The sequence below is a fragment of the Empidonax traillii genome, unplaced genomic scaffold (assembly GCF_003031625.1).
Source record: "Empidonax traillii isolate 1590-97213 ecotype Southwest subspecies unplaced genomic scaffold, ASM303162v1 scaffold93:size1158651, whole genome shotgun sequence".
Classification (NCBI taxonomy): domain Eukaryota; kingdom Metazoa; phylum Chordata; class Aves; order Passeriformes; family Tyrannidae; genus Empidonax; species Empidonax traillii.
Genome location: NW_020955286.1, coordinates 1 through 288,358, shown reverse-complemented (window position 1 = coordinate 288,358; position 288,358 = coordinate 1). Strand labels below are relative to the sequence as shown.

The window sequence follows — 288,358 nt, the reverse complement described above, 5'->3', positions numbered from 1 at the left end:
GTTGCCCCTTTGTCTATTTTTTTACCGTTGTGCAATTGTGTTTTCATAGAAACTTCCTCCTGTGCTTCTGTCACCCAGTTTTTGTTGATTTGCTCTCACCAGGCCCAGCTGAGCAGCAGAATCTTGGTGTCTGCTGCTCTCCTTTTCATGCTTACAGCCTGAGGTAACTCATGTGCTACTGGCCCTCCCAAATCATAATTTCAAAATGTTACCCTTGTTTTAAGAAAGCAGCTGGACATAGTAAAGCTGCTTTTAGCTTTACTTCATTTTGTTTAGCGGCTGCAGCAGGACCGTCCAGCCCCAGCCGGGTCTGGGAAGCACCTATGGCCAAACAACTCCTGCACCAGCGTTTCCCCCGGCCATGGCTCAGCTGTGCCCTGTTTTTGCTCCTCTGCAGGATTTCGGCTGAACAACCAGCTCTACGACATCATCACCATGCGCTATGCAGACAAGAACATGAACATTGACTTTGACAGCTTCATCTGCTGCTTCGTGCGCCTGGACGCCATGTTCAGTGAGTGGCTGCCCCAGTTCTGCTGCACCACCTCCCCTCCTCCCCCCGGACACAGAATCAGGGGTTCATACAGTGGCTTGGGTTGAAAAAGACCTTTAAGGCAATCTTGTCCCAGCGCCCCTGCTGTGGGCAGGGACACCTTGCACTAGACCGGGCTGCTCAGGGCCCCATTATACTCTCAGCAAAGCTTTTCAAAGCAGTACTGCCTGTGTAGGGTATTATTAAAGATATGTGCTTAGGGAATCGAAAATATTACAGGTGTCTCATACAGGCACAAAAGAAACTCTGTGTTTCTCCTTGAACGAGCTAAGGAAAAACACAGCAGGAACACTTGGTGACCACGTAAGTAAATATCTGTGCAAATTCACGTATCACAACAGGAACACCATTTGGTTTGCTATCTGGGAATCATCTTTACACACACAGTAATTTAATGTACTCCATATATTTTTGTTTCCTTGTTTTAGGGGCATTCCATGCCTTTGATAAAGACGGAGATGGCATCATAAAGCTCAATGTTCTGGAGGTAAACTGCTTTATGCCAGTATTTCTAACACTGTGTCACAATACTAAGTTTTGATTTTATTATTAATTGTACATGCTTTCTAGAGAGTTTGTCTGCTCATCCAATTGATAAGAGGCCGCAAAACCTCCTAAAAATTTTGCTACCAATTTTACACAAAAAACATTCATGATCTGCCAGCAACAGCTGCCCTGTAAGACCCCAGTTGGTGCTGAAGGTCACAGCTGCAGACCCTTCGTATTATCTTTAAAGCCCTTCAAGAAACTTTTGAGATTTTTTTATGAGGCAATTTAGATCAAATACAGTGATATGGTGTTAAATGATAATGGAGTTTAACATAGTTCTTTACCTTTCAAAAATCTTATTAAGAAGAATTAGAAAGTTTCAAAATAAAAGCATGTTCTCTGCTACAGAGACCATTAAAAAAACCCTTCACTTTTGGCAAGAGAAGGAGAAATACGAGCAAGAGACTCAAGAAAAAATTCTCCACTGCCAGTGTGCTTCATACTAAGTGACAGCAAGCGGCCAACTTCAAGCTAGAAGAGGGTGGTGTCTCAATACAATTTTTTTGGAGGATGCCAACAACTCTTCCATCCTTTAACTCTTCTTTCAGTGGCTGCAGCTCACGATGTACGCGTAACACCGGAGCCAGCGGCCACCTTCATCAAGAACACGCTCAAGACTCCTGAGTAATGAGCACCATTCATCCCAAGGGCAAACAAGAGCACTTCCTAATTATGGGATTCACTTGCCACAATAAACAGTGCATGGGAATAAGCACTTGGAAAAAGAGGCAACCATGCACTAGCAGGCACAACAGTGTGCACATTCTGTAACTACTTTTATAGCATCCTGACATTTTTCTTTTGGGCAACAAGGATTAATTTATTGATGACTGAATTAAGCTTTCTCTGCATGGTAAAGACATGGAGCATACATTGTTATTCTGCTTGTGCTGACAACTAGAAAGGTTTTCCCTCAAGTCAGGTGAAACTGGAGCTGTATCTAACTGTGAAAGTCAGAGAGGTGTTTACTGCCACCTTGTAATTAGTCATTCTCTGTGCTCTGCTTTTGGTATTATCCTTTCAGTCTCTTTCTAACATTTACTGAATATTTCACATGAGATTATGCTAATTACATTATTAGTATGCATCCTAATCACACTGTTACAGATGAGGCTGTGCCAGCTGGATCTCTGCTATGCTAAAAATGTGACAGTAAGAACGACAGACTGCAATATCAAAGTACAGCTCAATCTAGTGCCTCAGCAAAACTATCAGAACAGAGAAAATTGCTCTCATTTTTAGTACCCCCAGGAGATATTAATAACACATTTGGACATTCTAAGTGTTTTTCATTGTAACTGCATTCTCCATAACTTTGAGAAACTTGTTTCCCATTCAAGGTAGAAAACCTCTTATACATACAAATCTATTTATCTACATACACATATTTCCTCCACCCCCCAGTGTCCTATTTCCCAACAGTACTCTGTGTTTCTTTATTGAAAAGAGGTGATTTGTTGCAGAATCAGACACAATATCAGCATGACCACTTTGAAAATATTATTACAATGTGCAAGTGGAATTACTTTAACTGAACCAAAAATAAAAACAACTGGATTTTGGCCTAAGCTTTTTTGGTTGTATTTTGAAAGAAGAGATGAAGATGAAACATTGAACACTCTTCCATCATTCTCCTGAATATAAAGCAGCTTTTCGAGTTTTATGGCAAGTGTGAAATCAGCTTAATATCTCAAACACTTGCCAGTTTAATCCTTGAAAGCATTAAAAAAAAAAAACATGTTACCAGCTTAAAGGATGACAGGCTTTCAGAAGTGGCCAACCTTTTTTCAATTAAAAAAAAAATGGAAGAAAAACCAAAATGTGCAAAAAGGACCACATTTTGTCAGAATAACCTTCTACTTAGTTCTCTAGTGGTGAAAAGTAGCAAAGCAATTGACTACTGTAAAGCAAAATTTTAAAAACAAATCACAGCATCCACTCAAAGTTATTCTGGTGAGTAGCATGTTAACTGAAAGGTCACTAAAACAAAAAATGTTTTGACTATAAAGTTCTTAATGTTGTCTTGCACTGCAACATACTCTGAAAGAGTAAGAAAATGCTATCATTTTCTAAAGACAAGTTTTATTCTCCTTTAAATTCTACTTCTGTTTTAACCCAAATAATTTTTAAGATGACTGGAACACTTGGAGCCCTGGCTTCCAGCCATGCATTATCTCCACTAAGCTACTATTACAAAAAGTATGGCAGAGATGCTCTGAGTTGGGATGGTCAGAGAAAAACCAAAATCTATCAGTCAAAAGATCAAAATCAGGATTTTTAATTGGCAATTCAAATCTGGTCCTTCAAGTCCCGGTGAGTGAACTACCAACTTCCCTTGCATCTGGCCATGAAGCAAGGCAGTCAGTACATCATGGAGGCACCAGCTGGGAGGACAGTTTCCATTTCCCTGCCAAATGACCAGCTCTGAGATTCCTGCACACTCATAACATTCCTGCCAGTGCTGGAGCTTCAAAGTCGCCTGTCTGACTTTATCCAGACCTCTTAAAATAGGAAAAAAAATCCAGAACGAAGTCAAGTTCTACTAAATCCTATGAAAGAATCATTCTATTTAAAATAAAGGAGAATCAGACTGACAAACCACAACAATATAAAGAACTTTATTTTTTTTTTCTTTTCTTTTTTTGCCTTGTAAAGTTTCATTATTACACTCACAGCTTTGTACCAAAGTGAGAGAAGAAAACCAGGGTCAATCTGTGCACATGTTCTACACAGTTTAAATCACTAAATATTTAATCAAGTTGTTTTATTCCACTTCCATTCTTCAAAAAGACTGTTTAACATTACAGCAAAATTATATTTGAGAAGCTGGCAGGTGCATATAACAGAATATATACCTACACAGTTTACTCTTTGAAGACTAATTATGTTACAAACAGTAGCTGAAACCGTTTTCTTATCCTTCCTTACATATTCTGCAACTCTGGACACCTTAGACTGTTTAAATTATAGTACCATACAAGCCTGAAAACAAAGATTCACCTGTACCTGTGTCTTAATTCAACAGAAGGGGAAAAAAAAATATTTTCCGAACAGAAACATTTTCCCTGGCATTTATTGCGAGTTTGCAGTTATCATTTACCTTGATCCGGCACGATTGAACAGTTTGAAAATGTGCATTAAGAACTGCACTACTTCAAACAAACCACACAGCCAAGCTCCTGCTGGTTTGCAGAAGTCAACTTATGTGCTGACAATGTTTAAAGTCTGTAATCCACACGTAAGTGACATAAGGCAAGCAGAAGCTGGGATTTTTAATGCATCTTTGTACCAATGGATGCAGCACTTTCCCCTCCATCCCCCTCCACGCACAGAAGTGGCAGCATTAGGCCACAGAGTATCCTGCACTGCCAGACAGCTCTATTTTCCCCTGTATTTGGAAGAGAAAGGAGAAACAAATATGGACCAATGCCACAAGGCCCTACCATATGTAATCAGCCATATAACAAGTTCAGAACTCATTATTTAATATTTGACTAATAAAAAAACCTCCCACAGCTAATCACAAAATAAACCTTTACTCTACTCACTCTTTCACCCACAACTTCTTACTTGGGTAAAAAACCAAACCAAAACAAAAAATAAATAGTCCTGAAACTGGCTTCAGACATGCAATACTGCTTTTCATGCAAATTACTCTGTTAAATTTCACAAATAGTCCACCTTCCCAAAGGCATTACACTCTTAGACTGGAGGTATATCAGGAGTCAAGACCAGAGAGAATCTCATTAATCAATACTGTGCCAATACATTAGTTTGGCATCTCTCTTCTGCGACTGCCTCCAGAAGAAGTGAATGGCGAACAGTGAAATCTGCACCAAATTCTGCCCGAACAAATAGGAAACCTCTCCACAGAACTCCAGAAAACCCTGGAGATTTTTACAGCTGCACAGCTTCATTGCAAATCCTTTCAATATTTCCTCCTGACAAAGCAGTGCAGCATTTTCTTCTGAACCCCTAAATATTTTTAAAAATTGTTTATAAAATGAAGCAAAATTTTTCACTCATGCAGCTCTGCTATTTTCACATCTCTTATCCCTTTTAAGATTTTTAGAATATATCTGAAATGACCTACAAACTAGTAAAAGACACCACTGCTAAAGCTGGACTTCAGAAGCCCAGACTTCTCAGAAGAACTGTATTCAAAGACAGATTAGGAAATATAATGGACTATAAGAAAAGCAAGACTGCTTCCACCAACTAGAAAAGATAAACCCAGCAAGCAATCAGGAATGCAAATAAAGTGTAATAACTGTGTTTGTTGCAACAGCAAGTGAGGAATATCTTTACGCATTCCTGAAAACAGCTAAAAGAACGTGAAGAATCACAATGAGGAAATAAAATCTACTCTCACACATCCTTCTTCAGAATGCTACTATTGCTCCACATGCTTGTCCTTGGGACACACTTCCACATCTTCACTTCAAGCATAGTCCAGGAAGAACAGTTTGAGATATCCACATTGTTTACGCCACGCTTACATGCTCCCTCAGTGTTCTTTAAAAACTCCCAGAAAAACTCTTGAATATCAACACTTTTGGAAATGGTTTAAGTATTATGCAGTCTTCTGCTTTTAGGTCATGAAAAAAACCAAACACTCTCAGAGACTTTAGAGCATTAAAGTCGCCATCAAAAAACATTTACACTGCTTAAAGATTTCCCTCAACCTGATTCTCATTGAATTGCTTCATCCACAGGCCACAGAAAGAAAGAAAGATAAAAAAACCCAACACCACAAACACACATCCCCAAACCAAAACAAGAACACTCTTAAAACAGCCTGAAGTCTGAGCCACATATTGGGGCTTTTTCATATCCATAAACATAATAAAAAAAAAACAACCAAAAACCCAGAAACAAATCACCACAGAAACACCGGAACCTCAGAGATTCCCATGTCTTTGAAGTAGGATGCTACTGCATCTCCTTCATATTTTATGCCTGTCTCACAAAAAATATCATCAATGTCAAGCAATTAACAGAGAAATGCTTGTCCACTAAGATAATACAAAACCAGTGTACTTCAGAGAAGGACCTGAAGTTCCTCTGTTTGATGGCAGTGGAACATCCATGGGCTTCCCTCACTTTCCTGGCCTAAAAAGGCTTCTTTATAGTCAAAGAATGAGGCTATAAAACTTATTTGGTCTATGGCTGGCAAGTCTCCAAGTAGTGGTGAAAGAGATGCCTTACAAAAATATTAATTTTTTTTTATAAGCTCTGGATTCATTTATAAAGCAGCTCAGTTTGACACTGGTCTGTCTTCACCTTCTGTTCACAGTTTAAGGAAACTATGCTTATTTTATCCTGAGCAGCAAGTTAGGCAAAAGTGAACACAAAGCTCCTTGCTGGATTAGTCTCAAAATTAAGAGGGTTCTCTGCTAAATTGGTGTCATTATGGGAGAGAGGATCTCAAGTGCAAGAAGTACATTTCACTGAACTTCACAGGTGAAGTGTCTCCCCATCAAGGGACACCTGCAGAGGAATCATGACAAGTAGAAGCAGCCTCCCCTTCTGCACTGGCCTCTCTGTGGTACTTTCTGTGCATTAGTAGAAACAAGACTTTCACATGTGATATGCATTTCGTATCCTCAGCTTCTGCTTGAGTACATTAGATGTTAAAATCCCACTCCATCCTTTCCAGTTGAGATTTTGCGGACTTGACATAGCCCAAGCTAATGAAGACAGTTCACAACAGAAACAAAACACTGCCTAAGTGGACGCATTTGGACAGGCAGCGGCTTTGTGTTCCTCTTAGTTTGCTATGCCATGAAGGTATGGGGCTGCAAAGCTCAGTCACTAAGATTCCAAATAAAATCAGGAATCTAACTGTGGTGTTGTATGAAGATGGCAGTGGTTATGTTGGTCTTTAACTAAAACAAAGCAGGCACCATTTACTTCTTTCCTGTACGTAAAGACCTCTATTGAAAAAGACTAAGATTGCAAAGCACATGATTAGAGCCGCTGTTCTGGCTGTTTTGCTGCTACTGGCATAATTCTCAAGAAATAACTGCTTTCCCACAAGTAAACAAAATACATCAGGAGGTATGGTATCTATCACTGCATATATTGTGCCAGTTATAGCAATTTCTACACAAGGAATAAAAAATAAGTTACAATTAACATTAAAAAAATTAATTTATTCCAGTCTCCATAAAATACCTTTTCATTTTATGAAGAAAGTAAAAATGTACAGCAGAGATGTAGGTTACATTTAGAATTTGTGATATTCTGGTTTGCAGAATTTTATCAAAATCAGCTAAAAAATTGGATACAACATAAAACAGACATGTCTTAAGACACTAAACAGGCTTCAAGCTGAGTTTGCAAACACCAGCACCTATTGGAATCTAAGTTCTCAACACCCCTCTGGATTTCCTAAAGACTAGACATCTTAAAACAAACAACCAAAAAAAAAAAACCCACCAGAAAAAAACTCAAAAAACAAAAACCGAGGCAGACAAGAGGAGGGAATATTCTTGTCTGTCAATGAATTAAAAAGTTTCAAGAATTAGGGCTAAATCTTAATTGACCAGCCTTGTTTCTACAGAGTGCAACGCAACCTGCAGTCTCCATAGCAATGAATTTCAGCCCCACTCAGTTTTTGCATTCCAAGTGGAAAAAGAAAGAGGAAAGACTGGAGTAAGAAACAGATGTTATTTGGAATAGTTCTAACATATAAAATTACTTCCCAATGTGGGAGGTGAAAAGCTTCATGAGTCAATCCTGCTGTCATCCTCAGCATGTCTTTCAATGTGTCCTACAGCATCCTAGAAAAGAACCAGGAAAGTCAATTAAAAACAATCATCATCATCACCACAAAATAACGCACAAAAAACTTTGCAAAAGATTCTTGAAGCCTCTGTGAAAGCGGCATTCTAACTAATATACATTTGTTTGCTTAAAGCTTCTAAAAAGATAAACATCAATGTCAAGCTATTATATCACATATAAAAAGTATTTCACATACCACATATTTAAGGCAAATAAAACCCAGTTTCCTTCCTGACTAGAAGAGCAAATCAAATAAACACATCATTTCCAAAGCCAGTGCCTAAAGAGAAATTAAGGATTCTTCTTTGATTTCTTAGTTCTCAAAGAAACCTCCTTCCTTCTCCATATTTTGGAAAGCATTGAAACGAAGGTAGTTTATATTGCCAAGGAGTAAAATGTGTATTTTACCAATCAGCCTGTAAGTAACAGCCCTCCTTACACCCACCACCCAACCCTTTCCACATCACTTAGGCCAACTTATGCATTAATTTTTTTCACAATCTGTGCTAACTTGCTCAGAAATTCATCTACTATTTATTTAAAGACTCGTTTTGCTAACAATCTCAGGTGAAAAATCTACAGCATCATAATCCAGAACAATGAAAGGGGTAGTGATGGATAAAGAATTAAAGGGATAAAAACCTGTTCTCAAGGTTGATGCTTGTTCATCTTAAAAATATCATTTTCCTACAGAAACTTACTAATCTTTTGAGTAGAATTTCTTTAATATTTTAAGAATCTTACCACTTCCACATAATATTTTACAATCAAACTGTTTGAAACTGACTAAACTCTTTTAAATGGACCATATCTCCCGTTATTGTAGTTGCACTTTTCATCTGTCACAGGCTGAAGTGAATGCTGCAAGTCCTGCATGACTGTAAGTGTACACAGTTAAACCTGTCAAGACTAGAAAATTTAACCCTTTTTAAAAGAAATAGGATCAAGTCTCACAATTGTGGCGATATAAAGTACTCTGTATTATCAAATACAACCATGTTATTTCAACCACATACCTGCTTGGAACCTTTCCTGGAAGTAAAGAAAGCATCACAGTTCTTCCAACGACATTTCAGGGTCTGAAAATTTGGGTTGGTGTGGTCAGTTAGCAGGTGTTGTTTCAGATGGTCCACAACTCCAAAGATCAGTGAACATCCATGCCACTGGTAAAAAAAAAAAACAGAATAAGCCAGGGAAATAGAATTTTAGCTCATGCTTTTCTTCTTGCAACTTCGCAATATTCTTCCAAAACTGTTAGCCCACATGCCGCCTCCTGTAAGTTTTTTATCTTCTTATTCCATTTCCATTTTCAGTGGTCTCTATTCCTTTCATTACAGTTTTACAGAAATTCTTCCTGCCTCTATCCAAGCCTAGACCATCAGCAGGGATGACAAGAGGAAAACAGGAAACTAAGCCTTTACAAGACTGAAGCTTACCTGTGACAGAGTCATTTGGAATTTATTAAACTTATTTAGCAGAGCAAAGCAGCTTTTTTACATCACCCAGCTGAAGTTTTTGGTTTTAAACAGTTACATGTCACTATCTAAAAACTGCCAGAAAGAAAAATAACTTAAACTATCAACTTCTTCCACAGCATATATATATAACAAAGAGAACAAAAAACCTCTATTAGTGATATATACCTACATTTAAAAAGTACATCCACATTTTTAAAGAATAACGAATTATAATAAATTAAATGTCAAGCTATGCAAAACTAAATGAGTAGAGACAACCTCCAGGAAATTCTATAACAAAGGAAGGTTAAACATTTTGCTTCTTACCCAGCAACGATAATTTTGCATGAGATTAAGCCTCACAGCTCTGACACTGCCATCATAGCATCCAGTGTAGATCTGTAAAAGAAATATTTTTGGATAAGCAAGCTGGGAATAAAAGAAAAAAAAAATTAGTAAAATTTTGAAGGAGGTTTCAGAGTAGAGGGTATTAGGAGAAAAACAATAAATATCAACAGGCAAGACTCCTATATTTAAAAAATGGGTATAACCTAATTCTTTTAAGATTTGCATTCATAGTTTACAAAAACCTACTAGTGAATAAGAAATGTTTCCATAACCTCTATTGTTGATAGTGTCATGTGTATAACAGTTAAGAAAACTTTAAAATATGTTTTATGTTACTATTCAGTAGAACTAAAAAAAAAAATTAGGTGTAAATGTCAAGTTGAATATATTTCCAGGGTTTAACCAGTTGTATGTATATCAAAAAAGGATGGAAAGGAAGGTTGAAGAAGAACATCAGAAATTCAAAAGGACTGATGCAGATTCTGAAAAGGAAGGCAAAATGACATCTTAAATACTATTTTTGTTAGACAGATGCTCCACACAAAATTATCCTTTTGAAAGAAAAGGATGCCAGACACTTATAATCCCATAACCCTGATTCATTGTTAAAAAAACTTCTTGCATAATACAGAAAACTCTTCAAGGTAAAGATTCCATTTGTTATTTTTGTTCAAATCTTTTCATCTCTTGTAAATTTGCCACTAGGGTGCAACAGCCGATCTGTTGTGTGTCAGAGACTGCACTTTACTACTAAGCTATTACAGAAAATTATAATCTTTCTCTTGTCACTAGACTTCTCACCTGAACACTTCTTTGATTTGAGAATGCCCACAACAGATTACTGGTGGGGGACAGTTCAAGCCTCAGATTCTAGTCAGGTGAGATGTGATGCTTGTATATATTCCAATTAGTAGGAAATCAGTTCTGTTGGACTTCATTTTTCTGTTATTAGAGATCACTAGTTTGCCTTTTATTTTACAATCTCAAAGAAACTTTGCAAATAAATTCCTACACACGCAGACAAATAAGTGCTTTAACAACTATTTTAAGAAATGTTTATCCAGAAGTGCTTCTGAAACTTTTCTTGCAGGGCAGATGCATGAAGAAACCTGTGCACCTAAATCAACTGCATCTCTTTGTTTAGGTTCTATCAAAGGTTACTAGAGGTTTGACTGTGGGTCAAGTTTTTCTCTAGTATCTATGTAAAAGTAAAAGTCAAACAGGATTGACACTTGAAAAAGAGTAAGTATTTTACTACTTCTGGACCCTTCATTGTAGTCATCACTGTAAAAAGAGCTATTGTTTTAAGACTACAGTAAGCTAAAAGGTAATTTTTCTCCAGACAATAATATTACATAAATACAAAGCTGTTATAGCAACTTGACTTTTTGGCTGCATTTCCAAGTTGTTCTTGGTCAAACAACAGGTTGATTTCTTTATCCGAAAAAATTAAACTGTCTTGTATATGCCTGTGACACTTACAACCTTCTGTTTCAGACCAGTAAAAAGAAGGAAGTTACCATGCTCTTATGGATGGTCATACACATGATCATATCTGTGTGGCCTCCATAGACTTGCAAGCGGTCGTGTGACTTGAAAGAAACAGAAAGAGACATTTAAAGCAGGACATTCAATCGCCATTTTTCACAGACATGCAAAGAATGATGCTTACAAAAGCAGTTTCCTTGGTAGCAACTAAAGTCCTCTGGTGGATTCCAAAATTAATAGCCACCTCGAAAGCTCACTGTTGCTTACATTGCTTCTGTGAGTCCTTTTGTCCAACTAAGCACTTGGTCTTCCAGCAGACAAAACTAACATTTCCACCTTTTTCAGAGCTGTCATTGTCTTAGAATAATTTAGGTTCTAAAGAAATGGTTTAGATGATATTCTTTAAAACCCATGTATTTTGGCTGGCAAGACAAGTATATATTCTGAGTGACAGCAAAGACAGGGATGAGCCAGAGATCAGTAAGCACAAAGATGACTTCTATTTGACTTCAAAATAATTAATTAACGCATCTTAGGTAAATATCATTAGTAACCATCTATTTTCTTACCTGTAGTTCATAAACACGAACAAATTTATCCAGACATGCTGTCACCATCACTTTCCCGAGAATGTTCACAACTGTCACTGCATGGTTATGGCCCTTATAGATTCGTACCAGCTCTCCAGTCTGCATCAAGAAAAAGCAAAGGTAAGCAGGTGTTTGTTTTCTCTTCAACAATGAAACAGCTTTACCTAACCCAGACAGGGTAGCTAGCTTCAATGTTCAATACTCAGAAATGGAAAACCCCTTTATTACACTTCCATTTCCTATGAAGGCACTTCTAGATTATGATCAAATATCCTTTTGTTTGCCCCTCTTAACACAGAGCCATTCCAGCACAACAGAAATGCATGAGTCCATGAAAAGTCTTCTCTTATCTTGCTCTGCTTCTCTTTCCATCTTTAGTTATATATTCCCATCCACCTTGCAACTAGTACCGTGCTATTTGTACCAGCAGTATTTAGTTAGCCACGAGGATCAGTGAGCAAATCTAGCTAAATACACAGAAATATATTTTTTTGTCAATTAAAATTTACCCCTGATAAATTTCTTAATCTAACTTACTGCATAGCTACATGAATGCTTTTCCTAGGACTGTGGAAAAATGGTGTGAAAGAGGGAAAGAGTGGTAGGCTAGAGAGTTTTTGAACCTTCTAGTTTGGAACACTGTTCCTCAAGTTTTTCCTGTAATAAAGAAACTCTTCCCCCAGCACAGTATCTCGCATAGGTTTGCTTTGAATCCTTTCCATATTATCAGCACATTTTTTAGTAATATTTGCAAAAGCAAGATGCCCAGATAAAAAGGCATTGCATATCATGTGACAAGAGTCAGCATGTTTATACTCTTCACACATCTTTAGTTAGCTATAGTGCATAGTCACACTAACAAAATCACAAGACTTCCTTCTCTGGAAGCAGTTTGCTCCACCAGACAGTGAAAAATTCTGAAAACACTGACTTTATAGTATAGGAATTCACTGCCTTAATAGCACAAGTCATTCCATATATGAGACTTACATGAATGTTGTGGGCATGGACAGACTGATCACTGGAGCCACTGAATACCAGATCATTCACAACCTTACAAAAAAAAAAAAAAGTCTTATTTTTTGTAACAAATATGGAAATGGGCAAGTGAAATACTGAGATGCTGTTCAGTTCAGAGTTGTACTGTAGTACTTCCTAAATTAGACAGACTTCAAATCAGTGGAGAACATGAAGAAAAAGCATGCACTGAGTTCTTTACCTAAGAGGTAGCAAATGTATTATAATATCCTAACTATGATTTTTGACACTTTGCAACTGACATAAGAAGCTGTTAACTTATAGTCCACCAGGCTAACTCATCCTACCTATGGACAATTCTCAGGCACAGGTTAGCAGCAAATAAGGGACCAATCAAACTGAATGCAGAATGCTGCTCTGCACGTGCGCAGTAAAGCCCACTGTTTCCTGAAATTTTGGATATGCTGTGTATTTATATTCTGCTCATGTAAGAAAAACAATGCTCCAAAACTAGTACTACTCAGAAAGAAAGCTCACCAGATCTATCATGGATCAAGAAGGGACCACAGTATGAAGTTATCCCCTGTTACATGATAGTGGTCACAGAAAAACAGTCAGACAAGCATATGTTCCATCTCATAATTTCAAGAGCCAGAAAACTGTGAATAAGTTAGTGAATCTTCTATTAAAAAAATACTTCTTAATTCTTTTCAGTTTCCTCTGAGGTTTGTACTATGAGGGTACATGAAGACTAGCATCACCTTTTCCCCAACTTTCCTTCTGTTGGCAAACTCACATTTAAAGATCCCCTAAATCTTCTAACAACATGAAACAAACATGCTTTCTACATAGGTCTTGCACTTGGATCAAAACAACCCCAAGCACCCTTTGGGATGGGTGAATGGAAAGCTGACTGGAGGAAAAGGACCTGGAGATGCTGGTTGACACTGGCTGAACATAAGCCAGCAGTGTGACCAGGCATTCTGGCCTGTATCAGAAGTAGTGTGGCCAGCACAACCAGGGCAGTGATTGTCTTCCTGTACTCAGCACTGCTGAGGCCACACCTTGAATGTTGTGATCAGTTTTGGAAGGACATTGAGATGCTGGAATGTGTCCAAAGGTAGGCAACAAAGCTGGTGAAGGGTTTAGTGCACAAGTCTTACGAGGAAGGGCTGAGAGAGCTGGGGATATTTAGCCTGGAGAAAAGAAGGCTCAGAGGAGACCTTATTGCTCTCTATAACTACCTGAAAGGCGGTTGTAGTGAGTTGGGGGTCAGCCCCTTCTCCTAGGAAAAAAGTGACAGGACAAGAGGAACCAGCCTTTAATTGCACCAGGGGAAGTTTAGAATAAATATCAAGAAAAACTTCTTCACTGAAAGGATGGTCACACATTAGAACAGGCTGCCCAAGGAAGTGGTGAAATCACCATCCCTGAGTATTCAAAAAACATATGTTTTGGACATGTGATATGGCAGCCACACAGAGACAATTTTCCTACCAGATTACTCAGTTTTTATAATTTAAAACAGAGAAATCCTCCATTTCCTATTTCCTACATGCTCACTAGCAAAAGAAAATACACATAATTTTAAGCATTCTTTGTCAAAAACGTTGTTTTCAGAGACACTTGCCTTCATGCAGAGTATAGTCTTGCTGTGACCTTCCAGGGTTCTGAGAAGCAGTCCGTTCCGCGCATCTCGCACGCTGATGGTGCAGTCATAGGAACCCACCACCAACAACTTGCGTGCTCCTTCCTGAGCTGTGGCCAGACAGCTCACTGCTCTAGGGCCATGGCATTCAAAGGTATCAACCTGCTTATTATTCTGTTGGGGGAAGAAAAAAATGGTATTGGAGAATTAAAACTTTGCTATGACACTGACTAGATCATTGAGCCCTTTTTCTCTTGTTAAAGCATCTGATTTCAGTTTAGTAACACACAATTTCAGCAGTAGTAAGAGTTGCATCTTAACAACTAAGTTTTCAAATCAAGGAAATAACTCTTTACATTAGGCCTCAATTTCCTGTCATTAAAAAAATGTTTAATAAGTAATTAAGTATTTTTTTTAACAAAGGTCCAGTAAATTCTCTTGCAGAGTCAGAACAGTAAAAGGAAACAGTGTTATGAGAAAAATGCAAAACAGGATAAATTTGTAAGGATAAATCTGAGTAATTAAGTCTAGAATCCATAAAAAGAATAATCAGAAAAAATAGTTTATTTAAATAATAATTTTTATTCCCTTTTAAACACCATGGGGACTGCTGATGAAACCTCTTTGCCAGAAAAACATGTAAAAGAGTCTCTTTTGTAACTGCAAATGGAGTAGGCAAAACCAGCAACACATTAAAGTCTCTCACACTACTTTGAAGGGCAAAAAAGGAGGATTCCCAAATAATCAGCTGTGTCAGAAATTACACAGGGTTGGTAGACCAGCAGGAACCTTAAGGAAAAACGTAACAATACAGCAGCTAAAAGAAAGGTAACCAAAGGGACAAGGGATGGGATAGTTTCATGCACAGACAAAATAAAGGACCAAAAGGGGCCAACACTGACCACTCATACCAAAATACTTTTGTTACAAATACATTTACTACTCTAGAGAAAGAATGGAAAGAAACACAAAGTGGAGAGAAAAAGTATCACAACAGGCTTTTAGGTCCAATATTTAAACTAACCTTTATGCTGAAAGTAACCACAGTGCCATTTGCAAGGCCTGCATAAAGGATCCGCCATCTACTGTGTAAACAGAGCACTCTATCTTCCAATTTAAATTGTTCCATACACTCTTTGGTCTGGCAATAGAAAGAAGTATTTAAAGCTTTTCATTAACCAAAAACAATTCAAGGAAAAAAAGCCCAAAGTGAATGATGGTTTTCACCTACAAGCTGCATTTCTTAAACCAACAGAGCTGGAAAAAAACATCTGACAGTCTGGTGTCACATGGCAGTTTGATCCTGGTTTTAACCAGGAACATTTCTCAGACTTGACTGTACTTCAGCAACCACTTATAACCCTAAATGCTTTATTCTATTCATGACCTCTAATGCATATAGAAATTCAGACTACTGACTATGTATGCATATGAAAACCACCCTGTACATAGTTGAGGATTCCCCATAGGAAACTTAAAAGTTTAAAACCTCTGGCAATTTGCTCCCTGAAGCAGATATTTGCTTTCTAGTCCTTCAAGTCACAGGTTGGACAAGCCTTCTTATCATTTACCCTTAAACATCCAGCTTCAGGAAGTCTCAGCCTGTTTTTCATCTGCCCTTGAAATAACAGACACTTGTTCTCTCTGTAGTTGCTCTACAGATAGAGAGCAGTGCCTTCCACAAACAATGGAATCAGAAATATTCTATAAGCAATAAAGTTAGAAATACAGCAAGACAAATATGATATTCATGGCCAAACAACCATCCTGCACTTTGGTGTTACCAACATTTGGGATTGTGTCGTGCTGTTTTGGCAAAAACTCTACTGACAAATAAGCCAAAAGATTAGGGCATTTAATCAATTAATAATTTTCTGTTTGGTTTGTGTGGGGAGGGGTTTCTGCTCTACTCTATGGTGGTATGAAGTGGGGCTTATGTGCAGCTTATATGGGTTTAAAAGGTTTTTTGAATTTATACTTGTAAAGAAACGCTTGCATAAAAATGCATTATATCTTAATCAATACAGAGTTTGAGTACCTTGATATTGTAACAGTTGATAGTGTGGTCGCTTGAGCCAGTGTAGAGTGCAGCATTCTTCCCATTTGTCTGAGTGACCAGAAGGCAGTTCACTTTTGAAGTATGTCCTTCAAAGATGGCCACACACTTCCTGCTCTAAAAAGGAAAGCATAGTGTCAGCATAAAGGCCATAATACCTCTCAGGATATGTGCCTAACAGAATAAGGCAGGACAGCTAAAAAGAAGCAGGACACATAAAGCAATCCATCTCCCCTTGCCTCTCTCATAGGGAGAAGGGGTTGGGAAGGGGGAAAAGAGAGTTTGGAAGAAAAGCATAGTATAAAATAAATTACATGCTTGAAAAAGCAGCTGCTTCCTGAGCTACACAGTGAGGCTTTACGAAAAACAACCTTTTGATTGCAATTCATTTAACACTATTCCCATAACCTTACTTACAACGAGATTGTAGGCACAAACAGTTTTGTCTGCTGAGCAGGTATACAACAAATTCCCAAAAATCTGAATAGCATTCACTGCAGCCAGGTGCCCCTCAAAGGTTCCTTCTGTAGGTTCTTCGTCCTCACCTGGCTCCGAAGACACTTCTGTAGGACAGAGATAAAAGTACTTTGATTATGGGAACACATTTAAGCAAACACACTACTGTTGTTTGTACTGCCAACCAGCAGAACTATTGTGTGGGCTCAGCACCTTGAACTCAAATTTACTTGTGGGTCCCAGCTGGAGTGTGAAGGCGACAGAAGGCAATATAAAATGCCAAAAAGACCTTATATGACATTAAGTTGAGAAATATCTTTAAAATAGAAAAATGATTGTATTATTGTTTTTCCTACAGCTCTACAGAGACTGTGGAACAGAAGTGTTTGTGCGGGAGGGAGCAGGGGGTTGTGGAGGAGTCAAGGCACAAAGCATTCAATGAGAGATGATGTGAGTACATGTCACTTCCCACTTCAGTTTTGAGTGCAGGCTTTTACCTTCAGGGCAAAATTCCCCCCTGGAAGCACTTAAGACTTAAAGTCCTGCAAGATACCACACACTAAGTATGCGCAGGAAAGCATAAAAGATATACCTGAGGAGTTCTTTGATCCTCTGAGTGATGATATGGAAGTCTGTGTCTCAGCCACACTGCAACAAAAACAAAAATTACCAAGATTGAACTTTGCATGCTTATTTTCAGACAAAATACTGGTGTAAGTAATATTCCAAAACACAAGACTCTGCACTTGGTACAAAACATGCTGTGACAGATAAGCTCAAACATAAACTTTCTATGAAGGGCAGCCTTGTTCTTGTATTAAGAGAAAATAATAGGTAACAAAACACATTCATTTGTTGAACCAAAAAGCCAAGTCAGTTTTTATTTTCCCTCTTATTTCACTCCTAAATGAAATAAAGTAACTGATTTTGTCCTCATCAATATTGTATAAAAATACTTTTATTTTTGAGAGGTCTACAATAATCTCACCTTCTTTTTCCATCATTCCTATAATTTGTGCCAATTTCACTGGTGGAGCTCACTTCATCATAACCAGAGCAAGATGCCTCCAGGAGTGCTTGATCTACAGAGCTGCGTGAATCCCTCTTTGATGGACTGTCTGGTTTCTCATCTCCTGACTCTGATGAACCAACATCAACCACGTCACACTGAGGTGCTGAAACCTCCACTAGTTCCAGAGAAGCATCACTATCATTCTTATCTTTGTTTTTTGCTTTTTGAGCAGTACCTCCATCCTCCTCTCTTGGAGGAGTAGATGTAGTAACTTTTTCTACTTTAGGAACCTTTCCACCCTTGACTTTCCGGACAGGCTTGGAGTCCATCATATCCTGTTCCGTATCGCTGTTCTCTGGCACATGGGCTGCCCTCAGAGTTTTCTTCTTCCTCAACCTTCTCCTCCTCCTGTTCCCTTTTTCTGCTGGGACTACAGTGGCTGCCAAGTGTTGCTCAGATGGTTCTGCTGACAATTTGGGTGTTTTATCCATTGGCATTTCTAGGGCGACTGAATGCTTTGAAAGAGAAGTGCTACACTGATGTAGTAAAAATCCTTCAGGTGCTGTATCATTTGCCTCGCTTTTGCTGAAGACAGATGGTGAATGAGAAGGGTTCTCCGGGAGTCCAAACTTTCCTCTGTCTGCAGCAGGCTTGTGGACATCTTGATTAGTGTGCTGGAAACAAGATATCAGCTCTGATAGGGACATGGTTGCAGAGATAACTGGATACACTGAAGTTTTCTGGTTGGTCTCTTCTGAAGAAAACAGATGAGTGTTACATTCAATCTGTACAGCAATAAATATTTATGCAAACTGGCTCTCCCTGCATTTTTCCATTTACACTTAATTGTGCATGTAAAGTACATATTCCTACATGTTGAAAACTATGTGCAGTCACCTATCCAGCCTTTAAAAAACATAGCTGGAGAATAAAATGTTTATCTGTGTAGCCAGAAGCAAAGGAATGCAGCACATCATTCAAGCTGCTGGCAGACCATATGTTTTTAAAGTTCTGACAACCTTTGGTGAATCCTACACTGTTGGCTTAAGATGCTACCACCCCTCTCTGTGTGCTCCCTTACCAGTTGTACAACTGCTGCAGTTAATGGTGCATGCCATGCACGACTCCGCTGTTCAGTGACACCGTATGAAGACCTTGTGCCCAACCCATCTGAATTAGTTATTTCTACCAAGTTACTTGGACCTAATTCTAGGTTGATGAGTCGTGCACACCTCATTCTGCAGCACTGTACCATATCCAGGGAATGGCAGCACTATAAGCCATGAGAGCAGGCTTTAGTTAGTTGGTTTACTTAACTTAGTTAATCTGTGGTGGACTATGCAATGGGGCAAACATACTCTCCCTGTCATTTATTTTAATTAGTATGAACCAAAGAATGCAATCCCTCGACTGCCCTTTGTAAGGGCAGCATCTAACAGCTGCTTCCTACGCCCTAAAATTCCCCTGTTGTATTTACAACAACTACAATCCAGAACAGGATGTTTCAAGATCACTGCATTTATTGGGTGGGATCACACAATGTGAATGGGAAGCTGGCAGCATTTGAAACATTTCCCTGTTTCACTCTCTCAGAAACCACCAAACTAATCCTATAGTAATGCTTAGCCAAAAGCACATTACACATCACAGTACAAATGGGACACTTTGCAATTACACATCCAACTAGAAACAGTCAAAATGAGAATATCTCACCCACACCTTCCTAAGAGGGGAAATTCCAAGATAAAACTAGAACTTGCTGACAGCCCATAGGGTATGTTGCATTTAAAATAAATCAATGGAAAGCTGTTTTTCCCTGGACACATAACTGTCATACACAGCTGCAAAATCTGACAGAAAACTCTCTATATGAAAGAAATGAATGCTTCGATGAAGTCTGAACAGTTAATGTGTTGAATTATACTCATAAGAAGGCACACAAAAGCTGAAATTGTGAATATGACTCTAATATCATGTGTCACTAATGTCCCATTTGAAGGGGCAAGGAAGGAATTTGGCCACTTTAGAACATGAAAATAATAGTAATCAGCAAACTTAAACTGAAATTTCTAAACTTGGAGTACTGCGGGTGTTAAGAAAGAAAGTAAAAAAAATCACCATGGTAGTGTAAGAAAACAGAATTACTGTTCTGCAGGTGGGAGAGATTGCTGGCAATTAGGGGAAACCAAATGCAATCAGCTCCTTCAAAGCAAGGCTGAGTTAACCTCCTAGGGAAGCTAACCACCTAAATGTTAAACCCCAAAGAAGTAAACAGTCTGCCCGAGAGAGAATTGGGGCATTTGCCTGATGGTAAATGCTTATTTTCCCTCCAAATTACTAAATTCATCTGATGGCAGACCCATTTTAAATGCAGCACATATAGAAGTTCATCAATACCAAAACTGTGTTCACTTGACAAACACCAAAGAATATTCTTGCTTTTAACATGTCAAAAATAAGTTTGTAGGAAACTGAAAAATACACTAATGTGATTAAGAGATTTGTTATTGAAGCAATAAATATAACTATACAGTGAAGGGAAAAAAATAATTTCCTTATTTTCTTAAAGCTACTTTTCTTATAACACAGCAAAGCTACACATACCATCCTTCCGCTCTGTTTCTTCTGCCCGTGAAGCACATGGAGAGCTCTGGAGTACAGAATTCACATTTTCCCTTGTGCCTTTTGGAGACATAGGTTCTCGTTTAACTTGTACTGAGGAGTCAGGAGTATCGGCAGGTGTGCTGCCAGTGGACTGGAATGGTGACGGCGTGTTTACGAGAACAGAAGATCCTACTGGAGGCACAGAAGAATACAAAGGGTCCAAAAGGGGCTGGAGAGGGCCTGCAGGAATTAAGTCAGTTGCTGTCTGAGATTTGCTGTTTCTTCTCTCACTTAAGACACTGCAGGAAAGTTGCTCTGAGAGTTCAGTAGGTTCGTAAGTTTCTAAGGGCAAGAGACAAAATAAATAAATAAAAAAACCAGACAGAACAAAAATGTTCGTATTTTACAATAAAATTTAGCGGTGCCAAGAGCTCATTTCTTGCAGACACACAGTCAAGGAAGAGAAAAATTTGACAAAAAGCCACCAGATGGCACTACCAAAACTGACAGATCACATTTGAAATAAAGACTTCATTTTGAAAGTCTACAATTTTATTGCACAGTTTAAAGGAGCAGATTCAACAATATGAGAGCAGTCTGTTGTAGTTTTATGGTATCTCGTACCTTGTAGCCCCTGCAAGATCTCGATTCTCTGACTTCTCAGTGTGCTCATTTCCATTGTTATCTGCAAAACAGTTGTGGTTTTTATCAGTTCTACTGATTTACCAGGCAGTTTTTCAGGCTGCTAACTTGTAGTTCAGACAGTTTCACAAGCCCTCTGTTACCTGTTGCTTTAATACAAGGAACCGTTGAACCTCGACGTACGCAGCCTGCAGGGCAGCCCTAGCCTGCAAGAGACTGGTGTCCACACTCTGCAGGGACTTGCTTAATTCTTCTTCTCTCAGTGAAATAGCCAACAACTGGTCCACCTGAGAACGTTCTGAAAAACAAACACAATGTAGAGTGATTGCACTGAACAATACATTAAGATACGTTACACATGATATCACAATAAATGCTACCACCTCAGAATGTAAAAATCACATCAATTAGGTCAAGCATTAATAATCACACAAGAAGCTGAAGCTGAGTATTTATGCACAGGAATAGCCATGTCTACATGAAAGAAGAGCACAGCCAAGTATTCCTCTTTACAGGATCTCCACCTTGACTCTAGTAACTATTTCCATCAAAGTTTGCCAGCAATGATTTAGTTTAGTTAAACAAAGTAATTCTCTTCCACAAAAATCTCTTCTTGAAGTACATGTGTACATGAAATACAAATATACACACTTGCCATTAACGTAATCAAAAGGCAAAGGTAAATTCAAGCTAAACAAGACAAATTATTCAGTTAATCCAGAAGCCAAGGAAAGGTTGAGTAAGAGAAAAAGAACCCCAAAACAAAAAAATAGTTTACTATTCAGGATCATTTTGGGCCATAAGACTCATGTTTGCAATCTCTTCAGAAAGAGTCTCTGAGCACTGTACTCAGTAAAAGATCCTTCTATACTTCCTAAAGACCTCAGGCATTACAGATATTCTCTAAACAAATGGAGTTTCAGTTTGGGCACTGCCTAGTTGCAGATTTAAAGCAAACTATGCGTGATGTTAAAGTAAACTAATGGGAAATAGAGATTCTACTACGTAGAATGTGTTATTAATCTCTATTATAGACACTAGTCATTGAAGAAAGAGGCTTATAAACGACCCACCTTTTCAAGTAGTGAAATATTAGTTCCCACAAGAAAATCCATATTAATTGCTCTGCATTCCAAACAACTGTTAATATAAATAAATTAATAACAAAAGGAAGATAAATGGAACATTTGAAAGCCATCTTCTGGACCCCAAAGCTCCCAGAGGGTGTTGCAGTGGTTTAGTTCCCAAAGAAAATATTCGGCTTAAAACGCAGATGGTTTATTTTGATACATGGTGATGTGAATGTGTTAGGTATGTTTAAGACAGATCTGTCTAACATCTAAGAAAAAGAGTTTTTTTCACTCAGGAGAAGGAAGAAGCAAAGCATTCCACAATCATTTCCATTAAGGACAGGGAATGAGGAGAAAAATTAGAAAGTATTGCCAGAAACGTCAAAAACAGAACAGAGCAAATTTTACAGAGTAAAAATTTTCTGAATTAGAAAGAGAAAGGTGCATGGCAAATCAGAACAGAGCGACTGGGGCTTCTCCCTTCAGAACTTCCACCTAAAGAGGCAACAAACCTCACTTCTCTCAGCAGGGTAAAGCAAAGGCCTCATCTGTACAGTCAGGAACATGAACTGCAGGCAGAAATGATGGACATAGCCTTTTCTTAGAAATAACTTCTGACAAATTAAGATACAAGTTCACAGAGAAGAATTTGTTGCAGACTTGTGAGAAGTCTACCCTATGACCTTCATTAAGTGTCCAAGAAGCACCAAAGTAACATTAAGGAACTAGTATTTTAGCCAAGTCAGAATACTGCTGTGTGTTTAACCTCTATACCAGATGCATACACATATGAGATATTCCCTCACCTTTTTTACTTTTGATTTTTCTTCTCTTATTCTTTCTTTCTAGACTAGGGATTTCAGGAGACGATCCCTCCTGCAAGTAAAATCATATATTAACAAGTAACAAGAACAATTTTGTCTAAATCAAAAAGCCAAACATGCATTGTCTTTTCAACCATTACTTGTATCCACAGAGAATACACAATTTATTTTGCACATTCTTGTAGAACTAATCCTTTGCTCTGCTCATAAAAGAAGGAGAACAAAGTGAGTGCCACATTTTAATCTCAACTAGGAAGAAATATTAAATAAGACGATAGCCTTCTCACTCAAATGTTCAAGATCACATTTGAGTCAGATTTTTTGCCCTACAGTTTTAGTTGAGGGTCTAGAGGATTAAAAAGTGAGGAATTAAAATTATTGTTTTCTGCATATAACAAAGTCATTTTGAGAATTTGATCAGAAACATTTATTTTTACCTTTGGATAAGTCCAAGACAGGACTGTGAAATAAATTTAGATTTAAAAATATTTTTCTAAGTATATAATTTTGTAAAAACGTTTGTCTTTCCTTGCTTAACCACAAAATCAGGAACATCTAAGGAAAACAAATTTCTTCTACAACCTAGCTTCCATTTAAATTGGGAAACATGGAGATTCTTGCTAAACCAAGTAGTTCCACAGAAATATTTTAACAGTTTTTGTTCACCAACATAGAGTGCCAGGTACCAAATTGAATAAAGAGCATTCGTCATTCCTACTAACTAAAAAAATATTATCAGAAGTCCTACACTAGGAAGCACAATGGAAAAGATTCTTAAAGAAATTTAAGTCAAACAAGTAAATTAGCTTGTTATTATCAATATAGAAGGCAATGAAATGGATAAAGTCCTCCTTGCAAAGACCATTCCAAGGCTGAATGACCACTGAAGGGGAAAATACATTTTTAGGGCACCAAAGCTGGACAGAATTGCACACTTACCCCAGTTGCTCTGCGCTTCTTTCCGATTCCTTGGCTGTCATTCTGTTCAGCTCCAGATGTGCAGCTACTATCTGTAGCTGCATCTATGTTATTAGACACTGCAAGAGGTGAAGCACTATTTGAAGCAGGACGATTTTCTTCTGAGATCTCTAGTACATTTTGTTTTTCAAGAAGAGGCGTTCTCTTCTCTGGGCTCTCCTGTTCTTGTTTTGTGAGGCCTGTGATTTCAGAGGCAGCCTCTAGGCTGTGACTTTTTCCAGTAGTCTCAGTTCTTTCAGACATAAAAGGTGACAAAGTAAGAGATGATGTCTCCTGTTTCTGGTCAGCCTCAATGTCAGTGCTTGCCTCATATCCAGATGTTATGTGATGTGAGTGGTTGGCTGCAATTATTTGCCTTTGCCCATGTCCTTTTATTTTGGCTTGTCCACTGAAAAAGCTATAGGCAGAAGGATTTCTGTCTGCTATGACACTGCTTTCAGAAAAGCTACGTTTTCTGGCTGAGCCAGATACTGCTAAGGAAATCCCTTCCCACTGGAATCCTTCTAGAGTAGACAGATCAGAATCTTCACTGAGTTCTAGACCTTCTTGCTCATTTTGAACAAGAGGCACCATTTCTATGCCAAACCTTTAACAAGAAAAAAAGAAAAATAAATACACACGTTACAAACCAGCTAAATGTAGAGACAAGCCTCCCCCTTCCCCAAATGCACAGTAGTGTGTTAAGTGATCTGGCAAGTCATTACACTGGTATTCTGTGCTTTCCACCTCATCTGGCCATGGAATATCTTTTGTATATCACATAATCAGATTTAGTGGCTAAGAACTGACAGCATGATTTTCAAGTCAGAAATCATGTTGTTATAATTATTCCAAACCAGGTTTAGTGCCTGTTCAAGGTGCTTCAAAAAACTTCAGGTTTAAAGAAACTTTCAAAAAAGCAGTATTATATAAATGCTTCCTCTAAATACAAAAGCAAACTGTGTATCAAAATAAAAGATTAACAAATGAAGAGGGAGCATTTATACTACCTGCAGCAATGCAAGTAATTTTTATAGTCCTGAATGAAAAAAGAAACAAACAACTGTCACAGCACTGTTCCCATCCTGATGGCATTTTTACATTCTTCCAATTACCAGAACTAGAAAAACAGACATATTGTTACCATCCATATTCAGATATTAAAGCAAACATTGTGAACCAATCAGAATCTATTAATCAGATTACTATTACTTATCTATGGGTAGACATTCACAGCAGCAATGATTAAAATACTACATTACTTGTATATGCAAAAGATCATGGTATAACAAGACTTCATTATGAAGCCTTAGTTTTAAGATTTTGGAGTTCATTTCAGATACGGAGAAAAACAACCCTTCCCCCTCAACATGCCCAGAGAGGAATGGTAGAGGAAAGCTACCAACCTTGGTAAACCTTTGCCAAGTTCCTGTTTTTTCTTGGTTACCTGCTGGATGACCTGATCCCAGTTTACATTTCGCCGGGAAGCACTAAGAATCTGCCTGAGGGTGGGTTTAAGCCCCGACTCCTTCTCTGCCTCACTTCTCCGATGGCCACTCACATTCCGAATGCGCCGTGCGTTATTGAGGTTGGGCTCTGGGAGATGTGTCCCGACTTTGCTCTTCAGACTAATATGCCGTGTCAGATCTCTTTGCAGAGAAGCAGGGAGGCCAAGTTTGCTTAAATCCGGAAGAAGGCCTCCTGACTGGCTTCCTCCTTTTTGAAGCTCGTTATCTGAAGGATTTTCAAAACCTTCCATTTCAAATTGATCATGTGACTTGACACACTCTTCATTCCCTTCTCCATCCTGTGAGGTTTTCAAATTCAAGTGCAAACCGTCCTGACTGCTCGATGAAGAAACTGTGGATTCTATCCGAAATGTAAAATTTTTTAGTTCAGCAGAAGCAATACTTGAAGCAGCTAGCTTTTCATCATCTTTCTTTTCAAAGGTGGCAAGTCTATCTTCAGGAGTGCCACAGGGTAAATAAGACCTAACAGAAGAACCCAACTTGTCAACACTTGCTTCTGACTTCTCACTTCCCATTAAATCATCACCATTCACATCGTCTAATGAATCTAGTCTGAACTCCTTCTTTGGCAATGCTTTCCCAGCTTCTTCACTTGTAACCTTGCAAGAGTTTAAGGGAGCATTATGCAAGGAATGGTTGGACTGAACATCTTCAGGATTTTGTTCTGCTTCACTTAAGTTATTAACAGGCTCTCCAAGACTGCTACGAAGCACATCTTTGTTGTCTTGTACGTTACCAGCACAAACAGCATGCAGTTTTGATGAATAAGAGGAGAAACCATTTGTATCCAAGTTCACTGCATTCAAATGATTCTGCTCTTCACTGCCAGTTGAGGATAAAAGAAGCTTGACATTTTTTAAGAGACTGTTCGTGTCTTGCTTTGTCAAGGACAACTTTGTATCTGTGATATTCAGAAGAGGGGATTTCAGTGATGGCATCTTATTACTTCTACTATCATCTTTGTTAGGCTTTTCACCATTGGAACAGTCTTGCATTACCTTGCAAGAATCAAGGTGATCTGAGGTTACATTAGAAGAGGAAGATGCTTCCTGTTCTTTACATTTTGAAAGGTTAACACTGGCTTCACAAGTTTTTCCTGTCATTGATGAATCAGTAGAAGCCATAAGTACAGAATCCATTTTATCTGGAGTTTTAGAAACATTATCTTCAGACCGTGGTTGCTGCTCTGCAGCTTTCTGTGATGGGTAGGGACTCCAGCGATATGTTTTATCTCTGGAAGGACTGACACTTTTTCCACTGGGCCTTGAAGTTTTGCTTTCTGGTTGCTTTGACATACCAAAATCCAACGCCCCCTCTGAAGGAAGCTTATCGCTAGTAAAATCAAGCACGTCGCTCCTCTTTCTTTGATTCCTGTATGGCAGAACATCCTCTTTCTCCGGCCGCTGCCATGGATACCTCTCCTTATTGTATTTAATTGGCTCTGATGAATAGGACTCTCCTGAGCTTCCAAAATTCCAGCCATTTGCACCATGAGGACTCGATTTCCAGTTTCCTCCATAACTCTTAGAATTCCAGCTAGAAAAATGACCTGTTTCCTCTGAGTGCCAAGTAGAATTTCTTTCCCTGCCACTGTGATGCCAATTTGACGTTCCTCCTCCCCGCCCACTTGGATGCCGGACACTTCCAGAATTCCCATAGTTATGCCAATTTGAAGAGCTTCCTGAAACATTCTGGTGCCACCCAGAGCGCCCCCTTGGGCCACCCGAATGTCTGTTTATATTGAGGTTCCTCTGAGAGTGTGAAAATTTGCCTTGTCTAGGACTAATATAATCATCCTTTTCCCACTTCCAGTCCCTTTGCGATGCATTGTGACGATGCCACGACGACTGATCATAAGCTTCTCTTTCTTTGTAAGTAGCTCTTTCTTCTCTCCTTCTCTGTGATCTCCTGTCATCACATTCTAATTCTTGGTTTGCACAACTTGGTTCAGCTTGCCTGCAAAACAATTGAGAAAAACCTAAACTCTGATGCTATTCTACTGAAATCCAACAGCCCACAAGCCTCATGCATTTTATTTGCACTGGGAAGAAAATATTTTTTTTATTATTAATTATAAACAGAGAGATGACTTATTGAGCTGCTTCGCTGTTCAGGTTTCTGCGGTGTTTGACTTTCAAAACTAATGTTGTACCTTTATTAAATATGGTAATTTCGAAATTGCTCTTACAAGAGCAACTGATTTAGCACAGGGACAGTTCAATAGACTAATTCTTAAATACTTCTCTTTACCTTGAAAGATAATAGTCCTTCCTATTTACTAGCTGGACTAATAAAAAAAAAATACAAAAAAAGTTTCTTTGTATTGTATAATCTTTGCAAGTTGAACAATCTTGATAGATGAAAAATTCATTAGCAGCGAAATAATTATTTTTTCTGAAGACTATTTGGCTTGAGTTAGATGGTGTAACTAGAGTGAACTGAACAGAAAAAAAAGCTAAGGTGGAAAAGCAGTTATTCTACCTCCTGGAGAGAACAATTGAGATGACGGCTCAGTTTACAAAGTTTAAGTTAAAACACAGATATAAAACATCCACAGAAGTTGTTCCTAAGATATAAAAATATTTTGTCCTGTTTTAACCAACAGTCCACAGCATGCAATGAGTTTGTATGAGCCTTCCAGCAGCACTATCTCCTGCCACTTGGATAGTACTTGTGCTTGGCAACTTACCATGAACACACAGCAAACTATCACATGTGTATTTAAAGACAAATGCTACCTTCACAGCGACAGTTACTCCCAGGGTCAGTAGTCTAAACATTCAAACTATTTATTCTACCAAATGAGGAGTTTTTAATCAAAAGTTTTTTTCAGAAACTGATTATAGAAATGCTTCATTCTGACTTTACAGGAATACTTCCATTCTAGATCCCTGGACAAGAAAGAAAACTTTCACACCACTGCCCAAAATCTGTTGATTTGAGTAAACTCAAAATTCATACTGCATCACCCTTTTAGTTTTCAACACATTCTGGTTCTGCTAAAAGATTACTAAATAACTACTCTCTAATGGGAAACGCTCTACTGTGTAAAATAATCTCAGCTCTAAGATAAAAAACGGCATTTAAGTGACAGTAAATTTTAAGAGCTGACTCAACTAGATTATGATCTAATGGAAACAACTCTGCTGAATTAGTAACTTAATCCCTGTACTCTCTGTTTTTCCCCTTCTCCAAAGAGCACCCAACAGACAGAGATTTTTTAAGATTTTAGTTGCCTCAGAACAACACTGTACTGACAGCATTGCTCCTTTACCATAAAACCAGGAAAAGTGACATTTTTGCTATCTACATTGACCAACATGAAAACATTACCCCTGTGCAGTACAGAGACACACAGAGTTTGACAGAGTGGTGTCAAAATCAAATTATCTCCACAGATTTCAACACTTGCAAACACTAATTCAAATTCCTAGCCACAGCAAGCAAGAGCTTCTTTCAAAAATCATACACCTCTTTAATACCATTGCCATGCCATAAATCTACTCAAATAATATATTCGCACTGGAACATCATAGAAGCAATGCAGAGCCACGTGGAAAATAAAAGGCAATACTTATTATGCTCTGCAGCCTTCTATTTCATAGTGAGCCAAGAGACTATGTTTAACTCACGGTAAGCAGCAAGGTAAAACAGGTAAGAAATTTCATTCAAGGATTATAGGAACTCACTGTGATATTGACAGAACAACCCAAATAATTTTGAAAATAGAGAGATTAACGTTTCAAAACAAAACATGTTCAGCAACAGTTTCTAAAATGCCATGTTCCTACAGACACCCTCCACCCTAAACAATATTAGCATTGCTGTCACATTTATTAAACCTTTCAGTCAAAAGGTTGTAAAATATTAAAATAAAAACGTTAGGGTTCTCAAAACACAGGATACAACACTGGGGACTCTTTTTACCCATAATGGAAAATACTGGTACTTCTTTACTAGTGGATCAACAGAACAAGAACAGTTGGCAGAATCACCCTGACACGTTTAAACTATGATATCTACACAGGTCTCTCTGATTGTTCTCACAACAAGAACACTGCCTACAGGCAGTTTACACTTCATGAACACCTAAGCTTTAGAGTGTATCTTGGCTGTGTTAAAAGCAATTCTATGACCTAAGAGGAGAAAGGAAAACTCACCGTTCCTTCTTTTGCTTGATTAGTTGAATGAGTTCTTTGTCAAGGTATTCTTCTTCTGCCTCTTCTTTCTCTTCCTCTTTTCTGTCCTGGGCATTAACATTGTCTTTGTGCAACTGGCTGGAGATGTGCTTGGCATATGCTGACAAACCCACCAGTGTCACCCTGCACACCCGGCATTCATGGTTGCTTTCCCTAGGAAGAGAGGCAGAGGGTGGACTTTCAACTCTGCCAACAGGCATGGCAGGTACCTCTAGTCTTACTTTGTTTCCTCTGAATGTCCTTGAGTTCACGGCAATGAGGTTTTGTTCAGTGTATTTAAGTTACTTGAATTCTCTAGCTTTTTCTTTCAAGGTTTAGTTTTCTGATGGTCAATTTTTAAAAGATTTTTTTCCAACAATCAAGAGGTAAAAGACTTGGTAATGAAGCTGAGTTAACTGGGAGGAGGAATTCTTCTTGAATTGTTGTACTCAAAATCTTTTCAGAGGAAACATAGTGAGCGAGGAGGCAGAGTGGAAGGCTTACAGAGCTAGCAGGAGCTCTGAAGCCCTTCCATGGTGCCAGCTGCACTGGGGAAGCCTGGTGACAGCTTCTACATTTAATCCTTGCCTTGAGCCCTCCCCCAGTGAAATTTAGAAAAGGGAGGAGGCAGTACATGGATACAGCCAATCCTGATACAACATAACCTAAACTGGGACAGCTGAGACTGCTGCCTGGAATCCAAAGACTCCACAGCACAGTGAGTGATAGGAGGGTGTCTTCAGTTCACTGTACTTTATTTGGTTCAAGTGTGCATGAGGTCTGCTTTCTACTTTAGAGGACTTATCTTAAAAAATACAGAAATTATTTCAGCTGGAGAAAGTTGACAGCTGTGTCAGACAAATGGCTTTACTCATGTTTCAGTGAATACTGGATTAAGGTTACAAGATTTTTTTACCTTTTTTTCTTCTTTTTAAGAAACTCATATTTCTAAAAATACCGTATTTGTTCTTCAGACAAATCCTTTCAATACCGCAGTGTTAAGGAAACACATTGTTAATAAGAAACCTAAACAAGGAAAATATGTTCACTAGTTTTAAAAAAAAAAAAATCAGAAAAAAATTAACTAGAGCATAGTCCACTGCAAATAACTCAGGAGGACCAAGTTAGTACTCACTGAATGCCTCCATAATACAATTTTCAATTCTGACAGTTAATAAAAGCAGATCTGCATGTCCCCATGGCACACTCAAGACCAAATTCTTGGAATGGAAGTTTAATACCAACACACAGTTCGTGACTGAGGTCAAGAAAATGGGATCCATAAAGAAAAAGACAAACATCTTTTGGAATCCTCATTTTTTTTAGATAACATAAATAAAATGAGAAAAACATGAAAAGATGCACCTTCACTCAAGATATTAAGACACCATCCTTATCAGACTGGTTAATGAAGTGTCAGCAGAAATGTTTTATTTATCATGGCTATCAGTGGTTTTCCTACTAATGTAGCTGAGATATTTAACCAATGCAGTCATTCACACACACCTAGAAAGGACTTTATTTTAAAGCAGACTAAGTATTAAAATTAGAATTTTTATACTTAATTATTTTGTATATTGCAGCCTAATTAACTTCAGATTAAACATCTGGATAAAATTTTTTTACAAGTACAATTTCACAATTTTTTTTTACAGTAGCTTCCAAATTTAGTCTGTCTTTTCCAGAGTTGGGTGTACTTCATTTTGCACACTGCACACTCACTAATAAATATTCAAAGCCCAAATACTCTATATTGTACTTTGGGCTATCTCATTAATCCAACAGAGATAACCAAGTCAGTAAATTTACTAATGCTGTTGGAAGAACCCTCTCCACACTCATAAATGGCACAGCTATGCATAGCTAGTAAGTCTTATTTTTAACTTAGGTCAGGACACAAAGTTGTAAACTATATTCTTTTTACATAATTTCAATCAGCACATTTCAACAAGAAATACACCCCAGTGGTACTAATTAGGTTTTAGAGAACAATCCACATCCTTCATAAGACCAGTGTTTCAATTCTTTCATAAAACTTTTATCACCCTCATTTAAAGACTAACTAAATAAATGCAAAGTTGTATTTACTTTGGACAAAGCCAGTGATTTAGCAGCTGGACTGAGGACAAAGAATGTTTCTATCACCTCTAACTTCTAAGTTACTAATTACAAAGCTGTGGTTCTTGTACCAACTGACAATCTGAAAAGATTCAGGTGGCTAATGCCTAGACTTCTCTGACTGCTGTTCATCTGCATGAGCCCAAAGAAAAAACAACACTATTTTTTTCTCTATGACCAACTGCTTTAATTGAAAATGAATTGGCTAGGAGTTCACTTAAGAAAATTTAGATTTCCTTCAGTTCTTTTCTTTCCTTATCTCCACTAATACCAGCAGAATTAGCACACTCCATGATACGCACTGATCATGTCTACACATTCCCCTACCAGACAGGACCACCACACAATCTTAGTTGTTCAACAAGGCAGCCAAAAGAAGTTTGAGGTAAACATGACAGAAGTGTTCTCAACATAAAAGCAGCCAAGAGCTTTATTTACTGGATGTGTACTTTAGACTGTAGACTCAATGTTCCTCATATAAGAGCATTATTTTCCTTTCAATTAAAAGCAAACAAAACCTAAATACGCTACAGCTTTGTACTTGGCATCCAATTCTCCTTATATATCATATGGAGTAAGACTTCAAGAAAGGAGAAGAGCCTTAAAATATTTCAGGAAGCTATTCTAGCCCCTGAGATTACTAAATTAAAAGGAAAAAAGCATGAATCAATGTGTGTATTTCCTTTACCTCTCCACACAGGAAGTCTAAAAAGTGACTTCTAGTTGGATATTGAAATTGAAGGCAGTGAGATGCTGATACTATGCACACTTTAATGGTATTATCCTCTGTTATGCAATTCAGCCACACTCATGAGGCTGTTGCTTGTCCTTCACATTTTCTACTTAAAGTAGTTTTTGCTTAACAAGTCTGTAAAAGACTCTTAAGAGACTTCTAACTAAACTTAAATGGGAAGAAGAAGAGGCAGAGGGGAAAACAAGGCTGCTGCTTGCACCATGAAAAATTAAGATCATTATTTTGAGAACAAAAGTCTTCCTTCCAAGTATTCTTCTGAAAAGCAATGAAGACAGATTAGTAGCACAACATGTAATGATGATGAAACAAATTTAACTTAGGATCAGTCTTCTGGAAATGGAAAATCAAAAATTGTCAGATTATTGGCACACAACATAACTCCTAGAAACTAGTAATACCTTTAAGAGCCATAAACTAAACTTCAAAAAAAATAAATTAAAAAATGTTCTTCAAGTTAGCTGACCAGAAGCCTAAAAGCTTCTAGTGTAGAAAACATTCTGGTTTCAGAGCAAACTCATCTAACGGTTCATTAACAGAACAAATCCTTTTCATGCTCAACAGAACAGATCTCAACTGCTGTGATGCATTTGATCCCAGCCACATTTGCAGAACGTGTCTAGCTCCCAAGACCCCATTGTGTGGGGCAATGTAGAGAAGGAAACAAAATTATCTGGGTTTTTTTTTTGTTTTGTTCTATATTCTTTTCAACTAAGTAGCCAAATTCAGAATAAAAACCCACATGAATTGTAGGGCTAAGCAAGGGATAGTAATGGCAGAAGAGGAAAAAAAATATAGAGGATGTGGAATGTCAGGTATTTATTATTTTTATGCCTTCAATCTTTACAAAGTTCAATTTTTATTTGAAAAGAATTTAAATAACTTCCAAAAAGCTGCTTTCATACATTTTCCTCAATGTGACACAAGAACAACTTTGTTAATCTGGACATGAAGATCTTCTGAATCCAACTAAATGAAATTATATTTCAAGAGGGAAAGATTATTTTCCCTTCCCATATATTTAACTATTTTTATTGTCCCTGCCTAAGAACAAGCCAATGATGGAGATTCTGAAGATGGAAGTTCTTTTCGCAGCTTCCTAACTTGCTATGAAGACCCAGAGAAATTAATTAGATATTAAAAATAAGTAGAGATTAGACAACAGAGGTTATTTACTGACAGCTAATATGCACTTCAAGGTAAGCAGTATCTTTTTACTTACTGTCCTGCAATCAGTTGGGTTTTTTTATTTTAGAGAGAGAATTTGAAATGTAAGTAGATGTACGAAGGCACACACATATGCTACAGATTTTGCTGCAAGTCTTAACAAAAAAAAAAATTTTAAGGTGTTGATTTAGACAAACTACAGCAATACTTAGAAATTATACACAACAGTAATATAAAATATAGAAAACTTTCTGCAGCTACATATATGCTTTGCACATAAAAAGCTCATGAAGAGAAGGGAGTTTCTAACTTCCTTGTCCTGAAACATCATAAAATAAAACAGTTAAGGAGTTTTCCTAGAATTCAACCTGGCATATCATATGTACATTGGTGTTAATATCTATCATAGTATAGAATCAGTCTTAAATACACTCAGCCTTTCTTTAACTGTTAAATCTTTAAAAAAAGACCTGGAGCCCTAACAGCTGTTCTCATCTTACACCAAATAAGAGAAGAAAAGCTACATGGATGAGAAGTTTGCATGTGAACAGAAGAAATCTACCTTCCCTGGGTATAAGACACGTATCATCACACGATGAATCTTCCACACCTTTAAGAGTTGAAAAGAGGATTACTTCTTAGTCCTTTAAAAGGTGTTTAAAACAGATTTATCATTTCCATATAAAGTTTGTGCTGCAAGATGATTAAAAATTAGATCTGTAGATCAAATACTTAGGTATTTGATAGTATTTAATTCTCTCTGGCTATGTCAAAACCCACACACTTGAAAATGCTTTTAAGTATACTCTGGTTGCAACTTGATTCCATATTATTAGGATGATATTTGAATATCCCTTAACTCCCTCTTTCTACTTTCCAAAAGTTGCAAATAAAATCAAGGAAACCAGAAAGAAAACACCATCCACCATGGTAAAATCCCTTAACCATGCAACAGGACATCAAATGACAAGGCAGTCACTGAAGCAGATACCAGTCTTCTCACAGTGCTTTAAAAGATTAAAATCTGTTTCTACATCATTGAAAACTTAAAAATCCCCACAACATTTTAAAAAGAAAAATACCAGTGTTGATGATTTTGCCAAAGGCAGAATTCTAGTGCTTCCAAGAAACCAAGCATGAAACCGCCTAGAATAAAGTCATTTTATTTCACTGCAGTCCAAGAAATGCAGGAGAGCTTTTCTGTTTGCCTCCTGAGTTCCTGAGAGACATTAAGAGAACACATGAAGAGAATGTGTTCATTGCCAGCTTTATGACAAAGCATCCTATCAAGTGATACATAAACATAAATTGTGCAGTTCTGCTGGTATGGAAAATAGGTCTTGAGCTCTTCCAGGGAATGACAGACTAAATGCACAGAGAGGAAGGATGCAAGATTGTTCTCATACCTTCCCTTCAGGTTTTCAAGTTCTCTGTGGTGAAGCATGCTTCTCATGTGTTCTTCCATCTCCTTCAACATGGGAAAAAAATAAAATTGGTCAAAACAAAACGGTAATATTATATGTGAAAAGCTCACTTTTGAGAAGTCTCCTGCCTTACACAAAGGTGTACTCTACTCCTACAGGGCTGCAGCAGTTGCCATGCCTGTTTCTGTGCTTGTGAAAGCACCAGTAGGCATGCTTTCAGGAACTTATATGTCAGCCTTCCTGAGGAAGGACACACAGGAATCCTTAACATTCAACACAAGCAAAGCAGAATTCCAGAAGAAAGATGAATAACAATGCATGTAGTAAAGCTTATTAGACTGATTTTTGACAAATTACTGTTGATAGTAATTTCAATGAAAAGTCTCATTGATACCACTCTTCAGAATCACAACACTTTTCCTGAGCAATCTGAGCATTTTCTCTGTATTTGTAGAATAATACAGCTGTAATTTCATCATCACATACTATTTTGCTCTGCTAGATGCACTTTAGAAACTGAGATGTACAGAACATGTCAGTTTGTTGTTTACAGCAACCTTGATCCATGTACTGCAGTGCTGCTATAATTAATTCCCAAAAGGGAGTTGCTGGAAGAGCAAGAACATTCATTGTTCAGCAAAAAGAAGCAGTTCAGAACATTGAACTTTTGGTGTTTGACCCAAAGTGTTTGCAAATCTTCAAAGAACAGATACTAATCACCATCCTTTTTAGCCCTTGAAATCCCATCTGCAAAGGGAAAGGAACATCTTCGACACTGAAGACTTGTGTGAATTAACACTGCCATTTGTAACATCTCCACGTGCCATGTGGCTAAGCAATATGTAAAGGTCTACTAAGAGACACTCAGACTTGGCACAATATGCAGAAGATGCACACCACACCGATTCATTAATGAAAAATACATGTTGTGATATACAATTCCACTTTGTCCTTTCATATGGAAACACAGACTTCCCAAAGGGAATTGAAATAAATTGTATATTACGCTATTCCCAACATACCACAATTTACAGCAAAATGACTGTGTTTTTCACTTTAGCATCTTTATAAAATAATACAAAAACCTCAAAGACCTCATCATATTTAGCATTCAGAATCAAGCATATTACTCAGCTTATTTCAAGATACTCCAAAGCACATGCAAAGATATTCTTCGCAATAGACCAAGAGCAATATATATGTGGTAGATGCAAACTGCTCTTCGCACAATTTTACAATGGAAGCATTTCTCATACGTGTTTCATATTAGTATCTACTGATACATGTAAAGCATTGATTATTTACCTTTTTTGAGTTGTACACAATGTGACATAATACACATTTTCGTTGCCGAACCATGCTTATTACTCTGGAAAGATCTTATCCAATACCTGCAAATAAAAATAATACAAAAATAACCAGTATTCAGGATGACTTTTGTCATTAATCCATTTTACTAAGGAAAGTAAAAAATGTTCCTATTCATGAAAACACTTGTGCCAAGCTTCTTTAAGAAAACACACACCTCTCGTGCATAGTCAGTATTCTTCTAAAAAGATAAGGCGGTTTTGAATAGTCATCTAAAACATCTATTACAAAAAGTAGCTTTCCCTTTCTTTCATTTTGTTCCTTGTCCTCCAAGATATGGCACTCATTCTATGAGCAGAGATCTGTAGGAATCCTCTCAGCTACTTAAATCAGATTTACAAAGCACTTTTTTAACTAGGATGATGACAAGGAGATGAGGAATTGGGGAAACCAAGCAAGGCAAACTCAGATCTTCATTCTGGTACACAGGAGGGCTCAATGAAGATATTTAAGGAAAATGAAACAAAGGCCGTTCATGATATCAAAGACCACCAGCCTTCAAGGCTTATCAATCCATTTATTCACCATAACACCTAACATGATTTAACTCTGTATTTTTCTCATTAGCCTCTGTAAGAACTATGCATTATCATGTACTGAAATACTCGATTTAGACAGCATTTTAAGATACATTCTCTAACACCATGCTCTGCTTGGGTACCCTATGTGTTTGAATCATTACTAAAACCTATTAATTTTCCCAACAGTACAAGATTATTCAAAACTTTGCACCAGATTATTAAGCATTTTAATACTGATCTACTTAATACTTGCATGTATGCAAACGAAAGCAGCAGCAGGTCAAATTAAATGCCATACGTATTTTATCACAGTGTTTAACTCATCAGGAGACCAATTAAATTAGAGAGATACGTAACTGTCTAAGTTATAATACAAAGCCAGGCATGTCTGTTTAAATAACAGGGTACAATCTTTTCCTTTTTCTTTCTCTTAAAATATACTAAAATGCAAAATGATTGAGCATTATTGTCAATTTTTATTGACTTGGCAGAGGCAGTTCCGCAGTTCCTAAACTGAAAACAAATGTACCTTTTTCCTACTACATAAAAATACAAATCCTCTTAAGTTTTGCTATCTCATAGTAGGCAAATTCAGAGCTAACTTTGCTAATACCATCAAACTTAAACTGCAAGAGCCTTCTTCAACAGCTCTTCTCCACAGTTAATTCTTATTATTTAACATCGACCTTCTGTATCAGGGGCATCAAAACCTCCAGATCACCAGAAGCTGTGAGCAAAGGCCAAGAACTGGATTCTTACCAAATCCAGATTACCTAGAGTTAAAGCAGCTCTGACATTCAGTGGTACCTTCTGACTGTAAACAAACAAAAATCACCAAGTAAAACCACACTCCTCTAAGTCCAAATGGTAATTCTTTGACAAGTAACTCTTTACCTCCGGATCTGCATGGCCATTTACAGTTAAGGTTTGCACCAGCATCTGTCCAGCTTAAAGGGGAAGGAACTGAGAGGTGCAATAGCCTTTGCACCTTTAGACAACATAGAATTTCCTTCCTAATAAAATTCCATATCATCATACCAAAACAAATACACTTATAATACAACAGGAGATTCAGTCCTCAGTGAAATACCTGACAGTGTTTAAATAAGCACTTTTCAGCTTCATCACATTGGTACCTGATGTATTTGAATCATTAGTAACAGCCATTAATTTTGACAAATCACCCCCAAAAAAAGTATAAGATCATTCAGAAGTTTGCACCAGCCTAGCCATGTAGAACATTAGTATAAATTCATTTGGTATCAGTGATATGCATACAAAAGCACGTGCCTTCATAGGAGGTCAAGATACAGAAGTACTTTGTTTTGGACCAAGTTGTTTTAAAAGCACACATAAAAAGCATAACTTGGTTTTAAACATATGCCAGGTGACACGGCAGTTAAGGAAAGTTAAAGCTAGTAAGTAAGAGAAAATGAGATATTGAGGCCTCATGATTTTCCATTAAGTTATTAGGTGAGTAAAGCAGCACATCATCAACATACTGTTTACACACAGATCTGTGCAGCTGCAACAGATCTAAGGGAATTGTTACTGATCATACAGAAGTGACAAAGATTTAGATGCCTATCCAACATAGGAAAGCTGTTTTAATGCAATTAGTAAGGATGTACTCATGAAAAGCAAGACTGCTAATCCTTGCACCAATTTCAGACACTTCCTTTTGTATTAAAATACTCGGTACTCCCCCAGCATCCTTCACTAGCACTACTTTGTAGTTTAGTGGAATAATGCCCTACATGTGTTCAGGATCTTATTCAAGATTACTCAAGTATTTACAGAATTCATTCTGCACAAGAGCGAAAGCAGCATGGGACTTAAATCAGGAAAAGCGGGCCAGTTAGCACGTAACATTTAAAAGCTTCACCAGCAGAGCTAACGTTACACCTGTTTTGGCTAATTAAAACATATAGTAACTATACACGATTACAGGAAGAGTTTTTGGCTAACTGCCCAATCAACTGGGCATTACTTATGACAGAGTACTAAAAATACTAATGGAATTCAAATGCTATTGGATGTCACTATGAAAAGGGAACTTTCATCTCTAAAGAGAGAAGCCCTCAGAGGCATGGACTCAAGTAGAGATTCAGTAGATGCTACAGGGACTGGGAGAACATAGACACATCCTATTTCTAGACCACCTCTTGATTTACTGTGTTACATAGGTTTAAACCACCTCACATGATTCTTAGCTTTCTCTCAAATCCTGCTATAAAACCCATGGCTCACTTTAATTAAGTACTTCAATTTCACTGTAAAAGAACTTCCAATCACATAATAAATCCATGGTATTTCCTCAGTCACTACGCAAAATCAACAAGAATCAAACAGTTTTTGAGCCGTGTAGTCACTGATAGCGTTTCATCTCCTCATATATTGCTCTGTCCAACTGCAAAACTTTCACACCGAGAAACTTCAGAAACAGAGCTTTCTCTAGATAATGCAGGCACTTGAATTCTTAGCAGCACCAAGGACTCACAAACTTTTAATATAAGTAACCTTCTAGCTTTTATCAGATTTAACACTTCACGCTTTTGAAATCACCAACTTGCTGTATAACATAGGAAACTACTTTTCAAGGAACCTGAGCAGAAATATGAGCTACTCTAAAAAATTAGACAACTGCAAGCAAAGATAAGGTTTTGCCACAGAAGACCCCAAAACAACATAGGAGAGAAACACATGTCAACAGCAAAATGTAGAGACTTGAAAACAAATGAGATGTTACAGCAACTTTCTATTTTGAGGGAATGAAACTGTTCAGTGGGCAATTTTTTATGTGTTTATTTTACAACTTGATATAAATGCAACTTGCTCAAAGCCTGCACTTGCACAGAGCTTTGGAAACACCACAGAGTTTTAATTAAATTAAGTAAGTCTGCTACAGGGATTTTGGAGAACAATTCTCACAAGTAAAAATAGTCTACAAAGAAAATAAGGCATTAGACCACTTCCTGCAACAACATTCATTTGTCCACAGTTATTCAATCTTACCGGATAACATACATTAAAAATGTACGTCAAGATTAAATCTGCTACAGATTAGTGGCTGAACAGTCTGACTATATAAAGCCACAAGTGCCATGGAGTGGGGCAGGCAGCCTGGCATTCCAGCTGCCTAGAAATCCTCAAGAGGCTTCAAAGAGATCAGCTGGCGTGTCTAAGGGCCTGCCTAAATGCCGCATGTCCTTACAGACAGCAGTGGAAATGCAAGACTTGAGAAGAACAGGAGTCTACAAGTTCACCGTGCAGAACATTCTCTAGGAACATGTTCCTCAGCACCTCAAAGTGGTGTCATTCCTATTGCCTTAGTGACTTCTGTCCTGCAGCAACCAATTGGACAGGTAACAGCTGAGTTGTAGAATAGTAATACTAATAATACAGAGGCCTTTGCTCAAATTTCATCACTTCAAGCAGAATTTACACAGAATAAAGCAGCAACATTCACACACTATCTTTTCTTCCCAGATTTGTTGCCCTCAAGGCATCTGAATTCACTATGTTAGTATTCCTAATTTTACTAATTACTTTAACCCTACTTCTGGGGCACACGTGGGAGGTGCTTTAACCTTCCTTCCATGATGCTGATCTGTTCAGCCTAACCCAATCAATAGAGAAACTGAAGGACTAAAGTTAAGTCAGGACTAACAGCATTATTCTTCTTCAACACGCTATCATGCACTGTACAAACTACTCTGTCACAAGTTTAGTTTTCTTAAAATGTGGCAAAGGAACTAACTACATTACATACCAGTAGTTAGAAGCCAAACTTTTAAGGTAAATTTCTCCCTGCTTTCCAAGATTAAATTTCATCCATGTGACAGACTGAGGGTGCACTAGACCCCTTAGCACTGAAGCAGCACAGCAAATGCTATAACTGGGCAGTTGAGTGTTCAGCTGTGTTGACATTGAGCCAGAAGACTTAGCTCACAGGTCGAAGTTCTTTAGGTTCCTGTTAAAAGCAATAAAATTTACTCTACTAACCAGGCTAGAAAACATCTAGCAGAAACTGTTTGAACACTATCCCACGAGTATGGCTGTTTTTTTTCACAACACACAGGGAAATATGCTGGAGATAAGAACACTGCGGAGAAATACCTTAAACAGACCAGCGCAGGCACAGGAACACCTGCCATGAACACCGAGTTTTCACTGACTTCTATTTTTATTTAATGTAAAACTAAGAACAGGACACAGACCAGAAGTATATATACACTTTAAGACATAGTCGAATTGCAATCTTTCTGATTCCCTATACATAGTAATGCTAACAATTTCTTAATATCTGAACTAAGTTTTCCTTGCTGTAAATCAAGATAATTTCTCCTTAGTGAAAGTAAATGCCTTATTGCTATCACAACAGCTTTTTACTCACTAGAATATTCAGGAATATACTCTGTCCTAATTGGAATTGAGTGCTGTTCAGCATTACTGATGTATGCTGTCACTTAGAACACCTAAAATGCATATACCTGGAAAGGTTGTTTTCCCCTATACTCCCAGTTTGTTTTAAGGCATATGAAAACTCATTTTCTTCAGACGTTTTCCTCAGACATCACATTGCTTGAGTCTATTAAAATTGCTGTTCCTCTTTCCAAATTGCCCAAAGCACTTTGAAGAATTCCTAAAAACTGGACGTAGTACTCCATCTAAGATCCCTACAACCACTGTTTGGAGAGGGGAATTCTCCTACCCCTACTACTGTTACAGCCTCAACCATAACTGAAAATTACTGAGACAAAGTCTTACTACGAAGCAACACAGTGACCTACAGGATGTGGGAAAAATAACCCAACCGATTTAAATATTTTGCTGATTTACAAGAGAATTCACATTACCAGCTTATTCTGGTAACTTTGAGTCACTTTGTAAAGGGTCTTCAACATACAGACATCCTTACAAATGACAAATACCAGATACTTAATTTAACACTTATTTCTGTAATGTTTAGCTGTATCTTTTTCTTTTTTTCCTTTCTAAGGAAGGAAATGTCTCTTTCACTGATTAGAAGTTCAGCACAGGGATGCAGAAGCCACATCAAAACAGACTACTCTATACATCCTACCTATTGCAGTTCCACAGAAGCAGGTACCTGGCCTTGTCAAAATAACTCAGGCTTCCTAAGGAAGATCTATATTGACACAAAAGAACAAGTAGGGAGAGCATTCAGTCTCTAACTGGGCTTCCTCTATTTATACTGTCATTACAGAGTATGGAAAACCACTGGAGAGTGATCTGAGGTGCTTGAACCAAGGTAGCCAGGTCACTCTTCAGTATGAGGATCTTTCATGTCAAGAAAATTCAAGTTAAGGATCCTAAACATTAAGATAGCAGTCATTCATGGCCCGGTAATAGAAAGACAGGGATCTGTCTAAATTATTCCATCTCTGTAATGCAGTTTGTCCCAGGCTGAATAATAGCAGTTCCATCATCTTAGGATCAAAATGTAAAATAGTCTAGGACTTGACGAAAAAAATCCAAAACTAAAAATATGAAAAACACTTTTATAAAAACAAAGAAGTTACTTGCAATGCACAGTATCCTCTTACTTTGATAGAATGAGCTCGACAACACCTCAAATCTTATAACACCATCTGGTGGCAGAGTTCACGGAAGACGACGATCAGACAGATGCTAAGAATAGCTTACACAATTTAAATGTGATTCTGAACAAATTTAAATTTGATTACCAATATCTTATGAATTTTGCTTTTACAAGATAAAGTGGAAAGAAAAACGATGGAAAAATACCTTCATTTTACCTAGATAAAGTTATCTACAAGTCGTAGAACCTCTATACACAATTTGGATACGTATTTGGAGGATCACGGTTGTTGTTATTCCTTTCACTGCATTTACAGTCCTGCATAAAGATGCCTTTACCTGACATCTCTACAAATGTGTGGCATTTTTGGACATGTGGACTAGAAGGTACCCAAAGACTAGTCACAGCAACCAAACTGACTCAAGTAACAGACAAACACAATTCAGCTAAAACTAAGGACTTGTTCCAAATTGAATATGCCAGAACATAGCACCTATTTAACTACCTTTATATTCAAAAATCAGCCATTAGTGGAACATACACAGTGGTGCAAATGCAGCTGCCTTGTATAGCCAGTTCAGCTGAAGTTAAGCAAAGACTTAAAAAAAAAGCTAATAGAGTTGCCTTTAATGGAAGAGACTTCAGGATAGGAATCTATTTTCCAAGACAAGAAGAGCCACATCATATTGGCCCTTAGAGCCTGCAGTAGTAATCCCAAATATTGCAGTGCAGCTTTCAAACTTCAGCAAAGCTATTAACCAAATTTTTAGAAGGCTAAAATATGTTTGGATTTTTTGTTTGTTTGTTTGTTTGTTTTTTAAGACTAGGATCTATGAGTTCAGCAAAACAGTCAGTTAGCTTAATGCAGTAATTGAGACTTAACTAAAAGAAGTAGCAAATAACAAAAGAAGAGCAATAACCAGCAAACATATAGGAAATGCAGACCCAGGAACTCATTTTGAAAACAAAGTCCCGCAAACCTCAATCCTCTTTGCTCTCAGGTTGTGCCTCAGAACCCATTTGTTCATTAAAGCTGGACTTCAGCAAGGAGGGAAGGGGAAAAAGGAAAATTTTTACTTGCAAGAGGACATTTTAACCAAACCATTATCAATGAGGATACTACTATTTATACTGAGATATAAACTTCAATCATCAATGCCACTGCTATCCCATGTTTCATAAACTTTTACAAACTAAGTTCATAAGCAATCCTGAACAGCTCTTAATGTAAGTCTGCATATGAACTACCCCGCTTGCAAAGATGAATGATCACATGATACCTCATGTTTCATCGTACAATTAAGGCTTGTTTCACACTATCAATCCCAGTCCTTTTAGGCTACTAGATGCTTATCACCACATTCATACATGCTTTTACTTCGACACGTTTTTTAGCTGCATGCTATGAGGAAGGTAACTAAGCAGTTCTACTCAAAGCCACAGTTCATCCCTGGAAACGCTTCTGGCAGGTACGAAGAGACCGCACAGCAGCTCCACATCTGTAACAGAGATTCTGCTCTAATAAACCTCGCGTTTGGCAAGATAACAAAGTTCAGGGATCACTGCAGCACTACAGGATGCTCACCAGACAAAACAAGGAGCACGCCCGCCCCAAGGCAGATCCTCGCTGTCGCAGCCTCTCCAGGCCGGACTGGCCACATTGTCCCCCCCTTCCCCAGGCCGCCCCCTCCGCCAGAACCGGAGCGAACCCCACCACCACCGACCGCCGCCGCCCCAGCGCTCCCCGAGCCCTCTGCCCCGCGCAGCCCCGGTACTCACAGCTCGCACCCCCGGCCAGGGGAGCGGCCCGGCAGCCCATGGCCCTGCGGCCGCGCGGAGGCCCTGCCCGACCGCCCCGGCCCCGCCGCCCGCGCCGACCCGCGCCGAGCCCGCCCCGCCAGACCCGCGCGCGCCGCGGGGCGGGGACACCTCCCGCCCAGCCAATGGGCCGGCTGGACGGGCAGCCCCGCTGCACGCCGGGAGGCACGGCTGTGTGCCCGCGGGGCCTGCCGGGAACTGCAGTCCCTGCGGCGCGGGAGCTCCGCGGCGAGGGCGGCGGCAGCGCGGCCGGCTGCGGGCATTTCGCAACCGTAGTGACGCTTCTGCTGTTGTGTGTAAATACAGCCCCGTGAACACGCACGGTGCCACGTGCTGCCGCTCCGAAAAGCAGGCGCCGAAGCCCTCGGTTACCTCAGCAGCGAGAAGCTACGAACACCGTGCCGGGCCGGCCCTGACAGGGCGTCTGCGTCCGGGAAATCTGCTCCAGGGGTGGTTTGGAATACAGGACGACAAATGGGCTTCTGCCCGCGTTGTGCAGCGTACAATAACCTTACTCCACTGGGACTTTCTGTGAAGCCAGAGGCCGCAGGAGCTCAGAGCATCCCGAGATGCTCCGAGAGGGAGAGGAGGGAAACCAGGGGCCTGAGATCGCAGCAGTTTCACTGGAAGAGGGAACTTGTAGAGGCTTAACGAGCCACGTAAGCTGCTGCGGCCCCGGTGCTGTGAGAGCTGTCGGTAATGCCGGCAGTGCTTGCAGCCTTACAGCAGGTACGGGATCCGACAACAACCTGAGCATCCACACGCGAAAAGGAATACATCTCGGGAAAGGCTGCCGGTCCAGCCAGAAAAGATGAGGTCTGTGACTGCCAACAACAGCTTTTCCTTTTCCTTTTCTGCTCTCGTTCTCTCCGCTGGTGACAGAAGAGGGCTGACACGCATCGTCCTAATAGAGAAGAACTTAACTGGAGGAAACCCCCCGCTGATACAAACAAGGCTGTTTCTGTACCGCGCTATTTGCTAACGCAGCTCTGCTCAGCGCGGCTGGACCGCGGGGTGCCGCACGGACGGTGCACACTCCACACACACTGCACGGACACCGCGCACACCCCGCACGGCCCATGACGAGTGCACCGCGGCTGCTCCCCGCCGCCATCTTTGGAGTGGCGGATGGGCGGTGCCCACCCCCGCTTCCGGGGGCGGCGGCGGCGCGCGCGGGCCGGCGCTGGGCGGCGGGGGCGGGCGGGACATGGGACCTTAGAGGGGCGGCGGAGCGCGGCACGGCCCGGCTCGGCTCGGCTCGGCGGGAAGGAGCGGCGGCGGTGCCGGGAGGTATGCGGCGGGGCGGGCTTTGGTAGCTCGCAGCGTCCCGCACGAGGCGGCAGCCTGGCGGGTCCGGTCTTTGGCAGCTTTCCTGCCGCGTAGCGCCCTGAGCCGGGCGGGCGGGGGCCTCTGTGGGGCGAGGCGGTCCCGGCCCGGCCGCGCTGCCCCGCGCTTGTCGGCCGGTCTCGGCTGCGCGGGTTAAGGGGGTGACTGGAATGCGGCGGGGCCGGGGGCGGGCCCGGGCCCCCCGAGCCTCCGCCTGAGCCGTGGGCTGCGGCCGTCCCCTCGTGTGCGGAGAGGCCTGCCGCGTCCAGGTGGTTTTTATTTGCTTGACGAGAGACCGTGAATTGAGCTGTTGATAGGATACAGGAGAAAACCCACCCATTGCTGCCTCGTCTTAAACATTTATTGTGCCTGCTTTCCTTTGGACTCAGCGGTAAGATGTTGTAGTGGTATGTATTAACCAAAAAACACGGAACGTAGCCTGTGTTTTTATGCTTCCCTCAGCTGTAGGTCTCGATGCCTTTGGCGCTTCTGGGAAGCTAATGAAGAGTCAGCTTTCTTTTTCATTTTTGTTCTCCTCCTTTTGCTTTGTTTCACATCACGACGGTTATCAAATCAATACACATGATTTGATAACCTAAGTAAATAAGCTTAAGAAACTTTGGAAACTTCTTTATGCAACTTTTCCAGCTATTTACCTTCCTCTTTTTTACTCCCTGAAGAAGGGCAGTAGATGGTCAGTGTTCAGAAGTGAGGGTGCTGTTTTACTTCCCCCTCATAAACAAACCCGGTCCTGTGCTGTAGAGAGAACAGCTATGTAGGGAGGTGTATAGGGACAAAGGGATAGCCTCCTATGGTGTCGATTGATTGATTGAATTGAGCAGTTAATTGCTTACTGACATTCTAGTAACAAGTGCCCGACCTCTGCTCTGCAGTTTTTGAACTAGGTTATTATACAACACAGTTTGTGTCATTAGAAGAAATGAAATCTGTTGCTGTCTATATGTGGATCAAAGTTTGACTGTAAATTTCTGTTGGCCCGTAACTAATTTGGAGGATGTTTCATGAGGCTTTCCGAGGAACAAAAATGAATTGTTGAGACGAGCATAGAACTGGATACACTGCACAGAGGAGGTGGCATTGCTCACGCCTGTTCTTTGTGCTATCGCTTCTGTGCAGTGTGTTCAGGAAGCTGATAAGAGAAAGCAGGAAGCATGCAGAGTAGTGTCCTGTTCTTGGGCCCTGGCCTCTTCCCCCAGGGTCACAGATGCTTTATTCATTTATCTTGTAGGCATAATCATGTAGAGGAGTACATTCTGGTGCTGATACCTTGTGTTACCTGCATTATCTGGGCTGAATTTTAGCTAAGAAGTAGGATAATTGCTTGTGTTAAGGAGGGTTTAAAAAAAAAAAAACCAAAACAACAAAACAATAACTACATCAGTGATACGATGAATTTGAAAGAACAAAAGCCTCCAACTCTAAACACCGAGGTTTAGGGTTGTAAACTGTTTTTGATCTGTGTGAGCATGTACAGACATTTCATAATTAACATTCACATTTCTAAGAATATTGTTTCATGAATTTTTCTGTCTTTTGGTGAAGCAAACAGTTTGCTTTGTAAGTGAAGGCACTGAGAGCATCCACAGTCACCTGAACCTGTACCAATTCACTGATGGCTAAAAATGCAACTCAAGGGATTCTGGCTTTCAGTCAGTTGGTGCAACAACAGGGTTGTGCCATCACCTAGCTCCTACTTTTGTGGTAAAAAGGCACAGGATGCATTTCTCAATCGTACTTTTAGATGGTACTGGATAGTAGCTATTCTTTTTTTCCTTGGTATGCACATGAAACATCTCATGAAAGAATTAGTGAATTGGGAATTGTAGGGGTTTTGGTATTCTTACTAGTGCCTAATGTTAAAAGTGTAGAGTACAAGTACTACTTTCTCTTTCTTCTGAAGTGAAGAGAGAGTCAAATATTGTTATTCGGAAATAGGAAGGGTATGATTCTTTGATATCATGAATTTATAAAAATGAGTAACGTTAATAAGCCTTATGGTTTTGGTATTAAAGAGATAATCTACCAACTTTCAGTTCTCACAGCTATTGTCTTCTATGGCCAAAAGTATTATGTTGGTTTCTTCTTCTCTCACTTTACTTCCTACTCACAAGAAAATTGTGAATGCCTTACTTATTCTCCCTTTATGGAACCAAGGCACAGTCTGCTGTGTGTTATTGGTGTTACCAAAATATCTTCAGCAGAAAAAAAATCCAAACCTGCAACAATTAAACATTTTTCTTTAGCTTTTAGTTTAGAGTTATCAGTAAAGGAGGAAGAAAATTTTGTGATATTGATTAGAAGCATATCTTCCTACCAAAGGGGCTTGGTTCAAGTAGAGGACCCTCAGATGGGGGAATAAGGGATCAATTTATGATATGTAGCAAATGTGATGGATATATGACAAATTTCTGAAAGATATTCTCCTTGTCAGAGGCACAAAATTACTGCTTGTTGCAGATCTCCAGCCAGAGATGCAGGGCAACAATCTTATTATTCAAGATGGGTTTGTGAAAGTGCAAGCAATCAATTTATTTGTCTGATGCAAGTTGACTAGTCACTTTTGACAGCTTGTTCCTGTCCATAGTCTTTTACAGACAGGGCCTGTATAACTGGAGTTCATCAAGCACTTTATTAGGTCTTGTGGTGCCCTGCAGTTAATTTACATTCATAAAGACCAGTAAGGGTTTTGAGTGCTTTGGATAGCACAGCCTGAATGTGCCACGACTATCATAAAGAAAGGAAGTTTTCTTTTTTCCTGGAGCTAATGAGCATTAGAATTGTTTCTCAACTAGTACTGAATTAAAACATGTTCAAACAGCATGTAAATTGTCTAGTATGGGTTATAATACCTTGGAACTGTCTTATAAGCCTAAGAAGATTATTGGTATTGAAGAAGTCTTGAAAAGACTCTGCACCTCACTGTTGTAATGGCTTTTGAAACTCGTTTACATTGGAAACTGAGTGTGTTGGCATAAATAGCTGGCTTCCAGTTTGCAAGTAATTCTGAATGAAAATGAAAACACTTGAAGGAAAACCCTTAGTGGTGCAGAGGACTGTCTTAGACCAGTGAGAGGGACAACAAAAAAAATTCTCATGTTAATTTTTTACTGTGTAATCTGTGAAGGTGAGTGGCAAAGATGAATTATGTTGTTGCTGGCTGCATAAAACAGTACTTGGATCTTGAAGGTCTGTCGATTCAGATGCTTTTTCTCCCCCCAAAGTTTTTAATTTGCCTGTTGTCAGGAAACCATTCAGTGAGCTGCTGTTGGATGAAGTGATACTGCCTTGGCTTTCTGGTCACAGGCAGATATTTAGACTTGAAGATGTGTACATACAGACAGTAGGTCACTGTGGGTATTGCTAACACCGAATTTGCTGCTATTGCACTATGAATGTTAGGGCTTGGCAGGTGTTAGCTCTCAGTTCAATAGTTGGAGCTGGGACAGAACTCTCATTCAGCACTTGTGACTGATCCACCTGAAATGTGGCCACGTGACCAATGCTTTTCCCAAGCAAAAATTTGCCCTGTCTTCTCCCAAGACCACCCTACTGCTGATATAGACATAACCATAGCTGACATCACTCTGTGTCACTCTCCAGTTTTTTCAAATTAAACAAAGAGCCTACTAAAATGCTTCAGCTGTTATATGGGTGTGTTGATAAACCAAATTAAGATCTCTAAGCCAGTGATGCTTTAAATGGATCTGGCACCATACTAAAATCAGCCCAAAAGTGCTTATAATGTCCCTCATTCGTTTGCAGGAAATATCTTGAGGCTTTAAACAGTTCTTTCTTTGCTTTCTTTTCCTCAGTCATCTCCAACTTCACATAGGAGAATGAAAGTTTTTTCCTGGTTTTTAGAGGCATGACTTAATGCAGAGCAAGCGGAAAAAATGTATGTGCAGATATAAATGTATTTTCTTTTACCTCACTGTTCCTTTTGTCCAAGAGATAGAAGTAACTTCAGCCTAAACCATCCTTAGCTGGCTTGGGCAGTAATACCATAAATTTAAAATGCATTATAATGGTGAGCTTATGGGGTAGCTTAGCCTAAAAGGACTTATGAAGAGCTAATATCATGGTTGGAATTGAGATTTCAAGGAACTTTTTATGCCCTCAAAATCTCCAAAATAAAACATGGCAAAAACTCAGATTCTTATGATTCACAGGCAATGCATTTATTTCCTTGTTGCTCTTGTTTCTCAATGAACCTTCCTTTTCTTTTTTTTTTTTTCATACGGCAGTGAGAGTTATGATAATGAGTGTATTGTAGTCTTAAATTTCCTGGTAGAAAAGTTTCATGAGGCCCATTACTTCACGAAGATGTGTTTTTGTAGCAAAATCAGTTTTGCGTAGGCTCTGGGTGCCAGGCCTTCCTATGTAAAGGGCAGAGGGGGAGTTGTACTGAAATGTGTTTAACTTTAATCCATGCAGGTTGGTAACTGAATAAATACTACAGAATACTTTTTGATAATGAAAAGTAAATACAGCTGACATCACATCCTTCTTCAAAGGAGTTTTACTTTGCATTTAGGTACATTAGTTACTTGTTTAAAACTTGCCAGTCTAGAGAGAAAATAAACTAAAATAGCAGAGTGTTGTTCCACTGTAATTTTGAAGTCTTGTTTTAGGCTGTCTTTTTTTTTACATTAGTTACACTGTGGCTAGGATTTTTAAAATGGAGGGAGAGGAAAAGCCAAGAAAATAGGCATTGAACATAAATTTTAAAATAAATGCTTGCCTTGGCAATTATCATAATAAAAATACATGCTAGGTACACTTTAGCCATATCAAGTTTTTCTCTCTGTATATTTTGTCTTTGTTGAGTAATCCTAATGTCTTGGATACAAAATCATTTTGTTATATGCCATTAACTTAAGAGCTGGATACCTCAATGGGTGCTTCAATTCCTTGGCATAAAGATGGAGGAATGAGTATCCTTTATGTATGTGTGCTCTGTTCTGTTGGAATAGCTGAGTTATTTCAATACAAATGGCATCATCTTGGGTGTTCTAACTTCTTTAGAGGTATGTGCCTTTATTGCAAGATATTATGTTCAGCTATTCCAATTAGGCATGCAACTATCAAGTGTGTATTTACATCTCTGGAAATGAGGTTTTTTGGAAATGTTTGGTTTCTTTTAAATTACTGTTGTGTGCTTTTTTGAATGTTTTAAACTGCCGTATGGTGAGAAGTCTTTTTACTGCCTAGGAAATGTCTTTTTCTATTCTGCCCTTTGGCACTAATTGCCTCTGCAAAGCTACTGTGCAGGTTATGTGTGGGCTTACAAAAGCAGTGCTGCAAACTAATGGGGATAAAACTGGCTTTTTGGAGTTTAACGCATTGGGTTTGGATATTCAATTTTAAACAGAAATTATAATCAAATATGAAGAGAATGCTTTCTTGAGCCTGTTTTAAGAAGGAAATACTGTTTTGTCTTGCATAGCTCTAAAGGCAATGGCTGAAAAGTGAGGGTGAGTAAGCTTGCTGGGACGTACAGAGAAAGAAAAGTTCTCTCATTGTTTTCAGTGTCATAAGACCTTTAGAAATTATCAGAAAAGACTGGGAAATAACTGTATCCTATTATCCACGATAAAAGATTGTCAGAATATTTATCTCTTAACCAAGTGTTCTGAGTGGTTTTACTTAGCTTCCTCGCACATAGGTCATTTATCTTAGCAGTTATGTGAAATATCATTTTAGATTGTGGTTTAATTTCACAAGAGGCAAAACACTACGTGTCCAGATATGAGCATCAGAAGATAAACACGTGCATACCTCAGCTTTGAGGAATCCTGGAAGTAACTTTTTTCTCTGTCTGCTGTGTGGAAGGGTTTTTTCCTCTACATCTTGCAGCTGTATTTCTTCAGCGTTAGATCAATTTTATAAACAGTTTCAAGACCAAATACCATTGATGTAAGGGGAAAGTGGGAGGAGTGCTGTGGGTTTCCATAGAACTTCTTGCTAGCTGGCAGTGGAGCTATTCAGGAAGATGTGAGCAAGCTAGGGGAACACAAAGCTTGTCTGTCAGCTGTTAGAACTGGTTTGCTGATGACACAAAGCTGGGTGGAGTAGCTGAGGCTTCAGAATACTGTGCAGCCCTTCAGAAGGACCTGGGCAGAGAAGAACTGTCTAAAATTCAACGAAGGCAAATGCAGGGTCCTGCACCTGGGGAAGAATAATCCCCTGCACCAGTACAGGCTGAGATCTGACCTGCTGGAAAGCAGCTCTGCAGAGAAGGACCTGGGGGTCCTGGTGGACAACAAGCTGTCTGTGAGCCAGCAGTGTGTCATTGTGGCCAAGAAGGTTAACAGTATCGTGGGGTGCATTAGAAGAGCAGATTGAGGGAGGTGATCTTGCCACTCTACTCAGCCCTGATGAGATCACATCTGGAGTCCTGTGTCCAGTTCTGGGTTCCTCAGAACAAGAGAGACGTGGAGTTCCTGCAGCAAGTCCAGTGGAGGGCAATAAAGATGACTGAGGGACTGGAGCATCTCTCATATGAGGAAAGGCTGAGGGAGCTGGGCATGTTCAGCCTTGAGAGATGACTGAGAGGGGACCGCATCAATGTCTATAAGTATCTGAAATTAAGGTGTAAAGAGGAAGGATCCAGGCTCTTCTCTTGATAGTGCCAAACAATAGGACGAGACAGTGCGCAGAGACTAATGCACAGGAAGTTCCATCTGAATATGAGGAAGAACTTCTATCCTGTGTAGGTGACTGTGCACTGGAAGAGACTGCCCAGGGAGGTTGTACAGTCTCCTTCACTGGAGATATTCAGAACCCTCTGAATACAATCCTGTGCAGTGTGTTTTTAGGATGACCCTGCTTGAGCAGGGAGATTGGACCAGATGACCCACTGTGGTTCCTTCCAACCTTACCCTTACTTCTGAACTTCTGTGATTTGGTTGCAAATACTTGTGTTTTCAAGCCATTGTCTAATGTCAGATACAACTTCAGACATTTTCTGGTTTAGTGTGTTACTGTTATCTTATTTGTGTCAAAAATGGATTGCTAGTTCCTCTGTCAGCTAACATAAATAGGACAAGTTGAGAGGGAATAGTTTGATAACTAACAGTACATGAAGTAGCTCTTTATGTGATTGTTATGTCTCTTCAGGTAATTACTATTGTGTTTCAGCATGGCATTATCTGTCATAGGACTTCATTAATAAAAATCACAGTTGTCAAGCCCAGGATTTAATTTAGTAGAGTATATGCAAGCAGCAGTCCTGAAGTTAATTCATAATGTCATAAGGTTGCCATCCAAGCTACACTACCTAGTGTTCTTAGTGTGGTAGTTGGAAGTGCTGACTGCTGTTGCCTTCCTTCTTTTTCAGCCATGCTGCTCTTTGTTTTTCAATGGTTTCTCCAGGAACATGTGGTTCTAATAGCACAGCACAGTGTTCTGGTAGTATTGAATAAAACACAAAACTCAGTATCTGATTAAAAAGTATACACTTCAGATTTTGAGTGCTTTGTTGACGTGAAGGTAGTAGTATTTGCAAGAAACTGTTCGAAGATGGGAGTCTTATTGCCCTTTAAAGACTTATTTTATAAACAAGTCCTTCTTATGCATTGTTTGAGAATGTTATTGTCATGCCCTTACCTCAAAAGTCAAGAAACTGTTGTATTATGTAGCATTGGCTGCAATATGGCTCTTGGGTAACTCAAACACAGCTTCTAGGGTTACATTGTACAGCCAGCAGTTGTGCTTATGCTGGTATGTGAACTTTTGGGTAGCCTGAATCCACAGCTGTAAGGGGAAGCAGGACACTTGGCTGCTGAAAAAGAAATCCCAGGTTGCTCTGAGAATACAGATGCATTTCCGGCCCTGTTCTGCAATCACAATGGGGCTCTTGAGAAGTTGTTGCGCTCTTGGGGAGCAGATGTGATACTTGTTTGAGTGTCCAAGATGAGACGTGTTCTCTGGCTCCAAGTTGCAACCCGTACTTGAATGGTGGGACCCAGGGTTTGGGAAGGCAGGCCAAGCCTTTAACAGTTACAGTTATCCAGATATTGCTTGTTCGATGCAACTATAGAATTGAAATTTCCTGCTGTTTCTGAGCATTGAGTGCAAGATCTTCATCCAGAGAACCAGCTTGATGTCGTTTTCCTGTGCTTAATGTAACTCAGTGAAAATAGGCCCTTTCCTCCCTGTCCCTGCTTTACTTGTCCTTAGCTGTGCAGATCAGCTTGAAGGACATTTCCAAATTCACAGCTGGGACTGAGCTGCCTGAAATGAACCTCATGAAAGGAGCTTAAGCCTGTGAATGAAAAGATAAGTCACTGATTATATACTTAAATTGGACTACTGCAACCAGAGCTATTAAAGGCCTTCTGTGATAATATGTTGATATTTTTTTTAAATGATGGTGAAAACTAACTTGTTTTGACAGCTACTTCAGAAAAATCTGCTAGAACCATAGTCTGAAGCTGAGGAGGTATGCTAGGTGCTAAAGGTCTTGATTTCAGTTTGCTCTTGGAGGTATGCACACTCCCCGTGAAGAGCTGTGAACAGTATCCATTCTCTAGTGACAGCTGAGTGAATCTGCATAAATTTGCCCTTCTAGGAGCAGTTACTAATGTTATGTCTTCTAAAATACTGATCTTCTAGGGAAAAATGGAACACGGTTCCATTAGTCAAGCAGAACTTTTGAGGTTATATCAATGTGTAATGTGGACTTAATTGGAAGCTACTCATGTGAAAGAGCAAGGATTAGTTTAAAGTTAAAGGGAAAATTCTTTGGGAAAAATCTTCTTATTTCTCAGCTTATATGCTATCTCATTAAAATTCTGTATAGCCAGGGAGCTGTTTTCCCATTGCTAGGAGTGCCGGATTTATTACCATTCTTCCAACAAAAATGCAGATCCTTAGCTCTGAAAAACTTGTCTCTGATAGGAATGAATTTATGGATGGGCTTGCATTTTTGTCTTGTATATTTAGGCATAGTATGGATCTCCTGTTTATAGTAAAAGTTGAATCATCATGTGTAGGGACTTTGCTCATGAAAATATTTATTATGAGAGGTAGATTTGAAAACCTTTGTTACAATTACAGACTGATAAATACTAATTAAAATTTTTGCAGATCCTTTTGCATTTGAGGGATTCACCATACCATATCAACAACTACTTCCAGAGTGTGACTGGAATCATTTTAGGTGGTGTTTTATCTATGAAAATGTTTTCCCTTCTTATGATTCTTGAAATCCCTCAATGGGAATGGAAAGAACACTTAAAACTTATGCTAGTAACTTAAAGGTCTTAATAAATTTTTTTTCTGTATTACTGGGCAAACCCATGTGCTTTTCCAACGTGGGGAAACTTGTTATTTTAAGACCTCATTTCCTGTTTGTTTTTTTTTTTTTACCTTAAAATAACAATAGAGTTTTCCAAAAATGTTTCGAAACCTAAGTCTTGGAAAGGAAATTATTGGATATACCAGTTGTTCCTGTATTTCTCTTAGCCCCTACGTTAGGTCATATCAGCTGAATAATTATTTTAGTGTCTTCTAGTCCTAACTAGGTGTTGTACTAAGCAGAATGAAATGTATAGGCTTTCATTCTTTAAACTACCTTCTGGTTTCAACCCTAAATACTGATAAAAGGATAAATCTGATGCTTAACTGGTATCTCTTATTACAGAGGGAAGATTCTCTTTAACGTGATTACTTACAAGTAATATTACCTCATCATGGAAGAACTATCACCTGAAGAGATTCAGCTGAGGGCCAACCAGGTCACTGATGAGGTAAATATTGTAGGAAGATATCTAGGATTACAATACTTGCCTGATGAAATTAGAATATCCTTTTAAAAATAGGCAGACCAGGGTATTGATTCTGCAAGGGTATAGCTGAACATTTTAAATTTTCACTTTACTTGGCTAATACTGGAGTGAAGACTACTCCTAAAAATAAGAATGAATATAAACTTCTGAATTGTAAAGTCACCTGCTTGACCAAGCACTGATCACCCAGTCCTTATTACAGAGACACAATGCAGGTTGGGTACCTGCACTATTGTTAGCATATTGATGCTTCATGACTTTCTTATTTAACTAAAACTGATTTGAATATATCTCCTTTTATAATTACTTTCCAATGGGATAAGCAAAGTACTAGCAAGGACTAAAAACCAAGGAAAAAAAACCTAATGTGCTGCAGCTATGACTGTATTGTAGCATGTATTAAATATAGACAGGGTGATGAACTTTTATATGCTCATTGCCTTACTACAATAAACTGGTAAAGAAGATTTTCAGACACTCATAGATATATATATATATATACACTATCAATGCACTCATTTTAAAATTCTCTTTCTAGTCTTTGGAAAGCACAAGGAGGATTCTTGGTTTGGCCATTGAGGTAAGGAAAAACTTTAGAATTCCCTGTGGATTTAAGTATAAGAAGCAGCATGTTAACTGTCACAAAATGATGTTAATCAGCTTTTTGTCTTTCTCAAGACACATGTCAGAAGTTGCTGCTTTAATTCAGTAGTAGAGTTGGAATGACATAAACGTCATGAATTTCACATTATGTCAGATCACAGAAGGGTTGATATTCTTTTTACCTGTTTTCCTCTTAAACAAAATGACTTAATCTCCAAATGCTACAGATCAGTTATAAAAAGTCTGTGATGGTCATTTATGGCTTTCTCACTTGTTTCTCATAACATCTTTAATTTGTCTTTTAGCTTACTTTGCCTGTGAACAGTGTGAAAATGTCTCATTTTGAGGACAGTAGTGCTTTGTTGGGTGGGGTAATAGAGAATAGGGCTGCTTTTGCTTCTAAACAGAAGTAATTCTACATACACCTTACAATCTGTTAATCAGTTTTAACTTTAAAGATAAGATTGACAAAACTCTCAACACCCTTGTACGTGACTTGAACCAAATCTATATGTTGGGTTTATCTGAGTGAAGTTGTATGAGGAATCTACTCCCCTGCACTGTTATGGCTTGCTGAAGATGCTGCTGTTACCAGTGAGGCATTGGAATAGCATAGCCTAATGAATACCTCTCTAACACAAATGTTAAGTACATGTAATGAGCCAACAATAATTTCTCTTGATATCATAGTTTGGTGATTCATTCTATGCTGCCATGACTTTGAGCCAGCAAAGAGCTGTGTTGTAGTATATTCCTCAGTGCTGATTTCTTTTGCTTTGTGTTCTGAAACTACTAGTGATGGTCTTTTCTCTTCGTGATCTCTTGTGCTGAATTCTCAAGAATGGTTATGCAGGCTTTGTCTTGCTTTCTTCTATTCTGGCTTCCAGGATTAAAGCCTTGTCAGCCCTAATTAACGGCGTAGGGATAAAGAACAAACCCAATGCCACTTCTCGAAATGAGGCACAGCTAGGTCTGCCTTTTTAGCTTGACATTGTCATAGTTCAATCTGATTATTACAATACATTTTACCTCTTTTTTTAATGTAAAAAAAAAAGAGCCAAACCCTCACAAAAGCACTACTAAGTGAGATAGGCTGATAAGCAGCTCACCTGTTTCACTAACATACGATCTAATTTGAAACTTGGAATAGCTTTACTATAGAACTTATTTCTAGCACAGTGTTTTATTATAAACTTGGCTGGATTATCCAATTTAGTATCAAGACCTTCAGATTTTGCACTGCTGTATTGAAATCTGATTTTATATCTGCAACTGAATTTCTCTCTGCAGTCCCAGGATGTTGGCATCAAAACTATTACCATGCTAGATGAACAAGGAGGTAAGTTCTTCCTTCTTCCTCTCTAACACTGAGTCATTATTATGACTGTAAGAAAAAGATCATCATTCAAGAACTGTTGGTGAAACCTAAGGCTTATTAAAGACTACTTATGTGAAAATGTGATTTGTGAGTTGGTTTTTCACAAATGTTTGTAGTATTTAAAAGAGGTTTTTAAGTAGTTCAGAGATAATGTTAGTTACAATGTAATACAGAAGCTGCTTCTTTCCATCATCTCATGAATGTAATTGTGTGCATTTATTTTAAAAGTGCTACTCTAAGGATAGGGAATATATTTTTCATGTATTAAGCAAAATTTATCACTTAATATTTATCTTTAAAAAAAAATCCTAGATGGCAGGAAAGAAAAAAGGTTATGGTCTTACTATAAATATAGAACTGAAACTTCTAAGTTCCTGCTTGAAAGCAATGTTAAAGATAACACCCTCATCTTCCCCCAATTCGTGTTTATTCAGGTTACTTGTTTCTTTCCTAGAACAACTAAATCGCATAGAAGAAGGCATGGACCAGATAAATAAGGACATGAGAGAAGCTGAAAAGACACTGACAGAGCTCAACAAATGTTGTGGGCTCTGTGTCTGTCCTTGTAACAGGTCAGTTATATTGGTACTTGGGTCTGAACTTGTAGAATACTCCCAGTAGCTGCTGTACTGGGAGATGTTCACTAATAAAACAACTAAGTAAAAAATACTAGCAAAGTTGATCATTTTGGTTTGTAGAGCTGCATCCTTTTAAAGTTGTATAAGAGTAGCTAAAGCTTACTTGCATCTAACCACATGTTGTGCCCCTTTCCCTGTAAATATAGCTGCTGTATAACAACCTCCACAGTTGTGCCTTAATCTCCTTAAAGCTGATATTTAGTAGAATACTGTCAGTGTCCATACAGATGAGACCAAGTAGGACTGCAAATAAATATATAAGTGCCTGTCTCTGAGAAATTTGACTCCAAAAATCTTTTTATCACAAAAGCACTTTTGGACTAACTTACAAGCAAGAAAACTTACGTTTTGGGGAAGGAAAGTGATACTGGTTCTCTAGGCATTTAAAAAATATTCATGCTTTAGGGAGGGTGAGAGTAGGAAAAGACATTGGTGTTAAAGCTTTAATCTTCTCAATAATGGCTATATAAACTCTTGCAGACCTGTTTTGCAGTAGCTTCGTAATATCAGCGTTATGGCTACCACATCCAAGTCAGCTGAGTAATCTAATCTTGTATGGCACTTGATTTGTACTTTTAAACACCTGAACAGCCTGAACAATGATCAGAATTGTTTTTTGAAGGTGTGCTAGCTTTACCTGTAAGCAGCGTGTCAAATTGTTTTGAGTGAATTGGATATGACCATATTTCTGCCAAATGAAGGAGAAATAAATTATTTTGAGTGTGGTAACTGAAATAATTGTGTATTTGTTGTTTCTTGCTCTTTAGCATGAGCAAAAAAATACTATTCAACTGAGGCAGCAGAAGTTTAGATAGAAATTCCTTGGAGTAGCTGAGTCTGGTTATCTAGCAGAATACTTTGAGGATCATTTTGTATAGATATGAATGTGGCTTTTAAGACTGAAATCTTAGAGGTTGAAGCCCTTGAAAAGACAGATATTTCTGTCCTGACCTCTGGATAGATGTGCTTCCTGCTTTATATTGGTTGGATCACGCTGGTGGACTTTGAGCATTTTGACACACTCAGTCTTTGTTTTCTGTAGTTGATAGTCTTATTTCACTGAAGCTAAGCAGCTTATTGACACTGAGCAAGCTTAGAATTTGTGAACTCTTGTGGCACTCCAAGTACACAGATAACAAGAAAAGAAATAGAGTTGTGTACCAAATGGGCAGTAATGTGCAGAAAAAAAAAAATCTACCAGATAACTAGAGGGCAGTGCAGAAGAAGAAACAGTGAGTGTCTTTAATATATCTACTGGTACGTCAGTCTTTGTGTCAACACCGGAATTGTTTGTCAACCAGTTATCTCCAAAGCTTTTCATTTTTTTTTTCATAACCATAAAGCTAAATCAGAACACTTGGTGAATTAAATATTGCTTTTCTCCTAGGCTTAGGTTATGTATAAAACTTTCTAAAAGCACAATACTGGCAGTACTGTTCCACGATCTATGTACTAATAACAAGTTGCCTGTTTGTTGGTCTTTACTATTCTTTCTTCTCCGTTCTTTCCTCCATTCTCTCCTAACACTGACACTTGCTTTCTAAAAATGAAGACTAGGATCAGAAGCTGTATTCACTTAAACTGGTGAAAGTGGATTTTAGGACAAGGTCAGTCTTAGTAGTGTAGATGCATATTTAACCAGCTGTCTGAAGTGATGCTTCTGTTGTCTTTTTGCTTGCATGTGCATGATGTCTGTCTGCATGCAGGTCTCCTTGTGACTGTGATGTATTGTAATACTGATGTGAATAGAAAAACATCCATTACTACAGAGTAGTAGTTGTGGAAATGGTGAACAACTGCTTGAACCTTTGCTGGTATGGAAAATTGTATAAATAGCCTTAGTTTTAAAGAAATGAAACATGAGAGAAGTGAACATTTGAAATGTTCAATTGAATTTGAAAAACAGCTCTTAAAAACAGGTGGTGAGAAGTTTTGTTCTTAACTGGCTTAGTTTGTACAATGCTGTTTGTAGCTATCTCCTTCAGATGTGAAACTAGTTTTCAGGCCACTTGTTTTTTACTAGTAATGTCCTTACAGTTGCCTCTGAGACCTAAGACTTTGCTTATCCAGAAGCAAATCATACAGAATTCTCCTGCTGTTGTGCCTTTAGTATAAAAGAGATTAAAATATAATGCTCAATCTAGTTGCTGTAAGCCTAAAGAGATCTTTAAGCCTGTGTATGTACAAAGAGCTAGAATTGACTAGTTTAGGTTTCTTTAGGGTTTTGTTAGGTGCAGCCACTCTCATTGTGATCTGAGGAGTGATTCCATTTCTTCCCCTTCATGTATTTATTCTAGATTACTTTTTGTAGTATCTGACCTATGAAACACAATTTCCCATTTCAAATACATAAATGTCAGTAGAATTAGGGGGATATTTCCTCATTGCAGCTAATTTCACAATACTTCAAATGTATAACATCTGAGCTACTGAAAGGCACTGTATCTGTAGAAATTGATTACCTCTAACTGTAAAGTTAGATGTACTGAAAGACAATACAGATTTCCCTCCATGGGCTTTTAAAAAAGCAGAAAAGTGGCAGTGGAATCTGGATTTTCTATCTTAAACCTGGAAATGACAGAAAACAAGGTGAACGTGAGAATATTCTTCTCAAAATATGTTGTTTAGAGTTCATGAGAACTGACCCCAATTTAGATCAGGGGGTTTTTTGTTATATTTTTTTCCCCTCTTGCTTTTGTGGCTGTGTGATTCCTGAGATTGCTTCATGTCAGTGTGCTTTTAATTTTATTTTTTTCTTATGAATTACATGATAAAAGTGTAATGGTAAGTTGTTTTAATTTAATGGAGTTAGTACAGTTGAATTGCATAATGAATTAGCTATTTAAATATGATTACTGTTATTTTATAATCAAAATTACCCTGAGAAACATTAAAAAGAAAGACTTGGCAACAGAAAATATTTGATAAAAACCTGTAATGATTAATGGTTTTCTTGCATAGTGTAGCTGTTTGTGTTTGAGGAAGTTTTTTCATTCATCCCCGTTTCTTCCTGAAAAGTAACCAATCATGATTGGTTATACTAATGCCTGCTGTAAGTGCAACTTTATCTTATGACTTGTAAGCCTTCCTGCTACTGTCATAAGCTTCTGTCTTCCAGTGAAGTACATTAATTCTTGTGTTAAAGGTTAAGATCACAGTAATCGCTGTCCTTAAAATAACTCAGTTGTGTTCGTTCTATCAAGATACAAGAAATTGTATTATATAGATGAGGCTTTACCCATACAAAACTAAATCTCTTTAAGGCACAAGACAAATGTTTCTGAAAACCCTAGATTAATACTGAATTTCAGTCAGGAAGCCATATTTCTGAGGTAGTCATTCAGATTTCTTATCTTCATCTTTCTGGAGTAGGACGAAGAACTTTGAGGCCAGCAAGGCGTATAGAGCAACCTGGGGAGATGGAACAGAGAACTCTGCAGATCATGTGATATCCATGCAACCAAGAAGTATAAACCGGCAGCAGCCTCAGACTTCTGGAGGACCAAGTGGTGGATATATTACAAGGTTTGCTTGTTCATATTCCTTAATCTGGAAAGCAGAAATCATAAATTAGCAGTTGTCAGCTTCTTTCAGATGCATTTTAGGTAAAGTTGTTAAATAGTAAGTTGGAGGAGTTGTTACAGCTTGGAGAGGAGATGGCAGACACCTATGCTGTCAGTCTTGTAGTGCTTATCTTAAGCTTTTTTTTTTCATAATGGTGACATTGTAAGTCTGTGTCTAGATATGAGGACTATAGAGCTTAGTGCTCAGTTATTTAGAGGACTGTTCAAAAAAAAGGGACTCTTAGTCATAAAGTATATTTGAGATAAACTCATGTTTTAAAATTCCTCTGTTAGCTATTATTTTAATTTTTAAGGCTATTTTAGTAATAGTGGCTAGCTTAGCATGTCTTTTTTGGTAGATGCTTGCTTGGAATGCAAGGGGCATCGAAAAGGGAAAAACATACCTTGGCTTGAATACATTGTGCAACAAACAAGTCCTATTAGAGTAACTCTAGAGTAAAGCAAGTTCTTGATTCTTGAAACTTTACCTTTATTACAGAATAACAAATGATGCCAGAGAAGACGAAATGGATGAAAATCTTGCTCAAGTGGGAAACATTCTTGGGAATTTGAAAAACATGGCTTTGGATATGGGCAATGAGATTGATGCCCAGAATAAACAAATAGACCGGATAAATGTAAAGGTAAGTGTCAAAGGTGTTCTCTGCTTTCAGCTTAGAGGTTGTAACTGAGAAGTTACCAGGAATGTGCTACTGTCCTATCTATCTGTATTTGCAGTAAATACGCATTAAGGTTGTACCATCCTTTAGCTTGAAGTGATTTGAATGGGAGATATACCTTGATGTTTGGGTAAGAAGCGGAAGATTCAAATGCTTCAGAGTGTCAGGAAACCTAAATATACAGCACAGGTTACTACTTACTCTGGAAACAAATAAACTTGAAGGGATCAAAAGGAAAAACATTTACTGGAGATATAACTGAGGGATTGTTGCTTTCAGGAAGTCTTTTATGTGATAGGGAATAAGTATTTTTAAAAATAGCAAGGTTCTTCTGGAATTTCTGAGAAGTCATTAAAATAAATAAATATAAAATAAAACAGGTAATTCATTGCCCAAATTCTTGTGGACAACTTAATATTGGGGCTGGGAAGACTTTGGAATAATGAGGTTTATAGATGCACAGGGATATAGTCTGCCTTCATCTGCACATGAAGTTAGTCACAGTAAATTTCTTTTTTTATTACTTTATATTACTTAAATATTAGCTTCCCCAAACAGATTAAGCATATATAGATACGTTTGGTAGAAGGGGGTGTATTTCAAAGGGCAATTTAATGAGTATGTTAGGCCTATTTTAGAAATGTCCATATTAGAAGTTCTCTTAGAGACAACCTGGTTTAGAAAGGAAATTAAAGCTTTAATTATTAGTGTATATTAAAGATTTCAAAAAGTGGAAGTGAACACCAATTCCTGTAAAATTATAGTATTAAGACAAAATGGGGAGTTAAAAAATCTCAAGGTTAAAAATCTCACTGATATGTGCAGTAGGGCTTTTAAAAGCAAGAGAAATGGTGTTTTCTCAAATATATGGAGCTAGTTTGACAAAAATGCTGGTTGTACTTGTGTCAGCATTTCAAATTTGTCTAGTAATTAAGGGGTTGTTGTATTAATAAGGCAAATCAACATGATTCTATGGAGGATGCTTCAACTGTCTTCTACTGTTCTTGAAACTGTAGATCTGATTATCAGGTAAAAAAAGTCAAACATTTTAGAGTACACTAGAATATTCCTTGGAGTTTAAAATTAGGTGAGAAATTCTGACAACTTATAAAGCAGACTGAAAATTGCCTGGTCAAATAAACTGCAAGTGATAATTACTATTTTTAGCAATAGTATTTCTAGTAGATTAAAGCACCTGGTTTTGGCCTGATGCTCTTTTGTTTTTGTGGTCTGAATAAATCTTGCTCATCAAGTCTTACTAGTTCTTAAAATATGATGTATACAAGTTAGAATTGCTTTACAGAACACAATGAAAATGAAAGTGCAATTCCTGGCATTGAGACTGGCAGCCTGTCTCAGGATAATTAAATTAATCCTTTTCGTTGATAACTTCTTTTAATCTAGTGAACAGTATGAAACCCAGTCAAAATGTTGAGTGTAAATCTCCAAAGTGTACAGTATCATATAAAGAAACAAAAAGCAATATTAAGCTTAACTTCAGAACAGAGTTGATGCTTCTTTTTTTTTTTTTCTTTTTTAAATTCTAACTAATTTGTAAAATATATAGACTTGACTGGGTGACTTTTGGTAGTCTGCAATGGTATGCAGGACTTCTAATCTGAATAAACCTGTAATGAAACTTTTGTTGTTGGCTTTTTCTTAGAAGCAGATCTAGTTAGATCTGTGTGTTTTTGAAGTGTTGTTAATAGGTTAGAATCTCACTTGTCCATAGTAGATTCTTGCCCCTCCCTCTACCCTTGACCTGAAAGGCAGGAAGGAGAGAAAAGGAGGGAAGGACTTGAACTGCAGGTGTCCTCTTCCCAGCCCTTTGCAGTATGAAGTTGTGAAATAGCTAATACTTGGCACAGGTAGAACTTTTTAGGAGTTCCTCTAATGATGAGGACATTTCCCCACTGCAGGCTGGATAACTGGGGAATTATTTCAAAGCTCCTTGTCATACCTTTCAATAAAACTGTATTTTGACACTTGTTCCACCTAGATGTTGTGAGCTGATTTTTGATGCTTTACGGTAGTAAAACAATAATAATATAAAGAGCTTTTTTGTACAAATACCATATGCTTATGACAGTAGGACATTGGAGGGTGTGTGAATGAAAACCAGGGCTTTGCACTAAGCAAAATAATTCTGACTTTATGCCCATAGGTCTACTTTTGACTATTACTTCTAGTTCAGAGTAACTTTGTTGCTCTGTAGAGGTCCTTAAGATGTTCAAAGACTTGGAGAGAGGGAATTTTTATCTGCTCATTTTGTTAGTATTGTTCCTGACCAGCTGAGGCAAGCTGCTATGTTTTGAAAGTCTACAGCTAAGGAGTAAAAACTATTTCTCCTGATTTTGTTTCTCCCAAAATTGACAGCATATGCTGGCTTCCCTTCTGTCTGCCACAGTGATAATACATTGGAATTCAGAAGTTCGTGTCAGTTTGAATTTTTAAACTGTTTTGCATGGAGTTTGCAAATGACGTATGAATTTCTCTCTTTCAGGCCGATACAAACAGAGAACGCATTGAGCAAGCCAACATCAGAGCCAAGAAATTAATTGACAATTAAAGCCTGCAGTCATTGTTCAATGACACTCTCTCTCCAGCTGCAAACCACCATATTCATGGATCTGTGAAACTTCTATTCTTTAATAAGAGGGGCTGGGAAAAATGAAGCAGTACACTTTCTATAGTAATTAATTTTCCCTTATTGCTTCATGTAAACATGGCTTTGACTCAAAGAAAGCAGCCAGCTTCCTTCTACTCATCTGCCTTCACTTCCTCTATACTGCTCAGGGCTAAAAGTATTGGGGGCTTTGAGAATCTTCCTGCATGTTTTATTCCTCCTCCCAGTTTTTTTTTTGTTTTGTTTTTTTTTTTTAATTTTTTAAAAAAATGTCTTGCACCGAAAATACAGTCCTTTTATTGAAGTTGAACAAGCAGGGTAACCTGAATTCACAGTTGTGGAAAGTTGGAGAGGGCACTTTGCACTGTCTAAAATACCTCATAAGTTGAGTGTCTTCACTAAAATAGGGACTTGGTGAATATTGTCTAACTTGTATCTCTAGCATGCTAACCATAGCTTTACAATCCAAACCACATGATTGGTTTGGGGTTGAGTTTGTGGATCACAAAATTGAAGAGGCCCATTACTTACAGCTTGTGGGTTGAGGGCTTTAAAACACTTCCTAACCACACGAACTTGAAGGTAATGGTAACTGGAGGGATAAAGAGGTTTCCTGTAAATTGGCATCACTTTGGAGGCCATGACTAGGAAATCATGCTGCATTGTTCTGATATTTGTTGTGTGTATATATATATATGCCTGATCTAAACCCTGTGCACACGTGAGTAGAAGAAAATAAAACTTATCTCCCTAAAGTATTTATTTGATGGAAATTTTTACACCCCTCATCTGAAAGTTAACCAGTAAGCGTTTGAATGATGCATCTTAACCAGAAAAAACTGAGTAGAAAAGCATGCAGATCTCTTGCATCCCATATCTTATTCTCTTTTGGCCAGTTTTCACTGGAGTTCAGTTTATGCCTTTCTCCAGTGCAAAATAGTGACTGAAATCTGGTGCAGAGTTTGCTTGTCAGCAGTGACTTTGAGAGTACATTTTAAACCTATCAAAACCGGAAAAACTTATTATGTAACTTCTTTGTCACAGGTCTGGAGGAAGAAGTAGCTATTTATGAACTGTATGCTAGTTCTAAATAAACTAGTTCTAAATAGATTCGTGACTGGTTTATTATTGCAGATATTGGGACTGGCAATTGGAAATATATGTCCAAGTTACTTGCAACTAAAATGTTCCTGTTCTGTTGCAGAATAGAGGAGTTTCTGACCAGGTGAGGTAAAGCTCTTTCCTATGAAGAAAAATGTTTTGGTTTTACTGTAATATAATTAGATTTATATCCAGCATTTTTCTTTAAATCTTTGTAGTAGTTAAATTGCAAATGGCTTATATAATTTTAACTCCACCCAGCAATATACTATGCCTGTTTTAAAGCTGAAAATTATGCTTTGGAGTAACCTACGATACTTAGTGTTGGATGGCAAAAATCTTCAAATTGATTATAATTAAAACTAATAGCATTATGGGGTGTTTTTTGGGGAGGACAGTGTACAAGTATCCTCTAGCCCCTAATAATGAATCCTAGGGCTAGAGATGACACTAATCCATTGAAATGCTTAGACAGTGTTAGGGATGTTGTTTTCTTTTTAGCAGAAATACATGCAGTACTAGTGGTATATTTTCAGTTCACTCCCACCAGAACTTGATATTTAAAGAAAAAAACCAAAATCAGCAACCACACACACGCAAAACTCAACAAAAACCTAACCAAACAAAACAGAAAAACCTAAATGACTGACCAAAGGATGAAACAACTACATGTACTATAAATAGGCCAGTGGCAGTTTGCCCTATGTGAATAAGGTAAAGTCATTTTTAGGGCATTAGATACTTCAGTACTGTGGGTTGGCTCCTGTCTAGCTTCCAGTAATTGTTGGAAAGCCAATGAATTTCAAAAGCTCACTAGTTGCCCAATTAGTAAATGAAGATTATATGCTTAAAAACACAAGTAGCAAAGAAGTACTTTTAAGAACATGGCATAGTAAACTTCAAACAACCACCTGCATAAGAAAGTATAGGGAATTTGGATGAGCTTTTTTTCCTTCTTACAAATTTCAGGTTAACTGAAGGATTATTTGCTGCTAGTTGTGAAAGCAAAGTATACATTATTTAATTGTCTTCTTGGAACAGAAGACTGAAGTTGGTTACCTTTAGTCTGCTTACACAACGCAAACCTGCTCTGTAGAATTTAACATTCCAAATATTGGAATGTTTTTCTCCCTTGCCACTACAAGTCCATATTCTTGACTTGCCTGAGCTCTAACAACAAATTAACACGCTGTCTGACAGAATGCTGTGATGGGTATATCAGCATTGTAATATTGCAATGAATACCACACAAGGAAATAATTTCTGAGACTCTGAGCTTGAGTATTTGTGGAGCATCGATACTGTCTTCTCATCTGCAAGAGCCAAATGCGTGAGGGAGTTGGTGCCTTTAGGTTAGTGAACAACGCAGTCTGCTGCTTGGATTGTCTTACTGTTGTCTATAGAATAGATGCCTAATTTCTGTATCTATGATATGAAATCAACGCTTGTATATCTTTGTATGTCTGAATGCTATTGAGAATGAAGGCTTACAGTTTCTGCTTTTGATTGTTAAATTATATATTGTGCACAAAAAATACATACTTTTATAACTGAATGTGTTCTAAAATTATTTTCTCTTAAAAATGTCATTGTTTAGTTTCCTGTCCTTGAAAAACTTGGCAGAACTAGTTGCTACTATGCAACTAGGAAGTTTCTCTTCTATTTATTTCACAGAATAATACTAACAAAGTATAAGGTGTGGTTGGGAAGAGAGAATATTGTGATCTTTAACATTCTAGTTTGGATCCCTGTATAATCTACATCTCTGCGCTTCAAACTATGAACTGCGTCTCTCTCTTTGAAAGACTGCAATTTGACATGGGTGTATACTTCAGGATGATAAAGAAACAAAAAAAAACTTTAAAACTTTCCAGTCAAGTATCAGTAACAGATGCCTAGCAAATACATAGTCCAATAGGTAAAATCTAGGGATTTAACCTCCCACCAATGCAATTTCACTTGTGAGGCAATTTAATTTGTATTTTCTCTAATATGTAGAGCCTCAGATTCCCACAATGGTCTTAAAGGGGAGGTGTGCTGGGAAGTACAGACTTTTGTTGACTTGCAGCAGTTCTGAGCTGCAAGAGAGAGTAGCCTACCTGGGAAGGGCTTGGAACAAGTACTTCTAATATAGTATATTACTAATGTAGGAACAGCCTGCTTTTGTAACTATTCTGAGCAGGCAGCTCGTATCCCAGGGGTACACTTAAATGGCAATAATTGGTAAATTCAAGCTAGTCTATGCCTTGATGAAAGACCAATCTTCTTAACACAGCAATAGCTATAGTATGAATTGCTGCTTGTGCAGCTACCTCCAGAACTTACCTCTGTGAAGGCCATATGATGAAACAATTCACTGTTTACATGATGCAGTCACTAAGTTGCTAGTTCACCTTTGCTGCACTTGAAGCAGTGCAGTGTCTAAATGCTGTTTGAATAGATGGATGATGTATGTCTTACTGAAATGGAAAACTGGCGAGCCAAAGGTCTGAAATAAAATACATGAATGGTTTATTCTGTTAACTAGGGTAGCATCTTTTACTTCAGTCATTCCAAGGCTATGAAACTGCAAGTGTAATTGTGCATTGAAATAAATCATTTTATAACTTCATGTGTAGAGTGGAGATGATAAGAAGGGAAAACAAACTCCCACTATAAAACTACTCTAGATAATATAGAGCATTGAAATGAATAGAACAGCATTCTACGATGTTACTTGGTTACAGTTATTCACTGCTGTGAGTTAAACATGTAAGGGTGTCAGCCAGTTCTTTTTTCCTTGAAACAGTCTTCCCCTGTTCTGGAACAACTTTTGTTAATCCAGGACTAACTCTGCTCCAATCAGTATTATACATGGTGTGTTCTCTGTTTTGCTCTATAAAAGCTTTGATAGTTGTCATAACTCCGAAGTAGCAACAAAGCCTAACAATGAGTAACTGAAAAGTTTCTAAATGTATTATAGATCACATAAAAGAAATGTTGACTTACTTTCTCAAATGCTTCCAAAAGCAGTAACACATTTTTATAGCAATGCTAACTCCATAATTTTCAACTGTTCTACCATCTCTTCTTATACCTCTTTGTTGAAAACAAAAAAAGATAAATGAGAGAAGCATCATCTCTGAGCACAAATATTTCCTGTTAAAAATACCAAAATGCCACAGCACAGTATTGCCAAGTGTATACATATTGATAATAGACCACTCTAGAGTTGTCAGAGTTGGTGAATGCAAAGGGGAAATCTGTTAACTGAAGGGTTTTGTTCTGTTGATATCTCATGCACAGCAACTCTTCAGGAAAAACTAGTACTTCAAATAGGATTTAAGTATCAAGTGGAAGGAGGTAAACTTTAGAACAAGCCCATGGGCTTTATTCACTACTGGTTTTGCATGTCATAATCTGTGGAATCTATTATTATGAAGCTGAATAGATTTCTGACTACACAGGGCCTTGCATTATATGTTCCTAAAGCACTTCCCTAGTTATGTCTTGCCAAAAGTAGCCTCAGAAACATTGTCTGCCATCAGCTACTTATGAAAAGCTAGTAGTTTTTTTTCCATAAAGAGGTGGAATGGGATTCTTAAGTAAAACTGGTTGGTTGCCTGTTAAATGATGGATCACATCCATCCTGTGAATAAGGAGCTGATGTTCCCAAAAACTCTCCTCTCAAAATATTCCTATGTAAGAATTGAAATAGGATGGCAACAGGGAACTAGATACTTCGTAGCATTTTATAGAAGAATCACTTACTGGTAATCTTAATTCTGGCTGTTATGTTCAAGTGTAGCTGTTACCAGCAACTGACAGACCCAAGTACCTAAGTGAGGGCTTTCAGTGACAGCTTAGTACTACTTATTAAAAATGAAAACAGCAGGAGTTACACCAAATAAACTGATTTTTTGAAAATAATTTACTAAAATATACAAGTACATTTTCCTTTTCAGTATAAGTTACATAATTGTATACATTTTTACCTCTTTCTAGGTGCTTTTGGTAGTAAGGCAGCAGCAGTGAGCTGACGACTAAAACCTTCAGCATTGCTCTGTACACAAGGAGTCAGTGCAAGGATATTGTATTTTCTAGCAATATACATTTTTAGTAAATACACTGAAGATGAACTTAGTTTTTATTCAATACAGCTCAAGCAGAAGTGGACTGTAGTGCAATTCTTGCTTATGGGAAAAGAAAGCCTATACAGTAAAATAGGAATGAAGGATGCTCAAACCACAATTTGTTTACTGGAAGCTGTTAATAAAACATTTAACCACAACTACTTGTGCTTCATGAAAAAAACTTATACAGGTTTTAATGAAAACCTTGCCTATAAATGTTCTTCTCTGTAGAATAGTGCTTACTGCAAGACTTACAATGCTTTGGTGGTAGAACTTCCATGTGCTATCATGGAAAAATGTTTCCAGAAGAAATAATCCTCTTACAAATCAACAGCTTCGTGACAAAGGGGAACTGGCAACTTTGAAATGCTCATTCCCTTTCTCTGTGAAAGAACAAGCCTTGACAAAGGAGAACATGTACTGTGTTAAAAGCTATTGTGGCACAAAAATCAAAACTGGCCCCTGGGCAGGTTCATCAGTTCAATACCTACGTTCTCTAGTTCAAGTTTATTCAATGCGGCCTTAACAGGCTGTATCAGACTACTGGAGGAGGAGTACTCTGATCATTTCCTTCACCAGTCTTGGTTTAAGTCAGTGAAGCAGGTACTTCTAGTCTCTCTTCTTATTAGTAACATACAGGGTCAGAATAATGATCATGCAAACTTCTTCTTTGTAGCTGTAAATCGTTCCATGTACTACAAAGAAAACAAAAACAATCTAAAATTCAGAAAGTAATAGAGGATTCATTGCTGCTAAAAGCAGCTAAGCTGCTGCACTCAGACTCAAAAACATTCTGCATCTAAAGCATACTTTTATATCCAAAGTGTAACCATTAGAGCTTTAATTTCAAATTAACAAAAAACTCCCCAAAAATTTATGTCATTTGCTGCAATTCAGACTAATGGTCAAATTTAAAATGTTAAAGATGAACTACTCTTAAATACAAAGCATCCATTATTTTTTGTCCCATCAAAGTGAAGATGCACACTTGTCTTCATTAGCTACCCTTCAAGAGATGCTGATGAAAATCATTAAGCCCAAATTCTATGAGAAAGTTAATATTTGAACAACTCCTGATATTCTTTTTAGAGATAAGCTGTGAATCCAGTACCAGTGACAATACCAATATACTATTTTATGCTTTTATTCACCAGCATAAATGCTTAGTATTTTGAGGAGGTACTGGGTAAGGACTTCAGTTGTTAAAAAAAGACAAACAGAAAAACCCAACCAACCAAAGAAAAAAAACAACAAACCACCAAACCAAAAAAAAAAACACAAACCTTGTCATAACCTTCCAGTTCTCTGAGTTTCTTGATTTCAAAGAGGTTGCCTTCTACTGCAAGCAGTGAGATCTGGGAATCACTAAGGATACTCTGAGGAAGCATGCTGAGTTCTAGACAGTTTTCTTCTAAACGCAAGACTTTGAGGCGCGGACAGTGGGAGATCTGCACTGAGATCTGGGAAATCTTGTAGAAATAAACAGAAAAGAGAAATCAGATTGAAATGGTAGTGATCCATGATCTATAAAGTGACTTGTTTCAGACTTATACAGAACAATTACCATGGTGTAAATATAAACTACATTAATTACTTAGCAACAATGCATAAGCAACAAATTATCAAAAATCCAAGTAATTTTTTTTTTTTCATCCATGGTGACAGGCAACCTACACATCTGTTTACCGCATTCCTACTCGAGAACTGTTCAAATAATTTTCTGCCTGACTAAATTCAGGATTTGTTAATCAAATCAGGCACTTAGATATACTGGTACATAAATTCTAGTTATGACTCCTCATTTGTGTTGTGTCCAGATGTCTTTTAGCTATAAAGAGCTAAATGTCTTTTAGCTCTCATCTTATGTTCCGTGGATGTACTACGGCCAAGATACACCATGTTCTAAATCTAGATGCCCATAATATCTCAGTTACCAGACCTGATTCTGATTCAAATTGAGTTCGATAGCCTGCAGTTCTCCCACACTGTCGGGCACATTTTGGATCTGGTTTTTCGAAAGATCTACCACATCCAAGTGGCGAAGACCACAGAGTTGTGTGGGCACAGTCCGAAGCTGGTTTCCAGAAAGGCTCAGGGTTTTGAGAGCTGAAAGTTGTCCAAATGCAGCCGGTAACTGCCTCAAGTGATTGCCATTCAAGTGTAGCGTTTCCAGTTTTTTCAGTTTACACAGCTCCTCAGGTAAAGCATCTAGAAATAAATGACAGAACAAACATATGACCTGAACTAAGAGCAGTAAACATTCATACCTCTTTAATTCAAATAAGCTTCTGCATGGAGAACAGTACTATATTAAGTAATTTCTCACAGACTTATTCCCCATTTTCCATTCATCCCTCATTCCGCCAACACAGGTGTATAACCTCTAGCACTCCTGAGTTGCACTATAGAGTCAGTTACACTATGGAGTCAAAGGGTTTTAAATTACATTTGTTTTTTTCAAAAGGCAGATACTACATAATTAATTCATTAAAACCTAGTTTCTTCACCTCATTCTAATTTTTCCATAAAGTTGGATGTTTGTCGAACAGAAGCAGTAACATTGTCTACATCATCATCATCTTCATTACCTGTTCTCTGTGCAAGTACTAAACCATCTGACACTGTTAAACCCTAGGTCAGACAAGTCACAGAACAAAAACATGGTTTTAAGTAGTCATGGTCATTGTAAAACATAATACAACTAAGCTGGTAACTAGTTTTGTAGAGGTTATGGTTTTGGGGTTTTTATGCTGTACATGAATTCCAAAGATTTCAGTTTAAGTGATTAACCTCCCCGTTTACCTCCTGTGAGAGTTAAATTTAATAAATTTAGTTTCTGATCAGAGAATACAAGTCATTATTTTAAAAATCTGTAGAGATATTAATTAGCAGGCATACTCAGTTTGTTGTTGTTTAGAGCGAGGCTCTTCAAAAAGGAAAATTTTCCAATGAGAGGTGGCAAGAGCTCTATTTTGTTGTTCGACAAATCTATTGTCCTTAAGTTGCTTGTTAGCTTCTGCAGATCTTCAGGAAACTATGGGGGAGAAGGAAAAAAAAAAGGCATTTAAATAGGTGATACAATTTTGAACATTCAAGTTATATAGCTTAAAATTTTAACTGGAATTTGGATCGCTGTCATAGGCATTGCCATGTCCAATCACCACAGTGTAGTTGGCAAATTTGCTTAATGCATATTTTTAAAAATATTTTTTCATCTGGGGAAAAGAAAAAATATATAAAGAAAACACTAATATCTATGAAGAGTAGTTTTTCATCCAAAGTATTAAAATTAAACAGGGAGAAGGAAACTTGCTTATATTTGAGTTCTCTTGTGTGCTTCTCTTAAACACACCTGTCATTTAAAATACCCTACAGCCAGTTAACAATGATATATTTTAGCAGAGTAAGATTGGGAAATTTTTCACTTGTTTTCCTTTTTCAATAATCATGTATAGCATTTTCCTTACTCTACTTATATCCTGTATCACTTTGGTACTGAGCCTTGAAACTGAGCTGAAAAAAAGAAAAACCTGACAATCACTATCAAGGAGTCCTGGTGAATAAGCAAGTGGGTTTGATTCTCCTTTGGTTTGACAGAGAAAAAGAAAGAAGGCAGGACAATGGAAGAAGACACTTTAGAGAAGTCTTGGAAAATTACGGCAGTATTGTTATTTTGGCTATCCTGTGACCTGCTGCTTGACTTATGGTTTCAAAACATTCTGTGTTTTTCTGCACTTGAGTCTAACTCAAGACAATTTCCAACATAATAAATTCTCAGGATGCTTACAGCCCAGTGAACAGACAATTCATAGGACTACAATGATATGCAGTCTAAGTATCTAAATGTAACAAATTGTGAAGTATCTTTCTAAGTAACAACACGATTACAAAATGTATATTTTCCCTGTCAAACTTATAGCCCTTTTTTAAAAAAAGCACATAATAACTAATACTTCTAGAACATATATGCACTTTAAAGCATAAGATCATAAGCATACAAGTGCCCTGACAGATAAATCCTTAGTCAAAAGACAATGCAGTCAAAAAGGAAAAATGAAAATAAATGTTGAAATATTTCCCATTACCATCTGTGAGAAATACGTGTACGCAGTGCATTATGACAATGAGGGGGGAATTTCTCTCCGGAAGTGTCAGTCATGCACACAAACACAAACAGCCATGTTTCACTTACTATTACATTACCTCAGTAAGTCCCTTTCCAGTCAGCTGGAACACACCAGTTTTCTGTGCTGTCTCCAGGTGGGCTTTTAATGCACTGTTTCCCATCCTAGCAATTCTCTGTCAAGTACAGGGCATTTGAGTGACAGTCTCAGCCAGTTTCTCTGTTACTTTGTGCTAGAGAACTGCAATCCAAAGTCTCTGTGATAAAGCAAATGTAAAAAGTCATTTTATGTGCACTCTCTCTACCATTAGAAGCATTTCAACACACTGAACCATTTCACTGCTGCGTTTTCATCTCCCTCGTAACTAACACTTATAACTCAAAGGATTTACCTAGTTTAAGGGGCCTTCACTATAGCAGTTTGATTATTGAAACGTGCAACAAGCACAGTTAAAACTAAGTGGAAGAGCTGCACATTTTGCCTTTTAGCGTCCTGTAACGTAAGGAGATTCTCCAAGAAAACTGGACGTGATTCCTGTGGCACCCACCAGCCCTGGGCTGCCGACAACACTACGGGTTTATTTGCTTTTTTGAAAACATTTATTCTATTTAATAGAGAACGGACTCCTCTGCCGTGGCCCTATTTGCGGACACACGACATCCATCTTCGTAACCCTAGTAGGGTTTAATCCCAGGACGCACAGGTCACAGGCCCGGAGATTAGTGCCTGGTTCGCAAGGGGGAATAAAGCCTGGGACACCTCTTAAGCAGCCGGCACGGGCAGCACGACTGGACAGAAGCGCTCCCGGCGCCACGGCAGCAGCCACCGCCGCAACCCCTTCCCAGCTGCTCGGGCCCCGACCCCAGCCCCGTCGGGGGCAGCCGGGGACAGCCGACGGCAACCAAAGCAGGCCCGCCCGACCCGACCAGGCCCGGCCCAACCCACCTGTCCGGGCTCCGCACGCAGACGCTCCGCGGCGGCGGAGCCCCCGCACGGCCCCGCGCTCCGCCCTTCCAGAACCTCCGCCCGAGCGGCGCCCACCGGCTGCCCGGAACCGGACGCGTGTCACCGCCCTTCCTGCCGCGCCCAGCATGGCGGCCCGCGGGCCCTCCGTGCCGGGGGCATCCCGCCGGCGGACTGGAAAGCCCGGCGAAGCGGAGAGGCTCTGCCGCTCTCCCGAAGCCAGTGCGACCGCCAAAGCCCGCCCCCACCCGAAGCCCGAGCCCGAAACGGAGGCTGAGCCCGAAACGGAGGCTGAGCCCGAAACGGAGGCTGAGCCCGAAACGGAGACTAAGCCCGAAACGGAGACTGAGTCCGAAACGGAGACTGAGTCCGAGCTGGAGCTGAGCTTGTGGCCGGACACGGACAGCGATGAGGAGGAGCAGAGCAGCTCCCGCCCGCTCTGGGAGCCCGGGCAGCGCTCGGCGGCGGCCGCGCTGCTGGAGCGGTGCCTGGCGGCGGGCGCCGTGACCCAGGTACCGCCCGGGGCCGGGGGAAGGGCGCCGGAAAGTAGTGCTTGTGTCCTGTGGGTTGTTCGGGTGAAACGTACTGTATCGGGTAGGCATTATTGAGAATGTGCCTGGTACGTTCTTGATACCAACTGTGTGTTTTCCCGCTGTTTTCCTTTCGCAGGAGACATTGGATTTAACTCGCAGAGAAACGCCGTGCTTTGTGAAATTCTCAGAGATGGAAAAAATGGCAAACATGCAAGCTGAAATCAATGAGGTACATCCTTTACTATTTTCAGTGTACACTCAACACTTAAGTACTTCGAGGTAATACCGAGCCCCCAGTGAAGTATCAGGTCGCTATGTGCCGTGTTTAAGGTTTTGAAGGTTTTTTAACAGTTCAGCTCTTTAACAACTGGCACTTTTTTCCTCACTGGACTGAGTTATCATAATGGTAAGAACAAAACTATGAAACAAAAGTTTTAAGTGTAAGTACAAGGACTCAGAAAGCTGCACCTTTAACTGAAGTGTTACCTGAAGTTTTCTGAAGAAACTGAAGAGTAAATAAGAATTTGTAGCTGACTTCAATTCACAGAAATTTATTTCTTTATAGGCAATTAGAGCATTTTGTTGGTTACCAAGAGGTAACCTCAGTCGTTTCCTACTCCTTGAATTGGTTGTTGGCTTGTGTTTTATAATGTTGTTTTCGACTCTATATAGACTATGAAACTTGCTTTGTAGGAGATGTAAGTAGGAGAGACATGGATTTGAAGGGTGGACTATTCAGTGAGTAAGAAATTGGCTGGATGAACACAGCCAGAGAGTTGTGGTCAATAGGTCTATGTGCAGGTGAAGGCTAGTAACAAGTGGTGTCCCTCAAGGCTTTGTCTTGAGATTGGTGCTCTTAAATATCTTTATCAATGGCATAGACAGTGAGATCGAGTGCACACTCAGCAAGTTTGCAGGTGACACAAAGCTGATCAGTGCAGTGGACACAACAGAAGGTTGGAATATCATCCAGAGGGGCCCAGACAGGCTTGAAAAGTGGGCCCATGGGGACATCATCAAGTTCACAAGGTAGAAGTGTAAGGTCCTGCACCTGGGTTGCAGCAGTCCCAGACCTGAGTACAGACTGGGAGATAAGTTCATCACGAGCAGCCCTGCAATGGAGGACTTCGGGGTTCTTGTGGATGAAGAGCTGGACATAAGTCAACAGTGTGTGTTCGCAGCCCAGAAAGGCAACCTCATCCTGGGCTGCATCAAAAGCACCCAGGAGGTTGAGGGAGGTGATTCTCCTCTTCTACTGTGTCCTTGTGAGACCCCACCTGGTGTGCTGCGCATAGGTCTGGGGTTATCAGCATAAGAAAGACGGTCCAAGAAAGGGCCATGAAGATGGTCAGAGGGCTGGAGCACTTTTTACATGAGTAGGTAGTACTAGGACAAGGCAGAATGGCTTTAAACTAAGAGGAGAGATTTAGATTTAAATATTAGAAAGAAGTTCTTTACTGTGAGGATAGTGAGGCATTGGAATAGGTTACCAAGAGAAGTTGTGGGTGCCCCATCCCTGGAAGTGTTTAAGGCCAGGTTGGATGGAGCTCTGAACAGCTTGGTCTAGTGGGTGATATCCTTGCCCATGGCAGGCATTTGGAACTAGATGATCTTCAACTGTTCTATGAGTCTGTCATAAGTTTCTGTGTTTTAGGAATGAATTACAGGATCTGTCTATTCCAGCACAAATTAGCAATAAATTATATAATTATTTAAGTTGGGTTTTTTAAACAGTTGTTTCCTATTGACCAACTATTACCACCCAGTAGTAGAAACACTTCAGAGGGCGTGGGAAATGTGGGCAGTAGAAACACTTCAGAGGGCATGGGAACATGCTCTCACAGAAATGCTCACTCTCTTTCACATGTATGCTCTCATATTTTCTTTTTCTACTTCCTCCTCCACACCAAGAGAGTCAACAAGATCTGGATAAGTATGTTAAAAATGCGTTTTCATTTGATGTTATTATTGTAGATAAAACTGAAAATGGAAATGATGGAGTTGGAGAAGGAGACAGCAGACATTACTCACCTTTTTTACTTAGGTAAGTGCAGTTATAGTAGAGGAAAAACTAAGAGTCTTAAATGACTTAATCAGCAGATTAATGTTTCATCTGAGTATGTCACAATTTTAGAAGTTACTGTAGCAGTCATCTCTGGATAGCTTGTTAGAGGTGGTACAGGTTTTATTAGCACCTAAAGAATGTTTCCATACTATTTGAACTTTCGCTTTCTGCTGTCTCAGTAGAAGCTCTGTGTGTAACTGATTCTCCGAAAGAGTGTGAGGGGGTGCTCAGCTCCCCAGTGTCAGTGGAGCATGAGTTCTGAGATCATCAATAACCCTTGGCCTGCACGTGCTGCTCTGCTTCTTTTCCAGAAACTCAGTGTATTTCTGTTGCATCTGTATGCCCCTGAAATTACGTGCATTTTTAATTTAGCATTTTGGGAGCCTATGTATTCATTTCTTTATTATTTCACACTTTTCACACTGTAATTTTGTGGATGCTTAAAAACATTCTAACTTGCTACTATTGTGCTAGGCTGGTGAAATCTATTGTAATACTTCAGTACTATGGTATAGTTCAAGAAATTGACTTCATCTCAAATAGAATTTATTTAAAACTGTAGGTAATGTAAAACAATTAACATATCTGTATCTCTTAAAAGTAGGTATTGTGACTTAGAGGTGCATGCTGATACTAAATCCACACTGCAACAAATGCCATTCAAATGTCTCTCTTGAGTGTAAATCGTCCAGTGCAACAGATTTTTTTTTTCTCTCTCTTTCTCTTGAAGAAATGTTGCTAAATGTTACTTTAGCAGGACAGTAGGTTCAACTTTTCAATTTTATTTTATAGGGAAAAAATATGAGATTCTGCAAGATATGAACAGTCACTTGGAAGCTGTACTGAAAGAGAAGAGGGCTCTCAGAAAGAAGTTGATAAAACCCAGATGTCAAGAGAGCCTGCCTATTCATGCTACTTTCCACAAGTAGGCACACAGAAAATAATTGTTGTTTGCGTGAGTCCAAATTAATTTGAACTAGTAGGCAGTAAAAATCATGTACTTTCAGTCATCTTTCCATTGCTAAGAATAGAAATAAATAACGGTAGCAGAACCTCAGCTAAAAGCTAGTAGTTTACTCATTGATAAATTCACATAAAGGTAGTAATACATATTTTTCTGAATATTAAGTTATTGGTGTTGTCTTCAGAACACTGCAGAACAATTTGCAATGTATTGTTTTAAACAAATGTGCTAAATGCTTAATTCATTAAGCTTCTCCAGAGAAGGAATTGTTACTTTAGTGTTGAGCATCTTCCTTCCACTGTCACTTACTCAGAGTAAATGGGAATGACTCCCAGACATGCATAGTGCATGTTTTAAAAATGTAGTCCTTCTTCTTATGGTCTAAAAATCTAACCCAGTTACTGAAGAAGTGGATATTACTTCTGTAATTCCTGCCCTACTTGTTACTGAGAGTCATAAAATAAGTGTAATTGCAGAAAAATTAATTAGGTGGTGGGAACTTGCATAAAACTGGAGAAGAGGAAAAGGGCAAAGAAATAAGAACTTGTAAGTACTAAATTCTCATTGTTTAGCACAACTTTTGAGTAGAGGGCTCATTCTTGGTTACAGGTGTATAGTAGAGTTGTTGACTGAGGCTGTGACTTTCACTGAGAAGCTTGAAAGCCATTTGCAATCTGTAAGAAGCATCCCTCAGGTACCGAATATGGTGAAGAATATGGTGAGTAGCAAAAGAACTGAGCCTGCTGTCTTCTCCAACATTAAGAATGCAATGCTGTTTAGTTGTTTGGGTTACTTTTATGTCCTGCTAGATTGACAGGATGTATAGTGATTAAATCCAACCCTTTTCTGCTTTAGGACACCGCTTTGACAAAAACAGAGGTGTTCGTGATGGAATTGGAGGAGCTGACAAAGCAAATACTGAAATGGAGACAACTGCAAAAAGAAGCGTATTTTGACAGCTTACACAATCGTGTTGAATTGGACTTTGGCTTGTATTTAACCTAACAAATCATTTTCCTCAAATAGGTTGGCTATTCAAAGAACTGTCCTCTGTGAAAACTGCAACACAGTTGTGTTGTAATCCAGCAGAGACTTTGTAGGTAGTTGTATTAAGTATCAGTTCTCCAACTATTAACAGAAAAAAAAAAGGACAGTGAGCAGTAGCTCACAGGAACACAGGCTATTGAGAAGGAAGTGCTTTTTGGAATAGGTGGATAGGATTCCCTTGGAGGCTGTATTTTCAGTGGAAATTTGTTTTGATAGTTTCTTATGCATTTGCTCTAGTGTCTTTATTAATTTTTGTAAGAATCTTGATAAAACGTATTTTGTATGCCACTTTAAACTTTAATAAAAGCACTAGGTTTCAAGAACTCAGTTTCTTGCTTTTTATTTTGTTACAAAATACTCTAAATTAAAATTACAGACCAAAGCTCATGCTTCCACAGGAGTTCCAACCATGAAATGTATTTAAAGTTACAATTTATTTTTACTGGTATGTGGTTTTGTTAAAGCAGGAATGGACTTGATGATATAAGGCAGATCTACTGCTTTGCAAACCATACTTCAATGGTAGTGATAAATATATTCTTCAGATCCTCTTTTTCTGTTGCCTGCCCCAATGTCAGTGTCCCCCTTAGAATAAAACTTTTGTTCCATGGCTAAGACCAACTGTTTATCAAAACCAATGATTGTTCCAGTTTGTAACCTTTGTGACTTCTAGATCAGTAAAAGACTGGTTGGTAAAATGTCTCTGGCAGGACATTTATAAACCAGGATAGTTGGTTGTCTATGGAGGATGTGCAGTTTTGTATTCGGGATACAGAGCAGACTGGAAGTGGCGCGGATGAAAGTAACCACTAGGTGGCTCAGTACCACAAATTTCACAAGTTTATCTGATTATTGCGTTTAAAAGTAGGATTAAGGAAGAAATCTTTGGCTCTTTGTTGAGCACACTCTACTATGACTTACTTGTAATTGGTCTATTTAATATTTGAAATTTTCTGAAAATCCCATTTTGATCTTTGTGGACTGCATCATTCTGCTGGATGTGATGACAAGGCATCCAACTTAACAGTTCTCTAGCATGCTATGTAAGTATAACTGACATTCCTCTCTGCTGCTCTTGAGAAAAGTTAAGAGGATAGAAACAATTTTGATTAGGTCAAGCAGAATGTCGCTAGGTAGAATCTGAGAATATAAACTGGTGTTTGAGTCTCCACAGACTTTAGTGGGGTCTTTGTGTGAACACTTGCTATACATCATTGCAGAATTTGAGTACAAATTCCCATGTCAGTGTTGTTTCAGGTGGAAATGAAAGTCTTTCACACAACTGCAGAGGAGTTGACATTTTTGCTGCAAACTGTTTCATGAAAAGAACTATAAAGTCTCCCCAATACTTGGTATTGCATCTTCACAATAACGTCAGGGACAATATTCTAAAAAGAATGTTTTGAAAATCTTTCTGTGGTTCTTATATTAGTCTAAGCACAAACGTTTATCAATGCAACAGTTTGTCATTGATTTCAATTACAGTTCTTTGGAAGTTTCAAAATTTTCTTTTAGACCATAAGTACGACCCACATGAATATTGGAGGTTCTCAAAAGAATCTAAAGCACTTGAGACCTTTCCTTTAACACTTATATGGAAGGGATACTTGCCTTGCCTAAATTCCTGTCAAATTAATGTGGAGTGCTTACAGTGCTGGTCCCTAGTGAGCACCTTCATGGCAGCCCCCGTCTAATCAGACTGTCGGTATTGAACTCTGAAGTAAAGCCCGTATTGTTTTGCTGCTCCAAATGAGAATCTGTGGGGGAGCATAGTGTGGGGATACAGAGTGTGAAATCACCGTCTCTTACTCTGGGGGTCCCGCTCTCCCGGGCAGACCTGTTTCAGGCGGAAAAACGCGGTTTCGATGCTGGAGAGGCTGCCGTGCGGCTGCTCCGGGCAGAGTTTTCTCGAAACGCCTCCTCTCCACTCGCGGAAGTTTCCCTTCCACCCGCTCTGCGGGGACTGCCTGGGCCGGGCTCCCCCCTCCGGGGCGGGACAGGCGGCTCCGCTCCTCCCCGTCCCGGGCGGGGTGGGGGGATGCGGGGCCGGGGCGCGGGTGGCCGCGGCTGCGGGGCGTGAGCGGAGCCATGGCCAACGTCAAGGTGGCCGTGCGGGTCCGGCCTCTGAGCAAAAGGTGCGGCGGGGCGGCCGGCGGGGGACGAGGGGGCGCGGGGAAGCGGCGGGCAGTCCCCTGCGGCGGAGGGGCAGTGCCGGGGCGGAGGGGCAGTGCCGGAGCAGAGAGGCAGTGCCGGGGCGGCTGCGAGGGGCGGCCGGTGCCGCCGGTCCCGTCAGCCGAGACGGGATCGCCGCAGTGAGGCGGCTTAGCCGGGGCTGAGGGAGGGACCGCAGGCGCTGGGGAGCTTGGCGGTACGGCAGGAGGACTGGCAGGACGCCTCTCGCTGGCTCGCTAAAGAGCTTGGGAAGTTTTCTTGGAAAAGTCACCCAGTGGAGCTGTTAGGGTGACTTCCCTCTCCCTGAGCTCCCCAAAATAGGACAATTGTCATCCAGTGTCAAGGAATCTTCCCTTTCCTTTCTGTTGTTGCTGCTTTTTCCAGCGGGAGGCAGAGCCGGATATTCCCATTGTCGCTCAGCTCCGCTCCCTCCCCGGCTTGCTTGTCTCCAATAGAAATCCCAAAAGCTACATGATATGGCTTGAAGGCAACTCCCAAAAACAAGATGCCATAGCATCTGTTCTTTTTTGTATAAAATATATACTTAAAACCGTGCAGACTTTGAAAATTCGGGGAGGAAGATAAAGAGAAAAAGCTAGCAGCCCAAATTTCAGCAGCTGGTAATTTACTGCTCCTGTTAGAGAAATGCTATAGCACTCCAGATAGGAATGGTTTGAGAATGGTACAAGCTCAGAGAGCCACTCTTTGATTTGATGCTACCTATCTTTTTGGCTCGAGTCCCTCACATTATCCTCTAGCTGCATGGATTTTGTGATAAATAACTCTTTCATGGAATAGAGAAAATGATTCTTGAAGAGTTGCCTAGCCAGAAAACTAGCCTAGTTGTTTAGCCACAGTACACTAGCATGTTTTGGACTCTTAAGTTCTTATTTGTCTATGGAATTTTTTTTTTCCAAAAGAACACAAGAAAGTGTTGAATAAAATAAAAATAAAATAAAAAATCCCACCCAAAGCAAGCCTGCTATTCTTAATATAAAAGGGAAATGTGGAAATTAATTTACAGGGTTTCAATATATTTTGCCTTTAACTCAAATCTAACTGATTTTAAAAATACTCTGTCCATAATTTCATTTAAAATTGTGCTTGGGTAATACAGTTTTGATTTGTTGTACTGCTGCGAATGGAACAGATTTTAGTAAATACGGGCATATTGTAAGATGAGTTGCTGCATTTAAGTAAGCTAAGGTTAACCTTTCATTGCTTAGTGTTGCTTTAGTTGTGGATATATTATTTGATTTTTATTTTATTCCATAACATTAGTCATTCTTAGCATTTAATACTTAAATAAATTGCTGTTATGCTCTCTAGAAATAAAAGGCAATATACAAGTGCTAAGTATTACTACTAAATGACAATTTGGTAATGATGCTGCTATTCAGACCATAGGACCCTTTTGTTTTATTCTTGTAGAGTTCACTGGACATTGAAATCACTTGAAAGTCCACCTTGGTGATGTATTTCGTTGTGCAGTCAATGACATATTTGTTTCTACCCCAGTAGCATTTGGCTGCCTATTGGCAATTATGTAGTGGACTTAGTAGGGTCTCCTATAGACCTAAGTTAAAATGAGCATTTTATAGCAGTTGTGGAATAGAGGCCAAAGACTGAACCGGCTGGGATGTAATCTTCCCTCTCACGAGATCCTTCTTGATGAGGAATGTTGCACCACATCTGTCTTAATGTTTTTCCCAGATGGGTAGCATTAAATAGTGCATAGCAGTGAATATATAATTATAGCATTAAACAGCATCTGTAACTGTCAGATAAGGTGTGATAAACAGGAAAAATATAGTCAGTGTGGGACAGCTGTTTGGTGGAGAATGTAGTTTGGAGAGGAGGGTAGGATCAAAAATGTGGGCAACCTCCTGCACGTGGCAGAAACTAATCTGATGCTGAAACAGAAATGCTTCTGTGAAGGTGAGAGTGGAAACTCAGGGAGTAGTGCAGGGAGAGACTGTTAAGTAATGCCATTGACTCAACTCATGGTGGTGTAACAAATGGGATATGGAGGGAGGCAGAGACCAGTCTTGTGGTATTTGATCCCAAAGGCAATAGGCCATTTGTTCCTTCTACTGTGCTTCCACAGCTCAGGTCAGCAAAAGCATTTCAAGATGGATTTTTACATTTTATAAATGGGAAGGAGAAGTGGCTGGGTATTCTCTGTGAAAGGTCTGATGAGAAAAGTCTGAGAACTTGCTTTATAGCCTAGAACAAAATTGTCCAGATGGAATGACTTTGAGGACAAATATGTGAAGACTTAAAGAAACCTTGATAGGCATTGAAAGGACTAAAGCTCTCAGTGGGGTTAAAGGCCTGCTCTTTTCCAGCTTCTTATACTGCTTCCTATACGGTCATCGCACAAACCTCTCACCTCTCTGTACACACACTCTGCAATGGACTCTGAGAGGTACCCATGTTGCCACAGCTCCTAGGATCTCTTAGGTGTTTTAAGAAGGAAGACTTCCGGCAGAAAATAATGCAGTTCAACTAGATTGAAGTACTGTAATGTGTACAATGTCAATTCCAGCCAAAAATATTCAACTTGGCTTTTTAAGAGTGCCAAAAATTGAAAAGCTGCAGGCAAAGGCTAGAACTCAAGGTTGGTTGTTTCTAGACTATCATGCAAACTTCCTCATTGCTTCTTTTCATTTAATTTATAATGACACATGAACGTTCATTTTGCATGTTAAAATGTACTGAGTAGTCAGATACTAAAAGATTTTAATGCAGGAGTTCTCAAAATCCTGCTCTCTGTTTAAAGTTTCTATCTTTTATAAACTGTATTAATCACATCTGCAACTTGTTATTTAGCATAAGGCAAAGAGTGGTCTTTTTGTTCCATGTCTATATGGCACCCATCACAATGCATTCTTTGACAGAGAGCTCCTATGCACAAATAATCCCTAATAGTTATAAAGCCAGTACAGTTACAGAAAATGAAGTTTTTCCTTTGCCTAAACTTTAAATAGCTTGCAGACACTGTTCTTCATAATGCTATCAGTCATTCTTTAATGGACTAAATGATTTTTTTATCACTAAAATGTAGTTCTGGGAGTAAATTCACTCAAATATGTTCACTGGAGTAACATTGCTTTAGATGTCTTTATTACACATTTACTATTCTACATACTAAAAAAGATTTGTTACTTTGTGGTTACAGGGATACCTGTTCTGTTTAAATACATTTCGCCCTCAGAATGAAATATGGAAGCCTGAATGGGTGCTATAAATTGACTATAATGATACATAATAATCAGGTATTAAATAGGATCTGGGAACTGATGAATCCATTAATGCTTTATTTCCAGACATCTTAATGCTCGGTCTATTGGATGTGAGACTTTTGTAAAGAAAGTGTAATGTTATTTTTGGTTGTCAGTCAGAAGCTGTTGATGGAAACACTTTCAATGCTAGCATGTAACTATGTGAACTAGGAATGTTGTTTCTTTTTCTTTCTTGATTTCCTTGTGGAGTATGCCAACACTGCAATCTGTAGTAGGGTGCTGTGATAGCAGACCTCACGCTCAAGACCTGGTAATAGTATGCCTGGCTGAGAAAGTATTCCAATCTGTGTCTACAGTTCTCCTTGTTCCTGGGTAGCTTTCTTAGTGCTGTTTGGGTATTTGTAAGCTACAGAAATGCCTGCAGTGTTGGACATGTTCTTTTACTATTTATGGCCAGCAGAAAGCAATACAGCACAATTCATGTGCTGCTAGTTTCAAACATGTTTGTCCCTTTGTTGTGATAACCCATCACAATTCTAGTACTTAATTGTGGCTGCTGATTGCTATTACAGTGTATCTCAGTCCTGTGTTATGTGAGAGGAGGGAGGGAGGGCTGTTTGTGCATGGGAGGCCCGCTGGCAGGGGAGCAATCCATGTGTCCAGGGCAGTATCGTGTTGGGACCAGGATGGAGCATGGCTACCTCACGCCTTTCCCTCCATGGCCCACATCTTCTGCTCGCAGCTGGTCTCAATTCATTTGTTTGTACCCAGGATTCAGTCCATTATCACAGTATAGTTTGAGAGCTGCTACATAAGCAGTCTTAGAGATAGGAAGGAAGAATATTTTATTGTGGCATAGAGCACTCTTTTTAAAGAGCCTCATTCATTTCTATAGGATTCTTTTTCTGGCGTTCACTAGGGACTACAGGACAGTGCTTTCCTTCACAGATTGTGGATTGAGTCAAATCGTTCACAGCAAGTTTGTTTAGTTCAGTTGTAAAGTTTTAGTGGTGTTAGTTGAAAAACTTGACACTAGGGCGTTCAAGTTGCCTTGTGATTCTTTATGAAGGCTTTAAAGTACTTTGCTGTGCCCTAAAGTTTGGGAGTTAATTGTGCAGGACCCAGCAAAGCAGATGACATATTCTGCTGTTGAAAATGCCATCTCCACTTTTCAGCTTCCTCTGTGGCCTGGAAAAGGAGAGAGTGGCTAGGAGCTCTGATTTGTCAGTCTTTCCTGGTGTTTTTGGTAACTCACAAATGAACTTTGCCATCCTCTATGAATCTCACAGATGTGTTACCTGAAAGAGATGATAAACAGAGTAAGTAAACCAAAAGCTGCTTTTTGCCTTTTTGTGCTTTGTTTCTGAGCTGTAACTTGAAGTCTTCTGGCCAGCTCTTTATTCCCCAGTCCCTTCAGGAGTTCCTGACCTTGTCATCCACACTGTGGCAAATGGTAGCATCAAAGAAATGTCCGAGTAGTTGCAGATTCTAAAACCAAACCACACTTCCAGCTGTGCAGGTGTTTAGTATGACAGTCTAAGCTGCAGCAATTGTTTTCCTCATTACTGCTGCTCTGTATGACATAGTCCTCTAATTGTCTTCCTGGCAGCAGTTAATGAGGCTTGAGGATGGGATGTGGGGGAGGAGTTGAGTTTTTAAGAGCTCAGGTGAGCAAGTCTATGTCTGAGAGAGAATTGTAGGGGAAGTTTGTCACTTGAAGTTCCCAGAAATGTGCTTGGTGTGCCAGACCTGAACAGTGCTCTGAGCATATCTGCACTGAATAGGTGAGGAAGGACCTCAATTGAGGGGTACATTATGATGTGAATATTTAAAATCCATTTCTCTTCAGAAGGAAATCTCTGTGCAAAAATAAAATTACTTTCAGGTGATTTTGGAAATGATGCAAAGTAAATCACTGTTGGTTTTTGCTGGGTATGGCTTTATTAATTTGCTGCAGGGTCAGCTTTGTTAATTAATCTCTCTGCTGTGCTCCACCTCCTTTGTTCATTGTAATCACATTATGGTAAGCAGAAAGAAGGATTATTTTGTAAGGAAGATTTTTTGCTGTTGCTGTTTTATTGACTGTGCTATTAGCTATTTTACATGTTCATGTGTAACCTCAAGACTTAGATACAGCAATGTGGCCTACTGCTAACATGAGTGATAACTTTTAATAAATGTTGTAGAAAACATTCCTTGAGTCTTATGCATAACAGATGCTTTAACAAAATAAAATCAAAGTAACAGCAGATTGGAGATTGTTGTTGTTCTCCTTTTTAACACCACCAAAACAAATTTTTCATGCATGTTCCTTTTAAAATCTTTGTTCTTCACTAGCTGCTCACTGCTGCTCTTTTTAAGCAGTTTTTGAACCAGCATCTTTCAGGCTATTGTATTTCAAATGTATTTGCTGCAAGTGTATAATTACAGAAGATACTGGCATCATTAGTATTCATATAATTTATTTTTTTACAACTTCAATTTCTGCTTATGTTAGCTTTTCTGTGCTGTTTGAGTAGTGTTTAAAAAATGTATATAAAATTTAGGAAAAAGCGGGTAACAGGTAAGAGCAGAAAACACCTTTTAGCTTGCTTAGGACTGTTATACACTTCTTATGCTATTTCAAGGTTTAGACTAAGGCAGGCTATTGAACACAGTATAGTGAAGTGTCTTTCTTCTCCCTGACCTTGCTTCCTTATCCTTTTCAATTGTAGCTTTTCATAGATACATTCCTTGTGACCTTGGTGCTGTCACCCTCTCGCACCTAGAGAAGTGGCAGGCTCTTATCTACTTTCATCTGCTCTGATAGTTGAGTGAGAGTTGTTCCTCTGTGTGTGTCTGTTACACAACAGTCCCTTTCTTCAGGTGGTGGTAGTTGAACTCTGTCTCAAAAGCCATGGGTTTTGGGATTGGTACCTAATGGTGCAAAACAATTATCTCAGGATATATCAGGACTTCAAGGGTCTTTTGCTGTCTGAAAATCTGTACAGACTGCAATGTTTATGCATTTCTCATGATTTCAAGCTGTTTTTCCACAGCAGAGCTGAGATTTTTAAAGAAAAGTTGAGATTTTAATTTTGCTTTTATAAAGAAAGTCCCTTTCACAAACAAATGTATTTTAACATTTGTCTATCCTGTTAAGGCTATCTTGACACCTCCCCATGCCCACCCACCTTAAATTAGTTATTTCTTTTACTTAGTCTATTATTTAAACTTCCACATAAACTGTCACTGAGGTGGCTGCTCTTTTCTCTTAGCATCTGCACTTGGCATTAGCAGGTGGTTTTCATAAGCCACATCTGTGTTTTGATAAGGGTACTGCATCAGCAGCTTTTCCCAGATGTATTCTTTCTGCAGTTGCGTGAACCAAGTTTTCTAACTTTGGCAAAGGGCTGGCATTCCAGCTTCTTAAAAGGGAAGGACTCTGCGTGTCCTCAGTGGCCACCACTGCCTTGTCTTTGCTGGGTGGTTTTGTTCTCCAGGATCACAAAGTGTAAGATGGCATGACTTCATGCGTAGAGATTGCATCTCCCCTGGGGAATAGTGCAGTGGTTGGCTGCAAGTCTTTGTGCAGTAAATGGTGAGACATCACCACTGTGCACAGAGAATGTGTGCGAGTTTTGGGCAGGGTTTCTACAATTTCCCTTTGTTTAGTCCAATGCTTTATGTGAACTTTAAAAAGCAGTGCACTTCAAAAATTTTATTACTACCTTCCTATCTGTAGCATAGATTTAAAAGAAAATAAAAGTTTTGCACCTCTGTTTGTGGAATTGAAGGGTTTATTGTAGTAGCTGCTTTTGATAAAACAAAAGAGGTACCAAAGCAAGAGGGATGAGACAGTGCCTCACAGCATTCAGTGTCACAGTCATTTATTTAACTATGATCGCAGATTGAAGTTCTCTCCCGATGGAATGAGAACTTGTATCCAAATTCTGGTTTGCATGGAAAACATAGCATTTGCACAAAATTTCTTTGATGCAAAAGTCTGAATTATACTATGTCATTGCTCAGTATACAGCTTGGAAATCAAGGGTGGATGAGAGTGGACTGACTGGACTGTAGCTTTGTTTTAAATCCTCCTTATTTCATGCTCCTTTAAATGCTGGTGGTATGACAGCTTAAAAGACTTCCTTTCCTCTTCCCTCCTCCCCTCCATGCCTCTGAGTGAAAGGAAAGCATCATTATTCCACAGTGATTCAAAGCACCGCTGTATCATCAGGAGTATTTCTGACCCGTATTTATCAAGGAAGATGCCTAATGCTCCTGTTCTAGAAGTTAAAGAGTTTAGGGGTGGTGCAAACAGGAACACTCTTCTTGTTACTGTGTCATCGCATAGACAGGATTACAGAGCTTACTGTGACCGGAGGGGGCCATCCTGTGCTTTGTCTCCTAGCTCGTGAGTATGTGTATCAAAAGTCTGGTAAGATAAAGGAAAAAGTTCAATGGTTTTAATAGGACAGTATCTGAAAAGAATACTGACAGTGCCTCATGTTTATCTCTGTACCAAATATTCATATTTTTATTGTTATATAATATTTGCAAAGAAGACTAGGGGGAAACCACGCAAGGATGATGGTAGTCACAAGGAATGGTGATTTTTGACTCTCAGATTGTGTTAGGCATTGTTAGAGCCAATGAAAGCTCCATGCAGCTGGGAGTAGTTTCAAAAAATTACTTGAGCAATATGTCTAGTATAGCAGCACCCTGTCTTGGTGAACTCTGTGTACTTGGCTTCAATATAGATTTTAGAATTATTTATAAACATCTGTTCTGAATTTGGTAGGAGAATTGCTGACTGGGTGTGCACTCCTGTTTGCAAGACACATCAAAACAGTTCTGAGTTTTGGGTGCAAAATGATATTGAGTAATGAGAATAATTACAAACACTGAAAACAAATTTTAGGTAAATTTACTTGATTGTTGATAGTTTTAATTTTTTTTTAATAAAAAATCCTGCATTAGCCAAAGTGAGGATTTTCATACTAATGGCACCTCGACTCTCACAGGTTACAGCAGCAGGTATAAGGATATGCTGATGTTGCAGAAGGATGTTGTGTTTGGGAAAGTTATTTTTGTAGGTACCTTAATTTGTCAGCAGAGTACAGAAGCTCTAATGGCTGAAAGCTTTGGCATTCTTCTCTACAATTTTTGATGGAGGTAGCATGAACTCTTAGTGCTCTTCTCATTGCACCTTTTTCTCTCAAAAGATGCATCCTCAACCCATTTTTGTCTAGGATAGTGTTCTCTGAAGCAAAGTTTAGAATGAGCCCTGCATTGTCTATTTATTTATTTTCATGGCCAAGGTCAGTCCCTCAGGAAGTGCAAAGATGGCAGCTTGTCAAAGATGCTTCTGCCAAGGCCACCAATAAATAAGGGGCAGAGACAGTGTACAGTATACTGTTAATGGAAAGGAAAAGATAAATCTAACTCAAATTTTCCCTATAAAATCTTTGGACCTCATGACCATGAAAATACTTGGGTTAGATTTGCCTCAGGATTACACATAAGCTGGTGGCATGATGACTGCGTAGGTGTGCCATTAGAAGGCACAGAGTATCCCAGGTACAAGTGAAGGTAGTTTGGTAAATGTGTACCTTACCTGTAGGCTATCATAGTTGTTGGTCTCATCCTGGCAAGTGATAGAATCCAAGAGACAACAGCAGTGACTACTGGCGTGTATTCTGCCATACTCACTGCAGGTCTTCTGTAGCTGTATTTTGTTCTTTTTGGTTGGGTTTGTAAGCAGGTTGTGAAGATGCTCTCCACCAGAGTAAGCCACAGAAGGGCAGAAAAAAAACCAAAACACTGAAGTCAATTGTTCAAAAAAACCCAGAACCTACATGATGGCCTGGATCAGCATGAAAAATCTCTCAAAGAGCAGAGTGATTGATAATATTGCTGTACTGCTTTTGAGGTACTGTCTCAGTACAGATTGAGATGGGGTTTGGAGTTAACTTGGGTGATGGGAATTGGCAGGAAAACATAAGTATTTGCAGTGATTACATTGCAGAGTTATTTTCAAAGTTTGTATGAGTAGACACAAACTTAATTCTTAAAAAAAATATTTAAGATTTTCCTTGTATTTGAATTGTATGTATTGGCTTTGGTATGTTTGATTACTTTGGTGAGTAATTTGCTGATCCATATTTGTAGAAGCTATTTTGTTGCATGATATGACTACAGCCAATGACTCCAGTATTTTTGCTTTATTGCATGTACGTTTCTAAAATAAACAGGCGACTTTTTAAAATTCAGCTCCTTTGTTTCCCAAGTGCCTGACTGTTATTTGAGAGGGTGGAGAAGAAGTGGGGCAAATTTTAGAAAGTATAAAATAAAGAACTGCCCCCTTTCCTTCTACCCACTGCTTCCTCCAGCTCTGTATACCTCCTTGCACTTCTGTACTCTGTGTCTGAACTCATCTCAGTGAGATCCAGCAAGCTGTGTAAAAGTCCCTCTCAAGGGTCTTGATTCTCCCATGATTCTTTTCCACTGGCTCATTCTTCTACATCTTGCAGAGTGTCTTTGTCCCTCTAGGGTCGCATTAGCTTTACATGTTGGCTGCAGAAATGATTTGTCATAGGAATGGCAAATGGTGTGGGATTTCCTTTGGGCTGCCTGTGTTTTCTGGACTGCTGCAGCAGTCTGTCAGGTCTCTCACACAGCTCCCTGTTAGAGCCCTGCCACTGCATCCTATACTTGTGCCACTGTTCTGTTGCTGGGTCTTCATTTCTTTAAAGCTTTCCGTGACTGAAAAGATCCAGGTCTTTCCTGGGATGTGCACCATTAAATGGTCTTTCTACAGCTTAATCTTTGTACAGATAACTTGTTTTCTTGCAAAGCAGTTTAGGAGAGGCATTTCCCGAACACAGTATGCATTTTTCAAGAAGTGAGGAAGAGGGGAGGATGGGGAAACTAAATGTTAGGGCCGCAGTGACTTCTGGGCAGTAGAAGTCAAATGTCTTACTGGAGAAGTGTACTTTGAAGTTGATTTTATTGGTGCAAAGAATACAGCTTTCATACCTGTGGAGCAGAGCACCCATTCCTAAGGATGATGAGTTGTTTCTTCATTCAAAAGCAAACTGTTGCACATATGTGTAAGACTGTGCTGACAAATACAGGTTTTGCTGAGAGAGCTTTTGTAGTGTTTGCAATCTGGAGTTACGGTCAGAACATCCAGAACAGCTGTGAGTCTGCTTTGCCTCCCGGCCTTTTGGTATTAAACTGTGCTTGCTTTCCCAGAGTTCTCTGGTTTGTACCTAAATGAATCATGATATAAACATGTGTTTATGGGGAGATCGAATGTATAGTTTGTAGAGCTGGTGGCAGCTGTATGTTGTTTTGTTTATGCTCCCTGGTCTCAGGCTGTAAGCTGCAGAATAGGGAGGGATCTCCATTCTCACCAACTCTGTTCCTGCCCTTTCTCTTGCTTTGGCTTAGCAGCTGTGTGACAGCTGTGCTGAGTGCTCTGGAAGGGCTGGCTGGTCCTGTGACACCTTGAATATTTATTTTGGTGTGGTTCTTCTTCTGATCATAGCTGATCTGAGTCATTGCATGGGTGTGTGATTGCTAGAAAGTAGGAACACGTGTGGGAGGTTGGAGCATTAAAGGGTAATCTTGTAGCAATAGTCTGCATTTAAGATAAAAGTCGGGGCCCTGTGAATCTGCACTCAGAGCAAGGGGAGATATTATTTCTATTCTTGTTTGCTGGTGGCTTTTTTGTTTTGTGAGACTCAAACAAAGGTACCTGATTGCTGCATAGAACTTTACAGCTGCATAATGTGGAATCCTTGAACCCTGTGGTAAAAGGTGGTGTGGCGATTTTATCTTGTGTTGTTTGTATCTTACTGGGTTTATGTTTATTTTATATAAGTACATATGTATATATGAGTATAAAAATTTTTATATCCAGAAAATTTTTGTATCTCCAAGATTTTACATTTAGAATCTCTTCTTTATCTTGAATGTTCAGTAGTGACTGTGGCCTGGGAGAACATCAGTCAATGAGAACCTAGGATGTAAATACATTTGTTCATAGGGTTATGTATAGTACATGTGGACTGAAGGCAGTGAGTTTCATGTAGTTGTTATAGCTGGGATTGAGAACACTGCTTGTTGTTAAGGTTGCTTGATATCTGCAATTAGAATACTCTGGCATTTAAAACTATTAAAAGCTTTTCCAGATTTCAGACATTTGAGTACAAATACTCTATTCATGAATGCCTGCCTCAGGCTAGATTTACTTAAAATTATTTTTATGCTTTACCCAGAACAGTTCAGCTGCTGCAGGGGATCCAGTTACAGGGAAATTATGTTTTAAAATATATAAGAGCAACTTACGGTGACCTTTTATTTGAATTTCCCGATTGAATTAAAATTTGAAATCTGATGTGTATTTTTTAAATCACCCCTCTGAATCTTCGCATTTTTGTCCAAGCTCTAAACAACTAAAATTATTTAACATGCTCAGTGAAGACTTATAATAACATAGCAGGTAGTTGTTTTAAGGGATCTGCTTTCTCTGAGTTTGTACTCTCTAGTATTGACCCATTGAAAAAACCCTCATTGAGCACTACTTTAGTAAATTGAGCTCAGTGTTGTCCAAATAACAATTGAAGCCCAGGAATGAGACCTGAAAAACAAGATCTTCTGTCTGATTTATTCTCAATAATCTGTTTGCTGACCTCAGCTGGTGTCCAAGAAGAAGCAATTCTGATTCAATTATGGAGTGTACAAGTAAATTGGGGTAGACACTGACAAAAGAGTAGGATTTGGTACCTTTGGAGCACAGAGATCAGCTTATAACCATCTATAATGCAATAGGAGAAGGGACACGAAACCTGCAGAGCAATTGAAGACATTAGAAGTGAACGTGGGCCCATGGACAAGATGTCAGAGAGAGCAGCAAGTACCCCTAAGAGACAATGTGTGTGCATAGGAGGAGAAGGATATGAACTCAGTGAACTATTTGAGATGATGAGACTGGAGGATTAACAGTAGGACTGAAAATGAAGGATGCTCATGGGATTGGGAAGCAAGATAGGGCTGAGATCATACTGGGTGGTGAAGGAAAGAGTATGTGTAACTGAAGTAAGCTCCCTCCTAAAGGCTCCCTCTGATTTTGTCTGTCTTCTGCTGTTCTCAGATTACTGTGGAATTCTGTCAAAATGTCTCATTTTGTCTTAGATCAGCCCTGCTGTACAGAGCAACTGTCAGTTTTGTCCAGTAGCTCACCTGGCAGACGTTTGTACGTGGATATGAAAGTCCCTAAACTAATTTATGTTGGAAAGCATTTGCTGGTCAAAACATCTATAAAGTTACCCGTGTACAGGTTAAATGAGTCACTTGCTCATTTCTACCTTAGATACAGACTGTATCCTTAGACACTTGTCCTTGTTCATTTGTTCTTTAGGGAGCTTTGGGAGGTCTCTGTTCAGTACTCAACTATTTGTAATGCAACATTTGTTGTCCAGCTGTGTATAATATGTTTCCCTTTCTCTTGGGATCTGACTTGAGGCAGTGGTGACTGAACACTCTCAGCTTAACTAAAATCTCTGGGAGCTGTCCTTGTGTTTTCTATGTGAAGTGCCAAATATAAATATGAGTCACAGGAAGTACCAAGTTCAGTCTGTCTCAAGGCAAGTACCTCAAAATCAGTAATGTAAAGTACAGAGACTTCAAGGTGAAGCATTACTTCTGTCTGCAAAATGGGATCAGCCTATGCTCAGAAATGTTTTTAAAACTTTTTTATGCTTGGAAAACTAAAATGCTACAGTGATTTTTCTTTGTGGAAATCTTAAGCGTCCTAAGGCATTGTTTTGGATGTTTTTGTTCAGAAAGCATGGGGTAAAACCTGAGAACTTGAGAGGAAAGACTCCAGGCAGGGGTTGTTGTGCTTTTTGCCACCTGAAAGTTAAAGCTTTCAGTGAAAGCAGATTGTAATCAGTGAGGGACTAAACGTTTCTGTGCACATGTAAGGAAATTTGTTAAAATGAAGATGTAGGGCCATGAATGAGTGGATATAAACTGGATTTGAATTTTCTACGTATTGCCTTAGTTTATCTATTTTTAACTGACCTGATGATACTGATCCAGCTGATTATCAGGGGGATATAGATACATCTGTGCTGGTTTAAAAGTAAATCGGCAGGAGAAATGAACCCAGCTCGAGAGATTACGACTCAGACTTACAATTTACTAAGAAGATCACGTATAGTGATCAATACAGTGATACAGAGAGAACTGGTTTTAACCTCCAAAGACAGATGTATAACCCAGGCCCCTGGGGCAAGAACAGAACAGAGTTTTGTTAGTGCCTGTGCTGAACACAACATGGCCCCCCTGCTTGCAAAGTAAAAGGAAAGGAACACCTGTTGGTCCAGATGACAATGCACCTTCAGCTTCATTTTAAACAAAGCATGCCTAAACTGCATTAAGAACAAAATTTTTATTTCTAAATCAATTTCTTACAGCTTTAGAGAGGCATTAGGCTTCATTCCAAAAAAACTTTACCAGAAAGTTACAGCTTACAAGATTTGTCAGTACTAGAGCACGCAGCAAAATATAGAAGAAATATAAAGTGTGTTTCTCTTATTTTTAGCTTCTCAGTACTGAAGTCAGAGAAATAGGGCACTGACCTTTTCTTCCTTATTTCTATCCAACTAGATATAAAAAAATCCATTATAATTATTGAGAGAGATTAAGAACATCCTCAAATAGCTATCATGCTTTCACCCAAAAATAAGATGGTTTTTTTGTGTTGGGTTGGTTGGTTGCTTGCTTGGGTTTTTTTGTTTGATTCTGTTTTGTTTGGGGTTTTTTTTTTGGGGGGGGGGTGTTTGGTTTTGTTTGTTTGTTTGTTTTTTTCCTTTGGCCACATCCTTTTTTTAAATTTTTTTTTCTTTTCTCTAATATGACTAATTTTGGATGTGGAAGTTGTCTGTAGTAGCCAGTCATATCTGCTTTCAGTGGGAATTTTAGTGTTTATGGGTGCATGGTCCTTTGCACTTGAGGAACAATCCTGTCCGTTTACATTTCAGGAAAGTTTTTTGGGTTTGTTTTGTTTTGTTGGTTGTTTTCTAAAGAGTGCTTTTTGAGGACTACAACAAACACTCTGGATTAACTGGTAAAAATTAACTGGTAAAAGTCAGACCTGACAACTCTTGTGGCTCATAAGTGTGTGATGTGGATCCATACTCCGCAAAGCATAGCCAGTCTACCAGTGCTCCACTCTACTTCCTTGTGAATGTTATTTCTGGGATTTAGAAAACTGACATGCACCTTTCTGTTTCTTCATATTTTAAATGTTATTTTTTTTTAATGTGTTTTGTTTCCAGAGAGACTGCAGAAGGAGGAAGAGTGATTGTAGAAATTGATGACAAAGTGGCAAAAGTCAGAAATGTAAAGGTATGCTATTTGTCTTCTCTTTCTCATATAAGGATCCTGATATCTTGATACTTTTTCATGTTTGCTTGGCTACTGGGTGATTCTAATAGAAATGTTAACGGAGAATTTTAAGCTGGCACAGCTCTAGAACAATTGCAGCAGAAGTATGTGGGAGGAGTGTTTTGGTTTTGGGGTGGATGTACAGGTTTGAGGGGTTTTTTGACAAAGGATGTAACGTGTTGCCTGCATTTTATATTTGTCAAAGCTTCTGCAATCTGGCTGCATGCCATCATTCAAAGCTGTTAGTAAACTGTTTATGATTTTGTGCTCATCTTACTAACATCTGGATAATTTCTTTGGCTATGTTTCTCCTCCTCTCATGTTTGCACTCAGAGTGCAACTGATTTGCATGAAACAAAATGTCTTCAGCTACTCTTCAGGCCTTGGTAAAAGACCAAGAACTGTAAGAATAAACTGAGTGTAGCCATCATCCTTCATGAGAGTTCTGGAGCCAGTGTGCTAGTCTTCTGCTTTAGGCTCTTGAACTACTTAAAACTGCCACAGTCCTTCACTAAATTAATAGAACAGCAGCAAAGCAATTCTGTGTTGTCAAAAATGTTTCTGCTTGAAACTGAAATAAATGAACTGTGAGATTATTGTGGGGATCCCAGAAGATGGATGACTTTTTAATGTCTTGTCTCCTTTTTCTTTATATCTGCAAACAGTCCACTTATTCCAGATTGCTGTTTCAGGAGAAATAATACACTCAGTTTAGAAGAGAAACCTTGGCAGAAACTGAATGAAAGGATTTGAACTATTTATCTTTTTCATTATAATTATTGTTGTATTGATTACAAGTGCTTCTTATTTCTTTAATAAGAGGGAAAAATATTAGGGGTACGAGAGATCTTGTGGAAGTAGTGTTATTTTCTGTATCTTCTCTTTTCAAAGGCTGTATTTACAAAGCCTGAGACTCACTACTTTTTGAAATATTTTTCCTCAGTTCCTTATACATGTGACAGAGCTCTTGAAGAGACACATATCCTCTGGGTGTGCCACTGTCTCTTCTGGCACTTAGTCAGGGAACGCTTTGGTCTCCACCACAGGGCTGTGAGGTCTGGGGCCTGAGAGGCTGCCTGTCCCCCTGGGTGAGCCCATCCTGGCAGGTCATGGTCCTGCAGCTGCCTGACTGATTCCAGATGGTCCTTGTTAGACCCAGAGCTTTCTATGTTTCATTTGTTTAAAGAGGAGCTGTGGCCTGCCCTGGCATGCAGGGGAACCCTCAGCAGCAAGGCAGACTGCTTGTAGCAGGCCAAGAAGGATTGTTTGCAGATACAGGGGCTGGCTTGTCGATGTCGCATCTCTTGAGATTTTGTAATTGGTGAGGAGTTTGCTTTATGCATAAGCTAAATTTAAACAGTATTTGATGAATCCAAGACAGACTATAAATTAATATTTATACACTAATATTCACACTGTGCTGTCCAGGGTAAGTGCACTCTGTAGTTCAAAACGAACACCCTCTGACTAGAAGAAATAATCAGCTCTGTGAGCAGAGGCTGCTTCTCCTGAGGTGGAGGGGTAGAGTATTTTTGTTTCGTTTTTTGCACATTGCTGTAGGAAGGCAGTGCTCTAAACTGTCTTCTGCTTACTGCTGCAGAAAACCTAAGAAAAGGTTATTACAAGAGGTAATAACATAAAATACTCTTAACTGTGGCATATTGATAATGTTGTAATAGATGATCCAAAGGCTCATAAAGGCATTAATTCTGACTAAAGGAAACCTTAGTTGTGTTTAATTCAATATGACAACTTTAGTGTCATGCAGGTTTAAAATATGTAGAAAACCTTTACTTCAAAGATAATTTAAAACTATTTCTGTCCTCTTCTGCTTTACTCTTTCTTGGTTTAAAAAAACAAGCCTGTCAGATGGGCCCGTAAACTCATTTTCCTTATAAGCCTCACAGCTGGTGGCTGTTTTTACACTACCCTGTATCCAGTAATCTTTCAGACAAACATTGTCACCCTTAGTTTTTGGGGCTCTGTGTTGAGCGTTTTGGCTACCATTTTATAACAAACCTTTTTTTCTACTTATGCTATTGCAATAGTAGATTATATTACAGGTTATATGTTTCCAATTGGGTCAAAATTGCATGTGAATGTTGTTAATTTTGTGTCATGTTTTGACTCATTACTCTTCTCATTTGGTGAGTAGATCAACAATGTATAGTTCCTTGGTCATAAGCTTATCTCTTTCATTACGGATCACTTGGCCAAGATTTTAGAGAAGGACTTACATGATTCCCTTAATTTCAAGCATAATTTCTTACTGTTGTGCTAGAAAGGCTTTACTGTCATTGTTACTAACCCATAAAGGTTAGTAATTGTGCAGTCCCAATGGCAGAAGCATTAGCTTGCTACCATGACAAAGCAAAGGGGAAATGGGGGAAGAGACCTGCATTTCCAACTATGCAGTGAGAAAAATGGTTTTGTCTTCTCAGCTGGCACCTCATTTCTGTTTTCTCAGTGAAACAGGAGAATGATTAAGAAATACCTCATAGGTTAAAGCTTTCCTGCTAATATGTAGAATTAGCTGAATTATGTTTATTGTATACACCTTGGAGAACCTTAGATGCAGTAAATGAACCCTCCAGTAAAAATACTTCAGCAGGTCTTGGATGTCTCTGTTCACTCTAAGCATCAAAGAAAATCCAATGAAGAGGTTAAACTATTTGCCAGTCCTTTTACACAATACAGTTCCTAGATAAACTTCCTGTTAATTTGAAATATGCTTTCTGATCAGCATGTTTAGAGTAAATTGGTCTTTCTGTCTTTTTCCTTTTATTGTCAGGTTGACAGTAGATTTGATAGCAGTTGGGACTCAAGAGAAAAAACTGTGGCCTTCAGCTTTGATTACTGCTACTGGTCAGTTGATCCTGAAGATCCAAAGTATGCATCTCAGGAAATGGTGAGTGATGCTGTTCCTCACACCTGGGTTCCCATCTTACTTTGACCTTTATAATCACATACACAAGAAGAGATTGAGATGTAGGATACATGAAATTTCATGTTCTATTCCTTAAGTAGGTGCAGTAGGAATGCAATACCCTTGTTTGTCAACTAATGCACACTTTCATTAGATATGTTAAATTTGGTAGTGATCATTAATGTTGATGACCTGAGGACTCTTGCTTAGAAATGAGAATTTTTTCAGGGGCAGGAATCAGGACTTGGGGGAGAAAGCTCTGAAGGAAAGCAAGAGTGTTGAGGTGATTGTTTTGAAAGGATCAACAGTGAAATTACTACATCTTTAATGCTTGTAAATTTTACTTATAGTAGGTTGTTCAGAGCTCTTTTCCTTGACAAAGCATCAGAAATCTTATAATTAGTGGAGACTTATCCTAGCTAGAAGATCGAATGTTTGATTGATTAAAAGAAGATTGAAGGATTTTATATTAAAATAGGATGAGATCCCAACTCTTTGTTAATAAAAAAGGAATTATTAAATATATAAATAAATACACTACACAGCAAAGCTATCCAAGTCTTTCATTATGCATGCATATGATTACATATTTCAGCATTAAAATCAGTTTTTAGTGCTGTTTTGTTTTCAGACTTGTATGATTTCATTTTCCTCTGTTGTCAGTACAACTGTTCCTGAAATTGTGACCTGTATAATTGTGTTGCTTTTCACAGAAATTATCGCTTAAGTCTGAGTTAGTTCTGTAAAATTTGTGTTTCTGGTAGTGATGAGCACGGGATTGTTTTACTTTTAGAAGTCAATATTTGAAAAAAAAATGTCAAATTTTGCAATTACCAGGACTATAGATTAAATTCTTGACTGTGCTTCATTTCCTTTTTGGTACAGTATTGTGGATGATGTTTTGGGAACTTGGAAAGTGTATTTAGTGTTTAGAAAAGAAAATTGTCTTTCTAAAGTACTCAGCACTAGATAAACTTTAGGGATTACAAATAACAAATCTTTAAATTTTGAACTGTTAGTGCTCCCACCAACCCTCTTTTATTGTCTTACTTGTTTATTTTGATTTTGTGTTCTTTGTGAGTTTCTCTCATAATATACTTAAAAGCTTCTTAAAACTGTTGCAAATACAGTTGGCTTTCTAGATGAAATGTTTTAGTATGAAATGCTGATAAATACAGTCTGCCAAGTCAGTTTTGTCTCAGTATGAATATTTATCAGAACTGCCAAATGGAAAGTATAAATATTGGCTACAAATCGTAAATTTTTGGTTTTGTTGTTATTAAATACAAGTGTGACTGAAAAAGAATGTGAAGTGCAATATAAACACTGCAGCTTCATTGCTGGGATTGAGTAGGTATTTCAGATGCTGTGGAGAGCCTTGTTTTATCATGCAATCCATTTTTATCCAATAAAGATGCTGAGGGGGAAATATGAACTCCTGGGCCATAGAAAATAAAGAAGTGGGCAATAATTTCCTTACTTATGCCTGATGCTGACTGAAAGGACACCCAGGTCTGCTCCATGGAACTGTTGAAGCTTAGACAGAAGACTTTCATGAGTTAAGAGAAGTTTAAAAGATGGACTGGTGCTTTGAAAGGCCTGGAGTCATGAGCTAATTTCTTGGGCTTTTTGCAGTCTTTTACAGTCTCTGTGATTGTAGAGCCAGTAAAACATACTTTTATATGAGAAGAGGCTGTGGGGATACTGCAGTCTTACCAGGCTTTTGTGCATTTCTCTGCCCTCTTACACTGTATGAACAAAGTTTATTGTACTAATTCTATGTTTTGAATCATTAATTCAGTGATGAGCTTGAACTTCCTAAACTTCCTTTAAAACTTCAGCAATGATATTATCAGTAGCCAAAGGAGGTTCAGTACTACTGTCATTCAGTAAAAGCTTGCTTTCATGAGCTGACCTTGGACCACTTTTCCCTTGAAGAAGTCCTGCCAACTGCTATCATATGTTATTGGTGTATTGGTTGAGGATGAAAAGTAGATAAAAGTATCTGTCTTCAAGTTCATTTTTGTAGAATCCTGTCTTTTAGTAAACTGTCTCTTTTTGTTCTCTAGATGGATGTATAAAAATGAAGTCCTTACAGTTTCCTCAGTTGTTAAGGATTCTGTGACAATATAACAAGAGAGGGAGGGCTGGAAATGGTAGTGTTTAAGTGAAATTCGGATTTTTAAGATACAAATCTAGCTCTCTGAATGCTTCTTGTAGTTCTTTCCAGATGTTAACATTGTGTTCTTGAGGTTCCTGTCTCCTGTATTTCAGAGATGACTACACACAGTACATTTTATTCCCTATATATTTTGATTATATACTTCAAAAGTACTTGTAATGGACTTGGGTCACACGTGTAAGTACTTTCAAATGTTTGGATTTATTGTTCTGTTTATGAAGATGATGCTTTCTCTGCCACTTGTACTTTCCATGTATTTTCCAAAATGAGAATACATGTAGCCCACCTTTTGTGTTCTTCCTAATAAAGTCATGTTAGTATTTCTAATTTAAAAAAAAAAAAAAAAAGCGCAGAAGATATTTTTTCACTTTAATTTGGGGAGAGCAAATCTTGCGCTACAGTAAACTGAAAAGGAACTGAACCAATTTATTAAAATCTGCAATGCCCATGTGACAGATTATATGCCTTTACTTTTATTTTTTTAATAAACTGAAATCAGAAGTGCTTTTCCCCTTAAAAAAAGCTGGGGCAAACAATCAAAAATATGAATTATTTTTAAGTTTATTGTCTGCATATTTGGGAGGGCTGAATTTAAAAAGTAATTCTTGTATCATGATGTACACAAGCTTTCTTGATTGGCATTACAGAAATAATGTAAACAACCTCATGTCTCTGAATAGAGGAAAGTTTGCTAAATTAAAAACAAAACTGACTACTGACAGAAGAATACATCACTGCTGGTGTGGGGGAAATAGGCTTCTTAGCGGATATAATCTGCTGGATAGTGGTTGGTTTTGGAAAATGGCTTAGGTACAAGCAGATAGTTTACTGTTATTTATGATTATTCTCTCATTGGAAACATTTGAGGAATTAGATATGAGCCAGAGTTTCATTTTCTTTATTTCTTGCATAACACTGGTGAAATATGAAGATACACAGTGCTTCCAATGATCATCCAGTGACTTATAACCTTCATTTAGAAGTCAAGTATAAGTGAACTGAATTCTTAGTTTTCCTTTAGAAGTTGCATAAATTCTTTACGAAATAAAAGATTTAAATAGGTCAGCTATGCAAGCATTGTGTTCATTTTCCAAATAAGCTGAATTTTACAATGTGACCTCTGTCTTTTAGGTGGCCAGTTTAAGATCCTTGGGCCTGTTGCTTTTGTTTTCTCACTGGGCAGTTGAATACTTCACGTTGATACTGAGCTGAGGTTTTCATCTGCTTTCACAGGTGTGCAGTTCTTTCCAAAGGAGAGCCTACCTTCTCCTTTTAAAGAAAATTAGACAATTCTTTTTTTCCTAAGTGAGTTTGTGAATGCATAAACAGAGTAGAGAAATCAAGAAATAAGGTAACAGAAGAGTAATTGGCTCAATCAACTGGACCTACCAGCTACTGCAGGAAGAAAGAAAGGAAACAGTTCTGAAAAGTAGGGAGGGATGAGCCAGGCACCAGAGTTAAATGGCAGAGAGAAAGAAGCTAACAAAAAATTGTATAGGACCAGAAAAAGGTGATGTTCCTTTTCCTGCCATTTTTGAGACAGATTGTTGATTTTCTCTGTGCTGCAGAATTAGTTCAGTCTCACAGCGGGAAAATGCTGATTGTCTGCACCTGGGCTTTACTGCTTGCAAACAATGAAACAGTTTCCCCATGTCTCCCTGAATTCTAAAAAACTAAGGGGTTTTTGGGGGAGGGAATTCGATATGATACAAAACCTTTTTTAGTAAAGGGGGGCATTTTTTATGAAAACAATTATTGCTTCCCTCTCCTCCGCCCCCTTCCTCCACAGATGTCTTCAGAAAGCTGTGTGTGATTCAGGATTGTTTTTTAAAGACAATGTTGGAAATCTGTTCCTCTTTGGCCGTTATATAACTATGGGACTATCCTTCACTAGAGGTTCATGACATATTTCCAATTTACAGTAAAAATCCTGTGTGATAGTGGTGTTATAATCGTATTTAGGATTGTGATTTTTATTCTTACAGGAAAAATTTAGTCTTCGTGATTTATTCTGCTGGTTGAATGTGGAAGTTAATATGTACATGCTGTGAGACATTTATAGTTGTCTCAGAAATAAACATGTAAATTTAAACTTAAAAAAGTTTTTGTCTGGTGTAGAACAGTCTGTTTCAATTCTTTTGAGTTTCCTTTGTAAAACCTAAAATAGCTCTTAATGGATCTTTCCCTAGCTCTGGTTTAGCTCCACGAAGCAAAAGAGAATGTCTAAAACAGTTGCAAAACTTATGTAAATGTTCATTTAAATCCTACTGGAAAAAAAAAAAAAAAGGTTTCAGCTTGATCTAATGCAACCACAGTTAAACAAATTATTAAGGGTATTTTGCACAAGAGTATTCTTAGGGCTACAGGAACAAATGCAAACATTAAGTATTCTTGTAGCTGGTTGCTATAGCTTCAGTCTTCAACTTCCCTCCAGCCATCCTTCCCATCCGGTTATTGTGCACGCACAGTAACTGCGGTGGGCACACTGACCCACAGGATGTACAAGCAGGTATTTACACACAGCAGTTGCCACAGATAGCTGATGTGTAGCAATCTGTTCCTTTTGATAAGAGGGATACGTTCCATGACTAATAGGCTTTGAATGGTAGAGAGAGGGAAATCCAGAATAGTGTTTAATTTCCCAAACTGCACTGATTTCAGTGGGAACCAAACCTCCAACTGTTTTTTCTTGAAACACTTTTTGTACATCTCAAGCTTAACTTTTTGTATCCCAGTGCATCAGTTAAATGGAGATGATAATGTTTATAAGGGAAAACACAATTTAGACTTTAAAATTTTTACCTCATGCTTTCTAAAGAATTAAATAGTACTCATTTTGATCTAGGAATGTCACACTCCTGGGCTTGACTTGATAACTATTTTATTTTCCTTTTTCATTGTATATTAAGTTTATGCGGGTGTGAATATTCCTTCAGCATCTCTCTGAATATTCCCATTTTCAGTAATACTATGACCCTCACTGGCCCTTCTAAAATTCATTCATAAAAGCCAAACGAAAAGATAACTATCTTTGTAAATCTAAGAAATCTGAGAGTGCACAGAGGTGATTGTAAACAGCTGAGTGATGATACACTCTTGAACCTTTTTCTCTGAATGAATAGGTTGTCTTTTTGATAAGAATTATCTACCTATCAAAGGAGAAAAAAAAATTAGAATTGGTTTCAGTATTTCATATGGATTTCCCTGTATGTGGAAGTTGCACTGCCATGTGTCACGTGAGAAAAGTATTATCTTAATAAATCAGGATGGTTTTACAGTGAGAAAGCAGTAAGGGTATGAAAGCAAGTCTTATTGCAAATGCCAGTAACTGCTCCTAATTTCTTGACCTTCTCACCCTCCACCCCCGCTTCCATTCTTCATCACTGGCTTACTAATGTAAGTGGAAGAATAACAGTGATTTTTTTTTTTTTGTTGCACTTCCACTGTGCATTTGGACCACTGAGGGTTTTACAAGCCTGTTCAAAAGCAAGACAGTGTGCTCAATCAAGGGTTGTTTATATCTTAACTTTATATAACAGGTGACACAGGCTCTCTTTCCTGTCTGCCCATTCCATATATGTGTCTAGAAGGAACTCCTTTATTTTCAAACACATTATCTAATTGTTTCTGTCTTTGTTTATAAATATACTCATTGGGAAAATTATTCTGTGCTCTGAAGGCAGAAATGGGACTTACTGATGGCTCATGCAAGTGAACACACATGGGCCCCGTAAACAGTTTTTTTCCTTTCTAATTTGTTTAAAAAGTATCTTAAATGCTTTCCGTTACATCTGACTTCCTAGCATAGTTGGGGTTTATACTGCTTCCAGCTAAGAAAGTTGGGGAAAAGGGCAGGCAAGCAGATGATTTTCTTACCTGGTTATCAGAGTGTAACTGAAAAGTGAATAGAGAAAAATGTTAGTTTTAATATGCAAGATTTCCAATATAGCAGTAGATTTTCTGTTTTGTTTTTCAATGGTTTTGTTTATTTATTTTACATGTTAACTGAAAAAGTTTAGAAAAGTTACACAACAGTATTGTTTGGAAGGAAAATATTGCAACACATTTTCCAACACTTCATCAAACTAAGTCACTGTATTTATTCCTCTTTTTTTAAAAAAGTGCAAACATAGTCATGCTTCTGAAGAACTTTACCTGAGAGACCTTGCCTCTCTGAGTTTGTGACACTTTCTTGCCTCTGTGCATTCCCTGTGAGATTCAACTTTTTAATTGTCTTGTGAATTATCAAGACAAAAATCAAAACCATCAGGCACCTAACTGTAAAAAAGTATAAAACAATAAAGCCCTAATTTACATATCTTGAAAAACTGTTCAATTTGGTTTTTTCTCTGTTACCCCCCCATCTTGGTGTAAAAGATGGGAGAATGAGAAGGCAGCAGTGGCTGTGGGAGTAAATGGCATTTTTGCATGAAATATTTGAAAAGCAGAAAGCATTCCATCCACAAGAGTTTTTTTTTTCTCCAAAACAGTGTGAGACAGAAGTGAAAAGGAGAGTGTGCTATAAGAAAAAGGCTTTTTGTGCAATAACTGGATCAGTATATAATGGGTTATGTTGGAGGCAGGGAAACCACCATGAGTGCATGCTATATATCTTCTGCCAGCAAAGCAGCTGCTGTGTTCAGTTCCTGATCGAATAAGGTCGTTCTTTCTGACTACACCAAGATTCCTTTGCAGAAAGCTTCTCTGGGAATTATTGTGAATAATTCCAAACTTCAAAGCAGGCTTTTGCTGGAAGACAAAAAAGAACCGAGTTGGTTTTCAATTTACCATGCATAATATTAAAACCATTTTATTTAGAGGAGACTAAAATACTTTTCAGTAACTGAGGCATTGAGTTAATTAATAGAAATAGTTGTATAGTTGGAGACATTCATAGGCAACTGAAATCTAATGCAGATACTTTTCAAATATGAAGCCTAAACAGGAGTACACAAGAAAGGATTAAGCTGAATGTTGATAACAAGCTGACAGAAAGCAATAAACTGCTTCACAAACAATGAAGTTGAAGTGTTTTCTGACTGTTCAATCTGCCAGTGCTCATGCACCCTGATTCTGTTTCCCTGCTAGGCACTGACTGTTGCTTACTAGATACACTGAGCACATTCTTTACAATAGGCAGTCGGTATAATTCAATAAATAATATTGAAAGGATCTCTAAGTGCATTCAGCAACTTAAAAGAAAAAATAAGTTCTTTGTGTTGTCAAGTATTATGCATGTTGCAGTAAACCTTCTACAAGCCTTCTACAAACCTTGTGATTTTTGCATATTTTACAGTTAAAGACAAAATCTTGCTATGGTGACCTGCAAACTTTCTGAAGTATCCTGACAGAATATGCTTATTTGGACGGATGATTTGTCTTTCTTTTCAAATTAACTGAGATCAAGATGTGAGATACAGATGTATTTGAGAAAATAAATCTTTTACATAGATAAGCTGTATGCAGATATCGATCTTTCTTACTTGCAAATTCCTCTGTGTAATCACACCACAGTTTTTCCTCCATACTCATAAAGTAGTGATGTTTTTTCCTTCTTTTAATCTAATATAAGGGCTATTCTGTATTTTTTTCTGTTTTGTAAATGGGTTCCCATGTTCATCTGCAAGTATTTGCACAGCATGGCTGGTCACAGAATGGAAGGTCATATCTGTGGTACTTCCAAAGTAGCATATTGATCAAGATTTTTTTTTTAACCTGGACTGGGTTTTCTCTGATCTTAGGGATGCTGTATGAATAACTTCAGTTAAGCTAGTCTTTTGAGATTTGAATTTACTGAAAAATAAGTCTGAACTTCAACTAAGTCTCTAAGATGGTGTAGGTCTGTGAGTTCTATAGTTGCTAAATGGAAGGATGTTGATAGACTTTTGTAGGAGACTGGGCCAGGTTTGTAGATTTTGGTTTCTGACCTTGGGGTTTTATTTGGTTTTAGCAGGCAGTTTGCTTATGAGAGATTTTCTTGGGCAGGACTGTGTTGACGTTGAATAGTGAGATGTGTCTGTTGCAACAGCTGTGATCAAGTTCAACACAGCCATTTTGTTTATTTCTGAAAATGTGCCATGTTTCTGACATGTTGAAGGCATGAGATTGAACTTACCTTCATAAGTACCTAAAGTATGAAAAACCTAAGTAATGTGTCCTGTATCAGTGTTTATTAAAGTGTTTGTTATGAACAGCAATTGTTCCTTTACATTATAGCAAAAATTGGCCCTTCCCTTTTTTGTAAATTTGTGCCTCCTTTATTTATTTATCTTCAATAGTAGCTAAATTTTATATTTTTCCGTTAACTAAGGTGGTATGCCTCAGAGAGATGTGTGTGGCCTTGAACATAAACCAAATGAATAATTATTTTGGTTTTATCTGAGCACCTGCATGTTGACTTCCAGTTCAGTTTTGGTTTAAATCAACAAAAAAACCTACCCTTGAGAGCTCTTATGTGTAAAGCAAAATTAACATCTCTTTTCAGTTGTGGCTTTTCTGGCAAAGTGGTTTCTGATGGCAATGCCTCTAAATTGTGTAAGGAAGAGTGAAGGTTAATAAAATTATTTCAGTCTAGAAATGTTTACAGTAGCCTCAGCACATCAAAAGCAAAATTATGCATCAGTTTAGAGTTCCTTACCCTCAGATGTACACATTTATATGGATAGGTTCTCACTTCTTACAACTTCAGTGTTAAAATGTCGGGACATTCTCATCTGAAGCAGGAGTGGTGGTGTTCTGTGTCTTAGATTGGTAAATGTATTTTGAAGTATGTCTTACCAGACTACATCACATGAAATAGTTGATTAAGAAATTTTGGAGTGGACCATTTGAATCAATCCTTGCTGGATAAGGAATATTACTAAGACGCTGAATGGCAATGAATGTTTTCCTGGATTTTTTCTATGTATCTGTAAGGATTGACTGCTTTCAAATTACATCTGTTAACTTTAGGATGGGTCTCAGTTTCTGCTGTACTGTTATTACAAGTGTTTTCCATTCTGAATTTTCAGCCATCCCTTTCCTGCATGCACGTATGTCTTTAAAAGTGTGCACATGGATTGTATCATCAATACAATATGTGCTTTTATAGTATTCTTGGCAGGTTTTCTTGCAAAGAAAAGAGTCTCTAAAGAGTATGTGCCTCATCCCATGTGACAGACCTGTATATAAAACATCAGGTCTGAAAAATTAATCTAAGGAATGGTGAGGAACCAGACCCGAATTAATTAATTTGGCCCACCTTTTTTTATATATTTATGGATTTTTACTTTATTAAGATTTCACAGGCAAAGGTGGGTAAGGAAAGCCTTCTCTAGTTAGCATTGGAGAAGTGGAGACAGAAAATTTTAGGGGATTATATGGTCAATGTAAAGTAGTCATACTTTCAGGGAAGTTAATATCTGTACTTCATATATGGTTTTGAAGAAGAACTATCTACATCTCTAGGATTTTGATCTGTTTGGAATTTGACTAAAAAGAAGAAGGGCCCAAATTACTGGTACAAGACTGCCTTATGCATTTTGTTTTGCCAGCCTAAATCTTCTGAGTTTTGCAAGTAAATGTTTTACAAATTTGGTCCAGATCTTGTTTTTAGTAAGCCATCTTTCACTGTATGTTGAAACTGAGCTTCGGTAACGCAACATCCATGAAAGAACCAATTGCTTTGAAGAGAAACAAAACAGAGGGACATGTCTTATGTTATGTTTTGCTGAGAGTGTTTTGCTGTGATAGCAGAAAAATGGATTTGAGTAACTGCTCATAGACTCAGGAATAAATCAACTTTTTTTGGCTGAAACAACAATATTGAAAACTTCATGGGTAATGGGTAATACATATTGTAATCCTCAGTGTGGAAAAATGAGATTTCCTGATGGATTTTAAAAGTCAAAAATCTCTGAGGAATCATTCACAGGCTTTTGAAACAAAGACTATTGGGACAGTCTATGAACAGGACAGCAAAGACCACAATAGTCATTTGGCCACATGGCCAATAAATGTAACCTGAGTCCTTGAAAGAATGATCAAAAAACTTCCTTACATAGGATCCCTGAAAGCACGTATGTGTTTTGGGACAGGAGAGGTACATCTACAAATTCCATGTGCAGAATAGAGAAGTGCTCCTTTAGCTGTTGGTGTGGTGACACGCATGCTTGAGCTTGCCTCACTTGGGCTTTGGAATTCTGCCTCCTTGTCACACCTAATCTCCAGGACCTTCTTGTACAGAGGCAATATTATTGGGGATGGTGGGTAACTAAGGCTACCCTGCATCATGCACGTCATGCATGAGGTCATCATGCTGCTTTAATAAGTGACAGTGCTCTAGGGCCCTTTTCATTTCAAGTCTATTTTATTTTGATGCTCTTAGCTGCATTCTGTTTCTTAATGATTGAGAGTAAAGGCCAGAGTAGTTCATGAGTGACTAGAATATTTTTTTATTGCTGTATGTTGTAACCTGTTTCCAAACAGAACATAAATTCTGCTCTAAAATGTGTGACTGTCTGAATTCACCACCTTTTCATTACCTAAGCAAGATGTGAAACTTTTACTTGCTTTTGTCTTTTGTTTGTGATTTTTCTTTTGCTTTCTATTAGAAGAAAGAGCATTTCTCATAGCTGTCTTGAAACAGGAAAAAAAGATAGAATCATGTTAAAAATCTAGAGAGAGAGTTGATAGGAATTTATCATTGAAGCAGCAAGTTTTTCTTATATTCTATCACTTTTGAGTTTTAATCAAGTGAAAGGGTTTGGTGGAGCTAGTTAACATTTTAAAGCCGAATGTAAAGATTGGGAAATGTTCTAGTCCACAATTTGGTGCTGTTATTTGTTCCTTATTAATTTTTTGACAGCTAGCATTGTTATATCTCTTAGTTATTTTTAATGTGTCTTATAGCTCTAAACCAAGAAATTGAAATAGAATTTTCAGTTCACATTCAGAAAATTAGCAACCTTCTTAATTTTTATGTGTGGAGAATGAGATAATTTAAAGCCTCGGCTCAAGTAGCTTTTGATATTTTTAATTTAAATTCAGCAGAAACTCAAAAGAACTGTCAATGACTTAAAGATACATTCAGTCTGAAAACACAAAGATTTTAGAGGACTGTAGAAACTTGCTTCCAGCTCTTCGTGTCCTCCTTTACATCACTGCTGTGTGTCTGACTCTGCTTGGTACAGCACAATGCTTTTATTGTCTCCCATCCTACTGTATGTCATTTGCATAAATTTATTGCTTATTACAGTATATGGAATGTAATCTTTTTATATTCCATTTGCTATGAAACTATGGGGTTTTCTACAACTGAATTCCATCGCCATGTTGAGTTCAAAGAGGAAACAAAATGGATTAGAAAGTCATCATTTGCTTCTCATTTTATTAACCTGGAGTTGATGGTTTTTTAACTCATAGCAAACTGAAGCTGTATCCATACAAGCCCCACTTAATGCCAGGGAGTATTCCCTAAGCTTGGCCATCCATATTGCTAAATTGTTTGAGTATTCTTGCTGCTGTTGGGCCTGGGACAGCTGGTATTTCTCATAACGGTTTGAAGGCACAGCCCAGGAACTGGCAGTGACCGTGACCATTTCTGACTGGCAGTTTTCATGTGGCCACCCTGCTTTGGAGGCTGAGGGTGCCTGATAGCCTGAACATAGGCTGTCTGTGCCATGTGAGCTGGGCACTTCTAAATTGCTGGTGATGGGAGCTGACTGAAGAGCTGAGTTACCAGTAGAAGGATTTCAGGTGGAGAGTTAATTATGGGGGCTGAAGTTTGTTGCATGCAGTTTAGCATCTTTGTTTTAATAGCTATGCTTCATATTAAGTATCAAGAAACCTAGAACTTTTTTTTTTTTTTTAAATGTGCTGTCCATGAGACACTCAGCAGCATGAGCATTGTAATGTTCTTCTGTGGGAAAGAATGTGCAGACTGTCTTGCAGCCAGACAGAAGGTTAATTTCTAAAGATGAGGAAAAGAACCCAGGGAGAAAAACTATTTTATAATAATTTTGATAATCTAAAGGACACAATGATACATATAAAATAATATTTAAAGAGGATGCTTTAAAAAATCCTTTTTGGGTCAGGCTCTAACTTTTATTAGTCCCTCAATCTTTTTTTTTAAAATAAGTGTTAGAAGTGAAAAGCTTTAAATTGTACAGAGCACTGTGCTACTTTGACCTGCACTTGGTGCAGCTTTGATCAAAGCTGGCAGGCACTTTTAAAACAAAGAATTTGCAGAAGCTGTGGCCTTTTTTTTAATTTGAGGAGAGCAGACTATACAGATCTGGAATGTAAGAAACACCCAATGTTTCTGCTGTAAGTCATTATACTGAAGAGAGAAGTCTGAGCTGAATTTCCTGCAAGATAGATGGTCATCTTAAACAGCACAGCTGTCTGAAAATCACCCAGCAGCTTCATCATGTGGTCATATTCAATACTCCTTTGAAACAAAAACAATATTCTCTAGTAACTCAATTTCTAATTAGGTCAATGATGAAACTGCTCTCAATCTAAAAGGGAAAATAATAGAACTACAAATATAAATTATTAGGTTGTCATATTTCAGTACATCCTGAGGTTTTATGTTATGTTATGAATCAGTTTATCATAACAAAACACTTGTATTAAAGAGTGAAGGAATATATTTTTAAAATGTATTGATGTTCAATACAATAAATTTCTTTCGGGACAGAACTGACCATTGAGTTGCAAACTATAAGTGACAAAATTTATACCTGATCCTAAAGAGTGTTGTACCAATACATTGTGGAAGGGTAGCTAGTTACTTAAATCTGACATAATGCATTGGTGTCATGTATTTCAATTCTTTTAAAATCACTTTTCTTGAACCTTCAGTTCTCTTCCCATTGCTTGCTCATTTCTTGCCCATTTTAGTGTGCCATAGGGCACAAGATCCTAATTTGTAAAGGGATAAAATTTAATGCATCTTCAGCTTGGAAAAATTTTAAATGTTGATGAAACTTCTTCCTTTTGTCTCATTTTGAAAGGGAAATAAACCACAACTTCTGCTTGTATTTTATTAGTCCAGGGAAAAACATGTTTTTCTTAAACAACCAAATGCATTTCTCTAAATATTTTGAAGGCCTTTTTTTTTTTTTTATTTATCACAGAAAACGTCATGTCTGAGAGGGAAGCTCCAGTATATTCTTCACAGGCAATGCCTTGCCATAATATTATGAAGATTTTCTTTTTTTTTTTTTTTTGAAAACTCACCAAAGGGTCTTTGTTCCTCTTGGTAGTATCAACAATTTGGTTTATTACTGGGCTTGTAATGACTCGGAAATATGTGACCTTAATTGGGACATGTAGATTCCCTGGTTCTGATGCCTGGAATTTTTTCTAATTTTTAGCAGATCTGCACATTTTAATTTTTGAAAATATATGGTATTATCTTTTGCTTTATGGAAGTATTGGGTTGGTTGAGTTCTTACATGTTTTACAACTACTTTTTAGATACAGGTGGTGTGAGATACATCTTGCTTTTTGTTTTCTGTGTAGCTAAGCAAAGTACAGCGTGAACCACTGAACTATCTTCATAGTGTGCCTCGCCCAGTTTTGAGCTTGGTGTGGTATGAAGTGAGTGGGGAAGATGAGGACAGTAAAAAGAAGTCATTCTGTCCAGCCTAAGTAATTTTTGTCACTAGAAGAGCCAAAATAGAAGAAACTGGTAGTATCTGCTGCTTTTTGTAATTTAACATTTCTAATTAGGTGAACTGTGACTGTTCATTCCACCTTCAGCTGTTAGTATCCAGGCCCCAGTCCTTATAAGATGGAAATGAACAGAGGCCGCTGACCTGGCAAAAGAGCAGAATTAACAATTTACTGAATCACTAGTCTTGGCAAACTTTGTTCTTAATATATTTTTGAGAATAAGATGCCAAGAGTTCTCTCTGTGAACTCATAAGTGACCTTAAATTACCTCCCGCTGTTTGGATTCTCCCAGAAACTGCTGAAACCATACAAATTTAGAAACTACTTTTTTCTTGATGGTCTTGTATAGCTTCAAACCTTTTTGTAATTTTTTTTTTTTTAAGTTTGGGGAGGTGCAGTAGACAGCATTATTTTTTTTTCACAATTAAAAAATGCCATGTAACTTTATTATCCTGAGAATTTTTGTTGAGTTGAACCACAGTCAAGAAACTTTCTTGGAGATTTGACTGCTGATTCTTGATCTTCTCAGCAAACATTGAAAACATGTCTGAATTGGTATAAGTGTGTAGATTTTTCCTTCACATCCTTTTTTGTGGAAGTCTACTGCACTTGTAGTCCAGACCAGTCAGGTAGGTTTTTTAAGAGACAGGTGTAAAAATAGTCCCACTGCGGCAAAGGGCTTTACTCAGGGGAAACATCACTGTTCTGTGCTTATTGGAGATCGAGTGGACTAAATGACCTTTAAAGGTCCCTTTCACCCCAAGCTATTCTATGGAATCATAGAATCATTAAGGTCAGATAAGACCTCCAGGATCATCACATCCAACCTAGCATCACCGTGTCCAAGTTAAACTATGTCCCCAGCTGCCACATCCACACATCATTTGGACATTTCCAGGAATGGTAACTCTGCCACTTCCCTGGGCGACCTATTCCAATGCCTCACCACCCTTCAGTAAACAAATTTTTCCTAACATCCAATCTAAACCTCCTCCGGCACATCTTGAGGCAATTTCCTCTGGTCTTGTAACTTGTTACCTGGGAGAAGAGACTGACACCCTCTTCACTACAACTTCCTTTCAGGTTGTCGTAAAGAGCAATAAGGTCTTCCCTATTGCCTCCTTTTCTTGAAGCTAAATAAGCTCAGTTGCCTAAGCCTCTTCATGTAAGACACATACTCCAGACTCTTCACCAGCTTCATTGCTCTTCTCTGGGCATGTTCCAGCACCTCAATGTCTTCTTAGAGTGAGGGGCCCAAAACTGTACATAGTATCTGAGGTATGACCTCACCAGTGCTGAGTACAATCACTGCCCAGGTCCTGCTGCCCACACTATTTCTGGTACAGGCCAGGATGCCATTGGCCTGCCTGGCCACCAGAGCACACTGCTGGCTTGTGTTCACCTGCTGTCAACAAGCACCCCCACGTTCTTTTCCTCCCGGCAGCTTTCCAGCCACTTATCCCCCAGCCTATAGCCATGCCTGGGGTTGTTGTGGCCCAAGTGCAAGACCAAACACTTCACCTCGTTGAACCTCATACCGCTGGCACTGGTCCATCAATCCAGCCTGTCAAGATCCCTCTGCAGAGCCTTCCTGCCCTCTAGCAGATCAACATTCCCACCCAGCTTAATATCACCTGCAAACCAACTGAGGGTGCACCCAATTCCCTTGTCCTGGTCTCTGAAGATATTAAGTAGGACTGGAAAACACCACTAGTGACCAGCCACTACCTGGATGCACCACTCTCTGGGTCCAGCCATTCAGGCAGTTTTCTACCCGATGAACAGTGCACCCATCCAAGTCACGAACAGCCACAGTTCTATGTGTGCCTCTGTGCCTGTGCGAATAATGATATCTGATCCCTCTCTTGTGAACTGTGCTTAATGAAGATAGCTGATGGTACTTGCTAAGTGTGGGATGAAATCTACATGTCTGCAGGTGGGGTTGATCGAGTATCTGTTTCCCATCTTATTATTTTGGCAAGAAGCCCTGCAAATATTCTAAAAGCTGGCCAGACTTTCCTATTAGAAGGCACATACTTTTATGTCTTTATTCTAAGCAAGCAAGCAACTCAAAAAAAAAAAAAATCCCTCTGATGGTGAAAACAGATACAGTCCAAAGTCTATTGCCTAAAAGCAGCAGGAATACATTAATCTACTTTTTTTTTATTTCCTGTGAAACACAAAAGTAGAAACAACTGCTGTGTATCACTAGTAAATCTCCTTTAAACCTTCTCATCTCACCATGCTCCTGGTTTGTGTAGTAACGTCATAAATATAATTGTTTCATTGTGTGAATAGATTACCAGAATTGTTTTATTAACACAAAACACTGATACAGCTTGTTTAATATTCCAACTTAAAAACAAAATATATATCTATATTGTAGTATAGAATCAGGTTACATTTTGGTTCCTTCTTGAATACATCTGTAACAACTTTAATAAAAGAATTTTGTTTTACTGGATTAATTTGATGAGACTAACAGTGCACCAGAATAAGAACATGGTAAGCTACTTCTTTCTTGGCTTAACTGCTGCTGATAGCTTCAAGATAGATTCTTTAATCCCAAACTTGGCAGATAAGACTATTTATTCATAAAGGGAAACAAGTTATTGCAAGAAATCTGAAGCTTTTTTGCTTATACTGTTAACAATAAATTTGAGTATAAAGTGGAAAATTTTGTAGTTGCTTTTTATTTGGTTTTTAGTTCTGAGCTTGGACATTGAAAAATCAGTTTAAAAATGAAACTGCACTGCTTTATTTTTATGCCTTTTAAAGTCTTTTAAAATCTGAAGTGACTTTTCTTTAAGTGTCAGTTTTCAGTGGAACTCTTAAAATCATGGTTTCAGTTTTTCAAGAAGATATGATCTTTTATTTATTATTGATATTTTATTACTTATATTTCATTTATCCCTAGAGGTATTTAAAAGGTGCACAAACATGGTGCTTAGGGACATGGTTTAGCATGGACCTGGCAGTGTTGCATTTCTGATTGGACTCGATGGTCTTAAAGGTCTTTTCCAGCTTAAATTATTCTGAAACTCAAGACATTTTATTGAAACTGTTACTGTATACAAATAGTTGCAGCTGTAAAAAACTGATATTTAAGACCAAGCGCTATTGAGTTCCATGAGCATTTGCAAGGCTCACCCAGAATAAATAATGCCAAATACAGGAAATTTATTTTTAGAAGTATGAAGTGGAGCCTATCAGTTTTGAGTACCATTGAAATTCAGTTGTTGCTGACTGTTTTACAAAAACAATCTGCCTTGTAGAATTTATACTGGTATTTTTAAAAAATTGTTGATATAAGTTAATCTTTTACAAGGTCATCTCTTTTGCTTCATTTTTACTTTCTTTTGTTCTCTTGTATAAAGGTGAAGAAATTAGCTTATTGCTAGAAAAGTATATTTCATAAGCTTAAGAGCTGGTGATCTAATTGCAAAAATATCAACTTGAGCTAGCAGATAAATGAAAAGAAAATACCCATTTCCAGCTGAAGGGAAAAAAGGCAGAAATCTAATCTTGATAGTGTCATTGTTTTGCTGTCTGAGTACTAGAAACAATTGTTAGCCCTTACTGAATTACTGAAAAATTTGAATCACTACTTTTTCCTCCCACCTACTTGTAATAAAGTCAAGGAACAATCTTTTTTTCCATCTCCATCCTCTGTCTTCTCACAAAATTAATGGCCATTTTTTTTCAGAGACACAGCTGAGAATCGATATTTGTCCCCACTGTCTTAAACGATAAAAAAAATTAGTAATTTAATGTTGTTTTTCTTTCCTTTCATATGGAGTCACAGACATCCGCTAATGACCTGGGATCTTAGCCAAGAGCTAGCAGCAGTGGGAGAAAATGCAGGATATTTATAACTTCTTTATAATCCATTATTTATTCCTTACTCTCCTCACTGTAAGAGAGATATCATTCAGTATAAATAAATCACCCAACTAACAAATCTCACAGTATTTATTTTTGCTCATTTTAAGACAATATCAGTAAAACTGCTCTGCTGCTTTTTTTTTTTTTTCTTTTTTTGATATTCAGGCACAGATAATTATGGTATCACAACATTTAAAGTGACAAATTACATTATTTTTCTGACATGAAGTAATATCTGGGCCAGAGGAGTGGGATGTCTAAAAGATCATCTGACCCTGGTGGACTAAAACAGTGTGACTGCAGAGAGCATTGTGTTGCTTCTTCCAGCTGTGACATTAACCTTTTTTAGACCTTTAGAGAAGATGAAGTTTTTACTTTCCCCTGTAGTTCCATTATTGAACGGTTTGGCCCAGAATTCACTCAGGAAAATTTTTCCTACATGGTGCATTGCTGACCTTGGTGTAAGTCACCACATTACTGTTCTGCTGGTGAAGATGCACAGCACAGAAATGAAACCTGCACTTCTGACATCCAAGTCAGCAAACAGGCACAGCAATGTGAATAGAGCAGCACTCAAACCTGCGGTCCCAGGTTCCTGGGACAGAGAAACAAAGCACTTAGTTGCTCATCTGTTCATTAAGCAGTTTGTAGGCGCAGTGTGGCAGGTTGTGTTTAGCTAGCTGTTTACTTGTAATTTTCTCCTTCCTTTCCCTAAGGATGCTTACTGCAGTTTTTATCTAAAGAGCTAGATAATGCAATGATACTACAGAGTCTTTTTTCATTGCCTTTGGGAAAAGAGTAATTCACTCCTTTGCAGAAGGTAGGCATAATCAAAAAACCTCCGTGTTTTTTGAGCATGTCTGATCTTTAAATACGTTGGTTTCTTTTAACATTTGATATGTTTGACACATACCTGCCTACCCACATCCTTTATCGCAACTGTGGCATGACAGACTTATCATATCAAGGGAAGAAGTGCTCAAAATCAGATGAGGGGTGTTCTTTAGCTGGGAAGTTTTGTCAGGATGTGTTCCCAAGGCCTCGAGTGGGAATCCCAGAATTATACAACTGCTCTGAATTTTCCTTTGACGTACATGAGAAGTTATATATATCCAAGTAACTGTGTCTGTAGAGACTATTTGACATAAATTGAATGGAGGTCTTGAAAAAATAGAACACCTGTGATGATTCTGTTTCACAGATTATCTTTACAGAACGAGGATTCAAGTCTGAAGCTGGACTTCTGCCAGGTGATCTACCTGTATATTTCATAAATATAATAACTGCTTGTCTGCTTCCTAAGACAAACAGTCCTTTTCCTATAAAACTTGAGTATAGTTCCTATAGTCACTTTTAAATAGTGACAGTTTGTAACAATTAGCTTTTGAGGAAAGATGGAGAATGTTTTCACCACATGTCCCTAACAAATATTGCTGTTTGCCTGGAGAGAATTACCAAGCCTAACATCTAATTCGAAATTTACTAAAGGGAAGTGATTTTGTGTGTTCCTTAATGGATAGGATTTGCCTGTGTTGATTTAATGGGCAGATGAAATACCAGAATAAAGCTTACATAATATGCTCTGTGTGAATCCTGAAGCAGTCATTAATAAATTAAAAAATTGACAGGTATTTTTCAGCTTTATTACGACAAGTAAGGCTGAACTGAGCTAAATCAGACATTGATACAGTGTCAAATGTTGTGGCGTTTGGATTGTATGGGTGTTACCTACAAATTGCTCTTCTATAAATGAGTGATAACAAAATAGGAATCCCTGTTGGGCAGGAAAGGAGAGATCAGAGAGAAATGTGTTTTTGTACAGGGAGATGGCAATACACTGATGTTTACAGTAGAATACCAGCAATGTAATAAAAAGAAAAGGGAGAAAAAAGAAAACAGAGGGTAGAGTTGTGCCATTGGTGATGAAGCACTTAGGAAGTTTTAAAAGTTCAGGTTCTATCAGAATATTTATAAATTAGATTGATGTGGTAAGCATAGTTTGTTTTTTTCTTTTTCGAAAGGGACAGGTTTTTTTATGAGTGAATAAGGTGTATTTTCATGATTATATAATTCAGTGATAAAATGGCAGGAATATAAAGCTACCACTCACTCTAATCAGTGTTACTTATATTCTTCCTCTCTTTTCCTAGAGGAACAGTATATATTTCTCATACATTATTTGGGACTTTTTCTAATATTTTTATTTTACAATTCCACTTAGATACCTTTATCAAGATTACACTGTCATGCTGTTAAATTTAGTGTGTGTATGTATATCGCCACACAGAGCAGACAGTTTTTCCACTGGAAAAAAATCACAGCTGATAAGATGAACAAAGCAATCATTGTATTCTCTCACAGGGAAAATGAAAGCACAAAGGATTTAAGGACATGCAGGAAGTCTGTTGGCAGAGCCAAGAACACAACTGTCTCTTAAGTTCTGGTGCAAACGCCTCTGCCACGGGCCAAGCTTGTTGAGCTGGAGAGAAACTGTCCTTTCACTGCCCTGCTTCCGGTTTGACTGGGAAAAAGAAACTGAAAAGGCAGGATAGAGAGAGGGAAGAGAAATAATCCTAGTTGTGAAGCTGTGGTCTCTTATTAAGAGAGAAGAAATGTTCCCAAACTAACCAACCGATGCCTTTCCCCCCCTTCTCTTTATCCCATTCAAACCCAAAAGTAATGTTGCTGAAGTAATCCTCATGTCACAGTAGAGGGTTCTGTGCAACCCATCAGCATAATGTGCTTCCCTTTACTTCTGCTTTCTCTGGCCATGTACAGAAAGCCCTTCAGCTGACATTAGTTTAATATTCTTTAAGAGAAAACACGTGCAATAAAAGCCTTGCATTATTGGAACTACTCCCTAGATTTGTTTTCACATATTCCTTCCTTGTATCCTGTTTCTGCTTTTTTATTTAAATTAATCTTGGGGAGTTTATGAAAGTTTGGGGACCAAGGCTTTCATTATTTTGGCAGAAATTATTTAGTTCTGTATAATTCTGTTTCATGAAATATTTTTTCACCTTAGACTTAAGTCTTGGATGCTACATCTGAGATGTAGCAGCAATTTAGTTAAAAAGAATTTAGTCATAACCCAAATAGTAAGAGCTTGAAGGGGGCAAGGTTCTGGAAGGAAAACACACTAAATATGAGATACAGCATTTCTGTAGTTCATAGTGGAGACTGTGGCAAACACATACTGCAGGAATGAGCCTTTTAGGTTTTATGCAGTTGCTTAAACTCTCCTGACCTATGGGTTGAGAGTGATTTTGTTTGTATAATAAATAATAGCACCTTTTTTATACTAAGATAATTTTGTAGCTGGATCTGCTGCAATTGTCTTGATACTCTGAAGCTTTCTATCTACTGATGAGGAAGTTTTCTGTTTTCCTGTGTGCAAATCTTGAATTTCTTGAATAATTGAAATTGGGCCATTGAGTTTTTTCAGCATTTATAGTGTCATTTGTTGGTTCTGTGGTGAAAAGTAGCTGTTGACTGTAGTACTTGTATGTCTTACTTGAGTTTAGTCTTTTCCTCTTTCATTAAATTGTGGTATTTTAAAGGCTGTTTTTAAGATGTGCTGTGCAAGATGGTTTTCTCCTGGTGTTTTGTCTTCCCAGTTACACACCTGTTGGAATTTATCTTAGTATTCTAACTTTAACTTAATGTTTTACAGTAAAACTGGTTTGGTTTAAGTGAGTTGTTTGTAGATATTGAGGCTTGTGGACTATGCCTATAACAAGTAGCAATTTTATTTATTCAAAAACCCTTTTTTAATTCCTGTCTTTTTGCCTTGACCAAATAAAGTCCCTCAAAATTTCGAAGATTAATTAAGTTTCCTAATTTTAATATTAAATATTGACTGTTTCAGACACTGGCAAATAAGAAAACAGTTACTGTACACATAAGATTTGATAAACTGCTATTAGCTTGTTGCTCCTAAAAGGTGTAGGTTTCTCCCTCCTACTCTTTCTGCTTTCTCCTCCCTTCTCCTCCACTTCAGTCAAAGTTAGTCTCTGCCTGTTCCTTGTTCTTTAAAAAAATGCAAATATTATTTACCAGAAACTATTTCAGGAAAAAAACCCTCAAATGCCAGGAAACCCTTATTTATCATTATTGTTCCATTACATGTGGCATTACATGCTGTACCTGGAAGTTTACTGGATTTTTTTTTTTTTATGTTACCCCGAGACTTCATTTGAGTGACTTGGGAAAACTTTCATTTCTCAACATGTTAAACTTCAAAGTACAACAGACAATTTACTTTTACTGCTTTTTGTTTCCTTTTGTAATTCAGGTTCTAACTGGATTAAGAAAGGGAAGTTTTATAGTGGGGAAATTCATATTGCCAAACTTTCATTTCTGATAGAATGCCCCCATTATCTTCAAAATTAAAGCATTTTTTTACTGTCAGAGGGACACTATCACAGAATCAAGGCATCCTATTCCACTTAGAGTGTAAAATACATATTTGCTGTTAACTATCCTAGTAGTGTATCTACTCAATGCATAATAATTCAAACAAAAGTCAAAGACACCAATATTGATTGAGCCTTGTGTTACAAAAGTCAGTAGCATTAGTTTAAATCACATGCATTAAAGAAGAGTTTGATTATGTCCAACCTTTTGGAGGAACAAAAGAAAAACCGACAGGTAACACACTTGTGTCTTGTCTTTGTGTGTGTCACATAGAAAGGACCCAGATTACAAGTGTTATCCACAAGCCATTGGTTTGTTAGTAACTAAGAGGTTGAGGAACATAAAAGAAAAAAAAAGTCTTCATAATATACGCTATTTCTGGTATCTTCTAGTGGAGCATTGAAATAGGGTTTGAAATGTTCAAGTGACCTGTTGTTAAGACTTGATGTAAATGATTATTATCTAATATAAAACAGTCTCATCCCCAAATATGTTTATATTACAGCAACTTGGACAGCATTTTGGTATGCCTAAGCTGCATAGTTAGGACATTTAAACTACATTTTAGACCAAATCTTTCCCTTTCTCCCACCTGTACTGCAATGAGGACTGTGTTGTATGATTCAGGATTTGTTAGATTTGAACTGGAACCTGGCCACATTCACAGAATCACAGAATATGCCAAGTTGGAAGTAATCCACAAGGAATCCCAGCAGAGTACGTTGAACGATAACAGTTGTCTTAATGCCCTCTCATAACTTCTTCAGAAAGGCATGTTGTTTTCCACCATTAGAACTGTTGACAAGTAATAAATTGTAGAACGTTTCACAGATCACCATGGGATGTGGGCCACATACAGCTGGGCAAGTGCAGGGAAAAGCCATTGCAAAGCCAGTTAGGGCTCTGCTGAAGGAAGCACTCTTGCATGGAACAAACTGAACAGTGCCAATCACGCAGAGCAACTGTGCAGGGAAGACACAATCTCCCCAGCCAAATGGCATGTTCTCTGCAGGAAGCCACATCCAACTCAAGTTCTTTGGAAAGCTTCATCTTACTGAAGTTTCATTTAAAAAGTGAGACTTGGAAGAATCCCAAAGGAATCTTCTTCCCCCCCCCTCCCCCAACCCTTGTGATCAACAAAACCCGTGATTCAATCTATTTTATCATAAAATATGCTAGTACATATGTCCTGAATGATTAATTATAGTATTTTTTGTATAATCTGCAGCTGTTATTGCTGATGGGTATTTGGACTAATGCCTCTGATATTAGCACAGAAAAAGCTTTGGTTTCAATTACTCTCCTTCATTTTTAAACAAGTATTAAATTCATTGCTCTGCTTTACTTTTCCATTTTTTTCTTCAGTACACTAAAACAAAGAGGCTTTTCTGACTAAATTGAGACTATATTCTATTAAATTAATTGTAATTTATCCTCAGAAAAGGAGAGAGTAATTTACCAGAAAGAACAAACACAGAAGAGTACAAATCAGCTTTTAATAGAAGTTCAGTGAGTAATTTTTGGAAGTCTTGTGCTTTACCATCCTAGGGTTATGTCACTGTTTTCATAGTTATCCAGCTTTGCTTGTATTATGCATCTTTTTTCAAGGCCTAATTCAAAAAGGTCTGATTTAAAACATATTTGTGTTAATGTGTCTGAGTAGCCACGTGTATTTAATAGAGAGTAAATGTTAGTTTGCTTTGTTTTACTGAGACTTTGGAGTTAGAGACTCTTCTTTCAGGGAGTCCAGTGTATGTGGAGAGAGTGCCCAGTAATTTCCACAGTTGGCTTAAATTGCTTTGGATATTCTAGATCGCAAGGAACTTTGTGAATACTAGTAAGAACATCTCACAATTTTCTAGTTATTGGTAGTATTGTTCCTACTTTATTCTAGTAATGAGTAGTATTATTTCCTACTCTGTAGAAAAATCAAACTATGACAATGTTAAGTGAGTTGCAAAATGTCATACAAAAGTTCCAACAACAGAGCTACAGGTAAAATGCTTTTGTTCTAAGTAACCAACTTTGATGTCCAGATGACATTGTTAGCGCTGCTATCCCGAAGGCTTGCCACCTTGGAAAGATTTCATTTTATTATGCTTAGCTCTGTTATTAACTCTCAAAGATCCATTGTGAACCTTCAGAAAGGAGGACAGCTCTTCATGAGGAAACTATCAGAGAATCAAGATACTTCTCTAGGCTGCGTTTATCCCTGTTGTAAGAGTTTCTATCATGTGAACTATAGATTTCGAAATCAATATGGAGTACTCAAGCTGGTGTTAGGCCACTTCTGTGTACAATTAGCTGTGCAAAATTCCTGAATTCATTCAGGATACTCTGATACTCTGAAGTGGGCACAGTATTGCCTTGTTCCCATTACTTCAAGATAATGCATCCTATAATTTCTTAGTCCTTTATTACTGCTTGACTCCAGTCTCAGTCAGTTTGCCCTCAGATTTTATTCTCTGGACTACAGATCTACAAACATCTGTCTTTCACACTTTTGTCACTGTTCTTCATCCTCCATATCAACAACCCAATGTTTTCCTGCACTTCAGCTTCCAAAACACTGTGCTTGGCATACTAGTATTGTAAGAAAGATCTAGCAAGTGAATGCTGAGCACTTAACATTGAGTCTGATAAGTTCAAAAGACAAACACTGTGAAGATCTTTGTTCCTATGGAGTTATTAAAGGGGCAAGATCTGCAAGTAATGAAGAGTGTTTATAATGAGACATATTATTCACGGACTTGTTTTTTTCTTTTGGTCTTTTCAGGTGTTCCAGGACCTTGGCACTTCTGTGTTGTCAGGTGCATTTAGAGGATACAACATCTGCCTATTTGCATATGGACAGACAGGTTCAGGAAAAACTTACACAATGATGGGAACACCTGTGAGTTACACCATTCATTTTAAACTCCAGTTTGAGGGCAGGAAGTCTAGCAGAAACATCTCTTTATTTTTAAACTGTTATAGTGCTTGTTGAGCAGAATGCTTATACATGTTTTATTTGGTATTTAAGTGTTTAAAATGAGAGCCTTTGCGTTTAGGTAAATCAGATAGTATCAGGTAAAATGCTAGAAAATACAGTATAGTTTAAATATTTATTATTAGATCATCTTACTATGCATGAATCTTGCCACCAAGTTGGAGGACAAAGGAAAGCTATACACCTGAATAGCCCTGAGTTTCAGAAACTGTAGCCCAAAGTAATACAAAGTATTAATTCTCATGGAATATTTTGGCAGTCTGAACTGTGCTGAAATAAAATTACTTTCACAAATGAAATTGAATAAAATTCTCAGTAATATTTTTGCAACAGGCTTAATTATTTACTTGAGATATTTATCTCTTGCAGAAGTTATTCTTTGGCTTGTGGAAGCTAATATTCACTTCTAGTTTTGAAATGTATTTGAATAGAATTTGCAGAAGCCCTTACGTTTTAAGATTGTCTACCAGGAATCATTTAAAAGTGCATTTTCATCTTAGTAATCAGATTGATAAAGTCAGTTTATGACTTCCTGTGTTCTACTACACCACAAGGCAATTTGATTTTTATCCATAAATATTCTTAGCTGTTGGTGAAACATGCCCCTGAAAAAGAGAAAAATTTAACAATTTGTGTAAGTGGATCAGTATTTCCTACATCCCTGGGATACGATTTTTAAGGTGAAATAAGGGCAAAATGTGTTCAAACCCTGAAGATAAGAAAAAGACTGTTCTAGCCTGGTTTGTGCTTTTGACAAGAGTTTTTAAATTTTATTTTCTCAACAGACATCAACAATAGGATTTTGTTAAATGATTACCCATTTCTCCATTAATTTTATGCAAAATCAAGCTTTGCACCATGAAAACCTGAAGAATTGTTAAAATTGGAGTTGATAGGTGATAAACTAGGGCATTGGTATTATACTGTTTCAGAAATATCTTAGCAATTCAGAATGCCCACATCTTGAAATACCATTATAAGAGATTTCTTTCTTAGATAGTGATTTCTTTCTCCATTGGAATGCTGCTTTGTTCTGATCTTTAACAATGCGTGTCTGGTGTGAAACAGAGTTCAAAACTAAGAAGAAACAAGTGTTTGGTTTAAGCTGAACTTCTGTCTGTGGTGGTCTACTTGATGAACCTTGACTTTCTCTCCTGAACACCATGTCAGATGTGCCTTCTAAAAGCCTTCCATGCCATTCAGCAAGCAGATTCCACCTAAGCCTTGGAGTCTTTCCCAGAGTGTGTTGGCACTGCAGTCACTAAAGTGTGAGCAATCATGTCATAAGAACAGTTCGTCACACAAATCGACACTGTTTCTTCAGTGATGTGTAGACTGTTTGGGCAAAATTTAAATCAGCTAGTTTGGGTACTGTCAGCAGCCCCATATCATGTTCTCTCTGAGAGATAAATTTATAAATCTAGTTGTTCTAAGACTGCTCTGTGGTGCTACAGCATGAAGAAATAAAAGTAGAATAAGGAAAAAACCCCAAAATATTCATGACCAATCAAACTAGTTTCAGTGTTGTCCCGGCTTCATCTAGACTGCAACACCTCTGGCATAGATGTGTCCAGTATATTTACATCAAACAGCTCTTGTATTTGACCCATGCCTCTAAACTTCTCATTGCTGTGTAAGTTGCTCTAAAATTACTTTTGCTGTAGATAGCCATGCTGTGTTAAGCTACACTTCAGAGCTGTTTGTGCTGTAATCCATCATAAAGTCATTATTGCACTATGATTCTGTCCTTTTCTTATAACTTGGCTTTTATTTTACAAATAAGTTTTGCACGAGTGACAACAAGTATATTATTTAATTTTTTTTTTCTGTTTGTTGTTTGAAGGCGTCCATTGGGCTGACACCTCGTATATGTGAGGTATTTTTTTTTCCTTCACCTGCATTTATTTAAGCAGTTACATTTTCTTAATGTATTTAAAATTTACATAAACTTCTGGTTTGTGCAGGGCCTCTTTTCAAGGAAGGATGATTACTCAGACCAGACAGCATCTTGCAGGGTAAAGGTCAGGTAAGTTTGTCACTGGTTTGGACAGTGATATGAAAGCTTTCAACAACATATTCCTGTGATCAAACTAAGTAAAAACTAGTTTGTTTTGTTTCTGTTTTCTCAGATGATAGTAATTTTGGAGCAAGGGGAAGAACACAGAGGAAGGATAAGGAAGTGCTTGTTTTAGGTTTCCATCTCAGTATAGCTCTTTGGATGCTGTGTGTTCACTTTTGTATAGACAGCTGAAATAGGAGTGTAGTGAAAAATTTCTTCCTGTTTGTTTAACTCCTGAATTTGAGCCATAATCCTACATTCCGTTCTTCTTTATCATTTCCATGGACTTAATGAGCAGTATGTTTGGAAATTTGGGGCTTTGTACCCGCTAGTGTGAAACATCTATGCAAAATTCAGTTAGTTACATTGTCTAAATATATGATTTCTCTTTTTGTTTTTGTTTTGAGTGCATTTAGCTTTTTTTTTTCTTTGCTATTCAGTTTTCTTGAAATCTATAATGAGCGTGTCCGAGATTTGTTAAAACAGTCAGACCGAAAGAAACCTTATACACTTCGAGTCCGAGAGCACCCAGAGACAGGACCATATGTGCAAGGTGAGAGTGGGTTTCACAATTAGCAGCAAAATTGCAAGTAAATGTGTATCAGGTCTGTATGTGTCTTTGCATATATATTCCTGGCATGTTCCTAATTCTAGAGTTGTTCCTAACTTCAAGAGTTACTTTCCTCAAGTGTTTTTTGTGTTAACATGATCGTGTATAATACACTGAAAGCCTCTGTTATCCTACTGGTTGGATGTCCTGCACCTTTTTGGTTGCTTTTCCAGGTCTAGGTTGTATGTGAGCCATGGTATTTTGCTTTCTTTTCTTTTGAATAAAATGTTAACTTCATCAAGAAATCCACCAGCATCAGGTCTAAATGGGTTCTCCACACCAGCCTAGGGTCCCTCCATACCTGTTTTGGGCTCTGGTAGCAGAATGTACATTTAAAAAAAGAAAATGTAGATAAATTCAACTGTTGGATGTTGTAGGGCAGGCCATGATTAAAATCTGTATTACCCAAGTGAGAACCCAAAAAGCTTCATTTTTCTTCATTAAACTGAAAAAGCGCAGGATGGGTAATGTAGGTGCATTATATGATTAAAATCATCATGGCTTTTTAATTCATAGAATCACAGAATTATAGAGTCACAGAACATCCTGAGTTGGAAGGGACCCTCAAGGGTCTTCAAACTGCAACTCTCCACCCTGCACAGGACAGCGACAAAAATCTCACCATATGCCTGAGAGCATTTCCAAACACTTCTTGAATTTTGTCAGGCTTGATGCAGTGACCACTTCCCTGGGGAGCTTGTTCTTGTGCCTGACCACCCTCTGGGTGAAGCACCCTTTCTGAAAATCCAACCTAAACCTCTCTGGACACAACTTCATGAGATTTTGTCCTGGGTCCTGTCACTGGTCACCAGAGAGAACAGATCAGTGCCTGTCCCTCTGATTCCTCACTATGAGGAAGTTGTAGATTCCAATGAGATGCCCCCTCAGTCTCCTCTTCCCCAGGCTGAACAGACCAATTGATCTCAGCCACTCTTCTCATGGCTTCCCCTCAAGGCCCCTTCACCACCCTCACAGCCTTCTTTTGGACACTCCTTTTCATCCTGCTTACATTGTGGTGCCCAAAACTGCACACAGGACTCAAGGTGAGGCTGCACCAGTGCAGAGCAGAGCAGGACAGTCCTCTCCCTTGACCAGCTGGCGATGCTTTGCCTGATGCCACCCAGGACACAGCTGGCCCTCCTGGCTGCCAGGGCACTGCTGACTCAGATTGAACTTGCCGTGGACCAGGACCCCCAGGTCCCTTTCTGTGGTGCTGCTCTCCAGCCTCTCATTCCCCAGCCTATACATTCATCCAGGGTTGCCCCATGCCAGATGCAGAATCTGACCCTTCTCTTTATTAAACTTCATATAAACTTTATATAAACTTTGGTGATTGCCCAGCCCTTTGATTTGTTAATGTCTTTCTGCAGGGCCTCTCTGCCTTCATAGCTATTAAGGTATTTTAAAAAACTGGTTTTGTTGTCCCCACAGTACTGTCCAACTTCAGTTCCAGTTGAGCTTTGGCCACACAAATTTTCTCCCTACATTTTACTCCTTCACGCTTATAATAGCAGCCTGTTAGATGGTTTGTGTTTTTTAGTGAATCATAACTTTCAAATCATGCGACCAAGAACAGATGAAAAATTAAAATGTGTTTTTTTTCCCCATTTCAGTTGTCTTTCTTACTTCAGTTCTTCTCTCTCATTTTTCTACTTCCAGTTCATTTTCAGTTTTGATTGGTGCCTTCACCTCAGGGTCTCACCGATCTTTCAGTTGCAATTTGGCCTTTGGTACTTTGTAAATCAATTAGTTCCTGGTGTAAAGTTTGCCTGCTACATTGCTGTGTGTCTGCCCAAAAACTGACAAAAGGCAGATCTCAAAATTGGTGCACCCGTGCAAAATCATACACTGTAGCTTTACACTGGAGATCAGAGGAGTCTTTTCCAAACTGATGCAAGTTTCATAAATTAGTAAGTTTTTTTAGGAAGTAAATGCATACATTTCCTTTTCATTTTGCCTTACAGTGGGCAAAATTCCTAAGCCGCCTCTGGTATCACTGACTGCAACTGCTTGGCTGGCCACCAAGTGGATAGTAACACCTGGGGGATATGCATTTAGTACACAAAATCCATATCACATAGAATTTTGTGGGTCCTGTCACATGAGATCAAATATTGATTTTTTTCTGGGTTTTAAATAGAATTCTCTGTTTGTTTTGTAAATTTTTTTTGTTCTCCCTGGTTTGATTTTCTCCCTCTCCTTTTCTTTACTACAGCGTTACACATCGGATTGTTATCCTCACTTTAGAGATTAAGGCAAAATGTGACAACAGATAGGGTGACTTCACTATGTGATTGAATAGAGCCTGAAATTCCCATCTCTGATTCCCTGGACACCTGCTGTATTGGTCACACTACATATAACAACCAGTGGTTGTTACAAATTCCTCCTCTCAGAATTTGAAATCAGTGCTTGGAAAGTGTTGAACTTGCGTAGTCTTATACACAAGGGCCCATCTTGCATTCTGGTTATTTCAGCTGTGCTTTCCCAGCACATCAGCATCCTGTTTAAGGAGAGTTGCAAAATAGATGAATTGATGGTCTCATTAGTATGGCAAACTTATCATTCTTTGAAAAGCAGATTTGTAGACATTTGGCCTTTACTGAGGTCTTTCCAAGATTCTTTCTACCTGCTTATCGTAGAACTTCATTGTTGGTGGAGTACAGATACTAATTATTTTCTTTTAGCAGCTGCTCATTCACCACACAAGAAAAGGTCTTTAAACTGCTTCCTTCCTTGGTAATTTCCATCCCTTTTCTCGGACCTTATATCTCCAGTGATTCCTTGGCTGCATATAATGGAGTTTCCCTGTTTTAAAAGAAAATACAGTTATAGCTTCTGCCAGTGGGCTGGCTTGTCCTTTGTCAGTATTTTGTCTTCTTCTGGAACCTTCCAGGCCAATTCTGTCACTTGTTTTTCAATTCTGTTTTTCAATTTTTTTGTTGTGGGTTTTTTTCGTTGTTGTTGTTTGTTGGTTTACTTTGTGTTTTTTTAAATTTACTCCTTTTGAAAAAGGATTTTATACTTAGATACAACTGAAGATCTTGAGTGGAACAGTTTTATGCTAGAGTTCTCAAATATGCCATGAAATTCCCAGTTGATTAGATTTTGTAGCTGAGAGGAAAAGATATTGGCAAAGGATTAACCCAAGTAATATTTGCCACTTTTTACCACAGTTATTAGTTCAGTTTTAATAGTTTATTTTAGAGGATTCTCTCCCTCTGTCTGTTATGACAGCCTGCAAAAAACATTATGTTAATGCCAGTAACAAAAATTTAAATTTTAATGGCGTGATTCAGATTTTTCAAAAAAACTGAACACGTGCATGAGAAATGAAGTAATTTCTCTACTGAAGACATCACAGAATGTAATTAGATGCTGTTGTGAGACCACGTGAAAAGAAGTGATTTCGGGCTCTGTGAGTCGGTGGCTTAGTGTAACAGATGACATAATTCTCTTTTTTTTTTAGATGTGTATATAAATATATATAAATAAATTTGCCTATGTACAGTTTATGCAATTAAGAACTGCGACAGTTTGCTTTATTTTAGGCAACTCTGGTGTCTGTTGGGGGAGGGAGTAATAAAGAAAGTGTGATAGCTCGTTTTGGAACTGCATTCAGTAGCTCGCATCAAAAATAAGCAGCAGTAACAAAGTCCAAAGGTCTTTTGAAAGCAGGTGAGGAGTACAGTCAACTAGATTTTAATAACATCAAATTTAAGAAAATGAAGAGGTTCACAGCACTGGTACAAAGTGCCCTTCTCAGCTGCAGTAATATATTGCTACAATTAACAATTGCTGAGCTGTGTAATGAGGGCCTTGTACATGTTGAAGTAGTCTTTGGCAATTTTATATGTAGTGTCTCTGTTCAAGATCAGAGTGTTATATTCAGCAAGAATATTATTTCCAATAGCTAGATGGCAGAGATCAAAATTATCAGCAAATTTACTAGAAGGACAGCTTGTTTTATGTTTCTCTTCCAGGCAGTTTGCTGTATGGGAGAAATAAAAATGGTGAACGTCAACAAGGCTCAGAAATTTTCCATTATTTTTCATAGATCAAACAAGATAAGGATTAGCATCTGTATTTGCATCACACTTCTTGCAAGCAATCAGCAGTTTTAAGGTGTGCTGACTTTGATCAGTGTACCACTGGTTTCAGTTGTGTGTTTGGTGTCAATGATATCCAGAGTACAGTTAACAGTGGATGAAGAACAGAGAGAGAGTAAAATCAGAAAACTTCACCCCTTTAAGGGTGCTTAGATGCTCTGGGAAATGCAATTTTCATTTGCAAGTCCACTCAGGAAGTCCCAGCTCTGAACACTAAGTGTACTGAATAGTTTCCAGCCCATCGTTTTTACACGTAAAGGCTGAGAGATTGTAGCCTTTAAAATGCTGAAAGTGTTTCAGTGCTTTGGATTGGAATCGTTTCAAACTTCTCTCTCACAGATGGTTGCACTGTTAAGGAATCAGCCTCTCTTAAATCAGGAAATGATGCAATCTATTTTATTACTCTGAGACAGATTTCTGGGGGAGATCCTTTCTTACTCCAAGGCAGATTTCTAGACAAACAAGCGTTTTTGATCTTTCTATGTTATTTGAAAATGACCTTTCTTTTTCTAACAGTCAACAGAACACTTTGTCATTTCTTTTCAAGCAAAATTTGCGGTATTTCATTAGTCTTATCAAAAAACTGAACGCTTTGAACTCTGTACTAGATTCACTATTTCAGTGCCTATGGAAATGTAGGCAGGTAAGAATTTCTTCCGTGCCTCTGTTTTTCATAGCTGGGTTTTTATGCAGTTAAATAAGACCCTGAAAAAAGGTCTGGGAAAACAATGTAGATAGTTTCCATATTCTGAGCTTTGAAGATCCCAGAGCTGCTGGAAACATAGTGGGCCTCTTTCTCAAATGGAAAATATGATGACTTCTGGAATTAATGTATTGTAAAGGGACACTAGAGAGCAGAAGAAATAGTTTTGTTTGAAAATCATTGTATAGTTTGTGTGTGTGCAAGTGTGCATGCGTGCATACTGCAGTGAGGGGTTTTTTTAAAGTATGGCTGATCCAAAAATAATTTTTTCTTTATGTGTATCAGTTGTTAAAGGATTAACGTAAATTCCCATCTTTGACTTAGATTTTGTCTTCTTTTGAAGTTATGCAAGCTGTTATCCTGTAAGAATAGACTCTAACAATGTCAGAAGTACTTATTTCAGTCCTGTTGAATTTTACATTAATCTTGACATGCGTTCTAGCAGTAGATAAATTATTTGATCAAAATAAATCAGATTTTTTCAGTACTTGGCCTTCATCCATACTTTTGTGGTCTGTAGTAAAACTACCCAAACCCAAATCTGTGGCAGGGGGAGAAAGTTACCCTGGATTCCAGCTGTGAGATAAAACATTCAGCACAGGCATGTTTTACTTGAGTATTGTAGGATGAAGACTTACTTCATAGCTCAGGTGTTTTTTAAGGAGTCACTGCAGTGCAAATGACGAATAATCATCACCATAAAATAGAAATGAGGCATATTAAACTGGATTTATGGGAAACACAAGCCTGTTGAGGATAATTTTGTATGTCTGCTGGAATTTGCGTTTTGCAAGAAGCTGGCAGGGCCGGTGCAGCACAGCAGCACACTGCCCTCCACTGGGGCCTGCGTAGTCACCACCACCCCTCTAACACAGCAGGCTCTGAATAGAGTATTTCTTTCATTTGTTTAAGAGGTTCCCCCCTTGAAAATAAAATCAAATAGAAAATCCCCAAAACAAAACAAACATACTAACTAAAGCCTAAATTGAAAGCAGGAGACGAGAAAGAAAATGCCAGATGTTTCATACAATTATTTGGGGACATCCCTCAAAAACTGTCTGAGGAGAGAAGTGCATGAAGACTTCTAACTGCAGGATGAAGCCTAGCTAAGTAAGTGGTGAATATTCACAAGAGCTAGTTGGTTCTGAATTCTGTTAGTTGCGTGAGCAGAACCATTATCCAGAGGCAGCGGCTTCTTTACAGGATCTGTACCCAATTAGCAGGAGTGACATAGCTCAACATTTATTATGGAGTTAGAGTGGCTTTTAAATAACATTGTTCTGCAGACAAGTTGGAAAAAGATCTGCACTTCAAAGGTACAGTGCATCACTGAAGGATGGACTGCAATTTTTAACTTTTTTTTAAAAATTAAAATAGTTGGGATTTTCTAAAATAAAAGTTACTCTAGTTAAGAGACTACTTGTAGAATAGACTGACATCTCAGCAGAACATCCTTATGCTTCTGATGTTGGGTAAATTGTTGGATTTACTGGCTGAAACTTCCTGAGAAAGCTATATATTTAACTCTTCTTGAATCTTTGGCAGGATTGACTCAGCATTTAGTTACAGACTACAAGCAAGTTGTAAAACTTCTAGAAGAAGGAATAGCTAAAAGGTATTTTATATAACAAACCAGCTCCATCTCTATTTAACACTTCTTCCACCGTGTGTTTATTTCATTGATGTTTGTTTTACTGACCATGTTGCCAATGGTTTGTCATGACAGGATGTCAGATTTGCTGATCCTGCATAGAACTTATGTATAAGCTGTTATGTATCCTCATATTGTCCACAGCAAGAGCATTAAGCACTCATGAAGTTGTTTTTTCAAAACTGATCCCATACTGACTTACCCACAAAATTCAACCATCTGTCTGTGATCAAAAATGCAAGCCAACAAAACATTTTGCTGCAATCAGACATCTGTTTTTCCCATTCACTTGCTTATGACACTTTAGACTGTATAGCTTTCAGCTCACTTGTTAGTTTAATTTAACAGCTGAAAATATAGTGTATATTTATTTATTTTTTCCAGAAGTATTTGGTTTATAATTATTTGGTTTAATTTCTATTAATATTTTTAGAAGCTCTTAGTCCAAATCATGTGTGCTTGCTATGAGAGAACTGCAGGATTTGGCACACTGGTGAAGACAATGATTTTGACTCTCTTTAGTCAAGACACTTTTTTACCTTCTCAATAAGAAGCCTTGAATATCTTTACAACTTCCATTACAGCAATGGAAAAAGCCATATTTGAAAAGATCCTCCAAATGCAAATTACAGTTCTAAAACTGATATTAAGTCTTATCATAAGATAGCCAAGATTTTAGAATAACAGTGATGCTGGGAAGTAAATAAAAACTAAGCTGCATTATCACAAAAAAAATAGAATATACATCAAGATAAGGTTTTGCTGCTTCTGCTTGTGGCAATCAATAGATGCAGCTCTATGGTAAGAAGAGACTATTTCAGAACAACAAAATTCCAGTCTGTCTACGAGTGTAATCCTACAGTTGTCTCGTTGCTAAGGAAATTGAAGATGTAATGGAAACAAAATCAGAGGTGCAATATTTTGTATGTAAGTTTTTGTGGTGCTGAAGTTTCCAACTATGTCATTTGCATGAAACAAACCAACAATTTCTTTTTCTGAGTATTTTTTCCAAAACTTATTTGGAACATGCAAGAGACTCTTGCTTTCCTGTAGTCTCTATTTTTATTAAATATTCTGCCAAGTATTTATTAGCACATCATAAATACAATCAAACTCATTTAAAACATCTGCAGTCTGGGAAATTATGCCAAATGATCATCACCAGGATCTTAAGGATAAAGAAAGTGGTGAACAGGTTGCAATTGCCCCCTATGGCTGGAGGCAGGAGAGGAGCAGATGGGGTGTGATGGCTCCAGGTCTGACTACACAGGAAAGATAGGAGGGGACTCTCCCCTTGCACATGGGTAGTGCCTTTCATGGGACAGAGTTTACTGAATCAGTTTACTGAAGGAATTTTTTTCTACCAGTTGGTTTTATCAGGTCATCTCTAGCCCCACTTTGGGCACACTTGCTCATTATAAAATAAGTAAATAAGATTTTCAACATGCAATCATTATTTGTTGCTACTCTCAATGCTTTTTTTTTTCTCTTGACACTTTACAAGACTCAGTTTCAAATGTTTAAGATTTAAATTTTTTATAAGGCAGCAAATAAAAATTTCCAAAGGTCCTGGTTCTGTAAACAACGAGTGAATCTGGATAATATTACCAGAACAGTTAACAATATTAAAATGTACAACACTCACCATGACATAACAGAATATATGAAAAACTAGCACATACACTCTCACATAAAATGTTCAAATGGGTTGTGTAGCTGAGATGTGAATTAGCCCTCCAATTATCTTGTATATTGTTGGAGGTGAGAAATGAGTACTAACACTTTCTCCTCTGAATTCCAAGGCACTTTCTTTTTCTCTTTTGCTTTATAAACTTCAGTGCTGTTCCCTTATATTCTCTGCACACTGTAGAGCTGTTTTCTGTCATCTGCCCTTTACCTAATTGTCTTCCTCCTCCAACATCTGGAGACTAGTTTATGTTCTCCTGCTACCTCAGCTTAAGCTCACTTAAACCGTGATGCACTTGACTGCCTGTAGCTTTTGGCAGTGCCTGCTCACGTGGCTGTGGAGGAGGTGTAGGAAGCAGAGAACAACAGGGAGGAGAGTCCTGGCTTTACCTGCATGCTGTGGGTGCTCAGCAGTGTATGCACAGCTGCAACTTTCTACTCTCTAGTGCAGCTGGTGTCTGCAGTACTCTGACAGCTGGGCTCGTAAAAAAAGCATGGTACCACGGTCCTTTTCTGTACTTCTAAAGTTACCTTCTGTTGTTGAGGGTAGGCTTGGCAAAACTGATGCTAAAGGCTCTACGTATAGCTAATACTCAAGGCAGGCTACAAGAAAGAAAAAAAATCTGTGGCCTGGCTTCTGCCCTAGGCAAAATCCTGCTTTCTTTGGGTTTGTCTAATTAAAACAACAGTAAAGAAAGTAGAATTTCCAAAAGTTTGCATTACAGTTGGATGGTGCTGCTTCTCCTGCTCCTGTGCCTGGTCCTTGCAAGAGTGCAGTGGGTCAGAGCGCTACAGCTGTGTGACAGGTCTGTCCATGTCATAAAATCAAGCAAGTGCCACACAGTGAATTAAAGGATTTATTTAGAATTCACATGGGTAATCTCACTGGACTCCTCCTACAGTGTAAAAGAACTGTATCAACCCTTTGACATAAAAGAGCCCCAGAAGTGGGGTGTGAAGCTTTTTGGACCCTTGGGAAGTGCCAAGGAATAAAAATGGGGACAAAATGGAGAAAATGTGCTGGGCTGGTACATTCAGTAGTGTTGGGGTGGACTGTTTGATGCTGTTGCTTGCTGTACTTCTCTGCTGTGTTCTGTGCTTATGCAATGCCTTACACCTGTGCTGTAAAGCTGCTTTAAGGTATTTCTTCTGAGTGCTGCTGGTGGACAGAAACAGCTCTAATCAATCCCTAGTTTCTGCCCTTCCAGGTTCTTTGCCAAATGCTCTGTGATCAGATCCAAGAATGCAGCCTGCCATGTTCTCTAAGTTTCACATTTCTTCATCTTCACTTATATGCCATATTTGTTCGGTTTTTATTTCCCTGAATATGGGGAAGTAACCCTTTGTGACTGAATGGTTTGTTCTTCTTTCTAGAATCACAGCAGCTACACATATTCACAGTGCCAGCAGCAGATCCCATGCTATCTTCACCATCCACTACACTCAGGTTAGCTAAAAATAATTCTACTTCCTTTTCACACTCAAAAGCATTGTTCACTGTGTTGTGAATTGTTTACTTGTCATTGTTTTGTGCTGTTCGTAATAATCTAGTGGAAGCTGTTACTTATTTCCTTTGGATCCCTCTGCAGATAAGTTACACTTCCTACACAGCCTGATGTGCTGGGTGTTTACTGAAGTATTCTGTTCCTTTGTGCAAGCTTATAGTCAGAAGTGATGCCAAAGATTCACTTAAAAAAGAAATGTTTTCAGTTTTAATCAGCTCTTTGGAATGCAATACCCCTTCCAGAATGCTGTGAAAATTGCATGTGAATATGTTTGAAATTATGTTTTGTCACACTTGTTTAAGATGCTTAATTGAAGTATAGCATTAGTTTAACACCAAAATTTTGTATCTGTCCAGCCTTTTAGATGTCCTTGTATTTTAGCATTTGGCATCCAATACTCTCCCAGAGACAATGCAGCCTTTCTCTGGAGGAGTTATATCCTTCCCTGGCAGGGAACTAGTTTAGTGATCCAATAGACCTTTTCTATCTCACACTTCTAACATCCTGTAATCACAGAACATTTTGGGATATTTTTCTGTAGTTTCACAAAAGACCTTTGGAATACATTAGTGGAAAATAACTCTGCAAGATCTACAAGAAAGCCTTTCACAGTCACTAGGCAGTAAAGTTTTTTTTCAAGGGGAAATTGGCATTAAGAGGGTAGTTTCTCTGTCCGGTGAGAAAGCTGTTGAGTTAATGGTTTGAACATAAAGGTTCAAGGTCACAAAGAAAGGCAGTGAGACAGTCATATGCACAACTCAGTTTCAAACGAGAGAGCATGTTCATTTTATTTTCGTTAATTAATTAAGGGGAATAATCTTCCTTATTTGTGTTTTTCTCTCCAGGCTATATTGGAGAACAATCTCCCCTCTGAAATTGCAAGCAAGATCAACTTAGTGGACCTTGCAGGCAGGTAATAATATTTTGAGGGGCAAAGAGGTAATTTTTTTTCATGTTCCAAAAGTTCCTAAGTCTCTAATCTTAGCTATGCATTTCAGTGAGGAAATGTGGTTGTGCTGGATGTGACAGAGAACAGAAAAAAGGGAGCTGTGCTGAAGAGTTTTAAAACAGGAGTTCTTTTTTTCCTCAAGAATGTGAACTGCCATGCATGTATGAACAGAGAAAGTAGAATTGAGGGGACTTTTGTACTGAGCCAGTGTACCCTTGCAGAGTTGTGAAATTATGTGGGTTTTGTTAAATTCAGAACTGCTATGATTGGGTTGCCCAGTTCAGACTTGAGTTTATATTTTTGGTGTGTCTTTAACAAAACCTTGAACCAATAGCCTTTGCTTATGGTTGTTTGGATTTCTGAAATAGAGACCAATATGAAATATTCAAAGAATATAGATTTTTAATTGCAAAGCTCATAATTTCTGTTTTCTTGTTATTTCTTGAAAGTACATAATATTTTCATATTGACTGTATATTCATAATTAAGCATTTTTGTTTACTTTGCATTGTCTTTTTCATGCTTGCATGCTACAGTGAAAGAGCTGATCCCAGTTACTGTAAAGATAGAATTACTGAAGGTGCCAATATTAACAAGTCATTAGTGACACTTGGAATCGTCATATCCACTTTAGGTAAGCCCATCAGTTCTTTATATTGAAGGGTAGTGATAAAAACATATGACTCACCACGAATTGTGTCTTAATGCTTATTTGCATTTATAATAAAAAGCTGAACAGAGCAGCTGTGGTGTCTTCATAAACTGTCTTGACATGTAACAAAATTAAATAGCCATGACGGAAAAAAAAATAACCCCTTTCCTGAGTTCTGTGGTATTTCTCCTTCAGCACAAAATTCGCAGATGTTCAGCAGCTGCCAGAGCATTAACACCATCGCAAGCGAAGGGGAGAGCAGTCATGCAGACAGTCCTACCACGGGCAGCGTCAGTGGGACCAGGCGGCCGGCTTACATCCCATATCGTGACTCCATCCTCACCTGGCTTCTCAAGGACAGTCTGGGGGGCAACTCCAAAACCATTATGATTGCCAGTGAGTTTGGTTTCTGTTAATTGTTAACATCACTACGTTGCACCTTTAATGTACATCTCTACTGCAGTGAGAAGGCAGCTGTATCACTTAGAATCTGTCCTTGTAAAGGTTTTCATAAATACTTCATAGAATACTCCAGGAAATGAAAAGGCAGCTGATTATGCATGAAGTTAAGAGTTTCCAAGGTCATAGCTTTGATTTAAATGTTCATTCAATTATAAATACAACCTTTAGAAGACATTTCTTATGAGTTTAATGAAATAATCCTAAGTATATTTTCTGGTTTGTTTTTAAATAAGCAAGACTAAAAAAAATATACTGTTTTTAAAAATTATAGGTTAAACTGATTACTTTTTAGAACTGTTTCTTTTCTAATTGTTTTCTGTCTGTAGCTATCTCCCCTGCCAGCTCCAGCTACAATGAGACCATGAGTACCTTGAGATATGCTTCAAATGCCAAAAATATTATTAACAAGCCCAGAGTGAATGAGGTGAGGCCTTGAGTTTTGCTTTTGATTTTTGTCCCATTTTGTTACGTGTGTTGTTTAAGGTTTATTCAGAATATCTGCTCTATGAATAAAACTCTTGCTTCTTTTTTTTCCAAGTTAATGAGAGCTAAATAAGAGCCTGGTACTACAGAAATAATTTCCTTGATTCCCTGAAGTTTAAACCATTTAAAATTTCACACCTATTTTACATTCTTCCTCTCTGTCCATTGAGTTTCAATCATCTTTCTCTTTGAATTGGTATGACGTGTATGTTTAATCTGTGTCTTTATCATAAATATTAGTAGAGTTACAGATATGTTAGGACTACCTGTTACTATTTAACCTGATACTGTAAGTGCATAACCCTTGCAACCCTTCCTTTGGCAAGTTAAATGAACACTGCTAAGGTTGCCGTCAAGAATTCTAAAGTTAATATACCAGGCCTAAGGTAGCCTATGTAGTCTCCATTTGTCTTCTTTTTCATACACAAAAATAATGAAACCTTTAAACACATGGGAACAATAGTGACCACAGAACCCCAGCTTCATTCATTGCACAAAACAGACCTGTTCCAGAAATGAACTCTGACTGTATGGTAGATCCATCTGTTTGACTGTGCAGGGGTCTTTCACAGGCTGCACAAGTTAAAAGATGGCAGACTACTGACGGGAGAGTCAGATACTGCATTCAAGGACTGAATTCTGTTGCAAACCCTTGTTCAGTGCTAGTCCAGATTCTTAGAGTAAACTTTCAATGTGTGCTTTTTTCCTCATTTTCCACCCTTACCCCTAGTAAACATTTATTAAATGTGAAAACTTAAACTCTTCCAATCAAAGACATGATATTAAAAGAAATTGATTTGTAGTTGTGGAGGTTTTAGAAACTTATAGTGATAAGAATCAGCATTAAATGTAATCCACGAGGAAATGCATAATTCTGTCTGTCTTCATAGCAAAATTCAAATAGCGCATAGTAAGCAAGATCTACCATCACAAATGCTAGAAATATAAAACTCTTGAATTGCTGCTCTCTGAGCGTTCTTCACCTGGCCTTCTGCATGAGGCTGCCTTTACATGTGAGCAAATAACTTAAGGACTGAATCACAGCATATCCATCTAAGGGGTATCCACTGAATTTGGGTTTCAAAAGAAGTCGTGATTCCAGCATTTCCTAATCTTTAAGTCGTTGGCTTTACGGCTTTAGTAGTATTATTTTGTGATTTGGTCTATGTGTATCAAGATTTTTTTCTGTAGATAAAAGCATAGAATGTTAGAGATGGACTTCACTTACTTGCTTTCCTAACAATACGCTGTTAAATATGGGCAGAATTAAACCCTTCTAATCCAAGGTTTCTGAAATTTAATTTGTGTCTGTATTACCAGTGCCTTCTGACATCATTAGTGGCAGAAATAGTGTGCTTTGTTTTGTCACCAGCAGTTCTCAACTCTGTGACAGGCTAAAGGCAAGTAAACACTCCTGGATAAGCCTCTTGTCACATACAAGCCTCTCAACCTCCCAGCTCATGTGCCCGTCACTCTCTTCAGCTCTTCGGTCTTCTTCCCTCCACAGCAAATTGACATGAGCCAAAGTGTCACAGTCAGCCCAGAGAAAATTGATTCTTGACTCAAGAGTTTGCCTGAACTGTCTAAAAAGCTAGTTTCCAGAAAGTGCCAGTGCAGAGGTGCTTACTCTGAACGTGAGATAAATGCCTCCACACAAGCAGGCAGGAAATTCTTTGAGCATCAGCTGCAAGAGCTTTTAATACCATGCTTGGTGACATCCCGACTTAGTCTTCTTTAATCTGATCTTATATATCAGCATTAAGTAACAGTATTTTTCTGACCTAATGTAACAATTTTGAAGGTAAATCCTTAAAAGTAGTGATGTATCCAGCTTGTCATGATGGGAACAAATGCTATGGTAGGTCTGTGTTCAGAAGAGAGATGGAGCAAAGTTTATGGGAAAAGAGAACCTACTGAAGATGGGAACCACCTGCCCCTAGGCAGTACATCCAAGGGGCAGAGTGTGGCAAGGAGGATTGCTGGGAGTTTGCCTGTTCTCCTGTCCTCCTGGCTGTTTGAGTATCTCTGCCTTGACTACTTTAGCTGGATTTTTTTTAAGAATTGTTTTTTACGGTGGTCTGTGTCTTGATATTTCAGGATGCAAATGTGAAACTGATCAGAGAACTGAGAGAGGAAATTGATCGGTTGAAAACTATGCTGATGAGCTTTGAACTGGTATGTAGCAACTCTTCCCCACTGGAGCTTTTGTGTTGCTTTAAGTAGCTACAGTTGCTTGCCTTCATCTGATCTGTGTATCTTTGCATGTTTATTGTAACTGGAGGGAAATTAAAGTGTTGTCTGGTGATTTTGCAATTATTATAAGATTAACTGCATTTCTATAATTTCTCCCATTTTCTGTCATTATATTGATCAACCTGAAGTATAAGCAGAGTTCAAAAGGATTTGTCTCTCATGGTGTTGGATGGTTTTCCTGTCCAAAAATACCACGAAATAGAAGTATTTTATTTTTAAGGATATGGAAACACCGAAACAGTACAAAATAATAACCATTGATGTAATTTTTTCAGACTTGTGAACTAGTGACCTCAAAAGTGCCTGAATGCTCTGTCCCCCAAAAGAACTTGTGAACATCTGTAAGCCCTTACAATACAGATTACATTCCTGGTGTTCTTCTGCTTTTGAATAATAATAGTGTATTGGTTTTCCAAGCCATGGAGAGAATGTTTTGTTGGGAGAGACAGGAACTACACTCCAGGATTTATTTGCACAGAAGTATCTCTCTGTTATTGCTTTTTCACCAGTTCTTTACCCCCCCAAAATTGCGTGTAATAGCTAGACATGTAGGCTAGATGCTAGAAGGGAGCATGTGTATTTTGTCTTTCACTCTCCCGAGTTCATCACCTTGAAATGCTAGAAAGTGAACTAATATGCCTGCTAGTTGTGAATAAGGAAACTAACATGTAGATCTTGGTGGCTGTTGTTTATATAGAGGAATTCCAGTCCATCGTGGAGTGATGACAGGGATGGAAATCTGACTGAGCTGGTCCTTCAGAATGAAATGAAGGTGTGTACGATTTACTTGATGCTGTAACTAAATCCTGTTTCACTAGGACGGAGGGATAACACTGCTGTAGTTCTGAAACCACAGTGAAAATGTTTTTGTCTTAATCCTTTTCTTTTTTACTGTGAAGATTCAGGAAACTGACATCCTAATCCATGTTGAGTGCACTCTACCAATTTGTGATAAAAGTCTTGTGTCCTTAATGGGACACAGTCCATCGTGTGTCACTAAGTCTGCGCAATCTACTCCTTGTTTGAAAGCTGTCTCAATACCCCACAGCAATTCATTATACAGTGTCTGTCCCTTCTAAGACTAAACTCCAATTTATTCAAATGAAATTATTGTGCACTCACTAATATTACTAAAAAGATTTGGTCACTGGTGACCAGGAAAGGTTTTGGAGACATTAAGTGTAAGTTTTGCTCAAAGACGGGCAACGTAACTTGTTAGCATGATCATGCCTCTTTCTGACATTCTGGGAATGAGTCTCCAACAGATTAAACTGGTTTCACTTGGTGGTAGTACAGTTTTTACCCAATTTTTTTGTTGCCTCAGAAATGTGCTGCAATTAGAAATACACCTGGTTTATTTCTAATTGCAACTGGTGAAAAAATTTTGCATCCAGTAACTGGAAAAAATGCTGATCTTTCTGAAGAAATTTACATATGAGAAAAATGATTGTGTTAGTAAGTGAAACAGTTTTCTATTCTTTTTCCCTATTCTTTAAGATTGAGCAATTGACCAAAGACTGGACAAGTAAGTGGACAGACAGGAAAGCCATCATGGAAGAATACAGTGTGGACATCAACAAAGAAAAAGCTGGAGTGACAATAGATTCTAGTTTACCTCATCTAATGGCCATGGATGATGATATCCTCAGTACAGGAGTGGTGCTGTATCATCTCAGGGTGAGATATTGTCACTTGTCTTATTTTACTCTTTAATTTGAAAACATTTGTTTTCTTTGGAAACGGAGAGTGGTTAGGGTGGCATTACAATAGCAGCTATCAAAAAGTGAAAGTCACAGATCACAAGACATATAATGGGGGAAAAGGGCAGAAAATACATGGAAATGGAGAAGGAGAAGAATTCATATATGAGCTGACCCTATATTCATATATGAAAATAAGTTGACCTCTTATGAATGCATGTGCAAAAAATTTGATAATGTATCATAAGCAAAGCAAAATACTCAAATTAGGCATTAGTAGTTTGTCCACAAAGCATGTATGTGTAAACATAAGGGATGGTGTCTGAAGTGTACCAGACATACTGGTCCACATTTTATGAAATATTTGTATACATAAGACTGGAGTAGTCTTTCTAGATAAACATAAGCTTTAATAAACATAAGTGTACTTTGCCAGTGACTTTTACATATTGCTTTTCGCCCTACTAGGTCTGCCAAGTAGATTCCAAGTGTGTAGCATGAAAGCTAATTCCTTGTGATCCCACTTGAGTAGCTCTTTTTGAAGATCAGGTAGAAATCCCGGCCTCATAATACTATTTTGTTTTGTGGCTGCTCATTTAAGACAAGATTTTCCCCAAGAAACTTTCAGAACATTGTATGTATTTTACTGCACATTGTGGCATTCAGGTCAAATAGTTTTAGGGGATTTTTTTTTATTTTAGTAACTCGGTACTAAACTGGAGTTTAACTTGTTGATGTTGTTTAAATGAATGGAAATTACTGAATTATTCATGCTGTTTAATGTGAAAGGAATGGTGGACAGACAGCTCTACAGAGAGCACTCATTGCCAAAACATGTGTTAAATATGTTTGAAAATCATGTATCTGTCTACTAATAAAAAATCTTTACCCAAAGCTAGGTTTTGTGGTAATAGATATAGTTTAGCACAGACGATTTCTTTAATTCCTCTTAAAAATTACAGCAAATATTTAAAATAGAAATCATACTGTTCTTTTACCATGTTGAAAGAGAAACTTGACTAATTTTTCTTATGCCAACACAAAGAAATTGTAGCAGGTAATAATTAGAGACCAAGTAATGATGTCCAGCTCTGAACAACATGCAAATTTAACTACTCAACCCTACATTAACATTAAATATTTATTAGAAGCAATTGCTAATACTTAAATATTTTAATGTTACGTGCCATTTTGGAAACAGCAAATATTTTCCCATACTAATGTTTACAACAACTAAAGTAACTTAAATATATTCATTTTAACGGAGTAACCTGGTTTGAAGGATCGCCTTCTGAAGTCATTCGTGTCTCTGCCACACTAACATCTTTGTCACTTCTTTCTTTGCTCCTAGATGCTGCCTTTTCTTTTCTTTGTGCTTTACACCTTTTAGTCTCTGGTGTCTGTTACCTTCATCTGAACAGCAAGAAGGTAAAATGTTAGCAGTTCCTTACATAATAAGGCTTAAACATATAATAGCACTTTACATTTTAGTTTTAGAGAGAGGTCATGGCAGCAGCTTTCAGATCATGTAGAATAAATATTGTGTTACTCTTTTAGTCTCTTGATATTCCATAATATTAATTGCACTAATCAATGCTGTGCCTATGCTTAATTTTCTGGCTTTCATTAATAGAAGATATATGTTTTCCTATAAATTAACTGACCTTTTTTGCAAAGCTTAAAAATATGGGATTTCTTTACACTGTTTTAGTAAAAGATGTACTTCATAAACTTTTTTGAAAGTTGTAGTACTCCCAAAAGTGAAGGGGGAAAGCAATCTCAGTCTTTATGATTCTGCAATATACCTTGGGAATTCCACCTTTAGTCATGAGGTACAACCAGAAGAGGTAACAATATAAAGCACTTCAACAAATGTAAAGATGTATGATGACATGTTAGGGTCACCTTGTGCAGTCATTTCATCTGAAACGTCTTTCACTTTTTCAGGTAGAATACTCAATATTCAATCAGAAAAGAGTCTAAATATTGAAATTATTAGCTCAGTAATAGCATTTTAAACAATGAAATCAAATCGGTCAGGTTTATGGCTATTTTTTTTTGTTTGTTTTCTCAAGTTGGGTTAGTTTGCTTGTATTATATCTGTACTCTTGCTCTCACCTGCAATTTATGGTTAGTTTTAAACTCACCCAGAATCACTCCAACCAACTGTGATACTCTTGTGAATTTCATGAGCCAATACTGCTGTAATACACCTTTTTGAATTAAATTGTATTACCAGAGAGTTATTTCAGCACAGTGGAAAAAGTTTCTTTTGGAATTACAATAACGATTTCCTTGCTGAGTGAAGAAGATAATTGATAAAGAGATCTTTTAGGAGTTGGTTTACTTCTCTGTGTGTAAAATACGTGTTGCTAACTCACTTGATTGAGTGAGGTGAGTCAAAGACCATACGTATCATAAATTTTCTGGAAGTTGGGGCCAACCCAGATGGACATTTTGCAGTTGAGTCCATCAAGGCTAGGCTTCGCGAACGAAGATTTGAGAAGGGCTCTACCCACGCTTGTTGCAAGCACGCTGGTGGCTAAAAAGGCCAATGTGAGATAGGCAAGTCCGGTTGCAAAAGGCAGAAAGACTTCTTAGGCGGTATCAGCAACACACAGTTCTTTCTGTGTTGTCTTTTCTCTTCAAGAACGATTCTACTTGTGTTCTCAAAAAAAGCAGCAGCATTCTTTTCTGCAAACAGTATGTCTCACTACGAAAGTTCAAAGCATCAGCATGTGTGTTCATGTTTAAAATATTTGTCTAAAGCACAGTCCCAAAGTCATCCATTAGGGGTTACTTCATCTCCTGGACTCACAGAAGCCGACATAGCTGCAGGATGAGAAGTGATTACAACACTGGGGGGGATAGCAGGCTGAAGTATTACAAAGTACATAGCATTTGCTTCAAACAGTGCAGTCACGGAGAGGCAATTTATTTCAGGGGTTTGCTAAGATGAGGTACCAAAGCTTTTTTAATTAGTATATATAATCCACTTTCCTCAACCAACTTTTAAATTAGTTCTTTTCTTGTTTTAGGAAGGAACAACCAAAATTGGAAGAAGTGATTCAGACCAAGATCAAGACATTGGTAAGAGAATGATATTATAAATTATTTTATGGTAGGGTCAGGTCAAACCAAGAGGTTTACATTTGTCATGTGTAATAGCTAGGTAATGTTTGCCAGCTTTCTTTGTAGAAGAAGGTAAATAGAAGAAACTAATTATTTAAGTTGGCTAAAATATGTTGATTATTTTTTGTTTAAGAGTCTGAAAAGTCAGTGGTCTTGACCTGATTGAGATCTCTTAAAAAATTTTCTTCCCACTTGTGAAATGCTACACTTCATTTAATATCCAAACCTTCATATATTCTATCCTAAACTAGAGGCACAAGTGATCATGAGACATTGCAAATGCTTTTCAACTCTACTTGGATGGAGTGCTTTAGGTATAAAATCCAAATTATCCAGAATATCTTTTATTTAATTTAATTTCTGCTTTTAATTTTAGCAGTCAATCTCAGGAGCTAGATAATATGATAGAGAACTGAAACTGGAAACCTTGTAAAATCTCAGCTTTGGTTAGGTTCTGCTAAGCATGGTTAAGTTTGATTATTTTCTTCCAGAAGATTAGTAAAATATAAACAATAAATTCTATAATGGTGGTAAGAAAATTCAGCACAATAGAAGAATTTGCACATCAGCTCACAAATCAGAAAGTGATATATAGTTTTCCAGGACCAGAGATAAAGAAACAATCTCACTATTTTCAATAATGAGTTTCAACAATAAGTTTTTTCTGTGACCAAGTACTTGACCAGCAGTCAAAGATGGCAATTTAATCTCCTTGTTCTGCACATGATGTAGTTCTCTGTGAGGTGTGCATAGTGATGAAGTGTGTGGTAGGCTATTCCAAGGAAAATAACACAACCCCTTCAACAGGTGAGATAAATCTATACACTGTAGTTTTGCAGGGACAGTGGATTGAAAGGAATCACTGTATGATAGACAACAACTGTGGGATCGTGACCCTGCGACCAGTTCCAGGCGCACACTGCTCTGTGAATGGATGTGAAGTCACTGGATCATGTCGCCTCTCACAAGGTAACGTTTGGGTTTTTCCTGTGAATGCTGTGTTATAATTAACTTACCACACGAGTTCACAGACAAGGATTTATGGAATTTGAGCAGATCTAAGAAAGTTATCTCGGTCTCCTTCTGCTGCCCAGTTCCACAAGGTTTGATCCATGGTTAGAGCTTCCAGATTGGAACAAATAAATTAACTGCCCACAGAAATAAAATTAAGACATTGGTGACAATATTCTGACTCCTTTTGGCAATAGTAGTCTGTAGCCTTCTGAAAAGGGCAGACTTGTATTCAGAGGCACTATTGTGTAAAGTAGTGGGGACTGGCTCTAAGCCAGCTGACCATTGAAGGGGTTTTTGGCAATTATATAACACGTTGAAACGATCTCCAGCTTTTTCACAGTGTATTTAGGTGGAGGCTACAAGCCACTAAGTCATAGGCAGTGATGAATGAATTCAGATTAAATGGATCAGGCTGCCATATTTTTAGGTTGTTTAAAATAACAATTCAGCATCTGTGAACTTGTAGTGATCTAGATACTTAAAAAGATAGTGTAAAAACAAGTCTTCAGCAGTGGGTTGGTTAAGTTTTTGGTATGAAGTCATGCTGGCCTTTAATATGAACAGGGAATTTATGGCTATGTTTGGTTTGCAGAGATATCCAAGATTAATTTGCTTGGATGCTGTCATTACATAATGTTAATTCTGCCATTCTGTAGTGGCAAATTTTAAAATGATTCTCTGTTCTGTGATGGTCAGAAAGCTGTTGGTCAGAATTCATTTTTTTAACATATTATTCTGTACTAGTTTGATGAACTGTCTAAGTGTCTAATTTTTTTTTTCACAGGGGCCCTTGTTGTCCTTGGCAAGTCTCACAAGTTCAGATTCAATCACCCAGCAGAAGCTGCTCTCTTAAGACAAAGAAGATCAGTAAGTTTAACAACTGTATTTTTTTCTCCTAATTTTTCATTTATTTTTCTGGGTTTTTTTCTTCTCAAAAGCCAACCTGATGAAGATAATATTTCTTCTTGTCATCATTTTCACTTGCTTCATTTCCTCCATCTAATGGTCTGTAATGACACTAAACCTTTTGTGGGAGGACAGTAGCACTTCTTTCAGATGTGCTTATCAAGAGATGATGCAGATCCCTTGAATTATTTAGTGTTTCCTATTTCTGGTCATGACTACAGTAGGATTGAAACAAAAAGGCAGAATGCTGCAGTGAAAAGACCAGTTAACAATCTTTCCACATCTGATAATTTTCTGAGTTATCTTCTTTCTCTGTCACTTCACTGTCTTGAATGAGATACACTAGAAGAAATGACAATTTATGGGATTATGTATTTAGGTATTACTGACTCTGGACGCACTTAACTTTTACATACATCAGAAATAGATAAAATATTTCTTGGTATGTTAAGCTCAGGAACTAACTACTGTAAGATATTATTTGGTTAACTAGTTTAATAATATTTTAAAAATGAGATAATTCTTAAAATTACTGGCAGATGTAACTACAAAACCTAATTTAAAGAATATAAGTTTTCTGGTTTAAGAGTTAACCATATTATCAACTGATATTGTCAAGAATCCACCTTTTAGAATGGACTTTCATGTAGTAACATTTTATACTTTCCACTTAACTGTCCTTTTGTACTCACTTCTGTAGCTGAGATAAGGGGCTTAGCTTTTTTTTTGTTTTCCTTCTTAATTTCTTGATTAGTGAAACATGCAGTACATTAAAATAGAACTGCAAAAAGAGATATAATTAGTAACAAATACTTAGCAATTTTGCTAATTATCAAAGACTAAGCAGAAGTGTGAGATTATAAAATCATGTGGGAGCTATTATGCAGCATTGCATACAGTAGTTAACAACAGCCGTAATAACGATAACTTGAAAGTTCCTGGGTTGCTGTGATTTATTTGTCTTCCTGTCTCATGTGTTTTGTAGATTAATGAAACCCCACCCACTCTGAGTTGTGGAGCTTTGGACTGGCTCGACTTAGATGGAAGTTGCACCAATTCTCCACATTATGTCCTTTCTTCTCTTTACAAGTAAGTTTAAAACTAAGAAAAAACAACCGAAGAAACAACTGCTCTTGCAGGATTATGTCTGAAACCAGGGATTTGGCTAGGCAAAAAGAAAACTATATATAGAATAAGTCCCATCACGTTGTTAAGTTATCAAACAAAAATGTCCAAGGAAATCCACTGGCCAACTAACTAAAATAGAGCATTAAAATACCCAAGCAACAAACCTGAAAACAATTTATTGATGCACAATTAAGAAAATCCCTCAGGTGACTGTCAGACAACCTTAATTCAGTTCCCTTGAATTATAGCTGTTTTGATTTACAGCTAATCTATAATTTTTACAATATTCTTACTTCAGTGCACGGAATGGACTTTTCAGGATATGATTTAGCCAAGTTAATTATTACCAATTCACTTTCCCTGCTAATTTGTTGTGGAAATCAGGTTTGTTTGTTCATAAATTCCCTTTAGTTCAAGTCCTCATTGAGCCCTTTATCTCAGAAAGCCAATGTCATTCCCTCTTTTTTTTTTAAACTGAAGAGTACATAAGGCATATATTGTTTTTAAAATGTTGAAGGGCTGCTCATACTCAATATTTGGTGTATGCTTTTATGGCAGAACCTTTGTGAAATGGAAAGGATTGGTGTGATGAAGACAGTAATTAATATGTATCAAAAATTAATTGAAATATCTTCCGGTTTAGTTCGTAGCATTGAAATTAGAATATTGCAGAATTAAATGTAATTGGATTCTTTCTCTTTTTTAATTCTTCTCAGCCTGGCACATTCAATTGACCTGTTAAAGGCAAGAAACAGCCATCTTCTCATTCATATCTGTTGATAGTACTGCTTCTTGCTAGAGTGGTTTTGGTGTGGTAACATACTGAGAGTCCTTTATCTTTTTCTAGAGGAAGTATCTCATCTCATTTTTATGAGCATAAAATGTTATCTCTATTTAGAACATCTCTTCTTAGTTCTAGTCAAATGGCTTCTTTCTACCTTGGATAGTGTGTTTTTATGTGTTTCCTTAATGTATCTAATCTCTGCATTTGCTTTTAATTTGCTGCAGTGATACCTGTCTATAAAAAATGTTATTTCATTTTGCTTCTTTACTGATGAACATTTTACACATTATTTCTACTATTTTCTTTGGAAAAAATTACGAAGAATTTTAAAAATAAGGGTTTGTCTAATGACCTTCAAAAGTAGATACCAAGGTGCTCTTTACATGGGTATAAAACATCAGATGTGGAGCTTTTGTCACAGAAGTTTTTTGATGATCCTAGAAAAACCTGCAGAAATCCAGAAGCGTTGTGAACAGTTTATCACAAATTTGCACTTGGTTTCCCCCTTTTTGACCTGACAAAACTGCGGAACATTTCTGATTGATTTTTTTCTAGACCATGTTGAGATAGCAGATTTGTTTGTGTTGATCAATTTTTTAATCACTTGGACAAGCTATTACAAGCATATTAAATTGTTTAACATTACTCTCATGTTTAAATAGAGTGTTTAAAATGGTTACTTCAGTGAAAATAAAAAACATTATGGAATTGCATTTGCTTGATTTTTATGAATGTCCATCTCTTATAGGAATAAGCTATCAACTATATCTAATCATACTTGTTTCTCACCTTAAATAATCCAGTGGTTTGGTTTTTTTCCTCTTGGAATAGTTATTTGGCATAGGTAAACTGAATTGATCTGCTGAGACTTCCTTTACAGTAACCACTGAGTCTGTGTTTCTGTACAGACAAGTAGATTTTCCCAAGGAGGGCGTTGTGATTGAGACATTTAGCCCAAGATCTATATTATAAGAATAAAACCATATATATGACCTCTCAAATGTCCCACTTTCATGAAGAAAAGTCAATGTCAAGTACTTAAAGGTGTTGTCATGGTTTAAGCCCAGAGAGCAGCCAAACCCCACACAGCTACTTGTCACTCAGGCACCCCACCAGTGGGATTGGAGAGAGCATTGGAAGGGGAAGAGAAACTCATGGGTTGAGATAAAGATGGTTTAATAGGGAAAGCAAAAGCCACATATGTAAGCAAAGCAAAAAAGGAATTAATTCACTGCTTCCTATGGGCAGGCAGGTGTTCAACCATCTCCAGGAGAGCAGGCCCTACAACGTGTAATGGTTACTTGGGAAGACAAGTCACTGTCACTCCAAACATCTTCCCCTCCTTCCTTCTGCCCCCAACTTTATATACTGAGTATGATGTTATATGGTATAGAGTATTCCTTTGGTCAGTTTAGGTCACCTATCCCAGTTGTGTCTCCTCCCAGCCTCCCATGCATCCCCAACTCCCTTGCCCGAGTGGCAGTACAAAAAGCAGAAAAGGCCTTGGCCCTGTGTGAGCACTGCTCAGCAACAACAACAACAACATCATCTCATTCAGCACAATTCCAAAACACAGCCCCATACTAGCCCCTGTGAAGAGACTCTGCCTCAGCCAAAACCAGTCACAGGTTTGTCTGAGGTATTTTGCTGTAACACAGGATTAAGTGGACCACGAGAGTGCTTATTTGCTTACCAGTGAAAAGTTCACCCTAATGCAGGGTCCTGTTTCTGTCAGAAAGAGATGCTCAAAGGAAAATGTGAGAACAGGGAAAGCTCTGTGTGTGTGTGTGTTTCTCTTTTTCTCTGTCTCCCCTCTCATTTAATAGTTCTTGGTGTTCTCCCAGCTGCTAGCAACCTGCATCTTGGAGCCTTCCTCTGCTGAAAATAACAATAACATCTTTGTGTATAGTAGGCTTCAGTGAAGTTTTTTTGACTTCTAAAAAATATTTATGGTTTCTTGTTTTTATTTTTACAGTCAAAAATGTAGAAACTGTAAAGAAAACAAATGTTCTCCTGAACTAAGGTAAGAATATTAATGTGTCTAAATCATGCTGAAATTTTTGACCCTTTTAGTTTTATCAATCTCTGTGCTATACTGATTTCGTCCAGAAGAGCTGGAAACTAGACTACAAACTAATTTTCAAAAAATTTTATCATATTGCAACAAACTAAACTTCAAACTTTAATTCATATTATTTTATTATATTGAAACAAGAATGTATGTGCAGCTGCATTATAGGCAAGTCTCTGCAACCATGCCCTTTCTTAATTCTAGATTTTGTGCAAATGGTTTGTATCTTTGTTGCATGTGTAATCTGCATTTAAAAGCATGACTAAAGTGGGGTTTACTCTCAACCTGCTGCTAATTTGCAGCATATTAGATCCCTAAATATACTAAATTTTATGTCAATAGCAGGTACTGTGAATACTCATTACTATATTGAAAATTCCTTGGACAAATTGGGTTCTGCTGAGAATAAAATGGCTTAAGGGAAGAGTAAAAAAAAAATAATTCTGAGTGTAGAATATGGTTCATTCTTGCGAAGAAGCACAGCAGCTGCACATAGAAATAATTCAGAAATTGTTTGGTTTCCATGGGTTTAAGTGTTCTTTTTCACCAAGAACTGATAGTACTTTGCTTAATTCTGGATTTTTATTTCAGAACATATCAACATATATATTACAGTAATGATTACTTAAATGATATGAGTCTTACTTCCCATGCTGCCAGTATGACAATATTTTTCTCACCTGCTTTTTATGAGTTGAATTACCACTTCAACCTTTAATTGTATGTTAGAATATTCTGAGAAATGAGAGAGAAAAAATTTCTACCATTGCACACAAATCTTAAAACTTTAAGTATGAAAATTTCTTTGAAAAGGGGTGTGAATGATTTTACTCTTGCTTGCTTCCTCATATGCCCTGCTCAGAAAAGCCCCAGCACTTCAAATTTCTGATGTTTGCTGTCAGGCAGCAAACACACAGAAGGCTTCTGAATGGCATCGGTCCCTCAAATTATAGTGTCACCACAAATAAGTCAATAATAAAGTCTTGTTCCTGTCATTGCCTTAACGCTATGTGGCCTATAAATATAAACTCTGATTTTATTGTCTTGCTGGTTTGGAAAAAAACACCAAAAAAACCCAACAGTGGAGTTGCTCCATTAGTGTCAAGTGGTATGGCAGCACACTGTCCTAATTTTATCTGTTTGGAACATATTTGAACTCCCTTTCCTTAAAAATACCAACATTGTTAAACTGGGGAGAAAAAAAAAATCTGATACAGCATAACACAACACAGTTATTATTCTTATGTGGTATAGTTAAACATGTCCAACTAATATTTTTAAAAATAGTTTTACTGTGAGTTCTCACTAACTGCTTTCATCTGAGAATTTCAAAGTGCTCTACAAATAAAGACATAAAAAAAATTTAGAAATATTTTGCGTCTCTTAAAAGATCCCTCAAATATCCCATTTCACAGAGAAAGTCCACTGTGTCAATTACAGAAACTCTGCAACTTACAGCAAAATCACTTACAGTGGGTTAGCATGGGAACTAATTCTATATATAACTGAAATTGGGAAGGGAAAACCTCTGTTAGCTGAACTGGAATTGAGCAAGAAAGGAGTAGCCTTTACTAGAGTGTGTGGCTGTGTCTTGTACCTCTGACTCTTTGCCAGAAAGGTTCATTTTAGAGATTTAAAGGGATGCCTTTAATAAGTCATTAGCTTACTGCTGTTTTGGGGGCTTAGGCAAAGAAAAAGAGGTTTTGCATGGAAAGGCTAAAAAACACACATAAAAAAAGCACAGATGTGCTTTTTATGTAAGCAAGCCAGCTAAGCAGAAATCCAAATGATACTTCACGTGATGGTAACTTCTGTGGAGGGAATTAATCTGCATGTACATTTCCAAAGATCCCTTATTTCTGAAGGTCTCTGACTCTGCTGGCCATTCTGACTGATTTCTGACTTCCACCTCCTGCCCACCAACATCCAGCTTTTGCTTTGAATTCTGTGGGTGTCATTCCTGCAGAATACAAGATATTCATATCCTCTTTATTCCTCTTCCGTTTGCTTTAGGGAGGAGAAGGGAGAGGTTTGGGCCTCTGTGCTAGGCAGAAGCAGATGTATGATCCTGTGCAGCTGCGTGGTGCCTGCTGCTGCATGATGCTCTGAGGCCCTGTGGGAAGTGCCCCGGATTGGACACGGGTGTAGGGGGAGGATAGAGCAGGAGAGGTGGGGGGAGTTGTGTGGATGTGTATTAGTGGATAGGCTTTTAACTCTGACTTGTGATTGCTCTCAGTGTGGCATTTGCAAGGGTGCAAAATGCCTTGCCAGCATCTTTTTTTCTCCTTTATTTTTGACTCTTCTTCTCCTGGAAAAAAGCTTTCATAAAAGGAAAAAAATGGGATTCGAACGCTAGGCAGCCAGAAAGATGGGGATGCTAACTTGACTGATGTTTTCTTTTGAAAAACTGGCACATTTCAGCTTTTACCGACAGTGAGTATTTTCACTGGAGTTTCTGTATTTGAGCCTTAAGATTTTGTTGCAGCAGGTATTCAGCCTCCACCACAGAGCTATTGCTGCCATAGTTACTGGAAACTGCATTATGCTGTAGCAGCCGCCAGCCTCTGCATCAGCAGTAGAAGTGTTTGGGGAAGAGGGGAGGAGAATTGCACAATAGGATCCCAGAGAGCTGACAACAAAACCGGCTGGAAAAAAAAAAAAAAAAAAAGTGGATTTACAGATGGTTCATTTAGCACGCAACGTGCAAACTTTGTGGAGAGAAAAATGAGATGGAAAAACCTCGGCGGAATTGGTATAATATGAAAATTTTCTCCGTGATTTGTGATTATCTTTAGTTTAAGGTTGGTGTCTTTTTGTTGTAATTTTACTTGCTGTTTTCCAAGGTTTACTTGGAGGAGGGGTAACTGTTGACACTTCTTGCTGCATTCGATACACCTAGAAATCTGCATGCTTTTATGATATTCTCTGCAGGGCTTTTTTTTATATGCTGTATGCCAGAGTATGCTAGTCCTGTGAAACCAAGATTTTATGTATATCTTGATACCCACAGAAATGAAGCTGTTTCTCTTGTGTTTGTCCTGAGGTTATATTAATTCCTGCTCGGATTATATTGAGTGTAGATTGCTTATGAGGAAAAGCAGGAATATGAGAAATAGCAATCTGTGCTTGATTCCTGTAGCTCATATTATTTCAGTAGTTCAAGTCTAAATTTAACAGTACATCTTATTTAAGATTAAAGAAACAAGTAGTCTTATCTACCTATTACAAAATTGGGCTAAATTCTTATGTTACTGTATTGATATTTGGTTTTAGTTCTTTAATCATTCAAACACATACTGTAAAAACTGATTGTTCTTTGAATTGTGTATTAGGTGATTTAGTTATGAAGTGTGTGTGAATCTGTTATTTTCTTTCTGGGCCATTGTCATCTCATTTTTCAGTTTAGTCTATCATGTTATTTCCAAAACCAGCAAGAGTGTGTTGACATGACATAGCATGTTCAAAGGTAGAAAAGGAGCATTCTGACTTCATGCTCTTGGTTTCAGCAGTTTCTGAGAGAGATAGATCTGTATCCCAAACCACACAGTCATTTTGCTCTCACAGTCAGTAGTCTCACAGCCAGAAGGAAAGCATCTTCTGGCAAAAATGTATTATGTAAGTGGCTCTGCATGAATTTTTGTTTTCTTTTTGTTCCATTTGAGAAAACTATCTTCAAGAAGCAGCTTCCAAAAAAGTGTTTAATGTGCAATCTGTATATTCACACCTGTCTTTACTGCCCTGCCTGGGTTTTTTTTTTTATACTATTGAAAATTAGGAGATGAAGCAAAGAGAAACTGAAAGAACACCAAAAACTGCAATTTGTATATATACATTCAGCAACAGTATTTTATCTAACAGAGAGACAATTGTACCAACTAGCTACATCACCTGAACAAAAGCAGAAATAGTACTGCAGTGGTTGCTGCGCCGTGTTTGTTTTTCCAAGGTTTAAAGTGAAGTATGGATATGCCTCTGTACTCTGCCTTTCTGGGGTGTAGTCATAGTATGGAACTATGATTAGGAACATCAGTTTGGCCTGCATCGTGTTCTGCTCTCTGTGCAAACACACATGCCTGTTGGAAAGGATCTTACAATTTCATATTAGTTCAGCAAAAAGCCATTTCCACACACATGAGGGAATATGCTGGTGCTGCCGAGAACAGCAAACAGCACGCTTCCACGTGCATTGTCTGCATTGCTTATCTCTGATACTTTATAATGGGGGGGGTGGAGTGTGGTTTCAGCATTGTTGAAAAGTATGGGAAAAGCTTGTGACCATCTCCCAGCTGTAAACAAATGTTACCTAACAACCTCTGCAAGCATTGTTAGGTCTTAGGATTTAAATGCAACATTAAGTTGTTTCATATACTTGAATGGTTTGGGTTTCAGTTTGTAAATGGTTTGAACTCTGATAAGTCAATTGTATGGAAAGATTGGCTGACAGCTAAAAGTGGTTAGGAAGAATGAGAGATATTTTATAAGAGGAATTTTACTTTATCTAGTTTTAGTAAACAGTTGCAGGACAAGAATTCTTTCTCTACTGTTTTACTGTCATGCTTCACTTTTCACCCTGCTGGCAATGATTTACTCGTTTCCTCAATCTCATACAGAATGGTCCTAATAATGATAAATTAATAGAAATCAGCTCTTCTGATACTTGACTTTCTGATGTTCTATAATGCTAATGGATCCTCATCACTTCACAAAGTGACTTGCCCAAGGTCATGTGAGACCAGTAACAGACTTAGACTCGTATTTTTCAACTTTCATACCATCCTAGGAATCAGAGTCTGTTGGTCAGTTATGTCTGTTAGTAGAACAGGTTAAAGACAATCCCATAGTCAGAGTATGCACAGAGACTCTGTTAGGTGTAGCGCATGGGCATCCAGAGGCAGTCCTCGCCCTGAAGACCTTGTGGTCCAAGTAGGTGAAAGCACAGAGGTGATTTAACTGCTCCAAAATCAAAAATCTTTTGTTTCAGCTCAGTACTTTAACATCCAGAGTGTATGGCTGCTCCATTACATTTCCCTTGGAACATATGGAAAATTACCTCAAAGCTGCATTCAGGGAAAGCCTCCCTCAGAGATACCATTGAAATCATGGGAGCTTTTCCCAAACAAGAACTTTCAAATTTAATACTGTGTTTAAAAAGAGGTTCTTCTTCAGCTAAGCAGTCTAGCTTTAACCTCTGGTTAGGGCATTACACAGCTGGAGCATTGTAATCGCCATACGAGCATTTCAGTGCTGCAGTGAAGTGTCAGTTCAAAGCTCCTTCAGCTGAATGAGAAATGAGGCATCCCATTTCTATTTCCTGGAGATCAATTAAAGTTTATCTAAGAGGAAAAAAATTACAAATCACAGGGTGCTGGCATCTTTGTAGTCAAGCCAAGGACAAAGAGATCTTGGAGCTGCCTATTCTTATAATTTGTCCATGTGAGTCACAAATAGGCACAAACTATTTAGCAGATCGCAGTAGCAAAGTCTGTACTCTGCACCATGCCAGACAACTGAACAGATGATGTTCTCTTTCAGTTACTCTCACCAGCATTACATTTACATAAACATTGCAACAAAACTGAATTCTGTTTTTCTTGTGTGAGTAAGAGTCACAGTAATATTGTAAATTATTGAGAATCTTCAGGGTTTTTTTGTACTGAGGCTTTCCCCCTGCTTCTTAAGAAAGTGAAATGTATGTTCCATGTAAAGGTACTCCGGGAGATTTGTAGACTTTGGCTGCTTAATTGCATCTGTTTTGTCTACTAAGTTAGCACACAGAATCAAGTTTTTGCTGTAGAAATGGTTGCTTTGAACACGTGCTCACAGTACTAAATAGAGAGTTAAATTATTTCTATGTAGCAAAGGTCAAATACTCTTTTCATACAGGTGACCTTGTATTGGTAATGATTTTGCAAACTACACAATGTTTCCAAAGGTTCCCTTTGAAATTTTATTTTGGGTTTTTTTGACCTTCAGGGACTCTTTAGTTTTGGTACCTTTGCTCCCTTTAGAAGTATAATAAATACATTGTTTACTTAGTAAAATATATTCAGAACATTTTTTCAAGAGTCAAAGGTTTAATATTCTAAGGTTATATATAATAATGTGATGTTTAGAAACAAAACAACAGGCAAAGATCATACATCACCTTTATATATAATCAAACTGTAATGATGGGAATTTCTTGATGATAGTATGTGTAGAGGTAAAGTATATATTCCTTTCAGAGGGTTATTTTGAATATTATTATGGATTATGCTAAGAATAGATACTACCTTGATTGTTACTCTGTGTGTGTGTATAAAATTTTGGCACACAGTCAGGAGCCAAACACCTTGGAGGAGATTGTAAAGCAATTTTTCACAGGTTAGTTGTTTTTCTGATCACAATTCTGCTCCAAATATAGGAGCGTTAACACAATATAGTTGTTGCATCCAACAGAGAATTTGGTGATCAAGGTCTTCCTTTGGTGCTGCCAGACACTGTCAGTGTAATCTCAGCAATGCCTGTAAATATTTCTAGGTTGGAGCTTTCTTGGTCTGAAAACAGGGGAGAATGTTTGTCATTTCTGTAAAGTGTTTTGAAGTACTTAGATGACAAATATGTTATATAGTGGTTATAAAACTTTGTAACTTATAAACACCCTTCCCCAATTTAATTTTTGTAAGACTTACAGCAAAATGAAAAGCGACAATATTTTTAAAATTCTTTTTGCTATGATCTTTCTGGCAGCTTTCTGGCTGTGTCACCATTAGAGCTTTCATGTTTGCTGGTATTTATGACACTTACAGGATTGCTGTGACATGCACAGATACAGCTATTTTACCATAGTGAGTTTTGTCATAATACACCCTTATTAAACAAAACAATATCTTGAACGTTGTCTGTTTTTCTTTAGTAAGATAACTTGTTTTACTACAAATACTACTTGTTTCTGGTTTTAATTCACTGTCAACATTTATAACAGCAGAGAAATAAATGCCGTGCGTGAAGAGTACAAGCAGAAACTGAGAGACCAGGAAGCTTTCCACAGAACACAGATTCAACGACAGCAGCTCTATGTTGAGGATTTAAAGCAACAGATCCTGAGAGGACAGATCAAAGCAGAGCGAGAACTGGATAATGACCAAGCACTAATCAACCAGCAAATCCAAGAAAGTGGGTACCTGCCTCTTCCCCCCACTCAGTGCCTTTCCATTGCTGCATCCTTTCATCCTCTCAGTGTTTTTGTCCTAGTCCTGCTTTATTTTATGGTGAGACTTTTATTACAGCTTATTACCAGTTTTCTCTTACAGTTGCCTTTCCCTTGAGAACAGTTCCTAAGCTCTGATTACGAGGACTAAAGGGCCTCCTTCACAGAGCTCCAGCAGCACTGTTTAATGAGCTCTGCAGGTCACTGCTGGGAGGGAGAGCACCAGCTACTCCCCTGTGGCACTGAGCCTCTTCTCTTCTGGCCTGATCCCCACCCTGCCTCCCTACAGTTTTGCTCTGCTCACATCTGTAGTGCAACTCTGCCATGTTTATTCCAAAACTGGGTCAAAAAAAGAGATGCTTTGGTTCAGATAGGAGATGTTTCTAGGAAGTTCTGCAGTGTGTGCAAAAGTACTAAAGGCTACAACAGTGATTAGATTTTAAATGGCAAACAGCTATGTCAGAAGGTGAAGCCACAGCATGTTTTGAGAGGTATTTTTTAGTGTCAGTGCCTCCTGGCTCCCAGAGGTGCTACTTTGTACGCAGGCCGACATATTAAGCAAGATGCTTTGGGGGAGTTGGGCTGCTTCTTAGTGAGTTTATAGACTGATTTTGGGAACATTTTAAACCTTGGTATGTTTTGAATCACTGAAATTGAGTGGTTATACTGTTCCCTATAGTGTTTGTCTTCTAGTGTATTATTTGATCCAGGTTTCCTGATAAGCCAAGGGTATCATTCCTACCTGGCAAAATCTGCTATTTGCTCCTGGAAGAAGAAAACTTTTGTGAATTTTTGGCAGTGTCTCAGACCAAAACTTATGCAGTCAGCTATCTTTTAATTATGCCAGCCACAATGAAGAAAGGAAATTGTTTTGATGTGATATAGCAGAATATGCACAGAGAACAGGAGAGTCCCCCCAAAATACCTCTATTTTGTGGCTCTGCAGACTTGTCCTCTGCTTCCCTTTAATTCTTCTGTTTCCACTGTTCACACAAAGCATAGCCAGGCAAATACAATTCTTCACTTGGCAACCCACCAAAGTTCTTCACCTTTTCTGTGCCTACTGTGGCTCAGCTCCTGAGAGAGGCAAGTTTGTGAGCAGAGATTAATTAGCATCTTAGAACTTGCAGATCTTTTGCAGGGAAACTGATCTGCCAAATATTCTGCTTGCTAAAACGTGCTAAAGAGGACACATCTGGAAATAGACTTGAGAAAAAAACCTTTGTATGTGAAAGTTAAAAATGTTATTAAGAAAAATTAACTAACATAATGACTAACATGCTTCCCTTTTTTCCACAGATTAACCATTGAGCTAGAATTCCTACTTCTGTGCATGTGCTCTGTGTAGAGTGGCCAACATAAACAGAACAGGAGACTTATTGTGTTAGGGATCACTAATGAAGTATGTTTAACAAGATCAGTAGTCACCAACTTCTAGAGCCCCACATTCCTCTCTTGCAGCTTAGCTGTGCAGAGCTGCAGGTAGCCCTCATTCATCACATCAGACCTCTGAACTCCTACGCCCCTGCATAAGCAACAAAAAGTTGCATATTCAGTAAAGGACTGCACATTGAAAATAAGCTAATTCAGTGAAAAATATGGACTGACTGGTGGTATGAGCTCGTGTTTTTAGAATTCTGTTTGTCATGATAGCTAAAAGTTGTGTTTGCTTTACCTGTGTCCTTGCCATGACAGTATTTATTTTATTTCATGTACATTGAACTAGATGATCTTTAAGGTCCCTTCCAAGCCCAGCCATTAAATGACTGTAATTCTATGATTACATACTAAAGCACTCCTGTACAAGGTATGTGGGTTCCCATCAGCCTGTTTTGGCAAGTGCTTGGTGGGGCAGCCATAGCTGCAAGAGGTAGGAAATTTGTGGTTGTTGTTCTACCTTAGCCAGGTGCTACATGGGGATTGTGTTGCTTGGGAAGTTTTCATCTGACGCATTTAGAGAGGCTGTCAGAACTCTCCAGCAGATACCTATACAATGACATCCTTATAGCCTTGTCTTCAACTCACTTGGAAGGCTGCATTCTCATCTGCAGGACTGGTGGCTGTCAGCTGCCCTGCAAATGAGGACCATCCAAAGTGGGGCATAGGAAGGTCCAGCTGCCAGGCTCACTGAACTTGCCACCAATAAGCATGAGCAAAAAAATTGCCATTTCCTGTGCTGTACAAAGTCCATTAGCATGACTCTGGGCTCTCTCATTTTCAGCATGCCTAGGTGAGTGAGAGAAAACAGTTTGCAGGTGGGGGTTGTTTTGTTCATTCAAGTTAAGGAGGAAAGGAGAGTAGCAAAAATCTCAAAGAGAAATGTTTGGTTTAGAATAGTTGTAAAACATTCAAATCCAGTGATGAGAAATCAGTCCCATTTTAAGATTGCACAAGTGCTTATTTTTTCATTCATTCAAAATGCAGGAATCTATTAGCCAAAGGTTATTAGCGTGTGAATAAAATTCCATTTGCTGCATTAATGCAGAAGCAAATGCTGAACTCTAGCTCTGTGCAACTTCCTCTTTTAGTTCCCTTGTTAACTCGGCTCCCAGTGCACATGCGTTTGTTCCCTAAGTAACACATACAAAGTTTGAACATGTGACTTCAAAATAATAAAGCAGAGGTAGTAGCATATTCACAGAAAAAAGCTAATAAGTCATACTTCACTACTGTGAATATATACCCTGTGCCTGAAAAACGCACAGAATTGAACTCAGGTCTTTTCATGCTTCCACTGTATTTTAACAACAAAATTGAGGTGATGTTTGAGTGTAATCTTTGAGAAATTGACATGTGTTCTACTTTTTGCTCACAATGTCTTATCCACCAGTCTCCCTATCTGTATTGCCAAACCCACCCACTCATACCCTGCAGCTGCTACCCAAGTCCTTAACCCAATGGAGAGGCTTTCAGTTATCAATTAAGTAGAGCAATGCTACATTTTCCTTTAAATGCTTTGCCAGGTTTCCACTCTAACGTGCATGGAAATTCTGTTCTCAAATGATCTCTTGAGGCTGATTAAATAAGGAAACAAGATAGTAAAATTTTTCCTATGATTTTGACTTTCTTGCAATCATTGTTTTGTTTACAGACCAGCAGTGGCTTATAAATGAGAATAAACGTCTGGCTGCCCTTCAGCAGCAGCAGCAGAGGGAGTTTGCAGTGCAAACAGAGCCTACACTGTATGCAGAGGCCGAGGTGCAGAGTAACCCTGGGGTGCAAATCTGCCTTTCCCTGTTACAACAGAACAAGAAGAGACTGGTGCAGCTGGAGCTTTTGCGAAGATACTCCTTAAAAAAGGCCGAAAGAAACATAAGGAGGAAAAAGGTCAAATTCCAACTGGAAAGAATAGTCAAGAAGCAGAAGTTACTGGAAGCCAAGCAAAACCTAGAGCAGCTGGAAGCTAGCTGCTGGCTCAGTGAAGAGCGTGTGAAACAATCCCAAGTCCTTAATGACAATATTGCTGTACGGTCCTCTTCAGATCACCAGTTGCAAAAGAGATGGAAGTCACTGGGTTCAAGTTCCTTGCAGCACAGGCAGCATTTGTTCTGTAACACACACCTGCCCCAGGTACCCAGGTAAATTTACATCTGCCAATTCTTCTGCGCTTTCAAAAGTCATGTAAATTCAAGGTATTTTCAGTGGCCACCTATAATCCCAAATGCCTTTCAATGTATTGAAACAATCCCCAAACCTGCAATATCAGTGAACCTACTATACTGTACACCCCACTGGGGCAGTTTGTCCTTTTCCATTGGGTTTCTACTGTGCATTCCCTATTTGGTCTTTGACACAATCTTTCTCAGTGTTTTTTACATTCCTCTCTCAAGCCTTTCTGCACTTTTTACCTCTTTGAGAATGCTTTCCAGAACTGGCTTAACTCTTGTTAATGCCTTGTTCAGATTGTTGGAAAATACTAATTTCTGCATCATTTAATCTTAATTAGGATCAAAGTCTTCCTTCAGAATATTGGTATCTTTGGGGTGATTATGGATTGGGCTTTTACACTGGCCAACGTTTCTCAAGCTAATACCTAAACTCTGCAAAGTGGATTTCTGTGATTTAGACCGTCCTTTATGTTTAATTAATGTTTGCAGCTACTTGAGCCTAAAGAGACTCAATACCATAGAGCATCGAGCTGTTCCTTTGCATGTTGAGCATATTTCAGGATAGCAGGGGGATTGTATAGTTATTGACAGAATTTACTTTTCTTTTTTTATTCCCTGCTAGAATTTGCTGTTTGCTGAAGAGGGAGTCTGTGTCAAAGTTATCTACCTCACCATACACTGATCAATACTGTGAAGGCAGTACAACGGGGAGGTTGTCACCTGTAGAGTACCTTTACAGAAGTGGTGAAGACGTTTCTGAGAATGATGACCTTAATGATGACAAGGGGATCTCCTTTTCAGTCCAGAGGCAGCTAACTGAAAAACAAAAACCATCTTTAATTGGACATAAAAAAGTAGCAGAAAAGGACTCTAATGATTCAGCTATCATGGCTCATATCAATAAAAATCAAAAAATTGAAAAGTTGGATCACAACCCAGGGCAAGCTGGATCTCAAAACCAGACCTCTAAAGACTCCTCTCCTGATCTTTTTAAGGAGAAAGATGAACCTAAAACCTTTATTACAGGGAAAAGAATGACAAAATCAAAGGTGCTAGGAGATTTAAGTCAGCCTCCAAGTAGCAATCTAGCACAAAATAGAGCTCAGGTATCCAATAAAAAGATTAGAATGGATATCAATGGAAAAGGCTACAGGTCTTCTCCAGAAAACTTCCCTAAACAAATGAAGAAAATAGTGTATGGAAACCCATCAGTGCATAAAAACCAAACCATCATGAACCAGAGGACAGAGCCAAACTCAGCCTCGCCAAGTCATGAGAAATCACCAGTGGAACAGAAAGAATTTCTGGTGGCAGCCACATCAGTAGGGAATCTCACTAAGATGAACTCACAGGCACCACTCTCTTACATTGAAAAAAAGTGGCACAGCGCTGAGATGCTAAGTGCTGGAGTGTCCAAAACAGCCACAGATGTGCTGGGGAACTGGCAAGAGGATGATGAAAATGAGATTTCTGATACAGACAGTTCCTATTCTGTAGATTCTCTCTCCTGTGCTTATGCAAAAACTTTCCCGGAGAAACTGAAACAAGAAGATTTTGACAGAAATAAATGTCCTGCCAACACAGAAGATTCTGAGAGTGATGACAGTCAAATGTCACAAGACTCTCTGGTAGAAAAAGAAAATAAAACCAAAAAGAAAAATACAAGCCAATTTCACAAGTTAAAGATCCATCATGAGCCAGCTAAGCTTAACAAAAGCAGAACTGAGCACCATATTTCATCTTTTGTGACATCATACGCATCTCGTAGGAACCTGGAAAAGGCTGAAAGAAGCTTTTCTCTGGATAGTTTAGCTGATGGAGAAGAGATGCCAGCAGAAGATCTGGTAGAAGAATCCAAATCTGATTCATCTGATGAAGTGCCAACAGAGATTTTCTGGAAGTTACAAACTCCTAGATTGCCAACTATAGAGACTAAAGAAGACCATGAGTCCAATACCTGCAACAGAGATACAGAAGGAACAAGTTATGATCTGAAGCTGAGCAGTTCCTTTTATTTGGACACTAAGGCACAGCCTGCTTCCAGTAATGCTTGCAAGCAGTTGCTGAAAGGGACAAAAGTCTCTTTTGTAGAACAAGAAAGGTGTCTTGATAAAAGACTGCATTATGCAAGTGAAAATCCTTTGCTCACTAATGATGTTTGGCCTTCCTGTGACTCAAAGGTTGACATCAGCAGCCCCAGAATAACAGCACCTTCTTCCCATGAGAATTTGGAATTTCAGGAAGCTCATCTGTGTTCTTTGAGCAAACCAGACCTTTGGCTGAAGAAAGATGATCTAAAGCAGTCAGCAGCTGAAGTTTCTTTTGTTTCTGGCTCTAAGCAGATTCACAGCATTACTCACTTATCACACGGTGTAAACGAAATAAACTCAGTTTTCTCCTCTGACACATCAGAATTACCTTTACCTGAAACAATAACTGCAAGCAGAGTTTCTGAGAGTGGATCATTAAATAAGATTCTTAAGGAATGGACAAACTCTAATGAAAATTCATCCTTGGAATCTCAAAATGTAATGTCCTCATTTGTTAGCTCAGTAGGACCAAGTTCTTCTTTTGTTCCTACTTCCACAAAACATGATTATTATAAACATTCAAGGTCACATCATCCTGAACAAGAACAATCGGATGAATTATCTACTTACGGGTCTACCAGTGAATGCACACAAACATTCAGCTGTTTGGAAAGCAGCTCCACTGCAGACTGCTTGTCACTGGTACCTAGGAAAGAGGAGGATTCCCTCCCCACAACTCATCCAGAGCTGCCAAAAGATGACACTCTGAAAAAAACACCTTTTGTCTCCGTGTTGCCTGTGCAAAGTGTGGAGCGGAGGAATGGCTGTTCACATGCAGATTTAGAAGATGATTTCTTCAGAACTTTTTCAAAAGATGAGCTCAACAATGACTATAATAACTTGATGGCAATATCAAGTGTGACAGATTCAGGCAGAGGAAGTGCATCTCTCAATGCACCTGCTGCTGAATCTTCTATGGGACTTGCTCATAATATGACCTCAACACAGACATCTGCAGTAAAACACATCCAATTTGGAAACCATGGGCAGCTTTTTCCAATACAAAAAATACCAAGATGTTGTGATGAAGGTTTCTTTCTCACTGGTGTAACAAATAAGAACTGCTCTCTAGTAAGCAGCTATGAGTTTCAGAAATTGGCTGGACAAGCAGAAGAATCAATCAGGTCTGGGGAGAGTGATTTGGAAACAATGCAAGAAATGGATTATGAACAAATATCTGCAGAAGAAGTAACAACAGAGACAGATTTTTCCTCAGAGGAGACAACATATCAGTGTCACCCTGCCAGTGCAAGTTACGACCAATCTGCAACACCAGTAGAGATGTCTGAAAAAGAGATAATCTGTATGGAAACAAGCACAGATAGCTTGGCAGAGGTTGTGCCAGAGGTGCCTTCATTTATGGATCGTGAAGAATACGAATCAAAGGATGAAGACTTGTCTTCAGTGAATCATTATGAATTCAAACACAACCCTGTTCCAAAGGATTACTCCCATGAGGGTGCTCGAGCAGACAGTCAGGCAAGTTGCTTATCCCAGGACATTACAGAAAATTCTACATTATGCACTGGTAATATAAGAGAAGAAAGCAGTGAAAGCAAAAAACACAATGCCTTGAATTCTCAGGCTGTAGTTCAGAAAGAATTTTCATCCAAATATGAAAACTTAGTGGTAAATGAAGTAAGTTACTTCATAGTGAATGTAAATGGGAAAGACACCAAGTCTTTCTCTGCTGCTATTTGTGAAACTACAAATGATTTTCTCCCAGAATCTAATGCAAGCATATTTTACAAAACGTCAATGAAAACTAATCTTTTCCAAAGTGCATGTGAGACTGAAAATTATGATAAACTGTCGGACCATGTCACAGTGGTGAAAGGAGATTGTAATGATACGTCTAGTCTTACTGTGGAAGTCAATGCCACAGAAAGTTGTTCTGACGTACATTCTGGCTGCCTTTGCACAACCTGCTCTTCAAAATCAACAGAGCAGAAAAACAGTACACATAAGACAGCTGACATTTCTGTGGAATTTGATGCTACCATTCCCTTGGAAACAGAAACACAGAACAAATCTTTTCTTGAATCAAGAAAAGAGAAAGAAACCTTTTTTGAATGTGCTTGCCCAGAGGACATCTTTCTTGTTGAAGATGATGTAAATTCAGAGTTGGAAAGGGTATTTGAATGCAACACAAATCCACCAGCTACCATTTCTCAAGAAGAGAGTTCATATATAAAAAAAGAATCCAAATTTTTAAGAAACTTAGAAACTGATCCAGAAGAAACCATAGCTCCTTATCAGAATACAGAGGCAAACAGTGATGCAGAAATAATTAACCAATTAACCAATAGTGCAATCAACTTAGAAAAAAATGCGTTGGAAATTAAATCCAGACAGATTGAAAGTTTACCTGACAATCCAGAAGCCAAAGTTCGAAGAGTAACTGAAGACATTAGTCTATCTCAGAATCCAAAGAAACCTACTGATGTTGTAGCTTGTGAAGCTCAGTGTGAGTTTAATACAAATCTGTGCCTGAGGCATGAAGAAGTGGACAAAGATGAACTGCAGGAAGCCAGCACTGAGGTAGAACACATTCAGGAATCAAAAGCACTCCTGCACTCTGGCAGCCAACTTGAAACAAGCAGCTTTTGCCAAAGAGAAAAAAGTGAGAAAACAGAAATACGTGTTTATTCACCAGAGCTTTCTGTTGCTCCCCAAACCACTCCTTCAGCTGTGTGTTCCCACACAACAGATATTGCTCAGAATATTTCAGGGTCCCTTGATACTTGTGAGGGGCTTGTACAGATGAACAGAACAACAGAAAATGTAGCTGCAACAGTACTAATCACAAGGAGGCGAGCAAATACTTTAGAAAAACTTGAAAATGAAGAACAAATAAGTTCTAACAATTCAATTGAGCATTGTGTACCCAATTGTTTGCCCCAGGAAGACAAAGTTAATGAATGTGAAGTGACTGGGAATGAAAAAGAAATTACTGTGACATACACCGAGGAGCTGCAAGAAGACATATGCACAGATGAAAATGTTTTATTTACTGAACAGTTTCCAGCTTTGCATCAGACATATTGTGACAGAGATGACAAAGAGGAGAGTTTAAATCAGTTTAAGATCCCTGAAAGATACCTGACAGCTTCAGAACTAGAACAGAATATACTGTTGGAAGATGATTCAAGATACCATGATCCTACTGAAATAAGTGAAGATGGTGACTCAGTAGACTCTGTTACAGAGACAGGAAATGTAGTCGATTCACATGAATATTCAGTTGATGACAGTGCTGGTAACAACCAACGTAGAACTGAACAAAAATCTACAAGTCTTGACAGACATAGGTATACAAGTTGTGCTATGCAATCTCCTGAGCACAGCACTTCAGAAAACTTGAATGTTGGTATTGTTAGAAAAAGACCTGATGTTTGTAAATTGGATCCAGTAGGCTGTAGAGTTGAGGAGGAGGAAGTGCTTTTGATGAAGCTAGTACAAATGGCCAAATCAGACAAACAAAAGCAGATATTTGTAGAAAACACAGAGGAGGTAGAACTGATCTTTTTAGAAAACCTGGATGAACTATTCCCTGAAAACAAGGATAGCTACCAAATGACACATGATGACAGCAGATTAAATGAAATCTTAAGAAAAAGCCAGTGGGTGTCTACCAGCTTTTCTAGAAAGAACGAAGACATCAGCAAGCAGCAAAATCCACCAGCAACACCGAAGTCTACAGAAAAAATCCAGGAACTTCAAGACTCCCCATGCCAGTCTGTAAATCACTTTTTATATCTTGGAGGAAATGATGATTCCCATCTTGTTCAAGATGTTCCCACTGCATCAAAAGGACATACAAAACCATCTAACAGCAGTCTTGGAACTGGAGCTGTTCTGCCTTACTATGAAACATTAATGGAGAGTGAAGTCGGTGTCAGCACATCTGTTACAGGCAACAAAATGGGAGAAGACAAACATCTTCCAGATAAAACAAAGAGTGAGAGTGTAGCTTTCTCACATACCGTGACCACATCAGAAAGGCAGGAGGAAGAATCCTTTGTAGTTAAAAATGCACCTGATCATGCCATATCTGCACATGTCAATGAGAGCAGCTCTTTCACTTCCTGCAGTGCAGGTGGTCCTGAGTCTGAAACTGTTGTACTTCACCAAACAGCCAAAGGAAAATTATTTTCCTTGGAAATATTAGATTCTTCTGAAGATATTATTCAGGATGCTTATGAAGAACACAGTATAGATTTAATGGTTAATAAACTATTAAATGACTGTCTTAATTCCATGGAAGATACACCTCAGGAGGAAAAGGATACCATTGTGCCTGATTCACTGCTCTTGGATAAATCAAACCTGCTTTCTTCTTCAGAGAAAGAAGTGATGGAAGACATAGGGATGGGGAAAATGCATTCTTTCCTAGAAATCTCTACACCAAAAATCTTTCACAATATTAATAGAACCCAGATAGTACTTGAGTCGGGGAGTTCATCACTGCATGATGAGGAGGAGAAATTTTTAAACACAGGCTATCCTACAGCAAACAGTAAAACTGAAAACGCCAAGTTTCCTGGTGCAGCTGGATATCAGCACGAGCCTGGAGAAAATCAGGGGCACGAAACTTCCGAAGAGTGCTGCACAGACCAATCAGGCAATGCTGTTTCTGAGCATGCTTCAACCCTTTCAGAAGGCCTGAACAAGTCTACAAGGGAAAATTCACACTATAGTAAAGAGTTTCTAAATTGTAATAGGAACTTGGGTGCTTCTGAACATTCTCCTGGTCTTCTGAATCATCCAGCATCATTTGCAAGTAATTTGATTGCCGGCAATGGAGACAAAACTGAAAATGATGCTATTCTCTCTGAAGAAACAAAATACTTTGAAAGTGAATCAACTGATTTAAATGTATCTGTAACTTTTCCTGGTGTTTCTCAAAAAGGAGATGAAAAGGAAAATAATTCTGCAGTGGCAGAGGTCACATATGCTCAGAATAATAAAATCCCTGAAAAACTGGAAAGAAATCAAAAGGAGAAAATTATTCAAGGTTATTTCCAGAACTGCAATGACATAAAAGAAAATAAAGTTCATGAATACTCAGAACACAGCAGTAACACTAATGGTGTGACTGTACCAGGATCAGGCTTGCTTGCTTTCCAGAGCCAAGGGCAGACTGGGAATAACAAATCAAAGTCTCTTTCATCCTACTCAACAGAAGAAACTCCAACTGATACACCATTTCAAAGCTCTAAGAATTTCAGTGCTTGTAACACATCTTGTTTACCTGAGGACTCAAAACCTCTAATATTTAGTCAGCTTGGGGACTCACTTCAGGATATTTTTTTGACTGAGAAAGTGGCCTCCAGTTCTGCAGACACGTGCTCTGTGAAAGAAGATTTTCCCCAAGCATTTGCGAGTGTCAATTACCCATCCTTAGTGGCATTTTCAGAATCTTCTTTAGCTGCAGATATAGGCCACGGGGAAACTGGCACATATGGTATTTCACATTCCAATATATTGAAACATTCTCCATTTGCTGTTTCTCAAATACAAGACACTCAGTCTGATAAGGCTGTTGTATTTGATGAGCCAGTATGTGCTTCAGGAAGTATTTTACTTTCTCTTGCAAAAGAAAATAGGCATTGCCCAGTGTCAGACACCGAGTGTAGTCCATGCAAAAATTCTGCCGTAGATGTGGAACCTGTGTATGGAAGTAATCATAAAAAACTTGACAATGATATAAAAGTCGATCAGCATCACTGGGATAAGGTTCTACCACGCGAAACTTACGCAGAACACACAGAGGAAATATTAAGTGATAATCCCCTTTTATTACCATTGTTACCTTTTTGCAATAATGAATTGCATTCAAATACTGAACCTGAACACCTTGCAGTAAAGACAGAGCAGAAAAAAACATTAAGTAGAGAACCTGATGAAAAGCAAACTAATGTATCCTCAGATTCTTCAAATGAATTAATAGGCTCAGAAATTACAGTGTTTGAAAATCTGTATCCAGGAGATGTTGAAGTGGATCCTGACCACAGCTGCAGTTCAGTTAGTCCAGCATATCCCACCCACAGCAGAAGCGCTGATCTCAGGCACCTGTATCACACTGTCTTGGGTTTTGAAAGAAACCCTGCAGATCTGCAAGATAATTGTCAGCATGTGCCTACAGGTGAACACATAGAACACCTACCAAACAGAACAAATCCAGAGAGGAGAAAAGAGATTTTACCTTGCAAAAGTAATACAGGTTCAAGTGTTGATAGCCCTACTGATGATGCCAATGTAGACAATTATTCAACAACTGGAGACACTATAATGAGGAATAAAACTTGGAAATCAGAAAGACTGAAGTTTTCTGTAATAAGTAATGAAACTACCTCCATAAAGTTTTTGCCAGAGAACCATGATTTGCCTCCTCAAGAATCTAAATTGGTGCAATTCAGGAGCAAAAGTTCATATTCTGCTACACAGAATACGAAGAGCTGTAAACAAAGTGAACAGAGACCTTATTTACAAAGTCACAGAGTATCAGCCCCAGCTATTGCTGTTTTCTCTGATACAGAATATACTTTGGAAGCTTCATCTAAGGCAGATTCTTTGTTATATTCTGCATCTAAATCACTACAAGATTTAAATATGAGTGTAGAGCCTCCATCACCAACTGAAGATGATCTCTATGGAATTGAAAGATTTTCAAAGCAGGAATCAAAGAACTTTCTGAAGGTTAAATCTAAACCCAGATTTCAGCAAAGAATGGCACAAACGAAGAAGTTTACAAACTGTGATCCCAAAAATTTACAAAATTTTGCAGGAAGGAACCAAAGCAGCCAGTCTTTAAAAGACTGTGCTACTCAATCTCCATCATGCTTACTACCCACAGCTCCCAGTCCTGTGGGTGCAGAAGTAAATGTCGATTCAAAGAGTAGTTCTGTAGCTCAGTGTAGCGAAGGGAAAGGCGAAGAAGGTGGATACCAACCAGATTTAATTTCACAAGACAATAAAGATGTAATCCACTTTAGTTCAAGTGATATCAACCCATATATTCACTCATGGCAACAAGATGGATCATGCAAGATTGGCTGGAAACAGTATGTTTTTGGAAGTGCAAGTGATGTCTCTTGCAATCAAATTCCTCTAAGTATGGAAAATCATAAAGTTATGAGATGTTCCAGTGCAGACAACGGATTGAATTCTCAAAATTCTCCTTTTCATTCTCATCTAAGTTCATATGCTACAGCAAAAGTTTTATCAAGCACTTTAAGTAGCATTGAAGGTCTTCAAGGATGGGACAGTGCCAGACAAGACTTTCAATCTGCATACTCGAGTGACAGTACCAAGCAGTATAGCAACGTATCCACTGAAACTTTGGAAACTAATTCAGAAAACAACACTGCTGAATTTGAGAATCCTTCTGCACAACCTGGTAACTCCTCTATGCAGGTTGATGAAATCGTACTGTTATATCCTTCTGAGTCTGAAAAGTCTTCTAAAAAACTACCAGGGATTACATGTGAGCAGGGAACACAAACAGCAACTACAGGAAGGTATAAAAGGCAGAGAAGACATCAGAGAAGCTATACAGATGTTTCTGCAAAAAGGGAGGAAACAAACAGAAATTTATTTCTTCAACCTTCTTGGACAAGCATGCAGAACCTGTCCATGCATCTATCACAGCTTCTTCAGAACACTTCTGAGCTGTTGGGAAACCTCTCCCAACAGAGTACCATAGATAATGAGCAGAATGCCAAAATCAATCAAAGAGGAACTGAAGACGCTGTAAAGACTACCAGATCAGATAGTTGCACGCAGACTACAGCAGATGTAGGCACTCAAACCGAGATTTTGGAAGAACCTCAAAGCAAACGTGAAGAAAAACAAGTGGAGGCAAAAATAGAAAATGAATCGAGGGCAGCTCAGGCAGTAAACAATTGTAAAGAAATTGGTGGAGATACAGTAGGAAAGATTCCCCAAAGGAAAGAGGAAATGCTGTCTCTTGAAGAAAGAAAAAAAGAACAAACAGGGCTGAAAAGTCTGGGCAATCCTGACTTCCACGACAGTCTTGACAGCATTTTGGAAGACTCCTTTATGCATCTGCCTCTCTTATCCAGAACCTCCGCACCTATCTTACATTTTCAGAAAACAAAATTTAATGCACAACAGAAGGATGCTTTTGCTAGTACCAGGGTTTCATCTCTCACATCATCTTTGCCAAGTTCAGGGCAAGATGATTCTTCGTGCACTGTAGTTAGCAGTCCTACTAATAGCACCTCCTACTCTCCAACATCTTACACGCAAGATAAAAGAAGTGTCAGTGAAACAGAGGCTCCAGCAGAAAGAAAATTTTGTTACAAAAATACCCTACTAGTCGATAGGGCCTCTTCCCCTATTCTTACTCTTAGTGCTAGTCCCAACCGCCAGACCGCGTTTAGCAAGTCTGTCTGCCCTGTTAAGGAACGTCTTGGATATTCCAGTGTTGCTTCGAGTCCCCTTCACAACCAGAGAAAGCAGAGGGCAGGTCCACAGTCCAGCATGCACTCACACGTAGACAATTTTTCACAGACAGAAACAGAGAGTGAATCAAGCACTTCTACAGAACATCAGGACATAAGAAAGAAATCCGGAAGTTTCTCAGGGAAGAAAGCAGCCAAAGAGCTTTTAGGACAGGATGGTTCAAAAGACTTGGAGCAAGAGCACAGACTGATGGTTGACACCCACACTACCATTTGTGCAAAGCGGCTGTATCACTCTAGCAGTATGTTGGAGGTGTCGGGCCACAGTGAAGTTGTAACAGGTGATGTCAGAGACCACGGTTCACTGGCACATTCACTCCATTGTATGTACGTTACGAGGGGAGGAAGAGATTCTTCAGCTGGAATTAGACATGAGAAGTACATTGGGAATTCTGATACTGCTTTGATTCATAACTATCCATCTCCAAATGCTGATTTATTTTTTAATCAAAAAATTAGTGCCACCTGTTCAAGTAAGACAAATGCTGGCACATCCTCAGAACCTCTGGTAGAAGCATCTTCTCTACAATTTCATGATTTCTTCTGGAGGAATGAAAACAGCTGCCCTCCCCCACTCTCTGACGTGAGTGATGTGCAAACTTCCTTCCGAGACGACAACACAGGTTTTACCACTGAAAGTGAATGTGACACTGAAATTCCTCTCAACAAAAATAGTACTTTTGCAAAACCATACAGGCCTCGGAGCTACAGTCTCCGTGATTTACCCGTACACAATAAATTTAGCAACTGGTGTGGTGTTAAGGGCAGCCCTCCTCCATCGTTACTCAGCTTGAGTGGCAGTGTGGCCGATTTACGAAGTCAGGCAGAAAAGATGACTAGAAGCACACGAGCAACAGAAATGGAAGGGAAATCCCAGCTTTGTGACAGCAGGAGCAGAGAGATCGAGAGACTTCAGCGAGAGCGTGCCCAGATCATGTCTGGCATTCACCTGGACCTGCATCAGCATCCCCTCACAGTGGAACTGACCGAAGCAAAACTCAATTACGGCATCGGGGAAACAGACGCCCTGCTGAGGGTCCTTCAGAGCGGAAACGCAGACGATACAGTGGCAGTTCCAGTGAAGCAGCAACTTTATGAAAGGTAAACTGCTTGAAGTAGTGCTGTATTAAGTATTTTGAACCCACTTCATGCAACTTAAACAGCACTTAGTAATGAGCACTTAATCACTTAGACTGAGTGAAATATATGTGAAGAGATATGGTATTAAGCTTATTTTATAAACTGTTAAGTAATGCATTTGAGACAAAATTTTGGGGTTACTTCATGAAAAACAGGGAAAAGTATATGATTAGATGTAATTCGAATCTTGTGCCACTCCACTCCTAAAATTTCTAGTAGCTATGAGCGTTTTCATGTGTACCTGGTGATGGTGGGAATATATTTAATTGATATATTGCAATGTAAAATAATTGATACATCCTATTTATGGGGATATCTCATTCATGCTTCTGTGAATAAATGCTGCAGTATGAATAAACTAAATAAATTTTAAACCCCCATAAATATGCAAAATAAACCATTAAAAAATCAAGATCCTTGATTCTTCCGATTGATTGTAGAATTAAGTATAGGAAACTCTTGTAACAAAAAATTTACCAGCTTCTGCATTAATCTCCGTCCTCAGTTTGTCTCTCAGCTAGTACGAGCAGTAACCAAGACCCTCTCATGCATTTCCTGCTGTTAGAAAAGCAGTTTTAGAATTTCTGCATCATCTGTCAGTGGACAAAGGAATATTAGATGGTATTAGATTCCTATAAATTTTTACATTACAAAGCTACCTAATATTTAAGTACTTTAAAAAAATCAGAAAACGTAACTTTGCAGGGTGCATTTTGTCACTGTAATCATGTTTCCCTAACAGACACATGAGAGCTATCGAAACTCTGAGGAAGGAAAGAGAAAAAAAGTTGCAAAGATACCAAAGAAGCCGAAGTCTGAGTCCTCAAAAGCATTTGAGTCTGTTCCAGCCTCTGGAACCAAGTCAGAGGGATCTAGATCTCCCTAGCAGACGCCGAGAATATCTGCAGCAGCTGAGAAGAGATGTGGTGGAAAATACCCGGTAGGGCATTAGAAACCTCTCTTTTGGCCTAATGTTCATTAGCAGCGTTCACAATGGGCACCCATTAATGGTTGTGACCGACATCCAAGGCTTCCATGGCAGAATTCTTCTCAATATGAACACATTAAACCTTTGGGATAGAAAGTGCTTTCAGAAAAAACATGTGCCTGATATAAAAAAAAAAATCATTAAAATTTTGTGTCTAGTTTTATTTAAGTAAGTCTATAACAAGTGTCTAATTTATTATATGTGTATGATGGGGATAGCCAAGTATTCAGACTGGACTGATTAGAGACCAATCTGTCTTCTTACTACTTCATTAACTTAAAAGCTACATTCTGTAAGAATTCAGTTTCATTTCAGTTCAGAAAACTTCTGCAACACATCACTATTTAGAATTTCAGTTTCTGATTCCCCACCATATCCCCTAACAAGTTTTGCTTCCTTTGGGGTCAGGAGATAATTATTTTTCCAAAATAATAATCTCACATGTGATATGCCAAAGCCCTGACCTTAGATCATATGAAGAGCTGATTTAGCAACCAGTGTAATCACTGCAATTATCTCAGTGGTAAACTGGACTTGCAGTCTGAGTAGTTTTCCAAGACTAATGTCTGCTCAGTCTTTAGCAAGCAAAGAGAAACTTTTTGGAGGCCCATGTGGTGGGTTTCAATTGCTTTTCTGGCAAACTTTCCTGTTCCATGGGGAAATATGGTTTTCTCATGGTATTTTGTAGAGGTGGCAAAATTTCATGTAATTATTTGTGTTTCCCCTTACTTGCCTATTTTTACAGAGTTCAAGAACCAAAAAGAAGAAGCATTCAGCATCCTTCAGACATTGAACTGTTGCTCCGAGACTACCAGAGGGCACGAGAAGAAACCAAAACTGAAATTGCCCGAGCAAGGGACAAACTTCGGGAGAGAGCAGAGCAAGAAAAAAGGCGTATACGGGAACAAATATTTTCCCAGCTACAGAAGGTGAGCATTATATTGAAAGTATAAATAATCTTGAAGTTCTCAGTGTTTTCTTTTTATGTAATTTTTTCTGGGCTAGCATTGTGTAGTTGTGTTGGTAAGGTTCAGTCTTTAACAACTACATTTGACCAGCAAGTTAAGTAAGGGGATTGAGAAGTAAAGAAAGAGCAAAAACTAGGACTGAAAAGAGATTTTTTTAAAAAACCCCTTAAAAACATCCTAGCACTGGTTTAATAGCTGGGGCTCTTGTATGTGAAGAATAACAACAGCGAAAGCTGCATCTTCCCAGACTGCCAAGTTTTGCAAGGTGATTCACTCTATGCCTTATATAATCCTAGTCTTTCAAACAAGCCTGCTTATTTAATACTTTCTGTAGGGCAACGGTTTTTGTCACTGTTCCTAGAAAGAAACCGGACTTCTTTGGATCACTCCTCTTTCATCTTCTGGTGTATTATCACTGACTTGACTAGCTGCTGTGCACAGACAGTTTTGTGTGGGTTTCTTTGTAATACTGTGATATCTATTACAGGAAGAAGTGAGGCTGAAGACTCTTGCCAGTACAAGCACTTTATGTACAGACTCCAGCCTCAGCCTCTCCTCGGGCCCAACATCTGGTTACAATAGCAGTAATACTGCTACATATACTGCAAGCAACTTCAGCAGCAGGGAAGCACAGGTGAGAAACCACTGGTCTCTGAGACTGATGTCTCCAGATGCTTCAACAACAGAGCCATAATGCAGGAACAGAGGCCTTTTTTAAGATGATTTGTATTCTGTCACAGCTACTGAGCAGGACAAGTTTGCATCACCAGTACACAGATGGGTGACGTGGGGTGGTGGGAGCATTACCATTAATTTCAAAGGACAGTGACACTTTAATTTTTCTGGGGGTTTTTTGTGTTTTTTTTTTTTTTTTTTTTTTTTTGTAACACGCAGATAAAAGTCAGTTGTTATTGTCAGTAATGCCACCCTCTGTCAAATACTTTAGAAACAACAAGCCTTTTCTTGTGATAAGCCTGATAGAAACTGATATTCTCAGCGTGCCTCCCTCACTGATACATGCATTGACTTAAGAGTTTCTGTGTGTTAACATAGATTTTCCTAAAGCTACTTCTGCAGTATGCATCTGTGCTAGCTCCTTACATTTGGTTTGCAAAATTTCCTGAGTCAAGGTATCATTTCATAACCAGAGGAAAGGCAAAAGTGTTACCTTACGATAAAGAGAAGCTTCCCACCTTGTAAGGCACATTTGCTACTAATATTCCGCTGTTAATGTAACACACTTTATTTTTTCCGGTTCACACCAAAAGCTCCCACTTCTGCACTTCCTTTCTTAAATCAGGTTTCTTCTGGAAATACATTGGTTTCAAGAGACACACGAGGTCGTTCAGCTGTTAGAAACAGTCAGCTTTATATGTTAGAGCAACTTCAGAGGGATTCAACACTTGGTGAGTACATCATACATCTGCTTATGTTTGAGTTGTATCCCAAAGCCTAATGACATTTGTCATTTATGCAAATCAAAATCTAATTTGACTTTAGGTATTTGAGGATGTCTCTACCATTACATGACTTCAGAAAAATACCATCAACCAGTAGCCAGAGCCTGCTTAGAATTTATTGAAGAAGCAAATGGTGATTTGTTTCCTCTAAAGTTGGTCTTCTGATGTTGTAACATCCAAGTACAGCATTCTGAGACAATATGAGGATAATGCTGTGAATGAATGAAGAAAGCACAAGGGGGCTAAAGCTGCAACAAATATAGAATTGTACATGCAAGTTCTTATTTTTAGCCTCAAGACTTCAGTTGCCTATTCTTCCTTGGGTTACTTTATTTTCTTATATGTGCTAATAATTGTCAAAACTTGAGTAATGCAAGATGTAACTTGGTGTAATTGCCAAAACACAGATTGTCTAGACAAGGGATGTTATCAGTACCTCATTAAGATCAGATGGACTGGGTGTTCCAATGGAGGATTGTAATCCCTACACTTCAATAATAATTTCTTTTTTTTTTTTTTATTCCTCTACGGCTTTTTTGTTTCCTGCAGAAGCCAGCAGAATTCAACCACCTCTCCCTTCTAGTAGCACCAGCTGTAGGTTCACTCATGGTTTAACTATTTCTGTCAACTCCTCTTCAACAAAAGGATACCAAGATTTATCCAAACATATCTTGGCTAATGCTACCACTGAGGTAAGTAAAAAAGCGGAGTTTTCACTTATTTCTGTATCTCCTTCTAGAAGTTGTAGCAAAAGCGGGTAGGACAAGTCTTATTCTACGTTGCCAATAGTTACCTATTTGTCAGACACAGAGATGCACACGCTAAACAGTTTTAAAAGGTGGGGAAGAGTAAGCCAGGCTGCAGCCATGGGGTGCAGATCGTCACATGTTAGCTGGAATGTTTGAGTGAAGCTGGTGTCATTTGTCATTGTGTTCTAAGGTAATGGCAGCATGCTCTCATAACCTGAGGAACCTCTACACGTGCCAAGCAGCAGCTGGGTGGAAGTAAGTTTATGGGACGTCTCTATAACGGGTAGGGCTTTCTCTATACCTGGCCCTTGTGTGCAAATACTTTTGTCTTTGACAGATACCAATGTACAGAAAAAGAGGTGCAGGTGTACTACAAAGTCTTCCCTTCAGCAACAAGGCATGGGTTTCTGGGAGCAGGAGTGATAGAAAGACCTCTTTCCTATGTGTGGGGACTAGTGAGAGATCCTTGCAAAAGGCATCTGTATGACAGATCTATCAATACAGCTCGAATACACAAGAAGGTAACCAGCCACATTCACCTGGGTGAGTATCCACACCAATGACCGACCACCTTATCATTATGATGGACTTTCTCAGCTCAGGATGTCAGCCAGGAAGAAATTTAGAGGCATCTGATTTCATATATTCAGGTCCAAATAAACAGTTTAATTAGGAAATATGGGAACTTCAGCTTTGCAAGACTTATCCCAAATAAAGATTAATTAACACATCTTGCAAAGAAGTACAACTAAACTACAGAAAGTAAAGATAAACTTGAAGTAGCTTGAAAAAGCATTTTAATGACATATTACAGCATATTAGCTAGAGCTCCACTTCCAGGCAACAAGTCAAAATAAAATATGCATCTGCATTTATGGGGTAGAGGAAAATTGTGACAAGTTAAAGTTGTCAAAGTCTAATTCCCTTTTTTTGTTGTTTTGGGTGTTTTCTTTCCCCAGTATATTTAGTGACTGATACCTCCCTATGTTACCTAAAGCAACCCCGGGATTTCTGCTGCATTACTGTAGAAGCCAAAGAGGTAAAGTGAACATTCTCTCTGAAGCATAGAGGAGGAGTTGTTCTGAGATCCTGGTTCAAGGATAAAGGAGAGAAAGAAGTAAAGTGCATCTCTTTCTGTTTCCAGAAGTGCCAGTGTAACAAAAAGAAAAGCCATGCCAATATCACACAAGTGAATTACGTATAAAATGGTCTTGTGAATTACAATTGACAATCAAGGCCCATCAGGCAGTAACATAAGTATCACACAGTCTATTCTGGTTATAAACATGCAAGATTTTGATGGGAACATATTTAATATATCACATGAGAAATAATATTTCTCATTAAAAGAGCTCTTTTTAAGTAAGTAATATGCCTTATGGCAAACAAAGAAATTACTATTTGCATAAATAAATTACTATATGCATAAAAAAATTTTCAAGTTGTCACCTTTATACCTTGTCACATGTAGGAGAACTTGTCTGTCCTGGCTATTCAGTCTGTCTATGATGCATCCATGCCTCACCCTTGTAAAGAAGCAGTGAGAGGAGAGATTTTACCAAGTGCTTGGATACTGGAACCTGACATAGTGAATGGAAGAGATATCACCAGGGTTATTTACATGGCACAGGTAAGATTTTGCTGTGTCCCCAATTGTGAATGCAAAAAGGCTGTTGGGTAGCAGAACACTAAAGAGCTGGTAAGTAACAAACCCCACAATCCTTATGCTATGCTCCATGAACTTCATGAAGTGACCATAAAAGTTACCTCCACTTCACATGCTCTTATCTAGCATGATGCATAGCAGTGCATGCTAGACAGTCTTACTAGGACTGTAATTAAGCACACATTCCCGAGTTTTTCCAGCATCTAAAGATGCTACTTTGGATACCCAGCTCTTCTGTAAAGGTTTATTAGCAGAGTATGTTTTGTTCTCATATGGTGAGCCACTGTTTGTGTTTTTGTCTTGCTGTGGACACATGAAGTCTACCTCGGGTTATGTATGCTATGTTCAAAATGTCTGAAAATACTTGTTAAATTTTTCTAGCCTAAATTGTTAATTCTTTACAGATATTATTCTTTAACAGATAAAAAAGAGAAGTTAAGATCAGTATTCCAATTAAGAATAAAAAAATCCCACCAGCCATTTCTTACAGCCTCATCCGAAAAGTAGGTTGTCTTTGAGACAGTGGAACTTAGTATTTAAAAGTGTCAAGAAGAAAATGCCGTAACGTGTAAAATTTATTTAAGTGCTTATGTAGAGATAAATTACATTAGTCCTTTAAACTTATCTATTTAAAACTTTTTAAAAATACATTTTAAAAAAAGTATTAATTAGTATGTGAATTTTACAATGTATATGTAAAACGTATATATGCATTTTAGAATTTTATGTGCATTTCATATTGCCTTTTAGTACATGCATATGTTTTCAGTAACACGATGTGTCTCAAACTAGTAATATTTAATCCAGGCTCAAATTCAAAAGCAATGTGGGTCATACCTGCTACAAGTAACATCAAATAGCAAAGCTTTAAAAGTCTACAGAGAATTGGGAAAGAAAAGATACAAACTACACAGCATTTGGCTGTGAACCACTGTGATGCTTAACGTATACTTGATACATCAGAGCTATTTCAGGCTGGAGAAGTGTTCTGTTGAAAAACAGGTACAAACTCCAACATGCAGCCTCTCTTCTAATTCCTGCAGGTGGATCTTGGTGCCCCGGCTATCCCTGCAAGGCTCCTGAGTTCCATTGCAAAGCGGCAGCCCCTGGTGATTGCTCGGCTGGCACATCTGCTTGCTACTTAAGTGTTTGTTTGGGACAAACAGGGACACTTCACAGCCGCTCACATTTCACAAGGAGACATAAATGTCAGTAAAGGTAATGGAAAATGCTGACTCCTAAGGCAGCCACCACCTTCAGGAGCCTTCCTGCTAATGCTGGACTATACGGAAATATAGTTGGAGAAAAGGATCATTTGCTTTAGCCAAGGCTGCTTAGAAGAAATGCAGCAAGTTCAGTTGGGAACCTCCTAGAGATGGCAGTGGGAAACCTTCATGGAACAGCAGAAAGGTTTGCTGTCTTTTTAAAGAGCAGAGGAAGAGACTTCACTTTACAATAGCCAGCATCTTTGAGTGTATTATTTAATTTCTGTTTGCAAGCAGCGATCTACCTTCTTTCTTTCAGGAAGATTAGGCTGGAAGCAGTACACATATGGCCTGAGACTTTTTATAAGTTCTTGAGCAGAGCTGCAAAGCTACTTTCTAATGTTGAGATAAGTATCAAATGCAGAATTCCTAACTGTGTAGATAAATCATTTATCTTAGCTAGCTGCCTATCCTTTCTTCCCCTCAAGAAGAGAAGTTAAAGCAGCGCAATATCCACTAGTCATCCAACATCCTGGATAGATTCTTCTCATGTAAGTGGCTGTCTGCTTGCAGCCAGTGTTTGCAGTAAGGTGTTTCAGATTGCCACTACACTATGCAGCATCAGTGGAAACCAACACACCTCAGGACAGTTTTACTGCACTGCAGAATCAGGTGCTTTGAAATAAAGAAACCAAACAGACAGTTCCAAACAGTGACACTTTGTCGTGACTAGGGTAATACTCAGTAATCAGCTTGTTTGTAGAATTTAAATCCTGCAAGTAAGAGTAATTCCAACATTCTTCCACACGCATTTACGCAAATGCATTAAGAGCTGAAAATATAGCCTGGTCATAGTCTCGTCACACTTTGTTCATAACATGACCAGCTGATCCACTGCAGCAAGTACAGACCCTTCCCATTCAGTTACCTCATGGGATTTCTGTTGAACTTAGTCCAACAATCCTGCTGTCAGGCTTTACGTGTTTGTTCAACATACTCCCTAGTTGGTTCACATATTCCTTAATTTAAACAAAACCACAACCAACTCAAATATCCAAATAACTTCATTTCATTCTTCAGCACAACAGTACAGAATCACTTTAGATATACCTAAGCAATAAAAACTGCTATGTTATGCTTTCATTAGCTAAAAAAACCCACATTATTCAAAAAGCTCTTGCACTTTAAATTTGTCAAGTGAGAAATGTGTATTCAAGCATCCACCTTACTGGAGTCAGTGCCTGCTACTTTAACATAGTTACTTTCAGTAAAAGGTGCATTTTCCCAGCATATGGTGAAGTTAGCTGCACTCCCCACCTTTGAGTTCAAGAGCCAAGATCTACTTTTACTATATCTATCTTTGGACAGGTATAATTTTGGCTCACAGCTTCTATGTTACTTCCTGTTACTAATATATTAACTTTTAAATGAAAAGAAAATAGCTATTTTAAATTGATACTTAAGAGCAATTTTGATACATGCCAGCCTAATGCTTCCCCCCCTAAACTAGACCAGGTAGTATAACAAAACTTTTCACGTAGAAATGTGCTTTGTTTTATCTTTGGATAGTTGTGGTTACAAATCTTAACATCAGTATATTACTGTCCTTTCTTCGGTGAGGCTCAGCCTCTTCCTAAAAGCCTGCCAAACTGAGTCACAGCATGGCTCACTTGCAGCATCGTGCGTTTTTTTTTTCCATAATCCCTCATGGAAGAAGTTTTCTGCTAGTGAGACAAATGACAGATTTCCTTTGGTGGAAACCCAGAAGGAAGAGTGAAAAAAGCACTACATTAAAACCCTAATAAAAACAAGCAGAAACAACAGCACAGGGTATTGGGTCTGTCCCCAGTGCTGCTTCCACAGATTTCCACTAAAGATTTGCTCGGTGCTTTGCTTTTTTTCCCTTCTATTTTGGACATGGCACTAGTGATAAAGCAGATTTTGTAGGAAAAACATCTAGGGAGACTCCTGTTGTTGAGTGATGCCAGTGCCTATGAAGGATAGTGTCTTACTGTACAGTGCATCAGATGTTTATTTTTATATATACTTTTTTTCTATGTTTACAAATTAAGTTATTTATATATGCTTGGTTTGAGCCAGTTTTATATGCTATCAAAGCTAAGTTTTATTTTTATTGGTATTGAATTAATGTAATTTTTTTTTTAATACAGTCTTCAATTAATACTAAAAAGCCTATTTATATAAATGTTTTCTTTTGCAAATACAACATTTTATGGTACTTGCTAATGTATGGCATTGGTTTGTTTGGAAGGAACAAACAAAAACCCAGCAGATACTGAATTTGTTAATCTACAACAGGCAAACCCCAACTTCCTGTAAGTTCCTGCTGAGCAGCAGATGATCAAACCAATTGTATTGGACCACCTAGGGTTGCATCTCTGCTCTTAAATCAAGGTTGCTATTTTCATATCCACAATAAATGGTATTTTCTACACAAGAAGACGTGCTGCACCTTATTTTGCTCCAGATAAGATATCCATCTATGGAACTGTGCTGGATGGAAAAATAACACAAAGGCAAGCTTGTGATAACAGCTGTGTGTCTCCTCCTTGCCTGCTGAGGAATGCAGATGGAATATGAACTTGTGACACAAGAGCTAATAAGCCAGTCACTGCTTAAATTTGGGTTCTGTGACATGTGTCTTGTCCCAGCAAAGGTGGGTTGTTGTGGTTTTTTTTTGTTTTGTTTTGGTTTGGTTTTTTTTTTATTTAAAAAATTACATTGGCTGGAGCATCTTCCTGAGTCCTGTTACACAACTCCCCTGACCTGCAAATTCAGAAGGAAGGTAATATAACACTTTTCCCTAATTTTCTTTTGAGAATTGTGAGTTTGCAGTCGGGAAGAACTGGCAGAAGAAAGGCCACAGACTCAGACTTGGCTTGCTGTGAGGTTTCTTCTCCCTATTGCTCTCCTGCTTGCGGCACCTCCGGCACTACAGTTAGAGCAGAGCACAGAAAAGAGGTGCAATGCCTGAGGCACTGGCACTGAGAGGAGTCCACCAGCCCAGTGGGACTGCAGAGCTGTGCATCCTCATGAGCACAGTCCCACTGCTGAGTGTCCACAGGCAGAAAATCAAGTGCTATGCAATCGCTCCTAAGGTTTGGTTACAAAGGTGTCTGGCTTTACAGAGCAAACGTGGCTGGGTACCATGGGGTTCCCAACAACTACAGTATCTGCATTAAGTCATAAGAACACAGAAACAGAGGTGTTTCTTACCTGCTGGGTCCCACTGGAGAACTGACTGTCTCCTGGCCCACAGGGCGCACAGCTGTGGTCTTTGAATGTTGTAAACTGCTCCTGAGGCTTGGCCACCTTTTAAATAAAAACTTCCAAACATATTGCATTAGAGCAGGATAATTCAGGTATGTTCATTTCATGAAAATGGCTGTAGCAATGGTATCTACGCAAAACAAAGTTTTACAATACCCAAATAAAATCTGTGCCAGAGCCAAGAGCTCCTTCCCCCTCCCTGCATCCCACCCCCCCCACCACTCCCCCACTTCCCTCCCCTATTAAAACAAAGTTCTGTTTCAGTAGAAGAAAAGCAGCAGCTGGCTGGACAGGAGGTGTTACTGTACTTTCTCTGCCCCACGCTTCGTGGCAAGGTGCTTGTTTTGTTCTTCACCCTGGTACAAAGAGGTTATATACTGCCAGCTTGAACACGAGACAAGATGTTTAATAAAGTTTATTATGACAAACAGCAATTTCAAATGAGATCTGCAGCAAAACAAAACATAATAGCCTCAGGGAGCAGGTATGGCATGATATGGTGTACTTGCTGCTTCAATTTGTATTCCCATGTCTTGCTGTATATGCAGCATGACCTACTTTTAGGGACTGTCTTCTTCATTTACATCAGAAAACCCCTAAAATGAGGAATGCAGATGGAACATGCCAAATCTTTCAATACAGGGCTTAGTAAACCAGACAAATCTCAGTACAGTTCAGATACTGATGTGCCTCTATGGTTTCTCTCTCTGTATAACATATATTTTAACAGAAGCCACAGTTCTACCTAATGAATCCTGTCTGTTGTTTTTCTTAAATCACTGACTCCAAGATGTTCCCTTTTCTCACCTTATACAAGGAAGAGGTTAGTTAATTAGCAAGCTAAACAGCCCTGGTCTTTACTTTGCCTGGATGTTGTTCGTAACACAGAACATGCTTTCTGGAGAAACCTACACTAATAGTTCACTCCTAGACAAAAGGAAATAATGTCCTCACTGCTACCAGGCAGGGGTGGGAGATCCCATGAGACAGCTAATTAGCATCTAAACACACTCTGCTGTTCACCAGCAGTTCCTGCCACAAACCCCAGTTTAAGGAAATACTTGTGGGAGGATGAACAGGAGATCATATCCTTGGTGACAATCTGTCTGTAAGGGCAGAAAAATACCCACTGTCCTCCAAGAAAAGGACTCCTTTCAAAACCTGCTCTCCAGGGAGTGTCACAGTGCTTCTTCTCTACTTTGTCTGCTCTTCCAGGCTGTAGTTTTCTTGCTGCAGCACCTCCTGACTGAAAAAAACCAAACTCAAGGCAAGAAGAATTATAAAAACCAGTGGATAGCAGCCAGATGCCATTTAGGTTCACATACTATAAAAGTGTCTTAAAAATACTGTCTTCAGTAAAAAATATAAACAGACATTTTCTCCCTTATTTCTATTAAAACCCCTGGGAAATTACAAGTTCTGTTTCCAGCAAGAGAGGGAAAACCACTTGAGCATCTACATCCTTTAATGCCATTGATGGTCTGGTGTATTTAATATGATTTAACTTTTAAAATGAGTCTTAAAAAATTAAAACCAAACCTTCAACACTGAGCTTACAATGAAAAATAAATATAGGCACATCTCTGTGTCATATAGGTTCATGTTTTCCTTCCCCTGACAGCAGAGGCTTTCTTACAAGACAGCATGAGAAATCACATTGAGTTAAGAGAAGAGACAGCCACCAAGGAACCATCTCTCTGATCACAAAGACACTTGTCCACTTGAATTGATTCCTGGGTTTGGTCACAGCCTGTTGCTGCATGAATAAAAAAAGTGCCTATAAGTCTAAAGAACAGCTGCTCTGAGCCACAATCAAGGTGCTTAAAGGACTTTTGACTTGGAGATCCGTTTGTTGATGTAAATCCTTCAGCGTAGTCACCACAGCAAATGTCCATGAACAGAAAGACCAGTGCAGGTTTTGCACAAAGTGACCTCTTATCTGCAGTATGTTCCCAACAAAGAGCTTCCGATCCATTCAGAAATGCTAAAAATCCCATCTGTTGTCTTCATTAGTAGTTTTTGTCCACAGAGTCCACCTCTGCTAACTTTGTGCAGTCACAGTACCTAGAGACCGTCTGGTCAGCTCACAAGGGTTAGTCCTGGGCTCCTCTGTATGATGTTCTGATATAAATACTCTGGACAGCATTTTCAGGTCTTTTAAGAAATCCTGTAACAGATACAAACCAGAGAACCCTTATTAACAAATGTCAACAAAGAGGCTTACTTAAACCTTCTAAAATTCTTAACTAGAAAAATTAACAATTTGATGTTTTTCCAGTGATGACCCTGGATGAGCTACAGAATTGACTGCAAAGATGAATGCCTGTTCAGTCTCCCACCTAATACCAACACCCTTCTCAGAGAAGATCATTGCCACAGTTTAAATGGTTCAACATCTCCAACATGCAAGTGCTCACCAGCCATGAAATACTGCCCGTCTTTAGCAAGGCATTCGGGTGGTTCCCTACATTTTGGCTGTGGCCAGAATAGTGCAACTCCTATAGAAACGTCTGACTCCTCTCACGCTCCAGTGGCAAGAGGTACAGGGTTTTAAAGTGCACTTTGGGTCAGCAAAAAGCCTTCCCAACATGTCATTCTCAACCCGAACGCAGCAAGTGCATTCGGGCTAGAAGTGAAAGCTGGGCACTGGGCCAGCTGGTTTCCAAACTAGTTTACAGTTTTTTTGCAAATATTTTCACTGCATGGGCAATACTGGATTCACACAAGTACAGCTTTCAGCCAAACAATAAGTAACAGTAAGCTTGCTGGAAGCCAGTCCTTGGGCTGCATTAAGCAGGAATGACAGACAGGAAGGTTATAGGCCTTATCTATATGAAACAGAAATACAAGGATTGGCTGTTAATATAGTTTTACTTTTTATTTCACTTTTTGTTCACACACATCTAATTACTTACTGAGGGCCAAGGGAGCTCTTCAAGGCTATGCAGGCAACTCTCTATTTCACTGGTTCTCATTAGTTCATGTTCTACAAGACCATGAAGCAAGAAAAGGAACAAATCCCACTGCAGAAGAGAGAAAAAAATTATCAACAACTCAAAAATAAATCGATTTTGTGTTTGTTTCTTTATCCATTTACAATTCACACTTTGCTTCTTTTCGCCACATTCTGACCCCAAAGAAAACACATTATTTATTCGCGTGTGACAAAGAGGACAAGAGCAACATCCAAAATGAGTGAACAAAATTCTTCTAGTTCATACATTGTGTCCTACCGTAGTCTCATAATTTCCAACTCTAAGTCTACCAACACACCAAGTATTAATTCCTGCCTGTTCAAGAAAAGCTTGAAAAATTACTACCTTACCTCTGAAATAAGCTGGGTTTAGCTTGCAACTAAATAGGGTGATTTTTAGCTCCATAGCTGGGGTGCTTATAGCACCAATATGCATGCAAAAGTGAGAGGTTGATAAAAGACCAGTTACATGCAACCAATTACAGAGTCATGTGTGCCCAGTCCCCACCACATCTCAGACCAAGTGGAGCATTTTGCCATTTGTTACTAAATGAAACTGTACCTTCCCGAGAGCCCCCCGGGGAGGTATCAAACCCTGACAAGTAGCACGCTGTCCTTTCCTCCCTACCCCTGCAGAAACAGCAGCAGACGAGCAGAACAAGCCCCACTGGCCTCGTTCACACAAGCCACCAGTGAGCACTGTGGGCAGGCAGAACTCACACAGAGTATCTGCCCAGAGCAGACAGTTGGCAGCTCCGCAGATCAGAATAAGCTTTACCTCTCGCAGCTTAACTTCTGCAAGGTAACCAATGTTCTTCTTGCTGAAGATCAGCTGCACAGGAACAGGCGTCCCAAAGTCCTCCTTCCAGATAGAGAGCAGCAGTTTTAGAAGGCCGTAGGTGGGATCATTCTTTACAAGCAGCCTCTCGGGGCTCTTCTTTGGGGATTTGATCTCAAGACTCAGAGGAACATGATCTGAAACTGTGAGAAAAGGATGGAAAATAAACTTCTACAGCTGCATTATTTCCTTTTATAGTCATCATCTTGGTACAAAAGCACACTTAGTGAGTACAAACCAGTGAATCTAAGAGGACTGGAGTTCGAAATATGTAAAATTATGAGCTTTGAAACCATACAGACAAGTATTACATAGGAAGAGATTTATACTCCTCAGTCAAAGAATACTATTTGGTTGGCATATAGCCCCAAGTCTTGAAAGACAACGGACTATATAAAGGTCAGTCTAATATTTAATCAAAGGGAACCCAGGTGTTACTCCTAAGGAGAGAAGAGTAATACAGTAAAAACATTTAAATCTATAAACAGATTGAAGAGTTGTCCATAGTTTAGACTACAGGCAGAGTTACATAACTTCACACAAGAGAAAGTAAAGCTGAACAGTGTTTAACTGCAGCTAAACACAGACAGATGGAAGAAATGAGATCTTCCTCAGTACAGTCTAATGGAATAGGGCAGATTTACACTGCTGACCCCTAGAATAAGTTTCACAACATTGGATGTGCACTGCCTTCTGAAGAAATTAATTTATATGTAAAACTTTTAAAGCAGGTTCTAAAACCAGGAAATTAGAAGGTTGCCCATTAAAAAAATATCTACATTCAGATCACAGGCTACTGCTGAGAAAAACATGATATTTACACATTAGAGCAAGAGAAAAAAAACAAACTGAAAATGCTCACAGAAGTCACAATACATAGGAAACAAGGTATTTCCATTCTTTTGAAAAACAACAACAACAAAAACATAAAAACATAATTTTATGGAAAAGGTCCTTACTTTTATGAAAAACAAAACAAAAAAAAAAACCAAACAAACAAACAAAAAAACAAACAAAAAAAACCCAACCAAACCAACCAAAACCATTCACAATTTTTCAGAGGCAGAAATACTGGAAAACATATCCCATATTTAAATGAAAGTATCAATAAATAAAAAACAATGGAAATGTGAAAAAGATCTGAAGGATGGTTAGTCACTGTACAGTGCTGAATGTACACTTTGCAGAATGCAGAAGGGAATAAAAGCAACTACCCAATGACAAAAAAATCTGCAGACTCAATGACACAAAAGAGAATCAAAAATCCATGAGCTCTAAATACATCAGTATCTGACCTCAAGGATTTAAGGGAATTTTAATAACACATTTCAGTTTTAAATAGCTTATCATGACTGACTTACCCAGCAAAGAAGCCAACTCAACCGTGCACTTTGCCAGCTGCTGTTCTGATGTGGGACACATGAACTGGAAAACACACAAAAAAATTGTATCTTTTTCCCCATACTACAGACTGGATAAAACAGGGCTTCACATGGGATAAAAATATCTAAGAAGAGTAGGCAATTTAGAGCAAGAAGCACAGAGCTGTAATCAGGAGACCATTAAAGACTGAAAAACAAGAAAAGATCATAATCGAAAAGGGGATCCACAAAGGCAAATTGAAGTAACAAGCAGATTTACACAGTATAAAAAAATGAAAAACACTCAGCTGAGCTCACTTGTGAGGCAAGGCAAACGAACAAGTTTACAGGTACTGAGACAGCTCAAAGTCTCAAAGGCTTTTTTTGTTGCTTTTTTACATCTTTTACCTTTCTGCATTGAAGTGTCTGACTCAGTCTTCCTAGCAAGCACTCCAACCAGACACAGTCAATCATTTCACCCTCATCCCGTGGGCCCACAGCAACACAGAGCACATCCTTGATGAAAAAGACAGCAGTAACTCACAGATTAGTATCCTTCTCTTCCACAAACAGATCTTTAGACCTATGACAGAGGAGTTCATAAATAGTCCTTGGCTTTTCATTAAAATAAAACTAGTATATACATTTCATAAGACAGATTAAAGCTGAATTTTTCACAACCTTAGCAAGGTATGATTTTCTATGACAGCTCTCACTAATGTTATGAAGTGATGGCAAGGAGTTCATCTTCCTTAAAAATACTAGCTCTGAAAGTTCTTCAGTAAATCTGACAGTGCAGCAAGCAAGTTTAGGGTAGAAGTGCTAGAGAAATCCAGAGCCCTCTTATATTCTTAGGGAAGCTTCAGTGTCAACACATCCTTCTCTTTTTATTTTAGCACAAGCAAGAAAGCTTTAAAGGACGTGAACTCATTCCCACTCAATTGCTGGGAAAGCAAAGACAGTGATATCCAACATTACTGCTCAGACAAACAGCTCAAAAAAGAAAACCAACCAACCAAACAAACAAAAAAACCACAGAGGCAGAATATGTAAAGGTAAAAGTAAAAAAGTGAGGTGTTCAGAAGTCTTCTTTTCCTCATGGGTTACATAGGTTATATGATTGCAAGATTTTAAAAAGAACAGCAACTTGTTTAAAAAGAACATCCTAGGAGAAATAACCGAAATGTAATTTGAACCAGCTTGAATAGAATATTGCTTGGATCTAAGGCTAAAATTAAGCGCATATCATCACCCTCTTTTTAGGATATTCTGATTCCCCGTAATTATAGTTCAATGAAGGTACCTTTGCAGACTGGCAAAAATCTTTGAAGAGATCTGTATAGATTCATCTGACACTTAATTCAATAAAGAATTCCTGGTGTATAATGTGTATAATATGGGATAGTCTACCAAGTTCTACATAATTGAAAGGACCAACAGCAAATATTTACTCTAAGCAGTGTCCAGGAGACTCTCCATAAAGAGTAGATCTACAAAAAAGTAACTATTTTGATATGCTGACTCTTCAGCACACAACTGTACACAACACTCACCACTACGGTTTCCATGCTAAACGTATCAAAAATGGCCACACTGCCAATGCTACCAGAAATCCTGTATTTGAGATAGTACTCCTAACAGGGAACTCTGATCAGATAGCAAGCAGGTGGTTAAAAAATACCTGAGAATTTTCCATTGTGCTTCCTAAATACTACCCACAGTCAGTTCCTTAGAACCAAAACATTCTGTTAAAAAAAACTGAACAAAACCCCACAAAACAACAACAAAAACAAACCACAAAAATTCCATAACCAACAAACCAAAAAAACCCACGAATGTGAAAAATAGAAAAGGAGTTAGAACACTACCTTAATCTCATTGATGACTTGTGAGGGAAATGGAGCACAGTGCTGACAGCCTGGAGGGCAGTCCCTTCTCAGCTCCAGAGCATCCTCACTGGGCAAGGGAAATCCTGGGACTTTAAGCATTCTGTTGAAGGTTGCCTTCACTTCTCTTTTGATGAGTGCTACAGAGAACAGGGAACAAGTCCTGTCTACTTCAGTTTTTCTCTCCAGTGAAACACAGAATTGTTTCAAAACACTATTAACCTCTCACACCGAGGGCCATGGCAAAAAAGGAAAAAAGACAGTTTACACTTTCAAAACCCTCTCACTCTGACCTCCCACCATATTTAATGGGCAGAAGCACATGCGGAGAGGGTGTGTTAACCCACAGTTTTAGAAGGCAGCCACCCATTACTGCCGGCTACCACGGGCAACTCATCTCATTTTCCATCAAAGTATTTTGATGTGTTTAAAAAACCCAGTAGCTAAGCCAGGAGGCAATGCCAAAGTAGAACGCTGATTCAGTGTGATCATACCAGTTCAGCCACTGTGCCCATGAAAGCCATATGTCTTCTACCAAAATAGGTTTTGATCAACATCCAAAACACTAAACTCTTGTGGCTGCAAATGGTGCTTGAATATTCCTCGCCAGACTCTTGGCATAACCTCTTGAAGAAAATCAGTTTTCAGAGATTCTGAAGAGTTGCCAGAGCATTACAGAGAAAAATCACCACACTTGCCTTCAGCATGCAAAAAAGACACCCAGTTCAGGAAGTTTTACAGAAGATTTTAACTCTGTGTACATGTAAACCATAAAGTGGCTTGAGAGAGCAGTTGTCTATCATACATTGGAAGTGCTAAGACAACTTCAGCATAGATGACATTTCCAGAAGGAGCTTTCCCTAGAATTTCTTCTCACTATCCTATGAGACTCTATAACTAAAAATCAGTTCCATGGGCCAAGCCTGAAAGACCCCTGAATAAGATTCTTAGAGCTAGAATTCTTCTTATTCCTACACAGGAGGGACAGGGTAACTGCACACTTCCCACTAAAAAAAAAAATGAGTACGACCAAGTACTTTATAACAGTATCTGTCCCTTGACCTCGGGGGGGAGGGGGAAGTACAATGCACAGGTTAGAAGCCCCAGTTCAAAGCAAAAGGACTCACCTGCAATGTTGACAGAGAGCCAGCCACAGGCTTTCTCAGTAGCCAGTTCCACCGCAATGTTTTCTGCGCTACTTAAAACCTTTACAGGGAGGATAACAAGCGACAGGAGATTTACTACCAGCCACAGCACTACAGTCAATAAAAAGTCAGAAAAAAATCTAGAGGAAAAAAGCTTAATTTTGGCATGCAACGAATAAACAGAGCACTGCCACCTCTGTGGGAACTGCTAGTTTGAGCAATACAACTGACCCATTTCGATTTTCCAAACCTCATCAACTCTTGTAGAAGTTGATGCTAAACCAAAAGCATTATCCTTGCAACATGAACGCAATTTATATAACATTCTAGTCTCAACAGTTAGCTATGAGCTAGAGTATCACTTTACCCAGAATATGCAAGGCAGCCTGGTAGAAGTGACTCTCCTTAGCTATGAGTCCTCCCATGAGGGCATCAAAAGGCTCCCTTGACCTGAGCTATTAAGGGATAAGATAAACAGCAATGGGAAAATAGTAACAATCCAGAATTAAAGTCAGGACCTTTAATAAGTTTTAGTAAATATACATACTGCAGCAGATGTCTCTTCTGGCAACAACACCCTTACTGCCTCAGGACCTTTCTTTTTGCAAAATCTACAAAATAAGAAAGAAAGCAAAGCATGGCACAGGATTAGTCAAAGTTCTCAGACAACACTCAGGGGTTCATTACATGGCAAAGCAATCAGTCAGACCGAAAGAACCAGACAAGAAAAGGGTAATTACAAGGCACCAAGCTGCAATATTGGTTTTCCAAGCAGGGGAAGTACAATAGCTGCAGTGGATGTCTGTGTGAAGCTGGATGCAGAGGGACAGACAGCACCTTTTCCTTCCTACAAATACAGTATTAACTGGCTGGAGGCACCGTAGTCACTCTAAGAAGAGCAGAAGTCACGGTTTATGACTACCAGAACCTGAGCGGGACAGGTCAAGCTAAATTAGGCTTATAGATTCTTCAGTAAGAAGAGATGGGAAGGCAGAAGTTTAAATAAATAAATTTTCCTCCTTACTCTCTGCCTTTGATGAGTGCCTGGGCCCCTTCCTCATAGAGATGAGTGCACACCTCTTCAAGAAGTTTGTCATGACTAGCAGCATCCTCCTTCACTTTATCTTGCAACATGGCTTCAGCCCTCTGAACCAATTCTGCTACCAGTGTTGCCCTGTAAAAAAATGAAGGACAATTGGACAGACTGAAATCAATACAAGAAACAGTGCACACTAACTGTACCCAGCTGTTCTCCCCAGTTTAGGGGGATACCCATCTCAAATGCAATAAACAACTCTGCTAACAAAGAACCAACTGCTGTATTTTGTACTGTACCATCTCCCTGTTCTGTACGCAAGGAAGAAAGTGGCAATGAAGATATCAAAACAGTACTAAGACAAGAGTCAAAAGCCTTAAGATTTTAGTAGAAAGATATTTGGTTACAGGTACACTTTCTGGTAGCAATGCCCTTGTATGCTCAATGGATAGTGCTCAGAAGTTCAAAGATGTCAACAGCGGCCCACTACAACCAGCATTCCTTAAGGGCTGATACAATTTAAGGTCTTCAGCAAGTTACAGTGCAAAACCCTGAGCAAGCTCATGAGTGACTTGTTGGAGGGCAGGGCTGCCACACAGGAGAATTGTGAAAAGGGGGAGAAATAGGCAGACAATGAGGTGGTGACTGTGCACCATACAGGCTGGGGTCTCCTGGCTATGGAGCAGCTCTGCAGAAAGGATCTGGGGTTCCCAGCAGACAAAGTGAGTTAGCAGCATCCAAAGAAGGCCAACATTACACTGGGCTGACAATCCCAACACTGCAGCCAGCAAGTCAAGGGAAGTTGTTGCTTCCCTCACTGCCGTGAGGCTGCATCTGTGCCCAGCTTTGGGATCCAAGGACAAGAAAACCAGGGACAATTTGAGAAAAGGAAAAAATCATTGAGATAATTGGGATGCTGGAGCATGTGGCCTCCAAGGAGACTGGGGCAGTCAGTTTCACTTAGCCTGGAGAAAAGGAAAAGGTGAAGGGAGAAGAAAAGGTTACAGGGAAGACTGAGGATGACTCTTCCAGGAAAAGCATTGCTAAGGGTTGACTGGCAATATGCACAAGCTGGAACAAGGGATATTCTAATAGGATATAAGGAAACATTTTTCACAAATCCTGGGAAAATTAAGCATTGGATGGTCCTAAGAGGTACTTAAAAGGTGGAAACTTTTCCAGTTGGAAAAGGTGCCAATAAATCTGATCTAATCTGAAAGCTGGCCCTTCTTTGAGCAGGAGCTTGGATGCAATGACCTCCAGAGGTCATTTCTGATATGAGATTTTTCTGTCATTAGCAAGAATGTTCTGAAAGGGGTATAAAGTCTCAAAATGCTGCACAATGTTCACACACTAAGCGTCATACCTCCTTTCATACCTCCTCTCTACATCTCTTTAAAAATTCCTCTCTGTGATGGCAATAAGACATTTCTGGTGTCAGTTTTATATAGCCTTGGTGGTCTGCTATGCAGCATACTCTGAGGGAAGATTTGTTTTCCCCATACACACAAGTTCAAAGGATCAACTCTTTGCCTCATTATAATGTAAAGCCACTTCTTAAGTCACAGAACAGATTACCAGCACTTACTTAATGTGCTTAACACAGTTGGATCCCACCCTCTCTGCCACAAATTCAACAGTTCTCCGCAGGGAAGAAGGCTGGTTGTGGAAGAAGGCCTGTTCCAACTCCACCTGTTAAAGAGAAAGTGTTACAGTTGATTAGAGCACTCCACCCAGAACCTTCTCTCAACAACACAGGAATGGACAGAACTGCCATTCGAAAATGTACTAAAAAGTATGCAATTTGCCTGCATTAGAACTTTCTGCTACTGCAGCATTCATCATCACTGTAAATTATTCACTCCCAATCCCCTTTTAGCCATGTAACTCAAGTTCATTATGAGAGTTTCTGAATCTACAAAAGCAAATGCCCTGTAAAGGGAAGAATGGGAGAGTTCTGACAGCACCCACTAATAATGAGTCATCACGTAGGGCTTGTTTTGGAAAGAAAGGATCTTCTCTTCTAAATACAGGTTGGCAATCCTGTAGGCTCCTACACAGGTTGTTCTTTAAGTGGAAAGCACGGCTACAATCTAACCAAAATAAAGTATGAGAAACATACCAACATTTTATATTAAAGAAGAGGGAGACAGATAAATAAACTAGTTGTTCCAATTGCAAGAATGTTTACTGAAATTATCTGGATTTCAACACCCACAGGGTATCCCAGCCACACAACTGTAACACAAAAACAGGGAGAGAGGATACCTGACTGTTAAACACAATGTTCCCTGCTGCCTGGGCCCAATTTTTTTCTTTCCCTAGCATTAGGACAATACTGTGTCCAAGCAATTTCTCCTGCCCCATTTCCCCTCATGACTGCCTAATTTTATTACCTGCAGTTTCCGCTGTGTGACAGAAGCCTTGGGTGCTAAAGACTCTGCAGCTGTGGGAGTGATTTTCCTTATAAAGCCACCATTTTTTGCTCCACTACCAGCCACAAAAGAGGCAAGTAGTTTACGCAGCTCACCTGTACAGGAAAACGTGCAAACCCAGTCATCGTTGCCAAAAGCAAGGGGAAAAACAAAAACAAAACTCAAGAAAGAGTTTCACTTTGCCTATCCTGTTCCTAGAGTAGATTCTCTCAACTTCTACGAAAGTGGAAGTTTTAGAAAAGCAGAGGAGTATCCCACACATTTAACTGGCACAACATAGCGAGGCAGGCCAGGCTCTGAATAGAAAAGAGAAGGCTTCCAAAAAAGGGACCCTAGCACGTGGAACTTGCTCAGAAGGATCAGGGAGCAGTCATTTTTACACATTGCTTTTTAGTGTGGCAAATGAGAATGGTAAAGTCTACAAGGACAACAAGGTAAGCAGAGTTACACAAAATTGCAACAGAGGCAAGAAAAAATACCAGAGGAAAAGCCTGATGACGTGTTCAATCCCTAGAAGCTTTTGTGATTCAGGTTTAACCTAGTTTTCCTACTAAGTCCCAAGAAACAGAGCACCATATCCCCATATGGGGCTCTATTATCTACAGAGAGGAATTTTACCAATGGTAGACAATCCCAGGGAAAAACTCTCTCAAACAACAATCTAAAAAAACACAAGGGCACAAAAGGATTCTTCCCCTCTGTCTAGAATCAGAAATGTGCTCAAGGACCAAAACATTCCTTGCAGTACAAATACCTCTCCCTATACCTAGCACGGAAATATATATATTACTTTCTCCTAATAATGTTATACTTACTTTCTCCTTATAATGTTTCTTTCCAGCTTTTTAAGGATGGCTTCCCTTGTTCCTCTGTATTCAAGCCCTGTACATCACTTACCCTGACTACATAGCCTCCCTACCCCAGCCTCACCAGATAGTATTTACAGCTCCATGAGCTTCTGCAATAGAGTTTTTTATCTGGGTTGACTCATACGCAACTGAGACCTGAAGTTATGAGGAGCGGTAAGAAAGATGATCCAAGGACTTACAGTACCAAAGGACAAATGCAAACGACTAAACGAATTAAAAAAAAATACTAATGTATTTTATTTATATTGCAAAAAAACCCCCAATACTCACCAAGGTAGGGACAGCAGGTATAAAGTAACTGCTGATCCACCAAGGGTACAGAGTCCTGGTGAGAAAAAGAAGGAAATGCTGAAAGGATACTGCAGGAAAGAAACAGTCTTCAAGTCAGAAATCCCATACATAAGGTCACAGGAAGGTTTCAGGGCTGCCTTTCCATGAAAACAATAACTGGATTCCAAATACACAGTAAAATGATGAACTTTGCAGCCCAAGTGTTCAGTCAATCCCTGTAACACAGAATGAGCTGCTCTATGTTTTATTAGTGTAGCTCAGCCTTTGCTCCTGATCGCTGTGGAAGTAGAGCTGAAAGCTGCTGGTTAAAGAGGGGAACCAGGGCTCTTGCCACAGCTGCTACTCAAAAGGGAGAAACCTATCCACAGTGGAAAATATATGAGGCCCCCCTGCTGTGCATTACCCTGCACAAATGCCTTCCCCCAGACTCACTGGAACACCACGCTGTGGAGCCATGTCAGCCCAGTATTACACAGCACAGGCAGGGCCCTGGGAGGAAAAGGAACTTCAGATCCCACCCACAAAGGCACTGTATCTTAGCAAATATGCTCCTCACTTTTCAAGGAATACTATGTATCCCTTTGCATGTCTGGGAGTTATCTGAAACATCACACATGTATACACTCACTCGCTTTTCTGCTTGCTAACAGTATTTTCAGTTCATCTACCCTTTATCATGTAACTGGAAAACAGGTGACCCCGAAGACAGCAACATTGCTCAAACAGTCCCATCTTACTATTTCTGTTTACAATGACTATTACTTATTTCTAGGAAGAGCTACAGTTCTATCAGCTCACCTTGTACTGCAATAATCAGTGAGTAGGAAAACAGCATCTGATCCTCCAGCACAACTTGGCACCTGTTCTGCAAACTATTGCAGCAGGTGAGATGGCTCCTGCCTGACAAAAACCTAAAGCTGTAACAGAGTTCACAACCCAGGATGAAATGCAATTGAGGCACTTGGACGAACTATGGCATCACATCCATTGGCCTACATATTCTCAATGCAGCTGCCCTGAAGCCAAGTGCCTGATAAGATCTTAAAACTCCTGAGGACGTGGTAGGTCCATCTTCATCCACAGACTCAGAGGACATGGTACTGCACTAACTCACCAAAGCCTGAGCAGATGTCACAGTATCCATCATAAACCTCTCCTGCCTGTCATCAGTGGTAAAAAACAACTCTTCAGGGACTGATGGAACCTGAAACAGAAAACCCAGCAGTTACAACGCAAACAACAGTCAGTAACTTACACTGTTTCTGATAAGAGGACAGTGAAATCTCACCACCCTGCCACCAACAAAAAAAACCCCAACTAGCACTAAAGATCCACTCTGCCCTAAGCACCTTTCCATAAAATTAAATATTTGGTTTGATCACAATAACATAAGCTACCTTTCTTACCTTCCCCCTAACACCATCTTTCACATTCCCTATAGGTTCCCAGTAGGTAGTTACCTTGCTTCCAGCTGGAGGCACGGAAGAATTTTAGAAGTTCATCACACATTATCCCTTTATCAGACAAAAAATTCCCTAATAATTCAATGCTGACAGCTAGCTCTCCATCTTTGTGACAAGAGCTTCCAGTTCTAACAGGAAGCAGCTGCCAATTTGCTTACAAGGATGCAGATTAATAAGTACAGAATGTGTTTCAGATGCAATTAGAACTCCATTTGGAAAAAAAAAAGTTGCTTCACACAATTTCACTAATTGAAAATAATTCTCCATTAGAATACAATTACTCTTTAAAACCCCACAAACCCCACAACAAAACAACAAACTACTATTTTGCATTGGTTTAATTATTTCAATACTATTTCGGGGTTTAGGGGTTTTTTTGCTTTTTCTTTAGGGAAGAGCTGTGTGCACACAGGAGACTCTACCTGAAAGAGCCAACCTAGAACTGCAAGGATCAGCAGCTTGTTCAGGAAACTCATCTTCTTATCTTCAGAAAGGACCGTTAACCTGCCATGCAGCAGAAGCAGCAAGAGAAAGTGTGAGTTTTCAGCACCTCAATTTTCATTAAGGAAAAAATTCCCAAACCATTCCCTTTCTAATTACACTATTACTTGCATGTCTGCTAGAAGACCGGCGAGCAAGCTCTACTTTTTTGTATGTACCTGAACAACATGCCATCTTAAGTTTACACTGGAAAAGCCATTCTCTAGAATGTGCTTCAAATTGTCCTCATTTATATAGGAAAGAAAGCTAGAAGATATTTAGGCACTGGAAATCTTCTAGGTGTAAGGATTAAATTCAAGGTTTAAAATTCGCAGCTGCTGATGTAGAATGAGCAAGTGGGAATTTAAAGACTTCAGTTTACTTCATGAAAAAAACACATAACACGTATTTGAATCAAAGATTAACCCCTGACCTTAGGGATTTACATGAAACTTTGCAGTTTCATGTAAGATAAGAAGTGCTCACGATCTGCACCAAAAAAAACCAAGCGTTTTTTTAATAAGAATCTCAAACTAGTGCCAGCGTGCATTCTCAAACATCAAGTACCTCAACTATATAATCAAATATTCACAGAAAAGTTCTTAATATATATATTTTCCCAGTCTCCTACCTGTATACCTGCAGCAAGAGGCCAAATACTTTCCTGTAGTAATCCAGGAAAGGAGCAATATGATCCACAAGGGAAAGGTACTCCACAACCCAAGGAATAGTGAGGATAGAACGTTGATCCCGAACAGATTGTCTCAGAAGCTTCAATATATCCAGTATAGGCAGCGTCTTAAAGGACAACAGAAGTTATAGCAGCAGTTTGAAGTTACTTTTTGGTACTTAAAGAAAAACTTTCACCTGTGTCTTGGCTTTTCTTTCTAGGATTTCATCTTCTGTACCAATAAGAGGTGACTTCTGGCTAATGAGAACCCTTCTTTGCACATAAGCAGAGGTAAAAACCACACTACGACTGCAACCAAAGCTCCCACTGGGACTTTCAAAAGCAAGGCTATAAGCCTGACTACTTACAAGTGGAGTTATTGCATTCAGGATGACACACTGCTAGGAGATGGGTGCCAAACTTTCAAAATCATTCCTGCTAGCTGGATTTTACACTACAAACACAGCTAGGTGAGAGTTCTAGTAAGACAGACCCAGATTAGCAGAAATAACAGAAGACTGAGTACCTTCCCATCAGTGCATTGTTTCCTCTTTTCTAGATTATACAAACTCCTTTGTTCCCAACCCCAGAACATGCTGCAGGGACAGAACCATATAACATCATCCCAGGAGCCACTGGATCACTTTGAAAGGGCATGACTATTCATAATCCTCTCCTCGGATTAGCAAACCTGCCTGTCAAACGATAGGCAATGTAAGGTTTCTTACTTGGTTTCTTAATGCTAATGCAGAGTCTTGTAGGTCTCTGGTTGGCTGCTCCACAGTGCGATATGGCAAGAAAACAAGAAACCCCAGGAACTTGGCGAGGAGTCGCAGACTTAACAAGACCACAGTGAAGCGCTTCTTTTCATCCTAAAATGAAGAAAAGTAAGCTGAGGCAATGCTACCCTAAACTGGCAAAGCAAATGCCTACACCAAACTTTTATTCCCTTCCTGTAAAAGGACCACATAGCTTCATCATTGCTTTTAATAAATGTGAGTTTCCAAAATACATATTTATCAAGCATTTAAAATTGCTTCTGCCTCCATTGCTTCACTTTCATGACAAGAAGAAATTATTCAAGAGCTCTCTAAAACAAGCAGCTGCTCAATCACATCTTCATATTAAGAACTGTGGAGTCAATGAGAGGACAGAGAGCTGATCTCACATTGCCTCCTTAATACCACTACCACTCTCTAAGTCTTCATGAACCTTTGGTGACTACTTTGCTAATAAGCTATAAGCTGTGACACCTCTGATAGGTATAGTTGAGTGAAGAAACATCTGAACAGGTATGAACAGGGATCACTACAAATTCAAACTAAAATCCTTCTACGTGGAAAAGTAAAAAGGAGCTTTTGCAACTGAGTGCAACAACTCAGCTTGGTTATTTCATTGATCTAACACAGGATACTAATAACCTAAAAAGGAGGCTTCCACGTTCCAAACTATTGTGCATTATCTCTTATGACACAGTTCTATGAAGCACCCTGAAGCATGCAAGTAAGTGGCAAGGGGCTCAGACTTCCATAACTAGTTATGACAAAACCAAATTAAATTCTTGTCCTGTAATACAGCAGTGGTAGGTCCAAGCAATTCACAAGTAAGTCAGTAATTTTTAGACTACTGGAACACCTCAGAAAAATTCCTGCCAGATATGTTTGCAAGAAACAAGCTTACCTGTTCATCCATATCCGCTTCCCCGTCACTGTGCTCATGCTCCACCAGAGTAAGGCCATTCAATTCAAGTATCTTCAGGCACAGACTATCCATCAGGTGCTGATTAAACTGGTAACTTCAGCAAAAGATGATGAGTCAGACTGGGCTGAAAACAGCAGTAAAACCTCAACTAACACACTGCAAAATTTCAAGCTTGTCTCATAAGCATCAGCAGACATCCAATAGAACAGATTGACAGACAAGAAAGCAAGAGACAAGACTAGTACTGGCTGACCCCCTTCATTTCCTTTTGTACTTTTTCAAAGAGATGCTATTCGATGCTATTTTCAAAGAGATGCTATTTAGCAAGTTTCAGCGTAAGGATAATAAAATTGATCTGTCAAAGCAGGAAGCTGTGAAACAAGTGAACTTAAGATTAAAATCTCCCATAGATCACAATTCCTTCATGCTATGAATGGTGAAAAATTCATTAAACAAAATCATAAAGCTGGCTTCATTCTGTACTCCTTGGCTTCATGCACTATCACAAAGAAGAACTTGTCCAGTCCAGTGTCCTTGCTAAGCAGCACTGCATGCCTTGGCACTGGGAAATGCTGAGAGCCTCCGACAAAATATTATGGTTTTACAGAAGAAAAATTATTACCATATATTACCATGTAGCCTAGTCCCAATCTTTCTGAATAACTCTCTGCTGCAAGAGCAACATGCTGGTGCTCCTGTTACCCACCCATTTCAGAGAGGAAACAGTAAGCACAGGCAGCTAACCTTCCTGCACTGAGGATGAAGTCCCTGAAGAACTGCTGGCACCCCGGGAATGAAGGGGGTGGACAAGGTCCTCTGATGCTCTGAGGAACAACAAATCTTTCCTGCAGCCTCTTCAGACGGCTCAGATTGTCAGAACCCAGCATATTAAGGACATCCTGGTCTGGTGTGTCTCCCCAGCTTGCACCACCACCAATAGGACCTTTACACATCTTTAGGAGACAGAAAGAGTAGGGAGGTGGAAATTTTGTAACAAGACATCATTTCACGTATCTCTCATCCAACATACAATTCTTTCATCCAACGTATTATCCTTTCCTCACAAGACTGTTTTTGGAGTAATCCAAGCACAATCTTTTCAGGAACCCACATACAGAACAACTCTTCCTCATGCCAAAACATGCTACCAAACTTGGCTATAAGCAGTCTAGAGATCTTGCAAGATGGAGTTCCGATCCTATACATCTAACTAGGTCATACCTTGCAGTCTACATGTGGATGGGTGGAGAGAACACCTATCACTTGCATGATCTTCATAAACCACTCAGTACGACCTTTAGCCCAGTCTCCAAGGCCCATGATGCTGCACTATGCATTCCAAGACCAGATTTTCCTGGAACTGCCACAGGGTTAAATAAAAATAAAAAATGAATGCCCCGCTCCCTCAAACACAGAGGTACTACTCAAGGCTCAAAGAATTACAGAACTGCAGAACTGGTTATGTTGTAAGGGGCCTCTTGGATCGTCTAACCCAACCCTCTTGTTCAATCAGGGTCAGCTACAGCACGTTGTCCAGGACCATGTCCAATTGGGTTGTGAATGTCTCCATAGACTGGGACTTCACAACCACTCTGGGGAACCTGCTTCAGTGTTTGACCATCCTCACAGTAAAGAAGTGTCTTCTTGTGTTCAGATGGAATTTCCTTTTCCTCAATATGTGTCCATTGCCTCATGTCCTGCCAGTGAACGCTACTGAAAAGAACCTGGCTCCCTCTTTCTCATTCCCTCCCAGCAGGTATTTGTAACGCAGTGTTAAGATAACTTGCAGCCTTCTCTTCTTCAGGCTGAATACTCCCAGGTCTCTCAGTTTCTCCTCAGACAAAAAAAATGCTCCATTTACATAGCCCTGCACTGGACTTGCTCTAGTAAGTGTGTATCTTTCTTTTCTTGTGCTGGTGAGCCCAGGATTGGACACAGTACTCCAGACATAATGGAGTATATACTCCTAGCCGATGATGAGTAAAGGGAAAAGATGACTGCACATCCCTGCATCTAAATCACGGTAGTTTTAATGAGAGAGATCATACTAAGAAGCAACATTTAACTATCTATGTGAGCAGTAGTAGTGAGCAACTACTAGGTCCCTTTATTCCAAACAGAGCATCCTTCCCTCTCAAAAAGAATATCTTGTAACACTTCCCAACCTTAAATTATAAGGCCTCGAAGCAAATCCTCAGTCACAGTTCATTTCTGCAAGAGTGAGATTCTGCAAATCACTTTCTAGTCAGACATATTGGATTCATTGAAGATGCCTAATTACCAGTTTAGATCTTTGGTTACCCTTGTAGAACTCCTGCCAGTTTTCATTAAGAAGGCACAGATAGAAATATAGCACCTAGGCCTAATTAAATCCTATTGATGCAACAAAATTCATCTCATGTCTTTCCCACAATTTTCAAGAACCCACACATATACAATATATACACTCCTGTATCAAAAACAGGCTGTTGCAGTGTTACAGAAGAAGAGAGACTCTTTGCAGATAGTAAGCTCATGCTGCTAAGAAACATAACTGGGAATCTCTAAATTTGATATATGACAAATGTATCCTTAAAATTTCCAGAAACTATAACTGTATTAAAATTAGTAGAACAAAGTAAATAACCATGAATAATTAATGTTTACAGCTCTTGATGTGCTCAGTGTACCTTATGTCTGATTTAAACAGAGTTCATCCAATCATTAAAAGAATTTATCACTGATTATTTCTTAAAAAGGAAAAAAATTCCCATCCTGAAAACTCGTCTCTCCCCAAGAAAAGGTTTCACTAGGAAAATCTCATAGAAACTTGCAAGACACAGTTTGTTTCCTCAGACTGAGGAAGGATCAAATCAGCTTTGCCACATACATTCATAAAAAAACCCCAAGTCATTTACCTGGATAAGCTGTTTCTGAAAGAGCCGGGCAAAATGGCTGTGGTTGCAGGTTGCAGATAGGTGAGCCATCATGGCCCTGTGAAGCAAAAGATCATGAAATTGTGACAGGAACTCTGTGGTACAAAAATAGTGTTCTAATCTCAAACTATACCAAAATCATAAAATAACTGCTCTTAAGAAAGCAATCTCCAAAGGCCATTGCAAAAAGCAACATCTTTATGACCAGGTTTCCCAAGCACAGAGCCCCATCTGCTGCTGATATGGAAACAAAAATTCTCCCTGAGCACCTGCAGAGCAAACAACTCTAGAGACGAAAAGAATCTCTTCTTTATCTGAACTAATGCTGTTACTTGGGAAGAAGAATGAGCTCATTCAGCTCCCACTCTTCTCTGCGCAAAAGAGTGAGTTGAGACTTCACACATACAGAACACAGCAACAGTGCTACTTCTGATGCCCCAGGGCAAAGAAAATTTCTTAGTTTAGGCCTCAGCCTTGTTTTGCTCCTGTAGTGAAAAAACACCTACATACATGTAACTTGAGTAGGCTGATGGTTGAAACCAACACAGAAACCCACAAGGCAACTGGTTATCAAAACCACAGTAGTTTCTTTATGTACAATCTATTTTGATGAAGCAATAAATAATTTTATCAGTCTGCTTTCTGCAGAAAGAGTCATAGTTGCCTTGTTTTCAGAGACAATACACTAGAACCCCCTGAAATAATCAGAATAATTAGCTTCTGAACATACAGCACAGGTCTCCACGCTTAAGTGGAGTCAGACCAGAAACTTGAAATGCTCACACAAGTGTATACAATAACAACGTTCAGACCACAATATACTGGCAGCTTTCTTTGATTATGAACAGGGAAAGAGCTACATCAAGACTAATGAAATTAAGCCCTTGCTACTTAAAGGCTTGTTTCTTTTAAGATAGCAGCTGATACTTTTAAATATAGAAGCAAGTTTACATAATTAGTATCTTCCAAGCAGCACAGCCCCCTACAGACTAGTGCAGAAGACCAGGGAGAACATGGAACTTAGGATGCCAAGTCTAGGATGCTGCACCAGCAATTCAGCTACATTACAGACTCCTACCTGATCTTGTTGCCCAGAACTCTTTCAAAGTCCCAGCCAGTTTTCTCGTGGTTATCCTCCCATTCACGCAGAAGTTCATAAAATATATCCCTGAGAATCAAGATATTCAAGGGAATGAATTCCCACTCTTCAAAATCTGTAGCAACAACGACCATATATTCAATTGCTTCAAAGTTCCCCGGCAAGAATCTACCTCACATTAAATAACTCGTGTCTCTAAGTATTCAGATACCTTTTGCAAAACGCATTTATGTAAACAGGACTTTGGTGAGTTTTCATTTTCCATGTCTTGGACAACAAGTGCTTGAGCTTATGCCCGAGCTTTGATGGAATGACCAAAACACCCATTACCAGACAGACATATCAAAGACTGAGAGGCAGGAAAGAATAAGCCAGATAAAATAATATCTATGAGGAGAGAAAAAAGGATCAAGACAACTTGTCATTCTGTTGAATGACCTCACCCTATTGCCGCAAGCATGGAGAGAGGCAGCAGGAAGAATAAAAGCACACCAGACCTATATGCAGAAGCAATCCAGTAGGGTGGCACACTGTACTGGCAATAACAGAAGTCTCAGTAACTCCTGAAGAATTAGGCTGTTTTTCTCTAAAGACATTAAGCATTTAGCTCCTGCATTCAATATCGAAAAAGGCTTTTTTTTTACCTTTTAATTAGAGTGAAAATGTCAAGATTTTTTTCTACAGCAGGAAGCATACGTGAGACATTCTTAATATTCTTTGCTCCCAATCATGCAAAGGCTATACGCTGTGAGTCATACAGTAATACTAGAAGAAACTTACCTCTGTTTCTTAAATATGTGAAATGCTCTGTCACTGGGAAAGTTAGAGCGATTATCAGTTTCTGGTTGGAAAGAAACAGACTGTACAGAGCACGGCAACAGGAGAGACACCTGTTCAAAATATAAAGGCAGCCTTTAGACTAATGTAAGTCTCTAAAATAATCTGAGACTCAGAAAAAAGCAGGGAAAAGGTATGATGAGGAAACCAAGTATCACTAGCCAAATTGTCCAGAGATTAGCTACTTCCCTAATTGCTAGCTACTAGTAAACACTACATTACACTACAGAGGCACAATCATTCAACATTACAAGAGAAAGCATCTCATCTCTCTAAATCTCTGCTGAACAGATTGCAACCAGTATTGATACTGTGTGGAAAGAATGATGCATAGTCAAAGTGTCCCTTCAATATCAGGCTTCAGAAAATGCAGGATAATGGCTGGCAATTCCTCTACTGTTACTCTTTCTCCAGCTCAAAAAGCCTATGTTTTCAAGTAACAAGAGACCTTTATTTACAATGTTAACAACTTTAAAGCTCCGTTATTGAAGTGTCCTAGTCTCAGAAAGCATCTGGTACTTTCTTTGCCAAGAGTAATTTCCATTTTTAAAAGATGCATGAAATGAGATATAAAATGCATTCCTACCATCCAGCTTAAATTCCCTAACCCAGATAATTATATGAGGGAACCAGCTTACACAATCTGCACTGTCTCCTCTGAAACTTCATTTGCCTAAAAGGAGCCCATATCTACGAAAGAAATCCACTTTTTCGAAACTACCTTCTGATTCTGCATCTAATCAATCATTCTCTTGGGATGCATGTTTATTAGATGAGAATCAAAAGCAAAACTTGACCCTATCAAAGTCTCCGGTTGAGGTCAGGCCCCAAAGGACAATGCAAGGATAGCCAGCAATGATTCACAGCTAAAAATCACTGGACCTAGCAATTCACTCACTCACTGACAAGAAAAAGAAGTAGCTTTTAGACAGTTGCCAGAGACAACGTGACAAGATACTTGAAGTAGGAGTAATGAAATTTAACATCAAAGCCGTTGCAAATAAGAGAGCAACAATACAAAGGTTTGAAGAAATGTCAGTTGAGGTCTGCCAATTTTTACCTTGGCTGTGCTGCTTTCATAAGCCTGCCTGAGCCTCCTGTGCAAGGCGGGAGAAAAAGATGCAATTCGCTCATTTTCAGCCAAAAGCTTCAGCATCCCCTTTTCTAAATGGGAAATAATTCTGCAAGAAAACAGGTATAAAACCCAGAGAGACAGACATAAACAACACATGATCAGACCTAACGGAATGCTTATGCTCATTTTTTACGATGCTGCCAAGTAAAGAGTTCTAAGCCACAGGTATTCAGTGTGAAATCCTACAGGTATCTGTAGGACCATTTGTTATCACACCCATCTCGTGACTTTCCTGTTCCTGCATACCTACAACAAAGTTCAGTGGACAGATCAGTGCAAGGAAAACTCACACACATCCAAATTCAGGTCAAGTTGCATGTTTTGAGGTAAAATTAAAAACTCGGTGCCTGTAAGTGGTAAAGCTCTAAAGCAAGCACACTTGCTTAATCCCACACATAACTGCAGACATAAAAGCAGAGTAAAAAAAATTCAACTCACTCATATTGATAGTCCAAGACTCGAACAGCAAAATAAACACAGTTGTGCACACTTTGGAAATGCTGTCCCCCTGACACTTCTAAGGGGAAAAAAGAAACATGAGACAACAGCACTTATCACTATTTATAAATTAAAAGACCAACAAAGCTTTTAAGGAAAGTAGGAACTGCCACATCCAAAAATAGTCTTTTAGATCCCTGTCCAATTTCCAGAAGTTCCCATTCTCAGTTCTAAGAATGAATAGTAAAACAAAGGTCAGTCAAATTGGGGAACCTGAGGTGGGGGATGGTGGTGTGTATCACTCTTTTGGTTTTAATATCCATATGAAAGTACTAACTGCATCAAGCTTAAGCCTGAATTTGACAAAAAACAAATGCAAGAATTACACATCTATATGGCTGAATCCTGTGCACTCATATCCTGATCTTAAGCTAAAGAAAAACAGTATATCAACAGCACTTTTGAGTCGCAGAGGCCAATGGAGAAGCAAGTTTAGCAAATCTGTCCTTCTCTTTAGAATTCAGTGTTAGCAAGCAGCTACAGCAAATCTCACACAATAGTAGAAAACTAGATTCAAACAGGACCTAACAACCACACTCTATCATACTGCAGAAGCACTGTGATTTTTGTCAGCATCTCAGATGAGTCCCACAAATTGGTAATAAGGCATTTTTATGTCATTTAAGACTAACTGTCCAAGCTGCTATATAACACATTATTATTCCGTGGAAGCAATACTCTTTCTCCTCAATACTATTGCTTACCTCTACTACTTTCATTGATTTCAAGGTCACTATCCCCATCTTCTGCAGTAGAAGTGCCTTTAGATGTCAATAGTTGTAGAACAAAAAACAGCTCCAGAAAAATATTTGGTACCAGGTTTTCTATAAGAGAGTAAACGAGATGTTAAAAGTGGATTATTCGATATTGTCCTGCTTTAATTCACAAAGGTAAAAAGATAGATTCCTGTACTCTAGTTGTCACCAAAGAACTCCCTGCGCACAGCCACAGTGTAAATCAATATGGGAAAGATGTGTTAGGGAACAGTCTAGTTTCAGACCATAAAATTTTGGTCTACTGCAGCTCAGAGTATTGCATCAGGCTCACCTCTTTCCCTAAACTTTAACCTAGTATTCATTTATTTTAATAATTGAGTTGGCTTCGTTTATTTTTCCAGATGTTATTTTTTTGTACACTGTAACTGTTCTACAACTTCTACTTCTCAGCTACCTCCCTCCCACAACACACATGCAAGTTCAAAGCTGAAAGAAAGGTCAGTCTCACATCATCTGGGTCAGTCTCACATCACCTGCTATACACGATGAATAGAGCTGTGCCAGACACTCCAGCTGCTTCTTGCAGGAAACCTTGGTAGGATTTGCACAGGTCACCAGATGGCTTTCAGCAGGCAGGCTAGCACTGCGAGTGTAGCTAGGCTTAGTCGGAGTACCAGGATCAAAAGATATCCCTGCAGGAGAAGATGCCTGGTGCAGCAATTTGCATCTGAAATTCAAGAGCAGCAAAATGCCATGTGACTGAAGATGATCCACAGCAGCCATGCAGCCAGAGGTCTTTCTCTTGCAGTGTAGCATGAAAGCAATCCTGCAACAACTAACCATGTCATTTACACTGTCTAATGGAGCTTTTAGCTAATGGTAATTAAGGTCATCTTTCTCTTTGAGAGAAAAGATCTTGGGTTAGCAATCAAGACTGGAAAGAATCACATTCACATTCCAACTCTGTTAAAATAGCCTCTGTTAAAATGGCCCTTTGACCAAATTAACCAGCTAACCTATGTTACTGCTTCTCATCCGAAATTATATTTGTTAAGGACAGAGAATCTGTTAGAGACTACGTGCTGAAATTTTTTTTTGCATGTACAATTTGTGACAGCCAGATTTTACAAAATCTATGAAAATTAGGTTAATATCCATGTATTCGGACACCTTTTTAAGTTAACGACACCCTGAGAAGACCCAATACCACTACATGGAAAGGTAATGCAACAGCTGATGAAAGCCCATACAGAAGGAACAAACTACTTTAACTGCTGGATCCTAAATCAACAATGTTCACTCAGTTAAATACATAGACATTGTTAAAAACTATACCTTGAGATGTCATCCAAAACGCAGCACCAGAGTGGCACATATAAGACACATGAGAAACAGGAAACAAGCCGGTAACAGCAATATCAAATGATTGTTAAAGATTCCAGTGAAACATATGCACTTGGAACATTACACTATGTCTTACCACACTGTCTCAAAAGTAAAATCTTTAAGTCACTTAAGGGCTGTGGGGAAGACAGAAACATTTTTACCTGCAGCAAAGGTTTTTTTTCTAGTGGCCTATTTCTAGTGGAACTGTTGAACAAATTGTTCCCAAAATGGAAACAGAAACATTACTAAATAACAGCCTCCCTTGCAACAAACACAAGCACCCAAGCTGATTAAATTGAAGAAAATTATTTATTAAGCACTTTGTAAACCCATCAAAGTAAGACTCCAATAATGCAGTTAGACTCTGCTTCACTTCTGCCTCAGTGTTGTCATCTACCTCAATGCAAAATTCACCTTTTGCCCTTGCTTAAAGTGACCCTGGCTGGAGGCTTTGTTAGTTTTGTGCCTCATTTCACCACCTCAGTACTGAGGACACAATAGCAGCTCCCAGCTTTCAAGCATGATGGGTCAGACAGGATCACCTCCTGTGCAAGATCCAGCCCACCACATACCACTATTTCACTGACTTAAGCTTACATAAATTATTGGGACATTTCAGGTAGAATTCAGTGGAACAGGTGCTTCACTTAAGTGCAGAGAGGCAGGTTTGGATCCTGAGCAGTTCTGCTACAGGTCCAGTAGAAACAGTAATTCATTAGTCTCTACTGGATGTGTTTCAGCCAGTTCTGGACCCACTGAAGGCTTAGCAGGAAAAGAATTCCACACCCATGTGTCCTGAGGAATTTCCCCAAGAACAAAACCTACAAAGAACAGCAACACTTCTGTCAGCAATTACAAACAATAGTTTCTCTACTACTGTGCTTTGTTTTTTTTCTGAAGTACAAATCTTCACAGACTAACAGTGATATCATTTTACAGATGATGAAAGACACACTAACTGAACAGCACAGACAAAATAAGAAGCTAGAATTCACCTCATCTCACAGCAAACAATTTTCAACAGATAACTGCAGTAGTAACTTTGAAACAGAATCTCCAGCTACCCATGTCCTGTTTTCTCTGACTGCAAGCTTCTACTAGCCTACCTACCTTAAAAAATCATGCAATCACACTTTCACTACATTTGTTACATTAACTCATTTTCTTCAAATCAGTAAGTTTTGGTGCAATTTTCAAACACACTCTAATTACACCAGCTTAAACCCACACACTCTGCCTGTGCAATTTAAGGAAAGCTGCATGGGAGACAGCCACGCATGCAAGCCCATGAAGAAGAAATCTCATAAAAGCAGTGAGGACTGACAAAACTTCTGAAGTGAGGGTCATTGTTCTAGAATCAGCACACCTCTAAAATGACAAACATAAGCTAGCTGCATTAATATGCTAGTCTGATAACAGAGTCACATTTGGCTTTAGGCAAATTACAGTTTAGGCCATCAGTATATGTTCTGGATATTCTTCTGGTCATTTTCACTTTAATATCAGTACCAACTTAAGACAAGGTGTCATGGTTTAGAAATAGTACTCCCCAATTTCGTGCTCTTGCTCAGACTCTCCAAACCACTCACTTGCTCCCTTCCCCTATCCCCCTCCTCCCCTGAAATGGGATGGAAAGGAGAACTGGAGGCACAAAAGGTAAAAAATGTGGGTTGAGATAGGAACAATTTACTGGAAACAGCAATGACATGAGAAAACAAATACTAACAGCAACAACATTAATGGCAGAGGGCATAAGCACAAGGCGAACGATTCAAACAGAAACTCCCCAACAATAGAGAATGGCCGACTGCTCTCTCCACACTGCACAGACCAAGAAGCGAGTCCTCTCCCAGTCCCCAGAAAGTGATATGAGCTGGTATAGAACAACCTCTGGGTCCTAGCCATGCACCCTCCTGGCTGCTGCAAAAATTAACCCTGTTCTGGCTGGAACAAGGACATTATCCACCCATAATTCGGTACCATTTGCATCATGCCCAAATCCTACACTTTCCAACTGTATATATATATGCACACATATACACAAGCACGAGTATCATTTCCATAATCAATGGCCGTCCCTCCAAGATGTCTGTTGAGTTCATTTAGTCCATGACTGTGGGTTCTATCCATCCTAGATGTCTTCCAGGGCAAGAGGGCTGGTGTGCTGTCAGGTGGTTCTAAGCTGTATCAGGAGCTCATGACTGGTGTGTCTGGAGCAGCCCATACTCACTGTCCATGGTAGTTATGACATAAACTGGCAGTGTCATTCAGCAACCAATAATATATAATCCAAAATTACAGACTATTCTCATCCAAAAATCAAATCCCCTTGAGGTACATACGTTTCCCCATCCCTCAGCATTACCCACCAAGTGCACCCAGGTCCTTGAGCAAAAACAATCCCTTGGATGTGTTTGCCTTTGCTTGAGGCAGGATTAATCCAAACTGTCCTCCCTAACATGCTCCTCATATGCATCACAGGGACTTTATCCCCTTCTACAGTACATGAAGGTTTTGAGTGGGCTGGGCCAGCTCGATTGGTGGAGCTTCTGGTGTCAAATAACCAGGTAGCCTTTGCTAAATGTAAATTTGAAGGTTCCACCACTCACTGCTTGCAATGTGGTTTTTAACAGTCCATGGTACCATTCAACTTTCCCCAGATGCTACTGCATGATAGGGAATAGGATCCACCCACTCAATACCGTGCTCTCTGGCCCAGGTATTTGAGGTTATTTTTAAAATGAGTCCCACTGTCTGACTCAATTCTCTCTGGGGTGTCATGTTGCCACAGGATTTGCTTTTCAAGGCCCAAGATGATGTTCCAGGCAGTGGCATAGGACACAGGGTGAATCCCCAGCCATCCAGTGGTTGTTTCCACCCCTGTCAGCAGGTAGCACTTGCCTTGGCAGCTTTACAGGAGTGTGATGTCATCAATCTGCCAGTATTTCAACCCACCACACCACAAAGGCTTTACCTGCCTGGCCTGCTTGACTGCCATGCATGGTTCACAGCTATGGATAACCTGGGAAATAGTGTCCATGGTTAAATCCACCCTTCGGTCACGAGCCCATCTCTATGTTGCACCTCTTCCTTCATGACCTGAGGCATCATATGCCCACAGAGCCAGCAATAATTCACCCTTATGTTACCAGTCCAGATCCCCTGAGACACTTTGATCCTGGCAGCCCAATTCACCTGTCCATTGTTGCGATGTTCTTCAGTAGCCCAGCTCTTGGATATGTGCGCACCTACATGATGAACTTTCACAGTCAGCTTCTCTAGCCAGGCAGTGATGTTGTGCCACAATTCAGCAGCCCAGATGAGATTAACCTCTGTGCCAAGAGTCAGTGTAGAGGTAGAGCACTGGTCATTTCTCCCATTCAGCAATATCTAAAGCCAGCTGGACGGCTTTCAGCTCTGCAACCTGACTTGATCCACCTTGTCCCCTGACATCTTCTGTGACTCACTGTGTAGAACTCCATATGGCACCTTTCCATTTTGATGTATCCCTACAATACGGCAGGAACAGTCAGTGAAGAGAGCATGTTGCTTTTCACTTTCTGATAGCTGATTATACGGTAGTGCCTCGGCAGCACGTGTCACCTTCTCCTCTGATGACGAGAGTCCAAAATTTTCACCTCCAGGACTGTTCATGATGAATTCCAATATCCCTGCGCAACCAGGGTTTCTCATTCAAGCTCACTGTGTGATCAGAGCGATCCCTTACTCCTCGTAGCATTGGCATGATGCGTGGAAGGAACTTTCCCTTTGAACATCCAGCCCAGCACTGGCAATCGGGGTGCCAGGAGGAGCTGTGCTTCAGTGCCAATCACTTCTGAAGCAGCCCTTCATAAGCTGCTAAGATCTCATTTTCAGTTTGCATGTAACAGGTCCTGGATCCTTTGTATCTCCAGAACACAAAGGGTCGTCCTTGAGTCTCCATAGGTACTTTTTGCCAGAGACTCCAGGAAGGACCATTCTCCCTGGCTGCAGTGTAGAGCACATTTTCACATCTTGTCCTGTCCTGACTCCAGACATGATGTTGACCCTACTGACTCTAAACATGGTGCAGATTTTATTTAGGAGACATAGCAGACATATCAACCAGAATATGCTTCCCTTAACATCCAAAGGAAATTCAAAAATTCAAAATTCTCAAAAGCTGTTATAACAGGCCTGAAGTAGAAAAAGGGGTGAAAAGCTGGGAGAAATCATCCTCCCCTGTTCTCCCCACAGACCGGGTACCATTATTAATGGACTCCCAGAGGAAGGATGCAACGAAAGGGTAGGAGAACAACACTGAAGACACATCCCAAATGACCCTTGATGTTATCATGTCATAAACCGATATCCCACAGTAAATCAACAAAACAATCCTGATCCCTCTCCCTGCTCTGACAGAGCACCATGATGGGCAGAGTGTGCATTTACAGAAACATATACAGGGTTAGGTACCACAAGAACATGAACAGACCAAGCAACATTGAGACCAGTGGCTCTGGACCCAATACCCCAAATGCTTAGATCAAACTGGTTTACATCCCACTCTGGGCAGATCTATTGTTCTCTCAACCCTTTGTGTCCCACACTGGGCACCAAATAAGGCTGTTGTGGTTTAGGAATGGTACTCCCCAGTTCAGTGCTCTCACTCGTACTCTCCAAACCATGCGCTGCTCACTTGCTCTCCCCTCCCCCTGTGGCTGGATGGAGAGGAGAATAGGAGACAAAAAAGGTAAAGATCACAGGTTGGGTTAAGAGCAATTTACTGGAAACAGCAATGACATGAGAAGATGAACAGTAACAGCAACAATATTACTAACAGAGGGTGTAAGAAAGGGCTGAATGATTCACACAGAAATCCCCCAACAATAGAGGATACCCGACTGCTCCCTCTACCACACTACAGTGACCCAGAAGAGAGTTTTCTCCCAGTCCCCAGAAAATGACATGAGGTGGTACAGAATAACCCCTGGGTCCCAGCCATGCCCCCTCCTGCCTACTGCAAAACTTAACCCTATCCTGGCTGGAACCAGGACACAAGGCAATTAAAAAGCAATACAAGCCTTTCACCCCCCTGCTCAGACTGTACCGTTCTTTCTTCAGCATCTCCCTCTCCTCTTGAAGGCTGTTGCTTATCACAGATGTAAGGTTTCCTTCCTGGACAGTGGTAAAGGCCTCAAGGCTTGACCCAGATGACAACCGAGCAGCTGGAGACTGACTGACAGGAGTAGAAGTGAAGCACGTCTTTGGTTTTGAGAGGGGGCGCTCAGCACTTACAGGAGTTGGATTGATTCGCCTCGATGGTTTGCTTTTGCTGAAAAAATGAGAAGTAATGCCACTAAAAACAAATGCAACTAAACAACAAAATAAATTAGACATCAAGACAGATATGCATGCAACTCTTGCAGAGAAACCTGATGCTAAAATAAAACCGATATGGAGTCAGGATATGGAATTTCTAAATTGTATATATAGTTATTGATTTTTTTCTGGTCACTGAATAAAAGTCATGAAGCTACAGAGTGCTAAAAACTGCCTGCTGACCCTGCTGCAAAATTTATTAACAGATAACACAGTGCCACACGACCCTTCCAAACATTTCCAATTTGAGAGGACAAGATATGCCCGATTATAGTAAGAAACTGACGGTGAATGAGTTTCTAAGATGACCAGGAGAAAAAACCACCAAAACCAATCAAGGTGCCATTATCCATTTCTGTCTGTGTAAGAGTTCAGGCTCTCAAGTTACAATAGGCCCTCTAAGTTTAAGGAAACTCATCCTTCCTGCATAAATTACTGAGATTTATCCTTCAGGAAGAGGTTCCATAAACTAGTAAAAAATCACTAAAAAACTGGAAATGAGATACAGAAACATAAAGCATTACACTTCTCAAGGATTTTCTGGTTGGTAAATATTAATTGCTACAGTGTTTTCAAAATCCCTATAGCATCAACTTCTGAACACTCTGTGACCTCCTTCCTCCTTCATTTTCCTAGTTGAGCATAATGTAATTGAGGAAGAGATATTTGCTGTCTATGCTGGAAACACACTATATCATCTAGAGCACCATCTGGACTCAGCACCTGGATCTGCTGTACAGGCTGACACACTAATTTTGTAATTTTCAGTTACAATTTTGAAAGTCCTACTTTCGGAGACCAATGACTGATATATGGAGTAAACAGCCTGACATTATATTTGCCAGAGAGGATTTTAAAGAGTAGAAGAGAAAGATAAAAGGACTGAGGCAACCACAACACAAGCAGCTGCCCAGAAGCTAAGCCAAAGTCACCAAGGCGACCAGGGCTTGCTGCAGACCAAGCATACAGCTAGCTATTTTGTCCAGCAAAAAAATCCAGCACAAAGTTGCATACTAACATCTGCTGCCAGAAGCCACAGATTGTCAATCCAAAACCTTCTTTGATATTAAAAGTAGAGTTGAAGAGCCTTCTAAGACTGCTCTTCCTTAACAATTGCTATTGTGCTAAATGAGAAATGTGAAGAGCTGAGATAACGTTGAGTTGTTAGAACATGCAAGGACAAAGATGTTCTCAGCTTAACATGAACTGGACCGTTCACCGGTAAGCTGCAGGCAGCATCACAAGTGAGAGGCTAAAGGGGTGTCTTGGGTGAGTTCAAAGAGTGGAAAACCTGGCTACGCATTGAAGCAACATTCCCCTCCCTACATGGTGACCGTAACAAAGCAGTTCTGACCAAGGAGCCAGGCATTGTGTATTTACAGGATCTTCTGCATCTGGACACGCACAACAGGATGAGCTACTCAAGAAACAGTAACCTGCAGCACAATCCAAATGAGACAGCAAGGCAGACTTGCTCTTACTTTGTCCAGCCAGAGGCAGCACCCATGGGTGGGAACTCCTCCAAGTTGTTAAGGTTTAGCTGGCTGGGTGGGGATCTGGCAGAATCAAGAGGCACTTCACTCCGTTTCCTTCTCCCTCCGCTCCACGATACACTGTCATTCTTTCCATCTTCCTCTTCAGCAAGGGAACGCCCCAGATCCCGAGCTACCTGCCGGCCAGAAGCACCAGCTGAGCTGTTTCCTTTCCTTCGGCCTCGTCTCACTGGCAGGGCTTCTGGCGTGGCTGTAAGGAAGCTCCCCAGGCTGGCCTTCTGAGATGATCGCTTCTCCCCGTGGTGAAGCACAGGGCTGTACCCAAAGCTCGGGCTGCTACTGGACACCACGCTAGGGAAATCACTACAAGGGCTAGACAGGTTTGACCCAGAAAAGGAAGAGGAACTGCTGGATGCTGCAGCAGGAGAAAAGCTGGTATCTGTGGTGCAGGTAGTCACTGAAGTCCTTTGGGAAAAGAGCTGCACTCGGCTGCTGGTTGCATGGCCTGCCCTCCTTTCTGATCCTGTCCTTTGGCTCCCATGGGCCTTGGAATTAGGTGTTTTAGCAGGAGTAGAGGGTCCATTAGTCAGGATCTGGCTGGTCTGCTCCCTTAAAAAATTTAACAGAAAAGGCACAAAATCTTTCTGAAGCAAACTAAGAGATACCAGCTTGTCGTGGATGTGGTTTTCCTACAAGAAAAGAGGACAAAGAATTAATATAAAAGAAGCTACCTTTTTCTTTCTGTCCATGTACTTAGATTCATTCAAGCGGTAACCGTGGGACTGTGATACACAATAAAAAACAACATGACTTGGTAAAATAGGTCACTGACATTCAAGCAACTTTAGCACTGGTCACAGATCTGAAGATCAGCTTTCACACAAGCAATTTTGGCACAAGTTTCCAGATGGAGTAATTCACTTTGGTCTCTGACTGGGAAACAGTGGAACCGTTCCATGGAAACACCAGTAATACTCCCTGAAGCTATGGCCAGGGAGAACTTGGACCAACTGGCACCCCTAAACTCAGCATTTCAAATACATCAATACTGAAAGCAGTTAATTCTAATAGAAAAATCTAAAATCTGCAGCTTCTCTGCCTTGCGACTTCTCTTCCCCTATTTGTCTATGAATGCCACTTGCTCCCACAGAGGGGTGCTATAACAACTGTCTAAGCACTCAGAGTCCTGCAGTGCCAAATACAAGACCAAAGCTGCTCTTCCATTTCAATTAAATAATTTTCCTCCCTTTAGGCCTCAGAGAAGTCTAAACAGAGACTCTGAAACCTTAAGGTAAATGAAGTTTATACTTGGGAAACTTAAACAAACAAAAACCCCACCACTGACTCAACACATCCAAAATCTAAACAAGTGGTGGTGTTCTTACAAGGGTAAATCTAAACAAAAAGAGACTTCATGTTACATGCATAGTTCAAAGTTTTATAAACTTGGTAAAAATTCTTTTGTTCATAACACTGCACCAGGTTTCTGTTTCCTCTAAATGGGATTCAGCAACATTTGCCACAACAGAAGTTCTCATAGGCAGCAACTTATTCCTTACTAATATTAAGATCACTGCATTAACTCCTGTTAATTTATATATTATATATACAAATTATAGAATTTTTATATATATTGTATATATATATAACATATATAAATTAACTTCTGTTAATTTATATTAACACCTTGACTAGACGAAAAGTCAAAAAAGCAAACACAGTCTCTGAAGGTGGTTTTCTGCATGAAAGAAGGCAGTGAAAGCATGCCTATGACTGGACTCCCACAGTCCTCAATACCTATGCTGAAATTCATATTTGAAAGTGTGAGACCAAATCAGCTTCTTGGAGGAACATGAGATTCCAACACAGGTCAGAGCACAGCCCCAGTGAGGTGTCAGAAGGCCATCTCCTGTCTGAAACTGCCACGAAAGCTAGAGCAAGACGAAGCCTATCACTTCCTTGGGTGCCCCCTTGGGTTTAGCATAGAGGCACAAGATAATTACAGCCTATACCATATACAAGGTCAGGTACTTTTTGTAGCTTTTCAGAGCACAACCTGCATTCAGTCATCTTTCTCTGTCCAAGTTAACTGAGGTTTGGTTTCCTCCACGTTTGGGTAACAGTAACCTGTTAACAGCTGCCAGCTGCAAACTTCCTACTTGCTTTCTCATGCTGAAATAACTGAGCTGCTCCCAGCAGAAAAAGGCAGTGAGCAATTCCCTTGCAAGAGCAAACTTTTTGGCCTCCTCACCCCTTGCCCATGCAGTGCTAGCTGAGCTGCCAGCATCTCAAACTTCTTCACCACCACAGATCTGCTTCTGCAAGTCACAGTTAAAGAAATACCACAAAGCATAAAGCTGCTAGTCCATTCTTCCCACACACGTTTAGGATGACGATGATACCCAGCTAACTCATGTGGGTGACACCAGTGAGTCTTGATTTTAACACTAGGTAACACACCACAAGCGGCTCAGGCAGAAAATGCTTTAAAAACAAGTTGTATCTCTGTTATGAGTGAAATATAGGCAGTCCTAGTCCATCCCTGGTTACAATGTTTTTATTTCCACAGGAACGCAAATCGTCCAGGCATTTCCCATTACAAAACTCAGCCAACATGCACCTTCTCCCAGACCCAGCAAAGGTCCTCCCCAACATCCAGGAGGGCCAAGCATCCAGCCGGGAGGCGCGCTGGCGCTTGCACAGAGCCACCGCCAAGCCCTGGCTGCCTGCTAAGCGCCTCGTCTTTCTCTCACCGCCACCCTCCCCGACAAAGGCGCGGGAAGCGGCACCCCGCGCTGTCACCGCGTTTCCTCAGGACAGACCAGCGGCGCTGCCGCCCCTCGCCTCCCCGCGCTGTGCGCCGGCCCCGGCGGGCTCAGCCCCGCGGATGTCAGCGGGATTCCCACACCCGCCGGGCAGCTCCTAGCGTAGATCCCGCCGGCGGCCTCGCCTTCCCGCCGCCCTGCCCGAAGCCCGCCCGCTCCGGGGGCGGTGCCGCCGCTGTTGGACGGGACCTCGGCCCCAGATCGCGGCGGCAGAACGGCACCGACCGGGGCCCCGGGCCGACCCGCGCGGCTCCGTCCCTCACAGCAGCGCGGACCGGCCGCCCCCAGTGCCGGGCGGCACAAACTTTCCCGCTCGGCCCCGGCCCGCGGTGGCGGAGGGCGCTGGGGGAGTGGCGCGGCGGCGGGCCCGGCCCCGCGGGAGCCGGAGCGCTGGGGGAGGACGAGCCGACGACCCACCGCGCGTTACCTCAGCCGGGCGGTGGCCGGGGCCGTGCCGGAGCCACCGCACCACGGCGCTGACCGGCACCTCCTCCCGCAGCAGCAGCTCCAAAACCGCCGCCATTCCCGACCGCGCTCCCGCCGAGCACGCGCACAGCCCGCGCCGGGGGCGGGCCCGGCGTGTCCCCCCTTCCCGCGGGGGCGGCGCCGAGCGGGGATTCCCGCCGGGCAGGCGGGCGGGGGCCGCGCCCCCTCCCCATGTCAACACGCGGGGCACGGGGCGCCTGCGCCGGTCCGTGCGCGTCTTTTCCTCTCATGCGCGGTATTTGCTTCCCCGGCAGGGCTCGGGGCCCGGCCTAGCGGCGGCGGCGGCGGCGGCGGCGGCGGCGGCCCCCGCGGGCCGGGACGGAGGGAAGGGCAGCGGCGCCCCCCCCGCTGCTCCGCGCCCGCCCGCCCGCCGGCCCCCGCGGCGGAGGATGGCCGAGGACTCGCCCAAGCGGCGCAAGGCGAATTTCAACGAGGCGGAGACGGAGGTGCTGATCGAGCAGGTGCTGAAGCACGAGCAGCTGCTCTTCGCGGCGGGACCCGGCCGCGCATCCCCAGGACAGAAGCGGAAGGTGTGGGAGCTGATCCGGCACAAGGTGAACCCGGTGGCCGCCTGTCCCCGCGACGTGGAGGACCTGAAGAAGCGCTGGCGGGACCTGAAGCGCCGCGACCGCAGCAAGCTGTGCCGCCTGTCGCAGGGCTGCGGGCCGCCCGGCCCTCCCGCCCTCGGCCTCCTCCTGGCCCCCGAGGAGCTGCCGCCCGCGCCGCCCCCCCGCCGCCAGCGCCGCGCCTATGGCTCCCTGCTGCCCGCCGAGGCCGTGCCCATCGTGGGCGGCATCGACACGCTGGAGCTGCCCGGCGCCGTCGTGGGGGACATGGGTGAGTGCGGCAGCGACCCCCGCGGCACCGCCCCGGACAGTCCGCCCGGCGCGCCCCGCTCTGCGCGGCAGGTCCGCGCTGCCCGCCCGCTGCTGCGCGCAGGGCGCTGCGGGCACCAGCCCCGCTGGGAATGTCTGGTTCGGATAGCCACCTTCTCTCCTTGGAAATGCAAGACGTGTACGCACGCACACAGAACTGTGATGCTTTGTGCTGTGGGTTATAAAAGTGCACCAAAACAGCACCCAGCAGCAAAACCCCTGTCCTGTAGCAGATGCTGCCCATCTTCCAGCCCTTAGACCCCGCCATCGATCTTCACCGTTGCAGTACTTATTCTTGCAAATGAAAAAGCCATGGCAGCGTGCAGTTCTTGCCAGTACAAAGTGCTGGAAGTACATAACTTACTACATGGCAGAGACATCGTGCTAGCACGTTGAAGTGATCATCTTCAATACCAAGGGATTTCTTGCCATCATAGTGTTTCATCAGTGCTCTTACTGGTTACTAGGTGCACATGAAATGAAATAAGCTTGCAGTGAACCTTGTCTCTTGGAAACTAAAGTCCAGCTTCTGTGATGGGGCTGGTAAGGAATCTGTAGTATGCAGATATATGGTTAGTTGGTGAATGCATATTTAGGGTTTTTCCACCCATCAAGGTGTATTCTAAAAGCATCAAAGATAACATAGTATGAGTTTAAGAGTCTTGTTTCAAGCACTAATATTAGTGCTTAGTGGATGAGAACATGTTTCACTGACCACCAAGGTTATGAAGTTTCTCACTGGTTCTCCTTTGATTTTCCTCTTCCCCCCCCCCCCTCTCCTCTAGGGTTTAATGGCAATCCTGGCCCATCTCATCAATCCAGTCTTGAGAAGATGAACCTCAAAGAAGAGATAGTAGTGAAGGTGGTAGAGCCAGAAGAAAGCTCTGAGGACATGTTTGTGGTTTCACCTAGTCAAGAAGAACTGCCTTTTCTGGGGACATCAGGCGGTAGTTCCTCTGGGAAAGGAAAAGCCAAAACAAAAGGCAGGTCCCAGGCAGACCAAAATGAAATAACTGAAGAGGACCTACTGCAGATTCAGCAGACCCAGATACAGGTGATCCAGTCTGGCTTTGACAGTGTCAACCACAATCTTCGGCTGCTGCAGCAAGGCATGCAGGATCTGAGTAACAGCATCAGTATCATGGCGCATACGCTTGTTGCTATCAAAAACGTCTATGTGAAAAACAACACTGGCCCGACCACACAGGCCACTGCCTCTACTCAGACCACAGCTGGGTACCTGAGCCCAGGTTCCCCCCAGATCTCCCCTGCTGAGGACAGAGGTAGAGTGCAGGCAGCTGGAAGCAGCAGCAGAAGCAGCAGCTGCAGCTCCAGCTCCATGTCACAAGAACCAGGTCCCTCTGAGTTTCCTAGGCCCCCTGTGAGAACCATTAAGAAAGAACATCCAAATGGCTGCTACTACTTCTGCTTTGCAGATGTGTAAAAACTTGAATATATGTAAAGTGACTGTGTGTTAGGTGCTGTTGTATGTTCTGCTCCGGCCTGTGACTTTGAAGGAGCACAATGGACTTGCCTCCCGTGTTTTTCCCAGTGGGAAACAGTTTTGCTATAGGTGGCATTAAACACTAATTATCAGTCTCCTGTTTGTTAACTCTGTTGCAGTGGGCTAATAATGTTCTTCTCTTTTCTTTATCCTCTTACTCTCTTAAAAAAACAAACATTTATTTTGAGTAAGACTTTTGTCTGTATCATCCTTTGTTTCATGTCACCTTTTGAAAAATAAAAGGCATGAGAGTGGGGTAAAAAAAGTAACGTGGTTACTGACCACTAGGAGCTGTCTTATACAAGTTGCTTAGTTCTTTCATTAAACAAACCTCAGAAGTAGTTGGTTTTTTAAGTACTTCCCTTTTCTAATAATTATAAAGTTGTAGGTGTTTGCTTGGCTCCTGGGTTTTTTTAAATCTGAGCTGTGCAAGGCATCACAGTAAGAGTTTAAGATACCTGCTTATTCTAGGAATGATTTAGGTTTAGGACTGAGCTGTTGATTCATGAATCTAATTCTCAGAATTCATACAGCATTACTCCACTTGCCTATTGTTCATTCTCAGCTTGTTAAATGCACCTTCTCCCAAGAGACATTTCATTTTACTGCACTAGCAGGGTAGTCTTGTTTTTTGTTACACGATTAAAATAGAGAAATACGGCCGCTCTACATTGTTCAATTCAGATGTAGCTGAGGTGCTGTGTTCTTACATCTGGTGTCCATACAGGAGGGGAAACAAAAACACTTACCTGCAATTTTGTCCAGTGACCTGAAAAATCATGCAGGTTGACTTCTTAAGCATTTATCACTAACATTAAAGTTCCACAGATAAATTTGGCCTATAGCAATGACTAGCTGCCTCTAGTTTTACAGTTAGTTTGCACAAGCACTCCTGCTGCAGGAATTTAGCAAACACAACTGATGCAGAGAATGGCAACCTAATTGTCCCTCTCCTAGAAGCATAAGAATATGTAATCATAGGGTGAAGTACATAATTTTTGCAGTCAGCCTTGACAGAACGCTATACCATATGAAAACATACATTTCAGTTCTTCATTTCTGCCCTTACACCATTATGGTGGACCAATTTCACACTCCTGCGCTTCAGAAACCAACCACTGCTGCCTACTAAAACGTGAACACAGGGCAGTCAAGGTGTAAGCATTTCTCTTCGGTATCGTAGATGCAGTAAAAGAAGCAAATATCTCACAAAAGTAAAAAGTACACTTGTACAACACACTCTCAATTGGGATTGATGCCTTGAAGAAAAGGTTCTCCTTTTTAGGTTAACCATAACAAAAGGAGATTGTATGTGTTTGCTGGGTTGAAGAATGAGAAAGACCTAATCCTTTAAGTCAGGTTTCTGAGTCTATGTTGTTACAAGCTTTACAAAGTAACCCGGTGGAAGCATTATTTCTCCCCATCCACTACAAATGGACTCCCCTGGAGCAGGGTCTTTTGTATTTTGTTTTCATGGACAAAGAAGCAAATTAGTGCCACCATGACATTCCAGGTAAATTAGCAAAATGTGATCTTAACATTACCTGGTCCTTCTGTGACAGTTTGAGTTTGTCCAAGTTTCAACAGCTCTTACCTTTCTTTTGATGTTTCAATTCTTTTTGCAACTGTCAATTCTTGAATGTCACATCCTACAGCATTTCTAGGGAGAGCTGAGGTGTGTCTGCTACACGGCTTTCTGACGTTCGAGTACTGATTTAAATGAACTACAGTGCAAGTACAGAAAAGTGCAGCAAGATCCTAAGAGCAGAATCGGCAGATTGGATCTTCTGTGTAATTAAAGACAAGCCAGGCAATGACCAGACCTCAACATCAATCTGCTACAGCACCTTTGTTCCAATCTTGCTTCTTTCCCAGTCTGTCAGTTGTACTGCTAATCTATACTGGAGCCAGACCAAAATCTCTCTTCCATTTCTGGTATGATCCACATTTACATACTTTAAACAAGGAAAGAAGCTGAGCTACCTCTTGCCAATACAGAGTGGGCAAATTTCTTATTTTCATCTTCCACTTAATACAGCTGGTTTGCTATTTCTTTACACATGCTCCTGTGATCAAGTGATGATTCTGTTAGAGGCACCAAAAGCACACACTATCCAAAAGCCATGACATTAAGTTTCTGGCTGCTTTTAACAGAAGGTGAAACATCATTTTCTTGGACTGTTACTGAGTAAATGAATTCCCAGTGTATTTCCTTTTGTGTGAAGCTATTTAAGCTACTAGTATAAATAACAAGGGCTGATGACCTGATCATGAACCTTAATGAAAATACTGCCAATGATTTGAAAAAAGGCAGAGCTTGCTTTTAATTTGCCTTACATACAAGGCGTAACAGTGGTAGTAGTGAGAAAGAGATCCAGGAAATTTTATCCAATTCTCCTGGACTTCCCTAAAAAACTTGTTCTGCCTGCAACGAGCAGGCAATATTTGCCACAGCACAGGACTAAGACCTGCAGGCACATAAACCACAATTATAAATTGTGTGATGATATTGCACTCTACTTTTACCTAATTTTACTAGAAAGATAAATAAAAGGATCTTGGAGGAAACGAGAGAAACTGGTAGCTCATCACTGCATTTCTCCATAGCACAAGATTCTCAGATTCAGTAACAACTTCCGTTCACTCGTTTCTCTGCTATCTGCCACTTAATTGTATTGTACAGAGGATGACAGGTCTCAAGAGGCTGTAAAAGCTCAGTGACAACATCCAGACACCTGATTATCCCCAAAAGAAGTCAATTATAGTGGCCTCCGACTAAATAAAAAACTACAATTTTGAATAGAAAAAAGCTAGCAGCAGCTGGCTTTTCAGAACCACCATATTGTTACTTAAATTGACCTGATCTAACTGTGCCAATCATTTATTGTTTAGATGAATACAGATAGAAGGGATAAAAGCAAGAAAGGGAGGATTCCGAGGAGGCCATTTGAGTTTTTCTGTTCTTATTGATATGCAACACAGGAACCTACTAAATCATTTATACTTCCAGTCATTGATCCAATCATTCTGATTTGCAGTATGAACATCTGATTCATGCTGCAGTAATATCAACACATGCTTGATTTTTGCTTTCTTGTAACAGAGGAAAAAAATAATCACTGCCAAAGTACTTCAGCCATGTGAATTACAGCGTTACAATAGTAAAAAAATATTGAAAAAAATTCAACTGAAGCTTTATAAATTAATGAATCATTATACAAACACAATTAGGAATTGAAGTTTTGCATGCTGAATGAATATTTTATTTAGAACCAGTTTATAAAAATAAAATACAAAATAATTTGAAAACAAAACTTAAACATTGTACAAAGCCTTGATATGGTACAAATGAGAAAATAAATAATTACAACTTTATGTACAAATGACCATTACAAGGGCATTAACTCTTTATGCTCTTGGGTGCCTGAGCAAACTTAAATGAAAAGAATGGCTTAGAAGATTTCCAAGGAGGGGAAGAGAACTGCAACTACTGAGCAAGAAAATTTGAAGGACTCCACATTTGTCTTCCTCAGTGGTAAAAAATGACCTTGGAACCACTTTCCATTTGATTTAATCATGCTGCAGACTTTACTAGTGAGTACTTGATTTCTTATGGGTTGACAACATAGTATTTTTAATTCATACACGGATTTCACTCTCTGAGGTATTGCCCAGAGATTTTAGATTAGCAGCCATTGGTTGGCAGCTTCAAAAAGTCAGCACTTGTCTGAAGGCATTGCTGGTGATTTTCTTAATTTACTAGATTGGATATTCATAGGAAAGCATTTGGAAATTGGCATCTGTTAGCACAAGCACTGCAACTTGTCTCTGGGCTGACTCTGTAGAAAGAAAGTTAAAAAGCTGGGGAAGAATTTCCAATCTTGCTTTCTAGCCAACAAAAGTAAAGAGGATGCAGAGAAGGCTGCTTGGCAACAATCCAGATCTCCAGTCAGAGGAAAAAGATGTGAAATAGCCAAAAAAATCCCACCTCACTTTGTGTCAAACCTTTATGACCTTGCCTGCCATGCAGCAGATATAGGTTTAAGAGGATTTGAAGTCAGGCAGACCAAACTAATTACACTGCATCTTTTGGAGCAAGCTATTCTGCTGTTACTATAGGTCCTTTACATAAAAGTTAGGTCAAAGATCAAGTGATCTCAAAACAAACATCAAATTAATTCCAGCTCAATTCCCACAGACACTTGTCAATGATCAGGACTTCACATGAGTAGCACACTCGTGGTATTGTTTTAGAAGAAACCACATTGTACTCTTGGCCAAAGCTGGTTCTCAGCAGTAATACAGAAGAGTAGAGATCAAAAGGCATGTCATAATAATAACAACAAAAAAAAAGTGAGTTTATCCTTTCAGCCCCTAATCAGGGGAAAAAGTCTCAATAAAACAGGACCCTATATTAATTTTAATGAAATTTCACCTGCACAAGAAGAGCAAGAATTCCCAAGATCCAAGCTCTTAATGTAGAGGAGGAACAGAAGCAAAATACATGAATGACTAATAATATATGCTAATATTTGGGTTTGTCACTATTCCTGTTTAAAAGGAATGTGTTACCATCAATGGAGAGTAAAATCAGCCTACATGTTCAAACCTGGATGGCAAGAGTAATTGCCAAGTTAATATATTAGCCTTTGAAACAACAGACTCCTGTGAATTATTCTTTAAAAAATGAACAAAAATCAACCAAACAAACAAACAAAAAAAAAAACCTCTCAAAGATGAATATTTAAAAGCCTGATTATTTACACATGATTATTTAAACCATATGAAAATGAGTGATAAAACTTTTTCGCATTTGACTATGTCCTAAGATAGTTCCAGGCAATTATTACATAATCCAGGCTGACTTCTACATAATTTCTCTTTCACAAATATTATACGGAGGGCAAAGGAAGACTGGCTTCCAGCAGACACCTGAGGTATTCTCGTGTGAGGTGCATGTTTGTGCGATTTGCATGTATTAGCTAAAAAATGTATGACTTGTGCCTGTGTATGACATGTAGTAGTCAAAGCACTGAACCTCACTTCCATTTGCCAATGCTCATGGTTATTGAAAATTGTAATAACCACAAGCAATGACATTTGAGCCAAAAGAAAAACAGCAAACAAAGCCTCCCAGTTCACTGCCTACTTGATTAGCTAAAAGAAGTAGAATAAAATATTATGCCCTGTTCCACAAATTTCAGAAACAGGAATCACAGAATTCTCAAGGCTGGAAAACACCTCCAAGATCTAAGTTCAACCACTAACCAGGCACTGCCATGTTCACCATCCAATGAGCACCCAAAGCTTTTACCAGTTGAAGAAAGGAATCATGAATAATTGCCAGCAATTACTGTCAGCAATTCATTTATATAGCTGACAGTTCTCTGACCACTCCTAATAGTGGAAAAGCATATAGAGAGCTCACCATAGGGAATCATGGTGTTTGTTAACCTAACCAGACCTTTGCTCACTTAAAATGACAAGACAGACATGGCTCTTGTCACGTCACAAGATCAGTCCTGCATAAAAAAATTAATATATTCTAGGCCTATAATTAGAAACCAGTTTGACTTTGAGCTCTCCTTTATTCTCCTATTCCTTTTCAGAAAATTACTTTCTCATTTAACATATGGATAAAAACTAGAGGCACATATCCCTAGTTTGTCATTAGACCCTTTAAAGAAATTGGAATAATCACTTTCTTCTTACCAGAATTTATGCTTCTTAGTGTTCCATAAAAATGTCCAATTCTTTATGGAAAAATTCCATTTACAAGAAAAAGACTACACTGTAAGTCTGACTTTATGTACAGTCTCATTGAAGAGAAAATGGAAAAAAATTTTTAGGAGTATTAGAGTCAACTGTTGCAAAACATTATTTCAATAAGAAGGACTTATGGGAGTTTTGCCCAAGCAGGACTACAGAATCAGGCCTTGTAATGTGGGAAAGACACAGAATCAGAATTAGGGCATAGGGAAATTGTAGTAGAGGAAGAGGAGACCAGAGTAAATCAAAGCAAAACAGGCCTCGTCTCACTCTGACAAATGAATTCCAGTAAACAGGATGGAATAGCTGACACTGTTTCTATCTATATGTATATACACACATATGTATGTATGTATATATATATTTCTATATAATATACAGTATCTATATCAGTGTATATGCAGATACACTTACGTACAAATGTGTATTTTTATATATATATATATAAAATCAAAATTGTGTTTTCCCAGCTGTAGTTAACACCATAATACTACAAATCGTAGATGCAAGAGCTCTTGCAAGTCTTTTTCACATGAAAAATATTTCAAGCTATTTTTAAACATATAGGACCAGATTCTCCCCTGTACATCAAGACCGTTTAGTGAGGTATGCAAGAAAGCTTGATCTCAAACATGCAGACTTCAAGATAAGAATATGTCCAGATTTCCCAAGACAGGATGTGGCTAGTGGCTACAATGAATGCCTTGTATCACTCTGCAGGGGTTTGCCTCCTGTATAATTATATATAACTAGCAGTGAAGACCTCATATTGCTCCTGCCTTTGAGCAGTGAAAATTTCTATGCTTATCAATCCTGCTCAAGTAGTAGATAGGTGCCTAGCATCATACAACTTGCCAGCATTGCTTTACTGTATCATACTATCTATTACTTTAGCATGGTATTACCTAGTAGTAACTGGCATTTGCAATTAATAAGGAGGTTAATTAATATTAATACATATTTTTGAGATTGCAACTTAGATTGATTTTATCATGCAATACTGCAGCACAAAAGTTTCTGTGAAATGTTCAGTGATTTCAAGTTCTATTGTAGTTTTAAGGCTTCATGCCTCTGTTTCTCTAAAAGATGCCCCAAAGTGCTGGCCACAACACAGAAAACACCATAAAGAGGAAATGTGTGTGCAGCATCTGCATCTGCTACATGTCATGGCTCCACCCCACTGCCCTCCAAAGAAATGGAGGCTTGAAGAGGACATTCTCATTTCCCAGATAATATCCCTATGTAAGCTTCTGTGCACTATGCAGAGTAACTGTAACCATTTCATACAATGGAGAAAAACCTTCCCTATCCCTGAAAATGTGCTGCGGAAAGCCCTCCATAAACCATTCATACACACTCTGTGTAAGGGCCACACACGTGTACATTGGTGTTTTTCTGCAGAGCCAGTTGCATATTCAAATATTGAAGCTTACAGAGTCCTTAATGATTACAAAGGCCCTCTAGAAATATTAAGCTAATATTTATGTATGAGTTGATCAGCTGACCATTACCTAACTACAGTAACTGATTTCTACCTTAGACTATAGTAAGCAATTCTGTAAACTTTTGAGGGGAGGGTATCAAGCAATAAAAAAATCAAGAAGAGCAAGTAGTTCAAAATAAGTTATTCACAATTGTTCCTCCATTTATATCTGCATGATTTTCTCATTAAATCCTCTTGAATCCTCAGCAAAAAAGCAACTGGGGATATACAGTCCTTTTACCTTTTTCTGCACCTAAAGAAGCCTGGGTCATCAATTGTGACTGATATCTTTTTCTCTGTTTTGCAATAGCTTACTATTTTTATATTGGCAAGTAGTTCAAGTACAAGTGAATTTCTACAGCATTGATTTATTTTACATAGTCATGTCTAACAATGGACAAGCCTGTACTTTGAAGACAACACAAAAAAAAAAAAAAAAAAAAAAAAAAAAAAAAAAAAAAAAAAAAAAAAAAAAAAAACACCAAAAAAACCAAACAAAACATAACTTCGGTGTTATATTTTTTCTCAGCTGTAAAGTAATTACCTGTTTCTGGATCCTGCTACATTAGAGAGAAAATATAAACACCTCAACTTCAGCATTTCAGGCAAGGATGCATAACAAGTTGGTACTGACTAAAACTGACCATGTAATGTAGGAATAAGCTTACAAGACCATAATAAATGCTTTGCAAAAATAAGGAAAAATAATCATGGGCTGCCACACCACCTTAACAAATAATTCCAGCAATGCCCAGGGCAAAAACATCACAATATGACCAAATTCTTTCTTACGGTATACCATAAGGAAATATGGAAAACAGGAAAAAAAAAAGATGGGATTTGTTGTCACATTCATCTGTTAGGTATTCACTGAGTGTTTGTTCCTATATGACAAAGTATTCACAATTAAGAACTCACATTATGAAATAAAAATGAGTAACCACAAGACCTATTTGTAATAAAAAATAAAAATACCTTTGAGTCTTTGTTCTTGTTCCATATGCAAATGCACACATAAAATTATAAAGAAAGAAAAGCAAGCTGCAAGACAAATCATCGGCTGGTTGAGAAATCAGCAGTCCTTCAGTCTTGTACCAAGGTATAAAGGCTATTAGAATTTGTGCATTCCAGAATTTTTTGGGGGGAAATAGAAGATGTAAGTACACAGGAGCTAACAGAAAGGGAACTGTATTATTTGTGGTCCATAAATTACAAATGAAAAATGAGAAAGAACGCGTATATATAAGCATATACATATATGTATATATATAAATATTTATATTATATAATTTACCATGAGGACATGCAATTATTGGTATAGCACCTATTATACAATATAATACAAAGGAATAGGACTTTCCAATGGTACAGTTTCTTCAGAAAAAGCAGGTATATCCTACCTATTGCATTCATCTGTAGTGCTTGAAACCTGAATGAAATTAAGGTTCCCCACTGTGCTACATAACGTATGGGAAACAATATACATACTCATAGTAAGAAAGGAGGAAAAAAACAACACAGTTTGACAAAGCGAGTGAAATTCAGTGCAGCTCTAGGGCAGCTTTAATGCAGCATTAGAATGTGTTAGCTCAGAGACAAAATATTCCCTTTTTAATCCAAAGGTATTCATTTGGCAGAGGTTAAATAAAAAAGCACAGATGCTGGCTGGAGAGGCATATGACTACAGCAAGCAGATCAGTAACTGACAAGTCTCCTGTGCACCCAGTGTCCCCACAGCAGGAACAGTGAGGGAGAGATGGCTGCATCTTTCTCAGGCTTGCATTCTTGTGTGTTACTATTCTAACCCACTTTTCTTTTCTGAATACAGCAAAAGGTGCCATGCCTTTTCATTCCCTACAGAGATCCTGTAGGGCACAAGAGGTTATTAAGTAATTACCAAATAAAGTTGGAGGAATTACACACTATGGACTTCACTGAGTGTCAACAAAGCTTGATCAAAACAACATTTGGGCAAAAAAATTACGAGAATCCAACACAGAAAGTATTTCAGATTTCTTTCTATTTTGCTTTGATGAGTAATATTCTTGACTAGATTTTGTAAGGGTGTTAAGTATATTTCTGTCACCTATAACCTACCAAGTTCACAAAGTAGACAATCTCCTCATCTCTGTTTCTTCTTTCATGATTTTAGAAAATAAATTATCAAAAAAACCAAATCTTGGTTGGTAGTTGTCTTTGCACGGCAGGATCTGTGGTTTAGGTGATCCATAACTAATGGAAAAACAAAAGCTAGCAAAAAGAGAGGTTATTTTTTTCAGCTGAATTAAAGGCAGAAAAATAGGTACTTCCATTTTCTAATTATTTTCGAACTTACATTGCATTTTCTTGTAAATCTGCAACATCCAGTGAAGTGCATACATCTCTTTTCTCTCATTTCCTGGACAGGAATGCTTTTCCAAATTCTACCAAACTCCACTATGACTCCCAAAGAAATGTATGTTGTAGAACTTTGAATTTGCTTCTTGGATCCTGATTACTACTAAATTTCTAAATAATACAGATACAAAAACATCTTGGCAAATTTAGTAATTTTTTTAATGTCGTTGGTGCTAAGAAGGGACAAGGTATATGATACTTCCCTAGGCAAAAAAAATCTGTGCCATGATAGATAGGGGCTAAGATGAGCACTGAGTGACTCAAGAGAGAAGTGCAGCTCAAAATGAAAGAAATTTATAAGGTACAAAAACCATCATCTTCTGTGTGCTTTTTTAAAACTGCGAAGCCAAGCTTGAGCAGAACTTATCTCCCGAGTGGTGACATCATTTTGGGAATAATCATTTCAGGTTTTCTTACATACTCCTGTGTATGTAAGGCCTTAAATAATTAGGCCAAATCTTCTAACTAGGTAAACAAAAAACATCAAGATAAATATCCCTTTAAAACACTCACCTTAGAGATACTTTTTTACTCTAAACACATTGCACCTCTTCGACTATCTAGTCATTCTTTTCCTGGTCTCTACTTCCCCTCTTGTCGATCTGCTTGCTGCCTGCTCTTAGGTAAAGCCTGGCCACTTATTTACACAGAATGATTTCTTATGAATAGTTTACAATGCTTACTTTCTTTAAAATGTGCAGATTCAACACCTTTTTTTTAATACACTTTTTTTGATTTTTTTTTTTTTAATACACAGTACACAGACACAACATGCATCAGATTTAGGAGGAGACTTTATACCTGTTGAGGCCCAGTTCCTATCTGCTAAGCTTAGTGGTTGATTTGCTCTTTCCTGTGGGAGTCTTAGTATTTGGGGAATGGTGGAAGGAACTGCCAGACCCTTTAAGACCATTCTTGCTTGGTTTGTTGCAGCAGTGCTCTTGTTGGCAAGACCTCCTAGAAGATGAGGAGCCTGAATGGCTAGGAGGTGATTTACTCCTCCCAAGATGCGGGGATGAACTCCTCTGATCATGATGGGATCTCCCAGCCCGGGACGGAGAAGAACTGGCAGTACGGGGCAAAGAAGAGCTCCTAGGGGAGGCACTGGGACTGCGTCGGGGGATGACAGGGCTCTTGGGTGGTGTTTTTGGACTATGTGGAGATCCTGGACTCTTAGACTGGGTAGAACTCCTTGGTCTTTGAGATCCATTCTGTAGGATTTGAGCCAGACGGGAGATAAGATCTGAGTCCGAGCTGCTACTCCCTAGGACTCTGTATCTGCGTAACCTTAAGAAGAAATGAAGAAAAATTATTTCTCTTTCCACCTATTCAAAGTTCAAATAGAAACACAGTAGCACTAGAAACAAAGGATGAGCTTGCATTGCAGAAGAGACACGTGGAGCTGAACTTTCCTGTAAAGTAGAGGTGTTTGGATCTAGGCTTTGGTTTCTGTGTTGTTCAAATCAGCACAGTATTTATATTTACATAAACTCACTCACATAAACAGCCTCAGCATTTACAGGATAACTAAAATTTCCTGGTGGTGCTGGAAGTACTGCACTGAAGAGCAGTGCTTACCACCTTTTTTTCAGAGAGGTACAGCCATCCCTCCACACCATCAGTACACTATTTTACACAATTTTAAGGGATGACACAGCACATCACAACTTCCTTCTAAGGATTTTGCACCACTGTGTCAAAATTCTCCTTGTCCTGCGAATGTAGGCACTGAAGAAACTAGATCATGGTTGTCTGTACACAGAAGTGGCAAAGGCGGTTTGTTCTAGTATTCACTCTGCCTTCCTTAATTAGTTGGTTTTACTTAGCCATGATCTAAGCATACCTAATGGACTCTACTGGTGGCTCCAGACCCAAATACTTAAAAAGTCTACATTAAGAACAGATTAATTTTCAAGGGGGCTGGCTACAACAGATCCTATTAAGATTTCTGTGGGTTTGTGAATAATCAGCAGTTCCATAAAAGTGACCCCTCTTTAAGAAAATTGTAAAGATTTAGTTATAGATTGTCAGGTTTCAAAATATTGAATGCACATCTTGGTGTATAAGGTTTAGTGGTGAAGCAGGGTCATTCTTGTGTAACAACTTCTCATTCAATCTTCAACAATGTGAGATTTCTCAGAGAATTGAAACCCAGCATTTTTTTTTTAAATTAGTTAAAAGATGGAACTTCTACAGGATTACATACGGCACAGTAACTGCAGTCTAGCTCAAATTCATTTCCAACCTAAAAACCTATTTCTATTTTCTCTGCATTACCTAGCTTCTACCCCAGGTCTAGTAGGCGGTTTTCCGGGTGGTGGCCGAGGAAAGAACTGAGCTGAACTTGAACCAGTGACTTGATCGGTGGTTGCCCAGGACACTGGCCTTGGAATCTTGCTTTTTCTGGACTGAGGACTGCTTGGAGATAAAGAGCTATCTTCATTCTGCTTGCTGAAATGAGAGTCCAGTGTCAATCTAGAAAATGAAGCTAAGACATCATCCTCAGAAAATGGTACTGGAGCAGCAGCCATTTTTTCCTCCAGTGACTTATCAGAGGCACTTGAGAGGTCACCAAGGAAAGATTTGAGCTGTCTCTTTTCCATAAGTAATTTCACCAAGTCTGTCTGATGGGCCTTTTTTAGAAGAAGCTTTTCCTTTGCTGAAACAGAAGAGGAATCTGACATTGAGTCTATCTCTTGTGCTAAAACTGGGATTCGGCTCTGCCTGAATACAAAAGGAGACTTAACCGAGTCCTTCTTGGATCGGTAAGAATTCTCATTTTCTGAAATGCAGTGGAATAACTCTCCATTTCTGGGAGAATTTTTCTCTTTTTTGTTCTCCTGCTGCAAAAAAGTAGTAAGGGCCACTTGGTGGCATTTCAAGTCTTGGCTATGGACTTCTTCCTTATCAGAATGAAAACCATTTTCCTGAACAGTTGCTATTTTGTTTGCCTGTTTATTAACATGTGCGTTAGTAACTCTTGAGGGAGACAGTTCTGATGCTTTAGGTGCTACTGACTTCAGACTCTCATCTTGATTTGGCACCAAACAGACAGGCCTTGGCTTTGATTCTTCAGCAGCTTCAGTATTTGTTAGAGGTTCTTCCTCCGCAGATTTTGAGTTTCCTGGCAAAGAAGAATTCTGCTCTTTGCTTAACATTTCAATGGCATCCTCAGAAACCACTGGAAGCCTTTCTTCCTCGGTCTCCTCTACAGGAACATTTTCAAGTTCATTCTCTTCATGTATCCCACTGTGTTGTTCAGGTAGGTCCTTTTGGCCACAGTCCAGGACATCGACACTTTCTTTGACAAGTCCTTCTCTATCAAGCACCTGTTGGCTGATATTAAGTACCAAATCTGGTCTGCTGGCACTAGCTGGAATTTCATCTTCTGTCACAACCACACCTGGCAAACTTTCTTTTGGAGAGGAAAGTTCCACAGTGTGTTCCGCAGACTGACCATCCTGTTCTCTTCTCTCCAGCTGGTGGCCATAGTGAAAGCTCTCTGAAGCAGACTGTGTGGATGCCACTGAAGGCCTGGGTATTGTTATCTGCATTGGAAAATTAAAGAAAAAAATAAGAAACTTGGGAAGGGTATACAGGTAACACTCCTTAAATAAAAGAGAGTTGCTTAAATCAAAATGCTTTTGATTCCACATCTTCAAGATACATTACATAATGATTCCTATGAATCACAATGTTCAAATAATACCTAACTTCATAGCACACATGTAGATAATTACGGGGAAAAAAAAGTCTATTATCCCATTACAGTTATATGTAAGAGGTAAAAATAAACATAATGTCAGTAAAAAGTGCTGCAGTTACCAAGTAAGGCCCCTGGAAATGTGATCCAACCAAACAGTTGGGTTTTTTAATTATTTCACATTAGTTTGAATACTCTTAGAATAAGTTGCATATAAATGTAAAATCTTTAACAAGTACACAACGATATTTTTAGATAAGTACAGAAGGCAAAAACACCGTGATGTTTAGATTTAGAAACTCCACACCCATAATACTTACATTTTTGTCCATAAAAAATTTTCCGAATACCTAAATTTTAGTTATTACTTTCCCTACTGAAGCTTATGCCTAGCTTTAACTAAGCAACCTGGTTAGGATATCTCCTTACCTAACATCATTAAGAGATTCACACACTAAATATTCACACATCTAAATCCCTTAATGGGTCTAATCCAATAGATACGCACAAAGCATTCCTAAAGCTTCTATATATTATTGAGTCAGAAACCCTTTAGAAAACAGTTGGTTATGATGAGTGCTGTCTCTAGTACACAATTGTAAGAGCACAGGTCCAGGAAGTGGGAAACTTGCATTCATATCTCTCCCAACTTGAGAGACATGAGTCCACTTCCCCCAGTGCCCATCAAGTAGGAATGGAGTTGTTCCCCGCTGAAGACAGGCCACTGCACAGACAGAAATGCAAGAGTCATAAGGTCAGAGCACATGAGAGAGCCCACACAAAAGGGAGAGGAGTTTTATCTCTATAGACATGGAAGGAATGCACTCTCATGTGGAGTCCCAGATTCTGGTTTATACATATTGGATGGAGTCATTTGGTATAAAGAGTATTAAAAAAAAAAAAAAATCAAGAGGCTACCTTTACATCTTTCTCTACATGGACAGAGAGTTCAGCTCCTTTTTTCTTTCTATTCTTTAGCCTCAAAAATTGGACACATTTTGAGTTTATATTCAACAGAAAGTTGAGTCTGGAAAAACTGGAGTCTGGGTTTGGTTAAAAACACTTTCTTGATTCACTAATAGTAGAACACACAACTAGTGGTAGTCTATGTCTAGTGTTGCTAGGATTCTGCTCTGTTAGAAGACATTCCACTTCATTGCAGAAATTGTACATGGTACTGAGCTTAATGGGCTTTTGCTAGAGCTAGTACATTGCTACTACTGGGTGGTAGAAACCAAGCTCATCTGTCAGGACCCATGTATTGGGCTTGCATGGCCAGGTTTTGACAGTGGGGGGGCTACAGGGGCGGTTTCTATGAGAAGATGCTGGAAGCTTCCCCCATGTCCAACAGAGCCAGTGCCAGACAGCTCCAAGGCAGACCCACCACTGGCCAAGGCCAGGCCAATAAGAAATTATGGTAACGCCTCTGTGATAATATATTTAAGAAGGGAAAAAAAAGAAAGTTATTGTGCAGATTTGCAACCAGAGAAGAGCGGAGTGAGAACATGAGAACTCTGCAGACGCCAAGGTCAGTGAGAAGGAGAGGCAGGAGGTGCTCCAGGCACCAGAGCTGAGGTTCCCCTGCAGCCCGTGGTGCAGACCATGGTGGAGCAGCTGTGCCCCTGGTGCCCCTGCAGCCCATGGGGGATCACAGGGATGCAGACATCCACCTGCAGCCTGTGGAGGAGACTCATGCTGGAGCAGGTGGATGCTGGAAAGAGGGAACTGTGAAACTGTGGGAAACCCATGCTGGAGCAGGCACCCGGTAGGGACCTGCTGACCTGTGGGGACAAGAACTCACAATGGAACAGGTTTTTCCTAGTAGGACTCATGACCCTGTGGGGGATGCACATTGGAGCAGGCTGTGCCTGAAGAACTGCATCACATGGAAGAGTGACCCAGCATGGAGCAGTTCACGGAGAACTGTTGCCCGTGGGATGGACTCAGGTTAGAGAAGTTCATGAAGGACTATCTCCCATGGGAGGGACCCCACACTGGAGCAGGGGAAAGACTCTTCTCCCTGAGCAGCAGCAGGAACAACCTGTGATGAAATGACCATAACTCCCATTCCCCACCTCCTTGCGCCACTGGGGAGGCAGGAGACAGAGCTTGGGAAGGAAGGAGGAGTGAGGGGAAGGTGTTTCTAAGATTTATTTTATTTCTCATTGTCCTGCTCTGATTCTGTCAGTAATACATTCAATTAATTGAGTCTGTTTTGCCCGTGATGGTATTTGGTGAGTGATCTCTCCTGGACCTTATCTCAAACCATGAACCCTTTGTTATGTTTCCTCTCCCCTGTCCAGTTGCAGAGGAGAGTGACAGAGCAGCTTTGGTGGGTGTATAACAATTTATACTGTGTACTTGAAGTTTACAAATGCAGAACAATTCTCCAAAATAAGAAATGAGAACCGACAGTGAAGGAGATACAAAATAAGAAATGAGAACTGACAGTGAAGGAGATATCCTCATATCTCTCACGAGTGTATAATAGCTTCATTAATACTCTTACTGATTTCTTTTTTTTTTTTTTGCATTGTCTTCACATTTCTGTATAACAAAATTTCCATCATTATAGGTGCGTATTTTCCACAATAAAACACAAATATTTAACAGATATTATAACAACGCATTAGAACAAAACATGAAACATTAATCACAGGCATAAAACTGAATTAAAGAGAGAATAATTATTTTTGTTAAAGAAATTACTTCAATACTTTATAATGTATTCCAAATCTCTCTAATTCACCTAATTAGATTAATTCACCAGTTTTGGACCCTAACTGAAAAATGGGAAATCATATTTTTTAGAAATTTGGAACGATTAGCTGTTAGGTAACAGAAAGCGGTATTTTTCACCAGGGAGGGGAAAAAAAAAAAAAAAAAGAGTAGAACTGTAAGATAATTGAATTCTTGTTTCCCTAAGGTATTTGTAGCCCCAAGTTGAGACTGATAGAAATGAAGGGCAGGACCCCAAACTGAAAAAAAAAACATTGAGAACTGCAGCAAGAGTCTACTTTTTGTCTCTCTGATGATTTGTTTGTAAGTTTGGGCCAATATAGTCCTCCATGTTCGCTGAATTAAAATGGCACATTGAGAAACAATCTGCAGTTAATTAGTTTTGGCAAAACAGTCCTTCTCATACCTCCTCTTATTCTCAGTCCAGGTTCTTTCCTCTGAAAGAAACACTTTTGAGTTGACAAGTCTTTCTTACTTCAAAAGATTTCTTTTGAAAGAATCCAAGAACATCAGTTCAGCTACAGAAAGAACAGAGGAAGTAGATTTTTTTTTTTTTTAAAGCATCTTTCCATGATTAGATCATTCAGTACCTAAATCTTGAGCATGAAATGAAAATAGTTTAGCAAGAACCTGGAAACAGATAAAACTGAAGAAAAAAAAACAAAGACAAAACGTCTAGGAAACAGGATAACTGTTCAATAGATATTTATACATCTGTAGGCAGTTGCTCTAAGATAACACACCTCCAAGTTGAAGGACTCATATTGAATGACTTACTTTCATATGACACAGGAAGTTATCTTGGCCTGTCAGACAAAAATCGTCAGCTCTCTTAGAAATAGTGATCCACAAGCTGGGTAAAAGTGGGTTCAGGAAATTTTAATGCAATATTGTCCTTGGAATAACAGGTTCAGATTTTGGAGAGATCACTTGGGCCTTTGCTGTCCACTAAGATATGTCTTTAGCTTGTTTCAATATCTTGTTCTCCAGGGCTGCAGATGCATCTCAAAAGTAAGGAAATGTAAAATATTTCCTTTTCCAAAATTTTCACTCAACAAGCTAGTCCAGCTGCCAATTCAAAGAACCCAAGATTAAAACATCAGAGTAGTCTTCCACATATCTGAAGAAGGATGACTTCCCTTAGAACAGAATGGTTTACAGAGGTAAGACAACGTGAGGTATTTGCTTTCAGGAGGATATTTATCTTCCTGGTACATTTCCAGAAGGGCTGCAAATGCATTTGAATCCTCCTTTGCTCAAATATGTTACATGAAAATTCTCTCTTCCTAATGACACCTCTCTCATGACAATTCTTTGTTAGGAAAAACCAGCTCTGATCTGAAATTTATTTACATTTATCAACAAACTTCATATCCTTTGACAAATCTGGAGAGAGAATTTTCTGGTCTTTCAGGCGCATCTTGGCCACACAGATTTAACACTCACACCCTAGAAACAGGGGAGTGAGCTTGTTGAACCACCTACAATCAAACAGGCAGGAGCTATTTGTGAAAATAAAACACTGAACAAATGGAGAAAAGGATGCTGAATGACTCTTAATAAAGATCCACTACTACCAAGGAATCCATACTTTCAGAAATGTTTTTTTGAACACATATATCACTTTCTTGATTTCTGTTCACTAACAAATAAGTTTGGTTTCTCAAATGGTTAATAAACCCCTTATTAATCTTCTCAAAGTACAAGAATTAGATTATATCCCTGCAAGGCTTGACATTTCATGTATATGTGCAAGAACTCTGAATTGGTAACCACACAAAACTCCCTTTCACACTAGGGTTGCTAGAACTTCAGGAGCATCTTAAAGAGATAAACAAAAGATCAAGGCCAATTTTCAAAGATCTGTGAATCTGTATGAGAAAACAGAATTTGTGCAAAACTGAACCCTGTTAAATCATAGAAAAGATTGAAAGGGACTTTGAAGATCATCTAGTTCCAATGCCCCTGCCATGGGTAGTGATCCAAAGGCTTTAATTTGGAAGAGTTTGGATGTAATAGTCAATTATTGAAGAAATGGCAGAGGCTTGTACATGATCCTCCTAATGTGTCTTTTAAGATTTCTTTGGGTAAAGCATCATATATTTGCAAGGCTGGCCACTACAGATAACTTCATGACTCACATTACACAGTGAAGAATGTAAAGTAAAGAGACTGGAAGAAGATTTGAATTCCTTAAAACAATTTAAAACTAAATTAGGAAATCCTGTAACCTTAATTATACCATAAACAGTCTTATAACTCTCTTGTTTGCAAAACCTTGAATGACAAGAATCTGAGGAGGGTTGATCCTGATACATGCAAAATACACCAATTTAAATAATAATTTAGTCTAAGTCAGGAAGACAGAAATCTCAGGCTTGTTCAGTACATACCTAACTACAAAACAAATAATACATGGACTAATAGGTAAAATTTAAAACCCCATCATAATCATAAATGATCCTCATACTTTCTTTTCTTCTGCCACTAAATACAATCTTATCCTATGAGATCACTATGGTTAATCATGTCAGTTATGTAAAACACTGAACCTAAGGAATGAGGATTACAACTCATCTAGGAAGAAAAATGTGGGGAAATCAATACTACCTCTCAGCTCACTATGATAGTTTATAACACCTATTACTGTAATTCCCATATTTCAACAGGAGTTATGTGATACAACAGATGACTGAAAACGGCTGAGAAAATATACAGAACAATGAATTTGAGATTCTCCTTTCACTCCAAAATATTTGAATGAAATTATTACCCCCACACTCTTGAATCTTTTGGTCTTCCATAAATTATTTCTTAATTCCTTTCTGTTTTCTCAAATTTGCATTGAACTGAGATGTGAAATTATACTGCATTTTCTTCAAGAAGCTTTATAAGATAGTGAGTGGGATGTTAAGATGGAAAAACAACAAATACCTCTCAGACATCCTTTATGACATCTGATAAACTTGCCCCCTTTTAAACCTTTGACAGGCTGCAATAGCGAGAGAGACACCTGCATGAATACCTCTGTGTACGAATGCAGTGAATTGCAGAGAAATGAAATGCTGAGTTTAGGTCTGCAAAGTTGCTAAGTCTGAAAGGTTTAAAGGTGTGAATACGGATTATTGTACAATATCAGCAAGTAATCATCTGACCTTTCAGCAATAGTTTCTTCCCTCCAGTCATGATGTCTGGGTACTTCTGCAAGCATGTCAAGTGCTGTAAGGACTTCAGGCCTCTTAGAGACATGGTATGGAGATTCATTGTTCTGCTAATCCTTTCATTATTCGTAATTTCTCACATTAATAAACCATCATCATATTACTTGGCATTCTGAAAACACTTTTCCTGATCAGTTTACTTTTCAGAACATCTTTCCTACCTTAGTGAAGCTTGTATATCCAGGGGAATAAACCTCATATATCTTTTTTCCTTTCCCTGCTTCTTTTTCATCTGTGGTTAACTCTACTGCCTACCAGGAATAAGGTTAGTATGAGTCTGCAACTTTGGCAATAGCAAACAAAAGTTCACCAGCTTCCTCCTCATACTTCATAAGTTTTAATTTACTTATGTCACTTAATTTCTGTTTCCTTGCACAACCTTACATATCTACAAAGAAATTTGAACTGCAGTTTGTATGAAAATGTAAAGGGCATATTAGCACACTGTCCTGTAATTTAATGACAATATCATTCTCACATGAATGAAACATTATTATGCTTACATCTCGGGAGACAGGTCACTTAGCTTATTGCTCAGAATAGATATGGTACTTTTCAAAGTCTTCCCTACCTACTATTATCATTCTTACTGGCTTTTTAGAGTTTAATCTTTTGTATCCCTTACAATCCTTTTCCAGATTAAAATCACAGCAGCGAAAAAGTTAAATATAATGAATTACATATTTACTAAAGTACATGGGCTGTTTCTACAAACAAGACTAATATCGGGATAAACAGGAAAAATACACGGCTGTAAGACAAAGTGTTATGGAACGTCAGACTAGAGATGATTGTAAGCCTTGATACTGAATCCCTTTCAAGAGACCCACATACATAGTACTGCAAGAATTATAGGCATTTGTAGTAACTGGTAGTCCAAGTTAAACTTCTTTTGTTAAAAATTTCACACGTGGCAGGCCCTCATCCTAGATTAAAGAGAATTAACACATGAAAATTTTTCTATATCTACCATAATGGTAGCAGCCTCTTGGGAAGAACCTAACTTCAACCTCATGCTGACTCAATATAGTTTCTATTAGGCCAGGGAACAGGAGGCATAACAATTCTGTAAAACCTGAAATCAAAACCCTTTTGCTACAGACAAACGGTGGGTTTAACCATGGCAGCAGTAAAAACTCGTTCAGACTCGATGAACAGAGAAAATCTTTTCTCTCTTTTCCTTCCAGGACACATCTATTTGATAACGTGCCAGGTCTTAAAAATTAAATTCTGAAGAGGATTTTGGACAAGTATATGCCTTCCTGATATTTTAAATGCTAAACCAGAGTGTTAACTAGCTGAGTTCTAAGGCAATCCTAACATACATGACACCTTCAAGCTAATGCTACTGACAAATTTACAATAATGATAAAAGGACACTGTAACAAGATAGGAGCATCTTTGGGGTTTTGTTAGTTTGTTTGTGGTTCCAAAAGAGATTGTTAAATGTGAAAACCAATGTAAATGTTCATTCTCTTGCTATCACAGAGTAGTGAAACTTGCTAAAGTTAGTTAATAAAAAAAGGCAAAATTTACAACATTTACTATCAGGCTCATAAATCTCAAATATCCAATATGCATTCTTTCTTTAAATGTCCCTTGAACATGTCAAGAAGCCTTACCTTATTCTTCCAGAGGTCCCTGAATTCCAGTGAGATACTTAAAAATCAGGGTAAATTTTTCAACTCAGATTAGTATATTATTTCACATTTTGGATATGAATATGAGTGTGATGGTTTGCATTTCCATGACATCTTGTGTGGAAAGATTTCAGAGTATTTTGTAACCAATAATATAGCTAAAAATACTATTTTTTAATGTTCCAACAAGGTGGAAATTTGAGAAAAGAGAAAATATTTGCATAAGTGTCAACTAATTCAAACTGCTCAATCTGAGAGACACAGATTATCCTCCCCTAACATATTGAATAACTGCAAAATCATTACATTAAAATTAGCCCCCTTGTACATGTCTCATTAAGCACACTGGAAAAAAAAACATATCTGAATGACAGACAAAACTGGAATCCACCTTTCTTAAGGACTGAATCATATTACAGAGTAACTAGTTTAGAAGTATTCTGGATGGCTGCCTTGGCTAGAAGAGGTGTTCACTATCTTACTGTACAACTAGAGCTGTGAAACCATAAATATCAAAATCTGAGGTGACTGATTTTGATTGTTGCTCAAGATACAGTTACACATTTAGCACTACGTGTACTTAAGCAGCCCTGACCAGTACTTGCTGTACTTGCATCACCTTCACCACTGACCTCAAACAACGCTCTACACAGCCCTCTAATGAGCAGAGTTCAGAGAACTAATCTGGCTGAAAAATTCACAGAAAGAAAAATATTATGCTTCACAAGAATCTGCTGCACAATTTGACCATGAAAAGGGTGCTAATAGCATTCTGGACACACTTTTCAGATTCTACTACAATCAAATAATTCACCCTGGTTTTCAGTCAGCTGTAATGCTGCCATACTCTTTTCTTTACGCTGCAAGTTGAATAACTAAGGAGAGCTGAAGCAAAACACTCTGACTGTCTTCCGTAATATATGTATGGCAAGAGAGGAGTTCTGTATCAAGACCTACAACCTATGCCCTCTCTGCACTAGTGAGCAGAGAATATACAGAAATTTCACTACCTCCTCTATTTGACATCAAAGTGGAGGAATATGGGTTAGAGTTCCTAAGTCCTCATTCATTAAAAATCTGGAAAGAAAATAGCTTTGCTTGATTTTAGAAACAAATATATAATTTTTTATTTTTTAATATGTGAAATTAAATTCAACAGCACAGATCGCTGACCTCTGCATTCATTAGTTATGAATGCTGAACCAAATTGCAGACAGCAGGAAATAAATTCAGTACCAAACACTTATACAGAATGACAATAGAAATATTTTTAATATTTAATTGGATAAAAGCTTTAGATTATTAACATGCATATTCATCTTTCAAGCTGAGGAACTTCTAACTTGCTAAGTAACTGACATTACTGCACTATCGAAAAGAGAAGGACTTGCAAAAGTTTTGAGTTCTTCAGTGAGCCATAGAGGATAAAAGGCTTTCAGTGTTGGAATGAACTATACAATGACATGCTTGTAATTTCCAGAGCAAATGAAAAACTGGAAGTTAAATTCTAAACAGAGATAGGACTTTCAAAATCACAGCTCATAAAAGAACACAGCAGGCATGGACTTACCCAGTAATAAGAAAGAAGATGCTGAATGCTACCTCTGCTCACTCCACTAAGTAGCAACACCAGTCACATGACAGAAAAGTATATCACTCTGCATCCCCTATTAACATTGCAGCTCTATTCACTTCTTGGCTACTAAGGAAGCCAGAGAAGACCCTCTGTGCCAAATTACTTTCTCTGAGCATTGTGCACAGTTTACTATATTTGCTGATTATACCTGCAATGGATTCTCATTGGAAAACTTATATTGTAGATATACCAAAAAAATGCCATTTTGCATCCGGGGATACCAACTAATCCTGAAAAATAACCACCTTAACTTTTAATGAGTTGATTTCTTCTAAGTCCTTTTCCTAGTCAATATGAGTCATCATAATGATTGTGGTATTTTGGTATCCCATCAAGTTCACAATAATGAACACTGGGAGCTACTGTTTGCCTGTTCCCATACATCGTGCACAGAGCTATTTCCTTTATATTGAACTAAAAAGCAGTCAGGAGTTGCAGCAAAAAAACAACTGCTTTTTGAGTTGAGAGACAAAATGCTGACATAAGTACACCAGCTACTTTGTTTGCCTTGTTATCACTCACCACTGATCCTATGGAATTTTGAAAGTAACTAATGTTGATGGATTACTTTTAATATCAATACTCCTGTGCATTCTTCACTGAAAAAAGAAAAAAAGTCTTTAATATAGAAATATTTATATTGAAAAATACATTGGAAACAAAAAGCAACACAAAATATAATCAAAATGAAATATTAATGGTAAAATGATGATGATACGTTACAGTCTTATGCATTGATGCTATGTCATACTGTTTTACCCAACAATGCAAGCTTATGCTGCTTAGCAAATCTCAATGGTTTTTGTGACTAATACACAAATCATGGTTAACTTTAATTATAATTCCAAGCCTCAAATCTTTTTCATACTGAAATGAAATTGGAAATACAAAACTATGAAAAGTCCCCTTTCTCTAGTGACATTTTTCATTATCTATGATCCCTGATAATTGCCATCTTTGTTTTATATACTTCAAGCAGTGGATCAATTTGTTATTTGTTCATTTCCAAAGTAACAATCCGACTATCTCCAGATCTTTTTTCTCACATTAAAATCATTTAGAGTAGTCCAAATTTCAACGTGTGTTCACAATTCAAAAATCACCTGGTACTGATTATAAGAACACATTAAAATAGAAAGATTTTAATCTTAGTTTTGAAAGAAGCAAAAATCTTATTTCCTAGATTTATAGTCCCATCTTTTACAAGACAAAATCCCTCTGAGGAAGTGAATCTATCTTCCAGGACATCCAGAGATGCCCGGTGCTCCAGATCACAACCTTAATAACAGCTCTTTAAATACTGCTCTCTTCTAAGTGGCTCAATATATCATCCTCATAGAGTACTCCTGACTCTGTTCCTGAACAAGATCCACTCTTACTCCTCAGCTTGATCTTTCCAAATATTTCTAGGATGTTGTGTATAGCAGTATGATTAGCATATGCCTACTACCAGACTGTGCAGAGCAACTGAAAATGTTAAACTTTGCAGATGACTGCTACAACGCAGTCACTTTTATGAAGACAAGGCTTATTCACCTGCTCAAGTTGTGCTTTTGAGATGCGAATGACAGAGGGGACCTTGTTGCCACAAGGAATGACAGGAAGCTGCCTACGACCGGTTGAGCGGGAGGAAGAGGAGTGGCTCTCAGCTGATTGACTCCTCGGTAAACCAGCCTCTTTCAGAGGGTCCGAGTGGAAGGACAGATAGGCTATAGGGCTCATGGTGCGGAGGATGGGACTTGAAATTCTTGGAGTGGAGAAATGCAGCATATGACATGAGTTGAGCTGTGAGAACAACATGGCGGGGAAGAAAATAAGGTTGAAAATGTTTTAATAAGTCTTGTTTATGCTTGCCTAAATGCAATCTCTTAGACAACTGTACTCACACCTCCCTCAGAGGCGGAAAGCGGATAATTTAAGAGGTGTCTTAAATCTAATCTTCACATTTTCCATCAACTATTTTCAAAAATCCAGTATCAAAATCAAGAGTGAGCATCCTTTCTCTAGCTGGCTTCTTCATTCAGTCAGTCTTAGAATCATGGAATCCTTAGGTTGGCAAATAAAATCATGTATTCATTGAGTCCAACTGTTGCAACCATTATAACGAGTCAGGAACAACCTAGGGCAAATTTAATAAACTAACACAGTCAGTTTCAAGGACATTGTGTCATCAGTTGATAGTTGACTGCTCCTTGCCGATGCTTAACACATCCACACAACAAGACATCTGTGTCTCTGTATTTTTAGCATATACATCTATTGCAGGCTTTACTACAGCCACAGCAGTGTACATTAAGAACTGTACCTGACAGGATTAATCAGAAAAGTCAATACTAAATGATTTTGATGAAATTTCCCACATATAGGACCAAACTAGAAGGGTGCACTGGCCTGAACGATCCATGAACAATTGCTTCATCTTGAACTACATTATTCAAGCAATTAGATACAAAGAAAGAAAGAAGAATAGGAACTGTAAAGTCCACGTGGTCCAAACAAATAATTTTAGACAAACTACATTTCCAAATTGTTTACTGATGACAACTCTGAAATCAACTGGGTTTTTTTGCAAGACCTTTTCCAGCACAGAATAAACATCTAATAGTGACACATCTAAATACCTGTAAATGAGATTGGTATAAACAGTTTGCAATTCTTTGTTCCCATTACATTTAGAGAAAACCTTGAAGAATAGAGATATGGAAACTTTCTGCAAGCTTCATGAAGGTGACTTTTTGTTTCCTATCACAGTATTTGCAATTCTAACCTGTATTCTTTGGAAACAAAGAATACTTATCAAACATTTCTGTTCCTGAGGAAAAGGTATTTTAAATTGTGTCAACCCTAAAGCTTCAGTTCCCATAATGCACAGCCGACTTGCAACTGGGAAAAAAAAAAGTATTTTCAGTGCCTCATAAAAGCAGCAATTGAGGATAGAAGGTATATGAAAATTAAACTACTTAGAACTCCGAAATAAATATAAATTTAAGAACAAGCTTTTGATAAAATACAATAGTACCTCAATGTCCAAGATTTCCATTTCAGTAATATTTCTAAATAATAAAAATAAATAGATTCACACAGTAAACCCTCTTCTATAACACAGACACATGCATATATATATGATTTCAGGTTGTCAACTAAGTGACCAGAGTAAACTGTTGTTTAATATAAACTGAAGATGAAAATGGAAATAGCTATTAGATGTTTAATTACTTTAAATCCATTATTATTTATGGACTGAAATATCTACTTAACAAATACATGCTGCAAAGTTTTGTGCATGCACTGTATGGAGTTCTTTGTCATTCAATACAAACACAGTAAATTAATGAAGCCAAGTTCAACAACACAAAGTCCAATCTATGCTCTTAGTACCAGACCAAGGAAAAGAAACCTACAGCTGTATGATGCAAAGTGCTACTCCAGTATAAAAATTCACCATTAGTCTAGATCAGTTCACATTCTTTGGACAAATTAACTTCATACCAGCAGATATTACAGCAAACCACATACTGTCTCTCCTGCAGCCAAAGTCAACACAATGCCATTATTAAAGCAGAAAGCCAGCACATATAACCTTTACTACGCTTTGAGTTACAGCTATGTGTCTGTCTGCCCATGACTAAGGCAGATCAAACTGGTATTTGCTGATAGCACACAGAACCTGTGTTGGAACTGGAAAACCATGACTGATAACATAAAAATTACTTCTCTCACCTGCAGGGTTTTTTTCCATAATAGCATAATTTGCTGTAATTTTTTATGCCTGAAACTTTCTCATCCCTGAGCCAATAACTTAAACATTTTTCTCTCTTATTTTTTGAGTTTGGATTTCCTTTTTTAACTGCTACAACTTTACATTATTAATAGAATGCTGATGCTGTGTAAAACAGGTAAGAAGCGATATTATCAACAATTACAGGAAGTCCACGTACATACAAAATTTCAGGAAGAACATTTAGCTACAAACGGAAGGACTGCAGACCAGCAATTTCATTCCTTCAGGAGTAAATAAAATTATGTGTGAGTATATGAAATGTTAGTTTCTCATACAGAAACATCCATGCTACTACTTACTACTTAAACAGTGAGCAATAAAGCCCTGAAAGAAACAAAGAAGAATCATCAAAGTAAAAAGGAAAAATTTTTAAAAAATTACAATAGGAAAGATATTTTATTCATTCACCACTGAAGTAAATGCTTGCATATTTAACAAATCTATCAGAATAAGCTCAAAAGCCATAATTCCTCATACTTTCTCCTAAATGATAGCGAAGAAGGTCACTAGAAATCATTATAGGAGATAATTTCAACATCTATTTTTAACCCTTTTTAGTAACACTTAAGTAATTTGATTTATGGTTCTAAACTTAACATTCTTGGATCCAAGCCTGTTCTTAGTAACTCATGCAATATAATTAAATCAACAGGAAAATAAAATATGACCTTGCCTATTATTTTTATTGTTGGGAAAGGGGTACCTAGAAAAAATTGCTAAATAACATCTGATGCACAAACAAGGATCACATTTAAAGAACAGTGTCAAGAGAATAAATACTCCGAGGAAGAAGGAAAAGGACTACCAAACAGCTCCTTAAGGTCACTAGGACTCTTGAATAGAGAGAACTACTGTATGAAGAGTAGTTCTCCCAGGGAAGTGATCAGGACAGTCACCTGTAAGAACAGCTGGGTTGCAGTATCCATCTCAAGGAATATTTATGCATTCTTAATGAAGGGGAATACATCACAGTTGGAATAGATGCACTGCATAGACACACTCTGTTCCCAGTTTCTAAATCAGCCAAATAATCCCAATTTTCTTTATTCCCAGTTCAGTTTACTTTTCAACTGCACATGATTCACCTTTGAAAAAGTAAGTTCCTTCCTGTCATTCATCTTGCCTTCACAACACTACTTGCCCTTCCAGGATAATATAAACCATATTCAATTTCCCCCATTTTTAGGTCATGACAGACATCCTTTACCTGCTTGTAAAGCCAAACTAAAATATAATCTCATCCCAAGTTCTACTTCAACCAGTATTGCAGTACATCTTACACTTAATTAACTTGGTTTACAACTGTTTCTGCTCCCACGTTCTGAAGCTTCTTCCTTTGCAGATATTGTCCATCCTCTGCAGTGTAGTATGTAATGTTTTCACCACATCTACTTCCAGTTTTAAGTAGAACAGTTATTTCCCCAAAAAGAGCCACATTTGTATGAAGTGGAATAGTGCATTTGCACATAAAATTGCAAGCTGTTTTTTTTAATGGTTTTCAAAATAAAAACACTTCATAATTAGTATTTTGTACAGGACCAAGTATTGCTCTTTTTTGTCTGTTTTTCTAAAACTGACATTAAAATAGAAGAACTGAGCAGCTGAAAACTGAAAAATTCAAATTAATTTTTCACTTTTAGAAGTTTCTAACCCATCAAAAACTCTTTCAGACAACTAAGATTTCAATTTAAGTCTTAGAAATCTTCTGTTGTTTAACACAGTTCTGTATTTTCAGTCACACCAAATGAATCTCCTATAAACTACATACGTAAAAATATGATATCTAAATATAATCTTGTAGGAAAGATATGATCTTCCGTTTTCCATAAGAACCTAGGTGTAGTTAAAATTTTGCTGTGCAGCTGTAATTAATACATTGAGTAGCTCGTTTTCCTTGTAAAGGGTATTTCCACATCTTATAATAAATGAGTAGTTAGTGACAAGTTTCTTTTTCTAGTGAGCTGGCTGTAACTTTCACAAAAAGTGGTGATAAGTGAACAAAAAATCATAGCGAGGTTTCTTGGCTCAAAGGAGCGTGAAAGAATTCACCTTTAGATCATAGATGGCACAGTATCTACTCAGAAAAGGGGAGAAATTAAACCAAGAGTTGATTTCCAATCACTTAACCATTAATCTCCCTTCCTCCTTAAGTAAAGACCAATCCTTGTTTAAAAACAATTACAAAGGAGAAAAAAGTAAATGTTCATGAACTGTGCAAATGAGAATTCTTTAGAAAATATGGAGAAATAGAAAAAGAATAGTATGCAATGGAATCGAAGCAATCTCTCTTAGTGAAAACTCGGGAGTAAAGTTGCAAAAGTATCTTAGAAGTGAAAAGTAGCAACACTTTATAAAAGGCAACAAGTTGTTTCAGAAGAAACAAGAAAAAACAAAGGGAATTCCAAAAGCAAACACTACAGGAATGATGGTGAGAGCAAGTAACTGTTTCTTTCTTTTCAACCACTTCAGCTTTTTCTGAAATATATGAAACACTGTATGACAATATTTTACATATTCATTGTAATTTTATGTTTATATATTGCAAATATAATAAATACATGTTTGCATGTGTCTCTCACTGATTAGGAATAGGAATAGGACAGTAATCTCTCACTGCATAAGGAGCTTCTTTAGATAGGTAGATGGATAAATAGACAGATGAACAGACAGACAGATAGATAGACAGATAACTGCAGAATTAATAGCCACTTCCATGGGTGAATGTAAACACTGGTATTACAGAGCATGGAAGACCATTCCTCAAGAATCAAGTGCCATATCTGCTGAAACTAGGAATTTCTGTTACACTATTGTATTTTAGTCACTGCCTTTACTATTTCCTCATATAATTCTGAATAAAGACAGGTTCAACAAAACACTGCTCGTTTCTCTTACCGGAGTGAGTGCTCCTTCTGCTTGAGCTTCCATAGGACTTGTAGGGGTGGCCGCAAGAAGCTGTCCAGCAGCTCCAGACAGAAGTTCCAACTTATCTGTAAGCTGTTCAGAAGCAGCAGGATGACACTCCATGTCTAGAACAAACTCCACCCCTGAAGTTTGGTTCTTGCCATTGACATTGTTTCCTGCCCACCCACCCTGTCTGGATTGCTCTTCTCGAGGGGACTCCTCTAGAACTTGTAGTACCTCTGGTTCTTCATCTGAGGGACTTCCAGTCATTTTGTGCCCTAAAGCCTCATTTGTCCTGAAGTCTTGTAAGTCTCGTTCCTTATCTATTATCACCCATTCCTTAGAATCAACCTCCTGCCTGCAGGAGCTTAAGTTAACAGCTACAAATCCATTGCTCATGACACCATCAGCATGGTCTGGAGAAATAGCTGACCCAGGCTTTGAAGCATCTGGAAGATATTCTTCATCATAATGCCAAACGTGGTCCATGCGAGCAGTCACAGGAGCAGGAAGGGGTGTTTTCTGAGAAACAGGAGGAACAGCAGCAGGAGTCTCTGTTGCAGCATTCAAGTCTTTCTGCCTCTTCTCCAAACTTGAGAAAAGAAGTTAATATCTGAATTAGTTAAGAATTAATTAAATATTGTAAGTTACATTTGAGGTTTTTTGGTAGGAGAAAACTAGATTTATACAAAAATTTGTTGTCATATTTTAGAACAATCTACTATGGTTCCACAATTTGAGGTAAGCAAGTCTGATGTCAAGTAAAAATGGATGCATGGTCTTAGAAATGTACTTTAATTGTAATGTATCATGTTGTATTGTAAATATAAATACCAGAAGGGAGAACAGTGTGTGGATAAAAACTCAGTGGTGAGGTTACCACCAGATGGTCCATTGTACTTAAATTACGTTACAAAGCAGACTCAAAGCAGAAGAAACAGATGTCTCCAGCAGCAGTTATTAGGTGCTTTCAAGAAAAATGTTATTGTTTTGACTGATTCCTTACTTATGCTTTGGATAATTTGCTTCATTAAACAAATTCAGATTCCTAACTCTGCTATGAAGTATTTAGAAGGAAGCACTGTCATCACTTCAGCTCCCTTCTACTGTCCCCACTCGACATCTACCAGGTTTCATTGTGTCCTTCTCCCCTTATTCTTTCTACACAGAGGCAAACTGATTGAATCTGTTTTCGTACATCTGTCTCTTCTCTACCTTCAAATTTCATTTCAATACCTCTGTCTTCTATCAAGTTGTTTTATGTTGGTGCAACACCTTTGGGCGTAACTAACCTTGCTACATGCAGGCAAATTTCTAACTTTACTTACTAACTCCACTTTCTGTAAACTTTCCTTCTCATGTCATATAGCTTATTATCATGTTACCTCTGTTAAGTACCTGATGTCATCATTCTTACTTAGGATGAGATGTAATGACTATCAAGAGTATGTCACTGAAGAAAAAGTTAATAAACACCAGAGTTAGACCACTTGGTCTTGAAATAAAAAATTCCCAAGTGTGGAAGTCTGAGTTTAGCTGTATCCTACCACTGATCTTTTTTTAAAGAGGTTGCCAAGTAGTGAAATCCATTAATTGAGCAATATTATGAAAATATTTTGCTGTAGCTGGCATAAGCATACTCAGCACCTCCATTTCTCGTCTTCACGTGGCAAAGGACAGATAATCGTGTCCTTACTATATATGTTTGAAAGACGTAAGCATAACAATAAAATAATTTCTTTACCAAGTCTCAAGAAACTTATCAGTGTCTGGCTTTGATTCCAATGTCATGCGCTTCTCCAGTTCAAAGCTGTGAATTGAACGCAACTTTCGCACCAGTGGAACATCCCTGTCTAACTGGGTGGTCTCCGAGCGAACACGAATTGGAGAACCGAGACTCGGCGCATTAAGAATTCCATTCACTGGCCCATGGCTGTTTTCTTCCTCTGTGGCAGCCTGTGCAGACAGTAAAGTAAAAATGTAAATCACTAGCAGAAGCAAAACACAGGAAGACAAGGTACTGCATTCAAGTTTTTAGCATGTGAAAAGCCAAGTTGTATTTGGAATGGTCCTTCAGTTCACAACATACTTAACATAGTTTAGATATGCTCTTCAGCACACACCTACAGCAGATAAAATACTAGTAATATACTAGTTCTGTGTAGGTCTGAAAATGGCAGTCTCAAAAACCAAGTAATTGCACCTAAATTGATTCTGATATTTCACATCCATCTCTGAAATTTTCTTTAACGATAGTCTGCAACTAGAACTTGGTAGCATCTTTGGTCTGCTTTACAGTCAAGTGCTCTTATTAAAGAGAAGTTAGCTTCCAAGCTATCTTTTTGATCCTCTGGAGCACAAAACACTGTTATAAACTAAATCTACTAGGTATTTCTGTGACTTCAAAATAGGTTTTAGTCCAACCTCATTCCACCTTGTATAATAACAGAGCATGATTTAGAGCTAGGAAATCATGATCATCCTTAGTTCCTACAATATAATTAATAGAAATTGCCTTTGTTTAAACCTTTCTCTCCCTTTAGTAAAAAAAAAAAACCAAAAAAAATTCCAAAGAAATAAGTATATTTGAAAACAAGCACCATGCCTTGTTCTTTCCCACAGTGCATTTTTTTCTAGCAAACAAGAAGTGACAGCTTCAAAACTAGACAGCTCTCCTAGGTAAAGAACATTTCAGTACCAATACTTCACGTTGAAAACATTTTTCTAATCAACAAGGCTATTATTTGTTTGAGTATGAAATACTATGATTGTGAGTAATGCAGACAGGAACCAATCCTCAGTGACCGCTTCTGAAAATAACATGGCATTCTTTTCCAAAGATTAGCCCATGAATCTCTTGATCAGTACAAAGGTATCATATCTTATGGAGAAAAAATTACCAAGTGAAGTAAATGGATACTGGCAACCACAGTACTAATCTGCCAGTTGAAGAACATTAAACTCTTTTTAGTACATTCATTATCTAGGTTCTGCAAAAGCAAGATGCAGGAAATTTGCTTTGATTTCATTCAGTGAGCAAGAATCAAGACTGTGTCTGAAGAACATAAACATGAGTAAACTACAAAGCATTTCAAATTATCAGCAAGCTCTCTCAACCAGAGAGACCTGATAAAGTGACATAAGGCCCAAAAGTCTGTCTGTTTGTTTCAGTATATAAAATGTGTTAGCTCTACTGTAAATCTGGCTAATCAGTATCATTTCTGCATTAATAATAATATCTTATGTTCACTATGAGAATAGGAAACTGTTTGAAGCTGGTATTCACATTGCAGATTTTAAAGTACCTTACAGATCCCTAGTTTTATTTTGTTTCTGTTTGCATCCATTTCTTCCCAAACATCTTTTTCCTGAGGACGCTGACGGCCAGGGGATCCAGGTAGTTTCTCTGGTGAAACACCAACTGGAATACCATTCTCTCCATCACTGAGTTGTTCATCAGGAAACACTTCATCTGTATTTTCCCGCAGCAAATCTCCTGGGATAGGAGTGGCATTGGCAATTCTACAAAAGTAGTTAAAAAAAAAAAATCAGAAAGGTAAGAATTTTGATACCCTCACATATTTACACAAATTATTTTCTATTTAAAAAACAAACAAAGAAAAATTACAAAGAAAATCATGTTAACATAGAAAACTAAATCTTGTAAATTATTTAATATAAAACCCCTTACACTCTGGCTTTCACAATTTATGTTTCTTCATTTTAGGCATATAACAAAAGATGTGAGTCAAAAAACCAAAAGGTGTTTTCTATAATGTTTTCAAAGCCACTTGAGAGAAAATTTGTTAAGAGACCATGTCTGGGCTCAGCTTCACTCCTGACTCTTCTATACATATTCTTCTATTCAAAAAAATTAATGGCAACTTTCATCACACAGTTTTCTTTACCCAAAAATTTGATAGAGGAACAAAACACACTGTGTGAGGAAGAACAATTACTGAGCAAACTAAACGTAGTTTTAATCACTATTTTTATCAAAGTGCTATTTTGCTCCAATTATTGATAATCAAAACATAAGCATAACACTAACAAGACATTACACTTTAATCATAAAGTTCTGTAATCCCATTGATTTGAAGCTGAATAGGGCTAAGGCTTAGCTCAACATCTGAAACAGAAGAAATGTTAGTCCTAAAAAGTAAATGCTCAGAAGGTCAATGAAAAGTCATTCTTTTACAGTCACCAAAACTGTTAATTGCAGCCAAGACCATCAATAACTAGCGTGATGCTCAGTGTGATAGTGGGACTAATCCACATGCAAAATCCCTGTCAGCCTCAGTGTGTTCAATAGTGCGCAGCGTACACCTGTGTAATGCTAACAGTTAGATAATATAACCAGCTGGTGTCTTGATGGATATTTACTTTAAGTTTGGTTGTTTTTTTTTTAATTACCTTGAAATACTGAGAATTTAATACATGAAATTCTGGTATTTTTCAGCCTCACTAAACTGTCAAAACTCCCACCTTTGTGATTTTTAGCTAAAAGTTGATCTATTCAAGGTCTAGAACAGGCACAGTCTTCCTGCCCACCTATAAACACCTCTTATATTCTTAAATCCCCTGAATACAAATATTATTAAACATCACATCTTATCCAACTTACTTTATTACAGAAGGCCTCAAATACCACATTAAATATTATTTTAAACACAATCAAAATCTATTTCCAAATTTCTTACAAAGACCCATTCATTTTTCAAAGTTATAAGGAAATGGCAGCTAGAAGTTTATTCCAGAAAACAATGGGTTTATTTCCAGGCAGTTAAATTTCCAGGCATTTAAAGGCAGGGCACATTATTTAGTTTCACAAAATATGATTTAGCAAAGGATGAATGAGCAAATTTATACGCAATTTCCTGGAGTATGATTTTCTTATTGCTATAATTTTAGGACTGCAGGGCTGATCTTTAAGTATAGTATCAACTGGAACCCTAAAAAGGGAAATACTTCAAATGCTCCCAAGCCTCCACTCCTGTATGTATTCAACATTCTGCAGAAAAAAACCCTTAAATTATAATTTCCTTTTGGTAGGAAGGCCCTCTGTGGCTATTGAAGTGCCCACAATGTGCATACATACCCAATTGCAGCTGGTGTAAGACGAGTGTGTAACTGAGGTGTGGTCGAGGTTGTTGTTGTCGTCAGAGACCCATCAGTTCCACTCTTCTCCCAGTCAAATGGGTCACTTTCAACAACCCCAAATGTCTTCATGCTATTCTCAAACACAGACATGAGAAGCTGAAAATGAAGAAAAAAGTTAATAAGCTTCATTTGTGTCTAAGAGAACAAGTAATAAAGAAATATATCCTCCTGTAATACTGACAAGAATTTTCTTTAAGTTAAGTATTTCTCATTTTTCAAGATTCCAAACTCAAAATACACAAAATCTTATTTTATTTAAAAAAAAAAAAAAAACAACCAAACTACATTTACCCACATCTGTCTTTATATCAGGCATAAGGCAATGACACACACACAGAAGCATGACTACATTGCTGCAGAATATTATACAATGGCCCTCCAGCAGAGGAAGAGAAAAGAATATATTTGGTAACATCAAGAAACCAAGGAAATGAATGAGATGTAGGGAAGCATTTGCCAATTCATACATTTCTGTCATTAAGAACCACATATCGTTTACTTCATCTAATGCTGACATTCATCCCACATGAATGTCTAAGTTTTCCATCCTCATTTTATGCTACAAAGAAGCATTTAAAAAATTTGTGACCATGACAGAAAAAGAAACTGCATCTACTTTCCTCTCTTCATGAAAAGAACTGTCTCATTCTAGTCACTGATGGGAAGGCTGTGTGTATATCATTCTCTTACTCTAACATTTCTAAATTTTTTTTTTCCTAAAAGCTAATACTCTCATTTTCATCCTTTTTATTCCAATCGAGGATGCTGAAAATTTTTCTACAGTATCCTTGGGCATACCCTTCAGCAACTTAAAATAGAGAGGAAGTTTGAATCATTTTTCTTCTACAGAGTGGTCTTGACCATTTAATCCTTACTCTCAAGAACCTTCTGTGTGCCACCCACCCCAGTCAGATCTGTAACCCTTTGAATTGCAGAAATCCTTAGTTCAATTCACACTGTGCCTTAGGTACTCTGATTTATTCTCCTCTTCTTGTAAAACTTCAGCAGTATCTCTGAAGTAATTTTTCAGGTCCCTCTCCTTTAAATATTTTTATCAAGTTCTGCCATAATGCAAATACAAATTCAAATGCTTAACATCAGGAGGCTGAAGCAATGTGTGTGCAAACACCTGAATAAAATAAATATCTGACACTGCCAAACCACATATGGATTCTGGGTCTATGTCATGAACATTTTAGACAGTAAACTCTCCAAAGAAGTGATGTCAACCAGGGACACACATACATTCTTGTTCAGTGCCTACCCATAAATACAAACAAAGAATGATACATGCAGAAGGTAGGAACGGCATCTCTGCAAACACAAGAGATACCACAGTTTAAAAGACCATTCTCAGTGCTCTGTATAAAACCCTTCTCTGGTCTAAAGCACACGAGCAAGACTGTGTCGTAAGGCTCAGGCTGCAGCTATGCAACTGCAAAAGTTCCATGACCAATCACAGCACTGTAATTACTGGGCTGTCTTTATCATGGAAAAACTCTGTCCTGGTATCGTGTTAATCCCTGAGTGCATGTACTGTGTTAGATATAAATAGAACACACAAAAAGGTTTTGCAAAATTATGCCTGTGTATATGCTTTATCATTCAGGATACATAATGTAAATAAAATATACTGACCAGTCTACAATCAAGGTCTGTCCACACAACATGAAAATTTCTGCAATCAGTAATTTTTACCATAGGAAAAAAAAAAAAATCTGATGCATCTTTATTACTAGGCACACAAAACATCGAAATGTTTTCCCTCGATTGTAAACTATAGGACAATTTCCAGGGAAATTTGCAATAGAAAAGAATAAAAAGGAAAAGGTACTTATTTTTCAGGATTGCTGAACATTTTCTGTATTTGTAATAAGGAGAGGGTTTTTACATTCAAATTATTGCATAAAAATCGATTTGTTTTGAAAATGCACAGAAAAACATACCTGAACATTTAGAGAAGTCCACTTACTAACAGGAAATTAGTTATTCCTTGAAATTTTCAATTATTTCAATTCTTATATATCTTGATTTCTTCCTTAATCTTACCATGCAAAGCATAGGAATCATTCTTCTCAAAGTTACAATTCCAGACTTAGTCAGAATTATTTATTTATTCAGTTGAACCAATTGAACTTGAACACCAACAGAAAACCATTCCTTCTGGGTTTGCTGACTTAGTGAGTGGAACAAATGCAGAGGCAGACAGGTAGTACAAGCAGGAAGCAAACAGCAATGTGTGTTTCTGGGAGCCAGAGAGAAGGAACACAGGGACAACTTGTCGTGGTGTGCTATTAGATCAGTTCAACTTCTCCCACAGTTTGTGAGACTGCAAAACCTCTCAAGTCTCTCCCTCCCTGCTTTTCCCAAGCAATTCCTCTGCTGCTTTCCACAAACTGGCGTAGAAGAAAGTTCTATATTTTTGTTTAATCATGGGTCAACACTGAGTAAGACACACATTCCACAGCACATCCTGTTGGCACATATCACCTTATCACCAAGCAGTGGCTGCTCATTTCAGCAGGCAAGAGTCTCAGACAAAGAAAAATGACTAGTTTTCTGGTTTTCTCTGTAGGCAGCACTTCAGTCTTAAAAACCCACCATGAGTGCATGTTGTGCTCTAAGTGTAGGTGCTGAGTTCCAGACTTTGGAAAACTGCCAGAATGACTATCACTGAGAGAACAATCTGCTCAATTTAACTTACAGAGCACTCACTAGAGGCTATGATAATAGGACAGCTCCCCATTCTAACGGAATACTGACTGAAAAGCATCTTGTCAATTGTTTTAGAAGTTTCGTAGCCATACACTTCCCAAATGGAAAAAACAAGACATATCTGAACCACAAAGTTTCTGTGGCACTAGATGGTCAATAAAGTAACTTTGTGGTGGCACAAAACATAACAACTACCAAGATTACACAATGAAATCAAAGAAAATTGAAGATGAAACCACATAAAATTCTCATATTTACAAAACAGAAAGACAAAATAGTACAAGTGTTTACCTGGTAATCAGGCTTTGTAAAGTAATCTAAATTAGAAATGTGATCCAGAAAGACGTTAAATTCTTGAGGAAGATGTTTCAACATAAGTCTGTGTTCGTACCTTTCTTTAATGGAGCCCACTTGCTCCTAGGAGTAAGTAACACAACAAACATTACCACGTCTTCATTCTCTGCTACAACATATTTACATTGTATGTTACAGCCATTCAATACACTACAGGCCAGAACAGAAGGTCAGTACATTACAACAAATGCTACTGAGAAAGTCCGCTCTACATCAGATGGAAAGATAAGACATTCTGTCATTGTTTCCAATACACTTGCAAAATAATGTACAAACTTCAATTCAATATGAAAAGTCATTGAATTTTCTGCTGTGTTTGTGTTGTGTTTGAATGCTGACTGATATCAAGGATTGCCATTAAACAGTCCAACTTTTCCAGAAGGTATCTTTCAAAGATTTAAATATCCTATTGCATTACATGAAGTTCAGTCACTTTTTGGTGTTTATTCGGTCATGTAACATGAGTAAATAAAAAAAAAAAAAAAAGGAGCTGCCACCTCTATATCACACTGTCATCTACACAAACCACATCAGAGAGTAACCAGGTTTCAGTATAATTTCAGAAGAAGTTGCAGGAAGTAATAGCAGGCTAATTAGATATTGTTTCTTTGCATACCTCTCCTAGGATTTATGACTTAAGACACTACTGCATATTGCCTGATTCACTTTCCAGCAAATAAGAAATGCCCATTTCACAAGTAATCAAAAGAGACAGGTGTGATATGTGAAATAAAGTACTCAAGTGAAAACAGGAATAATGAAATAAGGGGCAAATACACATTTACTTTTGCCATCTAAAATATTTTCAATCTAGAGGCAAACCTACTTCCTAGAACAGTTCATAAAATTTGATTGCTTTTTATACCATGACAGTAGAGACAAGAACTAGCACTAGAAAACACCAGAAAACCTAATGTTAAAATTAATGAACCAGTGATTCTTAGTGCAATCTTTATCATAGCATTTCCCTGCAACCCAGAAATATATTTCCCTCATGCTCTTTGGTTTCACCTCCAGGTTTACCTTATCTTTTATTTTTCTCCAAGGCAGTTGCCCAACCACAAATTCCACCAACATGTAGAATAGAGACCAAAGATCATCATGCCGACCCATTTCCTGTGAAAAAGAAATATTTTTCTCATGCATATTACAAATACCTAAGACAGGAGGGAAGACAAATTCTTTACTGCTCAAGAGTTGAATTATTACATATAAAATTTAATATTATCTACACTGCAAAACCAGTTTCATTAAATCCAGTAACTATTTTAAGGAGAAATGTACATTTCCATAGAGAAACAACAAAAGTTGAAATGTGTTAAAATGACGTTGCAAATGTCTATACTGGGAGAGCTGTTTATTCAGATTTCTTTAGTGTATGATGTTAAGACAATGTACTGGACATTATGTACTTCATAAAACACAGTAACTTCACCTTTTTAGTTTATTAACTTACAATACAACTGAACACCAAAGGTACTATTAAAAGTATTATTATTTCCACACCAAGAACCTTTCTATCTTCTACTACTGTAAAGTATATTATCCTTTCACAAAATGTGTAATTTCTATTAATTTCTACATAATAAATGCACAAATAAGAATACAAAAAAAAAAGGAAATTAATAGTAACTGCATTACTGACTGATTTCAGCTATGTGAGATGGGTATGATACAGATTGAGATACTCACTCTGTTTCTATGAGCATTGATTGATGCATATCGTACTGTTCCTCGAAAACCAGCGACAGCTCGTGGCTGTCAAAGAATAAAAAAGAAAAGATTCTCATTGTCAGAAATAAACCCTCTGACAACTTAACTTGGCATCTACAAAGCGACTATGGAGCCACAACATATCTCATTTGAGACTTTTATTTCAGTTTAACATATTTCTACAAGTTCTCAGTGGAAATCCAACAAGGAATCACAAAGTCACATTTGTCAGAGTTTTTTAAAGTATGTGATAGATTTTAAACTATGATCTATTGACGTCAGTATTTGTCCTCCACAGGCATCATGTCCTGTTTACCTCATTCCTCAACACAGTTATATGGCAGAAATATTCCCTTTTTTTTTCTCCAATGCTGAAACTATTTCTTAGTTCCAATGATTAGAAGTTTGAAGGTTTAAACTTGGACAGGATCTAAACCATAACTTCTTCCTCTTTGCTAAAATACACCAATATTACGTGGTATGAACATACAAGCAGCAATTTATTGAAGTGTGTTAGCAATATTTTCACAAATTATTTTCTGAGTTAGCAAACCAATCCATTTTTTGAGAAATTCCAAAAGCAGGGTAAGCCACAGGTAAGTCTCAACACTATAGCTGAGCAATAAATAGAAAAGGCTGCACTGCAGATACCCATTTAAAATATTTCTTTCTTTTCTAGTTTATGAAAACCAGCATTTCCTCCCTGACAGTCTAGATATTATACAATCATAAGTGAATTGGTGTTTTATAATCCCAGAATACATTTTCCCATCCTTCTTTTCTTCAAATAAAACATTACAGAGAGAATCATATAATTGAAAAGTCATCATATTTACAATTTAAAAAAAAAAAACAAAACCATGGTATTATTACTTTGCCTAAGGCAGATATCCAATCCATGCTACCTTCTTAATTAATCATTCTATATAGACAGAACTGCTAAACTTGCTTTCTTTGACGCAGTCTTATCTTCCCAATCAATACTTGTTTTTGTTTCTTCTAACAATGAACATAGGAAGCTTCAATTATCTACCTCACCTCTGACTTGTATATAAAGAGGTATTGGTGATCTGTCTGCTTTTCCACGACTCACGATAATTCTTCAGATTTTAAAAAACTGGTTTTATATACACACAAACATAACCACAATACACAAATAACTAAGATAAAGCACCTCCATCTCTCCCTACCTATATATATATGTAAGTATAATTCTTTCTTATCCACCAACAGAAACTATACAGAACTAACATTTAAATAAATCAGGAACTGTTATTGCTGTCAATAACTCTGCCAATTGGATCCAGCGGGATTATGCAGCAACGTCTTTAATAAAGGATTCAACAGTCCATATAATCAACGTCTGATAGAGTAGTATGAATCAGTGTTAATTAAGAGAATACCTTCTAGGATATTCTTTACATGAAGAGGTTCTCAGATGATATTTCATAAATCTTAGGGTTTGCATGTTATCATAAAGTTTCAAAGGTGCTTGAAACACACGTCATGTTCAGGCAGGACAGACTCAGTTTTCCGTCTGCCTTTTTATTGTCTTTAATCTTATATCATATCACATACTGAACATTATCCTGCAGCTGGAGAAAAAAATTCTTCAAAAAAAGCACTTAAGTCTCCTTCTCAGTAGTTGTGCAGGTTGGCAAACCATGCAAGAAAGAATAATATAGCATCACTGCCAAGACAATCAAAATACACATAAATTTACAAAAAGATTCAGTTTAATGAATAGCACTTCTTCAGAAGAGCACTGAGAGCTTAACTTTAAAACAGTTGAAAATACAAATTCCATACATGTCAAGAGCACATAGTTTCAGAAGACAAAATCAAATGCTTACTATCTTCAGACTCTGGTATGAATGTTAAAAAGGAATGACTATATTCAGTTTTACTAAGTTAAATATTTCCATTCTTGTGAAAATAATGAAAAATACGAAAACTAGGATGAAATGAGGTTTTTATTTCTAGTATAATAACTTTAATTCCTACTTGATAGCTAGGACAAAAACGCTTAAGTTGCTGGACAAAGCAACAAAAAAAGACTAAGAAATGTCATATGAAAACTAAATTACCCCATTCAGTTTACAAAACCTAACAATTTGACTTATTCCAGTTCTGTCCTGGGGGAGAAAATGAGGCATTTCATTGTGTACCTATTCAAATGCCTTTGAACGTTAAAGTCACTGCCATCCCTACTAGTCCTAAAATGATTTCAATTATCTGAGAATCACCTGGAAGGGAAGGGGGGGGGGGGAGGGGGAAGAAAGAAAGAAAAAAAAAAAAAAAGGCATGAATAGTGTTTCTATTTATGAGCTTACCATGAAATGAATTCTGAATTACTTACTCCAAGATATCTCTTGCCTTAAAGTATAATTCCTATGAATCTGACTTAAAAGCATATGTAACTCCGTTATATTTTAAGACACAATGAAATACCTTTTAGTAACACATCTGGTCACCACTTAATAGTGGTATTCTGATGCCACACAACAATAATAAAATAATTCTACCGTGTCACTATCAAAGTGAATGATGCCTCTGTAGGTTAAATCAAGTTTGACTAATGGCCACTAATTCAGAATAGAACGTACAGCCTTCTGAGCATTTGCTCAGTTTCAGAACTCTTCATGGACCTCACAACATCTCATGAAGCAAAAGAGAAACACTACAGGCAATAACAGCAACTTCATGAATGATTCACTTCATTCTTTCAAATAAAAATTCTCCTCTGCTATTACTGATCACCTTCTTTTGTTTCAGGACACCTCCAAAACATACTTTGCAAATCTTCAACAAAATTGTACTTTGCTTGGTTCAGTTTACATCCAAAAAAATTCTCTAAAATAATTAACTCAGGCAGTGATCTGAAAGTCAGGATTGTCTTGGTTTTGATTATTGTCACTAAAATCTTCAAATTTTATTTAAAGTAAATTATTTTGAAGATACATGCACATGAAGCAGATTCAATGGCCACTCATAAAGGTACTTCTAAATGTAACGTAAGATTTCTTTGCAGGTGGCCCTGCCCTGGAAACACTTGACAGTGTCTCAGATACATTAGGACGCAGGAAAACAGGAATTCCTAGAAAAGTGAACTATTTCCTCTAAGCACACAGATTTGCAGATTCCTGGGAGACACTATGCTAACAAACCTGTCTACAAATGTGGCTTCTTTGAAGGGGTGTGGTGGAAGCAAATCACTCTTAGTTCTGTGTCTCCAGATAAATGCTCTGGGTTCATTGCTCTGGGCAACATTGGAAACGTTACACAGAGCAAAAATTTAACTTATTATTGCATTCATGCAAAATAGATAACAAACACGAAAAAATAAACCAATATTGATTCTTTACATTATATCTCACACACACCATTTCTCCCTATCAATCAGGCAATGACTGAGTGCTCCTAAGTGTCTCTAGGTTCTGCACTGAGAAGTCAGTAGTGCTGCCTTTAAAGTCGAGTTCAAAAGCACATAGCAAGGTGAGTAGAAAAGTAGCCACCTGTGTTACCCCTATTTTCCTTTGTTAAAGGCAGAAGAATCCTCCTTTTTTATATTTTTTCTTTAAAAAGTCAATTTCCTAGTTCTTATGACCACCAGGAATATATTTCCATGATTGGAACTATGCACAGTTCCAATCTTTTCAAACCTTTTTACACACCAAATAACTTCAACAACTCACATTCCAATCCCACCTTTCTAGGGGATACAGGCTTTGCAATCTACTGTCATGCCCAGCATGCTTTAGCACCAGTTAAAAATAAATGAAAAATTCAGGGATCTTCTGGGTAAGGAAAGATGAAGTAGTTGAAATATGATTGCCATAACAATGTATTATTATACGTCTTAATTAGTTTTCACTGCATATACAGCTCTTCAAACCCACACAGTCAGCTCTATCTTAAAATCCACATCAGGCACTAATAATTGAGTATTTGCACTTAGAACTCTTTATCAACCCATTTCCTACAGTTATTGGTATACCATGTTACTTAGACTCAGATCTACCTAAACAAATGTTATGATTTCTAAAAACTGATTGCAGCTGTGTGATCCTATGCTACCAGAAGCCAGGTAACAAGCTGAGTTGACATCCAAACAGTACAATCACATTTTGCTCTTGTGAGTTCTAACAGACATGTGGTGACAAATGAAAATTTAACTCCCACTGCATGTGCTATAAAGAGCATCACTATCTCTAAGGCAGCAGTATTTGATACATAAACCAAGCTCCTGAGCTACTCAGTTTTCAGTCTGGAGTATTTACTCAAGCCAATGTGATGCACTTGCTGAAAATGACAGTTGTTCCAAAGCTGATTCATGAGCAGACAAAAAGTCTGGTGGGGTGGAGATGGTAACAACCTACTAAGTGTCTGTCTCAAACCTGAACTTACTGCAGTGAAAAATCACACAGGATAAATCAACCATGTGTATTTTTGCTTTGCCCCATGCAGTCTTTCTTCTTCCTCTTACACCATGAGCTGAAGCAGAAATTGCCATCAGAGAAAGACTCTACATAAACCAGCTGTGCTCTGGCAGATAATTTCCCCAGACAGCAGAATATTGTTTTATTTATCTCCGTAAGTCAAAATTTTACAGTTGTTCCGCGCTATGGGAAGTTCTGTGCTCTTAGCAGAGTTCTGACTGGAGAACCAATACCTTGATTTTTAATTGTTTTGTACATATCTTATTAAGTATTTATAATGATAACGATTACACCATATATTAAAGAGTTGCATAAATCCAGAAGTAGACTATTTCAGGTAGTAGACTTATTTCGACTATGAATGCAAAGCAAAACATCTCAAGCAAACTAATGTACATAAATATACCCTCTTTCCAATTCTCTTCCCCATCCCACAGGGGCAGAACAAGTGTGAGGGAAATGAGCAAGAGGCTGAGGTTAAACCACAACAATAAAACAACACATTTTCCTTCTTTTCTTAAACTGTACAAAATAATTTTTCATAACTTAGCAGAGAATTTAGCTCATAACTCAGAAGGAATTGGAAACCGAAGCTTTCAGTTTGATTTTGGTTTGCTTCTATTTTCATCGAGAAACAAATTTTACTGGGCCAAACCATCTGTCTTTCCACTACAATAGTTTTTAATTTCAGACAAATAACACAGCTCTCAAAGACTTCCAGTTCCTGCAAGTTTAATGAAAATTGGTGATTAAAGACAGAACCCAAATTAGTAAATTGACACAGAGACAGACAGCTAAAATTCAATTTAAATGGTTCACATCCATCTTAAGAGACACCACTGAGTTGGTCAACCAGCATCAATTTTAGATGGCATGTAAATACACGCCTAGTCCCAAAAGTGCAACCATGTATCGGTCAGAAAAGAAAGGTGTAGTATGAAGCTGCAAATACTAAAAAATTTGGAGGGCATAAGGGAAGCACAAAACAATAGGAAAACAGTAAGCTTCACCATTCATAGAATAATTTCTTTCAAAAATAAGATCAAATCTCAGCAGAAAAATGTCACTTTTTTTTTGTTTGGTTTTGGGGTTTTTTTAAAGCTGTTACAGCCCATTCCAATGAGTATCTATTAGTTCTATTGAAAATAAAGGAACTGCTAAATCAGAATACAGAACAGCTATACAGCACATTTCAAAATGCCCAAGTTACATTTCTAAGTTAAATTGTTTAATGACTGTTTGGAAACAATATCACTGTTCTGCACACTACAGGAAAGGAGAAACAAACCCCAATAGACTCTAACAATTACATAGTATTCTATTATAATATTTTTTCATATCTCAACTATTTCTCAATCTGTTCCTTCAGGCAAGATATTGTGTATTCTGTTTTATTTTTTACCACAAATGCCAGGTCACAAGGAATCTTATCTAGCAAATAACTATCAAGCAAATAACCACACATGATTTTCTTAAGTTTTTAATTTAATTGCTGCAAGATTATTCAATTGACATGTTACAAAACAAAGTCACACCTCATGAAATTCATATATCCATTCTACTTTTGTCACCGAGTCAATTGATAATGCTCTTTTTTCATCTTTTGCATTAACTCACTGCCTGTCTTTTTGACCTTGTATTATCACACAGGAGACACCAGCTGCCTGTCTCCATAACACTGACTTCCTTCGTTACTTCTTTGTCAGTAATACAACCAAACTTGCAAGGATCATGTTCCGTGGATGCTGAAAATGCTACACATGTACTCTATAAGACTGTGCCTTAAGTAATATCCCTCTATGTCCTTGAAGGAGGTTATGGCAGACAATAATTAGTGTTCCACTGGTAGGTATAACACAGATATATCATTACAGCTGCACAGATCTGTCACAGGTACATGGTTTACAACAATGCATTACTTCAAAAACTTCGGAAACTTAACAATTTAATAGTTATTGTAATTTCTCTATTAAAAATAATGTCTGCACAAATCTCTCTAAACTAACTCCCTTGTCTTCCCTATAAAATTATCACTGATTCAGAAATGGAACCTCAAATGACTAATGTCATAATTCTTTCAACTCATGCAGATTACTTATATATCAATTAAACAAAGGGCTCTTAACTTAGTCTCTTCAGCAAATAACCACCCTTGTACAGTTTGTCTTGGGATTTAAGGAAAAAAATAATTAGGCTCCAGTCTTTGATGACTTAGAGGACATGAGAGAAAAGTAGCAAAATGTACAAAATTTAATTTAATAAACATGGAGAGGTAAAAGTGGGATATCATAGGAAGGTATATTCAGCTTTCCAAAAAACTACTCCAGTCCTCTCTTCCAACACTACTTTTGAATCATTATTTATTAAAAAAAAATATTTATTTTACAAACAAAGAACATAAAGTAAATAGTTTTCAACTCCATTTTCAGGAGCTTACTGCATTCTAATTTGGCAGCTGAACTATATCACATATGTATATATTGCTCCTTCTTTTACATTTATTTGTGCCGTAATAGCTGAACTGATTTTGCTAATTGCAAAATACAACAATATTATTCAAATAAATTAAGATTTACACACTAAAATTTTTAAATATTCCTTTGGTTATGAATTCTTGTTCATTCTATGTCTTTCTGGATTTACAGCAAGCTAAGTATAAATCTATTACTTGTTTTTAATGTTTTACAGTCCCAGCTCTTGAATTTTTACCTGTTCCATTTCCACAGAAAGCTGGTAACAATGAAAAATTGGAAGAAGTTCAGCTTTGTTTAGAAGAAATTCTTTACTCAGAGAGTGGTGAAGCACTGAAAGAGGTTGCCCAGAGAGGCTGTAGATGACCCATCCCTGGAAGTGTTCAAGCCCAGGCTGGATATGGCCTTCAGCAACCTGGTCTAGCGAGTGGCATCCCTGCCCACAGCAGGGAGATTGAAACTAGGTGATCTTTAAGGTCTCTTCCAACTCAAACCATTCTATGATTCCACGTGTTCAGTGTTTCTTCACACTAATTTCTGCCATTGGTAGACAAATACTGAAGAAATTTTTAAAAATCAGATTTTAGGATTCTCTTCCAAACATAAAATTTTTAAAAATCAGATTTTAGGATTCTCTTCCAAACATAAAAATAAACAACCTTGAATTCTTCTGCCACACATGACAGCAGGTAAGGCAGAATAAGATGGAAGTGTTCTCTAGTCTTGCTCAGCAATCAAGACAATCCAGAATACTATTAAAAAGAAACTCCATGCAAATCAAAAGTATAAGCATTCCCAAATTTTAGAAAGTAAAAAACAAAATGAAAATATGAACATACAAGGAAATTATACTTTCAGTCCCTGTACTTAACTGAAGTACAATAGAGTTCCAAAGCTTTCAAAATGGATATAATGTTCTCCTTTGTTATCTGCCAACACATTTCTGTGCAGTATTCTGTGCAGGGTTGGGTTTTTTGGAGGGTGTTTTTATTGGTTCTCATTTGGTTTGGGCTTTGTGTTTGTTTTGGGATTTTTTTAAGAATTCAGTTTTTTACGTACATTTTTAGGACACCACCTGTCATCCTAAGGTGAAATTTGAAGATAAAAACTCATTTGCTTGAAAATCCTCAGGACCTGAGGGCACTGAAGAAAGGCAAAGAGCACTTAGCTGATTTTGTACATTATCGCCTCAATAGAATAACGTGTTCATTGTTTGATCCGAACAGATTGTTAACTGCTTCCCTAGACAATAAAAAGACCTAAACATTTGCATTCACAATTGCTTTCACTGCATTTTCTAAGGGTCAGACTGTACAGCAGCTGGCGTGTCTTCTGCTTTAGTAGAAGTCAGAGACAATTTTTGTTACTGACAGGTCACCAGTAAAGAGCATGAGAGCATGAGTAATGCCTCAGAAAATTTTGGTGGATACGCTATTGTCTTAGGATTGGAATAGGTTTGTTAGCATTCAGAGAGTAAGTTTTGTGACTGATTTAATACAAAGCATATCAGAAAAGAACACTGTAACATTTTCTAGCTGTTCTAAAACCAGGACTTCCTTGTTTGGTAATGTTCAAGATTTCAAATTTCCAGGCTAAAAAAAAAAAAAAAAAATCTGTAAAGTTAGATTTAAATTACTGTAAACCTCCTTAATGTATGTTAAAAAGAATGCAATTTTTATTGTTTTACTTATTTGCAAGTAAATACAGGAAAATTTCGACACTTGAAATTAAGGTCATGCTAAAAAAAACCTATGACGGTGAGAACTCTGATGAATCTCTTTGTTTTGTTTAAATAACCAGTGAAGGATGACCTAAAATCTAGTCACTGGGAAGGACAGGAGAAAGGTGGGGAGATGGGGGAATGCAGTCTTAGGGTAACTTTCCCTTTGACCTACAAAGCCTTATTTATCAAAAATACAACATTTCCACACACAAAAGGGTCTCCTCAGAATACATTTCAACCCACTAATCAGGATACTCTCAAAGAGGAAGGTCACCTTCCAAACTAAGCACCAAACTGGACAAAAAGGAGTTTTCTCCTTCAATTACTTTTGGTGAGTCCAAATCATCAGACACAGGGGACTGGCTGTTGATCGGAACAATTCTCTAGGCTGCCAGTCAGTGAAACCTGTATACTGAGTAGAAAAACACTGATGTTTGAGATAAAGGGTTTTATCTAAGCACCATCTACTCATGGATAGTTCTTTAATTGTTACTCACTAGCTTTGTCACATCAGCTTGCATACATTACACTACCTTCTCTGTAAAGTGAATACAATGCAGTTATTTAGAATTTGCAATCCACAGAAATAAAAGACCAGAAGACTCAGGCCTGTGATAACACATGACATTTGAATTTGTCGATTTTTAAAGAATTATGACCTAAAATTATTTTTCAAAGGTTAATCTCTGACAGCAAAGGCTATCGGCTTCTTTTTTTCTTTTATTTTGCTTTCTTTATATTAAATGTATTAGTACCTCAAAGAACAATTGTGGTTAATGTTCACTTTAAAACAGAAGTGATGACAACTGCTGGCTGCAGTACTGATGATGTTAAGAATGCAAATGTCCTTCAGATTTTGTCCCTCAAGGTTTTCTATTTCTGTACCACAGCTGACACCTTCACTTTCCATTTTCACCATGTAAATAGAGACACAGAAATTGAAGGCTGTATGAAGTTAGGTTTACATCCAAAAAGAATCATTTATTCTTTGTCCCAAGAAAGAAAAAAAAACAACCAACCAAACAAAAACAGACACTAATACTATTTACTTTGGCTATCTCTAAGACAATGGCAAACAAAATGGTAGGTATTACGCTCTGGAAAAGCAATAAAAAGCAGACTATGAATCTCATAAATATACTAAATTTGCATCCTGCTAAATGTATTTGCTTGATGATTAGAGTCTCCCCACAATTAAATTCTAATTATCCCGCTTTGAGGTAATCAATTCTTATCTACACTATTAATTCAATTGTTGGCTTCCTCTCTCCAACAATATATTTGCTTGCCCAAGTTTCGTCCTTCTTTTTTTCAAAAGCCTACATCATCCTCAGAAGATTTTGTTCTCCTTCCCACACTAAAATTGCTGTCTTCCAATCTTTTCCCTCACCAGACAGGGCTCCTCCCACCCATCAGTGTTTCCTTATCAACTTTCACTCCATAATCTAATTCTACATCTACCCAAATATCTGTATTCTAATAATGTCCCCTACATGTAAAATTTAGTTTCAGAAGCCTATACACACACACACTATTGTCCAATTTTCCAAATTCTTCATCCCATTCCCAGCTACACCTGTAACACTGTTCAAGCTTTCACAAAAGTATAATTGGTCAAAATATCACAGAATCACAGAGTATGCTGAGTTAGAAGGGACCCACAAGGATCATCAAGTCCAACCCATAGCCCTGCACAGCACCATCCCCAAGAGTCACACCAGGTGCCTGACAGCATCATCCAAAAGCTTTTTGAACTTTCTCAGGCTTGGTGCTGTGACCATTTCCTTGAGTAGCCTGTTCCAGCGCCCAACTACCCACCCTCTGGGTGAAGAACCTTTTTCCAATATCCAACCTAAACCTCCAGATCTTCAGTGCACACAAATCAAAGAACATGAAAATGAACAAACAAACAAACCCAGATCCAAACCTACCCACTGTAAATACTGAACTACCGAACACATTTCCAAAGACCTTATCTGCAAGAGTTACACTTTTTTCTATTTGCTCTTGAAGAGATGATGTGGCACAATAGATACATTTCATCTGCACTCTAAGACACAGAATGCTGGTGCTACCTACATCTAGTATATGCCATTTGCATTTAAGGTCTTGGCTGAAAATTTTTCATTTTTTTATGACACATTTAAGTAAAACTTCAAATTCTTTAGCTAATAAAACAGGACTAAGTAAATTGAACAGAAAACATAAAATTACACATGCTTCCCTTTTTAAACAAGTGTGAATCATTCGATACTCTTCCAAGCAACACTATGATACACATTTGTCATTACTTTTCTTTCATCTTTCAGAAACTTACAAGCTGCAATAAGTGTTTGTTTCTGCCTTTTAAGTTCTAACCAGGTTATAATGTCAGATCATACAACTTAATGAACTGCAGCACTTCTACTGTCTTCAGCATATTCATATATTTTACAAATATCTTATTACTGAGATACAACAGACATATCCCTCTCTCTTTGAAGTTAGCTCCACACAAGAAGAGTCCTTCAGACAGCTGCACGACAGGACAACTTTGTTGAAAGGAATCCATTTCAAAATCAGCAGTTAAAAATGTTTTAGTATCCAGTAGTATTTCTGAGAAAGAACTATTTGTAGCATGAAAAAGCGTGCAAAGCTTTGGTTTTGCTTTATACTTTGTGTTAATCTATTTTCCTTTCAGTTTTTAAGATTCACCAACCAAAGTTGACCACTGTAGTAAAATGACACTATAATAAGAAAACTGCAACTACAACTAAATAATTTTAAGACTAACCCCTGGAACAAATGGGAAATTGTCTGTGCTGACTGAATAACCCAAGAGAACATAAAACCTCTGGGTCCTTAAGATGAGCAATAGAGGTATTACATTTTGACTGTATGGTCAGACACTGAGGCAGACTAATAAACCTTGAACACATTTTCATTACATAAAATCATCCCTCAAAATACTCCTTAATTTCCTGAAATGAACTCTTAGCCCTGTTTATAAAGAGGGGTAATATTTTGACATAAAGAAAATGCTGAATTTTAAAACACAGTCTGGATAATGATTATGGAATGCCAGAAAAGATTAGTCCTTCTCTAACAGTTGTATTACATTTATAACCAATTCTATCCCTCTTCACTAACTTTACAACAGATTACTACCTACACAGTGTAAAAAGAAGACTTAGAAAGTGCATTCCCTTTGTAAGGAACAGAATAAAGACAGCTACAACAGAAATATTTGAGAAATACACTGGAAATGTGTCATCTCATTGTTTTCTGAAATAGAGTTCTGATATCGCTGAAGGAAGAAATTATATTGTTCTGGAGAGAGGCTTTAAAAGGCTATTTCAGCTGCAGTGGGGGAAAAGAAGCTCATGTAAAAAAGCAAAAAAGGCACTGACAGAAGTACCAGGGAAACCAGGAAGAATGAGGAGAAAATTTGATACTAGTTTTTATAAACACAAAACATATGCTTTTAAGTTTACAGCAATGTATGCCCAGTTTTAAAAACTGGTGGAATTAATTCATCGGCTCTGTAACTTCATGCCACATTTTATATTGAAAGCTTGAGTCAGATGGAATGGCTGACCCAAATAACATATCACTGGTTAGGCTCCCAAGTTAATAAGTGATGAAAATCTAACTGATTATTCAATATGAAATAGTTGTTTCCCTTCTTAATTATTTGTGTCCCTCAGTTATGTAAAAATCAGTGCATCCTGCAGCAGTATTCGCATGAAAATTGCTGTCACTTACTGACTTCAAAAGCTTAAGCTTTTCATGAAAAAGGGATTCTGATGGGGGAATAAAGACAACATTATTACCTATAGAAGCAGTTTTCTAGATTCCATCATACTCTTGGTGGATGAACTACCATATATCTCCTTGAAGTTTTATTTTTTTCCTTTCAAAATCTGTATTACTGTTATCTGGCTGCTGCAAACCAAAGGTCATTTTAGATAATCTAATCCAAGTGTGAAAAATCATTCTACCACAAATCCCACTAGGGAAAAAAAAAAAGTGAAATGGACTGAAAACTGCTTGTTCCTCAATTATTTAAAAGGTAGTCCATATGTAACACTCCAAAATGCAATGAAAAACACAGTAAGTACTACAGGTGTTGCAAACCTCCCCCCCTTTTTTTTAAATACTACCTTCTGAGAAGCTTTTTATATTGAATCTGCATTTTTCAAAACAGTATTCAGACAGAAGCAGCTACAACTGAATGGTGTTAAATCACCATGGAATCTGACATTAAGATGGGCAGTACGAAGATGAACAACACCTCTGAAAACAACCCTGAGACATCTTAGGAAATGACAGGCATCTCTGGGAGATCCTTCCGTATGGAACTATGGCATGGAATTAGTTCAGATGGCTTTCTCATTTCAAGTTCTCTACTTTGACTATTCTTTCAGGTAAGAAAGCTAGGGAGACATCATAAATCCTCAGGAAGAAAACAAACTGACAATGAACAAACTTGTCTATAACAAACAACAAACAAAAGCCTGTTGTGGTTGAACCTCAGGCAGTAACCAAGCCTCACACAGCAACCCATCACTCCCCCACCAAGGGGACAGGGAGAGAATCAAAAGCAAAGAAACTAGAAAACTCATGGGTTGAGATAAAGACAGTTTAACAGGGACAGCAAAATTAGGGTTATAAAAAGCTCATAGTCGACCAGTCAGCTTTAACTATGGAACAGGTTTTTACCAATAGAGTACTATGTTTTTGGAAAACATGCTTTGACATTGTCCTGGGTTATTTGCAGTGTCTGCTGAACAAATCTAATGAAACTTAGAAGGACAGCCTTAAGGAGAAGCACGTAGCACATTTAATGAAAATATTAATAACTTCTATTAGTAAACAACGCCAACAGTAGGGTTGATCTCTACACAGTAGCCATTTCTAGCTATTACATACAAACAAACCCACTGTCTTTCTCCCCACCACCACTGCACTCTATAAATATGGGTTACACTGTCAAAAAATTGACAACAATTTAAATTGAAGAATTTAAATTTAAAGAAGAATTTAAAGAATTTAAACTGAAGAAAATTCAGTTACCTTGTAGGGCACTGCAATGAAAAACAAAAGGCAAGAGGTGAGTTTTTACAAAAGAAGGAATAGGAGAAATACTGAATTTTCTGTTCTTATCACCTATTTGTTTCTGGAAATGCTATCATTGGAGTGTGTATGTATACAGAAACTTGGGAACTGTTTTCTCTTTGAAATTACAGGTCTGTTCAAAAAACATTCGTAGCAGCCAAACATACAGAACACGACAAGAACACTGAGAAATAATAAAAAAAAAAAAGAGAAGTAAACTACTTAAAATGTTTAGCTCACCTTTCCAACAGCAGCAGCCACTCTGTTGGTCTCCCCTGCTCTTTGCTTTCATTGCAGTGTCCAGCATTATGGCTGAAGGAATAGAGTACAGCAGAACCCCGCTAATTTACCTTACTAATTCATAATCTGCACAAAAAAATCTGCCACTTTCCCAACTTCTTAGGCAAAATAAAAGTGAAAATCCTGTAGAGATGTCTTCTACCACTCACATCATATTTATAAATACGCCACACAGTATTGACTAGTACATTATTCAGTATTACCATCAAAATGAAAACTAAAGCAGCTTAAAAAAGAAAATATGTTTCTTTAAAACATCACCATGTACCATGGCACTGACATGCTCATTTTCAAACTTTGAAATTACCAAAATTAACTACCCATCAGTGAATTAGGGAGGCTCTACTGTACTTAAAATTGTAATTCCCTCACTGATATGCTTTTATCTACAATTTTCTTCAGGTTGTTTGCATTTGGAATACAGTAACTACACTTAACTATGTCCTCTTACATATTATAATTGGTGTCCTATCACTGTTTTAGTTATTCAGACTTCCTCTTTCAGAAGATGATACATATTCACTTTAGTATCTGACTTTCATTTTTTTTCTCCTCATAGTTGTTGGGGTTTTTTAAATGCAATATACAACACCAAGTGAAATTCAGCTCTGGTATATTACTGATAATTAATAAAAACCTGACAGATTATCCCAAAATATCATAGATGTACACTTCTGCCTCAAGCCAAAAATCAGAACCTGAGTCATTCCCAACTGCCAGTCTTTTACCATAATCAATAGATCACATGGCATTTCTGATCTGGAATAGTGTTTGTCAAGCTTAAAACAGTTACCAGTTCAGTGCAACTCCCATACTTCTCCAGAAAAGAAGAGAGCATACTACCACATTCAAGTATTCAAATTTCAACTGTGAAAAAATCTTACTGGTCTGACATCCCCACATGAGTTGGTAAATTGCCGTGCCAAGCCAAAATCCAGCATATAACACTTCCTACAGGTGCTAGGAAAACGTCCCATTGCGAAGTTTGACTAGGAAGAAAAACAAATACACATAGATAACAGAAACAAAGACAGAGGTTTCAATATATTCATGTATTAATGCAGTAAAACAATCATAAGAAAATTCATATTCTACTTCTGCATCCTTCCTTCTATATTTTCACTTTTATCAAACTCCCATTAAATTTGAAGGAAACCTTGTTAAGAAAAACAGGCATCCAACTTAGCACATCTGAACAGCGGGCTATATTGTCTGACAAGATTGTCATCTTACTTTGTCACTAGAATATATTAACTTCTAGCAAGAATTTTCCAACCATGTCACCCACTCACATATATTGATTTGGACTTTTCAAAAAACTACCAATCAAATGGCCAACAAGTTCATCTAAACAAATGCACTAATATCATATATGCAGAATACAAAATATGGGATGCAAACTGCCTTTCCCAGCCATGGATGGGGAAAGAACCAGGTTTAAAAAAACAGACAAACCACACACCTGAGCAAACTGGAAGCTTAACACAATTAACTCTAAGAAAACTTCTTGTTTCCATTAAATGGAACAGCAGTACCATTCTAAGTAAATCTGAAATTCAAAACTTGGTAAAAACCAATCAAAACTATGAACTGAAATTAGTGCGATCAACATTATTTTTAAATGGAACTGGATTTCAGCATTCCCTAATTGATCACAAGGAAAAAAACAATCAAAGACTTCAATATTTCAGCTCAAAGCTTGCTTTTAGCATAATCTGTCTAGAAGAGGAATAACAAAAGAATAAAAGAACTTGTATTTTTAAGCCAGGAAAACTGCGTACTAGAAAGCAATCATGTCTTCTTTTGCCTTTGTGAGTCGCAACATAACTTCTAAAGGGGAAGAAAAATTACTTCTTTTATGACTCTAATATATGACCTCACAGTGCTGTTTATCCTGTCTCAACCTTTAAATTTTGGGGGTTTTTTCCTTCCCCTGATCAAACTCTCCATTTTCATCCTATTCGAGCCCACAGACTCCACCAAGATATAGCTCGACAACAAGAGGTCCCTAATCCATCCTGCCAGCCATAAGGGAACACATTTCCCATTCAAAACTTGAAACGCTTTCATTATCAAATTCTTGAGATCCAGCTAAGTTCTTCTCACCTATTTCACTTGACATTCACTGCCTCTATGCCCTTAAATGAGGAGGGTTCAGGGAGAATACAAGTTTTATAAAGAGTTGCCAGGAAGAAGTGATGAAAATGAAAATTTCCTAATGTACAGAAACTTCTCAGAGGTGTTAGGTAAGCATCATTCAGTTGACAGGAAGTTTGGCTACATGTCAGATACAACCAGCCATGAGTGCATCTATTAGAAAATGCAAGATTTCCTTATTTTTTCTCATTTACAAATTTTGACAGTTCAGAGTTATAATCATATTTTAAATACACAGTAATACTAAAAAGGAGGCAGTGCATTTCAGGAATAAAGTCAAAACCAGAAAAAATAGGGAGAATAAAAGCCTGATATTACCAGGAAGGCACTATCCTCATGGCATATTGACAACAGATTTTATTAGAATTGCACAATAAAAAATACCTTTCTCTTACAGTCTGTCCTTCCTCTCCTTATTTGTTAAGAATACATTAAATACAAAAAATTGCTATTGAAGGGCTTATAAATACGCCCTACATTTAGTATCTATTCTTTTAGATTTATTATATGACAATAGTCAAACACATTATATCATATCTCATGGCAAATACTCTTGATTACATGCCGCTACAGATAAGAGTTGGAAGTTTTAACTACAGAAAACTGCAAGGAGGCCTAAATTAACAGGGGACAATGATGACAAGGACCAAAGTTACTGTTGTTGCATTCCAACATTAATTAACAGAAAAAAAATCTGTCCTATCTGATGATTTAACCTTCAATTTTCTGACATTTTTGCACTTTAGCATCTAGCATAGAACCTATTCTTATTTATGCAGCCATCTAATGACCACATCTTACTTGCCTGTTTTGATTTAATAGGCAGACTTACTGGTTTTATGTCCCTGTGCAGGAATCCCACAGAATGAATACTTTCAATAGATTCCAAAATCTGCTTCCCAAGCCGCAGAGTGGTACTAATGGTGAATGTCCCTCGAGATTGGCTCCGACGCAGGTCTGCCAAGTTCCGACCCTGATTAAATCAAAACAACGTTTTCATAAAAAAAGACCAAAACCAAGATTCACAGATGGTGTAATATCTTCCTACTTCTTTAGCTGTTCATGGTTAACCATGGAATGCTCTCAATACCTATTTTAACATTTAAGGACAACATATCTCACCTAAGTGTATACACGAGTATTTTCAACAGTAAATTTTGAATCTGTTTTTGAAAATATGAATCTTAGTATCACTCTACTCCTAAATACATAGAACAAACTAATCTCTGTTAGAAGACTAGTACAAACACTATTAGTTAACATCGTATCTGTGTCACTTGAAAAATAGCCACTGAGAAAACGCTCACGAAGAGTTCTTTACACTCACCTCTTTAAGGAAAAGTACATAATTTAATTATACATTATACTGAAAGGATGAGAAATATACTATGTAGGAAATGCAAGCCTGTGACATCACAAAACTGTTGGTCTTCCAAAATAACAGATGACCAACAGTGTGAACTAGACCACACTTTTTCTAGTATTCATATTCACCAAGATGATAAAGGACAATAATCCCATAACCTTAATTGCAAATCACCCATTTTATCCCTTTTTTACAGGAACAAGTCTTTCAGTAAAGTGAATTAAGTGTTTTCTTTTACGTGCAAAGAGTATTTTTTTCACTTTTATCAAAAAAGGCAACAAAATGCAGAGACAAATATAATACATTCTAGACTATCTTTGAGTGAAGACTTAAAAGGAATGTAAATTATCTCAGAAGATATCACAGTTCACTCTTTCAAAAGTGAGATCTTTCTCAGGATGCAAGCTTTCTCCTTTTTGACAGAATTATGGAAAGGATATAATAAAAGGATAAAGATATAAGGATATGCTCAATTTAGCCTTGCTCACTACTATGTGTTCATGATCTTTGGGGTACTACTTTTAGTTAGGCATCCTCTAAAATTTTACTAGTATTTTCCTATATGCTTGGCTAATAATCCAAAACACACAAGCAAACATTGAGCTCTGTTTGATACACTGACCTGCAACTGCATGACCACATAGTTAAATCTGTCATTGCGTCCACATCCGATGAATCTACAGACATGATCTTTTCCTGAGAGAAAAAGAAGCAAATTAGACAATAATAATGAAATTCTGTGGTTTATTCCTTTAAATACCTAGCAAATTACTTAAAATTATAGTTATATTTCTATAGAGGTGCTCAATAAACTAAGTCCCCCACAATTCAACAGTAGTAAAACTAAAGTTAGTTCTACCTGCAATTAAACAAAAGCTTTTTCCCATAATATATGAAGCTCTACCACAGCCATCACTCTTCCATAAGAAAACATGCATGACAACATGCCTAAAGGTCCAAGAGGCATTTTGGACTGGAGAGGTTGTTTTCTTACAAAGCTGGTGGCTTGTTACAGACAATAATCCGAGCCACCATTCCTCTTTTCTATAAGCTGCAGCTGCCGTGATGAAAGAGAACAGCAGTACTTACTTGTTGGGCTATGTTTTGTATTAAAAAACTGCAGAAATTACTATTCAACAAATCCAATTTATTAACATCTGTTTTCTAGAATATAATCTTTGCTATTTAGCTATAAAAGATAAATTCATCTCAGGTACACTGAAACAGAGAAAAAAATATTATAGTTTTGTTTAAGTCGATTTTCTTTAAAGCCTCCTCCTGTCCTCGGAGCAAACTGCGGAGGAGACGAAGGCTGGTCACAAACAATCTCCTTGCTATCCTGCAGCTGTAAGTCAAAACATAAGATTCCCCAGTAAATAAAAAAGCAAGCCAAAGACTGTAGCAGGGAAACAGAAGGGGAATACAAACTCATTGTCATTTTTATATCTGTGTTCATTGTCTTGGAGAGAAGTCAGGACCCCTTATGACCCCACTCTGTGACAGAACAGGGAACTGTAGGGTTTAAGTCCCTGAGGCCATTTACCTTCCTTTCGGACACTGTGGAAGCTACAGCCAACAGAAAGCTGACAGTCTCAAGGGGTTACTAAAGGTGTGTAAAATTTGTGTCATCTAAGGTTTCTTTCACGAATTTCTTTACCCTTAGGATTACCAGACTCTCATATGGGGGATGGGGGGGGGTAATAAAAAAAAGTTAAAGGAGAAAGGCAATTAAAAAATGAAAAAAAAAACCCACATTACTTTTTTCAAATGACCCTTGTGGCTAGCTATAGATCTGGGGGGACTTTTTGCTACTACTGCATTCGCTGCACTCATAGCTCCATCAAAACCCTACTTGACCCTATAGCTTCTGAATATTCTCACTTCACTTGACAGAAGAGTGGTTGTCTGTTTATTGCTTCCTCAGGAAGCTTCCTGCCACATACAATTAAATCAGGTAGGCCCATTTAAAAAAAGAAAATGTTACGGGATTCATCAAAATAATTTATTTTAAAAGAAATCTCTGTAATTTCTGCAAATATGTAAATACTAAGCTATTAAGTATCACTGCTTTTCCTCCACTTTTTCCTTCCACCCATTCATTTAAGTAAGACAGGCGGTATTACAGACAGTATAATTTTATGAAGAAAAAGACTTAGCAGCAAATTTGTCAAGATGAAATTTTGTATATTCATTGCTGCAGTTTCCAGTTAATGAAGTCTCATCTCAAATACTTATGATTCATTTTACATCCACTGTGGGTATGCTGAAGGAACATCTTCAGAGAAATGTATATTAGTCACATTTTATCTGTCCAATTCAGAAAATCTCCAAAATGTGGTTCAGTCAGAGAAATCCCACTTCAACTGGAGCAGCGATTCAGTTTGTGTGGTCAGTTCTCTGAAAACTAACTTCAATAAAAACCTGAGGAAAGAGGGGAGAGAACTGGGGTCTGTATGCCTTATTCAAATAGAATGATCCTCCACCACTCCAGTGGGGCTACAGACTCCTACTTGAGCCTTACACACACTCCTTTTCCCTCAGCAAGAAAACAGTATTTTCTCTCACCTGGGAGCTACACGACTGGGGTTCAGGGGGAGAAGGTGATGTTAACAGGTCGCAGCAAACAACTATGCCCTCAAAAAACCTCCTAGGGAGGGTAGGAAGCCTACAGACCATTCCCCAGGCTGCTGCAGCGTATCACTGCAGTGAGCTGTAGAGCCTACACCAGGGGCAGCCCAGCACTAAACTATGCTGGGGAGCTGTAAAGGAGTGAGGGAGAAGCCTGTAAGGTTGTGTGAGACGGAAACCAACTGAGTGAGTCTCACTCTCACTGAGTGAGATGTGATAAATCTGTCTCCTCCCATCTGACTGTGGGAACAGATGGCCTAACAACATGGTTAAACAAAACAACCATCTGTTGCAGCAGAGTTCTTTTCCTTAAAAAAAAAAAAGGAAAACCAGGGAGCTTAAAGAGTTAAACAGTATTCTGCAGCACTAATTACATGACAGAAGGGGGAAAAAAAAAAAAAGATGTAATTGATGACTAAGCTGTAATAAATGGCCACATCAGTGAACATACTCCTCCTTCATAATTAAAAGAGAAGTCATACGACTACTCACACATTTAAGCATGTTTTGCTAGGTCAGAGTCTTAAAAGAGCTTCTTTGAAGTTTTTCACTATTCACTGTACTGTATACCCACAAAGTTATTACTCATTTTGCCCATGTAATGAATGACCACACTGGTTTAATTTTCAAAATTTCTGAAAGTAAAGAATAATTAATATAGTACATCCCTGCACTTCTGCCAACAGCTGTTTTCATTTCAGGTTCTAATACAGATACACTCAAAAGCATGTTTATAACCCTAAGAATCTGCCTAGTTCTAGCAAAGACTGGAAGAGCTGTTCTGCTTGACTGAGACATATTACACCTCTTTATTTAATTTTTTTCCTAAAAGCCTGTGTTTTCATAACTTTCCCAGAAATTGTACAATTGTTTTTACAGTCAGATCTACACATCAAGAGAATTCTGAATGACTCTGTCAGCTCACGTCTCTCATTGCATACAATTCATAGATCAAACTTGCCAACCATTTGCAAGAGAAAGGATTTTCATGATGATTTTATTCCTTCCTCTATGTCCAAGGTAACTAGAACACCTTGAAAGTAAGAGAACATAAGCCCTTTGAGAAAAGGATAATTATTTACATACAAAAATACACACACACACTCGCCAAAAAGGGATAGAAGAACAAGATAAAAGTTGTTCTCAGAGGATGTACTCTATTAGAAGCTACAAAAATATCCTAAAAGATCTGTTTACAATTTCACCTGTTCTGAATTAAAAAAAAATGTCAAAATTAAGACACATTTCTATATGGTAAATGAAGCATTTAGCAAAAAAATAATCTTCAAGAAACAATTACAACGTTGTTTTATACTGCTCATTTTCATCCATTTTTCTTGATTCTTCTCTATGCTTCTAATTTTTAGGTTTTCTATACTGAAAACTTTATAAGGTAAAGAAATTACTGGAAATGGCTCCTAGGAGCAAAGATTTTCTGTAAAACATAAAATGGTTTCTACCATAATCTTATTTAATAAAAATCCTTTAAGTATGGATAAAAATAGGAGCTTGTACGAATAAAGTTCTCTATCTGTGCCAACTATAAAGCTCAATATACGTAAAAGCTTCACCTTTGTCCTGTCTCTTCCCTGCAGTTGCTTTCCTGATCATCTACAATATTTCCTATCTTAAACCAGAGCAGTAACAGTGTTAAGTGTGGAACTTCCATAGCAATGACTAAAAGTCACTTCCAATGGTATTATTATGAGATCCCTAACTTTTTAATGTTTTTTTAACTGTGCAAGAGAATAAAAAGACATAAAACCTAAGAAATAATATATTTAGATTGTTTACTCATAAGAAAGGTTGTCCAAAGAGCTCCTTCTAAAGATCTCATATAAAATTTGAGTTTCAGTTATATAAAAGCTTCTAATTATTGTTGCTCAAAGAAATAGTACTGAGAAATATTTACTCAGTTTATATTTTATGTGGAATATTTGTCTCAGTGGATCTGTTGTTCAGGTGCTTCATTGTTCTGTTCTTTTTATCCAGGCAACATTTACCATGGGTCAACAGAAACAAAGACTCTTCTGCAGGAAGACTTGAGCTGCTAAAGGAATTATATGTTCTTATCAGTCTTCCTTTGGGAGTATAACTTCTGAAAGGCCCTACAGCAATTATTCACATATCAGTGTTTTATTATTTCAGCATTTATTTTTTTCCAGAAGTATTTCAAAAGGTAAAAAAGTTTTTACTAAGAAAAAATTCATTTTTCTAACATCTTAACTGAAAATTGACCATTTTTTACAGTAGGAAGTTATCATGCACTCCAGTTACGTAATCAGATATAAGGTTGTATTTTTATAAATACAATGGCATTGCAGTGCTACCAAAGTCCAATATTTTCTTTCAGACCTACTATTTTCCTCATTGCTTCAGCTATTTATGAAAAGAGAATCAAGCTCATGCGTGCAGAAAAAAAAAAAAAAAGAAAATAAAAGAAAAATTAATCCAGAGCATTTAAAAACACTGGAATTACAGAGTATTGGTTATTCAAAACTCACTATCTTTAAGATAATTTCTTTCAAGAATGCTGACACGTTTTCTAAACTTAAAATTGGCAATACTGAAATTTACTTTTCATTTCTGGACAAGGAACTCTAAAACTCAAACCAAACTAAAATGCAGTCCTTGAATCTCTTTGCTCAGCTATATAATACTAGATGTTTTTTGTGAAATCCTTTAAACAGACAAAAGTAGGAGCAGTTTGTTAACATTATAACATGTGACACGCTTGCCTCTTGAATCTATAGAGGCTGTCAATTTCTGCTGCAGTGTGACCTTTACAGCACATTAGGCAGCACCATATGTCATCCAGATTTTGTTTGATTCAAACTAAGAGTTTGGGAAAATTGGGCTGCCGACAGGAACACATGTATTATTCAAAATCTTCCAGATTAAAAACAAAATATTTTAAAGAAAGAGTCTCCCTTTAAGCTTTCTTTCAACAATCTTGTGTTGTGAAAAGCAAGGAAAAGAAACCATTGCATATTTCTCTGTATTGATAGCTTCAGACATTGAAGTACTTAAAGGTATATAAAAAGTGACTATTCAAATTCTGACTCAAGGAACTGATCCCTAAAAGTATTTCAGGATTTTACACGTCAGTACTTTTTTCCTAAAAGTTACAGTAGCTTCAAGTTAAGAGATTATGTTTGTTCATGTGTTTTTTTTAAATGTTTCCCATTTTAACACTAGAATTTTTTTTATTTTCATGTCATCCCAAATCACAGAAAAAGTTAATTGTAGCAAGACTTTCAGAATCTGAAAAAGCTTCTATTCCACTTGTTATAACCATTTAGCAGTAACCTGCACAATACGAGAAATATTTGCTTAAACTATGACTAAATAAGAGATTATAATGTTTTTTTAAAGAAGATACACTGACATTCTACTTCTGGCATATCCAAGGTACAGCCTTACCTTGCAGCTTTTTCAACACAGCTACTTCCATTTTCAGTACTTGCTTTGGCTGCTGAGCTGATTCGACCTTTAGTGCAACATTTTCCCGAGTAAGCAAGTCCAGTGCATCGTAAATTTCTCCAAATCCTCCACCTCCTATTTTCCTCAACTATATTAGGGGAGGGAGGGGGGCACAGGGAAGAAAGAACAAATATATATATTAAAGAGGGGAGAAGAAAAGAAACAAAACATCAATTCTTCTTCGTACTGCCTCTCATACTGCAAACACTATTGTATTACAAATAGATTTTAAAGTAATATCCTTCAGTACAGTATAAAAGAGCTACTCTGAATAAACTACAAAGAACACACCTGATCTCTATCTGCACTAAACTCCCTGTATGGAATACAATAGAAGAGTGCACTAGTATTCCCAGCATGAATCTGAGCTGTCAGCATGCTGAATAAAGTCTTTCCTCAAATAGTCACATACTACCCAGAGACCTTCAAATACAAGTGCACTGTGACATTTTTAAAATGTGCCATCTTTTTCACTTTTCAGAAATGCACACACTGAATACTGAAGTTATACAAGTTCTTAGACTCCTCAAAAGAGACAGTATTTTGTATTATATGAAGTAACTTAGACAAAATAGCTACATCAACAAATTATATGAAATGGCTAAGATTATCTTTGAATATACATTTCAAACGTTACTCGCATTTGAATGGTTCACCAAGAACATTCTTATTAACAAACATATTAAAAAACTCGCAACACTGAAAGTTTCATCTGTGCTAGGAGAGTTAAAAAAAAATGCTCATGGCACATTAATTGCACTACATTTAGAGCAAATATTACTAGTTGTGTTTTCACTCTGCTTTAAGTGTTCATAAGGAACAGACACTTGTCTGGTTTTCAGTATCAAAAATGTCAATGTTATTTCATGTAACGCTTTTATATGGCTATCTCCCCCACAGCTAACATTCTAAAACTGATAAAATAAAAAAGGAGACAGAAAGAAATTACCCTAAGACTGACATGTTTTTCTAAATGTCATTTGAAAACATACAGTTGCTAACCTAACTTTACACGGCTACACTGTACTAAATGTCATCTAAACATTCTGGGGTTCTAGAGAGCAGCAATATGCTGACCTAGGTTCAGATTCTGAAAATAAATCTAATGTCTCCTAATCCAGACAATCAGATATCTGACTGAGAAATGTTTTTTAAAATACCCTAGGCCCCTACTCATATTGTTTACCTGCCTTTTTCATTGCATGGAATTTTTATTCTGTATTATTACAATTATACTCAGTATTTCATCATGCACGTTCTGTCCTGAGGATCTTCTACCATTGCAAACAACAACTATTTCAATTCTTAAAATAAAGAAAATATGGTCCAAGATATGTAGCATTATCTGCATTACTCACTTCTGGACAATTCACTGCCAGTTTTATAACAGGATAGACAGCACACCACATTTTCACACCTACAGAATTAACCCACCTAAATATTTCCTTCTAGTGCACACTAGCTGCTAGCAAACACACTCTCCTCTTCTCCACAGGCTATTTCCTTTCTCTGAAGCAAGGTAACATGCATCCTACCAACCCAGGCTTAAGCTCAATTCTCTTTAACCTACATCTCTCAAGAAT

The 288,358-nt window shown here is 38.4% G+C and overlaps 9 protein-coding genes across 11 annotated transcripts in view; 5 read left to right on the top strand and 4 right to left on the bottom strand.

Annotated features, from left to right (window-relative positions):
* The window catches only part of CAPN3 (calpain 3), a 27,018-nt gene extending 24,424 nt beyond the window's left edge, over positions 1 to 2,594 (top strand). The window contains exons 22-24 of the mRNA XM_027881691.1: positions 398 to 514; positions 982 to 1,040; positions 1,651 to 2,594. Of these exons, the coding sequence (XP_027737492.1) occupies positions 398 to 514; positions 982 to 1,040; positions 1,651 to 1,677 (203 nt within the window). The 3' untranslated portion in view covers positions 1,678 to 2,594. The remainder of the gene's footprint in view (positions 1 to 397; positions 515 to 981; positions 1,041 to 1,650) is intronic.
* Positions 2,595 to 5,486: 2,892 nt separating this feature from the next.
* Positions 5,487 to 44,535, bottom strand: ZNF106 (zinc finger protein 106). Of its 2 annotated transcripts, none has more exons than XM_027881689.1 (22): positions 44,423 to 44,535; positions 36,494 to 36,579; positions 35,171 to 35,232; positions 29,711 to 29,902; positions 25,428 to 27,506; positions 24,004 to 24,628; positions 23,047 to 23,116; positions 21,314 to 21,468; positions 21,153 to 21,213; positions 20,529 to 20,870; positions 17,901 to 18,678; positions 17,505 to 17,560; positions 16,874 to 17,019; positions 16,439 to 16,573; positions 15,425 to 15,541; positions 14,383 to 14,574; positions 12,765 to 12,827; positions 11,754 to 11,873; positions 11,217 to 11,288; positions 9,676 to 9,747; positions 8,908 to 9,054; positions 5,487 to 7,887 (listed from the first exon to the last, which is right to left on the bottom strand). In XM_027881689.1, exons 2-22 carry the CDS (start codon positions 36,545 to 36,547, stop codon positions 7,831 to 7,833), a joined length of 5,595 nt encoding a protein of 1,864 aa, XP_027737490.1. In that variant the 5' UTR covers positions 36,548 to 36,579; positions 44,423 to 44,535; the 3' UTR covers positions 5,487 to 7,830. The 2 variants fall into 2 exon arrangements, with proteins under 2 accessions (XP_027737490.1, XP_027737491.1); XM_027881690.1 differs by having other exon boundaries at positions 17,901 to 18,675.
* A 10,914-nt stretch (positions 44,536 to 55,449) lies between these two features.
* On the top strand, positions 55,450 to 67,743 carry SNAP23 (synaptosome associated protein 23). The gene is made up of 7 exons (XM_027881688.1): positions 55,450 to 55,560; positions 56,138 to 56,179; positions 57,493 to 57,541; positions 58,035 to 58,152; positions 61,591 to 61,743; positions 62,281 to 62,425; positions 64,965 to 67,743. Exons 1-7 carry the CDS (start codon positions 55,504 to 55,506, stop codon positions 65,028 to 65,030), a joined length of 630 nt encoding a protein of 209 aa, XP_027737489.1. The 5' UTR covers positions 55,450 to 55,503; the 3' UTR covers positions 65,031 to 67,743.
* A 2,337-nt stretch (positions 67,744 to 70,080) lies between these two features.
* On the bottom strand, positions 70,081 to 75,485 carry LRRC57 (leucine rich repeat containing 57). Its single transcript, XM_027881687.1, has 6 exons — positions 75,370 to 75,485; positions 74,504 to 74,680; positions 73,199 to 73,334; positions 72,240 to 72,508; positions 71,584 to 71,769; positions 70,081 to 70,995 (listed from the first exon to the last, which is right to left on the bottom strand). Exons 2-6 carry the CDS (start codon positions 74,585 to 74,587, stop codon positions 70,954 to 70,956), a joined length of 717 nt encoding a protein of 238 aa, XP_027737488.1. The 5' UTR covers positions 74,588 to 74,680; positions 75,370 to 75,485; the 3' UTR covers positions 70,081 to 70,953.
* Positions 75,486 to 75,500: 15 nt separating this feature from the next.
* Positions 75,501 to 80,326, top strand: HAUS2 (HAUS augmin like complex subunit 2). The gene is made up of 6 exons (XM_027881677.1): positions 75,501 to 75,899; positions 76,057 to 76,149; positions 77,895 to 77,964; positions 78,778 to 78,910; positions 79,559 to 79,667; positions 79,805 to 80,326. Exons 1-6 carry the CDS (start codon positions 75,516 to 75,518, stop codon positions 79,952 to 79,954), a joined length of 939 nt encoding a protein of 312 aa, XP_027737478.1. The 5' UTR covers positions 75,501 to 75,515; the 3' UTR covers positions 79,955 to 80,326.
* Positions 80,327 to 82,051: 1,725 nt separating this feature from the next.
* On the top strand, positions 82,052 to 183,127 carry STARD9 (StAR related lipid transfer domain containing 9). 2 transcript variants are annotated; one of them, XM_027881683.1, is made up of 34 exons: positions 82,052 to 82,131; positions 96,747 to 96,816; positions 99,647 to 99,763; positions 124,705 to 124,821; positions 126,761 to 126,793; positions 126,882 to 126,943; positions 127,417 to 127,529; positions 133,944 to 134,013; positions 137,110 to 137,182; positions 138,086 to 138,153; positions 138,726 to 138,823; positions 139,037 to 139,237; positions 139,630 to 139,727; positions 141,884 to 141,961; positions 142,737 to 142,811; positions 143,537 to 143,716; positions 146,778 to 146,829; positions 147,703 to 147,840; positions 148,670 to 148,752; positions 149,777 to 149,880; positions 152,679 to 152,726; positions 159,739 to 159,929; positions 163,055 to 163,541; positions 164,200 to 175,251; positions 176,033 to 176,230; positions 177,024 to 177,207; positions 177,734 to 177,880; positions 178,547 to 178,652; positions 179,256 to 179,398; positions 179,646 to 179,710; positions 179,793 to 179,998; positions 180,415 to 180,494; positions 180,927 to 181,085; positions 182,165 to 183,127. In XM_027881683.1, exons 1-34 carry the CDS (start codon positions 82,085 to 82,087, stop codon positions 182,264 to 182,266), a joined length of 15,045 nt encoding a protein of 5,014 aa, XP_027737484.1. In that variant the 5' UTR covers positions 82,052 to 82,084; the 3' UTR covers positions 182,267 to 183,127. The 2 variants fall into 2 exon arrangements, with proteins under 2 accessions (XP_027737484.1, XP_027737485.1); XM_027881684.1 differs by lacking the exons at positions 82,052 to 82,131; positions 96,747 to 96,816; positions 99,647 to 99,763; ... (16 more) ...; positions 149,777 to 149,880; positions 152,679 to 152,726 and adding an exon at positions 154,605 to 155,526.
* Positions 183,128 to 185,907: 2,780 nt separating this feature from the next.
* CDAN1 (codanin 1) lies at positions 185,908 to 221,695 on the bottom strand. Its single transcript, XM_027881685.1, has 28 exons — positions 221,459 to 221,695; positions 218,195 to 218,895; positions 216,442 to 216,666; positions 210,500 to 210,693; positions 209,955 to 210,074; positions 209,191 to 209,269; positions 208,678 to 208,798; positions 207,561 to 207,670; positions 206,760 to 206,849; positions 205,664 to 205,739; positions 203,511 to 203,719; positions 202,746 to 202,860; positions 201,794 to 201,937; positions 201,027 to 201,193; positions 200,338 to 200,419; positions 199,567 to 199,656; positions 198,432 to 198,486; positions 197,254 to 197,387; positions 196,446 to 196,549; positions 194,846 to 194,995; positions 194,369 to 194,432; positions 193,804 to 193,882; positions 192,659 to 192,816; positions 191,199 to 191,306; positions 190,791 to 190,854; positions 189,370 to 189,572; positions 188,533 to 188,640; positions 185,908 to 187,784 (listed from the first exon to the last, which is right to left on the bottom strand). Exons 1-28 carry the CDS (start codon positions 221,552 to 221,554, stop codon positions 187,659 to 187,661), a joined length of 3,972 nt encoding a protein of 1,323 aa, XP_027737486.1. The 5' UTR covers positions 221,555 to 221,695; the 3' UTR covers positions 185,908 to 187,658.
* LOC114056475 lies at positions 221,645 to 224,145 on the top strand. The gene is made up of 2 exons (XM_027881686.1): positions 221,645 to 222,354; positions 223,178 to 224,145. The coding sequence occupies exons 1-2, from the start codon at positions 221,907 to 221,909 to the stop codon at positions 223,834 to 223,836; spliced, it is 1,107 nt and encodes a 368-aa protein (XP_027737487.1). The 5' UTR covers positions 221,645 to 221,906; the 3' UTR covers positions 223,837 to 224,145.
* An 8,900-nt stretch (positions 224,146 to 233,045) lies between these two features.
* TTBK2 (tau tubulin kinase 2) lies at positions 233,046 to 286,863 on the bottom strand (the record flags this gene model as incomplete). The annotated part of the gene is made up of 14 exons (XM_027881674.1): positions 233,046 to 234,832; positions 235,823 to 237,093; positions 248,021 to 248,269; positions 253,161 to 253,761; positions 254,914 to 255,125; positions 256,475 to 256,691; positions 258,268 to 258,425; positions 261,336 to 261,461; positions 262,422 to 262,514; positions 263,091 to 263,156; positions 278,026 to 278,130; positions 280,131 to 280,271; positions 281,287 to 281,360; positions 286,716 to 286,863. Coding segments are annotated over 14 exons (3,930 nt in total), but the record flags the coding sequence as incomplete, so codon positions are not given.
* Between the last annotated feature and the right edge of the window lie 1,495 nt (positions 286,864 to 288,358).

Excerpts from the sequence above, each read along its gene's own strand:
- CDAN1 (XM_027881685.1), bottom strand. The coding sequence starts at position 221,554 with ATGGCGGCGGTTTTGGAGCTGCTGCTGCGGGAGGAGGTGCCGGTCAGC. Across the intron at positions 203,720-205,663 it reads TTCAGAAACAGCTTATCCAG|ATGTGTAAAGGTCCTATTGG; the intron begins GTAAATGACTTG and ends TGTCTCCTAAAG. Across the intron at positions 201,938-202,745 it reads AAGCGGATATGGATGAACAG|GATGAAAAGAAGCGCTTCAC; the intron begins GTAAGCTTGTTT and ends TCTTCATTTTAG.
- SNAP23 (XM_027881688.1), top strand. The coding sequence starts at position 55,504 with ATGGAAGAACTATCACCTGAAGAGATTCAGCTGAGGGCCAACCAGGTC. Across the intron at positions 61,744-62,280 it reads AGTGGTGGATATATTACAAG|AATAACAAATGATGCCAGAG; the intron begins GTTTGCTTGTTC and ends CCTTTATTACAG. Across the intron at positions 62,426-64,964 it reads TAGACCGGATAAATGTAAAG|GCCGATACAAACAGAGAACG; the intron begins GTAAGTGTCAAA and ends TCTCTCTTTCAG.
- STARD9 (XM_027881683.1), top strand. The coding sequence starts at position 82,085 with ATGGCCAACGTCAAGGTGGCCGTGCGGGTCCGGCCTCTGAGCAAAAG. Across the intron at positions 148,753-149,776 it reads TCTTAAGACAAAGAAGATCA|ATTAATGAAACCCCACCCAC; the intron begins GTAAGTTTAACA and ends TGTGTTTTGTAG. Across the intron at positions 152,727-159,738 it reads AAATGTTCTCCTGAACTAAG|CAGAGAAATAAATGCCGTGC; the intron begins GTAAGAATATTA and ends CATTTATAACAG.
- LOC114056475 (XM_027881686.1), top strand. The coding sequence starts at position 221,907 with ATGGCCGAGGACTCGCCCAAGCGGCGCAAGGCGAATTTCAACGAGGCG. Across the intron at positions 222,355-223,177 it reads CGCCGTCGTGGGGGACATGG|GGTTTAATGGCAATCCTGGC; the intron begins GTGAGTGCGGCA and ends CCTCTCCTCTAG.
- ZNF106 (XM_027881689.1), bottom strand. The coding sequence starts at position 36,547 with ATGGTTCGGCAACGAAAATGTGTATTATGTCACATTGTGTACAACTCA. Across the intron at positions 15,542-16,438 it reads TCAACTGTTACAATATCAAG|ACCAAAGAGTGTATGGAACA; the intron begins GTACTCAAACTC and ends TTCTATTGCCAG. Across the intron at positions 9,055-9,675 it reads TGCAAAATTATCGTTGCTGG|TGGCATGGATGTTCACTGAT; the intron begins GTAAGAAGCAAA and ends TTTTTTTACCAG.
- HAUS2 (XM_027881677.1), top strand. The coding sequence starts at position 75,516 with ATGGCGGCCCGCGGGCCCTCCGTGCCGGGGGCATCCCGCCGGCGGACT. Across the intron at positions 75,900-76,056 it reads CGGCGGGCGCCGTGACCCAG|GAGACATTGGATTTAACTCG; the intron begins GTACCGCCCGGG and ends TTCCTTTCGCAG. Across the intron at positions 78,911-79,558 it reads ATTCATGCTACTTTCCACAA|GTGTATAGTAGAGTTGTTGA; the intron begins GTAGGCACACAG and ends TCTTGGTTACAG.
- LRRC57 (XM_027881687.1), bottom strand. The coding sequence starts at position 74,587 with ATGGGAAACAGTGCATTAAAAGCCCACCTGGAGACAGCACAGAAAACT. Across the intron at positions 73,335-74,503 it reads CTGGAAAGGGACTTACTGAG|TTTCCTGAAGATCTGCAGAA; the intron begins GTAATGTAATAG and ends TCTCCCCCATAG. Across the intron at positions 71,770-72,239 it reads TCAATTTGAATCAGAATCAG|ATTTCCCAGATCTCAGTGCA; the intron begins GTCTGGTAACTG and ends TATTTCTACAAG.